Source organism: Scyliorhinus canicula, chromosome 12, assembly GCF_902713615.1.
Source record: "Scyliorhinus canicula chromosome 12, sScyCan1.1, whole genome shotgun sequence".
Taxonomy (NCBI): Eukaryota; Metazoa; Chordata; class Chondrichthyes; order Carcharhiniformes; family Scyliorhinidae; genus Scyliorhinus; species Scyliorhinus canicula.
In genome coordinates this window covers 15,136,351-15,424,708 of record NC_052157.1, presented here as the reverse complement: position 1 = coordinate 15,424,708, position 288,358 = coordinate 15,136,351, and the positions used below count along the sequence as shown (strand labels likewise).

General features: G+C 49.1%; 1 protein-coding gene across 1 annotated transcript; it reads right to left on the bottom strand.

Moving 5' to 3' along the window:
• Nucleotides 1-136,788: 136,788 nt before the first annotated feature.
• On the bottom strand, nucleotides 136,789-139,217 carry LOC119974556 (mesogenin-1-like). The gene is made up of 2 exons (XM_038813546.1): nucleotides 137,684-139,217; nucleotides 136,789-137,013 (listed from the first exon to the last, which is right to left on the bottom strand). Exons 1-2 carry the CDS (start codon nucleotides 138,389-138,391, stop codon nucleotides 136,954-136,956), a joined length of 768 nt encoding a protein of 255 aa, XP_038669474.1. The 5' UTR covers nucleotides 138,392-139,217; the 3' UTR covers nucleotides 136,789-136,953.
• Nucleotides 139,218-288,358: the final 149,141 nt, after the last annotated feature.

Sequence of the window (288,358 nt, the reverse complement as noted above, 5' to 3'; positions counted from 1 at the left end):
CAAGACGGCTAACTCACCTTTGACCCATCCGGCCAATCCTGTTGACTTGCAATGCTTCTCTGTATGCCATCGTGGCTATGCTGGCTAGTCCATGAACTGGGCAACAGATCTGAACATCCCATTGCCGGGGAGAAGCGGTATTGCCAGTTCGAGAAGAAGGAGGTCTGGCTGTGGTATTCAGGGTCAAGAAATTCCATCAATATGGCCACAAGCATCGTTTTATCATTCTCACGGACCGCAAGCCCCTCTTCGAGCTCTTCAAGGAGGATCGGACGATTTCCCTCCCCATGCCGCCTGCAAACAGCAATGGGCATTGCTGCTCGCAGCGTAAGACTATGTGTTGAAGCACCGTTCTGTGATCAAGATTCCCCATACTGACACATTAAGCCGATTACTCCTGCTGAACAGGTCACTTACACCAGCGACAGCCGGTGAGGTCATTGCCACCCTCCATTTTATTGCGAAGTCACGGTATCTCGCATCCGCGGGTGGACCCAGATTGACCCGCAGCTATCTCGCGCCCGTCACATGGAGCAGTATGGGGTTCAGCATGGGGCTGTACCAGGGGACCTAAAGGACCCTACGCCATAAAGAGGCAGGAGCTTAGCGTAGAGGATGGCATGCTCCTTTGGAGGGCTCATGTGGTGGTCCCCGAATGTGGACGCAGCCGCTCCTGGGGGACCTTCACAATGGTCACCCTGGTGAGTCCAAGATGAAAATGTTAGCTCGAAGCTACATTTGGTGGCCCAGTATCGATGGGGACATAGAGCGGGTGGCCCAGTGCTGTGCCCAGTGTCAGGCACACCAGAAGCTGCCTCCTGCAGCCCTGCTCCACCTGTGGGAATGGCCAGGTCACCCATGGTCTCACGTCCATATAGACTTTGCGGGCCCCTTTCAAGGGACAATGTTCGTTGTCTCCATCGATCCTCACTCCAGGTGGATGGAGGTCCTCAAGGTGCAGGTAACGACGGCCTGGACCACCATAGAGAAACTCTGGTACATTTTCATTTTTAAAAAATTTTGAAAACAAACAATTTTATTGAGGTATTTTAGGCATATAGAAAAAGTCGAGACACAAATTAAACATAGTGCAAAACACGGCTCTGTTCACGCATGGACCTACCTCAATATTCCTCTACTCTACTCGAGCCCCCCCCCCCCCCCCCGCTGACATTTACTCTTCTGCGAAGAAGTCAATAAATGGCTGCCACCTTCGGGCGAACCCTAATAGCGAACCTCTTCGAACTTGACTTTCTCCAGGCCAAGAAAGCTCGCCATGTCCGCTCGCCATGTCCGATAGCCATACTTCAACCCTCGGGGGGCTTTGAGTTCCTCCATGTTAACGGTATTCGTCGCCGGGTTACCAGGGAAGCAAAGGCCAGAACGTCGGCCTCTCTCTCTTCCTGGACTCCCGGGTCCTCCGAAACCCCAAAGATTGCCACCTCAGGGCGCATTATTACCACCCCAGTTTTCACCACTCGGGACATGACATCTGCGAATCCCTGCCAATACCCCGAGTTTAGGCCACGACCAGAACGTGTATACATGGTCAGCACGCACGGCATACCCGAGGTGCTGGTATCAGACAATGGTACAGCGTTTGATGAGGAATTTGCACAATTCATGCCTGTCAATGGGATCCGTCACGTGAGGACTGCCCCATACCATCCCACTTTGAGTGGGTTGGTAGAGCTGGAAGGGCAAACTTTGAACTCGGCATGAAGAAACAAAACATCGGGATTCTGGGAGACCCGCTCAGCATGGTTCTTATTCTGCTACCAGACAACCCCACATGATGCAAAAGCATCACGCCAGCCACGATGTTGATGGGTCACCGCCTCCGCACGCGTTCGAGTCTCACCCTTCCACATATTGGCTGAAAAGGTCCATTGCACTCAGGACCGAACCAAGGCAGGCACAAGTCTGCGCGCGCACACCCGCACCGGGAGCAGTACACATCCGAAACCTCAAGAGGAGGAACCGCTTAGATCCCAGGCGTCATGTTGGTGAAAACAGGTCCGGATTCATCCCCAATACGGGCACAGGGCCGCGGGTTTAAACGGCAGGTGGACCATCTCCGAAGACACGTGCCGGATACTCCATCGGTACCGGCGATTGATTCAGGCATCTCATCTTCACTGCTGCCCCAGCCACCCCTGGTAGCACCAACGACCCCGGCGCTGCCGGTTGCCGAGGATTCAGTGGTAATTTCTGAGGAAGAGACGCCGGATGAAGAACCGCCTAGCTCTGACTCGGAAACCGAGATGGACATTCTGCCACCACTGGAGGTGCCCGTGCCGGCTCTCATGGCCACACAGGCATTTCCGCCACTGCCCAGATGCTCGTCATGTAAACCCCACTCCCTGGTCTGATATACGGCACCCGACGCTGCGACGGCAGTACCTGCACGCCAGCCACAGGCAAAATGGTCGAAAAGTCCAGCGTACCTGCCCATGGATGTGGGCATCGCTCCGGACCTTGTGAGGGGGGTGTGTGTGAAGAGGACTGTTATATCCCCAATGGAGGTCCAGGGATCAGGACTATACGATTTCCCATGACCTCGCCGGAATATGAACTTCCCCTTTAAGGCAGGCAGGCCTTTCCCTTTAAGGTGGGGTTTCACCTTTACAAGGCGAGCCCCAGTTGTATAAAAACCTGGGCCTAGCTGCAGGTCGGAGGAATATTGTAATTGTATCGCAATAAACCTTTTTCAGTAATTTCTCCTTTGTTTATGCGGTCTGCCTACCGCGGATTCGACATGCCTGGATATCTCCTGTTGCATTAGGTTCCTGCTTCCTCTGGAGTACTTTCTGCAAGATACATCTCCTCCCCACTTTGTCCAAGCTGGGAAGGAGCAGATCGGATCATAAAGCTGCTCACTTGCCTTGAGAAAGTCAGCGCAGAATCCGCATTGTTCCACAGCTCAGGCAGACTTGACAAAAAGAAAATACAAGTTAGTTCTTAAGGTCATCCAGCTCACTATTGAAATAGATCATTTTCAATTTGAATGCAAGGCAAGGAGGCTCCGTTTGTTTGAGCACTGTCAGAACTGATAAGGTGGAAGTACTGGAAGATGAGTAATAGGGAGCGTTACGGGTTAAATTGACCGCACTTTCGAAGAACCGACACAGACGCGACAGTCCTAATGGCCACCTTTTGAGATTTTATGATTCTGCTAGTTGCAGGATGCTGTTCTTGAAAAACATTAGAAGAAATGGCTCAAGATCAACGAATAATAACGAAGACTGAGTTGACGGCAATCCTTTTTAAAAAGGAATTTTCCAATTAAGGGACAATTTAGCATGGCCAATCTGAAAACGGCACTCCGTGCTGCTCTCTCTCGCTTTTTCCAGTGCTGATTGCTGCTGAGCTGCCTGGGAGGAGGGAGAGAAGGAGGGAGAGAAGGAGGGAGAGAAGGAGGGAGAGAAGGAGGGAGAGAAGGAGGGAGAGAAGGAGGGAGAGAAGGAGGGAGAGAAGGAGGGAGAGAAGGAGGGAAGGAGAGAGGAGAGAAGGAAAATAACAACAAGGCGGCGGCTGCAATATCAAGGTGGAAGTAAAGCCCTTTGGACTGCTTGTTTGCTGGGCCCCTCTCTGGGCTGAGTCCCGGCCCTGCCCAGTTCTCCCAACTATCAAGCCTTTCTCAGTCTATCTGGTGTGCTTGTTCTGGGACAGGCAGACCGAGTAGTTCCTGAGCCCCTCCCAGGCTGAAGAGCCCATACACCAGCGACTTCTTTCTGCAGGGGGAGGTCAGCCCAGGGTGGGAGTACGGATGTGTTTTTGCTGAGTCTGGTGGTATGATTAGCATAGCTGCCTGCCATTGGTGCAGAACACCGGCTTACCATTGGCCCTGGTCGGTCATGTGCCTCTCGACCGGTTGGTTGAGACCAGTCATGTGACGGCTCCTCGATTGGTCGAGGGGCTGAGTTAACCCTGCCTCCAGGGCGGGGTATAAATACCCAGTACTCCCGACGGTCGTCCTTCTACTGTAATCGACCGCAGGGCTTAACATCTAGTATATTAAAGCCATACTTTTGTTCAGCAACTCGTCTCGCGTTCAATTGATGGTACATCACTGAGCCCTACTTGGACTAAAGACGTTGCAAATCAGCGGCACTTATCCCAGTGTGGTCGACCGAGGGTGGGAGCACGGACTGTGTTTTTGGCTGGGCCCCCTCCCGGGCTGAAGATAGAACATAGAACATAGAACAGTACAGCACAGAACAGGCCCTTCGGCCCTCAATGTTGCGCCGAGCCATGATCACCCTACTCAAACCCACGTATCCACCCTATACCCGTAACCCAACAACACCCCCTTAACCTTACTTTTTGTAGGACACTACGGGCATTTTAGCATGGCCAATCCACCTAACCCGCACATCTTTGGACTGTGGGAGGAAACCGGAGCACCCGGAGGAAACCCACGCACACAGGGGGAGGATGTGCAGACTCCACACAGACAGTGACCCAGCCGGGAATCGAACCTGGGACCCTGGGGCTGTGAAGCATTTATGCTAACCACCATGCTACCCTGCTGCCCCAGAAGGAGGCCATTCAGCCAACCCACTTAAGCCCTCACTTCCACCCTATCCCCCTAACCCCAATAACTCCTTCTAACCTTTTTGAACACCAAGGGTAATTTATCATGGCTAATCCATCTAACCTGCACGCCTTTAGAAACCCACACAGCCACGGGGAGAACGAACAGACTCCGCACAGACAGTGACCCAGTGGGGAATCGAACCTGGGACCCTGGCGCTGTGAAACCACAGTGCTAACCACTATGCTACTGGGCCTATCTACCTATACTCCCCAATCCTCCCACCCTCCAGCTTCACCGGTGCCTCAGGAGTCTCCTACCTCAGGCGTCTGACAATCTACGGTGCCCCACCCTCTTGTCTTGCGAACCGCCTCCCACTGTGCCCCTTCCCTGCTCTCTCTTCCCTGTAACACCCCCTTCCCCACTGTCTATTCTCCTTTCATTACAACATGACAAAGCCCACATTGGGGTGGGTGTGGCACTTGCCCCGATGACCACTCCACCTACGCTGGCGGCAGGGCAGTCCAGAGCCACCTATTGGGGGTGGGGGGGGGGGGGTGGTAGCCTCTTCCACCTCCACTACACCCGCAGCCCCGCCACCTTTCCAGTTGCTGACCCAAAGGCTGGGCGTAAAGTGCTACGCTCATGCCACCATCACCATAGAGGCGTGCAATGGCCAGGGTCGTTAACCGCTCGACAATTGTGGCCGCCTCTCGTATGTATGGGAAAACAATTCTTCCTGAGGGCCAAGAGGGCAGTTCACCTCGCGCTTGAAAAAGGTGCTTGCGTTGTCAGGACCTACGTGGCAGTGGACCCTTGAGGCCACCGTCGAGAAGGTCAGATTGTCCAATGCCCCACCCTACCTCCCTCCGGAGCTCCTCCTCCACCTCCAACTACTGGGGCAGATTCTTTCGGAGGTAGCGCCGCTCCCTATCGGCCTGAAGGAAGCCCTCCCCCTCAGGCACATCTACTCCATCCGGCGCCAGGCCCGGGAGGATGTATTAGAAGGGGGGGGGGGGATTCGAGCTCTCCCATCTAGGAGAAACCTTGTGCACTTTTTCGTCTGCGGATGGCATGAGGTGCCACGCCTGCAAGAAGGTGGGTCATGGAAGGACGAACGAGCCCGCTTCCAAGTCCACCACAGACACTAAGGCGAGTGGCACCGGCGCCCCCTCTCCCTCCATTGGCATTACTACCCCCACCTTACAGGGGACACCATGCCGGCGCCTACTGGCCAATCAGCTGCCAGCATGGAGGAGGGAGGGCATCCACCAGACTGCAGGGCCTGAAAGGAGGCAAGGCATGGATCGGCTCCATATACCCCTGACCCCATCAGCCTAGGGACCCCTGCACCCTGGAACTCCGGCCTGTGGGGCCACTGATACACCTGGCACGACGACTACTGCGTCTCAGCCCGGGCTCATTGACACCTCAGCATCGGGTACTGGGCTTGGCTTCAACAAGGGGGGGGGGTCGCGGGAGGCGGTGATACACACGACCCTAGGCTGATGCAGAAGCCACCTAATCTCAAACCCGGGGGCAGAATGTTGAAGGAATCGGGGTGCAAGGCGAGGATGGAGGTTTCTTTGGGGCACAGCCCCCCCGCCGCCAAGTGGCACCACTTCTTGGAGGCTGGGTGGGGGATGGGCAAAGAGAGGGTGGCACTCCGACCCGTCCCTCAACATTACATTGCAGCCCCGGAAGAAATCAGAGAAAGGTCATCACCTTTCAACACCTGAGCTGCCGCAGCCCAAACCCCCACCCCCTACGCAGGATGCCTCAGGGCCGGGTGAAAGCAAGACTCCCCGAGGGCTCGTTCGCACCCCAGCGGGGTTCGCTTTTACAACACCTCAGGGTCAGGTGGCAAGCACGGCCCCACCCTCTCTGCCCTAGCCTCCGATGCTGGGCATCTCCACCTCCATCCCAGAATAGTTCCCGGGTCTATCCAGTGGCCCGGCATCGCAAGGGGTGGGGGGGGGGGGGGGGGGGGGGGGGGGGGGGTCAGAGCTGCCACCTCCCTCACCTCCCTCTGGCCTGATACAAGAGACTGCGAGGAACCCGTCTGTCGCCGATCCGGGGGGTGGGGGGGAATTGAGGCAGACCCAGGGTTGGCTGGTGTGACTGTGCCGTCCACCACACTCAATATGGCGGAGGACTCGGTCCCAGATAGCGACTGCCCGGAGGAGGATGGCTGCTCTGTGGGGGACATGAGGGATGATTTGGAGTCCATCTGCAGCAAGGGGGCTGGACTCCCTGATCCCGAGTCGCCCCTCATCCCCCGAACTCTGAAATTCTCTGCGCGCAAACCGCAGTCGCCGAAACAGAGTGCAGCGAGATCTCGACCGCATGCAGGGCACATGCGGGTCTACATGTGTCACCTAACCTTGCGTTTAGGCGGGGTGGCTATCTTGTTGGCTCCACATTTTCGGCCGGAGATCTTGGGGGTCAAGGAGCCAGTGCCAGGCTGGTTGCTGCACCTGACGGTCTGCGACGAGGACATGGTGCTTGACCTTGTCAATGTCTACGCTCCACAGGCTGGCCAGCAGCTACGGCTTTCTTCAAACACGTGTCCACTCATCTTGACACCATAAATTCTGCCTTGATGTCAAGGGCGGTCACTCTCACTTTACCTCTGGCATTCAGCTCTTTTGTCCATATTTGAATCAAGCCTATAATCAGGTCAGGACCTGAGTGACCCTGGAAGAACCCAAACTGAGCATCCATGAGCTGAGTGACCCTGAAAGAACCCAAACTGAGCATCCATGAGCAAGGTATTGCTAAGTGTCACTTGATAGCACTGTTGATGACCTCTTCCATCACTTTGCTGATGATCGAGAGTGGACCGATAGGGCAGTAATTAATTGGATTGTATTTGTCCTACTTGTGTACAGGCCATACCTGGCGAGTGCATCGTCCTGGAGGGTTTTTAATTGCACCCTCAGGACAAAGTATTGTCTCGGTACCCAGTACAGCATTTGTGTGATGGTGAGGTTAAGTTCTCGGTCCAGTTCTTAGATTTGGTGGACGGCTGGCGGACTTCATCTTGAATCCAGCATCTTCACTTTGGTGAGGCATGGGGTCAGAGCGTCCAGAATGGACTGCTTCTACATTTCAAGGGCGTACCTGCCCAGTGTCCCGACGGCCTCTGTGCAGCAGGTGCCGCGCTCAGACCGTCTGGGTGGGCGGGGCTTGCCCTGTCTCGCGCTCAGTCGCGGTCCGCTTACTGGCATTTTAACAACCTGCTGCTGGAGGACGAGCGGTTCCTGGGCTCGTTTTGTCACTTCTGGACACCAGCTGGAGAAGGAGGTGGGGAGGCTTCCCCTCCTTGAGGCTATGGTGGGACATGGGCAAGACTCACGTGAGGGGGTCGACAAGGAGGTGGAAACCCAGGGTTCAGGAGTTGGGGAAGGAGATGCTCGACTTGGAGTCATGTCTCAGTCAGCCCGAAGAGGACCCGGCCCTGCGGCTGGTGTACAGAGAGAAGGCCATGCTGCAAGATCTGCAACTTGTCGGATCCCACGGCGCGTATGCGAGATCGCGGATCCAGATCCTTACTGATAGTGTGATGATCGGAATACCTTGCCCCGTTAAGAGGCTTGGAACCCTGGGGGACTCCGCCTCTGGCTACACCCCCTGGGAAACAGTATTTAAGATGAGACTCCATTTTGCGAGCACACTTCTCTTGGATGCTGCCATTGTTCACTGCTTATTAAAGCCTTTGATTACGGACCTAACTTTCGTGTCGTAATTGAGGGTGCCTCAATTTAATAAGCAGTGCACATCAAGATGGACAGCGGTCTGAAACCAGAGGAACTCAACCTGGACGGCAGGACGCCTGAAGCCTCGGAAATTTTTAAACATTGGCTCCGGTGTTTTGAGGACTATCTGGACTCCTCACCGACTGATGTCGACAGCACTCGCAAGCTGCGCTTCCTACATGGCCGGGTGAGCCACCGAATCTCCGCCATGATCGAAACCGCTACGACCTATGAGGCGACGATCAAAATATTGAAGAAACGCTTCATAAAGACTACCAATGAGGTACATGCCAGGCATTTGCTCTCGACCTGCAGCCAGCATTCCAGGGAAACGCTGGACGAGTTCGTGGAAAGACTCACCGCGCTCGCGAGGAACTGCGACCACAAAGCAGTGACGGCTGAAGAACACAGGGACTTACACATCCGCGACGCCCGTGTGTCTGGCATCAGGTCATCGTACATCCGGCAGCGGCTCCTAGAAGACGGGGTGAAGGATCTCCAAGGCACGGTAACGCTCGCCTCTTCTCTCGAAACGGCCCACCGTAACCTCCGTACGTACTCCGCGGATCTTGCGAACCCCTCTCGATCCCCTCCAGACTCGGCCACGCTACAGGCCTGTGCCACGCGTCGATCCACTCACTCTGGGGGCTCCCCATGCTATTTCTGTGGGCAAGGCCAGCGTTGTCCGGCCCGATCCGCGACCTGCAACGACTGCGGGAAGAAAGCTGGGCCCAAAGGCCACAAACAAACGTCTCACCGGGCCCAGAAATCAAGCTCCCGGCCTCACAGACCCCGCAACGCAGCTGCGCTGCGGCCAGACACGCCCACTTCTGACGCGTCATCGACCTCGTGAGAGTCATGGGATGTAATCGCTCGAGAGGTGGGATAGAGGAGGCTTATGAAAGTGTTGCCAAGACTGCAAAATTGTGGTTCTGGCGACAGATTGGAGAGGCTGGGGTTGTTCACCTGGAATAGTGGAGGCCGAGGGGAGATTTGAGAGGTGTGCTGTTATAACCTGATCGGAGGCAACCTCAGAGCTCCTGAGGCCTCACCCAGAGTACAATCACCCCAGATGAGGAGGGCGGAGCCACCACCTTTGAGGAGGCAGCCGTGGAATCTGCTGGAGGGAACTGGGACCAAACAGGCACTGATGAAGACACCAAAGTTTCTGTGATGATGCCTCCAGTCTGGTGTAGATAAATGGACAGACAGGACTAATGCCTGCAGTATTGTTCAAGAAAAACGATTGTGCACAACCATCTGGCTTTCAGGTCCTTGCAGAAAGCACCTTCTCAGAGATGATGACTCAAGTTCACAGAGAAAGCACTGTCATAGTCTCCACCAGAGCAGACACCTGCACTTCATTCTAGATTCAGTTGGGGGGGGGGGGGGGTTTCAGTCTGGTGAGCACACACTAGACACTTACAGTTGAGAGTGAGAGCTGATGTCTCTGACACGGAGGTGACTGCTGGAGAGCAGATCCAGGCTGTGGCCTGTGCAGGTGACAAGCCTCTGGATCCAGCCACAAGAGGCCTAATGGAGAAGCAGAGACAGGCAGGGGAACACCTTGTAGAGTTACCTGTGGCCATGCGCAGATAATAATGAGTGCAGATAATAATGAGTGAAAAGTGGAAGAGTCCGTCCAAGATCCAGCCACAAGAGGCCTAATGGAGAAGCAGAGACAGGCAGGGGAACACCTTGTAGAGTTACCTGTGGCCATGCGCAGATAATAATGAGTGCAGATAATAATGAGTGAAAAGTGGAAGAGTCCGTCCAAGTTCGGTCTTCTCCGGTGGCCTTGGCATGTGAATGTTTGGCTGCCTCCATTGGAAAAGGGTGACAACAGCCTTGGAGACACAAGTTCAGCAGAATGTGCAGTGGCTGCTGGATATGGTGACTGTCTGTGTGGAGTTTGCACTCCCAGGTGCCATGGATGGGATATAGGGAGCGCACAGAGGGAGTGTGAGCCGCGAGGGCTGGAATGCTGTTTTTTGGTTTTTATTAAAATTGGTGGATCTCTTAAACAGCCCGCCCATGCCACCTAGCAGCCATTGTGGCCGCCTCCGAGCTCCTTCTGGGGTTAAAGGTCCAGATTCCTCAAAGCACCAACAGCGAATGAAAATCCAAAGATTCGGAGTACTTTCTCCCGGAGTCGGGTTTGCAGAGTTGGGAATTTTCTTGCATGATTCAAACACAGGTGCCGGGTCAGCCACCGGTGATCCCCCTGCTTTTCCTGCAATTCAGTTGCAGAACCCGTAAAGCCAATGAAAGGGCTTGTTAAGATTCATGTTGAGCTATTTCTTTAGAGAGCACTTTTTCGAATAAGCGCACAGTCACTTTGCTTCCTCCATGAACACCACTGTCACCAAACAGCAAGGGTTTGAATTACTGTTCTGCTGGGTTAGTAGCTGAATGGAATCCATTCATACGTCCGAGTCCTACGCCTTCCTGAACTTGCTCATCACAGATGTGCTGTGGCTGCAGCGTCCCGCCTGAGAGAAGTCATTTGTTAAACTTCGTCTCTCATCCTCCATCCATTGACCTTTCAACTCATCAATGCTTGTTCAGTCGGTTATGAGCTCAGCGTCTAGTATTCCAATGTAATGGTCATCGGGCTAATCCAAAAGACCCAGTGTTCCTTCATAGCCTCTCTGATATTGATGGGAAAGATTTAGCAGTTTTCCTTGGCTTCAGACATTACTGCCAGCGGGGAAGTTCGATGAACGTTCACCAGAATTGCTCCCAGGATGGCTGGACCATCGAGGGTCCATATTCTGTAGAGTTTCGAAGAACGAGCGGTGACCTACAAAATACTTAAAAGGAATAGACAGGGTAGATGCAGGCAAGATGTTACTCCTGGCTGGGGAATCTAGAAACAGCAGGTTGTGGATCTTTGGAATTATCGACCCAGAGAGCTTTGGAAGCTCAGTCAATGGGTGGAATCTTACCATATTCGGCCTCTTCAACAAATTGCCCCCCTTCCAAGGTGATTCAACCATGCTCATGGAGGCTTGCCTCTGATATCCCCGCCCTGGAAAAACTTAATTCTTTAATCAGTAGGGCACTCCTTTTAAATGCCTCCCCAACAGTTGCTCCCAAGTCCAGTCGTTGGGGTTGGCTGCCAGGTTCCCATCACCATGATTAATGAAGGGAGCCCTCAACAAACTCAAGGATGGTGTGGAACAGAGGCGAGGCATCCTCTACCCTCGATCGCCCAGACGTCCAGCAAGCAAGGTCACCACCACCGCCTGTGAGGCTTTGGCCGTGATAATGAGTGCCAGCTCACTCCATAAAAGGGGTGAGGCAACAATGCTAGATGATAAATGGCCTTCTTTGTCCAGCCAGGGTAAATCTACCTTCTGAGGTGTCTCACTGCACCCCTTCACAAACTCATCACACCTCTATGGTGATCTTTTAGCCACATCACCTCTATGGTGATCTTTTAGCCACATCTCCAAGTCCTAATACGGCTGAGGATGAGAGGAGCATTGCTCTTTCCTCACTTCAAGTCATCATTATCCTGCAACATCTGGGCAATTGCTTCAATGTCCTGCCCATGAATGTAGCCACCATCACAATGACCTCCCGCAGACACCTCTGGATGTCAGACCCAGTGGTGGGAAGAGGTCCTCACAGCCTGGTCTTGGATGTCACCAAAACCAAGAGTCAGTGAGGGCATCCTTAGCCCCGTGCCGACCCTGGCCATCGCCCGAGATCCCTCCTCCCCTGCCGGTTGCCCCTCACGGCCCTCCTCGACATCCTCCTCATCTGAGGGGTTGTGGTGCTCCTCTTCGTCTTCCTCACCCAGGTGCTCACCCCCACTGCAGTGCCCAGGTTGTGCAGAGAGCAGCAGACCACAAATAATACAGGACACTCTCTGGGGGCTGTATTGGAGGGCTCCCCCCAACCTATCCAGGCACCGGAGCTACATCTTGAGCAGTCCAATCACCTGCTTGACGAGTGCACAAGTTAACACATGATCCTTGTTATAGCAAATCTCAGTGGGTGTTTGTGGCCTCCACACTGGTGTCATCAGCCACCCCCTGAGTGAGTACCTTTTGTCCCCAAGCAGCCATCCCTCCAGCTGCTGCTCTCTCTCCCAAAAATGGCTGTGATCTACGATGCGCAATGTGTGGTCATAGATGATTCAGACATTGAGGGAGTGGAATTTCCCATGATGCCACGGGAGCATAGAGCCATGAGGGTGCAGTCGATGACCCCCTGCACTTGGGGTATGCCTACTATGCAGGCAAAGCTAATGGGGTTGCTTGGTCCTGGTCCAAGCTAATGAAATGTGGGTCCTTACAAACAGTGCATCTGTGACCTCCCTTATGCACGTCTGACTGAGGAACGCCATACAGCTCACCCCAAGCCCTGAAATGAGCCACTGGCATATCAGGGTTACAGGTGACAGGTCACCTCCCTGTCCATGTGGTACCACCTCTTGTATCATTTGGCACAGGTGGTTCACCATCCCCTGGGACAGAATAGTTTTCTTCGACACTGGAGCTCTGATATCTGGAGGCAGAAAGTCCTACGCCAGAAAACTCATGGCCGGTAGTGTCAATTCCGAGGTTCTGCCACCTGTGGCCCTTCTCCTGGAAGGGGAATGCCCTGCTTCCCCTTCCTCTGCAGGGCGCTGTTCCTGGTCCCATGCAGTAGTCCCGCCAACCCCCCCCCCCCTCCCCAAAGGGCGAGTGAAGGCAGTTGAGTGCATTCAATGGCTCGCAGGGGAACAAGATGCTTGCCCCCCCTCCGACATCCTTTGACTGGGGTGATTGATGAATGACTTCACTCTGACGCCTCACATTGGGGGGGGCCACATCCGTGTTAACTTTATGTGCCGACCTGAGCATGAGCCTTGGAGTTCAATGCTTGAGGTGGCAGGCGGGCAGGGGGCTGGGCTTCCTAGTGTTAAAAATTGGGTGCCAACCAGTGATACACATGCATTGCAGTGCTGACTAAATTGGCACAATTGACTTGGAAGGATCAGGGAGCTGATTAGGCAGCTGCCTACCCCTTGTGGCAGACAAAGCACACCTGATATATGTGAAGACTGCAATTAGCATGTCAAATTGACCCTTCCAGGGCACCCCCATTCGCCCAACTCTCATGGGTTGTGGGGCTCAATTCCATTGCTGAGAGACTGTTACAGCCATTTGCGAGAGAGAGCCATTTGCAAGAGAGAGAGAGAGAGAGAGAGAGAGAGAGAGGCATGACATTCTGCTGATGGACTGCTGCTGCTGCCGCCATTCGGAGGAAGGAGGAGAGAAGGGAGGTGGGTGGTTCACCCGAATGCCTTGTTGCAGGAGAGGGAGGAAGTCAGGTGCCCTGCTGCCCTGTGTTGCTGGTGTTGCCTGTGAGGAAAGGTTCTGGTCTGAATCAAATGCAACATGCTGGAGGTTTAGAGGGGCAGCACGGTAGTATTGTGGATAGCACAAATGCTTCACAGCTCCAGGGTCCCAGGTTCGATTCCGGCTTGGGTCACTGTCTGTGCGGAGTCTGCACATCCTCCCTGTGTGCGCGTGGGTTTCCTCTGGGTGCTCCGGTTTCCTCCCACATTCCAAAGATGTGCAGGTTAGGTGGATTGGCCATGATAAATTGCCCTTAGTGTCCAAAATTGCCCTTAGTGTTGGGTGGGGTTACTGGGTTGTGGGAATGGGGTGGAGGTGTTGACCTTGGGTAGGGTGCTCTTTCCAAGAGCCGGTGCAGACTCGATGGGCCGAATGGCCTCCTTCTGCACTGTAAATTCTATGAAAACTATGACTGATTTACCCTCTGATGCTGCTTTTGTTTGGGCTGCTGACTGTTTACTATGTTTGGAAGCCATGTGTTGTTCCTGCTTCAGTGACCTGGACCAGGGGCTGGCTGGTGCAGGTGACCGGATGTTGCGTCTACAGGAGGAAGACTGAGGTGGCTCACCTCAACTGGATACCTTGGGGCCGTAATGACACATCCTTGATAGCTGTGGGCCACTTCCGTGTAATAATGACTGTTTCTAGTTCAAGTTTGGAGGCAATGTTAATGACAAGTGTCTTTGAACTGTTGCATATTGTTGTTAAATGTTTGGAACTCGTATGCTTGTTATTGTATTGCTACTATTTATTGTTTAATATCTGAGGCATGTCAGGTGGGGTCCCTCTCCGCTTCCTGCTTTTACCCCCACCCCCCCCCCCCCCGCATCGGCGTGGTCTTTTCCGGTGGTATTTGCTCTGCACTTGGTTTGGTTTATACCGTGCTGGGGTTTTTCCCGGGGTGAACTATGTCCCTCTTGGGAGGGGGTGGACCGTTCTTTCTCTCTCTCTCCTCCGCCATGCTCTGTGTTGGATAGGCCTATTCCAATGGGTTGGGCTGGTGTCCTTGTTGTACTATTTTCTGTATTTTGATATGTTTATAAACAAAAATACACTCATTCGCTTCCAACTTGAACAGCCAGCCACCCAGACACTAATCCCCTGACAGATTGGTTTCCATTCCCAGTAACTTCCATCATACAGGCCTTGCCCCCTGGTCTCCATTCCCAGTAATTTCCTTACAGGCCTTGCCCCCTGGTCTCCATTCCCAGTAACTTCATACAGGCCTTGCCTTCTGGCTTTATCTTGCTGTCTGAATGTGAGGTTTATTCTCACTACAGTCGTCCTCCCCACCGTGAGAAGGTCTTCAGCCCTCATATGGCTGGAAAATACCCCGCGTCAGAGACCCCCATTCAGCCTGGCCTCTCATGGAGCCTCACCCCAAAAAAAAAACTCACAAATCGACCCCCCCGTGCTGCCCCCTGTGGATTCACCTGCTCCCACCCACTTCCCAGCTGCCAATCTGGAAGGGCAGTTCCTCAGCAGTAATATCTCAACAAGCCCACCGAGGACATTGGAAGCACTGGCTGCAAAGCAGCCACCAGACCCCTTTAAATCGAGAGCTGCTCAGGACTGTGAAAGACCCCCCCCCCCCCCCCCCCCCCCCCCCCACGCTAACTTATGGCCCCACGTTTAACGGATCTCGGTCCCCCATGTCCTTTCCGGGCCTGACACCCTGAATGGTGATGGGAGACCCGAGCATTACTATTCGGTGAGCATGCAGGGAAAGGAATCAAATAGGCATGTGGACCACCTCCACAGCTGTGCCCTAGGAGGTCCGAACCGAAGCTGCCACGTCCAGTGGTGACTCTTCCTCCAGTGCAGCCACTGTTGACACTCGATGAGGCGGACGATCCCCTCGATCTCGAGATACCGCAGAATCGGACATGGATACCTTACCAACGGCACTTGACTTCAAAATGCCACTCCCCAGTTCGCTCCACCCCATTAAGCCCAGCACAGTGGAGGCTTGAAAAACACCCCCGAGCAAAGAGGCAATGGGTTTTTCCTTCCTGCTGTTGTCTTGGATTTTGGGGGCAGGTGGGGGGCATTATAACCCGATGGGAGGCCACGGGGTCTGCGACATCAGAGACCCCCTGGCCTTACCGGAATTTGATCTCCCCAGATGATAGGGAGGAGCTACACCGTAAGCAAGGGTTCAAGGGTTCCATGGGATGTAAATATTCCGGCCCAAGTGTGGCCGGGCGCGGGAGATCTTTCGGGGAACAAGAGTTGTATAGAGTAGGTTAAATAAATATTGAGTTTTTCTGACAGTCATCGCATCCATGTAGTCGCTTCCACGGGCACACTTGAAGATTTCCGTGCTCTGTGGGCACTGCAGGGGTTGGACTGCCTTATCGACCCCGATTTTCACACTCTAATTTGATGGGTTTTAGATAAGTTTCTGTTCCCTTTCTTGTTCCTTTTGGGCTGTGCTCCACTCGTCGTTTTAAGAGCACTCCCTTCTTTTGTTTTATCCATTATTTACTTTATGTTCGTTTGCTTGGTTCTTTTCACATCCAGCAACATGCTAAGGCAGATGCTGGCTTAACCCTGCACGTGAATAAAAATGTGCAGGCCTCAGAAACTCACAAAATAATAATTTTAAAAAACAACAAAGAAACAAAGGAACAGCACACATGAACTAAAGTAGTGAGGCTCCAAAAGAGCTCCATGTGGTCGCTCGCTTGGATCCCTTCAGCAGGAAAATGGATCTCCACCAACTTCCTACCATTATGGCTGGCAGCCTTTGCCAAGTTTGGAACCTGGTGGATTAGCACAGCTGGCACAGGATGATCTAAGGTTGAAATTCAGCGCTGATAATTACGACGAGGGGTCTTCCAATCATCTGCGGTAACTTCAACAGGAATCCGGGTTTTCCATTAATTATGCCAGGTGACTGGGAAATTCCAGTGAATGTCAAATTCCCGAAGAGTTCACATTGATTATCAGGATATCTTGACAGCAGTATTTCTGGGTCATAGCTAATAATTAGGAATAATTAATTCTGGTTTCCAAACCAAGTGAGGAATAATTTGCTCGCGGAGCCCAATTATAGCTACTCAGATTTATGTCAATTTCCCAGGGCAGGTAATGTTACGAAGGTCACAGCCCAGAGTGTTTGTTCTTCACTGATAATCGCTAAGAGCAATAGAGCTCAAGTTCATTTCTAACTCAAGGAATCCAGTTTGCACTCCAATGGAATCAGAATTTTAAATGTGTTGGAATCAAGATTCATTTTATACACGAGGAGATTGTGGGCAGGACCTTCCTTCCGGGTTTCCGATATCCAGCCTCGGGCTCAAACAGGGACTGGAAGTCAATCGCTCAACATTTCTCTGCCTGCCCAATGAATGGTCATCTAACTATCTCACTAAAGAATGGCAGGCAGGCAAATCAACTCGAACATAAAAGCAGGGAGCATAGAAGGTGAAATGCTTAAAAGTGGATGAAGCCCCTCTCTCACACAAATGGCTTTTGCAACTAGACCACCACTGCATGGGTGGCGAGAGGGATCCCTTCTGTCAAACAACTTGGGGCTGCTACCATGTCCAGGAAGGTAGAGGGGCAGGGGGGGGGGGGGGGGGGGGGGGGGGGGGGGGGAGATCTTAGGGCCCAGGGGGAGTTTGGTGCTACCACATGGAACCTTGGGAGGGAGGTCAATTGGAAAAAATCCCAGTCGACTTCCTTTAATTGGCCTCAACTGGCCGTTAATGACTCAGATTTCCTACCCCCCCCCCCCAACTAAAATGTTTCAGGTGGGATGGAATCGGGAAACCACCAAACTGGCACTAGTTTTTCTGCCGTCGGCCTCCAGTCTGGGCCCAGGTAGAGGCCAACAAAAACATCAAGCCCTATAAATTTGTCCCTCCAGTTTATTTAAGCTTTCCTTCCATGGACTTGGATTGTTGGAATTTTGATAGACCAATCAGGATTCATTATACCATCTCGAGCTGGTTCACCATTATTCACTCTGATTTCAAAACCAAAATATTGCACATTTCCCCCCTTCAATCTGAAATGTTCAGATGAAAGGCTGCTGCCAGTTCTTGAATTACATCACCTTCCCTCCTTTTCTGTCACCTTCCTGGTGATCCTACATTGTGGAGATTGCTCCTTCACCTCAGGTTTGTCATTAACAAGAATGAGGCAGGAAGAAGGACTTGCGCGTATGTAACAGCAAGCAAAAAGGTAACAAAGGAAACAGGGCAAATTAAAGCCAAACAGAATATAGATAGAAGAGAAAGAGTAAAGAGAGAAAAGAAAAGTGTTAAGAACAAGCAGTAAAGGGAAATATTGTAACCAAGTTCTAAGTGGAAATTGCTGCCATGGCCCTTGCAAAGTTAATCAATGAATGGCAGGGCAAGGTGCAAAAACGTTCAAACATTCTTCACCCCTGAAGTATAGAAGCTGCGGAACCATCTCTTGTGACCAGCCAGAATGGAATGCCCTGTGGGTACACTATTGCATCATTCTAATTGCGTTGCTTCCCAGCAATTTCTGGCCCATGGACTCTGGTTTCAAAAGTATAATAAACATCTCAAAACACATACTAGTGTCTTTCAAGCGAGGATGGGCAGGCAGTCACACACCCAAGGATTCCAGTTTCAAGGGATCGGCCATTACATTGTGGTGTGCAACTGCAGCTAAAAGGTGACTGGCTTCCTCCTTGGGGAAATTGCTTTGCTTCCAGAGACATTTGCTGAGACAGGGAACGTACTGATCAGAACTCGTACTTTTTAAATATCCATTCATGAGATGTGGACGTTAACAGTTCTGGGAATGGTCCTCGAAAACATTTTCCTGAAACTGCAGAACTGGATTATGCATCGTGGGATAACAGCATTGCACTTGGGCAGGATAAACTCGCTCTGTCACCAGTCCACAATATCCACAAAAGTGCATCCCTGATAGAGAAAAAAACCTTGTGGCTCACTTTGATATCTCAAGTTTCAAAAGTGAGTGTTACCTCAGGCAATGGAAACTAAGTCTATCCCTGTTTTCAACCAATGCTCATACATGTATAATCCAGAGAGAGCATTTGGAATTCTTCCACCTTTTCTGGAGCAGTTGCTAAATCTCCAGGATTTCTTTTTAAAATTCATTCATGGGGGATGTGGGTGTCGTCAGCAAGGCCAGCATTTTTTGCCCATCCCCAATTGCCCTCGAAGGTGGTGGTGAGCTGCCATCTTGAACCGCTGCAGTCCATGTGGTGTAGGCAAAAGCCACAGTGCTGTTAGGGAGGGAGTTCCCGGATTTTGACCTTGTGACAGTCAAGGAATGGCAATAGCTTTCCAAGTCAGGATGTGTGGCTTGGAGGGGATTCTCCAGACGGTGGTGTTCCCATGTATCAGCTGTTTGGCCTTCTAGATGGTAGTGGTCATGTGTTTGGAAGGTGCTGCCTAAGGACCCTTGGCGAGTTCCTGCGGTACATACGACTGCCACTGTGTGCCGATGGTGGAGGGAATGAATGTTTGTTGTCACGACCGGTTCCCAGGTGAGATTCCCCAAATTTGATAACCTGGACAAGAGCCCTCAATTTGTTACACTTCATCCCCTCTGTGGGAACTATCTTGGAACAATCCCACAACTATCCCACAATTACTAAAACCCCGCACAAGTGCCCCAATTTGTTACCATCCAGCTGCGATACGCCCAAATTATTATGCTCTGGGTGAGGAGATAAACTGGCTCCCTTTCTTTATTCAACCTTTTCTACTGATTGCAACAAGATTAATTCCTTCCTTTGTGGATCCCTTTTTCGAAGACAATTTAACCAGGCTTTCTGGAGTTAAATTAACATTGAGTTTTTGAAAGAAATGATAAAACACATGCATATATTGTGTAACATCAGTTGTTGAAAAATTGTTAAGACAAAGTGCTATCCATCAGAGTCAGCATGGTTTTAATGAAGGGCAAATCATGTTTGACTAATTTACTTGAGTTCTTCGAAGATGTAATAAGCAATGTGGATAATGGGGATCCTGTAGATGTAGTATATCTGGACTACTAACCAGAAGGCATTTGAAAGGTGCTGCACAGAAGATTAATTCACAAGGTAAAATCAGATGGGATGAGGGGTAACTTATTCACTTGAATAGGAGACTGGCTGATGGACAGGAGACATGGAGAATTTGGATAAATGGGTCTTTTTCAGGTTGGCAAGATGTAACTAATGGGGTGCCACAGGGTTCGATCCTTCGGTGCCAGCTATTTACAATCTATATTAACAACTTGGATACAGGGATAAAAAGGTTCTATAGCCAAATTCGCAAATGACACAAAAATAGGCGGGTGAGGAAATAATAATCTTACAAATGGATGCAGATGGTTAGGAGAGTGGGCCAAAATGTGGCAGATGGAATTTAACGTGGCTAAGTGTGAAGTCATGCATTTTGGTTGAAAAAAATGCGAAGGCAACTTCATGGGGAAGAGGCTTTGGGGTGCTCCGATGTAGAGGGATTTAGGTGTCCTCGTGCACGAGTCACAGAAAACGAGCATGCAGGTGCAGCACGTAATAAGGAAAGCAAAATGGAATGTTGGCATTTATAGCAAAAGGAATCGAGTATAAAGGCGAGGAAGTCTTGTTGCAACTCTACAAAGTATTGGTGAGATTGCACTTGGAGTATTGTGCACAGTTTTGGTTCCCTTATTTGAGGAAAGATGCAGTGGCGTTGGAGGCAGTCCAGAGGAGTTTCACTAGGTTGATTCCAGAGAGGAGGGATTTGTCATATATATGAGGAGAGATTGAACAGTTTAGGCCCATACTCTCTAGAGTTTAGAAGAATGAGGGGAGATCAAATTGAGATGTACAAGATGCTAAAAGGCGTCGATTAAGTAGACGTGGAGCAGATGCTTCCTCTTGTGGGCATTCTAAAACGAGAATGCCCGACTACAGGAAATTCCATCCAGAGATCACCGGACCTTTACGTGGTCCCTGTCCCATCTGTGATGACCTTGCGGCGGGCGGACAAAGAACCCAGCCTTCTGTTTTTCTCTCTCTACAGATGCTGCCAGACCTGCTGAGTTTTTACAAAGTTTTAAGTTACTATTTCAATTTTAACCCTTGCCAAGCGAAAACTAGATGGGCACGCAGTCAATATCGCTCACCAACACCGGTCCCACCGTTTGCAATCTTAAAGCTACACTTTTAACAAGGCTAGAGGACCACTCACAGGATAAAGGGGCTTTTCTTCAGATATGCGGATGATGTATGCAGATGATGTCATCGGGGCTCGTCTGCTATTTGAACTCAAAGCCTGCTGTTAATGCTTCCCAACGGCTGGAATCTTCCATCATAATCCTGCAGCTACTGCTAGCCAGCTTCCCATCAGATTCAGGCAACAGGCTGTCGGAGATGGAAGTGCACAAGATTAAACTGGGAAGAGCTGAATGGTTTCCCAATTGGCAACGCCCCTTCACCCACTCCCCATTTAACTCCGGTTAGAAATTTTGGAGCAGCCTTTTAGTGGGCAGCACAGTGGTTAGCACTAGTGATACACAGCGCCAGGGTCCCAGGTTCAATTCCGGCTTGGGTCACTTGTCTGTGCAGAGTCTGCACGTTCTCTCTGCATCGGAGTGGGTTTCCTCCGGTGCTCCGGTTTCCTCCCACAAGTCCCGAACGACGTGCTGTTAGGTAATTTGGACATTCTGAATTCTCTGTGTACCCAATCAGGCGCCGGAATATGGCAACTTGGGGCTTTTCACAGTAACTTCATTGCAATGTTAATACAATGTGACAATAAAGATTATTATTATTATTATTATTAAGTGAGAAAAACTAAAATAGAGTTAAGGTTAAGGGGTGACCTGGTTTGTTGTATGAAGTTCATTCATTGACTGTTGACGTCGTTAAGGTTTTGTTCAGTAGGTCTCAGGGAGATTCAGAGGCTTGAAAGGTTGAAGAGTAGGATTTATTGGCAACACAGTGGCATAATGTACAAAAAATAGCTCAACTTAGGAGTTAACTTCACATTGACCTCCCTCTGGCTCCACGCACAGTCGACCATCATCATGTGTCTCTCTCCATCAAGGTGGGTGGTACACTACTCCAACCCCACGTTAACCCTTGCTATGCCAAACACCCTTATGCTACTGTTGGTGGGGTGTTGGGGGTGATAATGGGGGGGGGAAAAATGTCAAACAATTACAAAAATATTCTGGGAGTTCCAAGAATGTGACCATCTCTACCACAACTGTTGATTTTAATAGATTTCAAATAGCTACTTGAAAAGGAGGAATATTAAAGTATGCAGAGGCAAATCGAGAGTGAAAGAAGAGAGAGTTGGATTAAACCCGTCAACTCAGATGGAAGAAAATGGCAGTGTCATTTGGATGAGCCAGATGGTTCATTTGTACGGAGGTGGAGCGTCCTTTGAATTAGCACAAAGAGGAATTTGGTATGAATGTGTTGAGTGCTTGAGTACATCATAGGATGGTAATTTTCACAAACGCATTTACGATGTCCCTACACTTAATAGCCAAAGGATTTTTTAAACTGTTGCACATTCAGGGTGAAATTGAATAGCATTGAACTCTGCCCTTCTGGTTTACTGGGTCAACTAAACCGCCGTCTCCCCCCCCCCCCCCCTCACCCGCAACCCCCAAGAAGCTGTGTTATTGCTTTTTCATTCTCTTCCTGGGACATCTGCTGTACCACGTTGCTTCAATTAGGAACTGCAGATTTTAGACAATCAGCAGGATTTTAATCTGAGGTTTTTTTGCGGACTGAGGTTTTTTGCCTTGAACATATGGCATCAGATATCAAACCCCCAGCAAGGCAGCGCTACGCCTGGTTTCAGTGTGTGCCCAGCGGCAGATTAGAGACAATGCTCTGTTCTGTGCAAATCCCGGAGCAGGAAGATCTGGCCCCTGCAATCTGGCTGTACAGGCACCAGGAAGCTGCAGCGTGTGCTTGTGCGAATAACTGCAGGACCCAGTTCAGAGGAGCAGTGAATGAATCTCACCCGTCCTGCAGACGTTACATAATCAGGGGGCTGTGGTATCGTTGGCCGGGGCTGCTGATGTTTGCAACAGTGACTCCTTATGTGCCGCACAGCACTGCCATTCTTTTAAGACGTTCTCTGACAAATTTGGGAAATTAGATTTTTTGGAACGGGCGATCTCTTTACCATTTCAAGCCAATATAAGAAACCGATTCAGCCAATATCAGCGTCATCCCAGCCATTATTCTCAAGAGGGTGCATCTTCATCACACTCCATCCAAGTTTTAATTAGGAAGATAAGTTTTCTATATCAAAACAATAATAAGCAAAGGATCAATGCCCCTTCTGCTGAGGGTGAAAGAGTCGGAGACAATAAAAAAGGTTTAAGGTCAGTTGGTAAGAAGTCTGGAGTTAGAGAAAAGGCAGACTTGGCAGGGTGGGCGAGTTTCAGAGAGCTTACATCCAACCTCATTATCTGGTGAAAGCGTTCATTCGTCACGAGAAAGCATATTATATGAATGCAGATATTAATCACAGCTAAATTATGCCTGGACCGAATCTCGTTGGGTGGAATGTGAACCCAGCTTTCAATGCAGAGCAAACAAAAGGGATGAATGGGGTGGATACCTGGTGCTGTCCGCTACAATGGATTTGTTAAGATTAGATAACACATGGGGCGCAGGTGAAGGTGTGCAGCCCACTCACCACAGCCTGTACAGGCCCGAGGTACCAGAAATAAAAGGTCCAGCTCAGAGGAGTTCTCCAAACATTTCACTGTTTAATATTTGGAGTAAATATCAAGGCCAAAGGCCTCAAATGTCAATACACTCAACGGGACGTTGTTGGAGTCTTTGCATTGTGAACCTGAAGGGAAACTGGTTTTAATGCAGAGTTGGTCGAGTTGAAGGGATCCTTTCAGAAGATCTCTTCCTACGAATTCCTATGATTTAGGAATGCCTGTTTTTTGAATGCCTGCATGGTTTTATTTATCTATGATTAGCTGCCCGTGGGGCAGCAAGGTAGCATAGTGGTGAGCACAGTTGCTTCACAGCTCCAGGGTCCCAGGTTCGATTCCCGGCTGGGTCACTGTCTGTGCGGAGTCTGCACATTCTCCCCGTGTCTGCGTGGGTTTCCTCTGGGTGCTCCGGTTTCCTCCCACAGTCCAAAGATGTGCAGGTTAGGTAGATTGGCCATGCCAAATTGCCCAAGTGTCCAAAAAGGTTAAGTGCGGGTTACGGTGATAGAATAGATGCTGGGGCTTGAGTAGGGTGCTCTTTGTAAAGGCTGGTGTAGAATCGATGGGCCGAATGGCCTCCTTCTGCACTGTAAATTCTATGAAATATTCTATGAAATTTCCATTGAACTCACTGATTCTGCACCAATTCTGCACCATTTAAAAAAAAACTTGCCCTTAACCTTCTTACTGACCTTACCTCCTTACTGTGAGTGATACCATAAACAGAGGTACTGCTCCATGAATTGAAGTACTTCACCATTGGAACATGCTTCACATTCAAGCCTGAACACTGAATGTTGGTATGACCAGTGAATCATATGAAGAGCATGTCACCGAACCATCCATTCCTGTCCAGCAGAGGCCACTGGAAAGAGCGTTGGAAAGCCCTGGTGTACCATTGTCTTGGCTTCTAATTCCCATTGCTCGGTAGAGGTCAGCTAATTCCATTGGGATTGAGGAAGTAACCCTGTTATCAGTGACTCAGTACCACATTGCTCTGGGCCACAGCTGGTGCCGTCTTCTCTCGCAAGACCCCGGCATCTCTTTCATGTGGAGCTGGAGAGAAGGTTTAGGTCTGAATGAACATGTGTTTCATTTAATTGTACGTGGGATGTGGAAGGATGTGTATGGGAAATAGAAGATTGCTTCTAAACCTGAATTAAAGGCTTGGATTAATCAGTGGTCACTGCAGCACAAAGACAATCTGAACCCCATGAGGAGGTCTCGTCACTTCAAAAAGGTACAATTTCATTTAGCATCACAGAAGCTACTTATGCAAATTTTCAAACCAGGGCCTATAGATCTGAGTAGGAAGCGTGGCCCACGTAGACATTTGCTTCACACAGCAAGTCACCATTCTTTATCCACTATGAACTGGACCTATTTAGGAACAAGAGCCCAGTGTGTAGATAAATAAAACAATGCAAGCATTCAAAAAAATACTTTAAAAAAAAGTAGTGAAAAAAGAGAAACATTGATGAGAATCAAGTCCACTGTAGAATTATGGCACCAAGTAAATGGAAGACAAACTAAATATCAAGCGTCACCAAATTTTGTTTTTAAAATGTCAAGAGATATAAAGGAGTGAAAGTTGGAGCAGGAGGTAATGTAATGAACACGGGGGGTATATGTTATGACCCCCCTTGGGGGCCAAGGACTGTGCTGTGTAATAATAATTGCTATTAGTGTCACAAATAGGCTTACATTAACACTGCAATGAAGTTACTGTGAAAAGCCCCTAGTCGTCACATTCCAGCACCTGTTCAGGTACACCGAGGGAGAATTCAGGATGTCCAATTCGCCCTCCAAGAACGTCTTTCGCGACTTGCGGGAGGAAACCGGGGCACCCGGAGAAAACCAACACAGACATGGAGAGAACCTGCAGACTCCGCACAATAGTGACCCAAGTGGGAATCGAACCTGGGGCCCTGGCGCTTGTGAAGCATCAGTGCTAACCATTGTGCTACCGTGTCACCCATGTACGATTTCCCCCTTTCACCTCAAAGAGAATGAACTCTCCCGGTAATTGGGGGCGGGGTTTCCCCTTAACAAGGGGAACCACTCAGTATAAAAACTCTAACCTGGTTGTAGGTTAGGTAGGGTGGTTAATCGGGGAAAGGAGTTGTAGCTTTGTGTATACCATAATAAACCGTTGTTTATTCCTATCTTACCCTGCGTTTCTGCCTCTCGCGTTGAATTCTACACTGTACAAGGGGATTATGGTGGCAGTTTGGTTTCACATTACTTGTAAGGCAAACCAATGACACTCTTATTTACCATTTGCTTGATGCTGAAGGACATTGGAATGTTCCAAGATTTTTAAATATTTATTTTCATTGGAACCAGTTGCTCTCTGATACCTCGCACAAACAGCCATCGTCTGGGTTCAATCCAAAACAGTGACCGCTTGCACGTTACTCAAAATCAGCTGGAGGATGATCTCGTCTACACACGGACATCAGACCCTTCTAACAGGGATTGCAAGAGCCAAAATCAGGATTAATCCTGTTGATGTTGTTCTATCCACCGTCTGCCCTCATCCAGGGTAGTGATATCCTCACTTCCACTGTCACATCCCATTAGCTAACCCAGTCCTCACCTCCAAGGTCACATCCCATTAGCTAACCCAGCCCAAGCAAGAGATTGCATGTGAAACCCACTCAGTGCCAAAGTGGGCAGTCAATAAACAAAGAAAATGGGTAAGTCTTGCATTTATGTAGCGTTTTTCGTTACTATGCGACATCAAAGTCACTATTGTAATGAAGCAGCTACAGGGCAGTCTGTGCTCACGTGCAGCAAGATCTGGACAATATTCAGGATTAGGCTGACAGGTGGCAAGTAACATTTGCGCCACATTAGTGCCAGGCAATTACCATCTCTAACAAGAGAGAATGCATTCATCACCCCAAGACGTTTCAATGGCATTTTAATTGCTGAATCCCTCCTCCATCACCATGGCAGTGCCATGGGACCACAGGGACTGCACTGGTTCCAGGCGATAGCTCACCATCACCTTCAAGAGCAATTAGAGGCGGTGCCCACATCCCGTAAATAAATATTAACAAAACGCTATGTTGTGTAAAGCAAGCATCCAGAAACAGCAATCTGTTTTGTGATGTTGATTGAGGAATAAATATCGACAAGGACACGGGGTTAACTTGCCTGCTTTTCTTTAAAATAGCACCTTAGGTTTAATTATGCAAGGTATTATTGAGGAGGCTTCTTGTATAAGAGAGGTTTATTGGCAACAACAATGAGGTTTACCAATATACAGACAGAGAGGCATGTCGTACAGGTCTTTACTCCTGGGTCCATACTGCCCGGTTCCCTGCTCCCAGTGTGATGGTCTTTGCTTTCTGGATGAGGATGGCTTCAAAGTGTAGTGTCTCACAAAGAACATCAAGCTATGTTTTGAACAAAGCAGATGTATTAACACTACAACTAAAGCGATTTGAATTGCTTACTAAGATATCAATACGCCATCCAAATAAACCAAGACTATAATTCTATCTACAGAGCTTCTGAAAACACGACTACTCTCTATCCCGCCTAATCACCTTCTCCCTGAATCACGGGAATCACGTGATCCACGTGTATGCTCTCGATCACAATCTAGTGGTTGGAAGTAGTTACATTACAATATACATGGTCACACCCAGTGCTTTTTCCCTATTGGTCAGGGTCTGCATACTCCAGCATGAGGCACCCGAGTGGGTCACATGGCCTGGGAAAGATTGTCCCTTAAAAAGAGCCCACCCTACACCCTACGACAATAGATCTTTTATATCCACCCGAGGTGGCAGTCAGGGCTGCGATGTAGGAATGGTCAGCGCAGTAGTAACGAGGTCAGCAGAATAAACCATCAGTACAGCTTTTAAAATCTTTCTTCAAAACTCACCAGTAACTCAATATTGCTTATAAGTGGCGACTAATTCCGGGGTGGAATAAATTGGATATTTAATTTCACTTAATGCATTGTACAGAAAAAGTTACAAAATAAACATTGGGGTCTGGAAAATCCATTGCATAATACTAATTTGAGAATTTATTCAGTTTCCAATGTTCCAGTGGAATATTTAAACATTCAACACTTTTATTTTGAAAAAAATATAATGTTCCCATGCCTCAAATCCACCCCCATTTTCCTGTATGCCTGGTGATTTAAAATCTGTGGAGCACTTTATTGGGTAACTATTTTTTATGTCTCTGACTTGACGCCACTTTACCCGTGAGTCAGCTTTAGTCTGTCACTCGAGAGTGAAAGCTATTGTGGTCAATATAAAGATGCTTTCTTCACTCTCCAGCCTTCAGCTACTACCTTGGGCATTGAGTTCCTGTAAGTGAGACAAGGTAAAGCAACAAAGGGCACAATATGCTCTGGTGAGCTTTCTGAGGGAACATTGATGCATTACAGAAAGTAGCACGATGCTTCCAACAGCCTGGTGGGTGAAATCAATACAGTGGTAAAATGTTGGAGAATGCAAGGTCGAAGCTAGCTGATCCCTGTGGAGGTGACAACGGAGAATGCTGCAATTGTCCTCCGCATAGGATTATGGGAGGGAGAAGTCGAAGAAATATATGTATTTGCAATAGAGGCAGTCGAGTGAAGGTTCACTAGGTTGATCCCGAGCATGGGGGGACTTTCTTATGAGGAGAGGTTGGACTGTACTCATTGGAATTTAGAAGAATGCGAGGCAACCTTATTGAGACAGATAGGATTCTCAGAGGCTTGACAGGGTAGATGCTGAGAGGATGTTTCCGCATGTGGGAGGTTTCAGGACCAGAGGGCGTAATCTCAGAGTAAAGAGTCTCCCATTTAAGACAGGGATGAGAAGGAATTTCTTCTGGAGGGTAGTGAATCTGTGCAATTCTTTACCGCAGAGAGCTGTAAAGGCAGGGTCGTTCGATGTTCAAGGCTGAGTCAGACAGATTTTTAATCAGTCAAGGAATCGCGAGTTGTGCGGATAAGGTGGGAAAGTAGGTTGAGGATTATCATATCAGATCAGTCATGATCTCATTGAATGGAGTAGCAGAATTCAATGGGCTGAATGGCCTACTTCGGCTCCTATGTCTAATGGTTGCATGGAGATCAGCCACAGCTTTTAATCCTTTTGTGGCTTTTCCTGAATACTGGTCTGCCAAAGACAGTCTGTGACACCTCCAAAATCAAACCACCCAGTTGCAGGGAGGATGAATGGATTATTGGATGTGGCATCAGAGGGTGCTGGAGTCAGGAGAACTGAAAGAGACGAAAGAGTGGCGATAAAAAAAGGTCATAAGCGACATTGATGTACCTCGTAATATAACAACATCAGGAGTAAAAAAAGCTCACCTCCAAATATCCTTGAAGCAGCTGTTCAAACGGGAATGAGGCCTAGTTAAGAATGATCTCCTTTTCCTGACTGTATAACCTGTTCCACAACCGTTCTCGCATGGTATGTTATTACACTAAATATCAGATTACACAGACCAGGGGCAGGATTCTCCGACCCCCCCCGCCGGGTCGGAGAGTCGCCGGGGGCCGGTGTTAATCCCGCCCCCGCCGTGCCCGAATTCTCTAACCGGCAAAGTGTCGGCGAAGCATCAATCCCACCGCCAGCCTTGGAGAATGGCGGGGGCTGGCGGGAGGCTATGGGTCCCGGTGCTGCCCGTATTCTCCCGGCCGGATGGGCCGATGTCCCTCTCCCCGTGTCCGTCAAGGTTCCTGTGGCCCAGAACTTTTATGCAACGGGTTCATTCCAGGCACCGAGTAAATTACAACACCTATTTAACGGCGTCAACCAGTGCTGATGGTTGACGCCGTTCAGCGCGGAGGTAGGTCACCGGCGTGGGGGGTGGCCGCAGGAGAACAGACGGCGCGGCAGCAGTCTGTGGGTGTGGGGGAGAGGGGGGTGAGAGTGAGAGCGAGTGCCGGGGGTGGGGGGGGTGAGGTTGGCGAGAGCAAGCGCCGGGGGGTTGGGGGGAGGGTGGCGAGAGCGAGTGCCGGGGGGGTTGGGGGGGGGGGGGGGGGGGGGGGGGGAGGGTGGCGAGAGCGAGTGCCGGGGGGGGGGGGGGTTGGGGGGGAGGGTGGCGAGAGCGAGTGCTGGGGGGGGCGCGAGAGCCGGTGCTGGGGCGCGAGAGCGGGTGCTGGGGGGGGGGGGGGGGGGAAGAAGAAGAAAGAGTGCGAGTGCCGGGGAGGGGGAGGAGTGCAGGGAGAGAAACGGAGTGCCGGAGGGGGGAGAAAAAGAGTGCCAGAAAAGGGCAGGGGGGGATATAAGGGAGGTCGTCCACCTGGCCAGGTGCCATCCTTCCACAGTCGCGCCCATGCAGCCCATGGCACCTGGCTGCCCGGGGGGTGGGGGCCCAATGATGACATGTTGTCATTCTCTCTTTTCCCACCCCCCCCCCCCCCCCCCCGTCATGTTTTCTGATCAGCCAGCGATGTTGGCCTCCGTGGCGGCAGCCGCTATTCTACATGTTGAGGACGAGAATGAGGACAGAGAGGCGGCACAGGCTGCTGCAGAGGGGCAGGCCGCAGAGGGGCAGGCCGCAGGCACCCAGGCTGGAGGGCCACCCGACAGGACGAGGAGGAGGGGGAAGCATAAAGAGGAGGAGCACGGGGAGAGGGTGGAGGACGTCGTGGCACCACAGCGACTGAGACGCCCAAGGAGGCCCCGTGTGTACCGGCCCTGTTCGTCGTACCAGGAATGCAGGAGAAGACTCCGGATGAGCCGTGAAACCGTGCCACCTGCCACCTGCTGGCACTCCTGGCACTGGGGGAGGACAGGAGGATACCCTCTCCCAGTGTTCGTCAAGGTTCCTGTGAACCATAACATTTATGCCACGGGGTAATTCCAGGTGCCGAGTGGGGACCTGTCCGGCATCTCGCAGACATTGGTGCACCGGTGCATCCGGGCAGTGACAGACACCCTTTATGCAATTGCGGACCACTACATCCAGTTCCCTGTGGACCGGGCAAGCCAGGATGCCCGGGCCGTGGGCTTCTCTGCCGTGGGCGGTTTACCCATGGGATGCACGTCACCGTGCGGCCACCTGCAGATAACAGGGCTATGTTCACCAATGGGAAGGGCATGTATTCCATGAACATACAGGTGGTCTGCGACCACCGCACGATGATCCTGCACGTCTGCACCTGGTACCCGGGCAGTGTTCATGACTCATACGTGTTGTCGTGTTTACATCCCTGGCATGTTTGAGGGACGCCGCCCCTAGCTGAGCGGCTGGTTGCTGGGCGACAGGGGTTACCTGTTGCGGTCGTGGCTGATGATGCCAATACAGAGGCCACAGAGTGATGCGGAGAATCGCTACAACGATGCCCATGCAGCGACCAGGGGTGTGATCGAGAGGTGCTTTGGGCTGAAGATGCGTTTCAGGTGCCTGGACATTTCTGGGGGGGGGGGGGGGGCCTCCAGTACCCGCCAGATAGGATCGGACACATGATTGTGGTGTGCTGTGTCCTGCACATCGCCCAGCAGAGGGGCGATGTGCCGCAGGCAGAGGAGGGGGGGAGTGGAGGAGCAGGAGGAAGAGGCGCAGACCTCCCCAGATGAGGGAGATGGGGGCAACGGTCAGGTCAGACAGGCTGGACATGGGTGGGTGGCTGCCCACCGTTACCGTCTGGGCCAGCGAGCACTGGACAGGCTGATAGCCGCCCGGCTCACTGACTAGGGTGCATACAAATCGGTGAGTATGGCCACATACCGCACACCATGGCAACATCCGACCATCCAGCACCAACACCCTCCTCAACCACCCCCACCCCACCCGCATGCACAACACCCCTCCATTGCACATCCGCCTGCGGCACGATGGTCCGGGCTCCCACGGTTGCCGGTGGAAGCGTGTCTATTGCAGGCCATGGAGGATGACGACGACCCGCTCTGCGATGAGCTCCTGGCTCCACATCGTTGGACAATGTCTGACCCATGGCCACAGTACCACCATCCACCCCGACCATCCCTGCATGCGGCCATGACACTGCAGCGCATGGTCCCGCCATCTGCCCAGGGGGATAGAGAGGGCAGCCCAGGTGGAGGGGGGGCACACTCACCTGGGGCCGACGTCAGATCCCCCCTCACACACACACTGGCGCTCAACGTATACCCTGCACGCTTCGGACAGAACACAAAGGCAGCTTCTGTAGGTGTGAAAGTGATTTTAATTACAAACTGTCCATACACGTGCCCCAGCCCCTAAAACCCATCTTTGCCCTTCACCCGTGCCAACTTAATCAGTGCCCAATTGTTTGGCCTTACGGGCCCTTTGACTACGCCTAGGTGGTTCCCCAAACAGTACAGCAGGACTGAAGGTGGACTCCTGTGATTCATGCCCTGTGACTCGGGATCCCTTTGGCGGCCGTTTCCTGGGGCGGCCTGGCCTAAATGGACCAGGCTGCGGCTCGGGCGACTGAGATGGCGAGCTGCCAGCCTGTCCTGCCCGCTGCCCACCAGATGTAACTGGGACGGAAGGGGGGAGTCCGAGGTGCTGTGGTGTTCCGGGACCTCCCCTACAGGGGGACCTGGGACGGGCCCCAGCACCTCCTCCTCCCTCGGGGTGCCCGATGGCCCCCGGGCCTCTACATGGGTCAGGGGTGTGAACGGACCGGCCATCCGATGTCCCCCCAACACCTGCCGCTGCCAGTCCTGGAGGCCCATGCTGGTATCGACAAGGGTCTGCAGGTTTGCAGCTATGGAGCTCAGTGATTTGGCCATCCCCGTCTGTGTTTGGGCGACGCCAGCCAGCACCTGGGCCATGGCACCGATGCCCTCAGCCACAGCCTGCTGGGACTGGGCCACGGCCTGCTGGGACTGGGCCACGGCCTGCTGGGACTGGGCCACGGCCTGCTGGGACTGGGCCACGGCGTTGAGCACTTCTGCCATGGCTCTGGCTCATGGCTTCCTGTGAGAGGGAAGCCAAGTCCTGGGCCACGGACACAGCCATGGACATTGCCGCCGCGCTCCGGCCCAGTCTGAGCAGGCCATCGCTGAGAGCATCAGCGGCCTTGTCCATGTGATGGCCAGCTTCGCCCAAACTCAGCGGGAGGTAGCGATGTCCCTGACAGGGATTTCGCACTCCCTCAGCTCCATCACCGGTAATGTTCGGACCCTGGTCGATTCCGAAGCGGGCCTCAAGGTCTGGCAGCGCCAAGTGTCGGTGGTGCAATGGGGCTTGCCTCCGCACGCACCACCGTCTCACATGACTGCTCGTACTAACATGCAATGTCTCTCCATGTGGGATTGGGAGGGGCAGTCCTCTCCCATCGATAGGGCAATGGCACCGAGTGACCGATTATATATGGATCACGAACCCTGGCAAATGCAGAGTGATGCTGTGAAGAAATTGATAGAGGGGGCCTGGCCATGATATTCGGAGTGTAGAAATTCCATCTGTACGTTTACGGCTGACACTTTACAATAACGGACCTTTTTAAGGAGGACAAGGTGATTCCTCCTAGTTCAAATCCAACGCTGGGCACTGTTGTTGGCGGCTTTTGAGTACTTCGAGCATCAGCCAGGCAGTGACGATGCCCCGAGTGGCCTACGCTGCCCACCAGTAATGGACAAAGTAATCATGACTTCCTACTTTATGGATACACTACCTGTATCTTATGGACCGATGGACTTATGGACTGATCTGATCTCTTCACGCATCTTCTCTACTGAATAGTACTACAGTCCTGTATGCTTCACCTGATGCCTGGGTCTATGTATTTACATTAATGTTTTCCTTATTATATATTTTATTCTCCTGTACACAATCTGTCTGGAATGTAAGCAGAACAATATTTTTCACTGTACCTCGGTATACGTAACAATAAACAAATCCAATCTAATCTGCCAGAAAAATCCAGGCATGGGCCCAAAACAGCACCATGCTGGCAAAACTGCCCCACCTGATATCCTTGGAGATGGAATTCAAGGACATCCTGCAGAGGACCTAAAGGCCTTCCTATCTAAATGCCTAGAATTCAGCGTGAAAGACAGCATCAACCTATGGGGAGCCAGAATGGTCACCCCTCGCCTAGGCCAGCGCTCAATCTTGAAGTAGCTACACAGTAGTCAAAGATACTCACAAGAAGCTACGTCTGGTGGCTTGGACTGGACTCACTCAATGTTTTTCATCTTGATCAATGGTCATAAATCGGATGTCCCCCATGACTTCCAGCGCCACCATAGAGAAACTCCGGCAGACATTTTGTACCCATAGGATACCCGAGGTCCTTGTGTCCAACAGAGGATTCCAGGTATTCATGTAGTCCAACGGGATGAAACATATCAGAATACCACCCATCTTCTTTCTAATGGCCCGGCCGAGTGGGCACTCTAAACGTTTAAAAATAGCATTAAGAAACAGACCGCCAGTCACCAAATTGGCTCAGTTCCTCTTCAATTCCAGTACCATGCCACATACTAGGATGAGGGTTGGCTCATGCCTTTTGCCTTCCAGTTGGTCAATCTTTTGCGCACCTCAAGATTGCTTTCTTTGCATGTGACATCCCTACTTTTGACTGACATTGCGTAACTCATAAAAAAGGTGTATTGCACCTGAACAAGTTGAAATCAGTGCATTCAAAGGGAAGCCAGAGCGAGCAGGAATACAAGATATGTTGAGAGAGGAGGCTCATGTGGATCTTTAGACACCAGCATAGACCCGTTGGGTTAAATGTCCTATTTCAATTCTGTACAGACACTGAACCTGGAACCTTGGCCGAGTCTGCACACAAGGCAAATATACCAACTGAACCGCCAGATAAAAACACCTCTCCATTTCACATGTTCAATTTGGTAATGGAAATATATAGAACTACAGAATGCTTTGTAAAATTATGATTTAAGCGCCACCTCGAAAATGGAACTGGAAAGGTGCTGTGTAGAATAGGTGACCCATCTCGTACCATCCATTTTACCCCAGCACCCAAGTCCAACACCTATTGGTCTTAATAACAAGGTCAATCGGAGACAATACGGGGAAGTAACACAGTCTCTGGTTCCGAGTTTCTGATGATAACATTCAGAGAGAACAGTTTTGAAAAATTGGTGTTTAATTTTCAAATCAACACATTGCAACACGGGGATGAATAGTGTCTTTGTGAAATCCCCACTATGTGGCCATTCATAGCAACATAGTCATTACAGGTAAAGCAGCAATCTGGAACCCTGGCTACCAACAGAAATCGATGAAAAGGGCTTTGCAGTTCACATGTAAAAAAGATTTCCTTCAGATACACTGGCCTGACTTCTTGGCATTCAGCATTCTGTTTGAGTAAGCCCTTTATTTAAAGAGAGGGGAGAGGACTCAAAACTTGGAACATCTGGTAGCACCACAGGGAGCACTGTTATAAACCGAAGTGACTGCCTGTTCTGTTTCAGAAATCAACCCCTCGACTGATTAGGCTACAAGGAGCAAGACTGATTTGTGCAGTGTTGCCAAAGGAGGCTTCTCAGAAATACATGTCCCTGTTTGTTCAGTGTATTCAGACACTCCTCCACCCAGCATGCACTTCATAACCAACTAAATTGCTCATTTCAGGACGTCTTTTATATCATCAAGTTTGTGCTGCAAGACATAATTTAATGCAGAGATAGATTATCTATCACAAATGTTACTGGATTGGTGAAGAGTTCAAAGTCCCAGAGGTGTAAAAAAAATAATAAAGCATATTGGAAATGAGAAGAAATGAGACGAGAATTCAGTGTTTGCTTCTCACTCTTTATAGAATTTGAGATGAGGAACAAGGAGAACATTAAAGCAGTCAGAAAGCAAACGTTTCTAGCAGGGAAGTGATTGAGACATAGAAGAAGAAGAGAGGTTGATCCTATTAAAAAGGGACAAATTTATTCCGCCTAGTGGCCTTGTCCAGGTTTCAACTTATCACTGTCAGTTTCTTGAAACAATGTCAGTCTTGGCTTTAGAAGCCTTTTCTTTTGGAAAAGACCTTTGTCCAATCAAGAAACTGAACTCAGCTAAGTGAAATCGGTATTAACGTCTAATTTAGCAATGGTCTCCATTCAAAGTTCTGCCCAAGGGCTCACCGTTTGTTATGGCCACAACCCACTTTTGAGAGTTACATACTGGCGCACATCCTGTGCTCTATCTACTTCTCCTTCAGCCACATGCAGCCTATGATCTACCACATTCCCTTCACCAACTCCTCACTCTCCCTCCCCAGTCCCCGCCATGTCATTGTTCATCTTCAAAACCTACCTCCCTGACTGTGCATCCTGATCCTGATCCTCCCCAAGACGTCCCTCCACTGCTCGACATCCATTTTAACATTCTGTGATGTGTCTGAGGGGGCTTACAATGAACCTTTGGAATACCTGGATCTCACCCCGCTGAATTCACTCCAGGAGAACTCTGGGAGCTCAAAAGCTGCAAATTTCAGATGAGGTAATTGGACCCAGCACCAGGAAGAACAGACATTGGTTTGATGACAATTACAAGGAAATCAGATATCTGCTAGCAATGTTCATCAGGCTCAGCCGGCCAATCAAGGGATAAAGACAGTTGATGGTCAAACGTGGAGCACTCATCACATAAACGGAGGAACATCCAAAATGGCTGGTGGGAAAAAAAACAACTGCACGCTGATACTGGCGACATAAGCAGCTTCTATGAAGCACTAAAATCTGTCTATTGGACCCAGTACATAAAACCAAAACCCTTAGGCATGCCGACGTCAAGACACCCCGCACCGACAAGGCAGTGTCCTGGAATGCTCTCCAGCACCAAATGCACAGTGCCTGATACATCCATCAAAAGGAGGACTGGATGGGAGTCCAACTCTGGGGGAAACAGTGACCGTCATGATTCAGACAAAGAGCAAAGCGGCCCCTGGAGTCAGTAGAATTCCACCCGAGGCTTTTAAACATGGCCGAAATACCAAACTCCATGGTTTTTTTTCATGACCTTGGGAACAATGAGCAATTCCACAGGACCTTTGTGATGTCATCATCACAGTGTACAAAAGCAAAGTCAGACTACTCCAGTTACCAGGGGGATCACCTTCCTTTCTGCTGCAGGGAACATCCTGGTTAGAATACTTGTGCCCAAAGAATAGCCAACGTGGTTTTGTTATGGGCCAGGGTTTAAGAGAACCCCAAAGTGTATGACGGAGTTCACCTGACCCACAACTTTCAATAGATTGTGGTATGGGGAGCACACGGCCCACTCTACAGGTGTGGTACAGCAGAAATGGAAAAGTATTTTTTAAAGCCAAACAATGTTTATACTATGAAATCAAGTTAACCTTTTCAAAACAGTGAACATCTTAGCAACCATCAATTCAAACACAACCCCCAAAGACTACAACACTAAGTAAACCTTTACGCTTTCCTTTTTAACATCCGTAAGACTTGAAAACAAAATCCTTATCAGAAGCACATCAGGTTAAAGTCACGACTGAAAACATTTGTAATAATTTGGAATTCACCAAATGAGATTGATGGCAGAGAGAACAGCAGTACATCTGCTTGGTCTGGCTTCAGCTCCAACACTGAAAACAAAACTAAAACACACCCTGCAGCCTGCGCAAAAACAAAAGTAAAAAGGTGACAGACAGCCCAGCTCCACCCACTCTGACATCACTGCAGTACACCCATTTCTTAAAGGTACTCTCACGACAGGTATTTATTTACACACCCATTTATAAACACCCATTTCTTAAAGGTACTCTCACGACAGGTATTTATTTACACACCCATTTATAAACACCCATTTCTTAAAGGTACTCTCACATGACAGTTTACAGAGCAAACAGGAGCACTAAGAAATGGTATTTGTGCTTGGCCAAATACACGTGTTGTGAGCAAAGTACAACACTTTTGTGGATCTCAGCAAGGCATTCGACACATTGAACAGAGATGGGCTTTGGAAAATCCTTGAAAAATTTGGATACCCACCTACATTCCCAAAAATCAGTACAGATAACCAGGTAAAGCACAACAGCGACCTCTCGCGTCCTTTCCAGTTCTCCAGTGGCGAGAAGCAGGGATGTGTGCTTGTTCACCATCATCTTCAGAATGATATAGCAGCAGGCAAGGCAACGGAAGGTCTTGAGGAGGGAGTTTATCCAAGTTTCCAGACTGATGAGAGGGCTTTTCAACTTCACGGTCATACAAAAAAGCACAACAGCGACCTCTTGCGTCCTTTCCAGTTCTCCAATGGCGAGAAGCAGGGATGTGTGCTTGTTCACCATCATCTTCAGAATGATATAGCAGCAGGCAAGGCAACGGAAGGTCTTGAGGAGGGAGTTTATCCAAGTTTCCAGACTGATGAGAGGACTTTTCAACTTCACGGTCATACAAAATATACAAGAAAAACTCATCCATCATTCATCTTTTTGCTGATGACTACGCTCTGTTGGTCCAGTCATTCGGTCAGGTCGGCAACAGGCAACTACATGTTTTTCCAAGGCAGCACGAGTCTTTTGTCTCAGGCCCGGATTTTCTGCGCCCCCCCCCCCCCCCCCCCCCACCACCACAGTGGGTTGTCCGGCGGCCGAGGGAGGTCACCAGTGGCCAACAGGCTCCCATAAAGCACCGCTGGCAAGCAACTGAAGTGGCCATTGGCTTCGGCAGGACCCGATAATCTCGTAGCCGGCCAATAGCGACCATGCCAAAGTATTGATCCAGCATAGGGCAGCGGAGCGGAGCCACTGATTGGCTGTTGCGGGGAAAATGTGCATCAGTGCATTGCGGTCACTGTATCCAGAAGGTGTACCTGAGTAAGGCACCCTCCGTGTTCAAGTGAAGGAAAGCATCCAGCAGAGCTGAGCCGTTGATTGGCTGTTGTGGGGAAAATTTGCATCAGTGCATTGCGGTCACTGTATCCAGAAGGTGGTTTGTGGAAGAGCTCGTCAAGCGACAGTTAAACCCCAAACACTTCCCTCCCTACCTCCTCCTCTAACCAAAAAAAAACCAAACAATCACTGTAAGGATCCCAGCCGAGTAAAGATCAACAGGGAGACGAGGGCAGGTAGAAGTAGAAAGAAGTTGAACTGTGATGTCTCAGCCAGCAGGTAAGTAATTGGCTGGTGACTGGCAAGTAGTTTTTCTCTTCCCTGAGGTGTGTTGATAAGGGAAGGCTTTTCTATTTCTATTTTTTTTTTTAAATCGTGTGATTGGTAACAATGTTTCCTTTCCCCCCCCCTTTTTCATTTATCTATTATTTGATATTATAGTTGGACTAAGTTAAAATTCAGATTTAAAATGGCAGGAGATCTCAGATCCATGTTATGCTCCTCTTGCTGAATGTGGGAGCTCAGGGCCGTGGCTGATGTCCCTGGCTCCTTCACGTGCAGCTGCAGCTTGTTAGACCGCATGACTGGCTCTGGAGCTGCGGATGGACTCACTTTGGAACATCCGCAATGCTGAGGAGGTCGTGGATAGCACGTTTAGCAAATTGGTCACACCACAGATTAGGATTGGTCTGGGAGACAGGGAATGGGTGACCAAAAGGCAGAAAATGAGCAGGAAGGCAGTGCAGGTGTCCCCTGCGGTCATCTCCCTCCAAAACAGGTATACCGTTTTGGATACTGTTGAGGGAGATGGCTCACCAGGGGAAAGCAGCAGTAGCCAGGTTCATGGCACAGTAGCTGGCTCTGCTGTACAGAAGGGCAGGAAAGAGAGTGGAAGGGCTATAGTCATAGAGGATTCAATTGTAAGGAGAGTAGACAGGAGTTTCTGTGCTCAAAAATGAGACTCCTGAATGGAATGTTGCCTCCCAGGTGCACGGGTCAGGGATGTCTCAGATCGGCTGCAGAACATTCTGAAGGGTTGTCATGGTGCATATAGGCACCAACGATATCGGTAAAAAAACGGGATGAGGTCCTACAAGCAGAATTTAGGAGCCAAGTTAAAAAGTTGGACCTCAGATGTAGTAATCTCAGGATTGCTACCAGTGCCACGTGGTAGTCAGAGTAGAAATGAAAGAATAGGCAGGATGAATGCGTGGCTTCAGAGATGGTGCAGGAGGGAGGGGTTCAGATTTTTGGGACATTGGGACCAGTTGTGGTGGAGGTGGGACTACTACAAATTGGACGGTCTACACCTGGGCCGGACTGGAACCAATGTCCTTGGGGTGCTATTGCTAACGCTGTTGGAGAGGGTTTAAACTAATGTGTCAGGGGGATGGGAACCAAATGAGGAGGTTAGTGGACAGTAAGGAGGTAGTAACTAAAGCCTGTAAGAAACTAGATCATGAAGTCAGCGTGACTAAGGGGAAGAGTAGGCAGCGAGCAGATGATAACACAAAGGGACTGGTGGTCGGAGGTGCATTTGTTTTAATGCAAGAAGTGTAGTAGGTAAGGCAGATAAACTTAGGGCTTGGATTAGTACCTGGGAGTATGATGTTATTGGTATTACTGAGACTTGGTCGAGGGAAGGGCATGACTGGCAACTAAATATCCCAGGGTATAGATGCATCTTTGGACCCACGGCGAGACATCACTGAAACGACTACACGATGACATCAATAAGTTCCATCCCACCATCAAACTCACCATGGACTATTCTCCAAATTCAGTTCCATTCTTGGACACACTCGTCTCCATCAAGGACGGTCACCTCAGCACCTCGCTTTACCGCAAGCCCACAGATAATCTCACGATGCTCCACTTCTCCAGCTTTCACCCGAAACACATTAAAGAAGCCATCCCCTATGGACAAGCCCTCCGTATACACAGGATCTGCTCAGACAAGGAGGAGCGCAACAGACACCTACAGATGCTGAAAGATGCCCTCGTACGAACGGGATATGGCGCTCGACTCATTGATCGACAGTTCCACCGCGCCACAGCAAAAAACCGCACCGACCTCCTCAGAAGACAAACACGGGACACCACTGACAGAGTACCCTTCGTCGTCCAGTACTTTCCTGGGGCGGAGAAACTACGACATCTTCTTCGCAGCCTCCAACACATCATCAGCGAGGATGGACATCTTGCCAAGGTCATCCCCACACCCCCACTACTGGCCTTCAAACAACCGCGCAACCTCAAACAAACCATTGTTTGCAGCAAATTACCCAGCCTTCAGAACAGCAACCACAACACCACAAAACCCTGCCAGGGTAATCTCTGCAAGACATGCCAGATCATCGACATGGACACCACCATTACACGTGGAAACACCACCCACCAGGTACGCGGCGCATACTCGTGCGACTCGACCAATGTAGTCTACCTCATACGCTGCAGGAAAGGATGTCCCGAAGCGTGGTACATTGGCGAGACCATGCAGACACTGCGACAACGAATAAACGGGCATCGTGCGACTATCAACAGGCAGGACTGTTCCCTTCCAGTTGGGGAACACTTCAGCAGTCAAGGACATTCAGCCTCTGATCTCCGGGTCAGCATTCTACAAGGAGGCCTTCAGGAGACGCGACAACGCAAAATTGCTGAGCAAAAACTTATAGCTAAGTTCCGCACGCATGAATGCGGACTCAACCGGGATCTGGGATTCATGTCGCATTACATTCGGCCCCCACCAACAAGCCTGGACTTGCAGAGGCCTACCGACTGAACTGGCTTGGGACAATTCACACCTCTTTAACCTGGAGTTACCTCTCTCTCTGCATCTTTGATGATTTGATTGCCTGCAGGTGCTCGCATTCCGGGGCATCTCTGACTGTGTCTATATAAACATTTCTGGAACAAGCCTTTCCATTCACCTGAAGAAGGAGCCGTGCTCCGAAAGCTCGTGTTTGAAACAAACCTGTTGGACTTTAACCTGGTGTTGTAAGACTTCTTACTCAGGCAGGATAGAGAGGGAGGTAAAAGGGGTGGAGGAGTTGAATTACCAGTCAGAGAGGATATCACAGCTGTGCTGAAGGAGGGCACTATGGAGGACTCGAGCAGTGAGGCGATATGGGCTAGCTCAGAAATAGGAAGGGTGCGGTAACAATGTTGGGGCTGTACTACAGACCTCCCAACAGCGAGCGTGAGATAGAGGTACAAATATGTAAACAGATTATGGAAAGATGTAGGAGCAAAAGCATGGTGGTGATAGGAGATTCTAATTTTCCCAACATTGACTGGGATACACTTAGTGTCAGAGGTCTAGATGGAGCAGAATTTGTAAGGAGCATCCAGGAGGGTTTTCTAGAGCAGTATGTCAATAGTCCAACTGGGGAAGGGGCCATACCGGACCTGGTGTTGGGGAATGAGCCCGGCCAGGTGGTTGAAGTTTGCCGGGGATGACTTTGGGAAGAGTGATCACAATTCCGTAAGTTTTAGAATACTCATGGACAAAGACGAGAGTGGTCCGAAAGGATGAGTGCTAAATTGGGAGAAGGCCAACTATACCAAAATTCGGCAGGAGCTGGGGAATGTGGATTGGGAGCAGCTGTTTAAGGGTAAATCCACATTTGATTTGTGGGAGGCTTTTAAAAAGAGAGGTTGATTAGAGTGCAGGACAGACATGTCCCTGTGAAAATGAGGGATAGAAATGGCAAGATTAGGGAACCATGGATGACGGGTGGAATTATGAGACTAGCCAAGAGGAAAAAGGAAGCATACACAAGGTCTAGGCGACTGAAGACAGAAGAAGCTTTGGAAGAATATCGGGAATATCAGGACCAATCTGAAATGAGGAATCAAGAGGGCTAAAAGGGGTCATGAAATATCTTTAGGAAACAGGGTTAAGGAAAATCCCAAAGCCTTTTATTCATATATAAGGAGCAAGATGGTAACTAGAGAAAGGGTTGGCCCACTCATGGACAAAGGAGTCAAATAAATTGGGTGAGAATCTTAACCAGTACTTTGCATCGGTATTCACCGAGGAGAGGGACATGACGGATGTTGAGGTTAGGGATAGATGTTTGATTACACTAGGTCAAGTCAGCATAAGGAGGGAGGATGTGTTGGGTATTCTAAAAGGCATTAAGGTAGACAAGTCCCCAGGTCCGGATGGGATCTATCCCAGGTTATGGAGAGAGGAAATAGCTGGGGCCTTGACAGATATCTTTGCAGCATCCTTGAACATGGGTGGGGTACTGGAGGACTGGAGAATTGCTAATGTTGTCCCCTTGTTTAAGAAGGGTAGCAGGGGTAATCCAGGTAATTATAGACTGGCGAGCCGGACATCAGTGGTACAGAAGCTGCTGGAGAAGATACTGAGGGACAGGATCTATTCCCATTTGGAAGAAAATGGGCTATCAGTGATAGGCAGCATGGTTTTGTGCAGGGAAGATCATGTCTTACCAACTTAATAGAATTCTTTGAGGAAATGACAAAGTTAATTGATGAGGGAAGGGCTATACGGTAAATGAAAAAGCCCTGTGGAAAATTGATGTACAGAGAGATCTGGGTGTTGAGGTCCATTGTACCCTGAAGGTGCAGGTTGATAGAGTGGTCAAGAAGGCATACGGCATGCTTTCCTTCATGGGAAGGGGTATTGAGTACAAGAGTTGGCAGGTCATGTTACAGTTGTATAAGACTTTGGTTCGGCCACATTTGGAATACTGCGTGCAGTTCTGGTCGCCACATTACCAAAAGGATGTGGATGCTTTGGAGAAGGTGCAGAGGAGGTTCACCAGATGTTGCCTGGTATGGAGGGCGCTAGCTATGAAGAGAGATTGAGTAGAATATAGAGAAATACAGCACAGAACAGGCCCTTTGGCCCACGATGTTGTGCCGAACTTTTGTCCTAGGTTAATCATAGAATTTTGGACAACAAGATTAGGATTATTTTCATTAGAAAGACGGAGATTGAGGGGGGACCTCATTGAGGTCTACAAAATCATGAGGTATAGACAGGGTGGATAGCAAGAAGCTTTTTCCCCCCCAGAGTGGGAGTGGGGCACTCAATTACTAGGAGTCACGAGTTCCAAGGTGAGGGGGGAAACGTTTAAGGGAGATATGTGTAGAAAGTTCTTTTACGCAGAGGGTGGTGGGTGCCTGGAACGCATTGCTGGCGGAAGTGGTAGAGGCGGGCACGATAGCGTCATTTAAGATGTATCTAGACAGATGCATGAATGGGCAGGGAATAGAGGGATACAGATCCTTAGAAAATCGGCGGCAGTTTTAGATAGAGGATCTGGATCAGCCCAGGCTTGGAGGGCCAAAGGGCCTGTTCCTGTGCTGTAATTTTTCTTTGTATCAGCAAGTGCATGCTTTGGCAAGTACATGACCTGATTAAAGATAGCTTCTTCCCCACAGCTACTAGACTCCTCAACGATTCTCCCTCAGACTGATCTGTTCCCTGTAAGAACAATATTCACGATGTCCTATGCTGTTCTTGTTCATGTATCTGCTTTGTTTGGCCCCTTGTTCCACACTGTAACCAATCAGTGTTTGTCGATGTACCACTTGTCAATGTACTCTGTCGATTATACTTTTTTTGTCTACTATGTACGCACTGTGTACGTTCTCTTGGCTGCAGAAAAACACTTTTCACTGTACTTAGGTACATGTGACAATAAATCTAATCAAATGGTTATTGACTTAACTTCCAAAAGGGTATAAATTGACACAGCTAGAACAGTTGCTGTCAGGAAAGTCCTGGCTTAAAAAAACAGTTTAAAGAAACTGAAGTCTGCATCAGCTTTCACCCCAAGACAAATATAAATCATCGAGGGAACTGAGCTGAAATGCAATCAAACAATTTACCCATTTGGGAGCGTCACCTCGCTAGACAAGGAAGTGGACGATGGACTTTCAAAAGCAAACAGCACATTTGGCAGACAAAATTCAAAATGTGCAAAGCCATAGTTTTCGCCACTCCTCTGTATCCCGCCGAGTCTGGGCTCTGTATCGCCGTCATGTATGCCTTCTAGCGCATGTCCATCAAAACTGTCTCCACATCATCCTCACGACCCCCCGTCAAGACTGCATCACAAACATTGAAGTTTTGGAAACAGGCAGCATCACCAGCATCGAGGCCATCCTCCTCAAAGCTAATTGCATTGAGCAGATCACATTGCCTAGGCAAGATGGACAACAGTCGCCTGCCCAACATGGTGTTGTATCAACAGCTGACCACTAGTGAACAGAACAGAGGGGTCCCACTGAAGCTTTTCAAGGACTGCCTGAAGTAGTCACTCTGTCTGCAACATTGATCCCCACCAGTGAGAAACATAGGCCACAGACTCCAACCCGTTGATTACAGCTTCGCCTTCAACACCATAATCCCAGCCAAGGTCAATTCCAAACTCCAAAACAGAGGACTTGGCTCCTCTGTCTGCAACTGGATTCTCGACTTCCTGACTCACAGACCACAATCAGTAAGGATAAACAATAACACCTCCTCCACATAGTCCTCAATACTGGGGCCCCGCAAAGCTGTGTACTTAGCCCTCTCTATGCCCCTTATACACACACATTACTGTGTGGCAAAACTGGGCTCCCAACTCCATCTACAAGGTTTGCTGATAATACAACGGATCTCAAAGAAGAATGAGTCAAGAGTATTGCAGGGAGATAGCGAACCTAGTGGCATAAGACATAAAAGCAGAAGCAGAATTAGGTCACTAGGCCCAGCGAGTCTGCTCCACCATCCCCATTCTTCTGCCTTCTCCTCAAAACCCCTGATCCCCTTATTAATCAAGAACCTATCGGTCTTAAAGACACTCAGTAATTTGGCCTCCACAGCCTTCTGCAGCAAAGAGTTCCACAGATTCACCACCCTCTGGCTAAAGAAATTCCTCATCTGTTTTGAAGGGTTGTCCCTTTAGTCGGAGATGGTGTCCTCTGGGTCTACAAGTGGAAACATCCTCTCCACGTTCACTTTATCCAGGCCTCGCAATATCCTCTAAAGTTTCAATAAGATTCTCCCTCATTCTTCTGAACTCCAATGAGTACAGACCCAGAGTCCTCAACCATTTCTCATACAACAAGCTGTTCATTCTGGATATCATTCTTGTGAATCTCCTCTGGATCCTTTCCAAGGCCAGCACATCCTTCCTCAGATACAGGGCCCAAAACTGCTCACAATACTCCAAGAGGGGTCTGACCAGAGCCTTTTACAGCCTCAGAAGTACCTCTCTGGCATTGTATTCTAGCCCTCTTGACATGAATGCAAACATTTCATTTGCCATCCTAACTGCCGACTGAACCTGCACATTAACCTTAAGAGAATTGTGAACAAGGACTCCCAAGTCCCTTTGTGCTTCTGATTTCCTAAGCATTCCCCCATTTAGAAAGTAGTCCTTATTCCTCCTTCCAAAGTACATAACCTCACACTTGTCCACATTGTATTTCATTTGCCACTTCATTGCCCATTTTCCTAGCTTGTCCAAATCCTTCTGCAGCCCCCTTGCTTCCTCAATACTACCCGTCCCTCTACAGATCTGTGTATCATCTGCAAACTTAGCAACAGTGCCTTCAGTTCCTTCTTCCAGATCATTAAATGTATATTGTGAAAAGTTTGTGGGTCCCAGCACAGACCCCTGAGGCACACCACTAGTCACCGGCTGCCACCCTGAAAAAGGCCCCTTTATCCCCACTCACTGCCTTCTTCCAGTCAGCCAATCTCTCTATCCATGCCAGGATCTTACCCTTAACACCATGGGCTCTTTTAACACCATGGGCTCTTACTTATTTAACTATCTCCTATGCACAACCTTGTCAAAGGCCTTCTGGAAATCTGGTTCTTCCTTCCTTGTGACCTCCTCAAAGAACTCCAACAGATTTGTCAGACATGACCTTCTTTTGACAAAGCCGTGCTGACTACTTCCAAGTACTCCACAATCCCATCTTTAATAACGGATGCCAAAATCTTACCATTGACTGAAGTCAGGCTAACCGGCCTATAATTTCCCATCTTCTGCCTCCCTCCCTTCTGAAACAGTGGTGTTACATTAGCCACTTTCCAGTCCTCTGGGACCCTTCCTGCCTCCAGTGATTCCTGAAAGTTCACCACCAATGCCTCCACAATCTCCTCAGCTATCTCTTTTAGAACCCTGGGTGTAGTCCATCCGGTCCAGGTAACCTATCCACCTTCAGATATCGAACATAGAAAAATACAGCGCAGAACAGACCCTTCGATCCACAATGTTGTGCCGAACTTTTGTCCACGATTAAGACCAAATTAATCTACATCCCATCATTCTACCCTAATCCATGCTCCTATCCAATCGCCGCTTGAAGGTCCCTAATGTTTCCGACTCAACTACTTCCACAGGCAGTGCATACCATGCCCCCATTACTCTCTGGGTAAAGAAACTTTACATCCCCCTCTGATCTTCCACCATCCACCTTAAATTTATGGCCCCTTGTAATGGTTTGTTCCACCCGGAGAAAAAGTCTGACTGTCTACTCTATCTATTCCCCTGATCATCTTATAAACCATCAAGTCGCCCCTCATCCTTCTCCGTTCTAATGAGAAAAAGCCTAGCACCCTCAACCTTTCCTCATAAGACCTATTCTCCATTCCAGGCAACATCCTGGTAAATCTCCTTTGCATCTTTCCCAAAGCTTCCACATCCTTCCTAAAATGAGGCGACCAGAACTGCACACAGTACTCCAAATGTGGCCTGACCAAGGTTTTGTACAGCTGCATCATCCCCTCACGGCTCTAAAATCCAATCCCTCTGATAATGAAGGCTAGCACACCATAGGCCTTCTTCACAGCTCTATCCACTTGAGTGGCAACTTTCAAAGATCTATGAACATAGACCCCTAGATCTCTCTGCTCCTCCACATTGCCAAGAACCCTACCGTTAACCCTGTATTCCACATTCATATTTGTCCTTCCAAAATGGACAACCTCACACTTTTCAGGGTTAAACTCCATCTGCCACTTCTCAGCCCAGCTCTGCATCCTATCTATGTCTCTTTGCAGCTGACAACAGCCCTCCTCACTATCCACAACTCCACCAATCTTCATAGCATCTGCAAATTTACTGACCCACCCCTTCAATTCCCTCACCAAGTCATTAATGAAAATCACAAACAGCAGAGGACCCAGAACTGATCCCTGTGATACACCACTGGTAACTGGGCTCCAGGCTGAATATTTGCCATCCACCACCACACTGACTTCTATCGGTTAGCCAGTTCATTATCCAACTGGCCAAATTTCCCACTATCCCATGCTTCCTTACTTTCTGCACAAGCCTACCATGGGGAACCTTATCAAATGCCTTACTAAAATCCATGTACACTACATCCACTGCTTTACCTTCATCCACGAGCTTGGTCACCTGCTCAAAGATTTCAATAAGACTTGGAGCAAGACCTACCCCTCACAAATCCGTGCTGACTATTCCTAATCAAGCAGTGTCTTTCCAGATGCTCAGAAATCCTATTCCTCAGTACCCTTTCTATTACTTTGCCTACCACCGAAGAAAGACGAACTGGCCTGTAATTCCCAGGGTTATCCCTATTTCTTTTTTGAACAGGGGGACGACATTCGCCACTCTCCAATCCCCTGGTACCATCCCTGTTGACAGTGAGGATGAAGTGATCATTGCCAACCGCTCTGCAATTTCATCTCTTGCTTCCCATGGAATCCTTGATATATCCCGTCAGGCCCGGAAGACTTGTCTATCCTCAAGTTTTTCAAAATGCCCAACACATCTTCCTTCCTAACAAGTATCTCCTCGATCTTACCAGTCTGTTTCACACTGTCCTCTCCAATAATACGGCCACACTCATTCATAAATACTGAAGAAAAGTACTCGTTCAAGACCTCTCCTATCTCTTCGGACTTGGTACACAATCTCCCGCTACTGTCCTTGATCGGACCTACCTTCGCTCTAGTCATTCTCATATTTCTCACATGTGTAAAAGGCCTTGGGGTTTTCCTTGATCCTACCCGCCAAAGATTTTTCATGCCCTCTTCTTAGCTCTCCTAATCCCTTTGCTCAGTTCCCTCCTGGCTATCTTGTATCCCTCCAGCACCCTGTCTGAACCTTGTTTCCTCAGCCTTACATAAGTATCCTTCTTCCTCTTTAACAAGACATTCAACCTCTCGTCAACCATGGTTCCCTCACTCGACCATCTCTTCCCTGCCTGACAGGGACATACATATCAAGGACACGTAGTATCTGTTCCTTGAACAAGTTTCACATTTCAATTGTTTCCTTCCCTGACAGCCTATGTTCCCAACTTATGCACGGTGGCGCACACACACATGGTGGTGGACCCACTGGAGGCCACTGCTGAGCATGTCGTCCTTTCTAATGTCCTGCCCTACCTCCCCACCGAGCTCCTCCTCTGCCCATCTCAACCTGCTGGGAGAGGTCAGGTCTGGGGTGGCGCCGCTGATGCTATGCCTTCGGGACCCCTCCCTTCGCCATGTATACTCCTTCCGCCGTCAGGTCAGGACCCGGGAGGAGGTCACCGAGGGCGGTTTCGGGTCTCCACCAAGGGGAGGACCAGAGTGTTCTGGTCGGCGGATGGCATGAGGTGCCATGCCTGCAGAGGGCAGGGGCACCTCCGCCGCAACTGCCTCTCGCTGACAGCCACCAAAACCACCTCCACGGCGGCACTGGCCCCCTCTCCTCTTCTACCCAGCAGCCGGCCCCCGATAACACCACGGCTGCTGGTTGGGGTGGGGTGAAAAATTGCTTTCCGCTGCTCCAGCGGAGGCTCCAACAGGAAGGCAAGGTGCGCGGCGGAACGGCAGTTAGACCGGGCCATCCAAGATCTAGGCCCGGTTCAGGCCGCTGTCACCACGCCTGTCCAGACCAACTCAGTCTCAGGACGCCGCCTCCCTGGGACAACCCGAAGGGCTCGAGGAGACCACCAACCGGGCTCCAGAGGGAGGCGGGGATCCTGCGCCTGCCCGGCCCCGAGCTGGTCGGCACTTTATTGTCACCTCCAGTCTCCGCTGCCCCGTGCGGTAGTATGACTAGGATGATTACGGTACCTTAGAACCAAGCTGCCATTGGTGCAGAAGACGCGCTGTCCATTGGCCCAGGCAAGGCATGTGCCTCTCTGCCAATTGGCTGAGGCTAGTCATGTGACTCCCCGCCGATTGGCTGAGGTAGGTAGCTCAGCTTACAAGGCGGGGTATAAGAACCCGTACCGGCTGGCAGTCGGCCTTTCTCTGTACGTCTACTGCCGGGCACACATCTAGTGTATTAAAGCCTGTCGTTTGGAACTACCTCTCGCCGCGTGTCCGATTGATGGTGCATCACCCCACAACAAACTGAGGGGCCCGGAGAGACCACGAACTGGGCTCCAGGAGGCGGCGGTGACATTATGTATGGTCCCGAGGCGGAGGAGGATTCGACCTCCTCGCAATTCCAGGGGCCAGGCGATGTGGGGAAGGGAGACACATTGCCGAGAGCTCTCCAGAAATGGAGAGCATGAGGCAGGGCGATCCCGAGCCACCCCCTCGCCACATGCACCGTCTGTCCGGGCAGTAGAGGGGGGCATGGATCTTGCTGCCCCCTCCCTGGGTGAGGGTGTCTCCAGCGTTCATCCCCATCCCCCGAACACCCATGAAGCGAACTAAGAAAAGCAAGGCCAGGGAGGCCTTAAAGGCCCCCGAACCATTTGAGCTGTCGTTCCCCGAGCAGGGATGCCTGGGGTCGGGCGGAGACATGACCCCCGAGGGCTCATTCCGCCCGGTGGAGTTTTACTCCCCGGTCGCCTGTTCGTCGCTGGGAGCCGGCGGCAGCCACCAGAGCCCGTATATATTCGGGTCGTAGGCAGGCGATAGCGTGGAAGGCTCCCCGCTCACCACAACCGTGCAGACGATGCCAGGGGTCCCAGATTCCATCCCGGAGCTTTTCCCGGGTCTCCGAGGGCCCAGCATCGACGGCGGGGTCGGGGCCTCCGCCGCCCATGGATCCTGAATATCAGTGGGGGGGGGGGGGGGGGGGGGGGGGGGGGGGGGAAGGGAAGCCTGCGAAGGACCCACTCCTGGGGTGGGATCGACTCGGGCCTAGGGATAACCGGTGAGCCAGTGTTGCCCGCCACATTCCATGTGGCGGGGGACTCTGGCTCGGAGGAGGAAGGCTGCTCGGTGACAGGTGAGGAGGAGGATTTAGATGCTCTCTGCAGCGAGGCAGAGGGTGCCCTCACACCCGGCAACGAGTCTCCCCTCATCTCCTCAGGAGAACTCAGCATTTTTGAATAAACATCGCAGTCACCAGGACTGTGTGCGGCTGGCCCTGGACAGCTGGGGAAATCTGGGGCTGCTCCTAGAGTCCGCCCGTATCTATGCCAGAGAGGTGCGGGATTGATCAGGACCAGGGGGAGGGGGAGCAGCACTGAGCTGTTCTGTTCCTTGCGGGACTCCTGAGGGAGTGGAGGGGGCGTTGAACCTCCACTCCCTTGGAGCACTGAGGCGATTGGTGATGGATAAACACTACTACTGACATGGAGGTAACCATAGCCAGCCTCAACATAAATGGCAGCAAGAACGCGCACCGTCGTTTCCAGTGCTTCTCTATCCTTCGGGACGGAAAGTACAGGGTGTGCTTCCTGAAGGAAACCCATGCCATTCCAGGTGACGAAGCTCAGTGGACCCTGGAGTGGCAAGGAGGAGTCTTCATGAATCACTTGGCCCCACGTTTGGGCAGAGTGGCTTTGTTGGCTCCACATTTTCAGCCGGAGATCTTGGGTATCAAGGAGACAGTGCAGGCTGTCTGTTGCACTTAGCAGTTCGCGACGGGGATGCGGTGCTTCACTTTGGTCGGGCCGCAGCAGGCGACTTTCTATGAAAAAGTGTCCACTCTTCTAGACACCATCCTGGTGGGCGAGTGCATCGTCCTGGGCGGGGATTTTACTTGCACCCTCTAGGACAAGGACCGTCGTGCAGTTCAGCGCAGCTCGGTGGCGGTGGCGAAGTTGAGGGACCTGGTTAGGTCCTTCGACTTGGTGGATGTTTGGCGGACTCTCCATCCTGAATCGCGGGTGTACACCTTTGTGCGCCCTCTGTTCAGAGCGTCCTGAATCGACCGTCTTTATATTTCCAAGATGCACTTGCCCAGCGTTCCGGCGGCCTTTGTGGAGCAGGTGCCGTGCTCGGATCACCACCTGGTGTGGGTGGGGCTCACCCCGACCCGCACTCGGACACGGTCCACGTACTGGCACTTTAACAACCTGCTGGAGGACAAGCGGTTCCTGGATTTGTTTCGCCGTTTATGGGCCGACTGGAGAAGGAAGCAGGGTGGCTTCCCCTCCTTGAGGCTATGGGCAAGACTCACGTCCGCACCTTCTGTCAGGGTACACGAAGGGGGTCTATGGCGGGGCGGAACTCCACGATCGCCAAATTGGCTGAGGAACTCCTCGATCTGGAGTCACGTCTTGCTCAGCCCGATGAGGACCTGGCTCTGCGGCGGGTGTACAGAGAGAAGGGCGTGCTGCGGGACCTGGGTTCCACGGCGTGTACGTGTGGTTGCGGATCCATCCTGACGGACATGGACCATGGCTCCCCCTTCTACTCGCTAGAAAGAGGACGCGGGGCCCGTCGCCAGATCTCTACACTGCTGGCCGACACCGGGTCCCTTGTCTTGGATCCGGAGGGGGTCAGGACCCTGATTAGGATTTTTATTCCGACCTCTTCTCTCCGATCCATCCAGCGAGGATGCTTGCAGAGTTCTGTGGGAGGACCTGCCGCAGGTCGGCCCGGAGGGTACCGGGAAGCTCGATCAAATCATCAACCTCCAAGAGCTGACCAGCGCCCTGGACAGCTCGTCACGAGGCAAAACCCCAGGGCTGGACGGGGTGACCGTGGAGTTCTTCAGGGCGTTCTGGGACGTCCTGGGGAGCGACTATGCGGGAGTTCTGGGAGAATGTATCGCGACCGGGGAGATGCCCCTTTCGTGGCACAGGGCCGTCATTGCCCTGCTGCCCAAAAAGGGGGATCTCCGCCTGCTTAAAAACTGGCGCCCGGTCTCCCTCAGCACAGACTACAAAATCTTTGCCAAGGCGATGTCTTTATGCCTTGCCCCGTGCTGGACCACATGATTCACCCTCACCAGTCCTACACAGTCCCGGACTGAACCATTTATGATAACATCCATTTGGTCCGGGATGTTATTCATTTTACCCAGAGGACTGGTATGTCGAGCACCTTCCTGACACTTGACCAGGAGAAGGCGTTCGACAGGGTGGGGTACGAGTATTTACTCTGGACTCAGAGCTTTCGAGTTCGGGACGTACTTCGTTGCCCGGATCCGATTGTTGTACGCTGCCTCAGAGTGTCTGATTAAGGTTAACAGGTCCCTGACGGCACCCCTTCGCTTTGGGAGAGGGGTGCATCAAGGCTGCCCCTTGTCCGACCAACTTTATTCTGTGTGAGTGGAGCCTTTCCTGTGCCTCCTGCAGAGGAGGCTGTCGGGGCTGGTTCTGCACGGTGGTCCTCTCGGCTTACGCTGATGACGTGCTCCTCATGTTCACTGACCCCGGTGACCTGTGTAGGATGCGAGTGTGCCAGGCTGTGTACTCCGCCGCGTCCTCCGCTAGGCTAAATGTTCAGGATTCCTGCTCGGTCTGTGGCCGATGGACCCCATCCCAGAGGAGTTAAGGTCCTTTAGCTGGAGTCGGACCAACATCCTCTACTTGGGGAGTCCAGCTTTGCCCGGCTGAGGAATCCTGGCCGGCTAACTGGCAGGAGCTGGAGACCAAGGTCACCACACGCCTGGGACGCTGGACAGGACTGCTCCAAGAGCTGTCCCACAGGGGTCGAGTTCTCGTCATAAACCAGCTGATCGCCTCTATGTTGTGGTATCGGATGGTTACTTTGACCCCTCCCCCTGACGTAGTCACACGCATCCAGAGAACCCTGCTTCGGTTCTTCTGGGGCAAAGGATTGCACTGGGTCGCTGCGGAGATCTAGTCTCCCAATTGCGGAGGGCGGTCAGGCGCTGGTGTGCCTTCACACCCAGAATGCAACTTTCTGCCTTCAGACTCTGCAGCGATACCTGTACGTTGAGCCTCCCCCACGATGGTGTGCCCTGGCGACGTATTTCTTCTGCCAGGTTCACGGCCTGAACTACGACGTGCAGCTCCTGCTTGTTGACCAGAATGATCTTCGGAACTCTTTGTTGGCGCTGCCCATCTTGTACCAGGAGCTTCTCAAAGCCGGGAACACTGTCGGCACGCGCCGCAGCTCTCCCCCATCAGGAGTACTGGCCCTCGCGAGGGAGCCGCTGCTCAGGAATCCGCACCTACGCCAATATCCATTCTGGTAGCTGGCGGAGCGGAGGACTGTGGATGCCGGGGTGACCAGAATCAAGGATGTGCTGGGTGGAGGAGGGGCAGGCTGGCTGACACCCCACGAGCTCGCTGAACCCGGGGTCTGTCCGGTGCGCGGCCAATGCCTCAAAAACGGCTGTGCTCGGCCCCGCGGGCACATTGGAGCTAGAGATGGCGTGGTTGTGCGGTGGCATCCCATCTGAGAGAACCCCTGCTCGACAGGCGCCGGCACTCCACAGCCCCAGCCGCCTCATGGAAATACCTTCCGTGCCTTTTCACACTGCGCGGAGGGGTTTCCTGTACGGCCTGCTGTTGCACATCTTCCACCTCCTTTCCCTCACCCACTATCCAGACACGCCTTGACACTTGACGGGCCTTGTTGCTGTCCGGCAGCGGGGGTCCCCACTGGAGGTCCCTCCACTGAGGAGTCCTCCCCATAAAACTAGGGGACCTACGGTGGAGGGTGCTGCGCATGGCAGTGCCGTCCAACTATCTTTTGAATCACTTCACGGCTCTGCCAGAGGCCTGGTGGCGACCGTGGCGCACGTTTATGTTGTCTGTCCCAGACTGCAGTCCCTTGTGGTGATTGTATATCAGTGTAGATGCAATACAACTGAGCAAGCACTAGAGGGAGCACAGGAGCACTATAAATACAGAGGAAGAGGAAGTGAGGACACACTTCACAGAAGGGGGAATTGGTAGCAGGACATAGGCAAGCAGCATCAAGGTAACTGAAAGTTAAGCACTGAAGACAGAACGAACTCACAATAAAGCACAGAACGAACTCACAATAAAGCATCTACTTCAACTTTGAGAATATGAGCTTTATTAAGACACAAGGATCAACACATGGTACCAGCAGTGGCTCAGACGCTTACTACAAGATTACGCGAGCAAAAGCTGCAGACACAAAGACCAAAATGGCAAGGAAAACTCCTACTGGACATTCGACTTGGGAAGACCTCGCTTATTCGATGAGGTGGGTTGGAACCCCACCTCAGCTGAACATAACCGGTAATGTAAGTAATGTCTGGAAAAGGTTTAAACAAGTGTTTGATATATATCATAGCTAATGATTTAGCAGCAGCCTCAGACAAAATGAAAATAAGTACTGCTCATCGCAGTATATGAAGCTAGAGAAGTATATAATGGCTTTAAATACTCGAAAGATGAAGACAGCAACAACTTAGAAATAATACAAAAAAAATTGAAGAGTACTGTATGGAATTTGAACAGCACTGTATGCTCAGAGGCCAAACTGCACAGGGACTGAGTGATGCAAAACTCAAATAATCACTATCAGAACAGAAAGGGTTCAATCTAGAAATTGCGAGTGAAAAGTCCAGATCGAAATGAAAAAGTAACTTGAACTTTTCACAAAGTCAAAACGCTGAAATCCGCTGTAAAATGGCGTCGGAGCACATGTCACAGTCTCTGGGGAACAAAGAATGAAAATTTGCGTCTGCGCATGCGCGGCTTCTGTTCCCTGCGCATGCGCAGACGCAAATTTTCAATACCACGTCAATACAAATAGTGAAGATTTTGACTCCAGAAGAGGAACACCAAGAGTCCAGAGAGACCACGTCAATAGAAATAGTGAAGATTTTGACTCCAGAAGAGGAGCACCAAGGCCAAAAAGAAAATGAAATAGTTAAGAATTTGACTCCACAAGAGGAGCACCAAGGAAGCAAAGAAGAGGAATCAAATTCACCACAAATGACTGATGTCACCAGCATCAATGCAACATCAGATCATTCTCTAGACAAAACGTTCAATGTAACAGATACCACAAAGGACACTCGCACCAATAACTGTGACAATGACTCAAATTATCCACACGGGACACTCATTGAGCACAACAAGAAAAACAAAAATCGCAAGAAGCACTGCAGAAACAAGAACAACAGCAACAATAAAAACTACAAGCACAACAACGAAAACTACAAGAAGAACAAAGACAATAAGAAGCATAACAAAGACAACAACAAGCATGACAAGAACCAAGACAGAAACGACAAAAACAGCAACAAGAACAACGACGAAAACAACAAAGACAGAAACAACAAAGACAAACAACAACAATGAAACTACGACTTGTACAAAATGGTACAACTCTGCACATGAAGGATAATGCCACAGCACACTGCAAAACAATGACAAGACTACAAACATGCCATGGGATGACAATGAATCTCTCAAACTCACATCTGCTCCAGAACAAGCAAGCACACCAGCTTTCAAGGCAGATGACACTAAATCGATACCACAAGCACAGAAAAAAGTCCATGTCAGTCAACATCAGTGGTTCGACCATTCAAACACCTCGGGATGACGTATTGGTTACTTAAAATAACAATAACACCGACAACATTCACAATGGAGTTGCAATAGCAATATCACCACGTCAACAAATCAATCAAGTTTGGACTCAAATGTTTTTTTGAAGATTGGACTCAAATATAAATTGGCTTTGTAAAATATGCAATAGCACCATCACTTGTATAGATACACATCGTAAGTAATCTAACTGTTTTGTACAATTTTTTTTAATAATGTACAGAAAATATGTAAAGAAAAAAGGGGGATGTGGTGATTGCATATCAGTGTAGATGCAATACAACTGAGCAAGCACTAGAGGGAGCACGGGAGAGCTATAAATACAGAGGAGCAGGAAGTGAGGACACACTTCACAGAAGAAGGAATTGGTAGCAGGGCACTGAAGACAGAACAAACTCACAATAAAGCATCTACTTCAACTTTGAGACTACAAGCTTTATTAAGACACAAGGATCAACACTTCTGTCCCAAGCTGCACTACCTCTTTGATTTCTTAACGACATTGTTGTTGAGGTTTTGTTTGCACTTCAGCCCCACGCTCCTGTGTTCTTGAAAATACAGAAAAATGTGTCATTTGAAACATGGAAGTCTGGCAATATCTGGTTTGAGAGGATACAGGGAAAGATCCCACAAAAGTTTCATAGCAGCTTCAAAGAGCAGGGTTGTAAAATGCAGATTCTTGCTCACAAGCAGGTTTAGCAAACACACAGGTTTCATGTGGTAAGCTAAAACAATGGCTCACACCTTCATGGAATGTAACTATCTCAGGAAGCATCTGAAAAAGCATGGATGAGAGTTTCAATTGCATTAAGTGACGAATGTTTAAAACAGGCAAGTCTTTCAAGTCATAACCAAGTTAAATTTTAGCATACAGCTAAAAGCAAAGTTTCACACCTTAATTGAAATAAACTCTCTTAGTAAACAGCTGGAAAGGATGGAAGATGCTCAGTCGAATTTGGTGTCAATTCTAAAGTGTAAAATTCTATGAACATCAAGTCAATTAAAAGAAAATTGGAGACGACCTGTCTACGAGAAACATCATTTAAGTCAAAATCAAAGGCAAAGTTATGAGCTGGGGACAATTGGAAAATTAAACGATTCGAAATCACAGAAATAAAAGTTAACTATTGAAACCAAAGCATTGTTTAATCAGATCTGAGAGGAGACGATATGCCCAAAATGAATAATTAGTTGTAGTAAAATGTTTACATCAAAGATACTTTTAAACTATCAAAAAGTGAAACAAGCCCATTTACAATAAAGTCATTAAAACTTAATAACTCTTCCAAAGAGAATATAAACCACCGGAAGAAAGGGTAGAGCAGAGCCAGAGCCAGCTCTCACAGCTCGGTGCATGGGAAGGACAGGACACAGCAACCGAGTTCACCAGCGAATACAACTCAAGAAGACCAGATTTTAAGAAGATCGATTGTCAAGGTGGGCCTGAAGGTCTGTACAACCAACCAGCAGCAGCCAGAAGCAAGATCTTTTTTCCTTTCTGTAAAGAAAAAGTGTTTGCAGCTTTTAAAAGAACAAATATAATAATAAAAATAACTTAACCTGAAAAAGTGGTTATTAGCTTACTTCACTTCCTTAATAACGCAGGACCCAGGACATCGATGCTATTAAGGGGTAAGTAGGTAAAATTCTTCGGTGAAGGTATGGGTTATACCGGGGGATAACTTGAAAAGATAGTTTGACCTGAATAGCACCCACAGAAGCCTGCATCGGAGTCAGGGAGTGAGAATCCCTGTTCACCATTTAGAATATTTACTTTTTTTTTGGTATAGGGGGAATTCTAAGAATAGTGGTGAGTTTTAACTTCACCTGATCTACGGACATCCGGTGCGGAGGGGGGGGGGGGGGAGAGAAGGTGGAGGACCTCCTCGTGAACCTGCTCCTGGCCAAACTTTTATTATTTAAAAAATTTTTTTTTTTATAAATTTAGATTACCCAATTATTTTTTCCAATTAAGGGGCAATTTAGCGTGGCCAATCCACCTACTCTGCATATTTTTGGGTTGTGGGGGCGAAACCCACGTAGACACGGGGAGAATGTGCAAACTCCACACGGACAGTGACCCAGAGCCGGGATCGAACCTGGGACCTCAGCGCCGTGAGGCGGTTGTGCTAACCACTAGGCCACCGTGCTGCCCTAGGGCCTGGCCAAACTTGCCGTTTATCGGTCCAAGCAGCGGGCGACCGAGGGGGTCGTCCGGCCCGATGGTCTGCCCCGCGGCCGGCTGTCCCTGAAGAGGGAGCATGCGGTGTCCACGGGCACACAAAGCTTTCCGCAGGGGTTGGATTGCCTTATCGACCCAGTTTCTCAAACTTTAATTTGACGTGTTTTAGATAAGTTTCTGTTCCCTTTTGTTCTTTTTGGGCTGTGCTCCACTCGTTGTTTTAGGAGAACTCCTTGGTCTGTGGTGGATGGACCCCCTCCCGGAGGAGCTCAGGCCCTTTAGCTGGAGTCGGACCAACATCCTCTACTTGGGAGTCCATCTTTGCCTGGCCGAGGAAGCCTGGCTGGTGAACTGGCAGGAGCTGGAGACCAAGGTCACCACTCGCCTGGGACGCTGGACAGGACTGCTCCGAGTGCTGTCCCACAGGGGTCGAGTTCTCGTCATAAACCAGCTGATCGCCTCTATGCTGTGGTATCGGATGGTTACTTTGACCCCTCCCCCTGACGTAGTCACACGCATCCAGGGAACCCTGCTTCGGTTCTTCTGGGACAAAGGATTGCACTGGGTCGCTGCGGAGGTCGAGTCTCTCGATTGCGGAGGGAGGTCAGGCGCTGGTGTGCCTTCACACCCAGAATGCAACTTTCCGCCTTCAGACTCTGCAGCGATACCTGTATGTCAAGCCTCCTCCATGATGGTGTGACCTGGCAATGTATTTCTTCCGCCAGGTGCACGGCCTGACGACGTGCAGTTCCTGTTCGTTGACCAGAATGGTCTTCGGAACTCTGTTGGCGCTGCCTGTCTTGTCGTAGGACCTTCTCAAAGTATGGTACACGGTCGCCACGCGCCGCAGCCCTCCCCCGTCAGGAGTGGTGGCTGTCGGAAGGGAGCCGCTGCTCAGGAATCCGCACCTCCACCAATATCCATTCCAGTGGCTGGCGGAGCGGAGGGCTATGGATGCCGGGGTGACCAGGATTGGGGATATGCTGGGTGGCGGAGTGGCGGGCTGGATGACACCCTACAAGCTAGCCAGACGCGGAGCGGTGTCTGTCCGAGGCTATCCAAGGCCTGAAAATGGTCATGCTCCCCCCATGGGCACACTTGGACTTGAGACGGCGCGGTTGTGCAGTGGTGTGGTGATCTCTACCACTGTATATACGTGTGCGCTTGCATTAGAGGATGTACGACAGTACCTGTATTACAGGTTTGCTGGAAAGCACCTGCCGGCTAGCTCCGCCCCCAGGGAGCAGTATAAATATTCATAAGTTTCCCTGAGATGCCATTCTACAGCTGCAGCCGGAGGAATAGCATCTCACTGTAATAAAGCCTCTCTTGTACCTCATTGAGTCTTGTGTGAAATTGTTAGCGCCACAGGTGGCATCCCGTCTGAGCGGACCCCAGCTCGGACAGAATTCCACATTTGTCCCAAACCCCGGAACCATCCGTTGGGCGCTGGTACCCCACAGCCCCAGCTGCCTCGCGGTAATACACTTTTGTGCCCTTTTGGACTGCACGGATGAGTTTCCTCTACTGCCTGCTGTTGCACACTTTCCACCTCCTTGCCCTCGCCCGCTGCCCGGACACGCCTTGGTGTGCCTAGTTGCCATCCAGCGGCGGAGGTCTCCACTGGAGATCCCTCTACGGAAGAGTCCTCCCCATAAAACTAGGGGACCTTGGGTGGAGGGCGCTGCGCATGGCAGTGCCTTCCAACTATCGTTTGAATCACTTCACAGCTCTGCCAGAGACCTGCCACTTTTGCGGTCTGGTGGAGACCGTGGAGCATGTTTATGTTGTCTCTGTCCTAGGCTGCACCCCCTTTTTGATTTCTTGACAATGTTGGTGTTGAGGTTGAGGTTGAGGTTTTCTTTGCACTTCAGCCCCACGCTCCTGATTTATGGACATCCAGTGCGGCGGGGGGGGGGGGAAAAGAGAGCGGAGGACCTCCTCGTGAACCTGCTCCTGGGCCTGGCCAAACTTGCCATTTATAGGTCCAGGCAGCGGGCGACCGAGGGGGTCGTCCGGCCTGACTGTCTGCCCATCTTCCACGACCTTGTTCACGGCTGGGTGTTCCCTGGGAGAGGGAGCATGCGGTGTCCAAGGGCACACTCGAGGCCTTCCGTGCTCGGTGACTGCCTTATCAACCCCGATTTTCACATTTTAATTTGACGGGTTTGTGATAAGTTTTTGTTTCCTTTCTCGTTCCTTTTGGGCTGTGCTTCACTCGTTGTTTTGGGGCACTCCCCTCTTTGGTTTTATCCATCAGTTCCTTTATGTTCTTTTGCTTGGTTTCCACGTGTCAGTGGCGGATGCTGGCCTAATCCTGCACGTGTAGATAAACGTACAGGTCATAACATCACAAAAAACGCAGAAAAACCAAAAATCTATTCAAAAAAGAAAACCAAAACACACAAAAATTAGAGTAGTGAGACCATATAAAAAGGTCTCAACCAAACAGCAACTTTTAGCTTGGACCCAAGATCTCAAAGCTGCTCTGCTTCTTGTGGGTTCTGCCCCCTCCCCAATCCCCAACCCTTATCTGCCCCACCTTCTGTCCTCCCAGCCCTGTGTCTGTGGTGGGAGTGGGACTACCCGAGGCCTGGTGCTGGAGGCCCCCTCCTGGGGTAAAGGCCCTGCTGCCTGCCGCTGTCCTTCCACCCCTCTGCCCGAGGTGAGACTAGGACCATCCAGGGGCCTTTTGCTGCTGGCCCCCTCCCGCGGTAAAGGCCCTACTGCCTGCCTCTGTCCTCCCGCCCCTCTGCTTGAGGTGGGAGTGGGACCACCTAGGGCCTATTGCCTTGCCCCTCCCAGGGCAAAAACCCTGCTGCCTGCCTCTGTCCTCCTCCCACCCCTCTGCCTGGAGGTGGGGGTGGGATCATCTGGGGCTGAGGCGAAGGCAAAGGACTTTGTTTCGCGCCCCTGCAGAGCGTCGTCCGCCCACTTTTTTACCACCTGTGGCGGTGTGGGGCAGCTTGAGACATTACTTTAGGCCCCTCCAGGGCTGAAGAACGCTGCCCCGCTCTGCCGTTGCCCTGCAGCACCTTCTCTTGTGGCATCTGTATTTAAGATGCCACATCCCCTCCTCCCCTATCCTTTCATCTTTTTACATGGCTGGGTTGTACCACGGGTGGGCATGGCCAGCACCTCGGGGGGCATCCTCCACTCTGCCGGGGCAAGGGTGGTGTCCCTTGCCCCGGCAAGCTGTCCCCCCGCCCATCTCAACCAGCTCGGAGGCCGCAGCCTCATCTCGGGAAGCCGCCTCCCTGGAACAACCCGAGGGGCCCGGAGGGCAGCGGTGACACAACTTATGGTCCCGAGGTGGCTGAGGGTCAGCCCTCCTCAACATCCCAGGGGCCAGGGGACTTGGAGGAGGGGGATGCTGCCCATGGCACCCCTTCCCGCAAGCACCGTCTGTCCGGGCAGGGGGGGTAGATCTTGCTGCCCCCTCCCCGGGTGAGGGTCTCCAGTGCTGGTTCCCATCCCCCTAACACCCAGTCCCATGCAAATGAAAAAGAAAAGCAAGGCCAGGGAGGCCTGAGAGGTCCTCAAGCTGCTGTCGACCCCCCCCCCCCCCCCCCCCCCCCCGGAGCAGGGAGACCCAGGTTCGAGCGGAGACAAAGTCCCTGGGGGCCTGTCTCACCCCGTGCAGGTTTACTCCCCGGACCTCTGCATTATCACCGGGGTCCTGCAGCAGGCACTGCTCTTCGTACTTCTTTGGGTCATGGACAGGGGAGGGCGGGGAAGGCTCCCCACTCTCTATGCCCGGGCATCACCAGGGAGCCCAGTTTTCATCTCGGAGATGTTTCCGGGGGGGGGCTTCCCGGACCTCAGGAGGTCCCAGCGTCACCAGTGAGTGCGGGGCCGCTGCAAGGCCCAGAATCACGGGGGGGGGGGGGGGGGGGGGGGGGGGGGAGCCTGCGAGGGACCCGCCTAAGGACGACCCTGGGGTTGGGGTCGATTCAGGAGTAGGGTTAGCCGCTGGGCTCGTTTTGCCCACCACACTCCATGTGGCGGGGGACTCTGGCTCAGGTGGTGACCGTTCGGAGGAGGAAGGCTGCTCGGTGGCCAGTGAGGAGGAGGATTTAGACACACACTGCACTGAGGCAGAGGATGCTCTCACACCCGGCATAGAGAGTCTCCTCTCATCCCCTCAGGGAACTCCAAACATTTTTGGGCAAACATCATGGACACCAGGACTGCGTGCGGCTGGCCCTGGACAGCTGGGGCTGCTCCTCGAGTCCGCCCACGCCTATGCCATCGAGGCGAGGGAGTTCGATCAAGACCAGGAGGAGCAGCGCCAAGCTGTTCGCAGGACTCTTGAGGGAGTGGAGGGGTCGTTGAACCTCCACTCCCTCTGAGCACTGAATGAAAAACGTTATTGGTGACAGATAAACACTACTACTGACATGGAGGTAACCATAGCCAGCCTCAACATCAACGGCAGCAAGAACGCGCATCGCCGTTTCCACTTCTCTATTCTCCAGGACGAAAAGTACAGGGTGTGCTTCCTGCAGGAAACCCACGCCATTCCGGGGGACGAAGCTCAGTGAACCCTGGAGTGGCAAGGAGGAGTCTTAATGAGTCACTTGGCCCCACGTTCGGGTGGGGTGACTATCTTGTTGGCTCCACATTTTCAGCCGGAAATCTTGGGGGTCAAGTAGCCAGTGTTAGGCTGTCTGTTGCACTTAAACAGTCCGCGACGGGGATGCGGTGCTTCACTTTGTGAAGGTCTATGCTCTCCTGGTCGGGCTGCAGCAGGCGACTTTGAAGAAAGTGTCCACTCCTCTAGGACCATCCTGGTGGGTGAGTGCATCGTCCTTGGAGGGGATTTTACTTGCACCCTCCAGGACTATGACCGTCAAGGAGTCAAGCGCAGCTCGCCGGCGGCGAAGTTGAGGGACCTGGTTAGGTCCTTCTGAGGAAATGAACAAATGAATGTGATAAAAAATAGGATTATTAATTAAAATAGTATAGATAATAGGGCCGGTCCGATGGTAGTGAGCTCACAGACAAAGGACAAAGGAATTTAGCAAAGCCTGGCTAGAGACCCTTGGGGGAGGGTAGCCTCATGGTGAGAATGGTGAAAAGGATGCTGGGTAACAATGCAAAATGACCAATTAGGATATAGGGCCAGGTCAGGAGGTGTACAGAATGACCAATGGGAAGCTTATATGTGAATCTTACTGTGATTTTGAATATATCTGTAGAGACCCTTTGTCCTCGTTCTCTCTTGCTCTGGGCTCCCAGAAGACGGCTGTGTGTGTGTTCTGAGGTCCTACGAGTAAGCCAGCCTTGCAAGTTGCTTATTATGAAATGATCCTATACCTACAAATCCATCTCATTTTATTGAGCCAGACTACTGGGTGAAGAATTTAACTATTAACACTTCGACTTGGTGGATGTTTGGCGGACTCTCCATCCTGAATCACGGGTGTACACCTTTGTGCGCCCTCTGTTCAGAGCGTCCAGAATCGACCGTCTTTACATTTCCAAGGCGTACTTGTCCAGCGTTCCAGCGGCCTGTGGAGCAGGTGCTGTGCTCTGATCACAACTTGGTGTGGGCGGGGCTTGCCCAGTCCCACACTCAGACACGGTCCACGTACTGGCACTTTAACAAACTGCTAGAGGACGAGCAGTTCCTGGATTCGTTTCGCCGTTTCTGGGCCGTCTGGAGAAGGAAGCAGGGTGGCTTCCCCTCCTTCAGGCTATGGTGGGATGTGGGTCACATTCGTGCCTTCTGTCAGGGGCACACAAAGGGGTCTACGGCAGGGCGGAACTCCACGATCACCAAATTGGCTGAGGAACTCCTCGATCTGGAGTCACGTCTTGCTCAGCCTGATGAGGACCCGGCTCTGGGGTGGGTGTACAGAGAGAAGGGCGCGCTGCGGGAGCTGCAACTTGCCAGGTCCCATGGCGCGTACCTGCGTCACCTGACAGAGATGGACCACGGCTCTCCCTTCTTCTACCACCTCGCTGGAAAGAGGATGCGGGGCCCGTCGGCAGATTTCTACGCTGCTGGCCAACGACTGGTCCCTTGTCTCAGATCTGGAGGGGGTCAGGACTCTGATCAGGGACTTTTGCGCCAATCTCTTCTCTCCAGATCCGTCCAGCGAGGATGCTTGCATAGTTCTGTGGGAGGACCTGCAGCAGGTCAGCCGGAAGCTCGATAATACCGTCAACCTCCAAGAGCTGACCACTGCCCTGGACGTGTCTAGTGAATTGATGGTCTCATCAATTTAATCTACTTAAGAAACAGTCAGGATCAATCATGGAATCAGCCCTCAAGCCTGAGCGACTGGAACTTGACCCACAGGATGCAGAGGCAAAAGAATTTTTTTCTCATTGGCTCCGGTGTTTAAAAGCCTACCTGGCAGATGCAAGCACAGCCAAAACAACGGAGAAGCAGAAACTGAGCCTACTCCACGCGATGGTGAGCCACAGAATCTCTGCTCAACTAAACTGTGCCGGTTCATATACTGAAGCCCTAGCACTACTCGACAAAATGTATGTGAGGCCTGTTAATTAAGTCTATGCACGACACGTGTTCACTACTCGCCGCCAGCGGCCTACGGAAATCACTCGCAGAATTCCTGAGAGCTTAAAACTTTATCTAGTGACTGTAATTACCAGGCAGTTACCGCGGCAGAACATAGAGATCTTGCTGTACACAATGCCTTTGTTGTGGGCCTTAGGTCAAATTACGTGCGCCAGCAACAGCTGGAAAAGGGGGCCCTAAATCTTGAAGCGACTGTTGAACTTGCTACCACTATGGAGGTCTCCTTCCGCAGCCTCACCTCGTTCCCCGCGGACCCCGTCATGGGCCCCCGACCAGCGACTCCCCCAGGCCTGCGTCACACGGCCGCCCAGCCACAATGCTGCCCCAGCCTGCCACTTTTGCGGCCAGAATCAGCACTTTTGCGGCCAGAATACACCGCAATCATTATCTCCAACCACACCCCACATTATATGGACATGAGGTTGGAGATAGGCCGTGCCCAGCACCCCATGTGGAGGCTGGACATGGGCCTCCTGGCCGACAAGGCCCTCTGCCAAAAAACACCGCGAGCTATAGGCAACTACGTTAGTACAGTAACAACCAATATGGGGAAGTCTCACCCTCCACATTCTGGGAGGCACTCAAGGCCATGATTAGAGATCGTAGCCGACAAGTAAAGCAGAGATAGGGAGGAGAGGGTGGCCACGCAACTGGTGAACTCCATTCTGGAAGTTGACAGAAAACACTCCCAAGGCCCCGACCGTACAGCTGCTGGCGGAGGGGGAAAAGCTGCAAATGGGCTTTAACCTGCTATCCACTAGGAAAGCAGTGTACCAACTCCGCCAGACACAGGGGACTTTCGACGAATACGGAGACAAGGCTGGCCACCTATTGGCTCACCAGCTGAGAAAGCAGGCAAAGATACAAGCATCTGAGAACACGCACAATAGATTCAAAAACAGCTTCTTCCCTGCTGTTACCAGACATTGGCCATCTTATAAACTGATCTGATCACTCTACACATCTTCTCTATAATTGTAGCACTACACTCCGTACACTACACCCAATGTCTGTTTACTGTGCATTTATCACATCTCCTATGTTTTTCATGTATGGGCTGATCTGCTTGGACTGCAGGCAAAACAATATTTTTCAGTGTACCTCTGTACACGTGACAATAAATCTAAATCTAAAGATGGCGATGCTAGGTTTGGATTACCGTGGACACATTTGAGAATGAGCAAAAAAACCAACATGAAAGCAAAAGGGAAAAAGATTACTTCAAATCACACCTTGCAATGATGACACCTTTGCCTGCCCCCGCTGTGGGAGAATCTGCACGTTATAGATAGGAGTACAACATTCCTAAAAAACATTTCCGCAATAGAAGATGATGTTCTGGGATGAAAATATACTTCAATAAAGGACGACAAAGAGCTTCATTTCATTTACAATTAGATCATTCACATTTGACAAGATTTCCCTCTTCTTCATGCCACCCATTCAGTTCCTTTCTCTTCTCCCCCAAGATGCTTTCAGCAGAACCTATTCCACAACCAGCTGCTTTGGCATCTCACCTCACCTCATGTTGGACCTTGCTAGCGAGTTCAGGATTTTTAGTTTCAAACTGTCTGATAATGCTCCTGTGAAATGCCTTGGGATATTTTGCTACATGAGAAAGTGCTACATAAAATGTTTCTTAACTACCTGGTTGAGGAATAGCAGTGCTGCAGAGCCTGCCGATTTCTGGATGCAGTCACACAGACAACACGCAGCGCAACTATTTTCACGGATAAAAGCTACACAAGGATTACCTGGTGTAGTTTTTGTTTCTCACTTTTTAAAATTAAGCACACATTCTATAAAAATACTTCACCCATTGAGCACTCCACTGGCACATTTTACAATAGGAAGACATTCAAGCAGCACGAGGGGGAGCAGGAAACTCACCAAGGCTCCTTCCACAGCACCTTCAACCTCTACCACCTAGGACAAGTGGAGCAGATACTGGGAACGTCACCAACCGCAAGTTCCATTCCAAGCCACACAGCAAACAGACTTGCACTAATCACAGTTCCTATACTGCTGCTGGGTCCAAATCTTAGAAATCCCTCACCAGCCCTGTCATCACATGGTAGTTCAGGGGTACAAGGTGGTCACCTTCACAAGGGCAATTAGGGATAGACAACGAATGTGGGACCTTGCTAGCGGTGCTCACATCTCAGTCAATTGCCTCATTAGCGTGCATTTATTTGTTTTAGCATGCATTCATTTGTTTATCATATCTATCAATGTTTGGCATCTTTGCTCCCCTACAGGAAACACTTGGGACATTTGACTAATGTTGCAAGTGGTTTGAAAATGCAACAACAAAACAAATTGAGGGGAGATGACATGATTTCTCATGGCCTATGACCATCCATTCACCAATTAGTCTCCTTTGCCATTGGCTGACATCTTAAAATTAGTGCTGGGACTGAATTGGTGGTGGGCAGGTGCACAAATGTCTACTGGGTCTTCATGGTGGTCCATCACCTCCAGGCCAATGTGGTGGGCTCGGGGCAGGAAAAGTTTGCCGGGCGGGGTGGGGAATGGAGTGTGACGGACCTCGTGAGGTGCCTCCACCTCTACCCATAAAAGGTTGCCAGGCCCCATTGGCTGTGCCATGGAAGGATTGTCTTGTACAATCCTGGTCAAAAAGCTGTGACCAAAGTTGATCTCTTCAGGGGCACTTTTGAAGTAGTCTCTCTCTCTTCCCTCCTCCTCTCTCCCCCCCACCCCCCAAATTAGGAATTGGCTACTCACACACCCTATTTAGTGGGGTTGTCAAGATAGGCGTGCTGGAGGGCCAGCCGTCTTACTCCAGCCTCAGGAGTCAGTTTGCCATGGTTAAATGCTTCCTGCCATTAATTGGCGTAGCTCTTTAAAACTTCCCGGTTGGACGGGTCTGGAACACTCCTTGCCCTCGGCCCGGAACGGAACCAATGGCTGAGTTCCCAAACTAGGTGTCATTGTGACCTGTTCAGGGCAAGATGTTTGACTGTCTGTTGTATATTTTAAAATCACAGATTGTGAGCAGTGACAAGTTTATCTAAGTGTATAATAGCTTTTATTTACAATGTTTTAAACATCTAAGCCATTCTTCAGCTCTGGCTTCCCGTGCTCTCTTCAGCTTTGTTTAAACCTTTTTCTGATTCCACGCTCAGACTTGTAATTGAACATGGAGCAATTGAACGCTCCAGTGTCAACCTCACTTTTTCCATCACTGTTCATATATGCAAGTCTCTCTGGGTTGCTAGGATGGCTTCATAATATTTAAGTGAACAGTTCATGCAGCCAGACTCCGTTCCCCAACAGGAGATTGCCTGGCTCGTACCTTGTGCGTCAACAGGGGTTACACTCATGCCAGCGTAGCGCTAAGTTGATAGGTGCACACAAGTCTCCCATGTAGAAGGGCCATCTCCGTTACCTGGCAAGATCAGATTAATTTAATATGCATTCCAAATTTCTTCAATGTACAAAAAGGAAACGTTGTAACCTAAATATGGATATGGAATAAAAAGAGAAATGGGAATAATTCACTGTGAAGTTTTTGGAGAAAAGCAGGCAAAAATGACAGGGGGGGGGGAGAAAAAGTGACAGAACAGGGAGATGTATAAAATCCAGTTTTAGTGTCAATTAAACTTTTATTACCAGTTTTATGATGATATTACTATCTAATTGATGATATTGGCTCAAGCACCGTCTAGTGTCAGCTGAGATAAAGCCGAGACACCAACTAATTGCCACTGTTAGACCCTTGAGAGTGTGTACGAGAGTTGCAAAGTATTCGCTGAAGTCAGTTACATGGGTCCAGTTACAGTTCTTGACAATTAAATAACAGTTTGCTGAACCTCTTTATAAATTCTCGACTGCTCCATGGAGACAGGAAAAATAAATTGTTTAATGATGTTGGAGGGAAGTAAAGTTCAGAGTTTGTTCTCGACCGCGTGGAGTTGTAAAAGTTGTGTGTATTTCAGAATTGCTGTGTGCACACAGGAGAGGCAAGTTCTGCTGCTAGCTTTAGCTTACAAAAGCCAGCTCTGAACATAGTCAGAATTGCATAAAGTTCTTTCAGATTTAAAATTAGGCATTTGACGTCATCATCAATTCGGTCGGAACAATACAAGGTGGTCAGTATGCATATTTCTTGGTTTATTTAATGGGAAAATGATCAGCCAACACAATGCTTCTTTACAATCTCTTGGATTCTGTTCAACATATTTAACTTCTGTATGGGGCGAGAATGGTGATATCATCCCCTGCACTGGGCCGGACAATGAATCCCTTACAGACAGGCTGGAGCCATGACATGGTTCCCCTTTCATATACTAATGCCCTGCGAGAGGATTGAATTGTCTCAGTGCAGGTGACTTCTTGACCTGTTACAATACTAGAGACCTCGTTATTATTACTTATACCAATTCTGACACACAGCAGTTTCTTTGCCCGGCAGAGGTAGACTGGCTGGCGAACTGGCGACTAAGGTCGCCGCCACTCGCCTGGGACCTTGGACAGGACTGCTCAGAGTGCTGTCCTACAGGGGTTGAGTTCTCGTCATAAACCAACTGTTCACCTCCATGCTGTGGTACCGGATGGTCACTTTGACCCCTGCCCCTGACTTTGTCAAACGCATCCAGAGAACCCTGCTTTGGTTCTTCTGGGACAAACGATTGCACTGGGTCGCTGCGGAGGCCTCGTGTCTCCCGATTGCAGAGGGTGGTCTGCCTTTGCACCCAGGTCGCGACTTTCTGCCTTCAGATTCTGCAGCGATACCTGTATGTTGAACCTCCTCAACGATGGTGTGCCCTGGTGACGTATTTCTTCCGCCAGGTGCATGGCCTGAACTATGACATGCAGCTCCTATTCGTTGACCAGCAAGGTCTTCAGACTTCTTTGTGGGCGCTGCCTGTCTTGTACCAGGACCACCTCAGGACCTCCTCAAAATTTAGCACATGGTCGCCACGCGCCACAGCTCTCCCCCATCAGGGGTAGTGGCTATCGTAAGGGAACCGCTGCTCAGGAATCCGCACTTCCGCCAATATCCATTCCAGTGACTGGTGGAGCGGAGAGCTGTGGATGAGGGCTGACCAGGGGACGTGCTGGAGTGGCGGAGGAGCAGGCTGGGTGGCACCCCATGAGCTCACTGAGCGCGGGGTGGTGTCTGTCCAGCATGCGGCCAATGCCATTGAAGGCTTCAGAATGGCCACAATCTTGTTCGGCCCCGCGGCACACTTCAACTTGAGACGGCGTGGTTGTGTAGTGGCATCCCATCTGAGCAGACCCCTGCTCAGACGGAACTAGGCCGCGGAACACCCCCTGGAAGCCAGCACCCCTCAACGACTGCTGCCTCGTGGAAATACCCTCCGTGCCTTTCTTCGCACCGCACAGAGGAGTTTCCCGTATGGCCTGCTATTGCACACCTTCCACCTCTTTGTCCTCGCCCACCGCCTGGATATGCCTTGGCGTGCCTCGTTGCCATCCAACAGCAGAGGACCCCACTGGGAGGTCCCCCTACAGAGATGTCCTCCCTGTAAAATTTGGGGACCTGGGGTGGAGGGTGTTGCACATGGCAGTGCCAGCCAACCGTAGATTAAGTCACTTCACGGCCTTGCCAGAGACCTGCCACTTTTGTGGCCTGGTGGAGGCCGTATATTGTGTCTGTCCTCGGCTACACTCCCTTTTTGGTTTCTTGACAACGTTACTGTTGAGGTTTTCGTTGCACTTCAGCCCCATGCTCCTGATCTACGGGCATCCAGTGCGGGGAAGGCGGAGGACCTCCTCGTGAACCTGCTCCTGGCCAAACTTGCCATTTATCGGTCCAGGCAGCAGGCGACCGAGGGGGTCATCCGACCTGACTGTCTGCCCATCTTCCGCGGCCGGGTGTCCCTGGAGCGGGAACATGCGGTGTCCACAGGCACACTCAAGGCCTTCTGTGCTCGGTGGGCACCGCAGGGGTTGGATGGCCTTCTGGACCCCGATTCTCGCACTTTGATTTGACGGGTAGGTTTCAGTTTCCCTTCTCGTTCTTTTTGGGCTGTGCTCCGCTCGTCGTTTTGGAGCACCTCCCTTTTTGTTTTATCCATTAGTTACTTTGTGTTCTTTTGCTTAGTTGACACACCGAGTATCACGCCAGTATATATGTGGTGGATGCTGGATAAACTCGTGCTACATGTAGATAAACGTATCAGGGTCGTAATTTCACCAAAAAAATGAAACAACAAAAACAAAATACCCAACAATTTCTTTTTGCCTTTCTGGCAGGTTAGACGTTATAAAAACCTACAGCAATTTCTTCCGCTAACACTTCCCCCTGATGGCTCTTGGTAATACACATACCCAAGAAAGCCACAGGAACTCTCCTTTCTGTGGGTGCTTCGTTTGGTAGCTATCTTGTGGATTATCATGCCTGCTCCCCATGGGCAAATTCCTACCGTTTTACTTATTTGTTGAAGACACCGACCGTACCTGATCCCACCGGGTAGGCAGCCCTCCGGTTCCACGGAGCGTGTTCCAAACAACTGTAAATTCCAGCCACTCCTTTCTCCTCCCCATCTCGGACGAATGCCATCGGGATGTACTGAGAGGCAATTGGCTTCCCCCCCGCCTTTCTTTGCTTACAGCATATAACTGTTGCCCGTATCAGTACAGCACATGTCCCCAGGGTTATCCCTGTCCTCACTATCCCCCATGTGCCTGCTCACCAACCCCCTTTGAATATGCCCCACCAATGGTGTGCCCCTGAGTGTCCTATCTTGGTGGCAGTCTGGAGCGCTAAAGGTCACCTGAATTCTCCCCTGCTAGTTTGTTCTGCAGACTGCCTGGTATAATCCTGGGTTAATTCTGTGGCTTACTTCCTTGCCTCATGAATTATACTGCTCGGTGTCTTGTCAATGTACAGGGAATCGTCTCACCAGGCTCCAAATAGATACCCTGATGTACTCCCTGGTAGGTGAAATTCCCCCACTGTCAATGAGTCTGTGACTTGAAAATAGAAGCTATGGCTGCTACCACAAGTAACCGCACCCCTTCCTCATCCCTCCCTCAATTGGTTCGTTGCCTGGCCTGAGCACAAGTTCATGCCTGTCCCTATGTAAATTTAAGAGATTTAGTCTGTGTAGGGAGGCGAACAGATGCTGTGGATGGTTCCAAATCGCAAGTCTGTGATGTCAGCCTTGGTGCTTCATCAATTGAATCCCTTGCCAATGTATTGCAAGCCCTGCCTCTCGCTTGCGCTTCTGTGGTGTCAATTATTCCTGCTGATAGCATACCTACGGCTCGCACTGGCCCTTCTTGTCGGTTTAGAGCAGTCAAGTGCATATTCAACCCCATAAGCCCCGTACTGCAGCCCCTTTCCTACTTCGGCTGCTACCCAGGAGGCATTAACTGTTGGCCTCCGCTAACTGTGCCGAATTCATGACAGAATTTGCGCTGCCAAACAACCCGCCAACATCCCCTAGGATACTGCGTTTTCTCAGTCTGTATAACTTTGATTCTGGGGCTATCCGTCATCTATGGCTTCCTGCAATCTGGTCTCTGCCCAAATTAAAGCACTGGAGTGATCATAGCATCTGGAGTGTAAAACGTCCAATAACCTTGTAAGCGATTTCTAGCGACACTATGGTGACATCAGGTAGTGGTATTTTTGGCTGCCCAATCCTAACTAACCTATCCGGGGGATGTTCAACCATAAGGAGCCATTTTGTGGGCTTTTGATATCCACAGGTGCTGAGATTGTAGCATCTTACATCTTTATATCTAAATCGATCTATCATGTGTGCGATACTCCTGATAGTACAACCCTCCAAAGCCAGGCTCCCACACGAAGAGGAGCAGACTGGCCCATCCGGCTGTTATATTCAAATACGGACCAACTACCCAAAGCTCCCCTTGTGGTCTGGTCACATTACATGTATATCCCCACATTCCCAAACCTGTGTACATCATAGATGGCAACAGTCCAAGCAAAGTCCCGAATCTGAGAAGGTGGCGAAACGGCATCCATCGCGTGGTTCCTGCAGAAATTGTTCTTCTCTTTGTTACTTTCCAATGTGTGATCACCAGTGGGAACTCCCCGATTCAAAGTCCTTGTGGTCTTCCTGTCCCCACTTGTGGGTGGGGGCTGGGCACCTTGTCTCAGGCAGCGGCTGACATCCTCCTTCCCGTCTAGAATCTAGGAAGATGGTGATATTAACCCCACCAGTCAGGGGGCAAGTTAGATCTCCTAAAAAAATTTTTTAAAACACATATAGCAATTTCTTCCGCTAACAAATGGGAACAATCGCACTATTCATTCATACCCCAGGCTTCCATTTTCTTTGCCTCTGAAATAGAAATAAGTTAAAAGGGCATCTTCTCTGCAAGCTCCCTGATGGCCTAGTGGAATGATGCACTGTTGTGAGTGATGCAACATCCCTGCGGGCTCTGGGTTATGCTCGGGTGCATTTACACGAGTGACAGAACCAATGTTGCACCTCTGCAAGTGGCTGTTTTGTACAAACCCGGGAAGTCACGCCGATTGCCCAATCTTAATCCTCTGCTCCTATTATTCACACGTGTGCTTTCCAGTAGGAATTTGGAGCACAGCGCCAGGCTGACTCCTCCAATTCATTTAACTCAGCACCTGAAGCCAATAGAACCATCCCAAACCCAATGTTTGAAATCAGCTTACTCCAGCAACTGCAATCACCCTGGCATGTCAGGAGCATTTCCATCCCTTCCCAACCATTATTCATACTTCTGCAGTTTGTGGAGAGATAGAACAAATAAGCAATGGCTGAGGGTCAGTTCAAAAATTCTTGCTCCATCTCAACATATTTTGGGTACAGTGCCCAGTCAGACCCTCCTTCCCTGCATAACATTTGGCTTTCATAGAATTCACAGTAGAGTGCAGAAGGAGGCCATTCGGCCCAGGTCCGAGTCTGCTCGGGTTCATGCCCTCACCTCCATCCCAGTAACCCAGCAACCCGATCCAACCTTTTCTTTGGACACGAAGGGCAATTTGGGATGGCCAGTCCACCTAACTTGCACATCTTTGGAATGTGGGAGGAAACTGGGGCACCCAGAGGAAACCCACGCAGATAAAAGGAGAACGTGCAGACTCCACACAGACAGTTGGCACAGTAAGACGTCTCACAACACCACGTTAAGTCCAACAGGTTTATTTGAAATCACAAGCTATTAGAGTGCTGCTCCTTAGTCAGGTGAAGTGGAGGCAGGTTCACAAATAGCATATCTAGGAGACAGACACAATTGCATGAGAATTACAGATTGGAATATGAAGAATGGTTGGAGTGTGAGTCTTTACAGGTACAAACAGAGAGAGTGGAGTGAGGGATAAGCACACGTAATCGAGGTGTCAATTGTGTCATGCCAGGACAGTTTAGTTCCACGTAACCCCCACCATACTGCCTAGGTTCGCAGAATCCTACTAACTGCCCTCTGGCTTGCATCAATTCGCACCTCGATTTGAATGTTCAAGATCGCCAACATAGTGCTACTAAAAAGAAACCCATAAACCCACAAGCTTGGCACAGGACACGGACATGTGATTAGCAGACCCCCCCCCCCCCCCCCCATACAGCACTCACACCCATCAACCCCTGCAAAGAAATGACTCATTCTAGCAAGATGTACCCCAAACACAATGTTGTGCTGGGTAAGGCTCAGCCTGGTGAATGAGGCCATAGCATTCACCCCATGAAGGGCCTCAGACTACAGCTCTAATACTGTACACATATGGGGCTGTTCAGCACACTGGGCGCTCATTCCGGCCGTACGCGCCTGCAGCCTGTGCGGCTGCGATGGGGCCCTCTGTGGCCACCCACTCAGCCGTCTCAGTCTACGCTGCCGGATGGCCATCTGCAGTGCAGCGGTTCCAACCACTGCGGTGAACATCGCAGTCTGGTTAGCATACATGGTAATTTGCAAGAGGGAACGGGGGAAGAAAGAGAAACTACATGTTAACACAGGAGGTGCTTGGATACCTCGACAGCCAGGTGGCATGGGATATTGGGTGCCCGGTGGCCTGGTCTGGCTGCAGACACGCAGTCAGCCTAACCCCTGGCCACTGTCTCCTTGCACCGGCCAGTTCACACCGTTTTTTTGCACTTGAGTGCTGAGCTTGTGGCATTTGAGTGCTACAGTGAGAGTTTGGTGACTGAGGGAGTATAAGGATTCATTTTTATTTAAAGTCTAGTATTCCTTTTATTTAGTTAATTAACTTAAAAGTTGCTGTTTGGTCTATAAGAAGGTGAATTTTGAATCAGCTTTAAACAAGGTTCTACTTGGACTTACTTGCAGCTGGAGCTTGTTAATTAGTTAATTGGATTAGGCCAGTTTTCAGAAGCTAGAGTCACAGCATAAATAGGAGCTAGTTACAGTGCAGACTTTGTTTGCACTGGAGTGCTGAGCTTGTGGCATTTGAGTGCTACAGTGAGAGTTTGGTGACTGAGGGAATGCTGAGCTTGTGGCATTTGAGTGCTACAGTGAGAGTTTGGTGACTGAGGGAGTTAGGTGAGGAGGGAGTAAGGTGCTCCTTAGGTGAGGAGGGAGTAAGGTGCTCCTTACATTTCATTTCCTATATTTATCAAAGAGCGTGAAGGGAGCCAGGAGTTTAGAGTACAGCTGACTGGAAGCAGAGTCGGAGGGCGGAGGTCCAGTTGGTCCACGGGGCAGCTAATTCTGTAAAGTAAGAGGGGATGGAGGCTAGGGCAGTTGCATGCTCCTCCTGTAGGATGTGGGCGGTGAGGGATACCACTGGTGTCCCCGCTGACTATACCTGCGGGAAGTGCACCCAACTCCAGCTCCTCAGAGACCGTGTTAAGGTATTGGAGCTGGAGCAACTTCGGATCATCCGGGAGGCAGAGGGGGTCATAGAGAAGAGTTACAGGGAGGTAGCCACACCAAAAGGTACTGGACAAGAGTAGCTGGGTTACAGTCAGGGGAAAGAAAACTAACAGGCAGACAGTGCAGGGATCACTCGTGGCCGTTCCCCTTCAAAACAAGTATACCGTTTTGGATGCTGTTGGGGGGGGGGGGATGACCTACCGGGGGAAGGCCCTAGCGGCCAGGTCTCTGGCACTGAGTCTGGCTCTGAGGCTCAGAAGGGAAGGGGTATGGGAACCGGATCTGTAGTCCAGCAACTAAGGTAGACGATAGTCAGGACGCCAAAGCACGTAGTTATGCAGTGGGGAAGGTAACAATGACAAAGGAGAGTACTTGCAGGCAAGGAGATGGGTTGAAGTGTGTATACTTTAATGCAAGAAGCATCAGGAATAAGGTGGGTGAACTTAAGGCATGGATCTGTACTTGGGACTACGATGTGGTGGCCATCACGGAAACTTGGATAGAAGAGGGGCAGAAATGGTTGTTGGAGGTCCCTGGTTATAGATGTTTCAACAAGATTAGGGAGGATGGTAAAAGAGGTGGGGGGGGGGGGGTGGCATTGTTAATTAGAGATAGTATAACAGCTGCAGAAAGGCAGTTCGAGGGGGATTTGCCTACTGAGGTAATATGGGTTGAAGTCAGAAATAGGAAAGGAGCAGTCACATTGTTGGGAGTTTTCTATAGGCCCCCCAATAGCAGCAGAGATGTGGAGGAACAGATTGGGAAACAGATTTTGGAAAGGTGCAGAAGTCACAGGGTAGTAGTCATGGGCAACTTCAACTTCCCAAACATTGAGTGGAAACTCTTTAGATCAAATAGTTTGGATGGGGTAGTGTTTGTGCAGTGTGTCCAGGAAGCTTTTCTAACACAGTATGTAGATTGTCCGACCAGAGGGGAGGCCATATTGGATTTAGTACTTGGTAATGAACCAGGGCAGGTGATAGATTTGTTAGTGGGGGAGCATTTTGGAGGTAGTGACCACAATTCTGTGACTTTCACTTTAGTAATAGAGAGGGATAGGTGCATGCAACAGGGCAAGGTTTATAATTGGGGGAAGGGTAAATACAATGCTGTCAGACAAGAATTGAAGTGCAGAAGTTAGGAACATAGGCTGTCAGGGAAGGACACAAGTGAAATGTGGAACTTGTTCAAGGAACAGGTACTGCGTGTCTTTGATATGTATGTCCCTGTCAGGCAGGGAAGTGATGGTCGAGTGAGGGAACCATGGTTGACAAGAGAGGTTGAATGTCTTGTTAAGAGGAAGAAGGAGACTTATGTAAGGCTGAAGAAACAAGGTTCAGACAGGGCGCTGGAGGGATACAAGATAGCCAGGAGGGAACTGAAGAAAGGGATTAGGAGAGCTAAGAGAGGGCATGAAAAATCTTTGGCGGGTAGGATCAAGGAAAACCCCAAGGCCTTTTACACATATGTGAGAAATAGGAGAATGACTAGAGCGAGGGTAGGTCCGATTAAGGACAGTAGCGGGAGATTGTGTATTGAGTCTGAAGAGATAGGAGAGGTCTTGAACAAGTATTTTTCTTCAGTATTTACAAACGAGAGGGGCCATATTGTTTGAGAGGACAGCGTGAAGCAGACTGATAAGCTTGAGGAGATACTTGTCAGGAAGGAAGATGTGTTGCGCGTTTTGAAAAACTTGAGGATAGACAAGTCCCCCGGGCCTGACGGGATATATCCAAGGATTCTATGAAATTGCAGAGCCGTTGGCAATGATCTTTTCGTCCTCGCTGTCAACAGAGGTGGTACCAGAGGATTGGAGAGTGGCGAATGTCGTGCCCCTGTTCAAAAAAGGGAATAGGGATAACCCTGGGAATTACAGACCAGTTAGTCTTACTTCGGTGGTAGGCAAAGTAATGGAAAGGGTACTGAGGGATAGGATTTCTGAGCATCTGGAAAGGCATTGCTTGATTAGGGATAGTCAGCACGGATTTGTGAGGGGTAGGTCTTGCCTTACAAGTCTTATTGAATTCTTTGAGGAGGTGACCAAGCATGTGGATGAAGGTAAAGCAGTGGATGTAGTGTACATGGATTTTAGTAAGGCATTTGATAAGATTCCCCATGGTAGGCTTATGCAGAAAGTAAGGAGGCATGGGATAGTGGGAAATTTGGCCAGTTGGATAACAAACTGGCTAACCGATAGAAGACAGAGAGTGGTGATGGATGGCAAATATTCAGCCTGGAGCCCAGTTATCAGTGGAGTACCGCAGGGATCAGTTCTGGGTCCTCTGCTGTTTGTGATTTTCATTAACGACTTGGATGAGGGAGTTGAAGGGTGGGTCAGTAAATTTGCAGATGATACGAAGATTGGTGGAGTTGTGGATAGTGAGGAGGGCTGTTGTCGGCTTCAAAGAGACATAGATAGAATGCAGAGCTGGGCTGAGAAGTGGCAGATGGAGTTTAACCCTGACAAGTGTGAGGTTGTCCATTTTGGAAGGACAAATCTGAATGCGGAATACAGGGTTAATGGTAGGGTTCTTTGCAATGTGGTGGAGCAGAGAGATCTTGGGGTCTATGTTCATAATTCTTTGAAAGTTGCCACTCAAGTGGATAGAGCTGTGAAGAAGGCCTATGGTGTGCTAGCGTTCATTAGCAGAGGGATTGAATTTAAGAGCCGTGAGGTGATGATGCAGCTGTACAAAACCTTGGTCAGGCCACATTTGGAGTACTGTGTGCAGTTCTGGTCACCTCATTTTAGGAAGGATGTGGAAGCTTTGGAAAAGGTGCAAAGGAGATTTACCAGGATGTTGCCTGGAATGGAGAGTAGGTCATACGAGGAAAGGTTGAGGGTGCTAGCCCTTTTCTCATTAGAACGGAGAAGGATGAGGGGTGACTTGATAGAGGTTTATATGATGATCAGGGGAATAGATAGAGTAGACAGTCAGAGACTTTTTCCCCGGGTGGAACACACCATTACAAGGGGACATAAATTTAAGATAAATAGTGGACGATAGAGGGGATGTCAGAGGTAGGTTCTTTACCCAGAGAGTAGTGGGGGCATGGAATGCACTGCCTGTGGTAGTAGTTGAGTCGGAAAAGTTAGGGACCTTCAAGCGGCTATTGGATCGGTACTTGGATTAGGGTAGAATAATGGAGTGTAGGTTAACTTCTTAAGGGCAGCACGTTAGCATTGTGGATAGCACAATTGCTTCACAGCTCCAGGGTCCCAAGTTCGATTTCGACTTGGGTCACTGTCTGTGTGGAGTCTGCACATCCTCCCCGTGACTGCGTGGGTTTCCTCCGGGTACTCCGGTTTCCTCCCACAGTCCAAAGATGTGCAGGTTGGGTGGATTGGCCATGAAAAATTGTCCAAAATTCTATGATTAACCTAGGAAAAAAGTTCGGCGCAACATCGTGGGCCGAAGGGCCTGTTCTGTGCTGTATTTCTCTATAAAACACCGTCCCTCACTGGTGTGCCAGTGGCCTCTGTCCATCAGCGAGACTTCAACTTGCAAGTGTGTCCTCGTCACGGCAGGACGGCTGACATGTGGCCCCTGCGGATAGGCCACCTCCTCCTCATCCAACCCCCCCCCCCCCCCCCCATCCCTCAGGCATGTCAGCGGCCTTCAACGCAGACAACCCCCCCCCCCCCCCCCCCCCCCCCCCCGGCGAGTGGCAGCAGTGTTCTCGGAGAAGCCTTTCCCGCCCCACCCGTGTCTGCAAGAACTCCGGGACAAGCGCCGCTCACCTCCTTGCTCCTCATCGTCAGGCAGCATGACTGGCTGACAAATTTATTTACCAGGTGTGAATGGCGACGGCATGACCTGGGCAGGGCAACGGCATGACCTGGGCAGGACGTTGGCACTCGCACTCTGTGCTTTCTCTCTCCCCCACGAGCCTGTCACCCACCTCCACGATGAACGGCGTCAACCATCAGCACTGGTTGACGCCGTTGAATACCTGTTCTGATTAATGCCGTGACCCATGGCCACGTCGGCGGGACTTCGGCCCATCCAGGCCAGAGAATAACGGCAGCACAGAAACCCATAGCCTCCCGCCGGCCCCCACCATTCTCTGAGGCGGGATCCAGACTTTTTGCGAGTGGGAGAATTCTGGACATGGCGGGGGCGGGATCGATGCCGGCCCCTGGTGATTCTCCGACCCAGCCGGGGGAGGGGGTCGGAGAATCCCGCCCATGGTGTTGGGTAAATTGATGGCATTGAAGGTCCATATTCTCCAGAACCTGGTAATCTACATCCCAGAGTACTTAAGTGGCTCTAGAAATAGTGGATGCATTGGTGGTCATCCTCTAGGATTCTACAGGCCCTGGAACAGTTCCTGCAGATTGAAGGGTCGCTAATGTTACTCTGTTATTTAAAAAAGGGAGGGAAAGAGAAAACTGGGAATTGTAGAAATATATTTGCGGATGACGACATGACTGTGGTGGGTTGTATCTCAACCAACGACGAGTCAGACTACAGAAGGAAGATCGATCACTTGGTTGCATGGCATACTGAAAACAACCTCTCCTGCCAGCAAAACCAAGGAGTTTGCACTTTCTCCCCATGTCTGCATGGGTTGCCTCTGGGTGCTCCGGTTTCCTCGCACATTCCAAAGATGTGTAGATTAGGTGGATTGGCCATGCTAAATTGCCCTTAGTGTCCAAAAGGTTAGGTGGGGTTACAGGGATATGGTGGATGCTTGTGCTGGTGCAGATCCGATGGGCCAAATGGCCTCCTTCTGTACTGTAAATTCAATGAATCTATTGGAGGTGGATAGAAAACTGGTTGGCAGGCAGGAAAGAGTAGGAATTAATGGGTCTTTTCAAATAGGCAGTGCCCCCAGCTAGTCACAATATATATTAAATGATTTAAATGAGGGAACAAAATGTAATGTCTCCAAATTTGCAGACAAGATCAAGTGGGCGGGAGGGTGAACTGTGAGGAGGATGCAGAGATCCTTCAGTGCGATTTGAACAATTTGAGCGAGTGGGCAAATGAAGTATAATTTGGATAAATGTCAGGTAACAAAAGCAAGAAGGCAGTCTATTATCTAAATGGCCATAAATTAGGAGAGGGGAACGTGCAACAAGACCTGGGTGTCCTCATACACCAGGTAGGCATTCAGGTACAGCAGGTGTCAAAGAAGGCAAATGGTATGCTGGCCTTCATTGCGAGAGGATTAGAGTACAGGAGCAGGGATATCTTTCTGCAATTATACAGGGCCTTTGTGAGGCCACACCTGGAATATTGTGTGTAGTTTTGCTCTCTCATCTGAGAAGGATGTTCTTGCTATAGAGGGAGTGCAGCGAAGGTTTACCAGAGTGATGCCTGGGATTGCAGGACTGATGTATGAAGAGAGAGCAAGTGTGTTTGGATTGTATTCGCTAGAGTTCAGAAGAATGACTGGGGGGGGGGGGAGAATCTCAGAAACCTTTAAACTAACAGGACTAGACAGGGCAGATGCAAGGATGTTCCCAATTGGGTGGTGGGGGGAGAAAGTGGCATTAGGCTATGGAGTTGGATAATCATCCATGATCATAACGAGAAGTCTCACAACACCAGATGATTAAAGTCCAACAGGTTTATTTACAGGTAAACAAGTCTTTATAGGTATAAACAGCGTGGATGGAGTGTGGGATAATCACAGGTAATAGAGGTGTGAATTGTTTCAAGCCAGGACAGTTAATAGGATTCTGCAAACCCCTCTGATAAAAACAAATTACTGTGGATGCTCTGAAACAAAAAAAAGAGAAAATGCTGGAAAATCTCAGCAGGTCTGGCAGCATCTGTAGGGAGAGAAAAGAGCGAATGTTTAGAGTCCAGATGACCCTTTGTCAAAGCTGCAAATCCCTCACTCCACTCACTTTGTACCTGTAAAGACTTGCATTCTAACCATTTTTCACATTCCACCTGTAAATTATCTTGCAATTATGTCTCTGCCTTTATATGCGGTGTTTGTGAACCTGTCACTTCACCTGAAGGAGCAATGCTCTGAAAGCATGTGATTTCAAACACTGTTGGACTTTAACCTGGTGTCTACCCCAGTCAGTGCTGGCATCTCCACATCATGGATCATAATGAGTGGTGGAGCAGGCTCGAAGGGCCTCCTCCTGCTCTAATTTTCTATGTATCTGTGACCTAGATTTCCACCAAATTCCAAGTGATTATATATCCCTTTAAAGCACCATTAAATCCAATAATCTGAGGAATTACTCCCCTCCTAATAGTCTAGACTGGATATAAAAGGAATCTAAAAAGGTGAAAGGCTATTGTTAAAGAGCCTGCCCCACACATTACTTAGCCCTACATTCTCAACACCTCCCAGAGATCTTCAGAAACAATAATGTGTAGACTAATGTGGCAGGGATTTTGGACAAATCCTCAGCAACACCCTGAAGGCAGTGCTAATGGGATGGGAAAATGTAGGAGATCGTCTAACACTGCCAGAAATGTATTGGGATCTTCCAAGCCTCCAGATGGATGTTGGTTAACATCTCAAAAAGGACACCATTTTCAAAGCTTTGACAAAGAATGTCATCGGACTCTAAATGTTAGCTCTTTTCTCTCCCTACAGATTCTGCCAGACCTGTGGAGATTTTCCAACATTTTCTCTTTCGTTTCAGATTCCAGCATCCACAGTAATTTGCTTTTAACAAATATTTAAAGCTTTGCTGCTAGTTTCCTGGTCTGGGTAAAAAGGTGGTCTCTTTACACACTGCCATATCTCTCCTCTTGTGGCTTTATATTCCAGGCTTATTAATTGAATTTAAATTCCACCAGCTACCCTCGAGTCCCCAGAACATTAGCCTAGATCTCAGATTATTAGTCCAGTGACTTTACCATTGTGCCCCATACCATAGATCCCCAAGACAAGAGGAAAGAATGGGAGGGAAGCCAGGCCGTTTAGCTGATCGGGAGGAAAACTATTTATTCCGTCCTAATATCATGCAGTATTTTGAATGTGTAAAGGTCAGTGTTTGTGTGGGCAAAATATGCTGGGCATAATCAAGAGCCCTCCTTAAGGACACCACACCATTATATTTTGCAGATGTTTGGTGCACCCAGCTCATTTTCCGATTAGTCAGGAAGAAAGTGAATTTAATATGGAAAGGATGGGCCATGGAAAATAACTTGGTGACATCACGTCCAGACTCATTGGAACAAGGCAAAAAGCAATGACTTTAAACATGACCAGCTGTCAGTAAACCAATCTTTCATATCAGGGCCTGGAGAGGTTAGACTTAGATTAGTGGATCCACCAATATGTCCTTAGACACTCGAGTAGTCTGCGTGCAAATGCAACTAGATCTGGACAATTCCCAGACTTGGGCTGACAAGTGGCAAGTAACATTCACGCCACACAAGTGCCAGGCAATGATCCATCTCCAATGCAAGAATCAAACCATAATCCCCTTGACATAAAGTAGTATTACCAGCACAGAATCCCCACTATCAACACCCTGGGGGTTACCATTGACTAGACACTGAACTGGACTAGTTGTGTAAACACTGTGGCTACCAGGGCAGGTCAAGAGGCTAGAAATCCTACAGTGAGTAACTCACCTTCTGGCTTCCCAAAGTCTGTCCACCATCTACAAGGCACAAGTCAAGAGTGTGATGGAATACTCTCCACTTGCCTGGATGAATGCCGCTTCAACAACAAGAAACTAGACATTATCCAGGACAAAACACTCCGCTTGATTGGCACCTCATTTACAAACATTTACTCCCTCAAGCACCAACACAGTTGCAGCAGTGCATACCATCTATGAGATGCATTGCAGGAGCTCACCAAGGCTCCTTAGGCAGCACCTTCCAAACCAATGACCACCACCCATCTACAACGATAAGGCCAGCAGATATTTGGGAACATCATCACCAAGAGGTTCCCATCCAAGTCACTCACCACCCTGACTCGGAAATATATTCTGTTCCTTCACTGTCGCTGGATCAAAATCCTGGAACTTCCTCCCTAACAGCACTGTGGGCATACCTACACCTCAGATACTGTGGCGGATCAAGGCAGCTCACCACCACCTTCTCAAAAGGCAATTTGGGATGGGCAATAAATGCTGGCCTAGCCAGAGACGTACACATCCAATTAACCAAATTAATTAAACAAATCTAACCTGCAAGGATACAAATGACCAGAAACATTGGGTGGAATTTTACTGCCTCTCCCACCGGTGAGGTTTCCCTCCCCCCCCCTTGTTTTAGCACCTTTAACCCAGCCCAGGTGATTCCATCTTCATACCAAAGTCAGAGTCTTTGAAACCACATCTATTAATAAAAGGATGCTCAAAGGAACAATCATTGAGTAGATGCCCTTTTCTATAAAGGGTGCTCAAAGGAACAGTCAGTGAGTAGATGCCATTTTCTGCTTACTTGTGGTTTCATTCACACCACCATATTTTAAGATTTCCTCTTTTCTTTTTTGCTGATCTTTAAATAAGTTTACTTTTACCACACCCCACCACAAAATCCTTTGTCCCTCATTTTATCCCAAGAGTGACCCCTTGGCTTACTGCCTGCAGACTGTGTAGTTCTTGGTTCCTAATCACCCTCAGGGTCGTTGTATTTGGGCCTATCCTCACGAACCTTGCATATGCCTTTATCCTGCTGTCCCCTCAGTATGCCTTTGAAAATCTTTCGTGAGGTATTGAAATGTTTTCCCTCAAGTCAACCAGGTTTAACTTTCCTCTCAAGCTGTTGACATTTTAAAATAGGAGCACCTAGGCGCTGGAACTCAAACCGTATCCACACGTCAAATCATAGCCTGACGTTTACTGGATGTAAACAACACACATTTAGTTCCCAACCCCAAATTGCTGACTCGGCATCAGAATCAACCACAGTGCAACAGTCGAGGCTCATGGGGGTCAGAATAGCCCAGCTAAGAGCACCACAATTCCTTCTTTGAAGGATATTAATGAACCAGTTAGTTTTTTAAAAAAAAGTAATCTGGCAGCTTTCCTGTTGCTAAGACACAAATATCTCAAGCCTTTGGGTGACTCTGGCTTTTCAATAAAACTGCTCAGGTGAGCCTTAAGCCTTGCTGCACCAGCGAGCTACTCTTGAAGACTGAGCTATACCTCCAGTCTTGAGTAAGGGACTGAGGTGTGCAACCATATATGCTGACAGGCATGATTCCTTAACAAGTTTTCTTAATTATCTCGCCTTTCATAGGCTGGTCACTAACAAATTCATGCAATCAATTTTCATCAAGAAAGGGGCAAGGTCAGATCAGTTTTGGTTAATTGGTTGGGGGGGGGGGGGGGAAAGAGGAGCTTGACAACACTGCCTCCCTCAATAAAATTGCCAAAGGTCCCAAGAACAAATGTGAAAGATTTAAATGAGCCAATTACAAGCCTCTCTCAATTTCACACAAGTACCATCAATTGAGGTTGCAGGAATACATGTCCTTCCTCTCCTCCCATTCTCACCTCCCCATTTTAATCCCTTTATCCCTCGCCTCCCCCACTCCCACCTCTGCTGACATCTCAATCCTCCTTGAAGAAGTCGATGAATGGCTTTCACCTCCAATTAAACCCATTGACCGACCCTCTGAAGACAAACTTGATTTTATTCCAACCTCAGGAGCTCCGCCAGGTTGCTCACACACCCTCCGATTTTAGTGGCTCTGGGTCCCTCCACCCAAGCAAAATCCATCTTGAGTTATTAGGGAGGCAAAGGCCAGGATATCAGCGCCTCATCCCCTGGACTCCAAATATCAATTATGGCAAAGGCTCACAACTGGAAATTCAGCTCGGATGAAGGGGTATTCTGTGATAGAGATACCCTGTGCTGCTGGAGCTGCCTTATCAAAATATCCATGCCATCAGAAAGTCTTATTGTTCTTTGTATTTTGGATGGGGCCTTAATTTGTTTTTCTTGAATGGGATGTGAGCATGTATTGTCCATCCCCAATTGTCTTTGAATGCAGTGGCTTGCCCCAACATTTAAGAGGGCATTACGAGTCAGCCACATTGTTGTGGATCTGGAGTCACATGTAGGTCAGACCAAGTAAGGATGACAGACGAACATTTAGTGAATGAGATGTATTTTTATGGCAATTGATAATGGTTTCATGGTCACCATTACCGAGAATAGCTTTCAATTACAGATTATTTCAGTTACCGTGGTGGAATTTGAACCATTTTTCCCCAGAATATTAGCTGGGTTATTACCAATAACCAACATACCACCATCTGCCTCCCATTATGGTGCAGTGTGTAGAGCCCTCATCTCTGGATCTGAAGCTCCATGCTCGAGTCCCACTTCAGGACTTGACCATGGAAGGTGAATTCATAACTTGTTGATTATCAGCCTGTAAATCCTTCCAATGCTCCTAATGGCAGGCGGTAAATAGCAGCAGAGTTTCCTGGTCTCTGCAGCGGGGAACGGCAAACCACTGCAGTACTTTACCAAACAAAATCATGGGCCAATCCAGTGGCAGTTGTAGCCACCTAGGGTGGCCATGTCCCGACTACAAAATGGACACTTGCAGAGAATGAAGGGAAAAATGGACAATGCTGAGAAAGCAAGCAGTGCAAGGTTTGTCTGTGGATTGGAGTTTGCAGCTCCCAGACAAGACCGATACTGCAAAACCATTAGCATACTAATGAGCCATCTCCGGGGACAAAAGAGAAATGTTTAAGCAAACGATACCAAACCAGACACCCCGGCGCCAGAGGAGACTAAAACAAAGCAGGCCAACGGCCAACTGGGGTCTGCCCAGCAATCTGGGCAGCCACCCCTTTATTGGAGGAAATCGATACCAATGATCAGGATACGGTCCAATTAATTGGGACCAAATTCAAGGGCCGCCCAAAAGCACGTGAAGACCCCTTTGATTACAAGAGGAAGCCCCCAAGAGAGAATCGTTCTTCTTGGCCGTGGTTCTCAGGGACGAGAGGCCTGCCTAGCAGCTGCACCAGACAAGCAAGTCCAAAGTCAATGCACGCTACGAGATAGACGCTCCTAGCTACTATTCCATACATGTGCGATCCAAAAGCCTCAGAACCGGACAACAGCCATTGTTTCTCTGACTGAGTGGGCATCCGAAGCCAAGTATAGGCTTTTAGTAGTAGTGATAGTTTAGTTGGTAGAGTTTGTGCACGAGTATAATTGACTGTGTGTAAATAAATGAGTATTGATTTTGAACTTACTAACTGGAGTATCGAGTCATTGATCAGTATTCGGTTTTGAACCTTGTGGCAGTATTAAAAAGATACCTGCCGACTCTTGAGTAAGCATAATTAGAATTATGGATGGCGACCATATTAACCGCCATAAACAGAGCCAATTAAGGAGAGAGCATAACGAGCAACACAGTCCATGGATACCAAAATCCTTTTTGGGGCCAGGTAACTGAAGGCAGAATTAGAAGATTCTAATTATGTAAGCGCGAGTGCGATTCAACCAGAAGAAAACAGTCTGGTTGAGGGCGTGGAGTGGGGTGACGATGCTATTTAATGGCACTTTGCTGTGTTCTTTTTGGCCTATGTGAGGAATACCCCATCGAGGCTACACTTCATCATTTCCTGTACTAACACCACACTGATTGGGGCGCCATTTCTAAAGGCGGCCCTAATGTTGCGAACCCCCTCCTCTTCAGCAACCCCACCATGGCATCAGAACCCCCCACTGCACCCCATGCATCTCAGCAGGGGTCCACAAGTCCCACCTCTAATGGGCAATGCACTGTGGACCTGACCCCTAGCATGGGGAACCCAGCACCTTGGCACTGCTCACAGGGTGCCCAGGTTTGTGCCAGGCTAGCAGTGCCAAGGTGTCCAGGTGCCAGTAGGAGTGTCAGGTGCCACCCTGCCCAATGCCTGACCACTCCAGTCTTTAAGGGCCTGGGAACCCCCTTCCCAGGTGCCATTACAGCTGGTCCACATGTGGAAACTGGTACTGAATGGCATCTTGGCAGTGTCCCAGAAGCATGAACATTAGGTCCCAGACCCAGAAAAATCAGGTACAAAATAAGCCTAATGGCTCATCAAGGTTTGGTTGAATCTTGCGAGGCGCCTCAGCATCGCGAACCTCGCGAGAGTCAACTTGACAAGAATCAATGGCCTCTTTGCATCACCAAGCCAGGCTCAACGAGGCCAGTAAATCAAACCCCTGATTAATTTATATAGTTATTTGATTTATGAGGAGAATTTTTGAATCACAGAGGCTTAACAATTTTCAGGTCTCCAGCACATCCATGGTTTCTTAGGAGTATCAGTAACAGTTATTTAACACTACCCACCTCTGACCCAGTAACATCCTTGGCGATTAGAGCACAATCGTCAGCCATATTTTGACATTGTCTATCCTATGGGCCAGCAACAAAGTAAATAAACTTCCTTAAGATAACTTCACTCACCAGGAGAGCTTTCACAAGTTAGGGCTGTTCTTGTTAGAACAGAGGAGATTAAGGGGTGACCAAATAGGCCTTTTCAAGGTGACAAGGCTCTTTGACAGAGGAAGAAAGGTTGATATGGAGGAAGGTTGTTCCTTTTGGCAAGTGGTCATTGACAAAAGCTCTCGAGGGGAGGTGAGCAGAATTATTTCACAGAGCTGTCAGGATCTGGAATGCTCTCAGCTGTAAAGATGGTTCCATAAATAATTTCAAAAAGAATTTGGACAGATGCTTCAGCGTGATGGATCACAAGTGGGGGGTGCGGGAATAAACATGACAGCTATTTTAAAGATGGGCAATGGGCTGACCATAAATATGATTCTATAAATGCAAGAGCAATTTGGGATGGGCAACAAATACTAGCCTAGCCAGAGAAGCCCATCTCCAGTTTAAAAAATGAATTAAGAAAACAATCTAATCTGCAAGGACACAAAATGACCAAAAACATTGGGTGGAATTTTAATGCCTTGGCCACTGATTGTCCTCACCCACTGAGGTCGATGGACTTTTGAAAAACTCATTTTCCAGGCCTGCCCCCACCATGACAGGACTGTAAAATTCCACCATTTTTACAAATGATTTAAAAAGCAATTCTCTCGATTCTTAAGACTGAAGATTCGGTGTCTGACAAAATTAGATTCAGCCTCAAGAGAGGAACAAGCTATTTTGTTTCAATTGAGTGGCACTTCCCCTACAGCTCCTTCATGGGACGATTTTCAGGACTTCACCTCTAGATTCTTAGTGCTGTGGGACAGGTGCTATCCATTTCACAAGAACTTGTTTTTGCACCTTTAACCCAACCCAGTGATTCCATCCCATTCATAATAAAGTCAGTCTTTGAAACCTCATCTATTAATAAAGGGTGCGCAAAGCAACAATCAGGAGTAGATGCCATGTTCCATAAAGGGTGCTCAAAGCAACAATCACGAGTAGATGTCATTTTCCCCTCAAGTCATTGACTTTTTGAAATAGGGAGCACCTGGATGTACAGGATGTGAACAACACACATTTAGTTCCCAACCCCAAGTTGCTGACTCGGCATCAGAATCAACCACACAGTGCAACAGTCAAGGCTCATGGGGGTCAGAATAGCCCAGCTAAGAGCACCACAATTCCTTCTTTGAAGGATATCAATGAAGCAGTAATTTAAAAAAAAATTTATCTGGCAGCTTTCATGTCACTATTTTGCTGCCAAGACACAAATAACCTGATTTATCAGATTCAATCTCAAGCCTTTGGGTGATTCACTGGCTTTTCAATAAAACTGCTCAGTGAGTCTTCAGCTTTGCTGCACCAGCGAGCTACTCTTGAAGACTGAGTTTTACCTCCAGTCTTGAGTAAAGGACTGAGGTGTGCAACCATATATGCTGACAGGCATGATTCCTTAACAAGTTTTCTTAATTATCTGGCCTTTCATAGGCTGGTCACTTTAATATAAATTCATGCAATCAATTTTGATTAGCAAGGGGCAAGGTCAGATCAGTTTTGGTTAATTGGTAGGGGAAGGGGAAAAAGGGAGAGGAGCTTGACAACACTGCAACACTGCCTCCCTCAATAAAGTGGCCAAAGGTCCCACAAACAAATGTGAAAGATTTAAGGCTCTGAGCCAATCATTGCAAGCCTCTCTCAATTTCACACAAGTACCATCAATTGAGGTGCAGGGGCACATGGCAAATGTTAGAATTCTCTCATTATATTGCTGAAAGCTTTCTAGTGTTTGGCTGCATTTTGTGGTGTTTTTTTGGAAGGATAAATTTTACAAAATTCTTCAGAGTATTTAAAGTTCTTGAGCCATTCAAAGGTTCTGGCCTACTTTCTCCACGGCCTGTCCCTTGTAATCTCCACCCTCATTCTGGTTGGAGAATTTTACCTTTATTATGGCAAAGGCTGGAAATTCAGCCACGTTCATGGGGTGTTCTGTGATAGAGATACCCTGTCCTGTTCTGTGATAGAGATACCCTGTCCTGTTCTGTGATAGAGATACCCTGTCCTGTTCTGTGATAGAGATACCCTGTCCTGTTCTGTGATAGAGATACCCTGTCCTGTTCTGTGATAGAGATACCCTGTCCTGTTCTGTGATAGAGATACCCTGTCCTGTTCTGTGATAGAGATACCCTGTCCTGTTTGGAGGTGCTTGGCTAACACATCCATCAGGTAGCACAGGGGGTAGCACTCTTGCTTCACAAGGATGGCAGATTTCCTTCCCTAAAGGACATGAGTGAATGAGATGGGCTTTTACGACAATTGATAATGGTTGCATGGTGACCATTACTGAGAATAGCCTTCAATTACAGGTTATTTCAGTTGCCGAGGTGGAATTTGAACCCTTTTTCCTGGAACATTAGCCTGGGTGTCTGGATTGACAGTCTGAAGAGGTTACCACAATGCCACCGTCTCCCCCCCGCCCCACCATGGTGTAGTGGGTCGAGCTCTTATCACTGGACCAGGTTTGAATCCCTCTCCAAGACTTGATGACCATGGAAGATGAATTCATAACTTGGCCAAACAGTTTGATTATCAACCTGTGAATCCTTCCAATACTCCTAATGACAGGCGGTAAATAGCAGGAGAGTTTCCTGGTCCCTACAGCGGGGAACGGCAAACCACTGCAGTTACTTTACCAAACATAATCATGGGCCAATCCAGTGGCAGTTCATGGTCACCAAAATCCTTTGATGGCCAGGTAACTGAAGGAGGCATTAGAAGATTTTAATTATGTAAGCTTGGGCGCGATTCAAATGGAAGAAAGTGGAGTCTGGTTTTGGGCGCGTTGAGTGGGGTGTTTCACGGCCCCTGCAGCGCCGGGAAAGACCACACTGTTTAATGGCACTTGGCCTCGGCGAAGAATGGCCCTTCGAGGCCATGCTTTCATTATTTCCTGCACTAATGACTCGCGGATTGGGGTGCCATTTCTAAAGGCAGCCCCAATCTTTTGACCCCGCCTCAGCCACCTTACCAATGCCTCAGGACCCCCCCCCCCCCCCACTGCACCCAATGTACCTCTGCTGGGTCCTCAAGCACCCCCTCTCCTCATCTCACCTCTTATGGGCAAGGCACTGTGGGCCTGACCCCTGGCATGGGGAACCTAACACCTGGACACCTTAGCACTGGCACCCTGGCAGTGCCTTTGACAGCCTGGCAATGCAAGGGTGGCACTGATGGTGCAAGGTTTCAGTGCCATGGTGCCAGGCTGGCAGTGCCGAGTTGCTCAGGTGCCAGCAGGGGTGTCAATTGCCACCCTCCCCAATGCCTGACCACCCAGGGGGTCTCTAAGAGCCTGGGAAACCCCCCTCCCCAGGTGCTGTTACACCTGGCCCAGAATAATCTGGTGCAAACATATTTAGATGAGCCTATTGGATCGTTTAAATGTGCATATCTGGATCTCGCCCAACAATGGTGAGATCCAGATCGCGAAGTCTCGCAAGGTTCAGTTGAATCTCAGGAAACGCCTCTAGCATTCAACGTCCTCTTCATTGACCAAGTTGGGCACAAGGAGGACAGTAAATCACGCGAAAGTCGTCTTGACGAGATTCAACGGCCTCTTTGCATCACCAAGGCCAACGAGGCCAGTACATCGCGCCCCTGATTAATTTATATAGTTATTTGATTATGAGAAGAATTGTTGAATCACAGAGGGTTTTAACAATTTTAGGGACTCAAGCACACCCATGGTTTCTTAGGAGTATCAGTGACAGTTATTTAACATTACTCACCTCTGACCCAGTAACATCCTGGCGATTTGAGCATAATCGTCAACCATGTTTTGACATTGTTCTATCCTATGGGCCTGCAACAATGTTCTGTCCTATGGGCCAGCAACAAAGTAAATAAACTTCCTTAATCAGATAACTTCACTCACAAGGTGAGCTTTCAAAAGTTAGGACAGTTCTCCTTAGAACAGAGGCGATTAAGAGGTGACCTAATAGGCCTTTTGAAGACGACAAGGCTCTTTGGTAGAGGAAGAAAGGTTGATATGGAGGAAAGTTGTTCCCTTTGGCAAGTGGTCATTGACAAATGATCTAGAGGGGAGAACATAGAACATACAGTGCCGAGGGAGGCCAATCGGCCCATCGAGTCTGCACCGACCCACTTAAACCGTCACTTCCACCCTATCCCTGTAACCCAATAACCCCTCTTAACTGTTTTGGACATGAAGGGCAATTTAGCATGGCCAATCCACCTAACCTGCACGTCTTTGGACTGCAGGAGGAAACCGGAGCACCCGGAGGAAACCAATGCAGCCACAGGGAGAACGTGCAGACTCGTCACAGATAGTGACCCAGGGGGGGAATCGAACCTGGGACCCTGGTGCTGTGAAGCCACAGTGCTAGCCTCTTGTGCTACCGTGCTGCTCGAGGTGAGAACTATTTCACTGAGAGTTGTCAGGATCTGGAATGTTCTCTTGGCTGAAAAGATGGTGAAGGTTGGTTCCATAAATAATTTCAAAAATAATTTGGACAGATGCTTCAGCTTTGCGGACCATAAAATCGGGATGGGGGAATAAACACTACTGCTATTTTAAAGACTGGCAATGGGCTGACTACAAATTACTATGATTCTATAAAGACCTTGCTGCCCAGGATCATTGCTCTATCCTGATCCTTTCCAAGGGTAGAAAACACCTTCCCATGTTGAAGTAGCTCAGGACTTCACACAATGCTGCCGATGCAGATCTGCTCAACACCTCACACAACTAGAAACCTCTTCACATTTCTTGAGAATATGAAACTTGTTTTTTTTAAATTTAAAAGCCTGCATTCAAGGGCCATAGAGGAGGACACGATGATTTTAAGGAATAGGAGGCACTATGTTTGGATTTTAAAACCTTGAAGAATGTTAGAGGATAGTGAAGAATGTGGCCGCATGGAGTATTGTGTAAATGATGGTTCTAGTTTGGAGACATGATTCTCAATAACACAATAGGGAGGAACAAACCTTTGAAATGCAGGCAGTAACTCATTTTTCTCATTTGTTGATTGTTACGATCGCAGGGTATTGATATAGATGTGTACATTTCGTGTTACCAGCTTGAAACTAATGGTAAGCGCTCTGTCATCTTCAGTTGAGTTAAATGGCGGCACGGTAGCACGGTGGTTAGCACTGTTGCTTCACATCGTCAGGGTCCCAGGTTCGATTCCCGGCTCTGGGTCACAGTCTGTACGGAATCTGCATGTTCTTCCTATATCTGCGTGGGTTTCCTCCGGGAGCTCCGGTTTCCTCACATAAGTCCCGAAAGATGTGCTATTAAGTAATTTGGACATTCTGAATTCTCCCTCTGCGTACCCAAACAGGCGCCGGAATGTGGGGACTAGGGGCTTTTCACAGCAACTTCATTGCAGTGTTAATGTAAGCCTACTTGTGACACTAAAGATTATTATTTTAAAAAACCATTTCCTTCACAAAATTCTTTTATGGAAGAAAATCTGCCATCCTTACCTGGTCTCGCCTCCCTGTAACACTGGATCCACAGCAATGTGGTTGACTCTTAAATGCCCTCTGAAATGACATAGTAAGCCACTCAGTTCAGGATGGGCAATAAATTCTGGCCCAGCCAGTAATGCCCACATGAATGAAATTTTTTAAATCTCTCCAGGTAGCATTCTCGATCATTTTAAGGGACATGACGGAAGGGGTCATCGACAGTGCTATCAAGTGGCATTTAGTGAGCAACAGCCTGTTCACTGATGTTCAGTTTGGATCCTGCCAGTACCATTCAACGCCTGGCCTCATTACCGCCTTGGTCCAAACGTGGACAAAAGAGTTGAATTCAAAGTCCAATGAGAGTGACTGCCCTTGACCTCATCATTTGACTGAGTGTCCCAGCAAAACGGAGGTCGATGGAAATCAGGGAGAAAGCTCTCCATTGATTGGAGTTATACCAACAGAAAGGGAGATGGTTATGGTTGTTGGAGATCATCTCAGTCCAAAGACACTACTGCAGGAGTTCACTGGGTAGAGTCCTAGGCCGAGCTATCTTCAGCTGCTTCATCAATTACTTGACCTGCATCATAAGGGCAGAAGTGGGGATGTCCGTGAATGATTGGATGACATTTAGCACCATTCACAATGGAAACAGTCTGTCCATGTGTAACCCCACTCTGTTGATGCTATTCTGGGCCATGTGCTAGTCGTCTGACCAATGAGCTCTCTGACCCTTCTTTACACCATGTCATATCTTACAATTAATTAGAGTGCGCCACCACTTGATTGACACCCAATCCACCACTTTAGACATTCACTCCCCCAAGCACTGTTGTGACTGTGATCAGCGCCATCTACAAGATGCACTGCAGCAAACCGCTAAGGTTTCTTCGAACACAGTTCTCAAATCTCTCCCAAGTTACATTCCATCTTAACATGGAAGTGTATTGGCCATTACCCCATCCAGATGCAAATTCTGAAACTGATGATTAGACAGCACGAAGGGAACACTTTTAACGCATGGAGCAGCTCTCCATAAGGGTCAATTAGACATGGGCAATGCTGGACTGTTCACTGACCACCCATGAACGAATAAAACAATTTAATTTCAAGAAAGTATTTTTTTTTTTAGAAATGTGACTGCACTCGCAATTCCAAAATGTTTCACTCAATTGCCAAAAACATAAAACAAATTCTGTAACCATCCTTTTTGGGAACCAATTGCTGCCAGCTCTCCCCAGGGAGAAGAAGAGAGCTAGAGTTAAGATCGAAAGCGCCTCTTCAATTCTCCAACTCATTTCCATTCTGACCACATCCTCTTTGATCATGCAGACTATTGCAATGAACTGCAATGCACGTTGAAGGATAATGGGTCATCTTTCAGAAAGGTACCAGGCAGCTTGTGAGCTGTAATTTGTCTTTAGCCATTGTGGACCTAATTTTTTTCTGTGGAAGTTGGTGTTGACAATGTAGAAAGTGTCATGTTCTGGTGCTTGACTGGTAGGAATGATGCACAATAGAACATCTAGTTCTTGACAAGTTAAAATCATTTATTATAAAATAAATGCGTGGTAAAGATAACTAGAAGAAATATATTACAAACTACTGACACAAACAAATTGAATGGCACGTGGCACAGTGGTTAGCGCTGGGACTACGGCGTTGAGGACCCGGGTTTGAATCCCGACCCTGGGTCACTGTCTGTGTGGAGTTTGCACATTCTCCCCGTGTCTGCGTGGGTTTCACCCCCAAAACCCAATGAAATAAAAATCGCTTATTGTCACGAATAGGCTTCAGTGAAGTTACTGTGAAAAGCCCCTAGTCGCCACATTCCGTCGCCTGTTCGGGGAGGCTGGTACAGGAATTGAACCGTGCTGCTGGCCTGCTTTGTCTACTTTAAAAGCCAGCAATTTATCCCAGTGGGATGTGCAGGTTAGGTGGATTGGCCATGCTAAATTGCCCCTTCATTGGAATAAAAATAATTGGGTACTCAAGAAAAAAGAATAAACAAATTATCCCAGAGCTACTGCAAGTATGGCTATCCACCAACACAACTAACTCCCAACTCCTTGAGGTACAGAGTCACATGGTAGATTTACACTGCCAGCTGCTGGTCGGACATCATAGAACATAGAACAGTACAGCACAGAACAGGCCCTTCGGCCCTCGATGTTGTGCCGAGCCATGATCACCCTACTCAAACCCACGTATCCACCCTACACCCGTAACCCAACAACCCCCCCCCCCCCCCCCCCCCCCTTAACCTTACTTTTTAGGACACTACGGGCAATTTAGCATGGCCAATCCACCTAACCACATCATGTACATCATTATATATATATAATTGTGTATGCATATCATCACAGAAAGGAGCATCAGTGTATCTGGGGAGGTGGATGGCATCTGTTTGGTGCTTGGAGTAAGGATCTCCCAGCTTTTGGGATGATCTGTCCCATTGGTGTAAACCTGCTTTGCTTTGCCATCCTTCCTCTTCTACCTTTATGCCTCCTTTTCTAATGTCTCACATTCCCTATGTCTTAGTGAAATGTCTTGTATTCCTCTCGTTATTGCTTCACTTGTGCCTGCCACTTCTGCCATTTAACAGTCTCCTGTTTTTTTCACCTTACAGATCACTCATCTTTTTTCCCAAAGTGTGTATTTGACTGCATTTTTGTTTCTTCTCTGCCAGTTCCTCCCCCTTCCCCTTTTCCATAGCTATGATCTTGACATTCCTCTGTAATGTTTTCGGCTATGAGAGGAAGGGTTCAACAGTCAAACCTATTTGACTGCCCCGTGCATTTTGAGGACAGGTTGCATAAACCTGATTGATATCCCTTGGAGTACAGGAGATTAATAATAATCTTTAATAGTGTCACAAGTAGGCTTACATTAACACTGTAATGAAGTTACTGTGCAAATCCCCGAAGGCGGATTGAGGGCGGTGATCTGAGGGCGACCCATCTCGTCGGCACCGACCCTGCAAAAGAGCACCCCCACCTGGCCCAAGACCCCATCCTATCCCCCTTACCCCATAACCACAACTAACCTTTTGGATACTCGGGGGGCGGCGTGGTAGCACAGTGGTTAGCACTGTTGCTTCAGAGCAGAGGGTCCCAGGCTCGATACCCAGCTTGGGTCACTGTCTGTGCGGAGTCTGCACATTCTCCCCGTGTCTGTGTGGGTTTCCTCCGCGTGCTCCGGTTTCCTCCCACAAATCCCGAGAGACGTGCTGTTAGGTGAATTGGACATTCTGAATTCTCCCTCCGTGTACCCGAACAGGCACCGGGGTATGGCGACTAGGGGCTTTTCACAATAACGTCATTACAGTGTTAATGTAAGCCTACTTGTGACAATAAAGATTATTATTATTACAATTTAGCATGGCCAATCCACCTAACCTGCACATCTTTGGACTCTGGTAGGAAACCGGAGCACCCGGAGAAAACCCACAGGGACATGGGGAGAATGTGCAAACTCCGCACAGACACTCGCACGCGGTTGGAATCGAACCCAGGTCCCTGGCGCCGTGAAGCAGCAGTGCTAACCACTGCCACCGTGCTGCCCCTTATTTGATGTGGGAGATGTCAAGAGCAAGGGGAACAAGATCTTAAGATTAGTACTTGATGAAACGGGAGAGAATTCGGTGAAGTGGTTTTTTGTTTTGACACAAAAGATGGCAGAAATCTGCGATTCCCTTCCGCTCTCCCCACCCCCAGCAAAAGTAAGTGATAACTGCAGGCGTTTGGAGGATCTTAGGCACACTTCTGTTAGGTATGGGGAAAGAAGGACATGACGTTGAGCTGGGTAAGCACAGTTGAGGTGCAGATAAGGCAGGAATAGAAGGGCAGGCTCAGGGGGCTGAAGGGCCTGGGACAGATGTGTCTTGGTATGCTGAGCAGATCCAGCTCTTCGTGCTTCAGTCCCAAAGCTCATTATATTTTGCCCATCACTCCCACCTAGTGGCAACATGTGCAAATGCACACTTGCATCCAGCCTGTATCGATTTACAGTGGATTCTAATTCATGTAATCTGGAAGCAGTTAAGGCTGCTTGATAATGAATTGATCAGTATCGACAGACTAAGGCAACAATGTTCAAAAACGAATGAGGTGCATTTGAAGGATGTCTTTTCTTGCTGTAGTTAAACTGGGAAAATAGTTAAAATGGATCGCGACGCTATGCCCTTCAACCTAATTCAACAGAGATCCAAAAGTGATGACGTTTCTTGGGTTATTGTGGTAATTTGGAGTCCCCACTTTCCACATGGCAGTGAAGCTAAAGTCTGATTTTATCATTAGGCTGGGACAGGTCTGTTGACTGAATCCAATATAAACGCAAATTGGATTTGGTTCCATCAAAGTCTAAAAGGAAAGAGGTAGCAGCATGCAAGTATCCAGCTCAGATTTGAATTTGGACTGGTCAGGAATCGGTCAAGATAAACCTCATATCCAAATAAAACAAGAGCACTTTACTACCTTTCCTTTCACGAAGCCCAGATAAAATGCCGTGTGGAAGATTTTCTTTTTATTTGTTCCTTGGGATGTGGGCTTCGTTGGGCTGGGCCGGGCCAGCATTTGTTGCCCATCCCTAATTGCTCTTGAACTGAGTGACTTGCTGGACCATTTCAGTGAGGGGGCAGTTCAGAGTCAACCACATGGCTGTGTGTGTCTAGTGTCACAGGTAGGCCAGACCCGGTAAGGATGACAGATTTCCTTTTCAGAAGGACATTAGTGAACCAAATGGGTTGTTACGACAATTCTTTTTATTGAATTCAAATTTCACCATCTGCCATGGCGGGATTTGAACCTCGGACTCAAGAGCATTACTCTGGGTCTCTGGATTGCTAGTCCAGTGATAGTACCACTACGCCACCGCCTCCCCACGGTATTATAGCTCGGGCTTTTTCCCAAAATTTGGCGGCATCAAAGACTCACTCCCAGTCCTGTTTGCTCCTGTGCCATTGCACAGAGTCGGGAGAATTCACTGGAGGGAACACCCCTGCCCGTCTTCACAATGGTACCAAGGGAACTTCTACTTCTGCCTATGAGGGCAGATGCCTCCCAGGTTTAATGTGTCATCTGAAAACTATCAGATTTGTTTACAGGATAATCGATACATAGAAGCAAGATTTAAAACAGTAGCACAATATTTTAAAACAATCACATTAGAATTGATCTGCATGGGGTTAAATTGAGACAATTTGATCTCCAAGTGCACCTCCCTGATGTAATATCCTTGATGGATGAGGAAAGTCTCAAGCCATCTGTGGAGTTCACATCTCCTGCTAGAACAAAAAGTGGCCAAGAGAATCACTAAGACTCCAATTCAAATTCTTCTGCAATCAGTACGATAAATCATCCATGTTTGGGGATAATGTATAGTAGTGTTCTTCAAACTTTTTTTCCGGGGACCCATTTTTACCAACCGGCCAACCTTCGGGACCCAATCCGGCTGACCTTCGCGACCCACGCCGGCCAACCTGCGCGACCCACCATTTTCTCTTACCTTGTTTGCTGCTGCCAAAAACGGAGGAAATGGTTTTGTGTCCCTTTGGCCCTCGTACACGCCCCTCCAATGGAACCTGTTGGATGAAGGTGAAGCCTTCCGGTGTCGGAAAGTATGGAGTCGCCATCTGCCAAAGTTCTGAACTTTTTTCCTGTAAAATGTTATCAAAAACCCCCACTCCCCTGTAAAAAAAATAAAAAAATTAAAATGAGTAAAATAAATGGAAAAAATGAATAAAACCCCCCTCCGAACTTATAAAAAAAAAATGAAAAAAATAAAAATTAAATGACTAAAATAAATGAAAAAATGAATAAAAACCACTACAGAACTTGTAAAACAAAAAGCTGCAACTGTTTAAAAAAAATAGCGGCCGCATTGTGCATGCACGCCGCTAATCGGGCACGCATGCGCAATGCAGCCAATTTTTTTTTTAACATGTTCGCGGAATGGTCATGCACGTCGATCATCGTGCGCGCATAGGCAATGGAGCCGAATTTTCTTTTTTACATGTTCGCGGCCGCTTGCAGCCGGTGTTATGAAAAGCTGGCTGCTGCGCTGGGATTTTCGCGATCGGGTGCGCTGCGGACAACAGCTCCGCGACCCACCCACGGGCCACGCCTCCGACTTTGAAGAACACTGATCTATAGAAAATGAGAGAGAAGGTATTTTCATACCTGTCGAAGAAATTATAAGTCAGCACTTCGAGTTTGCGCAAAAGGTCCTTTAATTAAACACTAAGTTCGTGGGGGGGGTTGGAGAGACCACAGTCACTCCAAATGTCCCCACTTTACAGAGGTAAAGGCAGGCAATTTATAATCATGCAGTAAGCAATATCAAGGACAGAAAGCATTCTTTAGATTAGCAAGAGACCGAAAACCGAGTAGGCCAGAGTTAGATTTTAATAACAGGCCTTGGGTTCCTTGCCTAAGAAAAATAATAATTGTCTGCTGTCAGCAAAACAATGTGCAGCTGTATGCTTGTTTACATTGTATGGCCTTCTGACTATGTCATATAGTACGTCTTGACTGAAATAAGGCTAAATATCCATCATGCTTTGCCAAGTGCCTATTTCCATGAAATATAGTCAAGCAGCTGGTTAAAATGAATACAGTGTATTAAGGCAACTAATCCGCCAACTAAAGTCCCTTCTACAATTCCCTCCTTGTTGACCTTATGATCAACATATTGTTGGTATGTTACAGTGTCCTCAGCAGCAAAGGGTGGGCTATAATGTAAGGGGAATGGGTGTATGACAGGCACCTGATTGTTAAGTGGCTGGGACCACGGAGGCAATGCTGACATACTCACCCCCATGCCCTGACAACATCTCAAGCAACAGTTAAACAGTAACCATACAACAATCAGGATTACAGCGATAATTATAATCCAAATCACAATCCACTGTACTAATGTTTCTGTCATAATATCAACTCATGTATATAATGAGATGCAGACAGGCAGTGATTGACATATAGGATGACCAATGAACACACTACACAGAACAACCAATCTCCAGACAAGACAACACCACTATAAAGCCCACAGGGCATTAAGACTCCCGCTCTTTTTGGAACCCAGACACTGAGACAGTCAGAGTGCACAAGTCAGTGGACATTTTTGCCATGTGGTAGCTAGTAGGTCTGGTTGAGCCAGTAAGAGGTCGTCAGTAGGATTAGTAGAGTGTCAACCCACAGCTGAACATGTACAGCAGTTCATAGTTTAAATAAAACAGTGTTGGATCATCTCCGGCGTTAGACGTTTGTTTCTAGCTTCCCTGCATCCAGCTGCAGTCAACGTCAAACCAACCCGCCTAACACATCAGTTCCCAACCACCCAAAGGCAAAGTCCCATCCCCCATCCGCATGCAATCCTGCTACCTCTCTATGAATGTGATCCACCAGGTTATCGATTTTCTCTGAGTTATCAGGGATGTTTGTACAGCAGTCACTGCCAATCAGGGCACAAGTACCTCCCTTTTCAGCGAACAAGAAATCAAGGGCCATCCTATTCTGCAGGGCAACCACTCTGATAGCAACTCTCTCAGTTTCTATCTGGTTAACAGCTTCCACAGTGCCATTCTGATGCACCTGCTCAAGGATGTCTCGTAGTTTGTGTATTCCTAATGGCATCATGATTCCCAGCATTTGTGCCCATGTCATAACACTTCGTATCATCCTGTGATGGGGATGGTCCTGCAGTTGCTGGACGTGATGTACATAAGGGACTACATATCCCAAATAGCAGGAGCCTTCCCAATTTTTTGGCAACCACAGGTATGCCTTACATCCACAGATAGAATATGTGCCGTTATATGCAGTCATGTTTCCTTTACTATCAGTCATCATTAGTCTAATCGGATCCCCTCCCCAGCAGCCTCCACTAGTTTGATTTTCAACTGCTGACCAGTCAAAGATGAATAGTCCTTTAACTGCAAGGCGGAGCATAGGGGGTTGCCAATTCAAGGTCTGGTCGCACTGACTCGAGCCTATGGGTAGGTCCCATATGTTTTATGATTCTTTAAGCATATACTTCCTTTTGGGACTCCAGTATAATTGGTCTGTTGACGTGTTACATTAAACCTAGGCCCCCACCATTCCTCAAACTTATTCATATCGTATCCAGCTAATCTCCAATCTAATATATTCTGTGTATCTTCAACATGCCCTGTACTATTTCGTCTGAGAGCCCATTCTGCTATCTCTTTATTGGGAATGGTGAATGGGATAGGTCGCACAAGGAAGCCCTCCCTGAGCATCTGGGAATTTGTGTACAAACCCAACAATTGCATTTATTTACCCTCTCTGCGTATGAGTGAGACATGTATATCAAGGTGTTCAGTTTACCCTCTACATGATTTTGGATTAATGTGATAATATATAAAAACATCAATGCCGTCATTCTCTTCAGGTCAGCGTTTTGCTAGTACTCTCAGAGTTCCTTATGATGTAGTTTACACCGAGTTGCGTGGATCCGATCTGGCTTTTCTTTTACTTTAACGGCTGTTCGGGTTGTTAGTAGCACTTGGTAGGGTCATAGAACATAGAACATAGAACAGTACAGCACAGAACAGGCCCTTCGGCCCTCGATGTTGTGCCGAGCCATGATCACCCTACTCAAACCCACGTATCCACCCTAGACCCGTAACCCAACAACCCCCCATTAACCTTACTTTTTAGGACACTACGGGCAATTTATCATGGCCAATCCACCTAACCTGCACATCTTTGGACTGTGGGAGGAAACCGGAGCACCCGGAGTAAACCCACACACACACGGGGAGGACGTGCAGACTCCGCACAGACAGTGACCCAGCCGGGAATCGAACCTGGGACCCTGGAGCTGTGAAGCATTTATGCTAACCACCATGCTACCGTGCTGCCCTTTCCACCTAGGAGAAAAATAATCTTTGTTTCGTGCTTTCACATATACTTGATCTCCAGGTTTAAAGGGGTGTGTATTTCCCTCTTTTGGATGCATCTGAGCATGTCGCACCTTTTCAGTGGTTTCACACATGGCCTGGGCACGTTTTAGTGATGCCTCATTCGCCCATATTGAGGCTACTGCCGCTGGAGTCATTGGGGGTTTAGTTCCAGTTGCCATGGGACGTTCCATTAATATCTCATACGGGGTTAAGCCTGTATTGCGATTTTTCTAATTTCTCAGGGCATACATATGGGTATGGCATCTGGCCATAGCAGCCCATTTAGTAACTGCAGTTTTAATTATTCCATCCGCCCTTTCCACCATTCCCGAGGATTGTGGCTGATATGGTATATGCAATTTCCAATCAAATCCCATGGCTTCTGTTGGGGCTTTGGTCAATTTGCTAGTGAAATGAGTTCCCTGTCACTGTTACTACCCATTGGTAATCCCAAACCTAGGTATTATTTCCTTCAATAGAATATTTACCACTGTTCTAGCATCATCTCTTTTGGTTGGAAAAGCCTCTACCCACCGGCAAAACCTGTCCACGATGACCAGGATGTATTTGAATCCCTTAGCCATTGGCATGTGTACAAAATCTATCTGAAATTTTCAAAAGGCATTTTGGGCTGTGTGGGAGATGATCAAAGACAGCGGGTGTTTTGCCCCGATTATTCCTCTGACAAATCATGTATGCGCAGGCTACTTTTTCAATTGTTACCGTAATACCTGGAGCATACTATTGTTGACATGCGGCATGTGTGATGCTCCTGTGGGGAGGCTTGCTCCTGTGCCTGTTTTAACTTTGGTTCTGTTATGGTGGGCGGAGGTTCTACCACAGCAGCTTACAGTTGTGGCTGCTGTTTGAGAGCCACTTCTTTTGCTGTTTTATCCGCAAATCTATTACCATTGGAGACTTCACCGTCTGCAGCAGTATACGCTTCACACATTAAATCGGCTCTCTTGCTGGGCAGCTGAACAGCATCTAGTAAATTTAAAACCAATTTAGCATGTTTAATAGCTTGGCCGGAGAAAGTTATGAATCCCCTGTTTTGTCCACAATTGGCCAAAATCATGTACTGACCCAAAGTGGATCGGAAATCAGTATAAATAATAACTGTTTTATTTTTAGCTAGAATACATGCTTTAGTAAGGGCAAACTATTCGGCCACTTGAGCAGACGTTCCCGAAGGCAGAGCAAAAGCTTCTACTACCTTGAATGGAGTTACTATTGCATAGCCAGCCAGGAGGGTCATATCATTTGGTCGGTTTGCTGACCCATCGGTGAAAAAGATGATGTCTGGATTTTCTAGTGGGTGACTCAATAAATCAGGTCGAGGGGTTGTGGTGGCTTCAATCAATTGTAAACAGTCATGATCATACATATGTTCTGCTTCCGATGGCGCGAGCAAGAGTGTAGCAGGATTGACAGCTGGGCTCGCTTGTAGGTAAAGTTGGTTTTAGAGAGGATTACTTCGTACCCACTGCTTCGAACCGCAGTAAAATGCTGCGTTGTGGATGAATTAAGCAGCAGCAAAGCAGAGTGAGGAACCAATACTGTACACGGGAGGTCGAGTACAAGGGGTACTGATTTTTCTACTATGGCCGCTGTGGCTGCTACTGCTCTTAAGCAACTTGGCATACCCTTTACCACAGCACATCGGGCCACCGAGTATTAGGCAAGGGGTCTTTTCCCTCCTCAATGCTCTTGCACCAGGACCCCTGTTGCAAATCCCCCTGCTTTATTCACATAAAGAGTAAAGGGCTTGCTGAAATTAGGAAGTCCCAAGGCAGGGGCGCTAATCACGACTTGTTTCAAGTTATGAAATGCTTGCTCCCTCTCTGGGATCCAGGTAGCAACTGAAGGGGCATCCTGTAGGGTAGCCTTGCGCAGTACTGCATCCATCTCTCTATAGTCCGGTATCCACTGCCTGCAATAGCCCACCATGCCGAGGAAGGTAAGGGTTTCCTTTATGGTACGCGGAGTTGGAACCCTTGCTGCAGCCTGTATCATTTCAGACCCAAGCCTCCACTGTCCTTGCTGCAGCTGAAATCCCAAATACTGAACAGTCTCCTGACAGAATTGCAGTTTGTCCATTGAGACCCTATGCCCTCTTTCTGCCAGATGTGATAATAACAAAAGGGTATTCTGTTGACAAACTATCCCTCCCTCTGAGGCTAACAATAAATCGTCATCATATTGCGGGAATGTTGAGCATGCAGACAACTGGCATTCATCCAAGTCTCTTTTAATACTGTTAATTCCGATATGTGAAGGCAAATAGATATTGACTTTCCGGGTGCAATGGTATGGAGAAAAAGGCTGAGAAAGTATCCGTTGTTGGTGGTATAGAAGACAAAATGACATTTTTGTCCGACACCAATGGAGCATTAGTGATAACAGTTTTATTGATGGCTCTGAGATCTTGTCCAAACCACCTCTCGTTGGGGCTTCCTACCTTTGGAATGGGGAGTATAGGGGTGTTACAGGGGCTTTGTGTTCCCTTCAGCACCCCTTGCTGTAATAGTGCATTGATCACTCCCTCTATCCCCTTTTCTGCTTCCGGTGCCAACCAGTATAGTTTTAAGCAGGGCAGGGCAACGTTCTTCTGTAACTGCACCCTATGCGCTGGGGCAGAATGTACTTTTCCAACATGATTTTTATGTTGGGCCCATAGATGTGCCAGTACCTGGGCCAGGACTGAAGGGAGTAAATGATGGCTCTCTCGGGGAGGTTGTTGTCTTTCAAATGTAGCGGGCCCTTGCTCCTCTTTCCAGGTCACTTTGTCCTCCTGTTTGTCATAAAATTCTATCAGGCAATTTGTCCGTCCATTTCAATATAAATCCCATGTATTACTTTTTTCCTTTGGCCTCTTTGATCACTTCTCCTATTTGCTTTGCCTTAGCGGGATGTCTTACGGCCAATTTTAAATGCGGTTCTGAAGTTAAACCCATCCTAAAAAGATCTCTCTGACTATGGGTCAACTGTACTAACATTCCTAATCCCACAACACCGAAAAATAAAAAGGAGTGACATGCAATGTCTGCTTTCCTAAGTAACTTTGCGTTTGTAAATTGTATGCCTGCTCATCCTCACGAGCATACCAAGCCGTGCAATGGGTCACTATATTGTCTGGACTCTATCAGATGTTTTAATAGTTGTGCCCTAGGGTCATTGACCTTTTGTAAGACTTTCTGCAGTTTAAAATTATTATTTTTTTTAAACAGTTGTACTGTAAGGGTTAATGTTCAGCTGCCAGCAAACAACACAGACACAGAGTGATCGGGCACAAGCTCAGAAGCTATTACATTTTGCAGCTGGTGAGCTCGTATTTGAGAGAGTTCGATAAACATTCCATTATCAATGCAATGGATTACCGCTCCTAATTTGCAGAGTGTCAGTCTGCCTAATAGGGGAAGGTGTCGCTTGGTGGGGTACATCCTTCCTGGGGGTTAAATGCTTGTTGGCCCCTTGCATGATAACCTCTTTCCCTGTATTTGCTGACCAGTGTTCAAATGATTATCATTATTGGGAACCCAGCACCCATTTATGCCGGGTGGGACTGCAATCCCATCCTTTAAAGCTGGCCAAGATGCACCATAAGAGTATTTTAGAAGCAGCAAAACATTCCCTGGGAGGGGGCTATAATAACCACACATTTAAGTCAATTTCCAATGATTGATTTTATAGGCATTCGCTATTCTTAGAGACGTATATTTTTCTTTGTCAATTCAGAAAAGGTCAACAGTCTGCTGAAATGGTTGCTGTTTCCTGCAGAACCTAAGTGGGCAGAGAACTTGGAATGATGTCATTTACGTCTTTTCACGTAATCTAAAAACTTATTCATATTCAATTGCTTTTATTCGTAAAGGCACTTTCTTTCTTTTAAACTGATTTTGATTTCCAATGTTTCAGTGCATTAGAGAAACCTCAACACAAATCACTTAAGTTATAATCTTGGACTCACAATGACAGACGATAAAAAATACAACCCACTTAGCACTTCATGCTTTGACTAAAATTAATTGGTTAACCAAAACACACAGATTCTTACAGCTCACAAATATCACAGTTAACCATTAGCCTTATCTCACGGCTACAGAAAATCTGAATTCCCTTTTTGACAGGAACCCATTTGTTACGCTTTTACCTTAATCTTCTATTTACTTTTACTCCCCTGTTTTTTTTCCAAGAGTGGGTCAGCTTCATTAGATTCCTATGCGGGACATATTGGTTTTCCTACCTCATTCCGTTGCTTAACGATTGTTTCTTTTCATTTTCTTACTCACTTTGACTCTCTTATCTGTCTTCTTTAAGGAATTCACTTCCTCACTCCGATGTCTTTACCGGGGCTTCAGGATGACCTGCGAGGGGGGCGTTGAGTATATTGCTCATCGTTCCATCTGCAAAATACTTTAGAACATCTATATAACAATAACAACAACCGTGAAAATCATTTACAAATACTACAGGGAGCACACACTGGTGTTTGTCCTTTTGCGAATCTCAAAGCCTTTTGATTGTTCAGTTTTGTTTTTGGTCTCTAAGGCACCTTTGTTCTTCTCATGCAGCTATCATTAATTTATTGATTAAGATAACACTCAAAGCATAAGTCACTGGCCAGTAATTAAGGCTGCCGAGTGGCAGACCCCCCCCCCCCCCTTTCAGCTGGGTTCGCTCTATGGCTCTCTCCCTTTCAGCTGAGAGAGTCCTGTTTAGAGATTTGTTTCGGGGTTCACTTCCTGTTAAATTAGGGAAACTGAGGGCAGCACAGTGGCCTAGTGGTTAGCACAACCGCCTCACGGCGCTGAGGACCCAGGTTCGATCCCGGCTCTGGGTCACTGTCCGTGTGGAGTTTGCACGTTCTCCCCGTGTCTGCGTGGGTTTCGCCCCCACAACCCAAAAATGTGCAGAGTAGGTGGATTGGCCAGGCTAAATTGCCCTTAAAAAAAAAAAAAAAAAATTAGGGAAACTGCACGACTACACCAATTTGTCGAAGAAATTATAAGTCAGCACTTCGAGTTTTTGCCAAAGGTCCTTTAAATTAAACACGAAGTTCGTGGGGACATTTGGAGTGACTGTCGTCTCTCCAACCCCCCCCCGCGCCATGAACTTCGTGTTTAATTAAAGGACCTTTGGCAAAAACCCGAAATGCTGACTTATAATTTCTTCGACAATACCTGAGTCAGCTTTAAACCTTGGTATTAAATCCCATGTATCCAAACCAGTCTATCTCACCTCGGCCATGAACAACTCGCCTCATTTTGGAAAGGAAACGCAGCCATTTCGACAGCCTTTCATCAATACTGAGATCTCCCAATTCGCGGCAATACTGAAGACAGTGGGAGACAATGTGACAGGCAAAGAAGGTGGGTGGCGTAGAGCTTGGTTTTGAAAGTTTGAAGACTGTTGAAGGGAGGGAACACCTGATGGAGATGAAGGAATGGAGGTGCTGGGATAGAATGAGGTAGAATATGTGCAATGAATGGTCAGGTATAAAAGGGGGGGGGGAGGAGGATTGTGCAGAATTTTGGGTGAGGCCTTTATTAGGTGTGGATTAATAAGTCAACTTTGGAGCTTATAAACCTCAAATTTACGACAATGAAAATTCTGTTCGATCAAGTAGTTTAATCGTTCTTTAAGTAAAGACATGGACCAGAATTCTCTGGCCATTGGGATTCTCTCTTCCTGCTGGCATCATACACTTGCCCGCGAGTTTCCTGGTGTTGTGGGGAGGCTTCGATGGGAAATCCCATTGACAAGCGTTGTGAGTTTCGAATCCCGCCGCCAAGAAGCACACGGCTGGGGAACTGGGGAATCCTACCCATGTTATTTCAGTCCTTTTTATTAATTTTTTAAATATATAAATTTAAAGTACCCAATTCATTTTTATTCCAATTAATGGGCAATTTAGCGTGGCCTATCCACCTACCCTGCACATCTTTGAACTGTGGGGGTGAGACCCAAACAGACACAGGGAAAATGTGCAAATTCTATATCGGCAGTGACCCAGGGCCGGGAATCGAACCCGGGTCCTCGGCGCCGTGAGGCAGCAGTGCTAACCACTGCACCACCGTGCCGCCCTTGTTATTTCAATCCTACATCCTAGCTTGGAACTTTACCTCTCCCAGCCCTGGTTTACTGAGCCCTTCCTCCTCTGTTGTTCCCACCATCTCCTTTCTGTCGACCGTCAGTGACACAGCTTTCAGCTGTCGCATCCCTCCCGGCCTGGAATTCACTCCCTGAACTCCTTTCCCACTTGCTGTCTCACTTCTCAAACTTCAAAAACCTCCTTAAATCTCTTTGACATTTGTCCATGGCCACCTTCCTAATTATGTCCCACTCTTGCACAATGGTGTCCTTCTGTGTTGTAGCCATTCCAGGCTTCTATTAGTTCAGGTGTCTTACTACTTCAGTCACAGAACCACCACGCTTCATCCAGCGAAGATTGCCAGCTGTTACTTAACTCGTTCAATATGGAAATATTCCCAATATTTGTCGGAGATGAACTGAATATTCTGGGTTTAAGCATGCACCTTAGTCTTTCCAGTTTAACTCAGCCTTTGAGACAACAGTGCGATTGTAAATGAAACAAACTCTCACAAATCTGTCTGAACTTTGACCACTGGAGCCATGAATGGCATCTGTGATGCTGCACAAGACTGCTTCTTTTGTGGATGTAACGACGGACTAATCTAAGCCAGCACTGTTTCAGAAGGCTAAAGAGTGAGACCTGTTGAAAGGCGAAATAGCAGGGTACACGTCTTGCTGCACGGTCCCAAAATACATGCGATCGGGCACGTTCAATGCTGCAATTAAGCAGTGCCTGCTAGCAAACAGCTTGCATCACAGGCCTTGCATTCACTATAGATGACTTCTAAGAGAACCAAAAGTATCGCAAAAAGGAGACTACTGGAGACAGGACATTGGAAACAGACTCAAAGCTATATCCTTCCACAGAAATGAGGGGACCGATTGAAAACTAGGAACAGCGCATGGCACCGTCTCATTTGAAGAGACATGTTTTGCGGAGTGACAATCAGGCATTGTGACAATAAAGATTATTATTATTATTATTCTAATCAGATCCAACTGGTGCGAGCCTCTTTATGACTTGCTGGTTGTTTTAAGTTGATTCTGTATGTGTCGTGAAGGAGAGAATTCAAGATTTCCACTATCCTTTGAGTGGACAATGTGTGTCCTTAGTTCACTCATTGTTCTGGACTCCCCACTGGTATCTAATCCATCAAATACCTTTATCATTGAAACATCGCAATTCGATCACTCTTCAACCTTCAAAATTCAAAGGAAAAAGGTAATTTTATTCAACCTGTACTCTGAATCCACATTTTTAATCCATGATCTAATTCCAGTGAATCAGTATAACCACACTCCGCATCCCCACTGCACCCATGCTCTGCCAAAGACCAATAAAGATCAGCCATGATCTCATTGAATGGCGGAGCAGGCTCGAGGGGCCAGATGGCCTACTCCTGCTCCAAGTTCTTATATATCTTTCCTGAGGCGTAGCAATTAGTTCAGGTAAACTGGAGTTTGATGGGAAACAACCATGTTTCCCAACTCAACTCTACTCTTCCCGTGACCTGCATTATGAGGAAATGATTAGGACTTGCAGAGACGTTGATGATGTGACAAGGTTTAACTCCTTGTGCTACCTTTATCCTTTATAATCTTTGTACTCTTTCTTACTGTCACAAGTAGGCTTACATTAACACTGCAATGAAGTTACTGTGAAAAGCCCCTAGTCGCCACACTCCTGTTCGGGTGCACAGAGGAGGAATTCTGAATGGCCAATTCACCTAACAAGCATGTCTTTTGGGACTTGTGGGAGGAAACCGGAGCACCCGGAGGAAACCCACGCAGACACAGGGAGAACGTGCAGACTCCGCACAGACAGTGACCCAAGCTGGAATCGAAACTACGACCCTGGTGCTGTGAAGCGACAGTGCGAACCACTGTGCTACCGTGCCACCCACATTCAAGGGCTGTGAACATCGCTGGCAAGACCAGCATGTATTGCCCATTCCTAATTACCCTGAAGGAGGTGGTGATGCGTAGCCTTCTTTAACCGCTGCTAGTGAGGGAGTTCTAGAACTCTTTCCCAGCAATGATGAAGGAATTGGCTATAAATTTCCAAATCAGAAGGGTGTGTGATTTGAAGGGAAAAGCGTAGGAGTAGCAGCTGCTCGAATTGCCCAAGGTGGGAGAGGTAACAGTTTTGGAAGGTGCCATCGAAGGATACTTGCAGTGCATTTTGTACATGGTACGTACTGCAGCCATGGTGTGCTGGTGCTGCAGGAAGTGAATGTTTAGCATAGTGAGTGGGGGATGATCTGCTTTGTTACATTGCTGAGCCCCTTGAGTTTTGATGGAGTTGCACTGGGAAGGTGGTGCCAGAGTGGTCACTGGTATAGGAATCCAGGGTAATGCTCAGGGGATCCAATTCAAACCCCATCACGGCAGATGGTGGAAATTGAATTTAATAAAAATGTGGAATTAAAAGTACAATGCTGACCACAAACTATTGTCGTAAAGAAAAAAATCCATCTGGTTCACTAATGTCCTGTCAGGAAAGAAATCTGCTGCCCTCACTGTGATGTGCTTTTCAGCTGGCCTGACTTATTACAAGAACACTTGTAGCTAAAGCTATAAATGATTTATTAACATTAACTGTGGGTCAGCTATATACAAAACAACAGATGAATAACAGTATGATCATGCACAAGCAACCTCTCTCTTTCCTGCTCTCCAGTCAGTCTGAAATCACTTGATTCTAATATTCACTTATATACTAATGGGACTCCTAGTGGCCAGTCGGTGAATTACAACACAAACATGATACAGGATCACCACACTCACCTGGTCCGGCCTGCATGTGGGGTGTGATTCCCCCAGCCCTGGGCCGGGCCGAAGAAACCCCGTGACCGGGCCACGCCGCCCTGACACCGGCACACGGTTCTCTGGCCCGGATGGGCCGAGCGGCCGTGAAAAAAAAAATGAGTCCCGCTGGCACCATTCTAACCTCTCAGCCGGCGGGAACTCGGCATGGAAGAGTATTGTTCGACCCGGATAATACCGCCCACAATAGACTCTTTTTTTTTGTGTGATATTGCGCCCTTCATTAGTGAGCAGCAAGCGGTTTATTTACAAGGATCTACAAGAGCAGCAGTATAGCTGCAGCTAGTTCTAAAATGTCCCTTCCAATGAGAACTCCTCCCCCTGAGCTGATTCCCTTTCTGATTGGTCACAGGCGGCCCTTACACTGCTGTGTTGCCCTTAAAGGGACAATTATCACAGAAACAGCAAGTAATTTAGTGGGCAGGAGGAGGGTAGAAACGGAGGTATGGTGCAAAAGAAAAGCTTCTCGGAGGCATTCAAAAGCAAGAAAGAGCGGACATGTTTAAAAGATTTAGGGAGGAAACTCGTAGGGTAGAGACGTGTTGCCTGAAAGAATAGCCATAGTATGCTGAAGGGGCAAGATAGGAGCTAATTATAGAGGAGCTGAAGCTATATGTGGACATACGGCCTGAAGGAGATGACAAAGTCATGAGGGTGAGGCCATGGAGAATTTGAAAGCGAGGGTGAGATATTACGCTCCATGCACTGGGGCAATGGGGGTCAGTGAAGTTTGGCTAGTGCAGAGGATCATGGGACATTATTTTGGGGTCATTCTATGCTTTTTTTTTCAATAATATCTGAAATTTACAATCAACTTTTGAATATGTTATAAAATGTTCATCCTGTGAAATGCACTATTGAAGTTTTAGACAGATATTAAATTTATTGAAAATCAAGTTGATGAAGTTTGAATTCAATTACCTTTTTGGTCCACAACAGTACAGTCCTGCACTAAAGAGATCCGACGCATTCCCCCCTTCAAATCGGGGCACCATTTATAAATGGAGCCCCTATCTCGCAGCTCCCACCCTGGACCTGGGACTCTCCAATGCCCCAACTCACGTGCTGGGTCATCAATCACCCCAGCCCCTCCGCTGCACCCCACTACACACCGACAAGCACCCCCAGGCCTGATCCCTGGCAAAATGGCAGCTTAGTGTCACGATATGCAAACATGCAACCAATGAACACTCAGAATAGGACACAACAAATGGGCAGTCAGGACACTCAGAGGTGGCATCACCACAAGGTTGCATGACATAAACACTATAAAAGGGATGAGGCACTCGCACCCTTCCACTTTCCACAGACAGACATCTAGAGAGTTAGACAGGGTTGATTAGCAGCATCACACCCCAGCACATGGCTTAGAGCAAGCTGGTACAGTTAGACTGAGTTACCACAGTTAGATTATAAGAGAGTCAAACTCATTTGAGAACTGTGTTAATAGCTCAATAAACACATTGAACGTATTTCAGAGTCTGGAGCATCCTTTAGTTAAGACTGCATCAAGTAGCAGCCTGTGTTATCCGAAGCAGCATAACACAACATGGTACCAGGAGTTACTGTTTAATCTATCTCGTTCAACTCAGCAAGTTCCGTGACAACCAGCTACTGAATACAGGCACAATGGACAAGATTCAGGCTCCTCATCAGCTCAGGATCACCGGCAATCTTAGTGCCAACTGGCGATCATTCAAGCAGAAATTTCAACTATACGTGGAAGCATCCGACCTCAATGGCGTGACCGATGCTCGGAAGATAGCTCTTCTACTCACCACTGCGGGTGACCATGCGATAGAGATCTTCAACTCCTTTCACTTTTCCGAAGGGCAGGACAAAATGAAGTGCCAAACCATCCTGGACAAATTCAATAGCCACTGCGAGGTGGACACGAATGAAATTCTCGAGCGCTACATCTTCAAGCAGAGGATGCAAGGTAAAGACAAATCCTTCACCTCCTATCTAACTAACCTTAGACTGCTAGCGCAATCCTGCAACTTCAGTGATATCACTGACTCCATGATCAGAGACCAAATCGTTTTTGGAGTCCACTCTGATCCTCTGCGAGAGCAATTGTTGAAAATCAAGCACATGACCCTGCCAGCTGCGATTGAAACGTGTACTGTGCGTGAGCACTCTAAAAATCGCTATTCACAATACAAAGCGGCAGAAAGTGAAAAACAAGCCTCCCACGAGGTGGAGAGTGTTCTGGCCATCTCCCGGATGCAGCTTCTCCACATTGACGAAAGAGACCATTTTGCACGCTCTTCCTGGGGCCCGATGCATTCGCAATGCGATCGGGAACACAAAGTGGTCAAAACCTGCACCGAGTATGTGCAACGACGCACTGGGCGTCACGTCATGACGTGTGCGAACTGTGGCACCGCCCATTTTAAAGAAACCTGCCATGCAAGAGGCAAATACTGTGTAAACTGTAGAAAACCAAACCACCATGCAGCATTGTGCAGATCTGCACCACCAGTCAGGAGCCAGCGCTCCCAATTCCGACAGCAGTGCATCAGAAGTGTGCAACACCGAATGCACAACTCTGATCCAGGCAGTGCGATGGATCCAGATGATGAATAATTGGACAACACTTACCGAGTGGGCATTATTACGAAGTGCGAATACGCCACACCGGACACATCGCGAATCCAATCAATCCTGGCCGTGGATTCCAAGGATGATTGGCATGCAGTGATGAAGGTCAACCACTGCCCCATCCAGTTCAAACTGGACACAGGTGCCTCCGCCAACCTGATTTCGCAGGTGGACATCAAGAGAATCAAGAAGCCCCCCACAATCCTTCCTGCTGCCTGCAAACCCCTGCACTACAATGGAAACGCAATCAAGGCACTGGGGACCTGCCATCTGCAGGTGTCCAGCCGACACACAAAAGCAAGCTTACGCTTCGAGATTGTTAAACCCAACAGGGCGTCCCTGCTACGTTCGCACGCCTGCAAGCAACTGAACCTCATCCAAAGGGTCTACACCACAACGCCGTCCCATTCGGATCTTCAGGCCAGCATCGACGACATCCTAACCCAGTACCTAGATGTATTTAGTGGGATGGGCACGCTGCCGTACGAGTACAAGATTCTACTGCAGCCTGATGCCAAGCCAGTGGTCCACGCACCACGACGTGTCCCTGCTCCACTGAGAGAGCGCCTGAACGCAGAGCTCACAAGTCTACAACAAAAAGGCATCATCTCCAAGGTCACTGAACCAACTGACTGGGTCAGCTCGATGGTGTGCGTAAAGAAACCTTCGGGAGAGCTACGCATCTGCATTGATCCCAAGGATATCAACAAAAATATTATGCGGGAACATTACCCCATCCCGAAGAGGGAAGGAATCACGAGTGAAATGGCACTCGTGCGCTTCTTCACAAAATTGGACGCATCCCAAGGATTTTGGCAAATCCAACTTGAAGTATCCAGCAGAAGGCTCTACACCTTCAACATGCCTTTTGGCAGATTCTGCTCCAACCGAATGTCATTTGGCATCATCTCGGCATCAGAGATTTTCCATCGCATCATGGAACAGATGATGGAGGGAATAGAAGGGGTTTGTGTCTACTTTGATGATATAATCTGGTCCACAACTCCAGAGGAACATGTGCCGCGACTCAAGAAAGTATTCTGACGCAGACATGAACATGGCCTCAAGCTAAACAGGTCCAAGTGCTGTTTTGGGACATCCACGCTGAAGTTCCTGGGCGATCAGATTTCACAATACCCGGTGGTGTGCGCCCGGACACAGACAAAATTAAAGCCATCGAGGCAATGAAAGTCGCCAAGGACAAGAAGGCAGTACTGCGCTTCCTGGGAACGGTCAATTTCCTTGGCAAGTTCATCCCGAATTTGGCCACACACACCACGGCCCTACACAACCTGGTGAAAAATCAACTGCCTTTGAGTGGAAGGCGCAACACCGAACAGAGTGGCTGGAGCTGAAAGCCAAGCTCACCACTGCACCCGTCCTTGCATTCTTTGACCCAGACCGAGAGACCAAGATATCCACAGATGTGAGTCAGGATGGCATTGGGGCGGTGTTGCTTCAAAGAAACGACACGTCATCCTGGGTACCAGTAGCATACGTGTCACAGGCAATGACACCCACTGAGACTAGATATGCGCAGATTGAGAAGGAGTGTTTAGGTCTTCTCACCGGCATCCTCAAATTTCATGATTATGTCGATGGCTTGCCAACACTTACTGTTGAGACAGATCATAGGCCTCTGGTCCACATCATCCAAAAGAACCTGAATGACATGATGCCTCGTTTGCAGAGAATTCTGCTCAATCTTCGGAGGTATGATTTCAATTTGGTGTACACACCTGGCAAGGAGCTCATCATCGTCGTGCATTGTCCCGCTCCGTCACCTCACCCAGTGAACCACTGGAGATCATCCAGCACATTGAATTGCAGGTACAACTGTGTGCAAGCACTCTCCCAGCAACAGATGAGAAGATCATTCTCATCCGAGAGGAGATGGCCAAAGACCCCCTGTTGCAGCGAGTCATCCATAACCTCAGCAATGGCTGGCAGAAAGGGCAATACCCTCAATTCTACAATGTCAAGGACGACCTGACGCTGATCAACGGCATCCTGCACAAGCTGGACAGGATAGTCATCCCGCTACGCCTCCAGAGGATGGTGCTGCGGCAGATTCATGAGGGACACCTGGGCGTAGAAAAGTGCAGACACAGGGCCCGGCATCAACCAAGACATCACGGACATGGTCCTGAACTGCGAAACCTGTCAGAGCAAGGAGACGCTCCAACCACATGACCTAGAGACCTCTCTGTGGTCCAAGGTTGGCATTGACCTATTTCACGCAAATGGTCGCGACTATATGTTAATCATCGATTAATTTTCAAACTATCCTGGGGTGCTGAAGCTGCCAGACCTCACCTCACGGACTGTCATCAAAAGCGTGTAAAGAGACATTCTCACGGCATGGCATACCGAACACCGTCATGAGCGACAGTGGCCCGTGCTTCCACAGTTGGTGGAATGGTCCACGTTTGCCAAGAGCTACAATTTCAGGCATGTCACCTCCAGTCCGCACTATCCGCAGTCCAATGGCAAAGTTGAAAAAGGGGTGCACATCGTTAAGCAGCTCATCCGCAAGGCCTCGGACTCCGCTTCCGAAATACACCTTGAACGACCTGCGTACCGGGAACTCCCTTGTCCACTGGCATGTCGCCAGCTCAACCTGCGGACGACCCTTCCAGCCATACACCTGCCCAACCTTGATCACCTCCCGGTGCTGCAGAAGATGCAGCAGCTTCGCGATAGCCAGAAGCAGGGCTATGACGCACATGCCACCGATCTGGACGTGCTATCTCCGGCAGACACGGTCAGGATCAAGATACCGGATGGTGGGTGGTCTGCTCCAGCTGTCGTCGTTCGACAGGCCGCGCCCTGATCCTATGTCATACATATGGCTGATGGCTCCATTGTGCGAAGGAATCGTAGGGCACTGCGAAACGTTGCTTGCCCACAACCACTTTCCCCTCCATTTCCACATGTCGAATTGCCACATCCAGACACCTCGAACCACGAGGCCACCAGTCGTGCCTCCCACTCGCCTGTCAAGACACCGTCATCCCCTCCACCACCTCCCTGGCGGTCGATGAGGATCAGACGCAAGCCTCAGAGACTGGACTTATGAGCATTTGTTTTGTTTGTTCTGTTCTGTATTCCTCAGTAAGTCACATTAGACAGACACATGCAAATGTATATACATCTGAAAAAAACTGATAAAAAAAGGGGGAGATGTCATGATATGCAAACATGCAACTAATGAACACTCAGAATAGGACACAACCAATGGTCAGTCAGGACACTCAAAGGTGGCATCAGCACAAGGGGGCGTGACAGAAACACTATAAAAGGGATGAGGCACTCACACCCTGCCTCTTTCCAAACTCAGACATCTAGAGAGTTAGACAGGGTTGATCAGCAGAATCACACCCCAGCATGTGGCTGAGAGCAAGCTGGTACAGTTAGACTGAGTTACTACAGTTAGATTAGCAGAGAGTCAAACACATTTGAGAACTGTGTTAATAGTTCAATAAACATGTTGAACTCATTTCAGAGTCTGGAGCATCCTTTAGTTATGACTGCATCAAGTAGCAGCCTGTGTTATCTGAAGCAGCATAACACAACACTTAGCACTTTGGTACTGCCAGTTTGGCACCCTGGCAGTGCCCCTTCCTGCCTGGCAGTGATACCTGGACACCGTGGCAGTGCCAAGGTGCCTGGGTGGCACCAGCAGTGCCACAGAGCCAGCCTGGCCAGAGGCGATCACCCAGAGGCCTCCGATCACCTGGGTGACCCTCCAAGTGCTGTTTCGCCTGGTCTTGTTTGTGGAGACCAGCGTGTGGCTGGCACGGCAGCACAGTGGTTAGCACTGTTGCTTCACAGCACCAGGGAACTGGATTCAATTCCCGCTTGGGTCACTGTCTGTGCGGAGTCTGCACGTACTCCCCATGTCTGCGTGGGTTTCCTCCCACAAGCCCTGAAAGACGAGCTTGTTAGGTGAATTGGACATTCTGAATTCTCCCTCTGTGTCCCCGAACAGGTGCCAGAGAGTGGCGACTGGGGACTTTTCACAGTAACTTCATAAGCCTACTTCTGACATTAAAAAAGTTTATTATTTGTTTATTATTACTATTAAATGACCCACCAGATGGGGTCTTCTCGGTGAGGCCGCTAGGCACCGGTTATATCCAGCGGCAGCAAAGCTAAGTGAGCAGTTAGCTCTTTTAACTATGTGAGTCTGAATCCCACCCATTGTGAGATCTCGTTAGATTTCGCAAGGCGTAACAACCGTCCGGAATACCGGCTGCGTCCCATCCTGATTCCGGTGAGACCCGGCTGGTAAATCGCACCTGAAATCTCTGAAAGCGCATCATTACAGTTTCCTCCCTCACCCCGGTAAAATGCTGAGATATGCCTCTTTGTAATGAAGGACTCTCTAGAAGTGCACATTTTTGCTCTTTTCAATTCACTCCTCAAGTGTGGGTCTGGCCCTCAGACTTTCCGCTGCTCCAAAATTGGAATGGTGCCATTTTCCAGCTTTTCCACATTCGAAAAAGCAACAGCTGCCAATGATTTAGATCAGGCACCTTGGCCCAATGATATATTTGGCTCCACTGCTGGGTGAGCACTGATAAGAGCTGATCTATCCACACCGCTTCTTAGATACAAGCTGCTGAATTACCGATGTCAATCCGTTCCTATCTGCTATCATCATCATCAGCAGAGATAAAGAAAGTCAGTGAGTTGCAATGAATTGCTGTGCTGTTGGCCGATCAAGAACTGTAGCCAGCTTATTTTGGCTGAAGATCCTGTTTTGAGTTTGTTTGCTCGCGTTTGTCTCGAGCTCGCCAACTGAATGAGTGATCCAAGTGTTTTGACTGGAAATGAGAAAGTCAGTTTGACTCTTTACCACGTTAAGTGATCGCATTTTTCTCCCATTTGCCCTATCACAGATACAAGCAGCATAGTGAGGCACATGAATAGGGCTGTTTAAACTTGGGTTGGCAGCCAACTGCATCATTCAATAATAAGCCAAGGCAAAAATCAACAGCACAAGACTGCAACATTTTTGCAAGACCCTCTGTAATAATGAGAAGATAAACTACTGGTGCAAAATGACTGTTCTGTATTTGCCTGAGATAGACCATTTTTGTCAATGAACAGTAATAACTTATTTCTCTATCTGTGTTTTTGGCTTGAAACCAATTTGCTTTGAGTAGCTGCCAAAGCAAAAAATGAAATAGTCATTTGGGAAGCGAGGGTGATCATTCAATGCACTTTATTCTTCCTCCTCACGGCCCCTCACAAGGGTACATGCGCAAATGGGTTCATGACTAATTATAATGTATCACATTGATTACAATACAGGTATTCTGTCAGCACGGTGGTGTCTTGTTATGCTCTTGGCGCAGTATAAGCTGCTTCCTTGATGTTCACTCTGACAAAGGAAGGTTCTGACGTGGAGATAACTTCAACACGTTTATTGAACTATTTACAATTCTCTTACTTAGGTTCGCCTCTACTGTTAATTCTTCTATAGCTACTCAGACTGACGAACCAGTCTGCTACAATCCACGTGGTGGGTGTGATGTTGAATCAACCCTGTGTCTCTACACACTGAGTATCTCCACTGGAAAGAGGAAGATCATGTGTGTTTTGTCCTTTATATATGGGTTGGTGTAATGCCCCCCTGTGGTAGTGTCACCTCTGTGTGTATCGTGAATGCTCATTGGTCGTGTCCTATCTTCCTGACTATTGGCTGAATGTCTGTGTGTCATGTCTCTGGTGCTCCCTCTAGTGTCTAGCTAGTCTACGTGTACTTACATTAACCCCTTGTGTATCTACAGTGATGCATATCACCACAGGTGGCGCAGTGGTTAGCTCTGCTCCCTCATTGCGCCGAGGACCCGGGTTCTCCCTGTGTCTGTGTGGGTCTTACCCCCACAATCCAAATAGATGTGCAGGGTAGGTGGATTGGCCACGCTAAATTGGCCCTTAATTGGGAAAAAAAGAATTGGGTATTCTAAACTTATTTTTAAAAAAATACAGGTACTGCAAGTGGGTTAACACAATGATTTTTACCTTTTCCTGTTCAGGTCCTTTGCAGACATGGGTGGCCATCCCTTTGCCCCCATAATGGTCACAGGAATGACTTGACTCCACGCTTCGAGTGCTCCTAATGACCCACTTGCCATCCACCTATCGATTTTTACACATACAATGGCAGACATTTTGAGCACCAATGAAGAAAGTCCCCAGTTAAGATCGGGGAGGCCTGCATTACAAATGGTGCCTCAACTGTGTTGCTGTGCACTATAGGAAATGGGTGATGCTTCGTGATTCTTGGGATGGTGTTGGAACCAACAATTCTACGGACACGTGCTTGTAGGATTAGAATAGCAGTTTTAATATACTTACAACAGAGCCAGCCTGTTAGCCGTTGAACTTTCAGTGAACTGGCCGGCTGACCCTGTGGCACTGATCTTTATGCAGCAGCTCCCGGGGGAGGAATCCTGGGCGGAGCCAAGGGAGAAGCCCAGTACAACTCTCGAGTATTCCCAGAGCTACTCCCCCTGGTGGTCAGGTAGTGCAACTGCACTTACAATATAGACACATATATATACAGATTATAATCCCGTGTGAATCACATTCACCACAGATGGGAATACTGGGATTTCACCATTTCCAACGCTGTGAACTTGTAAACACTATTGCACAGTTCATGAATATATCGTTCAGAAATGCACTCCTTAAAACATTTTCATTTGCGGAGGTCTGCATCATTGACAGGGCCAACACCAATTGTCTATTGTTGTGGTGGCTTAGAACGTGTCATCACTGCATTGCTCTGAAGTAAATCAGATATAAAAAAAACAACAAACTGGCGTGCACGCAACAAAAGTGCCGACGAGGATAGTTGAGGAAAGTTTGCCTCCAACAGCATTTTTCTTATCATTTGAAGTCATGGGATCAATGAGTTCAAGGGTACTTGTGGCAAACTGGTCAATACTCAATGCCCATCCCCAATCGGCACGTGAAGTGGTGCCTTCTTGGACCACTATTGCTCATGTGGTGAATGTGCGCCCACTGTAGTAATAAGGAGGGAGTTTCAAGATTGTGAGAAAGTATTGATGAAGGAACAGTTGATTTATGGTTTCAAGTCAGGCTGCTGTGTGACTTGGAGGGGAACATGGGGATGCCCTGCCTCTCACTGCTGCTCAACTGGTTAACGTTGTGACCAATGTTATGCACGGACCTCTGAGAACACCCTTGTGAACCCGAATTTAAAGTTAGGGATTGTTAGGCTTGGTTGAGGAATTGGGTGAGGTAGATGATGGGGAGGTTCAGGGTGGGGGCAGGTCACACTCCTGAGTTGGGGAGTGCAAAACCTCAACTTCAAGTGGCTATCAATGAACCCTGCCGGGAAATGCACCCGTGTGAATTTTGGACAGGCTTGGACTTTTTTTTTTCTACGCTCACAATTGAAGGATGGCCTCTTGGATTAGGTATAAGTGGGCAACGTGAACTAAACTCCAGCTTGAGTCAATGCTCCCAGGTGATGAAACTTGGGAAAAGGAACATGGTTGTGTCCATTATGCTTGCACGAATTGTTTATCCTATTCTGCTTTGCTGAACTGAATTAGTCTCGGGCCACCATGAATCAGTGCTGATGTTCTTTCCGCAAGCACTGGGACGGATTCGGGAGTAGGAACTTTGGCAGCACCTTAGCTCAGGGAGCACAGAGATGGATTGCAATGACCTCAACAACCGTTCAGTTAACTCGGCACTGTTTAGCTCACTGGGCTAATCGCTGGCTTTGAAGGCAGACCAAGGTAAGCTGGCAGCACGGTTCAATTCCCGTAACAGCCTCCCTGAACAGGCGCCCAAATGTGGCGACTAGGGACTTTTCACAGTAACTTCATTTGAAGCCTACTCGTGACAATAAGCGATTTTCATTTTCATTTCACTGCCCGGAACTAAACCTAGCACCATCCAGACTGTCCTGTCCAGTCGCAGACGACATGGGGCATTTGATCACAGGCCATGCCCTTTCACCAAATCCAGAGTAAACAGGACCCATGTAAAATGTCGATTGCCATCACACACGTCTGTATTAGTAACTTTGTCCTATGTTCCTTAAATAGTGGAAATAAGGTCATTTAATTCTTGATTGTCAGTAGAGGGTGAACTATTCAGTAGGCATCTCCAAGACAGATGGAATCGGAGTTGGGATCCCTGACATTCGTCGGAGCAGAAGATTTTGAGACATATTACACTCTAGGAGGTTTTTGTTTTGTTGCAAAAATATACTTTATTCATAAAATATCTGAAAGATCATTACAAAACATTTCATCACAGGGAGCGTAATAACATTAATATTTCCCACATAGATCATGCTGCATTCTGAGTTGCTTCAACACAATAAAAGGAACATTGCAAACATTTCAAAATGGCTAATACAGAAAGTACAACGTTCTTCAATTTTATCTCCAGAAATCGTGTGCTCTTGAGTTAAGTATGTAACCTAGGCTGAGAGTTCATTGAGTATTGAGATCTTTCTGCTTGCCTGTCGACAGGCCAGAGGGCCCACTCTACCAATCCTGGTAAATTTTGAATATCTCATTTATGGAAGAACAGTGTGTTCGCTATGTGTCCGAGTCATTTTTTTTTCTTCCCTCAGCAGATAACAGATTAAAAAGAAACAAATTAATTGGTCAGTTGTCTCTGGTATCTGTGGCTGGTCAGCCCCAGAATGCCTTCCATGTTTATCTCTGTTTCGACTGTGGCTACATTGAGAACTAATTCATTGTATAATTACTGGCAACCATATCTGAGAGAGTATGATGAGCTGCTACGTAAATGTAGGCGCTGGCGTAGCTGTAATACCACTGGAGTAGCCTAGAGGCCCAGGCTAATGCTCTGGGAATGTGGGTTCAAATCCCACCACGGCAGCCGGTGGAATTTAAATTCAATTAATAAAACCTGGAATTGAGCACTAGCTTTTAGCAATGGTGACCACAAAATTGTTGTGAAAAAACCCATCTGTAGCACTGCTGCCTCACAGCGTCGAGGACCCGGGATCGATCCCAGCCCCGGGTCACTGTCCGTGTGGAGTTTGCACATGCTCCCCGTGTCTAGGTGGGCCTCGCCCCCACAACCCAAAGATGTGCAGGGTGGGTGGATTGGCCACGCTAAATTGTCCCTCAATTGAAGTTTTGGTTTTGAAAACCCATCACTTTAGGGAAGGAAATCTGCCACCTGGTCTGGCCTACATGTAACTCCAAACCCACAACAATGTGGTTGACTTTGAACAGCCCCTCTGAAATGGCCCAGGAAGCCCCTCGCTTCAAGAATGATTGGGGATGGGCAACAGGTGGCCAGTGATGCCTGCATCCCATGAAAGAAAATGTTGTCCAAAAGTCTGCCATAGAACAGAACCGGATCCCCAACAATCAGCAACTTTATCAACTTTAGCTGAAGGAGAACTACACTGTGTGAGGTGAAGTTAGCTGGTGCGTTTAGAGACCGAGAGAGAGAGAGAGAGAGAGAGACGACAACTGGGAACCTAACAGCAAGACACTCATAAAAAGCTTCACTCATATAAGCACAGAGCACGGCTGTGTTCTGGGCTAATTTCCCCTCCTGGGCATCAGCGTGTTTGACGTACACAGAGAGAGGGGCTGTGATAACCAGAACACTCTGCTCTATACTGAGGCTAGGGCATTGCTTTAAAACAAATCATTTCACATGATTATATCTTTCCCCAATGGAACGGTGCTTTCAGACCTATTTGATATGAGGCACTCATAGATGCCAGTAATGTTGGCCCCAGCTGCAGTCCATGCAGAGGACGCACTAAGGCTGCATTATATTCCTCTGTGATATCTACAGTCTAATGAACAAGCCTTCCTATCAACCAGAGGGTTGAAGGTTATGAAATTAGGGGCCAGTACTCCCTCTGGTTATGTCTTGACGCAATTGAGATGAAAAAATACTCCAATGGCTCCAAGAGTGAGGAGAGTTACCTGATTAGAAATTACTTATACAAAGCATAGTCCGAACTTCCAGTGCTGCTCTATGCTGAGTTAACTGATCACAGCCCAAGTGGCAACTGGATTGCTCAGAGAGTAGAAAGATCGGGCAGCACGGTAGCACAGTGGTTAGCACAGTTGCTTCACAGCTCCAGGGTCCCAGGTTCGATTCCCGGCTTGGGTCACTGTGCGGAGTCTGCACGTTCTCCCAGTGTGTGCCTGGGTTTCCTCCGGGTGCTCCGGTTTCCTCCCACAGTCCAAAGATGTGCGGGTTAGGTGGATCGGCTCTGCTAAATTGCCCTTAGCTAAAGTGGGGTTACTGGTTTACGGGGATAGAGTGGGGGTGTGGGCTTAAGTGGGGTGCTCTTTCCGAGAGCCGGTGCAGACTCGATGGGCCGAATGGCCTCTTTCTGCACTGTAAATTCCAAGATTCTATGATATGATCAGTGAAGATTCCCAGCTCCTATTCACTGCCCGATAGGTCCCACTGATGGCAGGTTAGACTGTAGCATCTCCTGAGGTCGAATATCATGTTGGCATTAACAACCTCTTGTTTCATGCGTAAAGTCTGATCACTTGGTTGGATACACGTTCGATGGCATGTCAAGAGCCTGTGAATTTTTAGCCGTAGCACTTTCAAGAGAGGAAGGGTGAAATCTTGCGAGGGATTTTGTTTTAATATTTTGGATTGTATAAAAAGTGGTTGATTTTGACTTTGGCTGATAGTGCGAAACAGGTGAATCAAAAATGAAAATTGGGTGAGATGTAATGGGCCGCCGATCCGACAATGCCTGTTTTACATCCCGACCCAAAGTTAAAATTACTCCGCTGTCAAGCCACTCCTATTTTAAGTGAAGCAGATGAAATCAACACAGAGCACTGGATAAATTATTTGGATGAATATTAGATGAGCACAGTACTTCTTTGAAACCCAAACTTTAATGGACTTTTAGACACCAGGTCGAGTCCTCTGGAGCCAGATCCAGAGAGCAGGGCACCACCAAGGTTGTGAAGAGGAAGAGAGAAAAAGAAACAAATTAGGAATGGGGAGGTGATGCCAAGCTTGAGATTTCAACACCTATGGATAACACTTGTGTCATGATTTAGGCCAGGCCTTTGCGATTGGCCAATTGGAATACGAGTTCCCTGATTAGTGGGCCAATCAGGGGACCTCTTCTTTGTACCTAATGAAGTGTCAGTCCTCTGCACTCCCGGTGTAGACAGCAAGCTTAATGGACATAGTCGTACTGCTGTTGGATTTGTTAATAAAAGGGATTCTGGTGAAGTGACTTCTCCCTCCGCGGACTTATTACAACTTGGAAGGGAAATCCAAGGAAAGTGAGGTGCTCCACAGTTTGGATCTCCCAGGCAAGAATGAGTCGGAGAGTATACAATGACTCTCAATTTCAATGTTGGGAATATGTGGGCAGAGGCTGTAAAATGGGAGGTTTACTGATGCAGAGATACAAGAGAGGAAATTCAAATATGCACAAACCACGGTAGCAAAATATATATTAGAAAGACACGTATATAGATGAATCAGGTGAGTGGGCAACGATCTGGCAAATATGGGCAAATGCGAGGTTGTCCATTTTGACCGGAAGAATAAAAGGGAAGCATCTTGTCCAAATGGTGAGAGATTGCGGAGCTATGCGATGCAGAGGGATCTGGGTGTCCGCAAAAGGTTAGTATGGTGCAGGAAGTAATGAGGAAAGCTCATAAAATGTTATCATTTATTGGAAGGGGAGTTTCTGCTTCATTTATACAGGGCATTGGGTTGACCAAGGGCTGGATTCTCTGCAGCCCCGCACCAGAATCGCGTTTGGCGCGGTGGTGGAGAATCAACTTTCACACCAAAATCGGGCCTGCGCTGATCCGGCGATTCTCCGGGACCCGAAAATCATCGTGTTTGTGGAGTACTCCGAGCGGCTAGGGGGCCATTGCCAGAGGTCCCCCAAGCGATTCTCCGCACCCGGCCGGCCAAGTTCCCGACGGCGTGGTTCTTACCACCTATCGCCGTTCGGGAACCTCGCGTGAGGGCTGCGGACTCAGTCCACGGCTGCCCTGGTGGGGGGGGCGGGGGGATCGGGCGCTGGTGGGGGGGGACCTTATGTGTGGCCGGGGGACAGATCGGGCCGGTTGGATCTTCGGGCGCATGGCCGATCGGGGGGGCCTACACTTTTTCCAGCTGCTACCTTGGTCTGAGTCCGCCATGGCGCTCGGCGCGGGCGTTGGAGGCCGCCGCCGTGCACTTGCGCGGTCTCTAAACCAGAAGTACTGGGACCTGCATCTGCAGCTAAAGCTGCGAGAATCACTCCGGGTCCCTGTTAGCCCCTCCCCCCCCCCCCCCCCCCCCCCCCCCCCCAAGGTGAGTGAATCAGCTTATCTTTTTTTGAGGAAACTCCGGAATGAAACCCCAGCGTTTGTTCGCCGGCGTGGGGACATAGTCCCATTTTGGGAGTATCCAGCCCCACATCTGAAGTATTGTGTTCAGTACTGGTCTCCTTTATTTAAGGAAAGATGTAAATGCATTAGAAACAGTTCAGAGAAGGTTTACTAGATTAATGCCTGGAATGGGCAGGTTGTTTTCTGAAGGAAGGTTAGATTGGCTGGGCTTGTATCTGCTGGAGTTTATTTGGGTAAGAGATGACTTGATTGAAACTTATAAGATCCTGAGGGGTATTGTCAGGGTGGATGTGGAGAGGATGTTTCCTCTTGTTGGAGAATCTAGAACTAGGGGGTCACTGTTTAAAAATAAGGGGTTTAAGACGGTAAGGAGGAAAGTTTTTTTTCTCTGAGGGTCGTGAGACTTTGGAATTCTCTTCCTCAGAAAGTGATACAGGCAGACCTTGAATATCTTTGATATATTCTGGATAAGCAAAGGGGTGAAAGGTTATCAGGGGTAGGTGGATATAATTCAATCAGCCATGATCTTTTTGACTGGTGGATTGAGGACCAAATGGCCCACTCCTGCTCCTAAATCTAATGCTCGGCTTTGTCAACCACCCTTATTCGTAGGATAAATTTAATTTTCTGTTCGCCTCTCTGACCTGGAAACCCGTTCATGCGGAACTGTGTCCATTATACAAACGCAAATTACTGCGGATGTTGAACTCTGAAACAAAACCAGAAAATATTGGACAATCTGGACAACATATAACAGACACAAAAATAGAAAATACTGGACAGTCTCAGCAGGTCTGACAGCATCTGTGGAGAGAGAAGGGAGCTAATGTTTCGAGTCTGGGTCACTCTTTGTCAAAGATCCCTTCTCTCTCTCTCCACAGACGCTATGATGTGGAGATGCCAGCGTTGGACTGGGGTGAGCACAGTAAGAAGTCTGACAACACCAGGTTAAAGTCCAACAGGTTTGTTTCAAACATTAGCTTTCGGAGATCTGCTCCTTCCTCAGGTGAATGAAGAGGTATGTTCCAGAAACATATATAGACAAATTCAAAGATGCCAGACAATGCTTAGAATGCGAGCATTTGCAAGTAATTAAGTCTTTACAGATCCAGAGATAGGGGTAACCCCTATCATGCAAATGCTTGCATTCTAAGCATTGTCTTGGGGGGGGGGGGGGGGGGGTGGAGGGGGCAGGGGGGGCGCCTCTGATGGGGTCTGGCCCGCGATTAGGGCCTACCAATCGGCGGGCCAGCCTCTTTCCCCCCTCCCCTGCCGGGCCTACTTTGTTGCACGGCCGGCCCCTGAACCCCCACGCCATGTGCGCCGGGGCCAGCGCGCTGAAGGAGTCCCCCGTGCATACACGGGTTGGGGCGGTGCCCATTTGGCGCCAGGAAGGGAGGCTGGAGCGGCGTGAACCTCTCCAGTGCCGTGCTGGCCCCCTGTGGGGGACAGAATCAGTTCTCCCCACGGCCGTTTCGCGCCTTCATGAAACGTGACAGCGTTCACGACGGCGCAAACACTTCGTCTCCATTTCGGAGAACCGTGCCCTACGTTTGTGAATGTAAATACTTTCAGGAAAGGAGAGGGGAGAAAGTTGAAGGAGGATTTGGGTGGATAAAGCAAACCTGTGGTAATGGAATTAAAAAGAATTTAATTGAAGTTTGCCAAGCGAGGAAGGGGAATCTGAAACGGGCAAAAAGGAAATGATCTGAGTTGAAAGAGAAATAGTCTGGAAAGTCTAGGGAGTTTAGTGTGTTGTGTTACTTGGGACAGAGCTGGGCAAACGTGTTGAGGGTGAGTGCCAATTTTTAAATTTCATTTGCGGGATCAGGATGTCGTTGGCTAGGTCAGCATTTATTGCTTGGTCCTAATTGCCTTTGAGAAGCTGACGGTGAGCTGCTTTTTTAAAAAACAAATTCCAATTAAGGGGCAATTTAGAGTGGCCAATCCACCTACCCTGCACCTCTTTGGGTTGTGGGGGTGAGACCCACGCAGACACGGAGAGAATGTGCAAACTCCACATGGACAGTGACCCGGAGCTGGGTTGGAACCCACGTCCTTGGTGCCACGAGGCAGCAGTGCTAAGCACTGCACCACCGTGCCACGCCGTGAGCTGCTTTTGAAGCGCTGCAGTCCATGTCGTGTTAGGATCGGAGTTCCAAGATTTTGACCCGGTGACAGTGAAGGAACAGCGATATATTTTCAAGTCAGAATGGTGTGTGACTTGGAGGGGAAATTGCAGGTGGTGATGTTCCCATGTATCTGCTGACCTTGTACTTCTGGATTGTAAAGGTGGCGGGTTTGGAAAGCGTTGTTGAAGGGCACTTGTTGAATTTCTGCAATACACCTGCTAGGTGGTACACACGGCTGCCACTGCATGTGGTGGTGAAGGGAGTGAATATTGAAGGAGTGAATATTGAAGGTGGTGCAGTCAAGTGGGTTGCTTTGTTCTGGATGGTGTTGGGCTGCCTGAGTATTGTTGGAGCTTCACCTAACTGGGCAAGCAGAGAGTATTCCATCACACTCCTGACTTGTGCCTTGTAGTTGATGGACAGACTTTGGGGAGATAGTAAGTGGATTAATCTTTGAAAAATTCCCACCCTCTGATCTGCGCTTGCAGCCTCTATATTTTAATGGTTGATCCTGCTCATTTTCTGGCCAATAGTAACACCATTGATTGTCAAAGGGAGATGATTAGATTCTCTCTTGTTGCAGACGGTCTTTGCCTGGTACTTGTATGGTACAAATGTTGCTTGCCACATTAGCCCAAGCCTGAATTATGGGCAAGTCTTGCTGCATGTGGGCATGGACTGCTTCAGTATCTGAGGTGTCACGAATGGTGCTGAACATTGTGTTATCATCAGAGAACATCTCCACATCTGCCTTCATGATGGAAGGAAGGTAATTGATGAAGCAGCTGACGATGGTTGGGCCCAGGATTCTACCCTGAGGAACACCCGCAGTGATGACCTGGAACTGAAATGATTGAACTCCAACCACCAAAACCACAATCTCCCTACCCAGTGAATGTGGAATCCTGTTTGCATCTCGCCAAGAATCAGTTCTTGTTCTATCAAAAATGGATTTTTGAGGTGATCAGGTGAGCAATGATTTGTCTAACGTTTCTCTGCTTGTGCACAGCCTGTGTATTTACCTTTATTTATGTTGTGTGGTACCTTAAAGGGAACAGCTTGTAAGCAGACAGCAAGGTACTTTCACAATGATTGCGTGGTTTGCCGGTGAGTCCCTTGCTGAGCTTTACGAGTCAGGCGCAGATATATCTCCGTGTTTTACCCCCTTTACAAAACCTTGGAGGGATTTAGCGCGCAACCCGCCGCAAGCTTTGCAGTGGAGGAGACGGCGCGTCAGCGAGATTTTCTCGTCTCGCTGTTGTCGGACAAAGCCTTAAACTATGAGAAGCATGCGAGGATGAGGGCCTCCCTAGTCCTCCGAACATGCTGGACCCTTGCCCCTGCCTGTCCTCCACCCTCCGGTCCTCCTGGGGTTCATCCACCATCCCCTCATGATCCACCTCCTCCTTCTCTGACGAGGCTACATGTCCCTCCTCCTCCGATAAAACCAGAAGACATAGGAGCAGAATTAGGCCATTTGGCCAATCGAGTCTGCTCCGCCATTCAATCATGGCTGATATGTTTGTCATCCCCATTCTCCTGCCTTCTCTCCATAACCCCTGATTCCCTTATTAATCAAGATCTATCTATCTCTGTCTTAAAGACACTCAGTGATTTGGCCTCCACAGCCTTCTGCGGCAAAGAGTTCCACAGATTCACCACCCTCTGGCTGAAGATATTCCTCCTCATCTCAGTTTCCCTTGTCTCTTTTTCTTACATGTCACCCCACTATTGTGCCAGGTTGTGGAGGGCACAGCAGACCACTACAATGTGGGAGACTCCCTCTGGGGGGTGTACTGCAGTGCACCACCAGAATGGTCCAGGCATTGGAACCGCATTGTGAGCAATCTGATACACTGCTCAATAACAACGAGGGTGGCAACATGGGCCTCATTATATAGGGTCTCCGCCTCAGTCCCTGGCCTCCGCACTGATGCCATCAGCCAGGACCTCAGCAGGTACTCCTTATCGCCCAGGAGCCAATCCGTCATCCTGGGGTGGTCCTTGAAGGCAGCGGGGATCTCCGAATGTCCCAGGATGTAGCTGTCATGCACGCTCCCTGGAAGCGTGCACGAACGTGCGTGATCCGGAGGTGGTGGTCGTACACGAGTTGGCCATTCAGGGAGTAGAACTCCTTCCTGTTCATGATGGGCATTCCCTGATGCCCTGTGTGCCAGATGACAAGCATGCAATCTATTACTCCCTGGACCTGGGGAAACTCTGCGACAGCAGAGAATCCTGCTGCCCGGGCATCTTGGTGGGCTTGGTCCAGCTCAAAGTTGTCATAGTCTGCTGCCCGGGCATACGGGGCATCCGTGACCTCATGGATACACTTCTGGACTGTAGCTTGTGAAATGCTGCACAGGTCCCTGCTCGAGCCCTGGAATGACCCGGTTGCATTAAAGGTTCAGGGCTGCAGTGACCTTCACGTCCACCGGGGGCAGGTATCCTCCTCCACAGGGACCCAGGGAACATGGTACAGGTGTTACACTGTCTCTTTGTTGAGATGGAGTCTCCTGCGGCACATGCTGTCTGTCATCTCCGCGAAAGGCCAATGGTGTCTGTACACCGTGGGCCATCACTGGGGTATCCCTCTGGGTTCCCTCTCGGCCCTATAGGTGGCTGGGTCTTCAGGGTGTGTGGCGGCCCCCTGCACTTGGGTCAACACTGCTGCCGCGTTCTCTGCCGTCTGGCTGCCTGGGCTGCCACCAACACCGCCAGGGCATCCTCCGCCGGACCCACACAAGCATCCATTTTGGAATCTGTAAGGAATTGGAGATGGAGATAGGCCGGCAATCTTGATTAATAAGGGGACCAGGGGTTATGGGGAGAAGGCAGGAGAATGGGGATGAGAAAATATCAGCCAAGATTGAATGGCGGAGCAGACTCGATGGGCCGAGTGGCTTAATTCTGCTCCTGTCTTCTGGTCTTAAGGACAATCAGTTTGGGCTTCCACCCTGGGTCTCTCAACGACCCAAGCCTCACACTTCCTTATGTGTCCCGCCTTCTCTGAGACTGCCATCTATTGAGCCAGTTGTGCTGGAGAACTTTGCTCTGCACACTCACTACACACCACAGTAGGTGCCCCGAGACCCCAGAAAGCAAACCTCTGCTCGAAACATCAGGGAGACCCTGCTCAGGTACCCTCTCCTGATCCACACACTCGCCCTTTGGTCCTGAGGATATCCCCAGTGCTGAAGCCCAGCTCCTGAGTGTTTGACAGTTGGCTGCTGCCTCCTATGATGCTGATGCTTCCAGAGGTCAGGCAAACTGTTCAGGCTTCAAAGTCTGATTGAAATGCGATGCAATAATCACCGTCTGATACATAACACGTGTACCCACGAGAAACCACTTGAGAGTTTTGCCACGCTCGCACAACTACCAACGGCAATTACTTATTAGCGATAGCCTTCAGCTGTGAAGCTAGAGGTGCTCACAGTCACAGGGAGTTCAAGTCACCGTCAGCATGTAGCCAAGGGCAGGGCTGTGTCCTGTAAGCGTTTGATAGGACAGACAGGCAGCAGCTGTTGTCGCCCCTGTTATGAGTATCCACAATATAAAAAGCCTCCCCCGCACCAGCCCAGAGGCAGCCCCCCGACCTAGAATGCTTCAGCCCCCTACCAAACCCAACCCTCCTGAAGGGTCCCCCGTACCCCCGAGCAATGGGGCAGCAGCTCCAGTGCCTTTGAGCTGCATGCTGGAAAATGGAAATGGCTACTCACCTCCTCACTTCCCCTCAACCCTCATTGCGCTGGCTTCACATTTTTAAACAGGAGTACTAAACGGCACCCACGTAATTTCTCACTGTGTAGCCGCTTACGTCCCAGGAGGCCGTTACATTCGACTTTAATCTCGCGAGCGAGATGGAAATGAATGCAAATTGGGGTTGATGAGATGCTTGCCATATTCGGGCATGATCCGGAACTCGCCATTGGGAGCGGGCTGGTTAGATAGCAAACTCATTTGCGCCTGGCGCAATGCAGTGGTTAGGTTGTGCCTAATATCTGTGCTGGAGCACCAACTGATCAAGGTTCAATGTTGGTACCCCTGATAGGCATCGTTAGATAATGGGGGGGGGGTGGAAATTGGAAGTGAGAGAGTTTGATTGACACCAGCAGTGGAATTCCCCATCAGCGGGATCATCCGGTTCAGCGGCAGCGCACCCACGCCTGCGGGTTTCCTGACGGTGTGAGGAGGACACAATGGGAAATCCCATTGGCCAGCTGGCGGGAGAATCCCACTGCCGGCGGGAGCGCGTCGCCCCGGGAAACGCGGCTGGCGGGAGCGGAGAATCCCGTCCCAGAACTTTCATTTTGCACGCGTCATAAACAAAGCAATGTCAGGAGGCTTAAATCTTTTGATCAACTGTTTCCTCTCAACGTTGTCATTTGAGGCATTACAGCTGAACACTGCCATCTACTGCTTAGCAAGCACTTCACAAAGCTGCAGCATAAATCCTCGTAAGAGACGCTCACCGAGCAAAATGAAAGCATTATTTTGAAGACAGGCATTGCCCATTTTCTTCACTCTCTGCCAGCTTGTCCCAGGTGCAATTTTGCTTCAACGGTCAAATTTCTCATTCAGCTTAACAGAGTTTCTGAGTTTTAACCAACATTCTGCAAGTTGAGCATTTACCCCAGTCGGCATTACAGGACTTTCAGAAGTGTTTTGAGTTGCCAACTCTAGTTCCTGCCATTAGGCACAGGAGCAGAAATAGGCCATTCAGCCCATTAAGTCTGCTCTGCCATTCTATGAGATCATGACTGATCTGATACGATAATGCTCAACTGCACTAACCTTCCTGGATCCTGTTGGCTGGGAACCTAGAAACATAGAAAATAGAATTTCATAGAATTTACAGTGCAGAAGGAGGCCATTCGGCCCATCGAGTCTGCACAGGCCCTTGGAAAGAGCACCCCACTCAAGCACAGGCCTCCTCCACCCCATCCTCTTTACCCAGTAGCCCCAATTAACCTTTTTGTTTGGACACCAGGGGCAATTTAGCATGGCCAATCCTCCTAACCCGCACATATTTGGACTGTGGGAGAAAACCGGAGCACCCGGAGGAAAACCACGCAGACACGGGGAAAATGTTACCAGCCTGCTCTAAGCCACGTGCTGGGTGTGATGCTGCTGATCAACCCTGATGTACTCTCTAGATGTCTATCTGTGGAAAGAGGCAGAGCATGTGTGCCCTGTCCTTTTATATGGGTTGTGAAGTGCCCTCTTGTGGTTATGCCACCTCTGGGTGTCCTGATTACCCATTGGTTGTGTCCTGTTGTAATGACCCATTGGCTGTATGTCTGCATGTCATGACATCTCTGGTGCTCCCTCTGTGGTTACTTAGTTGTCGTGTATTTACATGAACCTTTATGTATATACAGTGATGCATATCACCACAACCCCAATACTCTCTTTGTGATGAACAATCTGCCTCCATCCATTCCAGCCCCACATTGCCAGCATTGGTCGACTGACATGTCAACCCTTGCTCCACCAATCAAAAGGCCAATAGACTCTTTACTATCCATTAGGCTCATTTTTGGCTTTCCCCCTCTCCCCTCCTCCACTCCCCCATCCACCCACAAGGACAGAGTAGATGGATCACTGGGTCTTCTCATAAGTTTTCATATGTTTGTGGGAGTTCACCAGTGGATGAGGATGGCCCATGCCGTCACTCTGCAACTTAGGGGCAGCACGGTAGCATTGTGGATAGCACAATCGCTTCACAGCTCCAGGGTCCCAGGTTCTATTCCGGCTTGGGTCACTGTCTGTGCGGTGTCTGCACATCCTCCCCGTGTGTGCGTGGGTTTCCTCCGGGTGCTCCGGTTCCCTCCCACAGTCCAAAGATGTGCAGGTTAGGTGGATTGGCCATGATAAATTGCCCTTAGTGTCCAAAATTGCCCTTAGTGTTGGGTGGGGTTACTGGGTTATGGGGATAGGGTGGAGTTGTTGTCCTTGGGTAGGGTGCTCTTTCCAAGAGCCGGTGCAGACTCGATGGGCTGAATGGCCTCCTTCTGCACTGTAAATTCTATGATTCTAATTCTATGATTAACGGAAAAAGAAAACAGCATTGTCACTGTAATGGAGGCAGGACTGTCAACAGGGGAGATTCTGATTAGAATATTCCACCACAACGCAGCAGTGGAGGGAGGCTGGCTGTCGGAACGGTTTGATATTTAGCCGCAAATTTAACTGGGGGGGGGGGTTAATTTTTACCAGAACCTTCTGGCATCAGTCAAACATCACCCACTTGCTTAAAGGGAGGCCCGGGTTTTTAAATGCTTGGGCCTCACTTAATCCACTGTCCACATTCCGCTCCTCCGAGCACGACAAGGAAATGAGGGGATAACATGTAAACTTACCTCTTTGGGCCTCTTTAGGCTTCGGCCCACCCCCTTGTTGAGTCATCCTGGTGAGAATCTTCCTCATAAAACTTACAGTCAGGTCCCGTTGGCACAATGGGCCTGATGTTACGTTAAAAAAAGAAGGCACAGGTATTGGCACACTTGCTGTCTTCACAGTGGCACGAGTTAAAATCACAGCAGATCTGCTCCAGGGCAAGTAAGAGATTTGGTCGATTTTAACTACCAGCCATCTAGTGTCCACAGGTAAGGTTAAAATCGCCCCCAGGTCCACCATTTGTCATGTGACATATGCCAAACTGGATAATGATCCTCATGGGGTTGGGGGGGGGGGGGGGGGGGGGGGGGGGGGGGGGGGGAAGAAGGGTGAGTCCAGAACAAAAAGATAATTATGAATTCGAGCTAAGGGCAGCACGGTGGCACAGTGGTTAGCATTGCTGCCCACGGCGCTGAGGACCCGGGTTCGAATCCCGGCCCTGGGTCATTGTCCGTGTGGAGTTTGCACATTCGCCCCGTGTCTGCGTAGGTTTCACCCCCACAACCCAAAAGATGTGCAGGGTAGGTAGATTGGCCATGCTAAATTGCTCCTTAATTGGAAAAAAATAATTGGGCCCTCTAAATTTATATTTTTAAAAAATGAATTTGAGCTAAACCAAGCACGAGTGACATCAGGGAGTATTTCTTCCGGCACAGTATAGTAGAACTCTGAATATCTTTTCTCTCAATAAGCTGGGGTCAATAGGAAACTTCCAAACTGTGACTGATGGGCTTTTGTTGAGAAAGGATTGCACGAGATTGAGCAAATGAAGTTAAGATACAGATCAACCATGATCCAATTGAATGATGGAACAATTCAAGGGGCTGAATGGTCTCCTCCCGTTCCTTTGTTTCTTATGCCTATTGAATATTGGATGAGCAAGTTGCTGACCTCTGCGTTTGAACCCCCCATGTTGGTGCAATGAAAGGTCAGTGCCTAACCGCTTGCATGGATGAGTACCGAAATACCATCAACCAGGAGGTTGCCACTGACCAGAAAATGACCTGGACCAACTATTTAAAAGCTGTGGCTACAAGAGCAGACCAGAGGGTGGGAATTCTGCAAAGAGTAACTCACCTACTCTCTCCCCAAAGACTGTCCAACATCAACAAGACACAAGTCAGGAATGTGATGGAATACACACCCTTGCCTGGATGAGTGAAGCTCCAACAACACTCCAGAAGCTGGGGCAGCAGGGTAGCGCAGTGGTTCGCATTGCTGCCTCACGTCGCCGAGGTCCCAGGTTCAATCCCGGCTCTGGGTCACTGTCCGTGTGGAGTTTGCACATTCTCCCTGTGTTTGCGTGGGTTTCGCCCCCACAACCCAAAGATAGAGGGCCTCACGGTAGCATGGTGGTTAGCATCAATGCTTCACAGCTCCAGGGTCCCAGGTTCGATTCCCGGCTGGGTCACTGTCTGTGTGGAGTCTGCACGTTCTCCCCGTGTGTGTGTGGGTTTCCTCCAGGTGCTCCGGTTTCCTCCCACAGTCCAAAGATGTGCGGGTTAGGTGGATTGGCCATGCTAAATTGCCCGTAGTGTAAGGTTAATGGGGGGATTGTTGGGTTACGGGTATACGGGTTACGTGGGTTTAAGTAGGGTGATCATTGCTCGGCACAACATCGAGGGCCGAAGGGCCTGTTCTGTGCTGTACTGTTCTATATGCAGGGTAGGTGGATTGACCGTGCTAAGTTGCCCCTTAATTGGAAAAATGAATTGGGTACTCTAAATTTATTTTTAAAAAACACTCAGGAAGGTTGATGCCATCCAGCAAAAAGCAGCCTGTTTGACTGGTACCCATCCACAAACATTCACTCCCTCCACAACTATTAGCAATAGTGTGTACTATATACAAGATGCACTGCAAAAACTCACTCAAGGCAGCACATTCCAAACCCACGATCCTAACCACCTAGAAGGACAAGGGCAGCAGATGCATGTGCACGCCACCACCTGGAGGTTCCCCTCCAAGTCAGTTACCATCCTGACTTGGAAATATATCGCCATTCCTTCACTGTTGCTGGATCCCAATCCTGGAAATTTCTCCCTAACAGCACTGTGGGCGTACCTAGACCTCCGAGACTGCAGCGGTTCAAGGAGGCAATTCAACATCACCTTCTCAAGGGCAAGTCGGGTGGGCAATAAATGCTGGCCCAGCCAGTGACGTCCACATTCCACGGGTGAATCTCTTTTTAAAAAACCTACCTACGCTCCTTCATTTCAAGGGCAGACAAACACCAAAGTTATCAAACGTAAAATGCTTTATTTTCTTCCACGATTCGAATGTACAGACAGTAAAACCAGCATAACAAAAATATATCAAATAATTTTCACAGGTTTAACAAAATAAACATCTACATGAAAAAATACTTAACTTAATATATTTTTCAAATGACTAATTCCTCAGAATATGTCAGGCCCAGAGGGGTCCTAATGTTGCCATGGAAACCAAGGGACCAGCTGCAGATTCCCATTGTTCTCTGCGAAACTCTGTAAAAATGGAGACAGGTTGTTAACTACATTAGACGGTGCGGTACAGATATGATGCAGTAACCCTGATGCACTTTGTGCATTGCATTCCCCCCTCAGCTTGAGGGCAATGATTCTTACCTGCATCCAATTCCATGAATGTAGTTCTCCCCCCCCCCCCCCCCCCCCCCCAGTAATCACCCTGTCCTTATTCTTCGTTTCCCAGCCTGGTGTCAGGGTGTTGAAGCATAACAGAGAAAGCCTCTGCTTTGCTCCAGTCCCTTAATGTTTGTGCACACTCCTCGCAAGAGTCACCGTGCTAGTCAGCAGGAGCTGCATTTAGATTTTCTCTTGGAAACTGAGATGATTACAGCCCCCTTTCCGAACCTCAACACTCCACTAAGATAAGATCAGAGCCTGGGCTGGGAATTCTGAGTGACCAAACTATGCAGTATGGCTACCAGCTGGTGTCACTGTAGGAGGGGTGGAGATCTCTTGTACTTTTTACAATGATGGGTTGCAGATGAAGCTAAGACTCCGTGCAAATTTAATGGGGTTTCCCCTGATTTATTTTCATCCATTACTAATTTTTTTCCACTTGAGGAAAATTTTGGGTATTGCCTTGATAATCACGTGCTGTTAATCAAACAGCCAGACATCTCAAATAATACCGTAAAAATGGCTGACGTACCTGATAGAGTGTTATATCCTGAAACCTTGATGGCATACGGGTCTCGCTGTTCAAAATCAAGTTGTCCGGATGGGTCAGACACTCTGGCGGGGGGCACTGTGACTTGTCCTGACAGCAGCCCAGGTCCTGCGGGCACATCTGGCACCTGCCCTCAGTGTCCCTGCCCTCCGACGGGCCCTCCTCGCTCAATCTCAGCAGCTCAGTCAGGTGCGAGATGTAGCGGATGGTCAGGCGCAGGGTCTCCAGTTTGGTCAGGCTCTGACTCGCCGGCGCCACCGACGGAGGCAGGTACGTCCTCAGGTTGTGCAGGGCCTTGGTCAGGCCCCTCATCCTCAGCTTCTCTCTCTCGCTGGCGCTTTGCCGCTCTCTGCCTGGGTAGCGCAATCGAATCTTCCTCATCTGTTGACCCTCCTCACCTCTGTCCTCTGAGGGCGAAGGAAGGCTGTTAACCTGACACGGGTGGCCACAGGCCCCTTGAGCCGAGGTGCAAGGGAGAGACTGAGGAGAAAATCTGCAAGAGTCAACGGATGAGATTGGCGAGTGGCTATGAGATGTGGAATCAGTGAGGCAGTTGGGCTCCGAGCTGTTGTAGTTGCATTCTGTTGGTTCGTTACTCCCTGAACTGAGAGAATTGCAGTCTCTCAGTGTCCCGTATTCTGAGGATGTTACGTAGTCCTGGTGCAGAAGCTTTGTTGGAGACACATCCATGATATCTAACTGCCCGGTTATTCGTTCTTCTCCCCTCTCCTCAGTTGTGTGACTTTAGTGGTTGTGACAGGGCTGCTCACCGGGGTTGGAGGTGGCAGGGATGATGCTGATGGTTCATGAGCAGCTGTTCCTGATTTCTCTCCCGTTCCAAATTTTTTGTGCCGACACTTTTCCTGGCCTGGCTCGAACGGCACCAACCAAACCGGCACGCGAGCCTCCCACGGAAAGAGAGCCTATTTTGTTATAAATTCCAGACAGGGCGGTGGAACTTTACGATGAAAGGAGATTGTTTTACCTCGATATCCGAGTCCCGCCGTGGATCAGCATTACAGACTGGTTGTTTAATATGCTCTGATGTACTGTGCAGCTCAAATGAAGTGCCATCTGCCACACACGGCAAGTGGGGAAGAGGCAATGCTAGAGAGAGAGAGAGAGAGAGAGAGGGGGGGGGGGGGGGGGAAGAGTGCAGGGAATTTTCTCGGAATCGAGGGATTTGGCTGAGAATGTAGGAATATCATCTTTGACAAGCTGCTGGATGCAGCATGACCTGTGTCAATTCTACACTCTTGATTCTCCTGCTGTATGTATTTGACGAGAGAGGGCGAGTAGCCATTAGGATCTGTGCAGCTTCAGCCAGCATGTGATGATGCAGTTAGTTAGGAGCGGATTCAGTGTGAGTCAGATGATGCACCGTCTGCTGCCACTTGCAACAGCTGCAGGCCTATTTCTCCCTTCCTATTTCTGTACCTGGGCTTTGTTCCTCAGCGAAGAAAGCAACCCAGGGCCTTTGTCACGATATTTAACCATTTCCTGCTCTGCGTGAAAGAAAGTGGTCTTTGTCGAGACGCCTGGCACACTGCGTCACCCCTCCCTCGCCCCCCCCCCCAAATGGCTCATTGTTTAAGTGCACACGTTATAGAGATCCCCGAGTTCAATCGCCCGGTTTACGTTCTGATCTCTGACAGAGTGGCAGTCGGAGTATTTTTTAATCAGGCTTCACTGGCCTCATCTGAAGGAGGGGACACTAACTGATGTGATGATTATCCAGTCACGTGTGTGTGTGTAGATATGTGTGGTGTGTTTATGTCTGTTTTCTGGTTCAGAAGTAATCCTTTCCCAAATATGGTTCAATGGCCACTGTTAAAGGTTTTTTTTTCCTTTTTTTCAAGAGATCTGGGTATTCCGGGCGAGGCCAACGTTTATTGTTCCCATCCTTAATTACCTTTTAGAAAGTGATGGGGAACTGCCTTAGAACATAGAACATAGAACAGTACAGCACAGAACAGGCCCTTCGGCCCTCGATGTTGTGCCGAGCAATGATCACCCTACTTAAACCCACGTAACCCGTATACCCGTAACCCAACAATCCCCCCATTAACCTTACACTACGGGCAATTTAGCATGGCCAATCCACCTAACCCGCACATCTTTGGACTGTGGGAGGAAACCGGAGCACCCGGAGGAAACCCACGCACACACGGGGAGGATGTGCAGACTCCACACAGACAGTGACCCAGCTGGGAATCGAACCTGGGACCCTGGAGCTGTGAAGCATTGATGCTAACCACCATGCTACCGTGAGGCCCCTCTTGCAGACTATGTGGTTTTGGTACATCCCTGGTGCTACTTAGAAGGGGGTTTCAGGCTTCCAGGGTTAAATTCCCTTTGTGAGTTTGGACTTCCCAAGCAGGCACTGGTCCCATAATGTAAAACTAGCAGAATCACAGAGTTACTACAACGCAGAAGGAGGCCACTCGGATCGACACTGACTCTCTCAAAGGGCTTTCTACCTAGCCCCACTCCGCTGCCTTATCCTCATAACCCTGCACATTCTTCATTGTCCGATATCAATGCCATCTCCTTTTGAATACCACGATCGAACCTGCCTCCACCATCCTCTCAGGAAGTTTGTTCCAGACTCCAACCACCCTCTGGGTGGAAACATTTTTCCTCACATCACTTTGACTCCTTTCGCCAATTAGTCCAAATCCGTTCTCTCTGGTTCTTGATGCTCTCTTGAGTGGGAACAGTTACTCACGATTTAGCCTGTTCAGACCCCTCAGGATCTTGAATACCTCTATTAAGTCTCCTCACAGCCTTCCCACCCAGCTTACTCACTCTTCCAGCTTCTCCTTCCATCGGGCAGGAGATACAGAAGTCTGAGAACACACATGAACAGATTCAAAAACAGCTTCTTCCCCGTTGTTTTTTTTTAAAATTTAGATTACCCAATTATTTTTTCCAATTAAGGGGCAATTTAGCGTGGCCAATCCACCTAGCCTGCACATCTTTTTGGGTTGTGGGGGCGAAACCCACACAGACACGGGGAGAGTGTGCAAACTCCTCATGGACAGTGACCCAGGGCCGGGATTCTAACCCGGGTCCTCAGCGCCGTAGGCAACAATGCTAACCACTGTGCACCGTGCTGCCCATTCTTCCCCGTTGTTGCCAGATTCCTAAACGACCTTCTTATGGACTGACCTGATTAATACTTCCTGTATGTTTCACCCGATGCCGGTGTCTATGTATTTACATTATGTACCTTGTGTTGCCCTATAATGTATTTTCTTTCCATTTTATTTTATGTTCATATACTAAATGATCTGTTTGAGCTGCTCGCAGAAAAATACTATTCACTCTACCTCAGTACACGTGACAATAAACAAATCCAATCCAAGGAAAATAGTCTCAACCTCCCAATCTATCCTCAAAGCTCCAGTTCTTTATTCCTGGAATCATTCTTGTGAATCTTCTCTGTACTCTCTCCAATACCTTCACATCCTTCCTTACGTACGGCACCCAGAACTTGATGCTGACCTCCAGATGAGGCCTAACTGGTGTCTTGTCTTATACAAGTTTTAACATGACCTCCTTACTCTTGTACTTAATGCCCCTATTAATAAAGCGTAAGATATTATATGCTTCATTAACTGCTCTTTCAACATACCCTGCCATATTCAATAACTTATGTAGATATACACCAAGTACCTCTGTTCATGCTACTCCATTTAGAGTTTCTCCCTTTATTTTATACCTTCTCCCCATATTCTTCCTGCCAAAATTAATCACCTCACAATTCTCTGCATTGAACTTCATCTATCACTGGTCTTCGCAATCCACCAACCTATGAAGTTCAAGACTATCCCCGTCACAGTTGGCCATGTTTCCAATCTTTGTATCATCTTCAAATTTTGAAATCATGCCCTGAACACCACAATTTAGATAATTAATATATATCAGGAAGAGCAAAGATCCCAACACTGACTCCTGAGGAACTCCACTACAAACCTTCCTCCAATCTGAAAAAGAACCATTATCGCTATACTCTCTGGGCATGATCCAACGGCTATGCTGCGCCGGAAAAGCAGCTCACTGCGGCACAGCGTGGCTGTTGAAAGCCGGAAGGCCCCGCTCCTGGGATCTACCTGGCTCGCCACGACTCGCTAGATCCAATGCGATCTCGCGAGACATTGCGATGTGAATCCCGACCATTCACTTTTTGGCAAACCTGCATGTTAGAGCAAGGAAGTAAACCTAATTCTAATATGCAGATTCCTGAGGTTCCTGAGGCTTTGGAATTCAATCCGTTTGCTCCGAGACCTCGGGCAAGTGCTGTTCAGCACTGGTCCCCACATATGGGGGACCAGACGGAATGGCACTCACTGGGGTCTTGCAGGGAATCGGAGGCCCCCAACTGCATGGCCTTTGAGCAGGATGGTGCCCTGGCACTGCTGGTGCCACCTGGGTACCCTGGAAGTGCCAGCTTGGTACCCAGGTGGCACTGCTAGATGGAATGTGCACAGCCAAAGTGCCATGTTGGCACTGCCAAAGTGCCAAGCTGGCATTTTGTGCACGTGATCGGGCGGGGTTGTCCAGCGTGGGTATTGGGGAGGGGTACGGGGGGAGGGGTGTGGGGGTGGCTGGGTGGGGGCGGCTAGGTGGGGGGGCACGGGGGGGTGGGGGGCTTGGCGGGGGTACAGCTGGGACTCTCCCATATTGTGTTCAGGCTGGGGGGAGGGGGGCGGCGGTGGTGGAGGTTGGGGATTAATTTGGGGGCCTCGGAGATTGAGATGCCATTTAAAAATGGTGTCCCGATCTCTCGCTACAATGGGAGTTCTGACGAGCAGAGCTGCCCACTGTACAAAACAGGGCTATATGCAGCCTCGGCCGCCTGTCCCCCATTCAGATCCCTTAGTCAACGTGAGTTGCATTGAATCGCCATATGCATCTCGGCACTGGGAGCACCGGGAAGCACGTGGCTAAATGTTCCTGTGGTGATCCACTGTGTAATTGTGTGTGTGCCTGTATTAGGGGATGTACAGCAGTACCTGTACTGCAGGTTCGCCGGTAGCCCCTGCCAGCTAGCTCCGCCCACAAGGAGCCATGTAAATATGTGTGAGTTCTCCTGAGCAGCCATTCTACCAGCTGCAGTCGGAGGATAAACATCTAACTGTAATAAAGCCTCTCTTGTACCCCATTCGAGACTTTAGTACAATTGATAGAGCATCAATTTATTACAGTTAGATTTTCCGCATCATGGACATCAGGATCAAGCCAGATCGCTTGCAGCTGGATCCGCAATCACCGAACGCCAGAAAGGACTTTAATCACTGGCTGGCTTGCTTCGAGGCCAAAATCAACTCAGCGACTCCCGAGCCGACGGAAGCTCAGAAAATCCAGGTTCTCTACTCAAGGTTGAGCTCCAGCGTGTTCCCGCTGATACAGGATGCGCCGAATTACACAGGCGCCATGGAACTCCTTAAAGAAAACTACGTCCAGAAGACGAACACTCTATTTGCAAGGCATGTACTCGCCACTTGCGTACAACTACCCGGTGAGTCGATTGCAGACTTCTGGCGGGCCTTTATCCCTCACGTATGGGACTGCGGCTGCCAGGCCGTCACGGCCACGGAACATTCCAATCTCCTCATGCGTGATGCATTCGTGACGGGGATTGAATCGGACCCCATCCGGCAACGACTGCTGGAAGGGGCCGCGCTCAACCTAACGGAGACGAAAGCTTTAGCGCTCTCCATGACGGTCGCTTCCTGTAATGTTCAGTCCTACCCCGCTTGCTGCGCAGTCCACCCATCCTACCCCTTGTGAACCCCGCAACCGATCCCCCCTATTGGGGCCGCTCCTGCACAATATGCCTGCGTTGCCCGCCACACCGTGCCAACAGAAGCACCCCCGCCAGCGCTGCCCAGCCCGTGCCACTACCTGCAAATCCTGCAGCAAGAAGGGCCACTTTGCGGCGGTGTGCCAGGCTCGCGTAGTTGTCGCTGTCACGCCCGATTTCTATCCCTTCCCTCAGCCGATTGCACAATGGGCGCGACCATCCTCTGCTCCCAGGGCCACGTGTGACCAGTGGGCGCCGCCATCTTCTCCCCCCAGGTCCACGTGCGGCCCGTGGGCGCCGCCATCTTGCCCCGCCCCCACAACGTGCGCACCATGGGCGCCGCCATGCTGCCCTGCGCTCGCAACGTGCGCTGCATGGGCGCCGCCATCTTCTCCCCCACAGGTCCTTTGGACGCCGCCATTTTGTCTCCCCCTCGGGACTGGACCGCTGGGTCCGGGTCGCTGCCGCTCCTCATCAGACTCCTCGGACGATCGCCCGCTGCTCGCCTCCATCACGCTGGACCAGTCCCGTCCTCACAACCTGGCTACCGCTTCGACGACGGTGCTAATCAACGGCCACGCGACCTCCTGCCTACTAGACTCCAGGAGCACCGATAGCTTCATCCACCCGGACACGGTAAGGCGCTGCTCCCTCGTGGTCCATCCCACCAACCAGCGGATCTCCCTGGCTTCCGGATCCCACTCTGTCCCGATCCGGGGTTTCTGTCTGGTCAACCTCACCGTGCAAGGCGTTGAATTCAGCCGTTTCCGCCTGTACGTTCTCCCCAATCTCTGTGCTACACTATTACTGGGCCTGGATTAACAATGTAACCTCCAGAGTCTCACCCTCAAATTCGGCGGGCCCCTACCCCCACTCACCGTTTGCGGCCTCACGACCCTCAAGGTTGACCCTCCCTCCCTCTTTGCCAATCTGACTGCAGATTGCAAACCCGTCACCACCAGGTGCAGACGGTACAGCACCCAGGACAAGACCTTCATCAGGTCCGAAGTCCAGCGGCTGCTTCGGGAGGGTATTATCGAGGCCAGCAACAGCCCCTGGAGAGCCCCTGGTGATGGTTAAAACTGGGGAGAAACATAGGGTGGTCGTGGACTACAGCCAGACCATCAATCGGTACACGCAGCTCGACTCGTACCCCCTCCCTCGCATATCTGATATGGTCAATCAGATTGCACAGTACCCGGTCTTCTCGACGATTGACCTTAAATCCGCCTAACACCAGCTCCCCATCCGCAAATCAGACCGTCCATACACTGCCTTCGAGGCGGAGGTCGCCTCTATCAATTTCTTAGGGTTCCCTTCGGCGTCACTAACGGGGTCTCGGTATTCCAAAGAGAAATGGACCGAATGGTTGAACGGTACGGACTGCGGGCCACGTTTCCGTACTTAGATAATGTCATTATCTGCGGCCATGACCAGCAGGACCACGACGCCAACCTTGCCAAATTTCTCCACACCGCATCTCTCCTCAACCTCACTTCCAACAAGGAGAAGTGCATGTTCAGCACTAACCGCTTGGCCATCCTCGGCTACGTAGTCCAAAACGGACTCCTGGGGCCCGATCCCGACCGCATGCGCCCCCTCATGGAGCTCCCCCTTCCCCACTGCCCCAAGGCCCTCAAACGCTGCCTGGGGTTCTTCTCCTACTATGCCCAGTGGGTCCCACAATACGCGGACAAGGCCCGCCCACTGATACAGTCGACTCAATTTCCCCTCACGGCCGAGGCACAACAGGCCTTCGCCCGTATTAGAGCAGACATAGTCAAGGCCGGGATGCACGCAGTAGACGAGACACTGCCCTTTCAAGTAGAGAGCGACGCTTCAGATGTCGCCCTTGCCGCCACTCTAAACCAGGCAGGCAGACCCGTGGCATTCTTTTCACGCACCCTCCATGCCTCCGAAATTCAACATTCGTCCGTTGAAAAGGAGGCCCAGGCGATCGTTGAAGCTGTGCGGCACTGGAGGCATTACCTCGCCGACAGGAGATTTACTCTCCTCACTGACCAGCGGTCGGTAGCCTTTATGTTCAACAACACGCAGCGGGGCAAGATCAAAAATGATAAAATCTTGAGGTGGAGAATCGAGCTCTCCACCTATAATTACGAGATCTTGTATCGCCCTGGCAAGCTCAGCGAGCCCCCAGATGCCCTCTTCCAAGGTACATGTGCCAGCGCACAAGTAGACCAGCTTCGTGCCTGGCACGACAGCCTTTGCCACCCGGGGGTCACTCAGTTGTACCACCATGTCAAGGCCCGCAATCTGCCCTACTCCGTTGAGGAAGTACGGACAGTCACCAGAGACTGCCAGGTCTGTGCGGAGTGCAAGCCGCACTTCTACCGGCCAGACCGCGCGCGCCTGGTGAAAGCGTCCCGCCCCTTTGAACATCTCAGTGTGGATTTCATAGGGCACCTCCCCTCCACCGACCGCAACACATATATCCTTAGTGTGGTCGATGAATTCTCTAGGTTCCCATTCGCCATCCCATGCCCGGATATGACGTCTGCCACCGTCATCAAGGCCCTGGATTCCACATTCGCTCTGTTCGGTTTCCCCGACTATATCCACAGTGACAGGGGATCCTCATTCATGAGCGATGAGCTGCATCAGTTCCTGCTCAGCAGGGGTATCACCTCCAGCAGGACGACTAGCTACAACCCCCAGGGAAACGGGCAGGTAGAAAGGGAGAACGGGACAGTATGGAGGGCCGTCCAGCTGGCCCTACGGTCCAGAAACCTCCCAGCCTCTCGCTGGTAGCAGGTTCCCCCCGGATGCACTCCATCCGGTCTCTGCTGTGCACTGCCACGAATAACACACCCCATGAACGTGTTATTACCTTCTCTAGGAAGTCCACATCCAGGGTGTCGCTCCCGACTTCGCTCGCAGCTCCAGGGCCGGTTCTACTGCGTAGGCATGTCCGACTCAACGAGGCGGACCCCTTGGTGGACAGGGTACGCCTGCTCCACGCCAACCCCCAGTATGCCTACGTGGAGTTCCCCGATGGCCGCCAGGATACGGTCTCGCTCAGGGACCTGGCTCCCACGGGTGCCAATCCCACTCCCACACACCTCCCCACCCACGCGCCACCCGCGCTCCCAACACCAGCCCCACCAGGTCCATCCCTCCTTCCCCTGCCCACGCTAGAGGACGAAAAAGATTTTGGCACGCTCCTGGAGTCATCCAGCTACTGGCCAGCACCAACACCGCCAACACTGACGCTGTCGATGCCGCCACCGCCTGTACAGACATCGCCACCACTGTTACGTTGCTCCCAGCGAACCGTCAGACCACTGGACAGACTTAACCTCTGACGGGCACCGGGTTACAAGATGGACACATAGATTTTTTTCCCTCCCCTCTGTAAATAACTCACAATTTTGTATATAGTTCCACGCAGCCCCCACCGGACTCATTTTTAACAGGGGCTGAATGTGGTGATCCACGGTGTGTGCCTGTATTAGCGGACGTACAGCAGTACCTGTACTACAGGTTCACTGGTAGCCCCTGCGGCTAGCTCCGCCCACAAGGAGATGTATAAATATGTATGAGTTCTCCTGAGCAGCCATTCTACCAGCTGCAGTCGGAGGATAAACATCTAACTGTAATAAAGCCTCTCTTGTACCCTATTTGAGTCTTTAGTACAATTGATAGCGCATCAGTTCCCTTTTGGGAGAATCGCGCCCTCTGTTTCCTGTCACTCTGCCAATTTCTTATCCAAATGCCTCATTTCCCTTTCATTCCGTGAGCTAGAATTTTGCTCATATGTCACTTGTGTGGCACTGTATCTCATACCGTGTCATGGAACTTTGACTTTCAAACCTCTCGCTCCCATTTAATAATGGTCATTTCCACCTGTGCAGTATTGCCTGCTCCCCACTCCTATCTCAGGCCATCAAACACTAACATCTTTAAACTTGTATTGGTGCAAAGTACTAATCGTCCATCCGATCCATACCTGCTGACTTACTCTGACCACCTGTTGCCCCAGTGTGTTCAATCTATAACAGAGTGTGACAGGGAGTCAATTTTTGGAATATGCCCAAGAAATTGCGACATGTATCAAACTGGAACTGAAGACCCCCTGGTGAGAGGGCCGAGTCTCTGAAGCTGGGGGTGATGCAGCTGTGGGTTCCATGACTTCATGGCAGTGTGGGAACTTGGGAAGGCCTGGGTTCTGTTTGACAGGAGGGGGATTTGTGCCAACAGGAACTGCAGGAAATTCACACAGCTCCTGGATTGCAAAGTGTCGCTCTGCAATGGTCTTCACACCCACAGCTCCTGAAAACATGTTTATCTAGGCTGTCAGGAGGTGCTGAGGCGTAAACCTGGGAGTCATTGAATACCGACCTTAGGATCATGTGGAACCTGGGAAGGGTGGGTAGCAATTACATTTCTGTCGCACGACATATGGAAATGTCTCTGAGGTTTCAGGACAGAGGGGATTATCGGCAGTAAATGCCAAGCAGGAGGTAAATATGTAAAGATGTGGAGAGGGACTGCGTCCTGGGCCAAAGCGTCGAGGTTTCGAGTGGGTTCTGAAGGTGGAGGAGGAAGTTGGTGAGATGAAAGGACTGGGGGAAGATCTCCTGCGGAGAGCTGCATTGGGTTAAGCAATAGCTCCTGAGATTGGTGCAAAGAATCAAGGAGTAACCTACTGTCCCGAAATGGAAGGAATGGTGAATAAAGAGGAATCTGGAGTCAGGAGGGAATGGTAGAGGAGTAAATCCAATGTTGGAAGAGAAATAGGAGTAAATGGAACAAAATCGTGAATGCAGTTAGCGAGTGAAATTATAGATAACATGAAGAAAAGTGGGAGAGGATTTTCATGCAGATAGTGAGCGGGAGAAATCTTCACAGCTTTATTTGCAATGATGCTCTGCACGCAGAGTTGAGCAACTTTTTCACAATAACTTCATTGCAGTGTTAATGTAAACCTACTTGTGACACTAATAAAAATTATTATTCTCCATCTTCCCCACACCCCTCAGTAGTTGAATTTGACAAACCTGACCCATGTGAGGCACTGCTGCCTGTCTGGTGGAATGAATTATTCTTGCTGCCTTGTTAAAAGCTGCAGGAGATAATGTCAGCTCCCGTTTTTCCTATCCACGAAGAAGTTTAATTCCCCAGATCGCCGCAATTTTTTCTCAGCCATCACCAAAGGGTACAGGATGATTGAGACCAGAGTTGTGGCACACATAGGTTTTTTAGGAGGGAAAATTTACTACTAGTGGAAACTGGGCAGAGAATATCCTGTAGGGGTGGACGCAGGTGTTACTTAGGGTGAATCTAGGAACAGAAGTTGGCCATTCAGCCCCTCGAGTCAGTTTTGCCATTCATTGAGATCGAGGATGGTCTTAACTCCATTCATCTGTCTTGACTTCATATCCATTTTTACATTTGTCAGCAAAAATCGATTGATCTCAGATTTCACATTATTGATTGAACTGGCATCTACTGGATTTTGTGATAGAAAGTCCCACTTGCTAGGGACCCAGGTTCGATTCCGGCCTTGGGTGACTGTCTTGTGGAGTTTGCACGTTCTCCTTTGTCTGCGTGGGTTTGCTCTGGGGGCCTCTGTCCTCCCATAGTCCTTAGATGTGCAGCTGAGGTGGGATTACAGAGATAGGGTGGGGGGTGGGTCTCGGTAGGGTGCTCTTTCAGATGGTTGGTACAGACTTGATGGGCCGAATGGCCTCTTTCTACACTGCAGGCATTTTGTGGTCTATGAATTGTACCACACTTTGCTTGAAAAAGTGCTTCCTAACTTCTCTTCTGTGTGGCTTGGCTCTGATTCGAAGGTTATGACTTATTGTTCTAATTTCTGTCTATCCCCTCTGATCCCTGTTCAGTGTATAGTCTAATGGGGTCTGAGCAGCTACAATTGCTGTCATAACACTGATACAGAGCTTGCCTCCCATTCCCAGCATCACTAGATACGGAGAGTTGAAGGGCAAGACCTTGAGGACGCACCAAGGATTTGGAGATGCAAATGAGGAAATTTTAATTCCTCCAAAACTCACATTAGTGAACTGTTTACTCCACATTCCCCCCCCCCCCCCCCCCCCCCCCCCACCCTTTGCCCTGGAGTGTGCCTACATCTGTGCCTGATCACTATCTAATGATCCCTTCTAAAAGGTTCATGTGTGGTGTGCATGTCAGTGAGGAGAGAATTGAGACGTCAACTATGATGCCCTCGGTAGCTGAACAGCCCATCTGCATTTTGACTCATCCGGGTGTGTCACCGTAAGGCATCCCCTGCAAAAGTCAGACAGTGCTTTTAGGGCTCCGGATAAAGATGCTACTCTTTAACAGCCCAGGTTCCAGCTGTAGTTCCTGAATAATAAGACTCGATGCTCCTGTGACAGGTTAACCTTTGCATAAAGTAAACAAATAGCCCAGAGTGCAATCTCCTGCTGTTCACCGATTGGAGTGTGCTGCCTTGTGGAGTGTGCCTGGACCAAGTGGCTGATTGAACACAGCAGGAGAAGTACTTTCAGATCAAGCTGTCAGCTGTGCTCCCGGCTGCAGGAGCGACCAGGCGCCTGGGCCCTGGAGTTACATAATAAACACAGCCCACGCTGAGGGATACCCCTCACATTCTCACATCTCCCGTCGAAAATCAACAGATGGACTGAATTTGAATCTAATGAAGTCAAGTCAGTTTCCCAGAGAACCCTGACATTATTGGGACCTGCAAAATGTGACCTAACTCGTTTTTTGGGGTGGGTGGGCGAGACGGTGAGGAGAGGGGGCGAATTAAGGGGCAAAGCACATTTACTGCCCCACCTCCATCCATACCTTGGGCCTCGCTGGGAATTAAAATGCAACACTTAAATGGCTGAACCATGTGTGGATTTCCAGTCTGAGGGCCGGAATCCACCAGTGATTTTAAAAAGGGTGCGTTCCAGATCTTCACCAGATGTTGGACATGGCGACTGAAATAAACTGGCCAATATAACTTGTTACACCGTTATTACTGTATGGGTTTTCTGAAAAGCATTTCCTTTGTGAAGCCTTGCTGTTTTCACATCCAACCCACAGCCTAAGTTCTGTAACCTACTTAGAACATAGAACATAGAACAGTACAGCACAGAACAGGCCCTTCGGCCCTCAATGTTGTGCCGAGCCATGATCACCCTACTCAAACCCACATATCCACCCTATACCCGTAACCCAACAACCCCCCCCCCCCCTTAACCTTACTTTTATTAGGACACTACGGGCAATTTAGCATGGCCAATCCACCTAACCCGCACATCTTTGGACTGTGGGAGGAAACCGGAGCACCCGGAGGAAACCCACGCACACAGGGGGAGGGCGTGCAGACTCCACACAGACAGTGACCCAGCCGGGAATCGAACCTGGGACCCTGGAGCTGTGAAGCATTTATGCTAACCACCATGCTACCCTGCTGCCCCTACTTCCTCACTGATGTAAGTTGTCTGCCCCATCCCACCTCCAAACTCCAGACTACCCATGCCTGTAAAGTTCAAATGACTGAGTCCTCGCTCAGTGCCCATTGAATTCTGTGCATAGAGGACTCTTCCTGAATATTGAAGAGAACTTTGCCCTGTCTCAACTCATGTGCCGCTAATACCCTCACCGATGCCTTTTTTCACCTCTGCACTTGACCTTTCCAATGCTCAGGTTGGCCTGCCACATTGTGACCCTCCGGAAGCTTATAGAGTTTACAGTGCAGAAGGAGGCCATTCGGCTCCTGGAAAGAGCACCCTACTTAAACCCATGCCTCCACCCTACCCCATAATCCAGTAGCCCCACCTAACCTTTTGGACACGAAGGGGCAATTTAGCACGGCCAATTCCCCAAATCCGCACATTTTTGGACTGTGGGAGGAAACCGGAGCACCCGGAGGAAACGCATGCAGACACGGGGAGAACGGACAGTGACGCAAGCCGGGAATCGAACCCGTGTCCCAGGCGCTGTGAAGCCACGGTGCTAACCACTGTGCTACCTTGTACTATAGCAATGCAAGTTGTTGTATAGAGTTATGGCCAGTGTTATAGTTACATAGAATATAAACATACATAGAACATACAGTGCAGAAGGAGGCCATTCGGCCCATCAAGTCTGCACTGACCCACTTTAAGCCCTCACTTCCACCCTATTCCCGTAACCCAATAACCCCTCCTAACCTTTTTGGACATGAAGGGCAATTTGGCATGTCCAATCCACCTAACCTGCACGTCTTTGGACTAAGAGGAAACCAGAGCACCCGGAGGAAACCCACGCAGATGCGGGGAGAACGTGCAGACTCCGCACAGACAGTGACCCAGCGGGGAATGGAACCTGGGACCCTGGCACTGTGAAGCCACAGTGCTAACCACTGTGCTACTGTGCTGCCCATATTATTATCCTTATTTATCTTTCTGGAGATTAAAAACATTATTTCACGGGATATGGGCATCGCTGGCTCAGCCAGCATCTTTTATTACCCTTGAGAAAGCGGGTGTGAGCCATCTTCTTGAAGCATAGATTGAAAATACTGCGCCAGATTGAAACTGTTGATCCAAATCATTCTCTAAAAGGCTAAATATTATTGGGATTAGAAGGGCGTACAAAGGTTTAAGGACAGGCATTCAGCTCAGTTACTAACCTAAACAGCACCTCACCCCTCCCCCAGTCAAAGCTGTCCTGTGACACGTACTAGCTGCCATCCTGTTTGTACAAGTGCCAGTAACACTGTGAAGGTGTTACACTAAAAACTGAAGCACTGATTGAACCCTGACACCTTGAAGCGCTTTGAGCTGTCCGGTGCTCATGGAATGCATTCTATCATCGCAAGTCTTTCTTTAAAAGACTCTTTCTTGAATCCTCTGTTCTGGGTAATGTTTAATGCCTCCTTTATACTTCAGGGATATCTCTGGAGGCGATTAAGTCTTCTGGGTTCTGTAGCGTGGAGGAATCATTGCCTCTGCCAACACAGGCACCAAAAGAAACAGCTGGTGAGAAAGGTTAACAGCTTCATCGCCACGCTTTACTTCAGAGGAAGCGCACATGTGAGAGATTAACAGATTCCCTGTCGCTGAATCTGTCCCACAACACGCAAGAGTTCACTCACGCAGCCTGAAAGAGAAAAATACGTGCTGGATTTCAACTGCCGTCAGCCATGGGAATGGCTGAGTTCTGCAAACCGTGAGCCCGCGGGTGACACTGGAGAACAATCAGCCTCATCTTGGACACTGGATACATGTTTCCATAGTTACAACGGTGACTACCGTTCAATAGTACTTCAACGACTATAAAGTGCTTTGAGAAGCCTGGAGATTGTGAAAGTTGCTATATAAATGCAAGCCTTTATTTTCTTTTTTGTCAAATCATGGGGGGTCAGACCTGTGTCTGCTCGCATTTGCCCATTCCATTTCAATCCTTGCCGAGACAAAATTAACACCAAAACCCCAGTGAAAGTATATGATGCGAACAAGGAGTTTCAATTTTTTTAAATTACAAAAGGTTTTACGTTCAAAGTAAATGGGGCTGTGAAGGAGTTGCAGTCATGTAGCTTACCCAGGTTGCACCTGATCTCTGAACACTGGTGGAACGTTTGATGGGCTTGATTTGATCAGGCAGGGTGAGGAATGAGTACCGATACAGCACACAGTGAGGGTGTGTCCAGGTAGCATTGTGTACCACGTTGGCTGGAGTCCCAGAGAATAGATTAGGGTACACATTTGAAATAAGACTTATGTGCATCAACCATACAAATCCAAATATCGTGGGCTGGATTCTCCGCACCCCGACGCTGAAATTGGGTTCGATGTTGGGGCGGAGAATCCGTTTTCCCGCAAGAAACCGGGACCGGCTCCGGTTCCACTATTCTCCGCCCCCCCGAAAAGCGGCGTACTCGTGGAGTACCCCGCGCCGAATATCCACCAGCTTGAGGCCGTTGCCTGAGGCCCACCCTGCTATTCTCCGTCCCTGATCGGCTGAATTCCCAACAGCCTGGTTCTAATGTGGTCCTGCTGTTCGGAAGCCTCGCCGGGCGGCTGCGGGCTCAGTCTGTGGTCGCCACAGTCGGGGGAAGGCCGATCGAAGGGCAGGGGGGGCCTCATTCGGGACTGGGGCATGTGTGCAGGTGGTCTATGTCGGGCGAGAGGCCGATGTGGGGCACTATTTCGGCGGTCCAGGTTCGCAGGCTGAGTCTGCCATGAAGCACGGCGAGGCCGCTGGAGGCCGCCGCCATGTGCATGCACGGCCTCTGACCCGGAAGTGAGGGGGGCCGTATTGGCAGCTGGAGCTGCGAGCTCCATGACAGCTGCTTGCTAGCCCCCTGCAGAATGGGGAATCTGTGGCCTTTTGATGCCAGTTTTCCTGCATTAAAAAACCAGATTTATCACGACGGCGTGGGGCATAGTCCCAAAAACGGAGAACCCAGCCGCGTTAGTTTCTAATTCCCTTCCCATCTTTGATTGTGGCTGACTGGCTGACTTTACAACAATGCCCCAGCAAAACCTTTACAACAGTGACCAGGAGAAAGCCAAATTAATGATGTGTCTTTCGGAATCAAGACGAGCTGATAATCAAAAGTTTCTTTGTCCATTCTTGAGCTGAGAGCATCATGAGCTGGCAAACACGGGTATTCATTGCCCATCTGTCCTCCCGCTTGCCTGAATATTGCTAACCACTTTGGAGAGCAGCGATACGAGACTGCGGTGCCACATATAGGTCAGACCTACAGCTTCCCTTCATTAAAGGACAGCAGTGACCTGATGGAGAGCATTCGTGATCCAGTGGGGTTTTTAAATGACAATGCAATAGCTTCACTTTTGCCAGTTCTGGGCTTTGACTTGCAGATGTTTGTAAACTGAGTTCAAATTCACAAACTGCCAAGGTGGCATGTCAACTCAAATTCTCTGAATTATCAGCCCGGTAACAGAGGGGATTCCTCGGTCCCCCAGTCGCGGCAGGGTGCTCTGCCAGCGGGAAAAGAGAATCCCGACAGCTGGAGAATTCTGGCCGTAATCACGACACTGTCACACCATCGGTTCTGAGTAAGAGTTGCTGAAATGCCATGGTTCCACCCACATTGTACTCTCGTGTCTATTTTATGCCACACTGTAAAATATGTCATGTTGGCACTGCCTTAAGTGCCCTACCAATAACCCCTGGTAGAAACTGAATATTGAAACTCAATTCAAGCCATAACTAGATGACGAATCAGCGACTGACATCAACACTGCCCGTTCTGGCTCTATCCAGCTGCTCCATAGTGGAGGGATTCTGGATACCGAGTACAAAAGTAAGAATGTTACGCTGAACCTTTGTAAATGACTGTAGACCTTTGTCTACAATTTTGAGCACTTTAGAAAGGATGTTCCTCCTTCTTCTTCGGCAGTACCTCACAATCGAGGATGACTGACCAATTTGATGGGTTCTGAAATGACTGATAGATTCCAGTGCATAGAATCATAGAATCCATAGAGTGCAGAAGGAGGCCATTCAGTCTATCGCATCTACACCGTCCCGCTGAAAGAGCACCCTACCAATGATCCAACTGCACCCGTACCCACTTCCATTTTGACTTGGTTACCATCAAGTTTTGGAAATGCCCAGAAACGTTGTTGAGATGGTTAGCAGCTTCAAATTCCTTGGGGTACACATCACCAAAAATCTGTCCTGGTCCACCCATGTCGACACTACCACCAAGAAAGCACAACAGCACCTATACTTCCTCAAGAAACTTAAGGAAATTTGGCAAGTCCACGTTAACTCTTATCAACTTTTACAGATGTACCATTGAAAGCATCCTATCTGGCTGCACCAGTAAAAGTTCCCAAGTCCAGCATTCCCCTGCTGAGTATGCAATCTGTGTATATCGATGACATGGTTGTACCCTTTCAGCCTTGTTTCTGGCGGTCTCCATCTTGTGGATCTTCACTCCAGCCCCTATCTGTGAAGCCTCTTGTGTTGCTGGCTCCATTGACGTGTAAGCCTCTACAGCAGATTTGAGAGTTAAGTTGCTTACAGTAAGCAGCTTCCTCTGAGTAGCTTCATTGCAGAATCCACATACTCATCCACATGAAAGATGTCATCTAGTGTTGCACCAAGCTCACAGTATTTTGCTAACCTTCTTAAAATTGCTATGAATTGTAAAATGATTTCACCTTCTCCCTACAATTAATAGAGGCCTTGGTGAGAAATCCCCTTCTAAAATCTTCATTAATTCAGAATAGAAACCCAACAGTGACGGGGGCAGTGTTGCCGAACTTGTTGAACTACGACTGGGCAGAGAATATTGCAGTAGTTCGGAAATGGGTGGTGGAGGAGCGGTTGGTTTGGGGGGTGGATGGAAGTGGCCTCTTGTAAGGGGACCAGCCTGAGGGCAGTGGTGTTGACAGCCCTTCTGTTCTCGCCGTTCAGGTACTCCACGAGCCGGGTGGTGGTATCAGTACTGAGTGTTTGGAACCAGCGTCGGCAGCGCTTTGGACTGGAAAGCACGTCTCTGTGGGCGTTGATTTGCGATAATCGTAGTTTTGCCCTGGCAGGGTAGGATGTGTGTGTCTGGGGGGTGGAGGCAGGTGGGGTTAGACTATTTTAGGGAACCGATTGTTCGGGGGAGATTTTCAGGCCCAGGAGGGCTGATGGAGACGTACCAGTTACCAAGGGGTTTAGGTATCTATAGGTTAGGGAATGTGTGAGGAAAGAGCTGTCATCGTTTCTGATGCCGCCGCCGGCATTTCTGGATACCCTTCTGTCCAAGGAAGTGGAGAACAGGGTTTCAGACAGAATGGGCAGTTGATGAGAGAGAGAGAGAGAGAGCGAGAGAGAGAGAGTGCTCCTGTGGAGGAGGTTCAGCGTAAGTGAGAGGAGGCATTAGGTCAGGCGTTGGGGGCTGGCGTGTGGAGGGAAGCTCTGCGGAAGGTGAATACGTAGAATCATAGAATCCCTACAGTGCAGAAGGAGGCCATTCAGCCCATCAAGTCTGCACCAACCCTCTGAAAGTGTACTCCACCCAAGCCCACTTCCCTGCCCTATCCCCGTAACCCCTTAACCTAACCGGCATTTGCCAGGTGTACAGAGTTGCTGCTGTTGAGCTGGTGCACAATACCCTACCAGTTATTCTATTTTATTTTTGTTTTTCTTACTCTGTACTATTTTCTTTTCTTTGGTATGTTCGAGTGTGCCCTTCTCTTCTATAAATGTGTATATGTATATATCTATATATCTTCTCCTGTGTACATAATGGTAAATATACCTTGTTCAAAAACCCAATAAAAAACATTTATAAAGAAAAACCTAACCGGCACGCCCCCGGGCACTCGGGAGCAATTTAATGGCCAATCCGCCTAATCTACGCATCTTTGGACTGTGGGAGGAAAACGGAGCGCCGGAGGAAACCCATGCAGACATGGGGAGAATTTGCAAACTCCACACAGACAGTCACCCAAGACCGGAATTGAACCCAGGGGCCTTAGCCCTGCTGTCCTCATCGTGTGCAAGACTGGGCCTTAACCAACTTAAGATGGTGCACAGGGCCCACATGACAGTGTCCAGGATGAGTAAGTTATTTCCAAGTGCGAACGATATGCAGAGCGGGGTGGGGGGGGGGGGGGGGGGGGGGGTGGGGGGGGGCAGCAAAACATGTGCATATGTTTTGTCTTTGTCCGAGTTGAGGTGGTTTTAGAAAGGGTTCTCGGACATAATGTCAAAGATTTTGGGGGTAGAGGTAACCCCGAGTCCGGGGGTAGCAGTATTAAGTCGGAGTATCCGGGTGGGCAAGTGGGGAAAGAGGACGATGTGTTGGCCTTTGCCCCGCTAATAGCCCAGAAATCGATTCCATTGCGCTTGTGGGACCCAGAGACGTCAAAGGTAGGAGTATGGGTGAGCGATTTGGCAGAGTTCCTGCATTTGGAAAAGATCAAGTTTGCATTTGGGGTGCGGAGGAGGGGTTCACCTCGAGGTGGAAGCTGTTGATCGACTTCTTTAAGGAGTATTGGGTTTCGTTTTATTTTTTGCTTGGGTGAGGGGGGGGTGGAATGAAAAACTGGAAAAAGGGGGTGGGTGCACGGGTGGCAGCAAGGTGTGTGTGGGTGGGGGGAGGTCTGTTTCCTGTTGCCGCGGTTGGCTTTTGTACTTTTTGGTTATGTATATGTTGAAAATACCTTAAATAAAATGTTATTTTTTGAAAGAATCACGACAGTGCAGAAGAAGGCCATTCGGCCCATTGAGTCTACACCGACTCTCTGAAAGAGCACCCTGCCTTGGCCTAGTCCTCCCACCCTATCGCACTAATCCCATCCAACCTGCACATTTTGGACACGAAAGGGATCAGCACGGCCAATCCACCTAATGTGCACATCTTTGGACTGGAGCACCCAGAGGAAACCCACACAGAGACGGGGAAAATGTACAAACTCCACGCAGTTACCCAAGGCTGGAATTGAAACCTGGGTCCCAGGCGCTGTGAGGCAGCAGTGCTAACCGCACTGCCACCCAAATATATAGATATAGGTTCCATCTCCCGACTTTGCTGGACGAACTAATTTATCAAAGGTTTTGCGATCTATCGATCTGAGAAATGATGCAACCTTTAGCTCCTCCAATGTTTGACTCACTATGAGATAAAGTTGCGATCTCTCTTCATGTGAATTCAAGGTTTGACGGTCTTCATCAAATGTATCCAAGATGCCTGCGGTTCCCGCCATTCCGGATACCGGCTCCCAAGGTCGAGACATCAATCAACCTTCCACCCTTCTGTTTCTTTTTGATGTATGAAACAAGAGGCCTCCTTATCAACAATGCAAGCTCAGAATTTTTTATTTCCCTGTGAGTGGTTTGTCTTATCCTCCCCCCCCCCCCCCCCCCCCCCACCGAGTGGTGGCTTGTACAGAATCTGAAAGCTGTTGAATGCCCGCTCCCTTTCACTTTGCCATGTGCGCAGCCCCTGCAGCGTAGAATCTCAGCCACATCCGACGTCAAGCAAGTTTTCGAACTGTCGTTCTGTTTACTCACGGTCGTGCTCCGTTTTTCATTAAAACCTTCAGCGTCGGCGACCTTTGCTTCGCCCGGCGTGTGTCCGGCCCCAAGAATCTTCTCTCTGCTCCCGTCGCCGTCTCCACTCTTCATTTTGACGATTTTTACCTCCGCAGCCTTTTCTTGGCGCAAACCTCGTCGCCAGTTTTCTCCTCTGTTTTGTTCTCGATGTGCCGCAACGAGAAAAGGTGTGGAGGGCCACTCACTCTGGATTTCTTACAAACACCATGGGAGGTTTTATTGGGAGATGTTGCTCATGCAATCCAAGATGGAGAACTGAAGCCCGCGCTAAACACTCGGCAGGCGTCACAACAGATCTCGCGATGTTCCACCAGCCGGGATGTATTCTCTGATACATAACAGACCTCTTCAGGGGTGCGTCAGAAAGGCCTTGGAGAGGGTGCAGAGAAGATTTGCCGGAATACTACCAAATTAAGGGATTTCAGGTACGCAGAGAGCCCAGAGAAGCTAGGATTGTTCTCCTTTGAAGTTGAAAAGCTCCCGGTCACGTTTAATACAAGTGCTCAAAATGATAAAAGATATGGCTAATAATAATAATCTTTATTGTCACAAGCAGGCTTACATTAACACTGCAATGAAGTTACTGTGAAAATCCCCTAGTCGCCACATTCCGGCGCCTGTTCGGGTACACGGAGGAAGAATTCAGAATGTTCAATTCACATAACAGGGCGTCTTTCGGGACTTGTGGGAGGAAACTGGAGCACCCGGCGGAAACCCACGCAGACATGGGGAGAACGTGCAAACTCCGCACAGACAGTGACCCAAGCCAGGAATCAAACCTGGGACCCTGGCGCTGTGAAGTAACAGTGCTAACCACCGTGCTACTGTGCCGCCCAAAGAGCTGATAGGGAGAAATTGCTCCCACTGGCAGGAGGGTTGATAACCAGGGGATACCAAATTCAAAACAACTGGCAAAGAACCAAGGGCAAGGGCAGCACGGTGGCGAAGTGGTTAGCACTGGGACTACGGCGCTGAGTACACTGGTTCGAAACCCCGGCCCTGGGTCACTGTCCGTGTGGAGTTTGCATATTCTCCCCATGTCTGCGTGGGTTTCACCCCCACAACCCAACGATGTGCAGGTTAGGTGGATTGGCCACGCCAAATTGCCCCTTAATAGGAAAAAAAGTAATTGGGTACTCTAAATTTATATTTAAAAAGCCAAGGGGGAAATGTGGTGAATTTTTAAAGATAATTGACTAGTAATGATCTGGAAAGCATTTCCAGAAAGGGTGGAGCAGCTTCATTCTAACTTTCAGAAAGCAATTGGTCTTCTACTTAAAAAGAAAAACATTCGCAGGTTTATGGGGAAAAAGCAGGGGATTGGGGAATCATTGGCTCTTTCAGAGTCAGTACAGATGGGCTGAATGGCCTCCTCCCATGCTGTACCATTCCATGAAATAACAGTGGCTAAAGGAGCTGTCTTTAAGTATCCAAATGGAAGTAAAGCCTACATAAAAACAGCTGGAGACATTTTGAATGTCCAGCAGCTGGGTATATATCAGCCTGCCTTCCCTGAGAATAACATGATCACACTTCCTAGGTGTTGGTTCCTATCATCTGGTGGCTACCAAAGGATTTTGTCACGATACTGTCAATCGAGTTGAAGGTTCTGTGCAATTTTTCAAATATCTAAAATTTACATAATTTTACGCCTTCCATTGCAAGTGGCTTAGAGAATGGAAAAACATGACTTTTTCAGTAATTATGTGCAGGAAGCAATGGCCCTCTTTGTATGTTTCCAAGATGGCGCCAGAGCGAGGTGACTCTCTGCGAGCTCTCCCCAACAGATCCACTTTTTACTTAATTTACTCCCTTTTCTTCCCGTGTACTTAATGATCTGTTGAGCTGCTCGCAGAAAAATACTTTTCACTGTACCTCGGTACACGTGACAATGAACAAATCCAATCCCACATTCTCTGTAGTGTGCAGTGTGGAAGCTCACACACATTGGGCAGGTGTTTGTCGAATGTCGTCTCTGTACCTACAACTTGCCAATAAACTAGCCGGTGTGTGCAAAGTACAGCCTCCAGTTCAGGGTCTTGGAAGATTATCCCCTGCATCTCTCACTGAATATCTTTTGCCCACCTTACATTTCTTCAATTTTGTTTTAAGTGTACACTAATAAAGATTATTATTATTATGGCCTTCCAAGCACCGTGACATACTGTTGCCAACCCACCAGTATTATCCTGCAGTCACAGGAATCAATTGCAGAGATACAAGTACCTCAGTATGCCCATAGGGCAGGAAAGGCACTTAAATAGGCAATTAATGGGGTCCAGAGGGCACCCACTCCACTAAGGCTTCGGCCTTGGATATATGCTATGGTGACAGGAAAATATCCACTTTCCCTCCCAACACCCTACCCCACCATATTGTCGACATTGCCTCCCAGCCGGTCTCCAAAAAGCTGGGAAAACTCTGTTCATTTGTGTGTGATTTTAAAAAAATCTATGTTTGAATCACTTTAGATTGAAAAGGTGTTTGACTGGTCTCGAGCATCATCCAATTGGGTAATTAAGAGACCACCCCCTTTCTGGTTCGCGAGAGAAGGCGGTGCATCATGGGGCTGGGCATGTTGGCGGATCAATGCCAGGCAGTGCTGGGGGAGAGGGTTCGCAGCCAGAGGTCATGTGATGACAGCTCCAGGAACGCAGCCACCAAAGTTGGCAACTCGAACCTTTAGGTATCTCTAACATGGACATTGTATTATTGATGTTTATGAGATTTAAGTTTGAAACCGGACGAGAAAATTCATGCAAGTAGCTTATCTGGCTAGGTTCAGACTCAGTAAGAAAATCATATCCAATTTTGGGCACCGCACTTTAAAGAAGATGAAAAGTTTGCAGAGAAGTTGTACATGGATGGTTCGAGAGATGAGGAATGTCAGTTGGAAGGACAGATTGGGGCAGCGCGGTGGCACAGAGGTTGGCACTGCTGCCTCATCGCGCCAGGGACCCGGGTTCAATTCCGGCCTTGGGTGATTGTGTAGAGTCTGCACGTTCTCCCCGTGTCTAGGTGGGTTTCCTCCGGGTGCTCCGGTTTCCCCCCACAGTCCAAAACTGTCAGGTGGAGATGAGGTGGAGTGGCCACACTAAATTGCTCCATCATGTCCAAGGTTAGGTGAGGTCATGGGGATGGGCCGGGGGAGTGGGCCCAGATAGGGTGCTCTTTCAGTGGGTCGATACAGACCCGATGGGCCAAACGGTCTCCTTCTGCACTGTGGGAATTCTATGATTCTAAGCTGGGGCTGTTCTCCTTGTGAATCGAGACAACAGTGAGCCAAAAGAAGGAAGAAACAGCCAAAGCAAATGTTTTCTTTGCTGTTGGCACATGTATATTACTGAAATGAAACAGAACCGATTATTCTTTTTGAGTACTGTGCATCTTTTGAAATTTGCATGTTCGTTAACTGCTAAAATGGCGTGGTGGTGAGCACTGCTGCCTCACAGCGCCAGGGACCCGGGTTCGATTCCAGCTTGGGTGACTGTCAGTGTGGAGTTTGCAATTTCTCCCCGTGTCTGCGTGGGTTTCCTCCGGGTGCTCCGGTTTCCTCCCAAAGTCCAAAGATGTGCAGGTTAGGTGGATTGACCATGCTAAAATTGGCCCTTAGTTTCCACAGGTGTGCAGGTTAGGTGGGGTTACAGAGATAGAGCGGGGGGAGTGGACCTAGGTGGGGTGCTCTTTCAGGGGGTCGGTGCAGATCTGATGGGCCAAATGGCCTCCTTCTGCACTGTCGCGATTCTATGGATAAAACATGATTGAGAGAAAAGATTGAGGATTTAGAGAAAAGATTGAGGGGACATTTGCTCGAGGTAATCAGAACAACAAGGGGTCTGGACAGCGTGGACAGGGAGAAATTGTTCCCATTGGTGGAAAGTTCAAGAATCAGAAGACACTGAATTAAGGTGACAGGCAAAAGATCAGAGGCCAGATGAGAAAAAAGCTTTTCAGAAAGCAAGTGGTTCAGATCTGGAGGATGGTGAGACTCTGGAACTCTCTTCCTCAGAAGTCTTTGAATATTTTTGCAGCAGAGTTGGATAGATTCTTGATGAACAAGGGGGTGACAGATTATTGGGGGTAGGCAAGAATGTGGTGTTGAGGTTACAAACAGATCAGCCATGATCTTATTGACTGGCAGAGCAGGCTCGAGGGGCCGAGTGGCCTAATCCTACTCCTGATTTGCATGTTTGTATGTATGGAAGGCATTCCTTAAGGATCATGGAGGCAGATTCAACTGTGCCTTTCAAAAGGAATGGATAAGAAACTGAGAGTGAAAATGTGGTCGGGCTATGAGGAAAGAGCGGGGCGGGGGGGGGGGGGTAGTGTTGGGGGGTGACAACACCAGGTAAGCCACTCTTACAGAGAGCTGGCCTCAACACAATGGCCTTTTTCTGTGCTGTAACCATTCTGTCATTCTACACATGTGGCAATGATAATGGCATCATCGCATCGCTCGTCGTTGCAACACTCCCGATGGTCCGAATTCCCGACTGCGTGGAACACGTGTGGTAGTCACCACAGGTTCGGGGGTAGATCCCTGCCTGCTGGCTCCGCCCAGTAGGCGGAGTATAAATATGTGTGCTCCTTGTACAGCTGCCATTTTGTCAGCTGCTGTAGGAGGCCACACATCTCGGTGTAATAAAGCCTCGATTACATTCTACTCTCGTCTTCTCGTAATTGATAGTGCATCGGTCCGATCGGTCGGGAAACCGGTGTGGCGGCTGCGGACTGTGTCCAGCGCCGCCATGCTCGGCCGGGATCCGTGCCGCTGGCCAAGTGGGCTTCCCCGAGGGCTGGGGGTACGGGTGGGGGGTGGCCAGGGGGTGGCCTGTGAGTTGGGTGCGCGCACGGCCGGCACCATGTTGTACGGCGCGATTGCTGTGGGTCGTCGTCATGCGCATGCGCGGCCAGGGACCCGGCCATTCGCCAGCCATTTTCGGCACAGGAGCCGGGGGTTTCACTCGGCGCGGCTGCTAGTCCCTCACTCATTCCCGGAATCGGTGAGGGGTTGGCGCTGATTATTTTCATCGCAAACCTCCCGCAAATTCTCCATTCGAGCAGCTGAAACAGAGAATCCAGCCCAGGATGTTTACTGGCAGGAAGCACCCAGACGGTTTCTCTCCTGTACCCCATTTGCCCAGATCCTTTTAGATTCCTCTTTTTCAAATGTGTATCCTCCGTGTTGTGCGGGAAATGAATGCCCTCCTCAGGGAGACTCCTGGACAATCGGGTAGAGTTGGCAGGGCAAAGTTAGAAAATTGTCCCCTGTGTGCCAAGAGGTTTTCTAATGTATTGGAATTTTATTGCTGCTGTATTTGGTCAGCTTCGGGCCCAGTAATACCAGAAGCCTGAACATATTTAAAGTCAGTCATATTGTACTTTACTTAAAAGCTATTGGTAAAAATTCAAAGAGGAAGCAGCAATACTAAAGTGAGTTGCAATTTGATCTGGACCAAACTTCCTTGTGTAAAAGTTGACACTTTCTCCTCTCCACCTCAGTCCCCGCTCTTTAAGCCGATGGTGTCACAGGCTTGTCTTTGATGTGCAGATAGTGTGTGTAAAAGTGTTACTTTCTGACTCTGGAGGGAGAATAAAAAGGAGCAGAGGCTGCTTGAAGTTGAGAAAAGCTCTTGCATTGCCTGCAGTTCAGTCTCGGTCACACTGAGCAGAAGACTTTCTAAGGAAGAGCTGGAAAATGGAGACTCCTGTGCCGCAGTATCAAAACTATTTCACGTTCGCGAGTGATGTTAACTCAGATGGGCTTTCCGACTGGAGCCCCATCATTTCAGAGCTCGGCTGTGAAGGATTCACATACTGGGACTGTGTCCCTTCAGAATCTGATTGTAATGGGCTATCAGACTGGAAAACTTCCAGTTCAGAGTCGGACAGTTTCACTGACTCCATGTCACACAGCCTCTCTCCAGTATCTTCCATCGACTCGTACAGATTTTCACCTCCGTTTGTACCTTGCACGCCCGGCCAGGAGGCCTACAGCAGCTCCTGTGAGACCGGAAGCCTTCCTTCTCCGTCAGAGGAGCGGCTGGACGCTGGGCAACGGGTGAGGAAGACCAGGTCGCGCTACCCAGGGAGGCAACGGCAAAACGCCAGCGAGAGAGAGAAGCTGAGGATGAGGGGCCTGGCCAAGGCCCTGCACAACCTGAGGACGTACCTGCCTCCGTCGGTGGCACCGGCGAGTCAGAGCCTGACCAAACTGGAGACCCTGCGCCTGACCATCCGCTACATCTCGCACCTGACTGAGCTGCTGAATTTGAGCGAGGAGGGCCCGTCGGAGGGCAGGGACACTGAAAGCAAATGCCAGGTGTGCCCGCGGGGCCTGGGCTGGTGCCAGGACAAGTCAACGAGTGCTGCACCAGGGTGCCTGGCACATCCAGGGGATTTGATTATGAATGGTGACAATCGTGTGCCAGCAGACTTTCAGGATGTATCGCTCTGTCAGGTATGTCAGCCATTTTATTTAATTTGCAATACCTATTCGCAGTTACGAAGCCAAATTAAAACACATTGCCTCTGGAAGAATCGTTAAACAAATAAGAAAATAAATGAAGGAAAATAAGGGGTTTTGGAGCAGTCTGTCGGAGTATCTAGCTGCAAATGCATGATGATTGAGTCATACGAAGCAGGCAGGTTTGATGTTCAATCGCCTGAGTCCATGCTGATTTCAGCCAGGGTGAGAGCGGAGGTAACTTGATTGTCATTAGCACTCAAGGGATGGAGGAATAAAACATCGGCGGGTTGGCAGCTCCCCTCTGTCCACTGACTAGGCTGGGTGCGAGTCAGTGTCGGCCAAGGCCAGGATTGGGCATCGTCATGATGCCTTCCATGCTGCCTCGCTCGTTGGGCTCCCTCAAGAAGAGCTGGCACACGTTCAAGGGAGAGACGGGTTGTTATTAACTGCGGAAGCAGGAAGAGCCAGAGAAGTCAGGAGAGGAGGGGTGGTGAACAACTTGGAATTAATATTGCACCGTATATATATATAAGCTCATGGTCTGTCCTCATTGCTAAATATTTTCTCTTTTTACAGAGTTTCACAGAAAATGCAGAGAATCTGCAGCTGGACTCTTGGTTTCCGTGACAACATTAGGACCTCGCAGCCGTCTCTTGAGAAATAAGTCTTTATTAAAAACTATATTAATTTAAGTATTTTTTTCCCTGTCTGTACATAACTTGAATTCTGAAAATTATTTTGATATTTTATATATTAAATGGTTTTGATTTTGCAAATCTTACTGTGTAAAATTAAATAAATAATATCACTATCACAAACTCATGATTTTTTTCTAATTTATCAGTTCTATCTTAATACACATTTCCACAAAGGTTCCTCTTATTCTTGCTAAACAAGAACTACATATCCTTGTCCCACCCCCCCCCCCCAATCCCCACCGACATCCCAACAGTGCTGAAATCAAGGGATTATTTTTAATTTGCCCCTCCCTACAGCATGGTAAGAACAGAGGAATAGGATTAGGCCTCATGCCTGTACCTCCCTTCATTAAGGCCTGAGCTCTGCTCGAGTGAATGAGTGAACATGGAAATATGATAAGGTGCAATTCGCTGGAGGGCAGTGGCTGGCGAGCCTGAGAGGGGCGGAGTGGGTAACAAGAAAGGAGGGTGTGGCGCAGAGGACCCCAGTTCAATCCCGGCCCTGGATCAATGTCCGTGTGGAGTTTGCAGATCCTCCCCGTGTCTGCGTGGGTCTTAACCGGACAACTCAAAAGATTTGCCAGGTAGGTGGATTGGTCACACTAAATTGCCCCTTAATTGGAAAAGAAAAAGAAAAAAAACGGAAGCTGGAGGAGCAGCCTACAGGCTGTTGCGGGGGTTTCACAGCTACTCGACTATAGTGTTCCTCACTCTCAACTGACCAGATGACATTCAGAATCCCAGTTCAAAATACTGTATTCAAGCTACAGCAGGGGAGTTAAACAACCACCACTTGTCAGCTCCCCGAACAAGGAAAATACAGGGCAATTATCCCTAGCATAACTTCCAGGTAATTAACCAGCCTTGCCGCCCTCTCGTTTGGGAGAATGGGGGCGCGGCAAGGCCGTTAGATGCTGGAAGTTGCCTCATTTGGATCTACCTGGTTCGCCACGCCTCGCGAGATCTAATGTGATCGCGTGAAATGTCGTGATCTGAATCCCAGCCATTGTGGGCAGGATCAATATTTGGCAAATCTGCACATTAGAGTGAGGCAGCTAGTCTCAGTCTAAAATGCAGCTCGCCTGATTTACCGAGGAATGAAATAAAAATGAAATGAAATGAAAATGAAAGGAATTGGGATCTTACCCCTTTGCCTCGGAGACTTTTGGGCAGGCAGCGTTCAGGGCTGGTCCCCACAAACGGGGACCAGACAGGTAGGCACTTGAGAAGGGTCTCCCGGGGTTCGGAGGCCTCTAGGTGGTTGCCCTCCGGTGAGGCCTGGCACGGCCAAGGTGCCCAGGTGGCACTGCCAATCTGGCAGAGGCACTGCCAGGCTGGCATTTTCTCTGCGCTGGGATCGGGCCCAGGGGTCCACCCCCGTCTAGATGAGTTGGGGCTTTGGAGGGTCCAGTGGTCACGTCGGGGTGGGGGTGGGGGGTTCGCGAGATTGGTAAGCTATTTAAAAATGGTCACAAACAGGACGTTAGTCACAGCTAAATGTCTGAAGGCTTCCTGAATCCCTCTTTAGTTTTTAGTGAAGATTCAAAATGTATAAAAATGAGTTTAAAAAGACGTTGAGGCTGCCACCTACGCCCAGCAGAATCGGCTGCTACATGCAGCCTTGGTCGCGATGCTTGGCCTTTCCTTCTGTACTTGTGCCGCTCTGACAGAGGTGTCGTAGAAGACTCCCAAACATCATCATGTCCGACACCTGAGACGTGCAGCAGACAAAGAAAAATTAGGGAAAGTTAGGTGGATAGCAAGCTGAATCGTTTGGTAATGATAATAGGGGGCGGGCGAGGGGCTGACATTTCCACGCCCGCTCGCCCTCTGTAATTTTGAAGACTGGCGTGATGGCATTGTGTTGCTGACCCGATGGCATCGCGCCCCATTTTAATGGTCGGGTGGCAGGGGGGACGGCGGGGGCAGCCTGATTTGTGGCTGTAAAACCCAGCCCTCAGACTTCTCTGCTGTCCCTGGCAGCCGAACAGCTCCCACAATCCCAGAAGCGTTAGGGCACAGGAGAGGGCCATTCGGCCCATCGTGTCTTCACCGGCTCTCCGAATGAACATCTTGACTTAGTGCCATTCTGCTACCCTTCCCCCGTACCCCTGCACGTTGGGCAGGAATTTCCGCGCCCCCTGCGGTGTGTTTCACAGTGGCAGAGGCAGTCCGCCATCGGTCAGTGATGAGATCTTCTGCTTTCGCCACTGTCAACTGAGTTCCCCATTCTCTGCACCCCCAGGAAATGCTCAACAGGGAAAGATGCCGACAGGGAGAATGGTCGGGAAATTGCAGCCATTGTTTCTATTCAAAAATCATCTAATGCCCTCTCAAATGCCTGAATTGAATATGTCTCCACCAAACTTCCAGGCAGTGCATTCCAGACCCCAACCACTAGCTGTGCAATAAAAAATATTTTCACATCACATTTGCTTCTTTTTTTCTAATCTGTGCCCTCTCATTCTGGATCCTTTTATGAGCAGGAACAGTGGGCGGGATCTCCGACCCCCCCCCCACCGGGTTGGAGAATCGCCGGCGGGCGGCGTGAAGCATGGCCCGTCGCGATCGGGGCCCACCGATCTGCGGGCAGGCCTGTGCCGTGGGGGCACTCTTTCCCTCCCCGCTGGCCTCTGTAAGGCTCCGCCATGGCTGGCGCAGAGAATAAACACCCTGCGCATGCGCAGGAAACACGCCGGCGGTTCTCCGCATGCGCCAGAAGACACCGGCCGTCCTGCGCATGTGCCAACTCGCGCCGGCCCGCGCCGGTTCTTCGGGTGCCCGCTGGTTTACATATGGTGCCACCCAGTGGGACCTCTGCATTCTGGCTGCGGGGGCCGTCCTGCTGTGGGGGGAGGGGGGGAGGGGGTGGAATCTGACTCCGGGAGGAACCCCCGCGGTGGCCAGGCCCGTGATCAGAGGATACCGATCAACGGGCACGCTCATTCCGGGGGGGACCTATGTTCCTCTGCGCCGGGCCCCTGTAGGAATCTGCCATGTTGCCCGGGGGCTGGCGCGGAGATGGCAACCACGCGCTTGCGCCGGTGCAAAGCTGGCCGTGGCGCGCATGCGCGGACCCCCACCAGCCATGGCATGCATGCGCCGACCGTGTAGCTCCATGTAGCAGCGCACAGCACTCCGGCGCCATTATAGACCCCGAAGAAGAGGAGAAATGCTGGACCTGAAGGCCCGTTGATGCCGACGTCGCTTGTGTCGGTTTTGACGCCGGCGTCAACACTTGGCTGCGATATCGGTGAATCCCGGCCATATGCTTTAGTACCTGCTCTCTCCACGTGTTATGTCACCTTCAGTGATCTATGCACACATACACCCGGGTCCCTCTGCTCCAGCACCCTCGCTAAGAAATTTACCCCTTATTTTATATTATCTATCCATGTTTTCCCTCCCAAAATGCAGCACTTTATTCTACTTCACATTGAACTTCAGCTGCCAACTGTCTGCCCACTCCACCAACTTGTCCAAGTCCTTTTGAAGCTCAACACAGGTTTTGAGTCATTTGTACCCTGCCAACCAAGAGCTAAATCATTAATAAAGAACAGGAAAAGCAAGGACCGAATACCGACCCCTGTGGAACTCCACAACAAACCTTCCTCTGGTCTGAAAAAAATCCATAAGACCATAAGACATAGGAGCAGAATTAGGTCATTCGGCCCATCGAGTCTGCTCCGCCATTCAAACATGCCTGAAATTCTCCTGCGTTTTCCCCATAACCCCAGATCACCTTCTTAATCAAGAACCTATTTATCGCTGTCTTAAAGACACTCAGTGATTTAGCCTCCACAGCTTTCTGCAGCAAAGAGTTCCACAGATTCACCACCCTCGGGCTGAAGAAATTCCTCCTCATCTCAGTTTTAAAGGATCGTCCCTTCAGTCTGAGGCTGTGCCCTCGGGTTTGCGATTCCCCTACTGCACCCCCAGGAAATGAAGCATCCTCTCCACGTCCACTATATCTGGGCCTCTCAGTATTCTGTAAGTTTCAATGAGATCCCCCCTCATCCTTCCAAACTCCATCGAGTACAGACCCAGAGTCCTCATGTGACAAGTCCATTCTTGTGAACCTCCTCCAAGGCCAGCACATCCTTCCTCAGATACGGGGCCCAAAACTGCTCACAATACTCCAAATGGGGTCTGACCAGAGCCTTATACAGCCTCAGAAGGACATCCCTTCTCTTGGATTCTAGTATTCTTGTATCCACTGTCTGTTACTCTCTGCTCTATTTGAAACATAAAACTGGCATCATCTAATCACTACTTTCTGATCGGATCTGCTTCCCACCTCGATGATACCCTGCATTATTTGGTAAATGTGATGATTTATGTAATCATGCTTTGATTGAGAAATTTTCCACAACAAGAAAGCAGGGTTAAAAAGAGAATGGGTTCCAAAATGTAATAACTGGCATTGTCACTGTGTTGGCTTCTGTCCTCGGTCACCTGACCCCAAATAAATCATTTTAAAAATATTTATATACTTAGTTATTTTTAGAGTTGGTGCCACGAGTATTGGGCCTCAAAGATCACTGACGATGTCACAGCGGAAGAGGAGCCTGACACCACAGTTAAGGAATTCCTATACAAAATGGCGGCTTACTCTAATATTTGTAGTTTAACAGCTTAAATAATGGAATAATGGCTCACTGAGAAGCATAGCTAAGTTTGCTGATTCTCCTTTGGTCGGGTACGCCTCCACTTTAAGAGGTACACTGACAATTGGGGGGGGGGTAATTTTCCAGCTCTTGGTTTTCTGAGCAAAGAACAAAGAACAATACAGCACAGGAACAGGCCCTTCAGCCCTCCAAGCCTGTACCAGTTGTGGTGATCTGCATATGTACAAGGGGTTAATATACAGATGTAACAATCAAGTAATCATAGAGGGCAGCACTAGAGACAAGTATAAATAGACAGACTGAAGCCAGGATCAGTCTCTTCAGAGGAACAGGGTCGAGTGACCACAAGCATACAAGGACAGCTCAGCACAGGTGTAGTTAATCAGAAGTATTTCTTAATCAATCATGTTTATGTAACATCCAGTCCAGGCAACATCCTGGTAAACGTCCGCTGCACCCTCGCCAAAGCCTCCACATCCTTCTGATAGTGTGGCAACCAGAATTGTGCGCAATATTCCAAGTGTGGCCTTATCAAGGTTCATTACAACTGTAGCATGACTTGCCAGTTTTTGTACTTGATGCCCCATCAATGAAGGCAAGCATTCGTATGCTTTCTTGACTACTTGTGTTGCCACCTTCAAAGATCTGTGGACATGCACATCTAGATCTCTCTGACTTTCTATATTCCACATTTTGCCATTTATGGTATATTTCCGTTCTATGTTGGGCCTACCAAAATGTATTACCTTACATTTGTCGGGTTAAACTCTATTTGCCATTTCTCTGCCCAAGTCTCCAAACTATCTATGTCCTGCTGTAGCCTCTGACAATCCTCAACAGTATCTGCCCCTCCACCAACCATGGTGTCATCCGGGGCAATTCTCCGATCGCGGGACTACGTTTCCGTGCCGTCGTGAACGCCGCCGCATTTCACGACGGCACAAAACGGGCGTGGGAACGACCGGTTCTGTCCCCCACAGGGTGCTAGCACGGCACTGGAGTGGTTCACGCCACTCCAGCCTCCCTTCCCAGTGCCAAATGGGCACCACGCCAGTCCGCGCATGCGCAGTTGGGCCGCGCCAACCCGCACATGCGCAGGGGACCTCTTCAGCGTGCTGGCCCCTGCGCAACATGCCGTGGGTTTCGGGGCCGGCCGCGCAACATTGTCAGCCCGGGGGGGGAGAGGTGGGCCCCGATTGTGGGGCAGACCCCATCGGAGGCCCCCTGGTGAAGGAGCGCTTTTCCCCACCCCACAGGCCGCCCCCCCGACGCTTCGCGCAGAGTTCCCGCCGTCAGCGACCAGGGGTGAATGGCGCCAGCTGGACTTTGCTTTTTTCGCGCGGCCGCTGGGCTCATCTGGGCTGGAGAATTGATTCCACGCCGATTCCAGCGGCCCGCGCCGCGTCAAATGAGCCGGCACAAATAGCGCCGATTCTCCGCACCTCGGAGAATCTCGTGCTGGCGTCGAAACATCGTGGCACGGTTGCGGTGATTATCCGACGCGGGGCTCAGAGAATCGCGCCCCTGGTAGGCTATGGATAGGAGACTCTGTTCTCCTGCAATAAGGCAAGGTTCTATCAGACTGGGGACTGCGACCTGCGGGTTGGTCGCGGGTGGGTGTCGAGAGGGACGTGAAGCGATCGGTCATGGCGTTCCTGATCACGGAGAAAGCACCCAACAGCCATGATTGGCTTTTAAGACTGCCAGCTACGGCTTTTAAGTTGAGAATGCGGCAACCAGCCTTTAAATACGAACACTGAAGTCTTCTTGCCAGAAGCAGTGACGGAGAGCAGGTCATGCATCCAGCACGTACACTGATGTCACGTGCCCTGTATGTCCCTTCTTTGGGCACAAAATCACGGAGGAGAGATTCCTCCATTTTGTAGCTGCCAAAACGCAAGCAACAGGATTGTGAAGAGCAGAAGATGGGTCATTTGTAATAACGAAGGGAGAGACAGAGACACAAACAGGCCAGGATCTCACAACTGAATCTGCTGGAGAGAGCTGCACAGGAGAGTCCACAGCAGGACAAAGCAGTGCTGGTGTGAAGTGTATACAGAGCTCCATGGCCACTGTTGAAGGAAATTAGTATTAGTAAAGAAATTATATTAATGGCATTGAAGGCGGGCAAATCACCAGGGCCTGAAAACCCCAGAGCACTTAAGGAAGTGGCCCTAGAAATAATGGGCGGGAATCTCCAATCGCGCGGCAGAGTGTCCCCCGCCGTCGTAAACGGCGTCGTACTTTACGATGGCATGAACACGCCGCTCCCATGACTAATTCTGGCCCCTATAGGGGGCCAGCACGGCGCTGCAACGGTTCGCACCGCTCCAGCTGCAGATCCCGGCGCAAACTGTGTGCCGCGGGATCTGCGCATGCGCAATTGCGCCGGCGCTAACGCGCACATGCGCAGTGGCTTCCTTTAACGCGCCAGCCCCGACGCGACATGGCGCAGGGCTACAGGGGCCAGCGTGTAGGAAAGGAGGCCCCCAGCCACAGAGACCGGCCCGCCGATCGGTGGGCCCACGATTGCGTGCCAGGCCACATCGGAGGCCCCCCCCTGGGGTTGGACCCCCCCCCAAAGGCTGCCACCTGACCCTTACATGCCGAGGTCCCGCCGGCCCGGGTCAGGTTAGAACGGCGCCGGCGGGACTTGGCTCTTTTCTTACGGCTGCTCGGCCCATCTGGGCCAGAAAATCACGGGCGGTCCGCATAGAGGCGGACCGCGACCGACGCTGCGCCAACCACGCTGGTGCCAATTCTCCGCTCTGTGGAGAATCGCATGCCGGTGTCGGGGCGGCGTGGCGCGATTCGCTCGGCCCGATGGCGATTCTCTGACCTGGCGCAGGGTCGGAGAAATCCCACCCAATAGATCCTTAGGTCATCATTTTCCAAAGTTCTTTGGACTCTGGAATGGTTCCTACAGATTACAGGGTAGCGCATGTAACCTCGCTACTCAAAAATGGTGACGGAGAGAAAACAGGGAACTGTAGACCAGTGAGCCTAATGTTGGGTGTAGGGAAATTGCTGGAATCCATTATCAAGGATTTCTTTTTTTTTGAAGTTTTTTATTTAACACAAATTTGTAACAGTTACAGAGAGAAAAATGGCCCTGTGCAAAGAGCCTTAACATAGTGAAAACGAACAGTGGGAAAGAATAAACATGTTAATAAGTGTTGAAACCAAAGATCCTTCCATAAGGCACTTTCCCTGCCAGCTCTGTTTGCCCATGCCACACGTGTTCAACTAAACTAACGTGGCCCTAACCCACTTCCACCTCCCCGCCTCCCTCCGCCTGGTCTCCCCTGCTCCCCAAGGCCTGACCTGCCAGGTCAGCCCTGCGCTTGGCCCTAGCCCGCCCCGCCCCCCCCTCCGATCTCCCTGGTGCCCCCTGACCTACGCTAGCCACACTGACCCCTGCCCTTGGCGCCTACCTGTCTCCCGTCCCAGCGCTCAGGCCCTCCCCCCACACGCCAGGGACCCATTAACCTAATTGTATCCCACCGTGCCCTTTCAAGTCCCGTGACTAGCCCCTAGCCCATCCCCCTATCAGAGGCCCCGATCTCGCACCAAAAGGTACCAAGCACAGGCCACCCCCCCCCCCCATTGCAATCCCCCCAAAAGACCCTAAAACAGTGCGCCCTCCAGCCCCCGCTCTCTGTCCAGGCTGAAAACAATCTTGGATAAAACATTACAGCACAGGATAGTTTAACAAACCGCCGCCACACAAAAGGTCTGAGAGCCCTAAGTCCTTTAGTTCCAGTCCAGCTTCTTTTAGTAAAAGTTCTAATCAGAGCAATTTTGAGTTAACAGGCCGCCGCCACTGTTCAGCACTGAAAGAACTAAGTGCCCATTAGTTCAAGTCCAGCTTCTTGTCTTTAATAAAGGTCCAAACCTGTTCTGGTGTCTCAAAATAGTAATGGAGTTCCTCAAACGTAACCCAAAGCTTTGCAGGATATAGCATTCCAAACCTCACCTCCTTTTTATAGAGGGCTGCCTTTACCTTGATGAATCCTGCACGCCTCTTGGCCAGCTCCGTTCCCAAGTCCTGGTAAATGCGCACCTCGCAGTTCTCCCATCTGCTGCTCCTCTCAGCCTTGGCCCATCGCAGCACACGTTCCCTGTCAGCAAGCCGGTGAAAGCGGACCACCAAGGCCCTCGGTCGGTCGCCCGTCCTGGGCTTCCTTGCGGGGGCTCTATGTGCCCCATCCAACTCCAGGGGTTGAGGGAAGGCCTCCAGTCCCATCAGCGCCTCAAGCATACCCGTCACGTATGCGCCCACATCTGACCCCTCGCAGCCCTCGGAGGCCAACGATTCGTAAATTCGGCCTCCTGGCTCTGTTCCCCAGCTCTTCAAGCTGCTCCTGCATCCTCCTCTGACGGGCGTTCAGCTCCTCCACTTCGTGCTCCAGCTCCGTTACTGTGCCCGCCTGACTGGAGAGCTTCGCCTCGACCTCCCTGAGCGCCTTCCCTTGGGCCGCCTGTGTCTCAACCATTCGGTCCATCACCGCTCTCATCGGGTCCAGCGTGTCCCTCCTCAGCTCGGCGAAGCAGTTCTTGAAGAACTCCATCTGCTCCTCCCTTGGCCAGTGAGCCTCCGCTCCCCGCCGTCCGCCATGCTTGGCCGCCCGGCCTGGGGTCCCCGCTGCTCCCGCTTTGATCCTTGCCGCTCCACTCGACCACTTCTGGTCCAGCTGCCCATACCCCGGAAAGGAAGCCTCTTCCCTATCGTCTCCTCCACCGATTCAGGCTGCCAGGTCCCAAAAAAGTCCGTTAACAAAGGTCCGTTTGCCCATCTCGGGCGGGAGCGATCCGACCTGCGACCTGCCTCCTCGAGGGCGCCACCGGCCTCCATTATCAAGGATTTCATAGCACAGCATTTGGAAAGCAGTGGTGTAATCAGACAAAGTCAGCATGGATTTATGAAGAGGAAATAATGTTTGATAAATCTACTAAAATTCTTAGAAGATCCAGGGTGAACCGATGGATGTTGTTTATTTAGACTTTCAGAAGGCTATCGACAAGGTCTCACATAGCAGATTAATATGTAAAGTTAAAGTGCATGGGATTATGGGTAGTGTCTTGAGATGGATAAAAAGTTAGAATAAATGAGTCTTTTTCTAATTGGCAGGTAATGACTAGTGGGGTACCACAGGGATCTGTACAGGACCCCAACTATTCACATTATATATTAATGATTTGGAAGAGGGAGGGCAGAACGGTAGAGCAGTCGCTAGCAACGCTACCTCACGGCGCTGAGGTCCCAGGTTCAATCCCGGCTCTGGGTCACTGTCCGTGTGGAGTTTGCAAATTCTCCCCGTGCCTGCGTGGGTTTCGCCCCCACACCCCAAAGATGTGCAGGGTAAGTGGATTGACCATGATAAAATTGCCCCTTAATTGGAAAAAATGAATTGGATATGCTAAATTTAGAAAAAAATCAATTAAAATGATTTGGACGAGGGCACTAAATGTATTGGGCGGGACACTCCGGAGAATCGCCGCCAATCGGGCGTGTGCGCTCGATGCAGCGCCAGTGGGGAGCCATTGAAAGAGGCCCCCATGGCAATTCTCCAAGTGCAGCTGGCCGAGTTCCCACCGGTTCTCTCATGGTTCCACCTGGCGGGCAATCGGTGAGGCGGCTGCGGACTCAGTCTGGGGGAGTGGCCTGTCTTCTTGGTGCAAGTCCACGGTGTGGGTCGGCCATGTCTGGCAGGGCGGCCGACACAGGCCACCACCATGCGCAAGTGCGGACCCCCGACCGGATATGCAGGGCCTCGTATCGGCAGCCGGAGCTAGCCCCTTCCAGGTAGGAGAATCACTCTGGACTTTCTCCAGGTAAGTCCAGAGTGATTTGCGTGTGTTTTTTTGCGGGCGTGGGAACATAGACTAAGTGCCGACGCAGGAGTGAAAACCGGAGTGTTTCACTCTGAGGTCAGAGGCCGCTCCTCGCCCCCTATTCACCCACCTCCGGGGGGCTAGGAGCGGCGGCGCGTCATTTACGCATGCTGGGCCTTAGCGGCGTGTAAAAGCGGCACCGTGTAAATTACGTCACCCGCGCATGCGAAGGTTGGCCGGCGCCAACCCACGCATGTGCAGTTGCCGTCCTCACCACGGGCGCCCCGCAAGACATGTCGGAGTGATCTTGCGGGGCAGTGGAGGAAGGGCGTCAATCTCTCAGAGAGGCCAGCCCACCGATCGGTGGGCACCGATCTCAGGCCAGACCACTTTTGAGCGGCCCCCCCGGTGCCCGATCCCCCCCTCCCCCCCACCCACAGGCTGCCCCTGCAGCATTCACGCGCTGTTCACGCCAGCAGCGACCAGGTGTGGTCGGCGCCGGCATGAACACGTCGTATTGGGCACCATCCGGGCCGGAGAATCGCCGCTTGCCCATTACAAACGGTGAGAGGCGATTCTCTAAGCGGCCAGCCATAAATCTCGGCACGCTGGTTTGGGGGGGGGGGGGGGTGGGAGAATCGCGTGCGGGTGCCGTGGCGGCGTGGCGGGACTCGCCCAGCGCCCCCGCGATTCTCCCATCCGGCGTGGGGGGGATTGCGCCCATTGTTCCTGTGTTACATCTCAAAGAGGATAAATGCCAGGTTTTGAATTCTAATTTAGTTCCTGCTGATCTCAGTGGAACAGTTAGGGACTGGGCTCATCGTCATTAAGTTAAGAGGGCAGCACAGTGGTGCAGTGGTTAGCACTGTTGCCTCACGGCACCGAGGACCAGGGTTCGATCCCGGCCCGGGTCACTGTCTGTGTGGAGTTTGCACATTCTTCCCGTGTTTACCTGGGTTTCACCCCCACATTCCAAAGATAATAATAATCTTTATTGTCACAAATAGGCTTACATTAACACTGCCATGAAGTTACTGTGAAAAGTCCCTAGTCGGCGCCTGTTCGGGTACACAGAGGGAAAATTCAGAAAGTCCAAATTACCGATGTGCAGGTTAGGTGGATTGGCCACACGAAATTGCCCCTTAGTTGGAAAAAAATAATTGGGTACTCAAAATTTAATAAAAAGAGGGTGGCACAGTGGTGCAGTAGCACTGTTGCCTCACGGCACTGAGGACCCGGGTTCGATCCCGTGTGGAGTTTGCACATTCTCCCCGTGTCTGCATGGGTTTCATAGAACAGTACAGCACAGAACAGGCCCTTCGGCCCTCAATGTTGTGCCGAGCCATGATCACCCTACTCAACCCATGTATCCACCCTATACCCGTAACCCAACAACCCCCCCCTTAACCTTACTTTTATTAGGACACTACGGGCAATTTAGCATGGCCAATCCACCTAACCCGCACATCTTTGGACTGTGGGAGGAAACCGGAGCACCCGGAGGAAACCCACGCACACAGGGGGAGGACGTGCAGACTCCACACAGACAGTGACCCAGCCGGGAATCGAACCTGGGACCCTGGAGCTGTGAAGCATTTATGCTAACCACCATGCTACCCTGCTGCCCACAACCCAAAGATGTGCAGTGTTAGTGGATTGACTACGCTAATTTTCCCTGAATTGGAAGCAAAAGAATTGGATACTTTAAATTTTAAAGAAAGTTATGGATCAGAGCTATCCTGATTTGGAAATGTTGACGTTACTTCAGTGTCTCAGGGTCAAAATTCGGGACCCTTTTCCCTAATAGCATTGTGGGTGTACCTGGACCACTGCAACGGTTTAAGAAGACAGCTCACCACCGCTTTCTCAAGGGCAATTAATAATGGACAATAAATGCTCATATCCCATGAATGAATACAAAATTATTGAACTGCGATGCTGTTATGAATAGCTGTAGTGAACCCTGCTGGACAATATATTGGTTTCAAGGTTAGTTGAGAGCCAGACTGGGCTCAACTGTGCTGCACTACACTGTCAAATAGCAGACTAATGCTCATAGTTAAGGAGAGGTGCCCAGCAGATAGTCGGAACTGGTGGAACCGTACTCCAGCAATAGTCAACACCTTCAGGAGAGCAGTGGAAAAAATACCAAACACGTTGAGTCGAGGTTAATTAGCTGATTTCCATTTTAAATTCACCTCTCACACCAGCCCGCTTGAAGCAATTCACGGCAAGGTGGTGTTTATTGATGGGGGGCACACAGGGCCTGTTTGATGTGGGAACCCACTTTCAGTACTTGCTGATTTTCTCATTCAGTCAATTAAAGAGTTCCTTGGATATGTAAACGGACCAAAATACTTTCATTAGCATGTTTGTGTGAAGACAATGACCTGTCCGCTGTGTTTATTCTGTCTGATGTTAGGCCAAGATGCGTCACAGTTTGCTGTGCCTCACTCACAGAAAACAGGCTCTTACATTTTCTCAAGTTGAAAACCATGTAAAAGATTTACTCAGCACTATAACGCGTCGATCGCTGTCTACCCCTTGTCGCTAAATAACAACAGGGACGGCACAGTGGCATGGTGTCACTGCTGCCTCACAATGCCAGGGACGACCCGGGTTCAATTCCGGTCTCGGGTGACTGTGTGGAGTCGGCACGTTGTCCCCGTGTCTGCGTGGGTTTCCTCCGGGTGCTCCGGTTTCCTCCCACAATCCAAAGGTCTGCAGGTTAGGTGGATTGGCCATGGCTAAGATTGCCTCTTAGGTTGGGATTGCAGGAATAGGACGGGGGGGGGGGGGGCGGGGGGGGGGGGGGGGGGGGGGAGGGAGGTTGTACTTAGGAGGGTGCTCTCTCAAAGGGTCGGTGTGGGTTTCTTCCGGGTGCTCCGGTTTCCTCCCACAAGTCCCGAAAGACGTGCTGCTAGGTGAATTGGACATTCTGAATTCTCCTTCTGTGTACCCGAACAGGCGCCCAAGTGTGGCGACTAGGGGATTTTCACCATGTCTTCATTGCAGTGATAATGTAAGCGTACTTGTGACACCAATAAAGATTATTATGCGACTCGATGGGCCAAATGGCCTCCTTCTGCAGTGTAGGGATTCTATGATTCTATGATTTCGATGGCACCTTTAATTTAGGATATCCCGATTCATTACTTCACAGACTCATAGTTAGATGAACGTTGGCAGCTAAAGGAGATTTCAGGAAAGCTGAGTAAAGGTTTTATGGAGGACATGTGCGTTCATCTCTTCAACCAAGTTTTTTGGACACTCGCCCTAATGTCTGTTTCTTTGGTTTGATAGCATTTTATAAAAAATGTCTGATCATGTTCCAGTGGAGGGGTTAAAGGTGTCTTTTAAATGCAAGAGGTTGTAGCTCTTGTAAGTGAAGGGAGAGAAGTGGACGAGGAAAGATGATTGTCGGGGCAGGAGGGGATCAGTGGCCAGGCTGTGTCGGTTCTGAGCTTAACACCATGTGGTTGGAGACATCACCACCGATTAAGGAGAGGCGGAAATCAGAAACGCAGCAGGCCAGGATTGAGGCAGCACAAGGAGATCTGAAGGTTATAGCACAGGAGGAGGTTACAGAGATAGAAAGGGGCAAGGGAGTTGAAAACAATTGGAACATTTTCTTGACATTAAGAATGTAATCGTCATTGCCCTTCATCTGATATCAGATCACAAGATCTATGTAAATCTGAGTCTGTGGCTTGTCTTATTATTGGAACACCATGAACTACAGTGGTTAACTCTGTTGCTTCACAGCGCCAAGGTATTGGGTTCGATTCCTGCTTGGGTCACTGTCTGTGTAGAGTCTGCACATTCTCCCCGTGTCTGCGTGGGTTTCCTCCAGATGCGCCGGTTTCCTCCCATAAGTCCTGAAAGACGTGATTGTTAGATGAATTGGACATTCTGAATTGTCTCTTCGTGTACCCGAACAGGCGCCGGAGTGTGGCGACTGGGGGATTTTCACAGTAACTTCATTAATGCAATAATAAAGATTATTATTAAACATTGGAATATGCCTTTGCAAAGAAGATCAGGAGAGAGATGAGGTGTGTTTTGTCGAGATACATTCTGAACAGCTCCGTGACGCAGGACTCTGTGCTCTACGGGCTGTTCTCAGGGACGCTCACCGAGACAACCATCAGCTGTTGCTGGAGGATCATCAACTCGGTGAAAGGCGTTCTTTGGTCCGGCTGAAACTTACTGGCCTTCCAGCACAAAGAGTTGTACTCGACCGAGTGTTGCAGGCTGGCACATTCCAAAGGCCAGGACTACGTGCTGAGGGACGCACTGGGGTGGCCACCACAGAGGCGCAATGGGCAATGACCGTTGTCTAAGACCTTATAGCCATAGTGAGCTGAGGGGAGGGGAATTGTATAATTGTACCCCCTTCGGGCTGTATGACTCACATTGAATATATGCTGTGAAGATTACATGTATCTCAATTGTATTGAAGCACCTCAGGGTGCGACTGATCTATGTAGACAACCTAAACACCATTGCACTATTTGTAATAACCAATTTGAAATGCCTTTAATGTTTTTTTGACTGCATTGTAGCACCTCAGGTGAGCAATATGATCTATGTAGAGAACCTGAATATTATTGCACTTTCTGTGATGGCCATTTTGAAATGTTTGTAATGTTCTTTCAGATAGTTTACGAAGAAAACATATTTTTGCTAAAACAAAAAGCAACATTGCAACCATCATTGAGAATGTTGCTCTACCTGTCCTGGGGGTATTTGGTAGGAGACTGTAGAGGGAGATTTATTTTCAATCTACTCTGTTCAGCTGTTGGCCTGGAAACATTTGATGGAATTGTGCAGATTTACTCCAAATCCTGGGCAAAAAAGGCAATCCAAACCTCTCTCAAACCAACAGTTTGATTTTGATTTGATTTATTATTGTCACATGTATTAATATACAGTGAAAAGTATTGTTTCTTGCATGCTATACAGACAACGCATACCGTACATAGGGGAGGAAGAAGCGACTTCAGAATGTAATGTACAGTCGTAGCTGGGGTGTAGAGAAAAGATCAGCTTAATACGAGGTAGGTCCATTCAAATGTCTGATGGCAGCAGGGAAGAAGCTGTTCTTGCCTAGCATTGAGACACTAATTACTCAAAGGCAGCTCCACTGGGCAGGACATGCTGTCCGTATGCCTAACATCAGACCCCTGAAGCAATTATTCTATTTGAAACTCTGGTGGCGTAAGACAGGGTTCTTCAAACTATTTTTCCGGGGACCCATTTTTACCAACCGGCCAACCTTCAGGACCCAACCCGGCCGACCTTCGGGATCCAACACGGCCGACCTTCCCAACCCATGTCGGCCGACCTGCGCAACCCATGTCGGCCGACCTGCGCAACCCACGCCGGTCGACCTTCACGAACCACGCTGGCCGACCTTCGCAACCCACGCCGGCCGACCTGCGCGACCCACGCCAGCCGACCTGAGCGACCCACCATTTTCTCTTACCTTGTTTGCTGCTGATAAAAATGGAGGAAGTGGTTTTGGGTCCCTTTGGCCCTCGTACACGCTCCTCCAATGGAAACTGTTGGAAGAAGGTGAAGCCTTCCGGTGTCGGAAAGTATGGAGTTTCCATCTGTCCAAAATTCTGCATTTTATTCCTGTAACATTTTATCAAATAAACCCCCCCCCGAACTTGTAAAACAAAATAAAATGAATAAAATAAATGAAAAAAAAATTAAATGAATAAAATAAATGAATAAAACCCCCCCCGAACTTGGAAAACAAAACGCTGCGACAGTTTAAACAAAATAGCGGCAGCACTGCGCATGTGCGCCGATGATCGTGCATGCGCACTCCGGCCGAATTTTATTTACATGTTTGCGGCCATTTTAAAGGCCGCTTGCAGCCGGCGTTATTAAAAGCCAGCTGCTGCGCGGGGATTTGCGCGATCGGGAGCATCACAAAGGACGACTCCGCGCCCCTCACGACACCTGCCCGCAACCCACCCGCGGGTCGCGCCCCCGAGTTTTAAGAGCACTGGTGTAGGAGACTCCCAGCAGGACATCGGAAATGCTTTCGGGATGTCCTCAAAGCATCCCTGAAGATGTCAAACACCCAGGGCTGGATTTTCCGCTGTCAGGATTCTCCATTTCGCCGACAGTCCGGGGATTTCCCGACGGCGTGAGGCTGCCCACAAATGGTAACCCCATTGGCCGGCTGGTGAGACGGAGAATCCTGGGGGTGCACCGCTTGGAGAATCCCGCCCCCAATGTTGATTACACATGAATCCCTGGCTTGTGACTGCCCAAAGGCACTGAACACATGAAGAGAAATATCGGGAAAGTACGGAGGTAAAGGCGAGACATCGGAATGAGGTGTACAAATATCGAAACATCTCATCCACCCGACCCTCCAAACACTACCTGCCCTTTATTTATTTTTTTTTAAATAATTTTTATTGAAATTTTTACAAAATACAAAATATAAACATCTTAACTCTATCAACATACAACCGCGGCAACACCCCACGAACAATACCCCCCCAGCTTCAAGAGCAACTTCAAACAAAAGGAAAGAACAAAAACAAAGAAATAGAATAAAGAAAAAAACAAAAAAGAGAGAGATAGCACCCTCCACAAACCCATGTGCACAGTTCTCCCTCCCCCCAATCCTTACACCCCCCCCCCCCCACCCCCCCGGGTTGCTGCTGCTATCGGCCTATTTCCCTACCTTTCCGCCAGGAAGTCCAGAAAAGGCTGCCACCGCCTGAAAAACCCTTGTACTGATCCTCTCAGGGCAAATTTCACCCTCTCCAATTTAATGAACCCCGCCATATCAGAGATCCAGGCCTCCACGCTTGGGGGTCTCGCATCCTTCCATTGGAGCAAGATCCTCCGCCGGGCTACAAGGGACGCAAAGGCCAGAACACCGGCCTCTATCGCCTCCTGCACTCCCGGCTCCACTGCAACCCCAAAAATTGCGAGTCCCCAGCCTGGCTTGACCCTGGATCCCACCACCCTCGATACCGTCCTTGCTACCTCCTTCCAAAACTCCCCCAACGCTGGGCACGCCCAAAACATATGGGCGTGGTTTGCTGGGCTCCCCGAGCACCTAGGACACCTGTCCTCTCCCCCGAAAAACCTGCTCATCCTCGACCTAGTTATGTGGGCCCTGTGCAGCACCTTGAACTGTATGAGGCTAAGCCTCGCACAGGAAGAGGAGGAATTCACTCTCTCCAGGGCATCCGCCCACGTCCCCTCCTCAATCTCCTCACCCAGCTCCTCTTCCCATTTACCCTTCAGTTCCTCCACCGAGGCCTCGTCTACCTCCTGCATTACCCGGTATATGTCCGTAATCCTCCCTCCTCCGACCCACACCCCCGAGAGCACCCTGTCCCGTACCCCACGTGGGGGCAACAAGGGGAACCCCTCCATCTGCCGCCTGGCAAACGCACTAACCTGCATGTACCGAAACATGTTCCCCGGGGGGGGAGCCCAAACTTCCCCTCTAACTCCCCCAAGCTCGCGAACCTCCCCTCCACAAACCGGTCTCTCAACCTCCTAACCCCTGCCCTGTGCCAGCCCAGAAATCCACCATCAATGCTCCCTGGGACGAACCGATGGTTCCCCCGTATCGGGGCCTCCATCGAGCCTCCCATTTCTCCTCTGTGCCATCTCCATTGCCCCCAAATTTTGAGGGTAGCCGCCACCACCAGGCTCGTGGTATACCTCATTTGGAGGGAGCGGCAACGGTGCCGTTACCAGCGCCTCCAGGCTCGTGCCCACACAAGACACCGCCTCCATCCTATGGCAGAGTCAGCAGATCAAGCATCTATCAGCCATCTCGGAACTCATCGAACCGGGACGGAAGCAATCTACCCTTGATGCCTCGTGTATGAGCTGAGGGTGGCTGCGGGGATTGTGGAAAGGGAGGGTAAACGTCAACTTTGACAAATCGTCTCAACTGTGCTTTCGGCTGAAGCCTGTTACTCGAAAGCCGTGCGTCAATAGCTGGATAGGCCTTTCTACAATAGGAAGTCAGCTTAGCTCTGCATTGAGCCGGTGCTGTTACTGAATGTAACCGGGTGGCTGAAACAGAAATTCTAATCCTCAGGGCAAACAACCCTCTGAGCACCGAAGCCACAAAGAAAAAGTGAAATAAAATCAGTGAGTGAAAGGAAAATCACTTGTCGACACAGAAAAAGAAATAAATATTAGAGACAGCCTGTGTGGATCGCAACTCTTTAGTTCCCAAGCTTACACCCTCTCGAGTATGTGTCATTCCAGTCACTTGTTCAAACAGGATTTCAGTGGTTTCTGAATGTGTCAAATGGTCACAAGTACTTGGTGTGAACTCATTACCAGCGAAGTGTGAAGTGACGCAGATCCCTGTCTTATTCTGTTTTTAAAGGATATTTTAGGTTATTTTTGCACTGCCATCATACAGTTCGGACTCCAGAAGATTGGTATCTGTGGCTTGGTCCTGTCATTTATACTTTCAAATCTGATTGCTGCACCTAAACGTCGCAATAAAAGATTGAATGGTTTGTGCATCTGTTTTTAAGGCCCTTTTTGTATTAGTCTCGGAGGTCAGACTTTGGGACCAGGATCTGTGAGTGAGTTTCCAGTGTTTATGCCATTAAATTTGGTAGACTCGTACACTTTTCCAGAGTGCTACTGTGTAAGGAATAGATTTGACCACATAAATGTAATGAAGATGTTTTCACTTGGAGACAAGCCCATAACTGGGCTGAATGGTAGTACAGTAGTTAGCATTGTCGCTTCACAGCGCCAAGGTCCCAAGTTCGATTCCCGGCTTGGGTCACTGTCTGTGCGGAGTCTGCACGTTCTCCCCGTGTCTGTGTGGGTTTCCTCCGGGTGCTCCGGTTTCCTCCCACAAGCTCTGAAAGACGTGCTGTTAGGTGAATTGGACATTCTGAATTCTCCCTCCGTGTACCCGGACAGGAGCCGGAGTGTGGCGACTTGGGGATTTTCACAGTAACTTCATTGCAGTGTTAATGTAAGCCTACTTGTGACACTAAAGATTATTATTATTGTTATAACTAGGAGCCATAAAAATATAAAATTAATTAATATATCCAAAATGAATAACTAGATAGATTCTTGATCAACAAGGGGGTGAAAGGATATCAGGGGTAGGCAGGAGTGCGTGTTTGAAGCTACAATCAGATCAGCAACAATGTTATTTAATGGTACAGCAGGGCCAGGGGGCCGAAGAGCCTCCTCTTGCTGCTAATTCGTACGTTCAAAAAAAAATCAGGAAATAAACTACCGCACCCAGAGAGTGTTGAGAATTTACTTTCTGAATGGTGAAAAGATAGAAACTGTCACGATCCAATGGGCAACATGGTAGCACAAATGGATAGCACTGTGGCTTCACAGTGCCAGGGTCCCAGGTTTGATTCCCTCTGGGTCACTGTCTGTGCGGAGCCTGCACGTTTTCCCCGTGTCTGCGTGGGTTTCCTCCGGGTGCTCCGGTTTCCTCCCACAGTCCAAAGACGTGCAGGTTAGGCGGATTGGCCATGATAAATTGCCCTTAGTGACCAAAAAGATTAGGAGGGGTTATTGGGTTACGGGGATAGGGTGGAAGTGAGGGCTTAAGTAGGTCGGTGCAGACTCGATGGGCCGAATGGCCTCCTTCTGCACTGTATGTTCTATGATCCAAAGAGTCCAGGTACGTAGATAATTAAAATGTCAGGAACAGCAAGAATATAATTGAAAAGGCCAATGGAATACCGACCTGTCCACGCAGGGGGCAAGAATACAAGGGACTACAGATCATGCTTCAAACAAAGCCATGGATAGATCACACCTGAAGAACTGCGAAGAGTTAACATGTTACCCAGAGACTTTGTTACCCTGCACACTTTGGGAAGAATATATCGCTCTTGGAGAGAATGCAGCATAGTATTACCAGAAGTATACTGGAGCCCAAGCGTTAAATTGCCAAGAGTAATTTAAAAACCAGCGTGGCATTCTCCTACAATTCAGAAGGTTAAGGGGTGATTTGATAAGTTTTCAAGGTATTAAGGGAAATAGGTAGAGATAAACTGTTTCCTTTGGTTGGGGAGTCTAGGGTTAGGGGGCGCAGACTAAAAATTAGAGTGGACATTTTAGGAATGAAATGAAGTAGTGGAGGGACAGTGACGTAGTGGTATTGTCACTGGACTAGTAATCAATAGAACCCAGGACGAGACATGGGGGCCCGGGTTTGAATCCCATCACGGCAGATGGTAAAATATGAATTCAATTATAAAAATCTGGAATTAAAAGTCTAAAGATGACCAATAAACCATTGTCGATTGTTGTAAAAATCCATTTGGTTCACTAATGTCCTTTAGGGAAAGAAATCTGCTGTCCTCACCTGTGACTCCAGATCCACAGCAATGTGGTTGACCCTCAAATGCCCTCCGAGATGGAGGGCAGTTAGGAATGGGCAATGAATGCTGGCCCAGCCAGCAATACCCACATGCCCAGAGTGAAAAAACTGAGGAAACACTTATCCATGCAAGTGGTGGTAGACATTTGAAACTGTATTCCGTGAACAGCAACAATCAGACCAATTGTTAATTTTAAAACAGAGATTGATAGAATTTTGTGAACTTAAAGTGGAGGCCGGATGGTCATGTGCCTGCTCGGTGACATGGGAACAAAAGGGGCCATGTGTCGGGAACGTCGGATTTCTTCCCGAAGGGTAGGGAGACACTCAGCATGTAAGAGCTGCGCTCAGTGTTATCAATAAACCTGTGTTGCTGTTTGTCCCTGGTCACCAGTAATTGCAACCCAATACTTTTACATGGTGTCAGGAGTTGGCAGAATGGCACAGGGACTTTGCTGCATCGACCCGCTTGTGTCTGATGCAAACATTGCAGATAACTGGACACAATTCGAAAAAGAGTGACACATCGATACCGAAGGCTCGGGACATTTGAGTCTTATGCCTTTCAAACGGAGGAAGAGCAGGAGGACCCCAATATATCGGGTTTAAAAAAACGCTCGAGCACATATATGCATGCCAGTGCAGAACATCATAAGCCAGCCCAAGGAACACTTCACCACACGTGGCATCCCTCAAAGGGCGATTACAGACAATGCTGACCAGTTTGTCTCCTGGGAGTTCAGGGACTTTGCATACACATGGGACTTGGAGCACATTATGAGCAGCCCTCTATACCAACAGTCCAATGGCCTGGCAGAATGGGCGATACACTCAACCAAGCACCAATGTGCCCGAGACCACACAGATTTCTATGCTGCAATCCTCAGCCTGCGAAATGTGCCAAATGCCAAATGAGTCTGCCCTCAACAGCACGGACGCGCCAGGGCTATAACCACTGTTGCCAAGGCCCTCTTGCAACCGAATGTTGAAATTAACATGACTGGCGCCCTCAGCAAGCAGTGATGTAAGGGAAAGGTATCACTATCAAAATGCTCACTCACTCTGCCCGTTAGAGTTTAGTCAAACTGTCAGGATCCAGTCCACAAGGATAATCCAGGGAACTACAGGCCGGTGAGCCTTATGTCAGTGGTATGGAAATTACTGGAGAGAATCCTTCGAGACAGGATCTACTCCCATTTGGAAACAAGGAGTGGTAGTAGTAGCGATAGGCAGCACGGTTTTGTGAAGGGGAGGTTGTGTCTCACTAACTTGATAGTTTTTCGAGGAGGTCACAAAGATGATTGATGCAGGTAGGGAAGTAGATGTTGTCTATATGGACTTCAGTAAGGCCTTTGACAAGGTCCCTCATGGCAGGCTGGTACAAAAGGTGAAGTCACACGGGATCAGAGGGTAGCTGGCAAGATGGATACAGAACTGGCTAGGTCATAGAAGGCAGAGTGTAGCAATGGAAGGGTGCTTTTCTGATTTGAGGGCTGTGACTAGTGATGTTCCGCAGGGATCAGTGCTGGGACCGTTGCTGTTTGTAGTATATATAAATGATTTGGAGGAAAACGTAACTAGTCTGATTAGTAAGTTAGTGGACGAAACAAAGGTTGGTGGAATTGCGGATAGCGATGAGGACTATCAGAGGATACAGCAGGATTTAGATCGTTTGGAGACTTGGGCGGCGAGATGGCAGATGGAGTTTAATTCGGACAAATGTGAGGTGATAAATTTTGGAAGGTCTAATGCGGGTAGGGAATATACAGTGAATGGTAGAACCCTCAAGAGTATTGACAGTCAGAGAGATATTGGTGTACAGGTCCACAGGTCACTGAAAGGGGCAACACAGGTGGAGTAGGTAGTCAAGAAGGCATACATGCCTTCATTGGCTGGGGCATTGAGTATAAAAATTGGCCAGTCATGTTGCAGCTGTATAGATCCTTAGTTAGGCCACACTTGGAGTATAGTGTTCAATTCTGGTCGCCACACTACCAGAAGGATGTGGAGGCTTTAGAGAGGGTGCAGACGAGATTTACCAGGATGGTGCCTGGTATGGAAGGCATTAGCTATGAGGAGAGGTTGAATCAACTTGGTTTGTTCTCACTGGAACGAAGAAGGTTGAGGGGCGACCTGATAGAGGTCTACAAATTTATGAGGGGCACAGACAGAGTGGATAGTCAGAGGCTTTTCCCCAGGGTAGAGGGGTCAATTACTAGGAGACATAGGTTTAAGGTGCGAGGGGCAAGGTTTAGAGGAGATGTACGAGGCAAGTTTCTTACACAGAGGTTAGTGGATGCCTGGAACTCGCTGCCGGAGGAGGTGGTGGAAGCAGGGACGATAGTGACGTTTAAGGGGCATCTTGACAAATACATGAATAGGATGGGAATAGAGGGATACGGACCCCGGAAGTGTAGAAGCTTTTAGTTTCGATGGGCAGCATATTCGGCACAAGCTTGAAGGGCCGAAGGGCCTGTTCCTGTGCTGTACTTTTCTTTGTTCTTTGTTCACACGCTGCCACAACAAATTGGTGGTGGTACACAGCCATGCCCCACAGCCAAACAGCTATGTGGTTGCCTCGGATGGTGTTCAATTCATGAAATACCTTCTGAACTAGCAACATCAACCACCGCAGTTCCCCAAGCATCCAGCGTGCAATCTAGGATCACTACACCATTGGAAATGGATCTTCCTCCAGAGGCCAGCACAGCAAGTCCTCCAGCCGCTGGGTACACCGCAGGGTCCCTGATGCCACTCACACTGAACGCACCAAGCTGAGCGCATCTCAGGCACAGCCAACTGGCACAATCACAAATTCAGGGTGCCTCAGTGAACCAAATGCAAGGTTCAAGGACTATGTGATGAACTGGTCTACAAATGGACTTTGTTTTTAAAAGGGGAGAATCAGGAGCCCAATCCATGTTTCATCCAATGTAAATAGTTTTGCGTTGTGAGACCTGTTCAACTTTGTATGTTATGAATAGTTTCCACATTATGACTGTCCTTTTACACTGTTACACCTCAGTACTACCTGTTGCCCCGACAACTTTTTTTTAATATAAATTTAGATTACCCAATTATTTTTTCCAATTAAGGGGCAATTTAGCATGGCCAATCCACCTACTCTGCACATCTTTGGGTTGTGGGGGCGAAACCCACGCAGACACGGGGAGAATATGCAAACTCCACACGGACAGTGACCCAGAGCCGGGATCGAACCTGGGACCTCAGCGCCGTGAGGCGGTTGTGCTAACCACTAGGCCACCGTGCTGCCCTTTGCCCCGACAACTTAAACGGGGAAGATGTATCACGGGTGGTCATGTGAACACAAGGATGATGCTGGTACAAAAGTGGTCACGTGCCGGGTACGGGCAAACACACAGCATGTATGAGCTGCTCAGTGTTACCAATTGTTGTTAGTTTCCAGTGACCAGTTAGTGGGACCCAATACTTCAACATAAGGGATATGGGGGAAAGGTGGGTATATGGAGTTAGGTCACAGAGAAGGCATGAGCTGGCTGAAAGAAGCTTGAGGGGCTAAATGGCTACTCCTCTTCCAGTGTCCTATAACTGTTCAAAATTAGGATAACTCTGGGTAACACAGTGACGCAATCTCGGAGTAATAGGGTGACACAGCCTCTGAGTAACGTGTTAACTCCACCACTTCAAGGCAGAATTGAGCATTCCCCAGTGTAACACTGGGTCTGATTCAACCACATCAACCCGGGTGGTGCTTGTTTCCCTTCACCACATATGTGCACTATTGTACAGTAAGTCACGCTGACCAATGTTTCTGCTCCAGAGTCCAGCTCACAAAGACAGCGGGGCACCCGTGCCTCCTCCCCTCTAAAAAACCGACCAGAGGGTAAAGGTACAGGGCGATTCGTTTTGTGCCCCTGTCAAATTTTGATTCCTTTCCCCAGCAACAGACTACAGATTGCCTGCTCACAGGATGCAATGCTGTCGGGGTCATGGGAGCAAGACACTACTGCACTGAAACAAGCCAGGCTGAAGGATAAGGCAGTAAATTAAGAGAGTTAGAAATAAATGGGTCTCTGCTGCCGAGGGGCAGGAAAATGTTTGTGCTTCAATGCTGTTGCCTGTGAAAGTTTAATAAATCAGAAGTCGATAGTGCAGCAATGTAACAGACCTCCCGATCCACTTTATAATGTAACATTAAATAAATGACAGATGTGTCTCTTTGTGGTCACCTTTAGTCTCCACTACTCCCCAACCCCATTAGGCACAATTTTCCTGTCAGCCTCTTCAATGTTCACGTCACAAGTGTCAGTTTGATCTTCTGAGGCTGAATTCCCTGCTGTTATTTTAACTGGCCCACCCCTAGCTCGACACACTGCAGTAGGCACACTCCGAATGCTAATGCCCAGCAGGGGGTGCCTCCCCGCCTGTGTGTTTACTATCTGCAAATAAATTGACCTGCCAAGTGCCTCGGGCTCGTGGGAGTTTGACTGGACACCTTCTCTGTTGATCTCAGGAAAGAGTTGGTGTCCCAAGTCACATTTTCCCAACAACACCACCAATGCAAACTTGTCCGAATCACGAAAAGAAAAATACTTTGTCCCAGAATCCATGGTTAAATAACCCTCCAAAAGATTGCCTCCAGAGTTTCCTGGGATTTGAAGATTAATGTCTTGGACACTGCTGCACACAAAACTGCAGAAGAATACATAGAATTTACAGTGCAAAAGGAGGCCATTCGGCCCATCGAGTCTGCGCCGGCCCTTGGAAAGAGCACCCCACCCAAGCCCCACACCTCCACCCTATCCTCGCAACCCAGTAACCCCACCCAAACCTTTTGAACACTAAAGGCAATTTAGCACGGCCAATCCACCTAACCTGCACATCCTTGGACTGTGGAAGGAAACCGGAGCCCCCGAAGGAAACCTACGCAGACACGGGGAGAACGTGCAGACTCCGCGCACACAGTGACCCAAGCCGGGAATCGAACTTTGGAGCTGTGAAGCAACCGTGCTAACCACTGTGCTACCGTGCTTCCCTATACAACAGGAACATTAATTCAAATTGCATTTTCCTTCAGTATCACAGCTACTTCTCTTCCGTGAATGCCCATGCTGAAGACGTCCTCGTCTTTCTGTCAGGATTTCTCTCGATCGCTTTTACCTTTTGTTATATCTCTTAAATTTTACTCTTCTGATGACCGTTCATTTGTTCTTCATTTTGCACGTACGCTGCCCAACCTGCTGACTATTGCTCGCATTTTCTGTTCTCTTCTGATGTATTGTAAGTAAAATCAAATCAAATCAAACTGCACATTTTCCCCCGCATTTTCTTTGAACACTTCTGATTTTTAACAATAAAACTGTTGGAGATGGGAAGTAGGCTGTTTCACCAACATTCACACCCGTCTGGTTGAGTAATGAAGACCGCCCCTTCATACCGTTGAGGGGAGTGCGAGTTGATAGGTGGGGATGCTGTAAAATTGTGTGCCATGGCAGTGGCACTGTGCCCAGTACCCACATGCTCCTGCTGCGATCTTTCCAGCGGCACTAGGGGTATTCGGCAATGGCCACTTGAGACCCTCAAACTTATTGGCCCTCCTACCAGCACTGCTAGGATTTTACCTGCGGCAGGGAAGGCCAGGGCCATTTGTCCAGTCCACCAGGTGAAAGATGGCAGACTGCCAGCCAGGTGAAGGTGGGGTGCCTCCATTTTTGACTCCCTGTTGCCACCGAAGGCCTCCCAGCCTTTTGCCCCGGCCTAACACTCTAGCCCTGCTGAGACCCCAGCCTCACTTTTCTTCCCGGCTCCATTGCTGAATGCCTTCATTGGGGTTCGTTGCCACCCCAGCACATCTGATGATCATTAAATCATTGTGAGCAAGCCAGTCAAGCAAAGGCATGGCGGGGTGGAGGAGGCGGGGGGGCGGTATGGAGGGGCCTATCCCCAGCTGAGGATTCAGCCCAGAGACTCTTTGCTTTCCGATTGATGAGAGGAGATAGTGTGCCGTGACCAATGACGAGAGAGTGGAGATGGTGCCTTTGGAGGTGGGAGGTCATGTAATTAATGTCTCCGGCGATATACCCCACCAATGTTAATTTGCAACCCTGGTGGAGACAACTTGAGCCAATCTGCTATTGCTGGCACTGTTGTCGGTTGTGCAAAACCTTCACTTCAGCGGCAACCAATAGATGTTCCTTTGAGGACATCTTCTGAGGGATTTAAAATGGGGGAGATGTTCTTATAAAACACTGGGTCCGTGATTCACCCCATCCTCCTGTATATGACCCAGTGCTTCGGGAACCGATAGCAGCAATTCCAGCAATGGGCTAAAGCTCTGAGACCCTACTAAACAAAACCAGGGTCTGGCCCTGTAATATCCTGACTCGCCCTGTTAGACAATGGTGGCAAGTACAGAGACTATCTCCTGACTGCACGGTTAAAAGTGGGAAGAGCAATGCAGGCTCCCCAGGCTGCACCTCAATATTTAACTGTGAAGGCAAAAGCCACTTTTGTAGTGGAAATTCATCTTGCGCCTCTCCACCCCACATTGTGCAGCTTCCCACTCCAGCTATCACCCCCGATCTGGTCAATGACCAGGCCCCTCGCTCCCAAAGCTACCTCGCCTCCACACCTATATCCTACCACCCCCTACAGCCTTCCTCGCTGACCTGACTTTCAACCTAATTCATTATCTGTTGAATGCTCTCCGATTACAATGGAAATAACTCCGAGGCTCAGTATGGAGGGTGTCTCAGGCTACCCCATTGAGACACAATTGCTAACCTGTAACCTACTAAAACACGAGAACCATGCCCCAAAAAAGGACAAACCTGAATTTTCTAGGCCACTGGCCTTTTCAGAGCCGTTGACATTAGGGTTGCCAACCGTGATTAAATGTATTCCTAGAGGTTTCATCGCATGACCTGCCGTCACCCTCCAGCAGCTAGTCGGCCAACACATCCGTCCTTGTGAAACACTGCCTTCCTACGTCAATTAGAAAGCAAAAAGGCTCATCACCTGATTGGATGATGGTTGACTGTCAGCCAAACAGCCTCTTTTCCATTTTCAATATTTTTAGATCTGGTCAAGAGAAACGTTCAAAGAAAATGACAAAGGAAACTCATTTTTTTGATCCCCCAATGATTCTTCTCCAGGGTTGCACACAACAGTGTCCTGGAGATTGATCTTCAATTCCTGGAGAGCCCAGGCTAATCCTGGAGGGTTGGCATAGACTAGATGACATAATGTAACACAGTGGTTGGGTTGTGTTGGTTTATTATGGGGGTGGATCTGGCACAGTTGGCAGCACTTTTACCTCATGCTCAAAAGGTTGTGGGTTCCTGAGTACAATAGTCAAGGCTGACACTTCAGTGCAGTATTGTCATTGTCCGAGTTTTAGAGTACCCAATCATTTTATTTCCAATTAAGGGGCAATTTAGCGTGGCTATTCCACATACCCTGCACATCTTTGGGTTGTGGGGGTGAGGCCCACGCAGACACGGGGAGAATGTGCAAACTCCCCACAGAAAGTGACCCAGGGTCGGGTCGAACCCGGGTCCTCGGCGCTGTGAGGCAGCAGTGCTAACCACTGCGCCACCGTGCTCCCCTTCTCACCTCCATTTCTGCCTCAGCGGAGCTGGGTGCCTCTGCCAGTGCTTAAAGGACCTCACAGAGCCCAGGTCCAGTTCTTCAGCTGGGTGTCCAAGAGGATGAACGCTGCCTCACTGGCAACCAGGATTGGACATAATTGTGGACAGGGCGGTGGCACAGTGGTTAGCACTGCTGCCTCACAGCGCCAGGGACCCGGGATCAATTCTGACATGGGGTGATTGTCTGTGCGGAGTCTACATGTTCTCCCCGTGTCTGCGAGGGTTTCCTCCGGGTGCTCCGGTTTCCTCCCACAGTCCAAAGACGTGCTTTTAGGTAATTTGGATATTCTGAATTCTCCCTCTGTGTACCCGAACAGGCGTCAGAGTGTGGCGACTAGGGGCATTTCATGGTAACTTTATTGCGGTGTTAATGTAAACCTACTTGTAACACTAATGAAGATTATTATTATTATTAGATTAGGTGGGATTATGGGGTTACAGGGATAGGGTAAGGTAGTGGGCCAAGGTGGGCTGCTCTTTCAGAGGGCTGGTGCAGACTTCATGCTCCGAATGGCCTGCTTCCGCTCTGTAGGAATTCTGTTCAATTCCCTAATGTTGTGATACCGGGGAAATGAGTGAACATGGGAAAACCCTGGCCTCTAACTTTGCTGTTCCCAAGTTTACACTCTAAACACTCAGGGAACATCTCACACTTGTATAAACATGACTGGAGATGGTGTGAAGTTAGTATGTTGACAAGGATGGGTGGTGCTGGTGGGTGTGTTCAGCAAGGGGAGGGGGGTGAGTATGTAGAGTGACCTTTCTAAACAGGTGAGGTGTGAAATCACTGTGGGTTTTTTAAATGCTTTCCTGGTTGTCAATCAACAACAAATGTCATTGCTTTTTCTGAATGATGTACCAAACATTTCATTATTAAAAATCAGATTCGTATCCGCATCATGATCTACCCATGTGTGTGTTGCTGCTTTGGTTACCGTGCATTATAGTTCTGGAAATTATTGGTAACCTGGTATTATCACCCACAGGGTAGATCCTGGGCAGGATTCTCTATTTGGGAAACTAAGGGCGAAATTCTCCGACCCCCACGACGGGTCGGAGAATAGCGGGAGGGCCTTCCCGACATTTTTCCCGCCCTCCCGCTATTCTCCCCCACCCCCCGCCCAACTCCCGACCCGAATCGCTGCCGCCGTTTTTTTTACGGCCGGCAGCGATTCACAGCTGTTCGATGGGCCGAAGTCCCAGCCCTTTACGCTGTTTTTACGAACGGCAAACACACCTGGTCTGGCCGTTCGTAAAAATGGCGGGAACAACTCGCTTTTTATAACCATGGCACCGATTGGCACGGCAGTACCACGGCCGTGCCAAGGGTGCCATGGGCCCGCGATCGGTGGGCACTCTTTCTCCTTCCGCCGCCCCGCAGTATCCATTCGTGGGGCGGCTGAGGGGCAACCCGGCCCGCGCATGCGCGGGTTTCGCGCAAATACGCGATGACGTCATCCGCGCATGCGCGGGTTGGAGTCTTCCAATCCGCGCATGTGCGGCTGACGTCATATGACGCGTCAACCGGCGCTAACTCCGGCAAGCGGGCTTAACGATATTCGTTAAGCCCGTCATGCCGGAGCCTACGGCGTCGGGCTGCTAGCCCCGACCGGGGACCAGAATCGGTTCCCGGTCGGGAAGGGGCGCGCTGGCGTCAAACCTGCCCGGGTTTGACGCCAGCTTTACGATTTCTCCCGTTTTGGGAGAATCGCGCCCTAAGTCCCACGCCGGCGTGAAAACAGTGGTGTTTTACACCAGGAAAACTGGCACAAAGCAACGACCGATTCCCTGCCTCCGGAGGGGGCTAGCAGCCAGGCAGCGTAGACCTCCCAGCTCCAGCTGTTGATACAGCCCGGAGCATCGCCAGGTCCGTGGCCGTGCATGCGCATGGCGGCAGCCTGCATGCTTCATAGAGGATGCAGCCCGTGGACCCGGACCGTAAAAATAGTACCCCCCTTCGGCCGCTCACGCACCTCGGACCGTCCCCCCCCTCAGTGCCCCCAGCCCCAAATAAAGCCGCCCTCCCCGCGGATCAGCCCTCCCCCGACAGGACTGAGCAGCCATCACGCTGAGTTCCCGATCGGTGAGACCACACGTTTCCCACGCCGTCGGGAACTCGGCCGGTCAGGAACGGAGCATCGCGGGGCGGGCTTTAGACAATGGACTGAGGCCGTGGATGTGGTGTGCGGGGTGCTTTTCAGGGGCCGGAACATCGCGACAGCGACGCCGCCCCCCATTCTGTCACCATCGGGGATTCTCCGCCTCATCGCCGAACGTGATTCCGGCGCTAGGGATCAGAGAATCCAGCCCCCGTCTTTGTGCGGCAGTGTTAGACGGGAGACAGGAGTTGACAGCCTCTTTTATATCACTCCATGTGACTTTAATGGAAATAAAAATCAGGAGAGAATTCAAAACGTGCTGTCACCTCACTATCACTGACAGGAAACCAAGATCATTCCCACAGTGTGTCTTCATTAATCTCTCTAAAGATGTATTCGGGGAAATATTGATTCTGCTGACGGAGTTTCCTTGATGATGGAGAGACCTCTACAGGCAACAGTGACCAAACATCCCACAACTTGAGTCCATCCACCCCCAGGAAACAGTTACAACGGGTCTTTAGACGAAGAATGAGACGACAACATGAGCTGTTTATCCAGACCTTATATTATTACTGCATCAAATGAAGAAGAAAGGAAGAACACTGATTTAACCAACATCTTTCACAGCTGAGGGATCTCCAAATGCTCACGTTCTTCCATTAAATAAAAGCTCTGGTTATTTGGAGTGGGAATGACACTAGCCATCTAACACTTTCTCGTGTTAATACCATACCATGGCATATGTTACTCCCAAGAACAAGAGCCATTCTAAAAACAACCATGACTCTTGACAGCATCTATCTTTGCTGGCAGCCTGAGCTATAGTCCTGAGACTGTAACAGTCGTGCCATACAAGGATAGCCAATGGCCAACTCCAACTCTAACCATCGCCTCTTGACATTCACTGGCATTACCATTGCTGATCCCCCCCACTATCTACATCCTGGGGGTTAACATTGAGCCCAAACTGTTTGGAACGGCCGAATAAATACATGAGTCGGTCGGGGTAGATAATTCTGCAGGGAGTCACAGATCTCCTGACTCTCCAAAGACTGTCCATATTTCATAAGGCACAAATTAGGATTGTGATGGAATATTCCCCCCTCACCTGGATGACTGAAGCACCAACAACATTTAAGTGTGGCATGGTGGCACAGTGGTTAGCACTGCTGCCTCACGACACAAGGGGCCCGGGATTGATTCTGGCCTCGTGTGACTGTGTGGAGTTTGCACTTTCTCCCCGTGTCTGCGTGGGTTTCCTTCCACATGTGCAGGTTAGCTGCAGGTCACCAGCAGCCCTGACCCTGGCCCCAGCAGCCCTGACCCTCGCTACAGCAGCCCTGACCTTGGCTCCAGCAGCCCTGACCCTGGCTCCAGCAGCTCTGACTCCAGCAGCTCTGACAGTGACTCCAGCAGCCCTGACCCTGAATCCAGCAGCTCTGACCCTGGCCTCAGCAGCCCTGACCCTGGCTCCAGCAGCCCTGACCTTGGCTCCAGCAACTCTGATACTGACTCCAGCAGCCCTGACTCCAGCAGCCCTGACCCTGACTCCAGCGGCCCTGACCCTGACTCCAGCAGCTTTGACAGTGACTCCAGCAGCCCTGACCCTGACTCCAGCAGCCCTGACCCTGGCTCCAGCAGCTCTGACACTGACTCCAGCAGCCCTGACCTTGGCTCCAGCAGCTCTGACACTGACTCCAGCAGCTCTGACAGTGACCCCAGCAGCCCTGACCCTGGCTCCAGCAGCTCTGACACTGACTCCAGCAGCTCTGACAGTGACCCCAGCAGCCCTGACCCTGACTCCAGCAGCCCTGACCCTGACTTCAGCAGCCCTAACCCTGGCTCCAGCAGCTCTGACACTGACTCCAGCAGCCCTGACCTTGGTTCCAGCAGTCCTGACCCTGACTCCAGCAGCCCTGACACCAGCAGCCCTGACCCTGACTACAGCAGCCCTGACCCTGACTACAGCAGCCCTTGCCCCAGCAGCCCTGATCCTGACTCCAGCAGCCCTGACCCTAGCCCCAGCAGCCCTGATCCTGACTTCAGCAGCCCTGACCCTGGCCCCAGCAGCCCTGACCCTCGCTACAGCAGCCCTGATCTTGGCTCCAGCAGCCCTGACCCTGGCTCCAGCAGCTCTGACTCCAGCAGCTCTGACAGTGACTCCAGCAGCCCTGACCCTGACTCCAGCAGCTCTGACCCTGGCCTCAGCAGCCCTGACCCTGGCTCCAGCAGCCCTGACCTTGGCTCCAGCAACTCTGATACTGACTCCAGCAGCCCTGACTCCAGCAGCCCTGACCCTGACTCCAGCGGCCCTGACCCTGACTCCAGCGGCCCTGACCCTGACTCCAGCAGCCCTGACCCTGACTCCAGCAGCCCTGACACTGGCTCCAGCAGCTCTGACCTTGGTTCCAGCAGTCCTGACCCTGACTCCAGCAGCCCTGACACCAGCAGCCCTGACTCTGACTACAGCAGCCCTGACCCTGACTACAGCAGCCCTTGCCCCAGAAGCCCTGATCCTGACTCCAGCAGCCCTGACCCTGGCCCCAGCAGCCCTGATCCTGACTTCAGCAGCCCTGACCCTGGCCCCAGCAGCCCTGACCCTCGCTACAGCAGCCCTGACCTTGGCTCCAGCAGCCCTGACCCTGGCTCCAGCAGCTCTGACTCCAGCAGCTCTGACAGTGACTCCAGCAGCCCTGACCCTGACTCCAGCAGCTCTGACCCTGGCCTCAGCAGCCCTGACCCTGGCTCCAGCAGCCCTGACCCTGGCTCCAGCAGCCCTGACCTTGGCTCCAGCAACTTTGATACTGACTCCAGCAGCCCTGACTCCAGCAGCCCTGACCCGGACTCCAGCGGCCCTGACCCTGACTCCAGCAGCCCTGACCCTGACTCCAGCAGCTTTGACAGTGACTCCAGCAGAACTGACCCTGACTCCAGCAGCCCTGACACCAGCAGCCCTTACCCTGACTCCAGCAGCCCTGACCCTGACTCCAGCAGCTCTGACAGTGACTCCAGTAGCTTTGACAGTGACTCCAGCAGAACTGACCCTGAATTCAACAGCCCTGACCCTGGCTCCAGCTGCCCTGACCCTGGCCCCAGTAGCCCTGACCCTGACTCCAGCAGCCCTGACCCTGGCTCCAGCAGCACTGACCCTGGCCCCAGCAGCCCTGACCCTGGCCCCAGTAGCCCTGACCCTGACTCCAGCAGCCCTGACCCTGGCTCCAGCAGCACTGACCCTGGCCCCAGCAGCCCTGACCCTGGCTCCAGCAGCACATACCCTGGCCCCAGCAGCACTGACACGGACTCCAGCAGCCCTGACCCCGGCCTCTGCAGCCCTGACTCTGGCCTCAGCAGCACTGACCCTGACTCCAGCAGCACTGACTCTGGCTCCAGCAGCCCAGACTCTGGCCCCAGCAGCACTGACCCTGGCTCCAGCAGCCCTGACCCTGACTCCAGCAGCACTGACACTGACTCCAGCAGCACTGACACTGACTCCAGCAGCCCTGACCCTGACTCCAGCAGCACTGACACTGACTCCAGCAGACCTGACCCTGACTCCAGCAGCCCTGACTCTGGCTCCAGCAGCCCAGACTCTGGCCCCAGCAGCACTGACCCTGGCTCCAGCAGCCCTGACCCTGACTCCAGCAGCACTGACACTGACTCCAGCAGTCCTGACCCTGACTCCAGCAGCACTGACACTGACTCCAGCAGACCAGACTCTAGCCCCAGCAGCACTGACCCTGACTCCAGCAGCACTGACCCTGGCCCCAGCAGCACTGACCCTGACTCCAGCAGCACTGACACTGACTCCAGCAGCCCTGACCCTGGCCTCTGCAGCCCTGACTCTGGCCCCAGCAGCACTGACCCTGACCCCAGCAGCACTGACACTGACTCCAGCAGCCCTGACCCTGGCCTCTGCAGCCCTGACTCTGGCCCCAGCAGCCGTGACTCTGGCCCCAGCAGCACTGACCCTGACTCCAGCAGCACTGACACTGACTCCAGCAGCCCTGACCCTGACTCCAGCAACCCTGACCCTGGCCTCTGCAGCCCTGACTCTGGCCCCAGCAGCACTGACTCTGGCCCCAGCAGCACTGACTCTGGCTCCAGCAGCACTGACACTGACTCCAGCAGCCCTGACCCTGGCTCCAGCAGCCCTGACTCTGGCCCCAGCCGCACTGACACTGACTCCAGCAGCCCTGACTCTGACTCCAGCAGCACTGACACTGACTCCAGCAGCCCTGACTATGGCTCCAGCAGCCCTTACCCTGACTCCAGCAGCCCTGACCCTGGCTCCAGCAGCACTGACACTGACTCCAGCAGATGTTTTTTACAAGAATCCTTGTTTCTCAGCTATATATACAATGAATGTTCTGTAAACAATTACAGAGTAATATCTGTGAACATATGGAGATACGAGTGTGAATTTACCACCGGGATAAATGGAGCTTATGGTGTTTATCGGAAGCATTTTCTTCCTTATTCTTTCATGCAAGGCCAGGCCAGGTTAAGGCCCTTGAACTGAACAGCTTGCTTATAAAGTTCAGAGGGCAGTCAAGAGTTAACTACATTGCTGTGGATTTAGCACCTTCAGGTAAGGATGGCAGATTTTTTTCCCTAAAGGACATTAGTGAATCAAATGGGTTTTTACAACAATCGATTATAGTTTCACAGTCACTATTTACGAGGCTAGTTTTCAATTCCAGATTTATGAATTGCATTTAAATAGCGCCAGCTGCCATGGTGGGATTTGAACCTATGGCCCCCAGAGCCTTAAATTAGTCCAGTGACATTACCACAACGCCACCGTCTTCCATCAATGTACAACATCCTTTGCTCTCTCTACTCTCTCAACTGGCTGCTTCTGTTATTTGAAGTGTTTTGCATAAAGGTCAAGTGGGGAATGGGGCGCCACATAGAGATGATCAGATACACCAGGTGATAAGATGGCGTTACTGCTCAATCTCGGTCACCTGAATTAACAGGTATGTGAAAATCTCCCTGCAAAAGTCACGAGATAATGGCCAGGAGTAGGCAACAATGACTGACTTCACCAGTTTTTGTGTATGAGTCCTATTGTGGGCGCTCTTCCTTCTCCCCCTCAGGCCCACCCTCTGCCCCACTCCACCCCATCCCGTTCCCCAGAACCTGGGCTAAGACCTGGAGACTTTGTATTCGTTTTGGCTGAATATCTCCTCACTGGGTAGCGTAATCAGGCAACACATCCATTGAGCGAGAGTGCATATGGATGTGGCTCTATTGGACGAGGCCTCCAGTAGACAGGGCATCCATTGGCTGAGGCCCAAATAATTATAAAGGTTGTTTACTGTCTCCTGGAGAGGTCTGGAGGCCAGGATGCTGATTGGTAACCCATAACTATGTATCAATCCAAGGTACTGCCATGTTTGGGTGCTCTCTCTATGCCTGTTTCTTCCAGACTCTACTTCGCAGACAGTCTACTATCATGTGATTTTCCACATCATACTGTGGGTAGTATTATTCTCCAATCCCACCTTAACCCTCTCCCTTCCGAGCATTCTTATTCGATACCAACGGATGGTTTTCCAAGTGGGCAGGACTCCCAGTTGGAAGGCTCCCAGTGGGCATGGTATCAGGTTCCTTGTACATGGGGAATTGGGTGATTGGGCCTCTCCGTAGTTGGAGTTCCTGGTGGGCAAGCATCCCAGATGCTGAGGCTCCATGTCTGGGGCAGTCTTGTAAATTATTCCTCTCGACCATGGCTCAGTTGGTTGAACTCTGGCCTCTGAGCCAGAACGTTGTCAATTCAAGTCCCTTTTCAGGACTTCAGCACAAAACCCTAAGCTGACACACCGAGTGCAGCACTGAGAGAATGCTACATTGTCAGAGCAACTTCCTTACAGATGAGATATTAAAGTGAGGCCCATCTTCCCTCTCAAGTGGACATAAAAGATCCCATGGAACTCTAGGGACAGGGGCGTTCATAGAATCTCCACAGTGCTGAATGAGGCCATTCGGCCCATTGAGTCTTCACCCACCCTCTGAAAGAGCACCTTATCTACCCACCCCCCCCCCCCTCCCAGCCCCTGTCCTATCCCTGAAACCCCGCCCAACCTTTGTACACCGAGGGGCAATTCAGTATGGCCAATCCATCTAACCTGCACAACTATAGAGCAAGGCAAGAAACCCACGCAGACACGGGGAGAACGTGTAAACTCCACACAGTCACCCAAGGCTGGAATTGAATCTGGGTCCCTGGCGCGATGAGGCAGCCGTGCCAATCACTGTGCCACTGATCTGACCCAATGCCATGGCCAAATTTGTCCCTCAGTCAATATCACAATAACACAATTAACATATTGCTGTTGACTAGCTTCGGGGTGGGAAAGGTGAAGAGAGGCCGGACAGCAGCCAGCCTCTATCCCTTCTGGAGCAAGGAGTCAGCAAAGATCACCTCCTTAAGGAGTGGAGGAGTTTAGGGGAAGAAACCGGCCCAGCTGAAGGAACTAAAAGAAAGCCGATTCCACTATCAACAAATCGAGGTGCAGCTGTTTTACCCAGTGTTTACAGAATGGACAGGCTGATGCGGCATTCTCCATATTTAGATTGCTAAAACTCTACACCCTGGAGTCTGGGAATGAAATCCCATTACCCTACGTGCTAAATTCCCATCCTTAAAGTGTCGCTTCACACCTCGAACGCCAGGATAAAAGCTACCAAATGCTGAACTCACTCCAGCATTTCCAGCCACACAGGGGCACACTCCCTCCTCGCTCAGTGTTGCTCTGTCACACTGCGTGTTGCGCTGTGACCCAGGCTGCTGACTGTTGAAGAGAGATGGACATCACTGTTTCCCAGTTCCAGGACTGCCTGATGTCCTGCGAGTATAACAGACTGTCAGAGCTGAACTACGTGAGCTCAGAGTCGGACTGTGCATGGGATCCCGACAGCTCCTTTTCAGAGTGTAACACACCATTGAAGCCAAACTGGGTGATTCCAGACTTTGACCATTTTTTGCTGTCCGACCCACACCGCATCCCCTCGGAATCTGACTGCCACACTGACTCCACATCACACAGCCTCTCTCCCATCTCTTCAATTGACTCTTTCAGGTTCTCACCTCCGTGTATGGCCACAGTATCTCCTCAAGAGGCCTGTGAGACCGGAAGCCTCCCTTCTCCGTCAGAGGAGCGGCTGGGTTCAGGACAATGGATGAGGAAGACCAGGTCACGCTACCCAGGAAGGCAACGGGAAAACGCCAGCGAGAGAGAGAAGCTGAGGATGAGGGGCCTGGCCAAGGCCCTGCACAACCTGAGGACGTACCTGCCTCCGTCGGTGGCACCGGCGAGTCAGAGCCTGACCAAACTGGAGACCCTGCGCCTGACCATCCGCTACATCTCGCACCTGACTGAGCTGCTGAATTTGAGCGAGGAAGGCCCGTCGGAGGGCAGGGACACTGAGGGCAGATTACATCTGTGTCAGCAGGATCTGGGCTGCTGTCAACCTTGGATCCATCACCCTGCGCACTTGCCTCCTTTCCCATCCCTGGCCCTGCCTTACTCTCACCTGACAGAACCGCTAGCCATGACCAACACAGATCATCTCTCGGCCTTGCAGGGAATGTGTTCCTTTACAAAGGTAAGCCCTTTTAATGTGTCACAGATTTATGTCCTGTAGATTTGGGCTTGAGGTACATGCCAATCCTTGATTTTTAAAAAGGATCTGTTTTCTGACTCCAGGGATCAATTATTTAAGGATACACTGATTATATTTAGGATTGTCTGAGGAAGGTGGGGGTGTGGGGGGGGGGGGGGGGGGGGGGGGGGGGGGAGAGTGGTCTCGTGTAGTTTGGCCAGGGGAAGGGGGCGGGGGCAAAGGCGAGTTTGGATGGGACAACACTGCAGAACTGTTGCGCTGAAATGTGCGAAGAGGTCTGCTGCTGGATCTTCGCCCCCTGAGATCAGGCCTGATTATTGAATGAAAGATGCTCCTGTGTCTACGTCAAAATTCAATAGATCAATTGGGCCGAGCCAGTATTGGAGAACTGGGCAGGCTGGAGCGAAGAAAGCCTTTCCATTTTCCTGCTATTTAAATGAATGCAAGATAATCAAGCAGATTCCTTCGCAGGTTTGTGCTCTGACGCAGTGCGCACAGAACCCTATCCCACAAACCAGCTGAATCTCCTCTAGTTCGGGACGGCTTGGTGGAACAGTGGTTAGCAGTACTGCTTGACAGCACCGGGGCTGGTTCAATTTCGACCTCAGGTGACTGTCTGTGCAGAGTCTGCACGTTCTCCCCGTGTGTGCGTGGGTTTCCTCTGGGTGCTCCGGTTTCCTCCCACAGTCCAAAGGTGTGCAGGTTAGGTGGATTGACCATGCTAAATTGCCCCTTAGTGTCTAAAGGTTTGGTGTGTTACGGGGATAGGGCAGGGAATTAGGCCTAGGTAGGGAGCTCTTTCGGAGGGTCGATGCAGACCCGATGGGTTGAATGGCCTCTCTCTGCAATGTACGGATTCTATGATTCTTGTTACTTGACTTTCCTCTGGGGAATCCAGAACAATCATAGATTATCATAGAATTTACAGAATTTACAGAGAAGGAGGCCATTCGGCCCATTGAGTCTGCACCGGCTCCAAGGTCAACACCTCCACACTATCCCCATAGCCCAGTAACCCCACCCAACACTAAGGGCAATTTTGGACACTAAGGGCAATTTATCATGGCCAATCCACCTAACCTGCACATCTTTGGACTAAGGGAGGAAACCGGAGCACCCGGAGGAAACCCACGCAGACACAGGGAGAACGTGCAGACTCCGCACAGACAGTGACCCAAGCCGGGAATCGAACCTGGGACCCTGGAGCTGTGAAGCAATTGTGCTAACCACCATGCTACCGTGCTGCCCAGGGAGCATAATGCTAAAATAACAGCTAGACCATTCAGGGGCGAGGACAGAAAGCACTTCCACAGATGAGGAGAGGTGGAAACCTTAACTCTCTGCCTCAAAAAGCTGTCAATTGAAATTTGAGAAGGGTAAACCCCCCTCCCCCCACCCCCCACTGCTTTAGCCCCCTTCAGGCGATGAAGGAGCTGTGCTCTGAAAGCTAGTGATTCAAAACAAACCTGTTGGACTTTAACCTGGTGTTGTGAGACTTCTTACCGTGCCCACCCGAGTCCAACGCCGGAATCTCCACATCATGGTGGTTTCATGAAGGCAGAATTTTATTCCACATTTTATTAATCAATTTCATTCAAATCCCTCTAGTTGCTGTCGTGGGATTTGAATTCATGTCTCCCGAGCATCTGGATTACACATCCAGCAACATTGACACTGTGCTTGTGATACCGGCTTTGCCCATGCCACGTTCTGAGCAGTTTACCCTGGGTACTGTCATGTTGAAAAGACATCATGGTGGTCTGGAGATTCTAGCTGTATAAAAGGGACTGCCAGCCAGACACCTTGGCACTGCCGACCAGGCACCTTGTCGGTGGTTGTTCTCCGCACTGCAGGCGCCGAGATTCTGCTATACCAGTCCAAAACGGACTCTGTTTTTTCCATGTTAAATCGTACCCAAAGCCTCCTTGTTAAACTGCAACAGGAATGAAAGAACCTTTTGCAGTTTTAGCTTCATCGCCAACCCATTCACGGTGACAAAACGAGATAATGGAGAGCCCCAAATGGTAGGCCCTCTGTGGGACAAGAGCCACCAGTTTCTCATTAATTAGATCCATCGAGACATGAGTGACTGACGGCAGGATAGACATGGAGCGAGATTCACCGATCTCGGATGTGGCGGGACCCGTTGCGCGGGAATGGACATTTTGGCGTACCAGCCAAGGCACCATTCATTTTCCGTGTTACCGGAAAATCCCAGCCACGAGTGAGGATGGACGATTTTAGCCACTGTCTCATTGATAAGCTTAGTTACTCAATAACGTGTTTTGTTTTTATTGATACAGGATTTTAACTGTGAAACGGAATCTGCACAAACACACCAGCTGCCTCAGAGCTACATCCCTGGATTGTGAGTCAAAGAGAAGCCCCTTCTGCATTCAGCTGGATTGTATCAGATACATGGCACAGAAACAGACCATTCGGCCCAACTAGCCCATACATGTATTCATAGTCCACCCGAACCTCCTCCTATCCTTTCTCATCTAAATCAATCATTGTTACCATTTATCCCCGTTCTCCTATTTTGAAGAAATAAAATAACCAATTGAATGTAATTGAATAAACTGAGGGACAAATTAAAGGGGCAGCCCCTTAAAGGGATACTGCCTGAAACAGAACACAGATCACAAAACTTAAAACATTGAACCAGAACATGATTAAGTGGGTCGATAAGGCATCCCAGTCATCCACGGTGCCCACTGGGCTCAGAAGGCCTCAACACTGCCGGTAGACACCCCATACTCCTTCTCGCAGGACTCTGGCCACGAATGTAGCCGTGGCTGAGGGGCAGAGACTTGGGTTGGATAACTTCCTCAGTCGCCCGCTGTCCAGACCTGTTTATGGCGAGTCTTCCAGGCCCGGGAGTTGACCCCTGAGCTGTCCTCCTCCTTCCCCATCCCTCTCCGCACCCTTAGGTCAGGAGCTTGGGACTGAAGAGCAAATAAAACTGTAAGGAAAGGCTTTTTTTTGGAGATGGAAATGGAAGTGTCGTCTACGACAACCAATAAAAGTATGGTCAATGCACTCCACAGGGCCGCAAAAGGGGCAGGCTCCTTTGGAGTCCGTCAACTGATGCTACCTGCGGTTGTATGGGACTGCTGCGTTCTATTCCCCCTTTTTGCCTCAAATACTCATCTAGAGATGAAATGTATTAATGCTACTCTCTTCAACCACTCTCCATTGGAGCGAGTTCCACATTCTCACCATTCTCTGGGTAAAGAGGTTTCTCCTGAAGTCCCAAGTGGCTTTCTCAGTGACTATCTCTCGCTGAAGGTCCCTTGATTTGCTCTTCCCCTCAAGAGGAAACATCCTCTCCGAGTCCACTCTATCCAAAACTTTCAGACTTTGAAGATCTCTGCATTTCCCTCAGCCTCCTCTTTCAAAAGAGAACGTGGTCCCTTTTTGGATTGATTGTAAATATCTGCAATTTTATTTTTCTAATTTATTCAATATTTTGTTCGAGTTATTTGGTCGTTTTTCTACTGATATTTATGTCTCAAAATTTCTTCCTCTTAAACTTATTTTTTTGTATAATCCTGTACAGTTGGAAATTGTGTGATTCTCACATTTAATTTAATGAACGCGTTTGGTTTAAACTCAATAAAGTATTCCTCGTGAGGAACTTGAGAAATCGACTTTGTTTTTCCTCATGATTTCATCCTCTTGTCCGATGAAGGGCTTGAAGGGTCTGAGATACTGTTCCATAGACACTGAATAGTAACCAGTCTCCTACCCAAGTGGCCATTCCTCCTGTGTGAGCCGAAGGGACGATTTTTCCTGAAGCCAGGAATAATGGGGTGCAGGGGCCGGAGAAAGTGACGAATCCCCCTGTTATCTGTCCTTCCCTAACAGCATCCTCGAGAGATAGAACCCTGGGCCCTAACCTGGTTCAAAACAGCCAGGATGTCATCACCATCAAATTCGTGACATGGAACGTCAGGTCATCGTCAGATAGCCATGGAAACGGTTCTTGGCAAGGTGGATTTGGGTGGTGTGGGCACAATCCGTGATGAGGTGAAAGCTGAACCCATGAGCAGGGGACACCCAAGTTTCCTCATCGGGGCAGTACGAGCCCATCCTAGCCCACATAAACGGTTACATTTATTGTTTATAGTAGGCCTTATCTGCTGCTACCAATGTTTGCTGGTGGACTTTAGTTTGCCCAGTGGTTAGAATGGCACTTTTGCTATCAAGGTTAGGCCCCCACCTAACTAGGATGGATGTCTTTAATGAGCCTGATGATGGGGGTGGGGGGTGAATGTGGCATTAATCCCAATTCCCAGCAGGGGTTCAAATCAGCCCTTGTGTTTTGGATGGCTATTTAAATAAGGGGATACGACTTCTGCCCATACTCTGCCACTTGCTTTGAGTCCCACCTCCCTATAAACCATGCCTTGTTGATTGCCACAGGCCCATGCCCTTCTCTATCTTTGTCCCTCCCTGACATTACCCCACTTTCCCGTTGCAACTTCTTCCAACTCTTCTTCCTTGCTTGGTCAAGCATTCCTAAATACTTACTGCCTCCATCCTCCCACCACCCACCGCCCCCCCCCCCCCACCCCCAAATCATCCACCACTCAATCCATTCCTCCATCTCTATCCATCTCCAATATCTGCAGTTCTGTCTCTCTCACCTTCTCTCTTTCTCTCTAACCTGGAGCATATTGTACATAAAGATGTTGTTGAGATGAGATTTTAAACTGAGTACCCATCTGGGGCTGAATTCTCCGACCCCCCGAAGGGTTGGAGAATCGCCCGGGGCCAGCGTAAATCCCGCCCCCGCCGTGGCCGGAATTCTCCGACACCCGGGAATCGGCGGGGGCGGGAATCGCGCCGCGCCGGTTGGTGGTCCCCCCGTGGCGATTCTCCGGCCCGCGATGGGCCGAAGTCCCGCCGCTGTCAGGCCTCTCCCACCAGCGTGGTTTAAACCACCTCTGCTGCCGGTGGGAGAAAGCGGCGCGAGCGGGCCCCGGGGTCCTGGGGTGGGGGGCGCGGGGCGATCTGACCCTGGGGGGTTCCCCCACAGTGACCTAGCCCGCGATCGGGGCCCATCGATCTGCGGGCGGGCCTGTGCCGAGGGGGCACTTAATTTCTTCCGCCACCGCCACGGCCACCACCATGGCGGAGGCAGAAGTGACCCCATCCACCGCGCATGCGCCGGGTTGACGTCAGCGGCCGCTGATGCTCCGGCGCATGTGCAGACTCACGCCGACTGGCGAAGGCCTTTCAGCCAGCCGTGAAGCCGGTCGGCGGGGCGCCAAAGGCTGTTGGCGCCGGTCAGCGGAGCGGGAGCCACTCTGGCGCGGGCCTAGCCCCTAAAGGTGCGGAGAATTCCGCACATTTGGAGAGGCCCGACGCCGGAGTGGTTCTCGCCACTCCGGTACGCCGGGACCCCCTGCCCCGCCAGTAGGGGAGAATCCCGGCCCTGGTCTCTTAAATGGGTGTAAATGATCCCACGACATTATTTTGAAGAAGAGTAGAGGAGCAATCCCTTGTGACCTGGCCAATATCTGTCACATCCAAAAAACCCAAAAATCTGGTCATGATCACCCTACCGTTTAGTGGGAGCTTGCTGTACACAAACTGGCGACAAAACATCCGACATTACAAGGGTGACTACTCTTCAAAAAGTGTTCCATTGGCTGCAAAGAGCTTTGGGTCATCCTGAAGTCATGAAAGGCACTACAAAAATGCATATCTTTCTCTTACCTTTGTAAAAGGAAAGTTATGGCATGGCAGCACAGAACTTGAGAACTTGGAAAAAGAGAGATGCGCTGTCAAAGATTTCATTCGGACAAAATGGCAAGAATACCAAATCTTTTTTGGTTAAAGAAACCGAATCTGATCCGATGGGTGTGAGATGAAAAGCTTTGGCTATTTCTGAGGGGAGATGATGGCGTAGTGGTATTATCACTGGACCAGGGATCCAACATAATGCTCTGGGGACCTGGGTTCAAATCCAACCGCAGCTGATGGTGACATTTGAAGTCAATACAAAATGTTGAATTAAAAATCTAATGATGATCAAGAAACTATTGCTGATAGTTGTAAGAACCCATCTGGTTCACTAATGTCCTTTAAGGAAGGAAATCTGCCACTCTTTCCTGGTCTGACCTACTGGCGACATGTTCCTCCAGATCTACAGCAATGTGGTTGACTCTTACAATGACTCTGAAATGCCGAGCCAGCCACTCAGTTCAAGGGAAATTAGGGATGGGCAATAAGTGCTGGTCCAGCCAGTGACATCCACACCCGCTGAATGAATAAACAAAAAAAGTTATTAAAATAAAGTGAAATATGGCAGGTGCTGGAAAACTGTGATCAAACAGTCAGGGAAAATCTGCGAAGTTAACTGACAGGATTCCCCCTCCCCAGCCAACCTTGCCCGATGTTACGTGGCGGTGGAAGTGGCCCATCATTGTCTGGCGGCCTCCAGCAATGTACTTGGGCAGCATGGGGTGGAATCAATGGGAAATCCCATTGATGGCGGTGGGACCAGACAATCCCGTCACCGGCCACCGGGGGGCCACCTCCTACTGCCGGGAAACAAGCTGTGGAGAATCCCAGCCGATGTTTCAGGTTGTTCTGACGAAAGGCTGCCCGGCAAGCTCAGTGCTTTCTCCAGCATTCTTTGTTTCCATTTGTTTATCTCATAGTGTTCCTGTTCAGGAGAGGAGGGAGCACGAGAAAAGAAATCCAGGAATAAAAATGATGCAATCCCCATTGAATAAAGGTCAACGCTGACCTTCCTTATTGCTGAGAAACTATGATATGCAATTTCTTTTGTCACTGTGCTGAAGGGTGATTATGAGCGACAGTATGGGATTCTCCTGATAAGCAGCAGAGGGCAGCGTAGTGCAGGAAAAATGGAGCACTCGAGGGCCAGACTCCCTCAGTGTCTTATATATATATAAAGAAAACAGAAAAAGGTGAAATTATTCGTTCCCTTAGGAACTTTTGTTAAGGTTTGCTAAAAGTTGATCGGGAAAAGCTTCAGGGCTTTGAGATTACATTTGGCAAAAAGAACGCCAACTTGCTCTTATGTGGCACCTTTAACACAGCAAGGAGTGCCACAAGAGGGTTAACAAGCACCAAGCCAAGGGAGCCACTGCCGCCTCACGGCGCTGAGGACCCGGGTTCGATCCCAGCTCCGGGTCACTGTCCGTGTGGAGTTCACACATTCTCCCCCGTGTCTGAGTGGGTCTCACCCCCGCGACCCAAAGATGTGCGGAGTAGGTGGATTGCCCACGCTACATTGCCCCTGAATTGGAAAAGAAAGAATTGGGTACTCGAAGCCACTTAAACGGGCATTGGAACAGGTGCCAAAAGATCAAAGAGATGGGTTTTAAGAAGTGTGTTAGAGGAGGTGATCGACAGAAAGGTGCAAAGTGTTTGGGAGGGGATTCCCGAGCTTATAATAAAAAGTATCAGGGAGTTAAAATAGTGATGGCCGTCGTTGTTCATTAATTTGTACTCAGTCTCAATAGATCTGCACTGGGGGGGGGGGGGGGGGGGGGGCGCAGAGGGAGAGTGAAAATTGCCTTCAGAATTCGACTTTTTTTTTAGAACAGTACAGCACAGAACAGGCCCTTCGGCCCTCGATGTTGTGCTGAGCAATGATCACCCTACTTAAACCCACGTAACCCGTATACCCGTAACCCAACAATCCCCCCATTAACCTTACACTACGGGCAATTTAGCATGGCCAATCTTTTGATCCATCAAAATGTGGGTAAACTTTGCATTGACAACCACTTCTCCGGGGTATTTAGACATGTGAGTTTATAACCATTAGCAGCTTTTTGCCAACGTTTCATGAACCACGCAATGTTTCTTTTATTTATTCTTTCATGGGATTGCGGCAAGACTGACAAGGCCATCCCTAATTTGTCCTCGAACTGAGTGGCAGTTAAGAGCAACCACGTTGCTTTCAGCTTTAGGTCTGGAGTCACGTGGAGCACGGCAGTGAATATCAACAAAGGACAAAGAAAATTACAGCACGGGAACAGGCCCTTCGGCCCTCCCAGCCTGCGCTGATCCTTTATCTAAACCTGTTGCCTATTTTCCAAGGTCTACTTCTCTCTGTTCCCCACCCGTTCATATATCTGTCCAGATGCATCTTAAATGATGCTATCAGACCTGCCTCTACCACCTCCGCTGGCAAAGTGTTCCAGGCACCCACCACCCTCTGAGTAAAAAACTTTCCACGCACATCCCCGTTAAACTTTTCCCCTAAGACGGTAAACAATTGACCAGCTTGCATTGAACTAATCCAGACAGCCAACAGAATCTCCCGCACCTGTAACAAGAGGAAGAGTCAGTCAACACAGCTCTAGACCCAGCATCATAGCCCTGCCCTGTAGAAGCGGCTTTAATCAGGATCACAGGAAGCCACGGCCAATTCAGGGCACGGCGATGGAACAGCAGCAGAGCCCAAGCATCGAGCTCCGTGCATTAAGTGACATCAGCACTCGGAAGTATCCCCTGAACAAGTAGGATTCAGAGTAACACCCTGATTAATGGCTACACCCTGTGTAACAATTCAAATGGACACAACTGGGCTAGCATTTGCACGTGCTTACTAGATACCGGCCCCAGGAGTATTTGCTGCAACAGTGGCCAGCTACACCCCTCCGCACCCCCCACACAATACTCCAGCACTTCCCGGTTGAACAACAATTGATGATGGTTTCATGGTCGTCAATTCCAGTTTTTGTTAATTGAATTTAAATTCAACCAGCTGCTGTGGCGGGGATTTGAACTCATGCCGCTCAGAGCATTAGCTACTACGCCACCGCAGCTCGCCTCAAGGTGCACTGCAATTTAAAAGCTCATTCTGGTTTCCTTGGGGAGGGAAGAAAATACTTGCATTTATCTAGTGCTTGTGGTATTATCAGAAATGTAAGAACTGCAAGGGTTCATGAAATGTCTACAAAGCCACTAGAGGGAGCTACATTTACAAGTATATAAGGCATTGATGTTAAGCATTGGGGGAGAGAGTAGTGCAGAAGTTAGCTGGAGACAGACAGAAGTAAAGATAGTGTGAGTAAGAGCAGATCATAGTGTATAACAATATAGAGATTAGCTGTAGATGAGTGTAGTTTATGTGCTGATAATCAACTGTGTATTATTTAGGAGTATGTGTCGAATCCAAATGAGTCGTGTTAATAAATTTATAGCGTTGTTCACGTGCAAGCTATTTTCTGGTCTTTGTGAACACTACGCCAACCATCCTGAAGTTAGCAACACAAAGATCACCACAGTGCTAAATCAGTATTCAATTATATGTCAAAGACGTGCGCACAAATTGAACAAATTAATTTGCAGTGCTGGCAAGAGCAGCAACAAACGTAATTTGAATAAAGTCCCATTGACAACAATGGGATCAATGAGCAGTTTTCCTGTTTTGGTTGAGGGAGGAATGTTGGCCAGGGAAATCTCAACAGCTACCTAAACGGGTAATTGGCTTTGCGGCTGTGCGGGGTTGGTGGTAGGGGCTTGGGATGAGGGGGTGGGGTTGCCGAAGGATCCTCAGTTTTCTTTAAATCCGTTCACTGGATGTGGCCAGCATTTGTTGCCCGTCCCTAACTGCCCTTCAGAAGAGGGCAGTGAACTGCCTTGAATGCAGCTGTGTCACTTGTTCGGCTTGGAGTCGCATATCGGCCAAACCAGATGAGGAGAAATTTGTTTACACTGCGAGTTGTTGTCATCTAGAATGCTCTGTCGGAAAGGATGGTGGAAACAGGTCCCAATGTAATTTTTGAAAGGGCGTTCAATGTAAAGGAAATATTTTCCGTGACATTTGGGACAGTGCAGAAGTGTTGGAGCAATTGGAAAGGCTTTTCAAAGAATTAGCACAGATAAAATGGGCCGAACGGCCTTCTTCTGCCTTGTATGATTATATGATTTACAATTTCACACCCTAGACTCCGCAAATCAACAGTTATGTACCCCTGTCTTAAAGTGAGGCCTAAAATCATCAGGCAGCATCCTCCCATCCCACCCAAGGCAGCCCCCCCCCCCCCCCCCCCAACTTGGGTTCCCTGGTGGGAGGGCAGGTGAGACATACAAACCACCGTGACTTTGACGCGACCAGAAGATCCCGCCAGCAGCCAATGGTGACTGACCTCTGCCGATGGAAAACACGGTGCAGGGGGTGGGGGTGAGGGAGGTGTGGCTGGAAAATCCTGGCCGTAATTGAATTTAGAATCAAGAATGCTATCATCTGAACCAAGTCAACATCAAGGAATGTATCGGTGAACCCACTGCACGAACACATATGGTAAAGTTTATTGCTGAGATTCAGAGATCAATCATGCATTGATTGAAGCAAATGAGCTGAACTTTAGAAACAGCTCATGGTCATTGATGGCATCAAACACGTTCGAGATGGGGCTGTCCCTTTGAAGTGTGAGCAAATTTACACCAATTAATTCTTTTAATTGAAATCAATTTCTTGGGCTGCGCACGACAGTGAGTCAAAACCAGAAGAGCTCAGAAGAATGCTCTTCTATACTTTTTTCAATTTAGTTTTCAACATGACTTGAGGGAGGGTCTGTGGTAGTCACCACTGTTGTATTGTGTATACTGCATAGGAGGGTATTATGGTAAGGCCCCTGTCGACAGGTGCGGAGGTAGATCCCTGCCTGCTGGCTCCGCCCAGTAGGCGGAGTATAAATGTCTGTGCTCACCGAGCTGCAGCCATTTCGGCAGCAGCTGCGGGAGGCACCACATCTCTGCGTAATAAAGCCTCAATTACTCTCTACACTCGTCTCGTCGTAACTGATAGTGCATCAATTTATTACACAGAGATTTTAAAACGATGAATCTCCGCATCAAGCCTGATCGCCTGCAGCTGCACCTTCAAGCAGACAACGGCAAGTCAACCTTCACACATTGGCTAGCTTGCTTCGAGGCATACATCGGATCTGCGACAGAACCACCCATAGAGGCACAGAAACTCCAGATCTTTTACACACGGCTGAGCTCGAACATCTTTCCTCTTATCTGGGACGCACCAACCTACGCTGAGGCCTACTGAAGGAGAACTACACTCAGCAGACCAACAAAATCTACGCCAGGCACCTCCTCTCCACGTGGCATCAACTCCCCGGTGAGTCTGTGGAAGAGTTCTGGCGTGCCCTGCAACTCCTACTGAGAGACTGCGATTGCCAGGCCTGTTTCAGCCGCTGAACATTCGGACTTGCTACTTAGAGACGCCTTTGTTACAGGCATAGGGTCGGCCTACATCTGCCAGCGACTCTGAGAAGGGGCTACCCTTGACCTCGTGGCGACCAAGAAACTAGCGCTCTCTCTCACAGTCGCCTCACGCAATATACAGGCGTATGCCCCCGACCGCACGGTCCACCCCTCCTGGGCATCATGGACCGTGCCAGCGAACACCCCACCGTGCACCCCAGCAGCGACCTCCCCCAGCCAACCCCAGGCCTGCGCCGCGCGGCAGCCAAACAACCCCGGGGGACCCAAGTGCTACTTCTGTGGACAGTCAAAACACCCCCGACGCGCTGCCCAGCACGGAGCGCACTCTGCAAGGCCTGCGGTAAGAAAGGACATTTTGCTGCTGTGTGCCAGGCCCGCTCGGTCGCCGCTATTGCCCAGGCACCCCCTATGTGCGACCCGCGGGCGCCACCATCTTCCTCACCTCAGACCACGTGCGGCCCGTGGGCGCCGCCATCTTGCTCGCCTCAGACCTTGTGCGGCCTGTGCGTGCCACCATCTTCCTCACCTCAGGACACGTGCGGCCTGTGGGCGGCGCCATCTTCCCCGCCTCAGGACCCCTGCTCATTGGGCACCTCATCGGGCCGCTCATCGCCTGCAACCGGCGCCGACCAGCCACGCCTGGCCTCCATCACGATCGACCAGTCCCAACTGCACAACCTCGCGACCTTGTTGACGACAGTGAAGGTCGACGGGCACAAGATATCCTACCTTCTGGACTCCGGGAGCACTGAGAGCTTCATCCACCCTGATATGATAAGGCGCTGCTCCCTCACGGTACACCTCAACAACCAGAAAATCTCCCTGGCCTCCGGATCCCACTCTGTGGAGATCCCGGGGTACTGCACCGCCACCTTCACCATCCAGGGTGTAGAGTTCAGCGGCTTCCGGCTCTACATCCTCCCCAACCTCTGCGCTGCCTTGCTACTCGGCCTGGACTTCCAGTGCATCCTCCAGAGCCTAACCCTGAAATTTGGCGGGCCCCTAACACCCCTTACTGTATGCGGCCTCACGACCCTTAAGGTCGACCCGCCTTCTCTGTTTGCAAACCTAACCCCGGATTTCTAACCCAACGCCACCAGGAGCAGACGGTACAGTGCCCAGGACAGGACCTTCATCAGGTCTGAGGTCCAGCGGCTATCGAGGCCAGCAACAGCCCCTGGAGAGCCCAAGTGGTAGTGGTGAAAACTGGGGAGAAAAACAGGATGGTCATTGACTACAGTCAGACCATCAATCGGTACACGCAGCTCGATACGCATATCTGATATGGTCAATCAGATTGCACAGTACCGGGTCTTCTCGACAGTGGACCTGAAATCTGCCTACCACCAGCTCCCCATTCACCAGTATACCACGTTTGAGGCGGACGGCAGCCTTTACCATTTCCTTAGAGTTCCCTTCGGTGTCACTAACGGGGTCTCGGTCTTCCAACGGGAGATGGACCGAATGGTTGACCGGTACAGACTGCGGGCCACTTTCCCGTACCTGGATAACGTCACCATCTGCTGCCATGACCAGCAGGACCACGATGTTAACCTTTCCAAATTCCTCCACGCCGCCAAACTCCTCAACCTAACCTACAACAAGAAGTGCGAGTTCAGCACGGACCGATTAGCCATCCTCGGCTATGTGGTTCAGAATGGAGTCCTCGGGCCCGACCCCAATCGCATGAGCCCCCTCATGGTACTCCCCCTCCCGCATTGCCCCAAGGTCCTCAAACGATGCCTGGGGTTCTTCTCTTACTACGCCCAGTGGTTCCCTAACTATGCAGACAAGGCCCCGCCCACTCATTCACTCCACCGTTTTCCCACTAACGGCCGAGGCTCACTAGGCCTTCAACCGTATCAAGGCCAACGTCGCCAAGGCGGCGATGCAAGTGGTCGACGAGACGCTACCCTTCCAAGTCGAGAGCGATGCATCAGATGTCGCTCTGGCCACCACCCTCAACCAGGCAGGCAGACCCGTGGCATTCTTTTCCCGCACCCTCCATGCCTCCGAAATTCGGCACTCCTCTGTTGAGAAGGAGGCCCAAGCTATCGTTGAAGCTGTGCGACATTGGAGGCATAACCTGGCCGGCAGGAGATTCACCCCCCTCAGTGACCAACGGTCAGTTGCTTTCATGTTTAACAACACACAGCGGGGCAAGATCAAAAATGATAAAATCTTGAGGTGGAGGATGGAGCTCTCCACCTACAATTACGAGATTTTTCATTGCCCCGGTAAGTTGACTCCAGACCCACAGCAATGTGGTTGACTCCTGACTGCCCGCTGACTGCCCAGTAATTGTCATGTTATTGCATCAAAGCAGTGCCAAAAACGTTGCAATTTGAGAAGGGAGTCCATCCCCAGCATCTCAAGGGCAAAAAATGCTGACCCTGCCAGCAAATCCCATATCTCATGAAGGCATTTTAAAACAAATACCATGAGTCAATGTAGGTATTAGGGAATTTAGAACTGTTTTCAAGTTATTGTTGTACCTATCTCTGGAGTCTCTCGCCCCATTCCCAATGACATCCTTATTAAAAGCATATTTAAATGCTGAACATAAGACATATATGAGTAATTGTCACAACATTCAATTACCCACAAGCGCCAAATCCCAATGCACAAAATGGTTATTACTGACACACGCGCGCACGCACACACAATTTACAGTGCAGAAGGAGGCCATTCGGCCCATCGAGTCTGCACCGGCTCTTGGAAAGAGCACCCTACCCAAGGTCAACACCTCCACCCTATCCCCATAACCCAACCCCACCCAACACCAAGGGCAATTTTGGACACTAAGGGCAATTTATCATGGCCAATCCACCTAACCTGCACATCTTTGGACTGTGGGAGGAAGCCGGAGCAGCCGGAGGAAACCCACACACGGGGAGGATGTACAGACTCCGCACAGACAGTGACCCAAGCCGGAATCGAACTTGGGACCCTGGAGCTGTGAAGCATTTGTGCTATCCACAATGCTACCGTGCTGCCCTTTTGACACCAGTGAAGAATGGGGATGAGGAAATCCCCCCACAATAGGAACAGAATAGCAATGTTCAGAAAATGAGGCGAGATGGTGAACTAGTCATTCAGAGGCCCAGAGGACATGCCTTCAAATCCCACCACACTGCACTGGTGGAAATCTGCCGTCCTTACCCGGCCTGGCCTACATGTGGCTGCAGACCCACAGCAATGTGGTCGACTCTTAACCTCCCCTCTGAAATGGCCTGGCAACCCCTCAGTTCAAGGGCGATTAGGATTGGGCTCCAAATGCTGGCCTTGCCAGTGACGCTCACATCCCGGGGAAGAATAAGGGGGATAAAAAATGGGGAGGGCCTGATTCTGCCATGAGATTAACGGAGTGTGTTTCTTAAATCAGCCTTCCAGCCTGAGGTAAGCGGGGGAGGGGGAGATTGATTGTTATGAGGGGATCGCAGCAGTTGACGGGGCCGGGCAGCCGGTGAATCCTGTCACAGAGTCAGTCCACTCTCTGCCCTCAACCGTCGGTGCAGCGTTGGACCAGGATAATCACGGTTGTGGCACAGAGAAAGGATGAATAAAACTGCTTGGATGAAGCAGATCTCCCTGAGGAACACTCTATTCTTTTGCCATGAGAATCTGCCCTCTATTAGAGGTACGCCTTTTGACTGGCATGCTGTCCAATCTGTCCGTCACTCAGATTGTTCCTTCTCCGACGTGAACTCCACATCAGATTTTCTTTCACTTGGCACTGGGCCTTCTTTCCCTTGACAATCCCGTTTATCCTCCCCCCCCGCTCCAGGAATAACAGACAGCTAATAAGCTCATCCAACTGCCAGCGGATAAATGGTCGCTACAGGTGCACTCGTTATTCTTTGAGTATTTTTTAATTATAAAAACATCTTCAGTGACAAGACTACAAGATAATTACCCATGAGGAAGATGGTGGTCCCACAAGATCCCATGTGCCCGAAACGGTAGTTTCTGATTATTTGTCAAATGGCCCATGTTTTCTGTCTTCTCTGCTCTCTCTGGAAAACTATTCCACAGCCTTCTCACTCAATGGACCTTTAACTTACATCTTCAAGCCAAAAACGTCTGGGAACAAATCAGCTGTCTCTTTTACGCCACATCCAAATGGCCTTTTCCATTGACTATGTAAAGAAGTTTCCGGAATCAGTCCTGAAGTCATCTCCTACTGAACCTGTTTACCACCCCCCCCCCCCCCACCCCCCGCCCCCCCACCCTGTTTAACTAGCATAATTCTACGTAAAGTCACACTTGCCCCCTGAGCATTAAACAATCCTATACATTTCCAGCTGAAAGAGTAAAGAAAGATTTGCGTTTGTATAGCACCTTTCACAACCTCAGAATGTCTCTAAGTATTTGCAGGCAGCGATGGACATCACTGCTGGGAAACTTCAGGGCAGTGTCTAAGGACCATCTTGTAGTTTAAAGGGTTAATGTTAAGTATGTAAGATCACATGAGAATGGAGCTTGGAGAAATATAGTTCTGTGTAGAATATCGTGCTAAGCCTGCATTGTACACAGTTTGTATAATGTTCAATAAATGGTTGAGTTTCCCAACAGCCTTGCCTCCAGCATTACCTGTAAGTCCATATCATGAACATCCCCCTCTGAGACCCACAGTGATGGCAACAGGTGAAAGAAGCAACAAATTAAGAGTCCAGTGACAGGAAGAAGCAGAAAGTATAACGAGACTGCAGAACTAGGGCAGTGCAAGAAAGTCTACAATGGAACTCCAAAAAAATGTTGAGAGGAAGCCAGGGAGAAATTCCTACCTTCGTCAGTGTACTTTGACCTTGTGAAGGGCCATGATCAAGCTGAGAAGTGGCACAAACAGGCGTCACTAGTTTACCAGGGACAGACAGCATCAGGACTAGCAGAGAAAGCCAGCAAGGAAAATGGTCAATACCTCACTCTATGCCATTGGCAGTAGTGCAGATGATGCCAGGCAGGGCATAAATGAAGAGATTGCAACATAAGTACACGTTGTCAAAGCTTTTGATACTTACTTTAGAATTTGGAGGAAAACCCAAACATAGAAACAAAGAAAATAGATGCAGGGGAAGGCCATTCAGCCCTTCGCTCCTACACCACCATTCAATAGGATCATAGCTGATCATGCAAATTCAGTGTCCTACTTTCTCTCCACACCTCTTTATCCCTTTAGCTGCAAAGGCCATGTCCAGCTCCCTCTTGAATATATCCACCGAACTGGCCCCAACAGCTTTCTGCGGTAGAGAATTCCACAAGTTCACAACTCTCTGCAAGACGTTCTTCCTCATCTTAGTCCTGAATGGATTACCCTTATTCTTAGGCTGTGTCCCCTAGTTCTGGTCTTAGGCTGTGTCCCCTAGTTCTGGTCTTAGGCTGCGTCCCCTAGTTCTAGACATCCCTAACATCAGGAACATTCTTCCCACATCTAGCCTGTCCAGTCCTATCAGGATTTTATGTTTCTACGAGATCCTCTCTCATTCTTCTAAACTCCAGCGAGTACAAACTCGTTGATCCAGTCTTTCTTCATATGTCAGTCCTGCCATCCCGGGAATTAGTCTGGTGAACCTTCGCCGGACACCCTCAATAGCAAGAATGCCCTTCCTCAAACTAGGAGACCAAAACTGTACACAATACTCAAGATGTGGCCTCACCAAGGCCCTGTATAACTGCAGCAAGACATCGCTTCTCCTATAGTTGGATACTTACTTACTTACTTACCATGGCCAATCCACCTAACCTGCACATCTTTGGACTGTGGGAGGAAACCGGAGCACCCGGAGGAAACCCACGCAGACACGGGGAGAACGTGCAGACTCTGCACAGACAGTGGCCCAAGCCAGCAATTGAACCTGGGACCCTGGAGCTGTGAAGCCATAGTGCTAACCACTATGCTACCGTGCTGCCCCAAGTTATCTTTCAGAGGACAATGTGTTTTCATAATAAGGCCGAGACCAAAATATTAAGCAGTATTTCGTTTGTTACCTGGCCTACTTATTTTCGTTCAAAAGCAGTGTTGAACTATAGTCAAGCATTTCCCAGATGCTTTTAGGTTGGCAACTCATTAATTTCCCTTCCACAATAAGGATCTCTCTGCAAACTAAAGACTGTCTTCAGATCATTTGGGTGATTTCAAAGTGATAACTGCTCTCAGTAGAGAATTTAAATCTGATCTCTGTGTTGAAGCGGGTTTTTTGTCTTATGGATGTTGCAAGGAAAGATTAAGGGTTACTTCAAGAATATTGCATCTGTGGGAATGTTTGGTGTTGATAGTTGTTAACTTGTTTACTGTGGGTTTATAAAGTGTTAACTGGTTTCATAAATAAACATTGTTTTAATTTAAGAGTACTTTAACACTCTGTTGCTCCACACCTCTAAAGTAGGCCCGTGTGCTCCCCATAACCGCAATCTATTAAAAGTTGTGGGTCAGGCGAACTCCATGATACACTTTGGGGTTCTCTAAACCCTGGCCCATAACAATATATCGTTACTCTTTGCTTTGTAATCTGGAATGGTCTAATGGTGTGATTATAAAGAAACCACCAATCTCTAACTTAAAGCAAACTGATTTATTGAATAACGATTGATTAGTATTACGTTTCCACACTCCACAGAACTATAACTATTAATAAAATAATCCATATTTAAATAATAACTATCTAAACTACAAGTGCTGCTTCTATCTATTCTTAACAATGCTGTGATCTATCTCTCTCTCTGCTCACACTCAACTGACTGAGTACCCAAGATTCCCTGAGTTATTCTATTTATACTGGGAACTAGTGGTGCCCTCTAGTGGTTGTGTTACACTGAGATGTAATAATTAACCCTTAACTTGTCTACATATATACATATAATTACATTACCCACATTAGCATTTGCCAAGTATTTGCCCACACAGCCAGCCTGTCCAAGTCACCCTGCAGCCTCTTTGCATCCTCCTCACAGCACACACTGCCACCCAGCTAAGTGTTGTCTGCAAATTTGGAATTTTTGGATGCAATTCCTTCGTCCAAGTCATTAATGTGTATTGTGAACAGCTTGTGGTATTCTTTGTGTTGTTTATTTCAGGATGGTTGCTGTCGTGTTCACCAAGACCACAAAATAGCTGTAATTTAAACAAAGCTATGATTTTATTTACACTACTAAACGGGATTCGACACTTAGTCCTTAATACACAATTGATCAGTAACATCCAACTGTACTCATCTACTGCTAATCTCAGTACTGGTATAAACTATCATCTAACTTTATGCACACTGTCTGCTCTTATGACCTTCACTAGCTATCTCCTGCATCTACTCCTCCCCTAAGGTCTCGGATCACTGCCTTATACAGTTGTATCTGTAGCTCCCTCTCGTGGCTATTCTCAACATTACACTAACCCTTGCAATGCTGCTCGTTATGATAATACCACACAGCGGGGGTTGTTGAGGGATTGTGAAAGACAAGTCCTTAATTCATTGCAACAATTTATTTGTCACACATGACATTCCAGATCGCGTTATTTCAGTCACTGGCACACAGTTTGAGAATGATTGGTTCAAGATGTTAACAGAAAGCTGTGGACTTGTCTACGCAACTAATTTACCCAGGTATCCACACGCAAATGGAGGGGCCAAAACAGAGGTAGGAATGGTAAAGGTTTTGTTAAAAAAGAATGATGGTATCAACTTGTCACGGCACTTTGAGCTGTCACTCCACATCACATCAGAAATTCAGATGGGAAGAAACCCACAGACTCACTTCTTATTTTTCTACATACGCTCACACCATGTCTAAAAGCAATTGATATAGAGGGAGTTAGGGCGAAGGAGGATGTGCATCATAGAAAGCAAACCAGATACTCTAATCAACGCCATAGAGTGCCTGATGTATCTGAACTCCAACCAGGTGAATCAGTCTGGATTAGAGATGGGGGGGTGCAATTCCCTTTGATCAGTGCAGGTTGGCATTGCCAAGGTGTCAGGAGCCAGTGCCAAGGGGCGATGCCAAGGGCTGAGGGCTGAAGGGGCCAAGATCTGAAGGGTTGGGGCTAAAGTGGCAAGGCATGAGGGACGCGGCATGCAGGGTCAGGACATTTGGCGACCCCATGGAAGGGGGGGATGGCGCAGGTACCAGTGATTGGGGTGAGGGTGACTGATACCTGCGACTGGGGGGGGGAGGGGGGGGGGGGTGCTGATGCTGGTGCGAAGTGGGGTTTAGTCACGTTATTTTAAGAGGGTTGCCCAGATCTCTGAGGAACTAGGCCTGATGTTGTGCTTGGGCCTTGTCCTCTCAATGTCAATGCAAATAATGCCACCCTCCAAAAAAAGGACAAAGTGTGGGAGGATTGTACAGAACAACTTCGGGTGGATTCTCTGCTGTCCGACACCAGTAACACGATTCGCAGTCGGGTGGAGAATCGAGCATCAGGCTAGAAACGGGATCGGAATGCTCCAGTCACCCGCTGGTGGTGGCAGAGAGGTCCAAGCTCCAGAATTTGCATGGATTTAAATGCGATTAACAGGCTGGAAACCCAATTCTCCACCCCTCCCGTGATTCTCTAGCTCTCTCAGGAGGGAGTCACATGAGTGTGAATTGGTGCAAGTATTTATGTGTGGGGCACAGGCGCCATGGCCGTTGATGGGGATCAAGAAGATCCGAAAACTTTTCCAAACTTTTCTAGCTTGCTAGGGAGTGTATGTCTGGACCTCTGGGAGTAACGGGGAATGACTTGCTGGCACGTGCGGGGACTCGGGATGTCCCCCTCAGGATCGGGATGCCTTGGCTGTGACCCCAGTTGCTGAGTTAATTCATTTAACCCACCCCCTAGCTGAAACTTACAGGCTCCTGACTGTTGAGACTGCTGGCTGCTCACAGTATCCTGTATGTGCTCTGAGGACTTCAGGTCACGTGGTTACCCACCCAACTCACCCCTCTGAAAACCTCCCCAGCAGTATCATCAAGGCGATGGGTGTGGCCATGCTCAATCGCTGGCCCACCTGGACTCCTCAGAAGTGCAGCCCCACTGCAGAGGAAGCAGGGGAATAGCAGAGCTCACCCCAAACAAAGGACACATGCACCGTGACTACTGGAACCCTCCCTGCCACACAGCCCCGGTGACACAATCAACTAGCCCACCGCTGAGGAGCACAGGCTGGTCTCCAAGCTCTACCTGTCCACCGCGCCCCTGATCCCATCCACCCCGTCCCCAGCAAGGAAATCTGACCAGCTCCTGCGTGTTAAACCCATGCTCCACATCACAACGCAGCTAAGGTCCCAACAAACGCACACATTCGTCGCTCATCCGCACCTGTCGGACATGCCTGCACACCAGGCTCTTATCATGGAAATGACTGGCTCCGCAGTATGAACGTCTCCACCACACAACCAGTTGCCACCCTGCTGCTGGGATGGCACAAGACCCGCCCAGCGAGGACATCCACTGTAGACCACCCTGCGGGGAACAGCACAGGAGCCGCGGGAGCCCATCGCTGACACCAGTTGCAGCAGCCACGGGTACCCCTGTTAGCAGGGTCAGGTGGTGAGGATAGAAGCTACACACATCCCTGGCCATGTGCCAGTTACTGATGGGGAGAGACCAGGGGAATGATGACGCGGGGGGGGGGGGGGGGCACGTTGAGGGTAGCGCCTCAGTGCAACTCAGGGTCAACACGTAATCTGGTAGCATTGGATGGTCAAGGGAATCCTCATTTTACTGACATGGGCTGTCACTCCTCCCCCTCCCCACACAGAGAAATGGATTTCAGACTTCAGCCAGCGATACTCGCTATCTACATGGCTGCTGCTGTCGTTGCGGATGAATGGCGGCGAGAGCGCCAGGGTCAGTCCAGGGAGGAACCTGCATAAGAGGAGTCTGCCTCAGAAGAGCAGAGGCCAGCTGGTGAGGTTCACGTGCCAACCGTCCAACAGGCCGTGGAGGAGGTGTAAGGAGGCGCCACATCAGGCCACATGTATATCGTTGCCGCCTGTCCTTCGAGAAACTGCCGAACGCGTGTGCTGCCGTTCACTCTAGCTCACCAGTGAGACCTTGTGCCACCTTTGCCAGATGGTGGTGCCCCTTGTCGTGTTATTCACCCTGGGGTAATACAGACTGCAACTGGATGCAGTTGTACTTAAAAGTAGACTCCAAACTGTGATGTTGGTTCAATACACTTTATTGAACTTGTTAAGCAGTGCACACAGTTCGCTGTGGGTTTGACACTCGACTAATCTAAGCATGCTTGTTGTAACTAACTAGACCAGACTAGCTCTGAGCCACATGTAGAAGGTGCAAACTGATATCTACACCCTGACTGTCCCTACAGTTGTCACCAGTGGAAAGAGGCAGAGTGCTGATGCCTCGTGTGTGTTATAGTGGGAGACCACCCTCTAGTGTTCTGCCTGGTGATTGGTTGTGTTGTCATGTGTGTTGATTGTCTGTACTGGGTGTCTGTCACTACCTGTCTGTATCCCATTATGTGCATGAGTGCATATCATGACATGCCTGACACCGCGGGTCTATGGAGGAGGACTGCCATTCCCGGTGGCCGTCAAAGTGACCGGCGCCCTGGCAGCACGGTGGCACAGTGGGTTAGCCCTGCAGCATCACAGCGCCAAGGTCCCAGTTTCGATCCCGGCTCTGGGTCACTGTCTGTGCGGATTTTACACATTCTCCCTGTGTTTGTGTGGGCTTCACTCCCACAACTCAAAGATGTGCAGGGTAGGTGGATTGGCCACACTAAATTGCCCCTTAATTGGAAGAAATTAATTGGGTATACTAAATTTATTTTTTAAAAGTGACAGTCGCCCTGAATTTTTATGTCTCTGGCCCATTCCGCTGCTCGGGCGGAGCCCTGTGTGGGATTTTGCAGTCGCCTGCACAGGTGCATCTGTGCTGTTACAGATCCAGTCAGTGCTGGGGAATCGGACTACATTATATTCAATCTGAAACAGGTCCAACAAGATGTCCAGTCAGCAGAATTTGTGGCAATCACTGGCATGCGCCAGGTCCAGGAGGTGATTGATGGCACACATGGCCCCCTATGATAAACGGCTCATCATGGGGTGCCCTTCATCAATCGGAAGAGCTTCCACTCCATGAATATGCAGTTGGTGTGTGACCACCAGCTGCACATCATGCATGTCTGCCCCTGATCTCCGGGCAGCATGCATGAAGCATACATCCTGGCGCGCTCTGAGCTTCCTGGCACCTTCGAGGTGCTCTCTCGGTTGAGGGGTTGGCTAGTGGGTGACGAGGCTTACCCATTGGTAAGGGGTGATAAGGTGACAAGGGGCTGGTTTAACTCACAAGGCTAAATCGCTGGCTTTTAAAGCAGACCAAGCAGGCCAGCAGCACGGTTCGATTCCCGTTCCTGCCTCCCCGGACAGGCGCCGGAATGTGGCGACTAGGGGCTTTTCATAGTAACTTCATTGAAGCCTACTCGTGACAATAAGGGATTTTCATTTCATTTTCATTTTCATTTCATTTTCATTGAAGTCATGGCAATGATGCCTGTTCGAAGGCCCCAGACCGCGCAGAGAACAGTTCTAATGATGCTCACTCAGCAACCAGGAGCATCATTGAGCAGGGCATCGGTATTCTCAAGATGCACTTCCGATGCCTGGGCTGCTCTGGTGTGGCGCTCCAATATAGCCCCAGGAGGGTCTCGAGCATTGTGATGGCCTGATGCATCCTTCAGAACATCAGACAGCAGCAGGGGCAACATGCTGAGGAAGAACAGCAAGCCTCATCTAACGAGGAAGACGAGGATGGTTTCCAGGAGGATCAAGGCATGGAACCTGGGCTGGTCGCTGATGGTGTGATCCAGGGCTGCCACACTCGGGACAACCGCATCTCCTCCCGATTTTCCAACTAAGAGGCCAGGCCACCGGCAGCTCCACTGCCCTGTCCCACCCCTTCCATTGCCCACCCATTCCCCCTCCCCCAGTGCTTACTTCAACCCCCTCCCCCCCCCACCATACAACACAGAATCCATCTTCCCCTAAACCTCTCACCTCTACCCTCTGTCTCAGTCCTTCCACTCTTTTCCTCTCCCTCAGTCCATTCACCCTTTCCCTCTCCCCCAGGCCTTCATTCCACCTTCTCCCTCGCCTTCCTCTCTTTCTCACTGCCACAGGTTCCCCTGCCCCCTCCAGTATTACCACAGGGTATTGGCCCTGGGTTGGCAGTATCAGTGGGCCTTGTCCAAGGGACGGAGGAGGATGATGACGACTCAATCTCTCCTCACTGTGAGATAAGCTCGAACAAAGTCTGAACCTTGCCTTTAAGATAACAAACCACTGTCTCCCCGGATGATCCCTGCATGAGTGCTGGTGATTCCTTCTCACGGGCCCAAATATGTTGGGGGAGGGAATTACGGGAGATAGTGAGCGATTAGAGCTCACTCACTGGGGCTGCTTTTAACACATGGCGGGCTCACACTGCTGTCACTTCTCGGTGAAGGTGTAACCATGTGGGATGTTCATGCGCCATGGGCACATTTACTCCCTCCAGTGGCAGCAGTGTGCACCATTCACAAGATACACTGCAGAAACTCGCCAAGGCTCCTGCGACAACATCTTCCAAACTTGTGACCACCGTCACTGCGAAGGACAAGGCCCGGGGAACATCACCACCTGCAAGCTCAAGATAGAACAATAATTCTATATACCAGCCTTCAGCTTTGCAACACATGGAAGAAGCTCTGAAGGAAAAAGCAGTGAGATTTTATTGTGAAATTTGACTCGAGCAAAGAGCTCTCACTGGGGCATCCTCAATTACAGTTCCAGCCTTTCCAAAAATCTACCACAACTAACACCTGAGTATCAACAGTAGATAAAACACAAAACAATTTCAATGCAAAGGGTGAAGAAGCTTTCAATGTGCTGTGTAGATGTTGTTAGAGACAGATGTTGCTGGGTTCAATTCCCGTACCAGCCTCCCCGAACAGGCGCCGGAATGTGGCGACTAGGGGCTTTTCACAGTAACTTCATTGAAGCCTACTTGTGGGCAGGTTGTTTCCACTGGCGGGTGAAAGCAGAACTAGGGGGCATAGCCTCAAAATAAGGGGAAGTAGATTTAGGACTGAGTTTAGGAGGAACTTCGTCACCCAAAGGGTTGTGAACCTATGGAATTCCTTGCCCAGTGAAGCAGTTGAGGCTCCTTCATTAAATGTTTTTAAGGTAAAGATAGATAGTTTTTTGAAGGACTAAGGGTTTTGGTGTTCGGGCCGGAAAGTGGAGCTGAGTCCACAAAAGATCAGCCATGATCTGATTGAATGGCGGAGCAGGCTCGAGGGGCCAGATGGCCTACTCCTGCTCCTAGTTCTTATGTTCTTATGATTTACAATTCGTAAATCACTTTTTAGCGTCACAGGACATTGGCCTGAGGAGCCTGTCAGATGTTGAAATGGTTTCTGATGACGCTACATATCTATGGGCTTAACTCTTTAATCAATATAAGCTCTTGGGCTCTTTCATAACTGTGGTAGATAATGCTAGCAGTCACGGAGATTTGGTTTGACAACTGAGAATGTATAATAAGGATCATCAGTTTAATATAATGCAATGGAAAATCGAACAAGCCCAGGAGTATTTTAGCTTGGCAAAAACCCATTTTGAGTCCAGTAAGAACAGGTGTTGATCAGGGAATGAAAATCAGGCATTTTTGCCCTTTGACCCCAACACCTCTAATTCCATTGTGCAGGGTTGTGGGGATAGGGCCCAGCTAGAGTGCTCATTCGGAGGGTCAGTGCAGACTGGATGGGCCAAACGGCCTCCTTCTGCTCGGCAGTGATTCTGTGGATTCTATGAGGTGCGGCAGATGATAAAGAAGGCAAATAGTATGTTTACCTTCATTGCGGGAGGATTCAGGTACAGGAGCGGCGGTGTCATGCTGCAATTATACAGGGCCTTGATGAGCATTTCTGGTCTCCTTATCAGTCAACTGAGCTAACCCACCACACCGTTAAAATTAATACAAACATCTCAAAGGACAGTGTTGATCGTTCTGTGTGAGTGTGCTTAACACTCAATTTGGCTCTGTTTCATTCGTTAGCTTATCGTTAAGATACCGCCACAAGTTTCAAGGTCAAGTTCAAAGCAATAAATCCATACACCAATTAGTAAATTCAAACAAGACACGTTTATTATATTACAGTAATCTACTAATCATGCATATAAAACAATAAGACTAGGCTAATCCTACCGCTAATAGGCCAAATACTTATCTGGATAAGGGGACTGCCGGATCAGGGAACAGCGGCTTCTAGCTTTGTCCTGGGTCCGCAGGCTTCCAGTAGTTATGGACTACAGGGGGTCAGGAGTGTCTACTCTCGTAGCGTGCGTTGTGACTTACTTGTTGGCGGCTGCTGTCCAGACCTCTCCTCCTCAAGGTTCTTCTGCTGCAACGGTGTTCTGCTGGGAGGGCTGGCTGATCAAGGAGAGGCTGGCAGAGAGAGAGAGCTGGGGTCGCGGTCTCTGTCTTATACTCCTCTCAGGGTCTTGCGCCCACCTGGGCGGACCCTCTATACTCTCGCAATCGATTGGGTCTCTTCCCAATCGATTGATTTGAATCCCCCAATAACGGGGAAGTACCTCGATCACTGGGGCGGTTCTTGGGACTTATTGTTTTGGACTTCTTTGGCACCGAAAAGTCTGGCCTTCCGTTCAATGTATCGATTTGTGTTTAACTTGTTTCCATTGTACCTGGGGATCGCCCGGTATCGCCTCATTAGTATGCTAACTGTTTTCTTTTCATAGTGCTGTCTGGTTTCTGCAGCAGTCAGAACTGGTTTCTGTAGTAGTCTGAATATACAAGCGCTTTGCAAGCTGCTTGCTTTTACAACATGTCCAACTTCCCTGCATTCCTTGCAATCTTCCATTTTGTGTTGGGCAGTGGTCACCCCAGGTGGCTACACTAGGTTAAATTAACTAGCAATATATGTATGAACAGAACAATTCATGGTCAGGACCATGAGTGGCAACCTACTGTCATAGTACTATGTAAAGTCATGTGATGCACCCCTAAACTCACCCAATCGCACAACAGGATAAAGTCTGGCCAATTATATTTGCTTTACAATATTGTGGACTCTTGCTGTCGTGAGGTAATAAACAAATGGAATGTTCTTAATGCCATAAAGGAGAGTGAGTTTTAGCTGAAACACTATAATGTTAATCAGAATAATGTTTGTCAAAAACAGCTAGCAAAAAGGCATGTTTAGAATATATTAACACAATTACATTTACATATCTGAGTCAATACAATTATCAAAAGACAGAAATATAGCATGGTCTTTAATTTTTCTTTAAACCCATCATCTAAACATGGGCAAGGATTGGCACTGCAATAATACATGGGGAATGTACCCGAACAGGCACCGGAATATGGTGACTAGGGGCTTTTCACAGTAACTTCATTGCAGTATTAATGTAAGCCTACTTGTGACAATAAAAATTATTAATTAAAAATTAGGTCTCTCTGATATAATATATAGTTTGCATATATGTATATATATGTAATGTATGTGTATACAAAGAAACAATGATGTGAAAAGAATAATCAAATGTGTTTATCTTTTTAAATATAAATTTAGAGTATGCAATCATTTTGTTTTCCAATTGAGGGGCAATTTAGCATGGCCGATCCACCTAACCTGCACATCTTTTGGGTTGTGGGGGTGAAAACCACACAGACACGGGGAGAATGTGCAAACTCCACACGGACAGTGACCCAAGGCTGGGATTCGAACCTGGGTCTTCAGCGCCGTAGTCCCAGTGCTAACCACTGCGCTGCATGCCACCCACCAAATGTGTTTATTGATACGGAGGTGTTTCTCGGTGGCCAGTAGAGTTTATCATGCAATTTTGCAGTGATGCACTGTAGAATCTGACTGTACATGGGGAACAAGGAAACTATGAAATGGTGTAACATCAATCAAACGGAACTACCAGCACGCAGCCCTTCAAAAAAGCCAAAATGAACACATCTACCCCTATAACAATCTTCAAGAGGGCGTACTCAGTGATACTGAATAAGAATTGTCAGTGTGGCCTTTTATTGTGCTAATGACAATTTGGTACAGAATTGACGCACTGCAGATTGCTATGTGATTTCACTTTTTAATACAAATTTGCTAGCCAATTAACAAACTATTTTGCCCACTGCCTGCACAAGGTGGACAAGGTCTAAACAGGCACAACTGTAAATGTCCAGATAGCCCAGGTGAAAATTCACCAACACCTTACAGGCTGCTTTTGACTACAAGTGCAACGCCAGGACATTTTTTGCAGAGTAACCAACATGGTGTTACAGCCATCAGTGAAAGTGAATCGGTATTTGGCAGGTAATTTCACTACTGAATCAAAAAGTGAAGGACTGCCACCATTTAAATTTTAACTGCACAATATTGGGTTTTGAATGTGATTTCAATATTAGATTTCCATCACCGTCGTGGAAACTCCACAGTCAGCATGATTGAGCTGCAAACATGGCATTGCCGTAACTACGTCTACGTAAAGCTAGACAAGCAGACGACATATAATCATACATTGCACATGTTGCTCTCGCGTTGCTGAATCCAATCCAGAATATAAACAGGGTAATTTGAGCACCAAAGGAAATGGGTCATATTAAGGCACGGAAGCACCTCCAGCTTTATGACAATGTTTGCTAATTACAACATCAATTCCTATCTCACTTTGATAGATTACATTACTCACTGTAATTAATCTAGTCCCACCTCAAAGTGAATCAAGTAATCCACGCATCACACCCATGATGCAGAAGCGGATTTAGCATCAGCCAAATTCTGCAACTCTAGGGGATTACGACATCATACAAATTAACCGGTTCCTCATTAAATAAACTTTAGCCAAACTCTCCCATGCAGCAAGACGGCAGGATGGCAAAGAACTCAAAATACTAAACCAGCAATTCACAAATGCTGCTGCAGGACATGATATTTATCCTCCGAACAGAAAGAAGCTTTGTCAAAATGTTTTCTATAAAAGCTTAATGCATATTATCAGCAATAAAGAAAAAAAACGGAATGTGTTCCCCAATAAATGGATCTACTCAGCCAACAAGGCAGCAGTTCATTTTGCATACTATTCATTCACATCTTTGTCTTTCACCATTTTATTGATTATATTTACCATTCCTTAACTAAGAACCAGCTTCTTGGCCTCACCTAAAACCAGTCTACAATTGCAACCTACGTCAAAATCCATCAGTCACATGGATGGGTCAAAGCTTTCCTTTACTTAGTGCCTCCTCACCAACCTAGCAAAATTTGGAACTTTCATGAAACGAAAAAAAAATGTTCAAAGCACTAATAAAGTTTACAACAAAAAAACATTACTTTAATGCACAAAAACCCAATAAGAATTCCAACCATGGCTAACAAAAGAATTCAAAGAATTTATTAGATCAAAAGAAGAGGGGTATAAAGTTACGCAGAAAATGGTAAACTTGAGGATTGGGAGCATTTTGGAATTCTGCAAAGGAGGAGCAAGGAAATTATTAAGATAGGGAAAATAGAACGGGGGAGCAAACGAGTGAGAAACATAAAAAAGACTGGAAAACCTTCTATAGTTTGTAAAAAGAAACCAGGGAATGGTTTAGCACAGTGGGCTAAACAGCTGGCTTGTAATGCAGAACAAGGCCAGCAGCACGGGTTCAATTCCCGTACCGGCCTCCCCGAACAGGCGCCGGAATGTGGCGACTAGGGGCTTTTCACAGTAACTTAATTGAAGCCTACTTGTGACAATAAGCGATGATGATTATTATTATTGAATGGTGGAGCAGGCTCAAAGGGCCGAATGGCCCCCTCCTGCTCCTATTTTCTATGTTTCTATGTTTCCGTATCTTTATCCTAGAAAAGCGCCTAGTGCACAAAGGGAAGCCAGAAACCCAGCTCGGACTGCCAGCAAAGTGCCTGATAATGTGGCTCAGGCTCTCCCCAAAGCATCATATGACGCACCCAAAACGCAGTTATAATGGTCAAGGTGATAGGACAGTCCACTGGTGCGCCTGTAGGTGTTTTGTGTGCTCTTTTGTGTGTCACCTTCCATGATTTTCTTGACTATTTTTCCACATAAAGGATTTGGGAAACAGGTTCTGTTTAATTGTGGTGCTTTTTAACAACAAAAATAATGTGTATTTACATAGCGCCTTTAATTTAAGAAAATATCCCAAGCACTTCACAGAGGCACGATAAAATAAAGTGTGTCACTGAGTCATGGACTAAGATTTTAAGGCAGATGACGAAAAGTTTGGTCAAGGTGGTAGATTTGAGAGAGAGTCGGGAGCAAGGTGGAAAAGCAGAGAGATTTAGGGAAGGAATTCCAGAGCTTAGGGCCAAGGCAGCTGAAGGTAAGGCCATCAAAGGCCAAGCAATTAAAATCGGTGAAGCTCGAGAGATTTGGAGGAGGGCAGATATCTTGGAGGGCTGCGAGGCTAGAAGAGGTCAGAGCAATAAGGTGGGATCTGACCACAAAGGATTTGGAAATAAGTTTGAGAATTTTTAAATCGAGGCATTGCTTAACCAGCACTTGTCTGATGCGTGAAAGGCAATTGAAATTCGCGCAGGTTTAAAAATGAGCAGAAAAAAGAGTTGGGCCGAGATTCTCCGGTTTCCGGCGGGGCGGGCTGTACCGGCTCCAAGGAGTGACGTGAACCACTTCGGCGTCGGGCCGCCCGGAAGGTGCAGAATCCGCCATACCTTCGGGGGTTAGGCCAGCGCTAGAATGTTTGGCGCCACGCCAACCAGTCCCAAAGGGCCTCTGCCGGCCGGCCCGAGTTGGCGCATGCGCAGGGGGATTTCTTCACCACGCCGGCCATGGCGGAGCTTTACACAGGCCGGCGCAGAGGGAAAGAGCATGGCACAGGCCCGCCCATGGATCAGTGAGCCCTGATCGTGGGCCAGGCCACCCCAGGGCTGGATCCCCCCGCGCCACCCCGAAGACTCCACAAGCTGCCCTCAGAGCCAGAGCCCGCCGGTACGGACCTGGCCTAATCTATGCCAGTAGGAAAGTAGACAAAAACAGGCGGCCGCTTGGCCCATCGGGGAGCGGAGAATCACCGGGGTGGGTGGGGCGCTGCCAACAGCCCCCGACCGGCGTGGCGCGATCCCCACGGTCGCCAAAAAAACGGCGCCGGAGAATTCGGCAGCCGGCGTCGGGCCGGTGGGGCAGGATTCATGGCGCCCCCACCTCCGGCCATTCGCGATCCGGCTGGGGGTCGGAGAATCCCGCCCAAGATTAAAATGGAAACAAGCTTGGCAATGAAGTTGTTTTCTAAGGACTGCAAGACAAGTCAGTCAATTGTTTTGCCTCAGAAGGGGAGCAATTTTCTCACTTTTCTGAGGAGTGGGGCAGCGGGTGGGAATAATGGGGTGTCAGCCATCAGCCCCAAAGACGGTTTTCTTCGCCATGTTGTTAACCACTTAGGGTAAAAAAAAGTTAAGGGCGGATCTCAAAACATCACGCTGGCAGGACCCTCCCCACGGAAGCACCACCACTACAGAGCTCCCCCCCCCTCCCCCAAACCGAGGAGAACATCCCTCCATGGAACACCGCTCCCTACCCCTGGAAATCCTTGCTGGCACTAGCCTGGCAAAGCCCCCCTGGAGCTGCCCCCTGTTACTGATCCCTGGAACTGCCCACTACCACAGTGCCAGGTACTGCCCGTGCATGTCTCTCTACCACCTGGCAGCTGTTCTCAACTGTCCCCCTCCAGCAGGCCCTGCTCACCAGGTGTACGTCATGGGGGACCTGTCGTGATTCACGTCAGGGTGAATGGACAATCCAATGCGGGGAGGAACTATCAGGCATAAAGGCTTCGGGATTTCCGTTATGTCATTGGCGCAAGGCCGGGATAATCGATCGAGGAAATACCCGCTGACGTAAAAGCCTTTTTGGGGCTCCCTTGGGATATTCCTCCCCCCATACATAGAAGTGAGGTTCACCAAAAGTTCTTCCAGGTGAGACTCCTCGATTTGTCACCATCCTTTCTATTGATTCTATTTAAGGGAATAATGTAGAGGGACTTTAGAGGGGTTTCACAGGACGGCGCAACATCGTGGGCCGAAAGGCCTGTACTGCGCTGTAATGTTCTATTGATTCTATTGATCCGGCTGGGATATTCCCAGATTGTTACAAACCCGGTTGAGGAGGGATGAACTGGCTCGGTTTTTTCATTCAACACATCCTCTGCTGGTAACAGCAAAGGGGTTAATCTAACAAGGCTCCCTTTCGACTTGGATAGCTTTGCCAGACCCAATATTTGTGCTTAATATGGAGACAATTCAACCAGAATTTCTTAAGTAAAGATAGAGCAAAATATAAAGAGAAATAGTAAAACACGTGCATCTACATTCATACAGATTAGATGTAAGAATTGGGCCCAATAGTTAAGTAAATATAAATAAATAGTATGGAGCAGTTCTTGGGGTAAATTCTCTTCCTCCCCAGCTGAGTATACTGGGCGTTTCACCATCGCTGGCAGCGGGATTCTCTTTTCCTGCCGCCAGACAATGGGATTTCCCATCGTGACCACTCCACGCTGCCAGGAAACCCGTGGACAGAGGTGTACTACCAACAGAACGGAGAATCCCGATGGCGGAGAATTTGCCCCCTTTCATTGCAAGGAGTAGACGATGAAGTGTTGTGCTCATTGCAAATTGTTTCCAGCATAGTTGACCTCTGTCGGCGAATAGTTGATTCTTCGATTCAGGTGTTCCGTGGTTTGGTAGAGAGATTTCAGTTCTTTTCTCAGCTGCCATCCTTTTGCTGTCTGATTGGCATCCACGGTCAGAGAGAGCTTTTCGGTATTCCTGCAAAAGATGGCTATTTTTGCCGGGTGATGTGACCATCAATTCACGAGACACATGCTTTAGGATGTGAACAGTGGTTTTAATCAACTTACAACAGAGCCAGCCTGTAACACGATGAACTCCAGATGAACTGGTGGCTGGCTCTTCGGCATCATTCTTTATACGTCAGTCTAGGGGGAGGAGCCAAGGGTGGAGCCCAGGTACAAACTCCTGTACATTCCCAGTGTAACTCCCCCTAGTGGTAGGGCAACGCAACTGCTCGTATGTCGAGCTTACAGTGACATGGTATAATATATATTACAGTGTGAATTACATTCACCACACAGGGGTACTGCTTTGGTTACTGTATCACACACTTTCAGTGTGGAAAACTTCCAGATGCCTTTGCTCACAGCGCCCACACACAAACAGATCAACAGATGAGCACTGGGCTGGCACTCTCAAGTAGCTGTTAAACCCCCTTCTTTGTATATTCCAAAGAGGCAACCCGAATACACTAGTCCGCCTCGATAATTACACCAGGATCTTTGAGATGAGATAATGGTTATGCCCCTTTATCTTTACCGGAGACGGTAATCAGCCTTGGGATATTTTTAGAAGTATCAGGAAAACATAGGGAGGGGTTCCATCGCCTCTTTGAGAAACACCCTGAGCCATTCCTGTCAGAGTCGAACTTTACATTCTCAGCCATCTTCAGGGCTTGTGCCCATTTTCAAATATAAACCTCAGCTCTTTTTAAAGTCCAATATATCTGTTTATAATTGCATGGAGTTTTTTCTCCATCATCATGACAATGCTTGGGTCTGCTTATGGGAATAAGTAGCACCATTGTAGTCGGGGCAAGACCAAAATTTAACAGTACAGTTGTATTTATTCCTGAGGTATAAGGGTATGACACATGTAGGATTAATGTGGGGCTGAGTACTGTCCTGCCCTCACAGAATGTAAGCGATAACATGACCTGCACCTGGGAAGTCAATCTAACATTGGACAGAGACCTATGCACAAGCAAGCATGGAGTTAGCTCTTCGTTCGTATACCATCACACGAACCTGCCTCCCATCCATTGACTCCATCTACACCTCCCGCTGCCTGGGGAAAGCGGGCAGCATAATCAAAGACCCCTCCCACCCAGCTTACTCACTCTTCCAATTTCTTCCATCGGGCAGGAGATACAGAAGTCTGAGAACACGCACGAACAGACTCAAAAACGACTTCTTCCCCACTGTCACCAGACTCCTAAATGACCCTCTTATGGACTGATCTCATTAACACTACACCGTATGCTTCATCCGATGCCAATGCTTATGTAGTTACATTGTATATCTTGTGTTGCCCTATTGTATATTTTCTTTTTTCCCTTTTCTTCCCATGTACTTAATGATCTGTTGAGCTGCTCGCAGAAAAATACTTTGGTACATGTGACAATAAACAAACCCAATCCACTCCTTTGCAAATTATTGTTCTCTAGTTTGTGTGTTCTAAGTCAACTGATTCCCACAGATTGGTGGGGATATTGCCTTTATTTAGGGAGGCTTTCAGATTTTCCTTGGCGCATTCCCTCTGCCCTCCGAGTGATCGCTTGCCATTGCCGAGCTCGAAGTGGAGCACTTGTTTTGGGAGTCTTGTGTCGGGCATGCGGGCAATATGGCCCGCCCATCTCAGCTGGTCGAGCGTGACCAGTGCCTCGATACTGGGGATATTGGCCTGGGAGAGGATTCTCACGGTGGTACGCCTATCCTGCCATTGGTTTTGTACCTGGGTAAGAACACAAAAAAGATCATCGCCCTGAAGCTGGATAGTTCCTCATCAGGCCACATCTTCAAAACTGTGTTCAGTGCTGATCAGTGAAGCGAAAGGAAATATCGAGAGCACAAACAGCATGGAAAAAGTTTTCTGGGCCAGACCCGGAGTTCCAGAAGTCTGGGTTATATTCGATTCTATGCCTCCAGAAATGAATTAACCTTTATTACTTTGTGAATCTGCAGTCCATGACCTCTTTCCTCCCCTCCTCCATTTAGTCTATTTTTCAAAAAAGGTGACGTGCCGATACTTTCAGCTCACACTTGTCTATATTGACATTTATTTGTCTATTCCGCACCTTTAATAAGCTGTCCGTGTTATTTGTCATGATCTTCTTCAATATTAACCCCCCCCCATTTTGGTGTCATCTGCAAATTTTGAAGTTGTCCTTTGGCAATGGTCATGATCGAATGACGAACTATGCTACTGTACCCTGCAGGACACCACTTCCTACCTGTCCACCAATTTGAGTAAGTATCGTTAACCCTTACTCTCTGTCTCCTGTTTTGCAGCCAGTTTGTGATTCCTTCTGCTTCTTGTTCCCTGACTCCACCTGTTCTACCCTTAGTTTTGAGCCTTTTTAAAATCTATGTATATTACACCAACTTTGCCACCCTTATCTTCTCTTCCTGTTATTTCTTTAAATAATGCATATGGTTTGCCTAGCCTTTTGGAATCCATGCTGACTATTCGTCATTGTATTTTTGGTTTCTAAATGTTTTTCTCTTTCATTCTTAATAAAAGATTCCATTATCTTTCGTAAAGCTAATTGGTGTACAATTCCCTTGGCTTGCTCTATTTTTTTTAAAAAAGTATGAATAACATTAGCAGTCTGCCAGCACTCTGGCACAATTTCCTTTTCTAATGAACTTTTATAAATATATAATAACACCTCCAATATCTCTTCCCTAGCCTCTTGCAGTATGCATGTATGCAATCCACCAAATAACATTTTAATAAATCCTTCGCTCTCTTCTAATATCGCATCTACCCGTTTAGTCTCTCCGGTTAATACTAAGGCAGGATTTCTGACATTATTGTTGTCATTCATGTTTTCCATCCTGTCCTGGCCCTCTCCCTATCCTAATTTTCTTTCTGTCATATCTGTGGAGCTCTTGACTATCTTGTTTTATATTCCTTGATCATTTAATTTTCTATTTCTGCTTTGCATTGCTAATAATGTTTTGACTTCCTTCCTAACCAGATTGTATTCCCTTTTGCCATGCTCTCCTTCATTGCCTCTGTGCTTAGTGTATGCCTTTATCATTCATTTAAATGTTTCCCTTCCATCTTTATTCATCTAGTGTTGCATTATTATGATGGAGAGAGATTCAAAGGTATCTATTATGAATCTCCAGATGCACATGCACAAACGTAATAAAGAGTTCAAATATTGTCACATGTGTGGGAGGCTATACAATGAATCCCAACTTCAAACAGATCTGGGTAGATCTCTTGAGACGTACTGGCTGCCAGGAAGCCTGCGGGAGGCTTAACCCCAGCATCTACCAGCCATGCCGTGGTCCTGTTTGAACGTGCGCGACCAACAGATCGTGCCCAATATTTTTTGTCTCTATTTACTGTTGTCAGCCAGCCAGATTGAAAGGCTAGTTCGTTGTGAGTTGTGTAGGCATTTAGCACCAGGCTATTAGCCTTCGCTCGGGGTACTCTCGTTTCCAAATCATAAGCTTCTAGGTTCAAGTTCCACTCTAAGACTCCAGTGCCAGAAATCAAAGCTGAAAACCAGGTGCGGTACTGAAAGAGTGCTGCACAGTTGGCGGTGTCTGTTGTGTTCGGTTGCTTCCTTGACCATGAAGGTACATGCAGAACACGGTAGATATGATTGCTACAGGTATTTATTCTTGATGGTAACCATGCATTTCTATGTACAAACGATTCCATCTCAGTTACTGTAAAACCATGGAGGGAGATGCCTGCCCTCTTGTCCATACTACTGCCAAGTGAACGCCTCCCGCCCATTCCCCGATATATATATGTCGGTGTCTGGTTCCACCTGCTGGTGGGAGGTCAGAACTGCCCCTCATGTATTGGTCAGTGGCCATGTACAGTGGTGCTATTATATACAATATATACATTAGTACAACTTATATGCCTATACGAATATTACCACAGTGTTGTCTTTGAATGAGACATTGAACTGAGGACACGTTTGCCTTTTCTGGGAATGCGAAAAAACCCACGGCACTATTTTGAAGAACAAAAGGGGATCTAGCCATTGGCCAATATTTATCTCCCAATTAACATCAGAAAACAAATTATTTGGTCGCTATCATATTGCTACATGTGGGAGTTGCTCTGCACATATTGGAAAGCTAATTACCTTCCAAATTCAGCAATCCTCATCTCCCTTTAGCTGCTGTGTTCTGGAGGCCTGGGTTGTCCATCTGTCCAGGGTTTAATTTAACATTATGGGTAATTTGCAACATGGGCTGAAAAGTCTGAAATGACAATGTAACTGATTACTTTCCAGCTGCTTCTTATAACTATAGCTGTGCTGTGAGAATGTACAGAAAGCAGAATGGGATTGAGTCAATGTTATAACCCTCATGAGATTTACGGGGTTGGAGGAATCAGTCTCCCCGTGAGTCTTGCCACATATGAGCTCCCCTGCTAAGAGGACGGGGAGCCCGAGATCATTCCTGGTTAAGATCTGTATAAACTCAGCCATGTATAAAACCGACAGAGCAGACCCAGCTGATGTATATTGTAAATATAATTGCTTTACACAGTGGTGGGGCGGCATGGTGGCACAGCGGTTAGCACTGCTGCCTCACAGTTCCAGGGTCCCAAGTTCAATTCTGGCCTTGAGTGACTGTCTGTGTGAAGTTTGAACTTTCTCCCTGTATCTGAATGGGTTTCCTCCGGGTGTTCCGGTTTCCTCCCACAGTCCAAAGATGTGCAGGTTAGGGGGATTAGCTATGCTAAATTGCCCTTTAGTGTCCAAAAGGGGAGGTGGGGTTACTGGGATAGGGTGGAAGCTAAGTAGGGTGCTCTTTCCAAGGGCAGGTGCAGACTCGATGGGCCGAGTAGCCTCCTTCTGCATTGTAAATCCTATGACCTATGATAATAAACCATGTTTTCTTTTCACTAACTCGGTTTGGACTTATTTGTGGCCTAGCTTGACCTTTATGGGAACACAGGGGTTAAGGGAGTGTTGAGAAAATAGTAAAGGTCTATTCACCTGTGTAAGGAAACACTTAACAAGGAATCAGTATAAACGGTTTTGCGTGCTGCATTCCTACAGGCTGGATACATGAAAGGAAGTTACCAAGAAGTCTATTAGCATGAAAGGTTAGCTTGCTCGTAAGTGATACCAAACTCTAAGATCATCAAGATACTGTTTGAAAGAATCTCATTAAGGAATCTTGAAACTTCTGATTTCATGGGGCGCCATCAATGTGATCAGCAGAGTGAAGTTTTCCTCCAAATCATTTATATATGTATATTACAAACAGCAAAGGTCCCAGAACTGATCCTTGAGGAACGCCACTAGTCACAGCCCTCCATTCAGAAACCCACCCTTCCACTGCCACCCTCTGTCTTCTATGACCGAGCCAGTTCTGTATAGATCTTGCCAGCTCACCTCTGATCCTGTGCGTCTGTACAAGTCTGCCATGGGGGACTGTGTCAAAGGCCTTACTGAAGTCCATGTAGACAACATCCACTACCCTACCCTCATCAATCATCTTTGTCACTTCCTCGGTATTGTGAGTTGCGTTCAGAGAATGTCTAATCTTTCTCGATTCCTGGTAGAGTTAAAGGCAGAAGCCCACGGTGGAAGAGGGCAGTGTTTATTTGAGTTAAAGAGAGGGGAAAGATTGGAGGCGGTGTGGAAGATTTAGCTTTGTGGATATCATCCAGATAAAGCTCCAATCTTGGGTTTTAAAGTCAAACAATGAGCGAGATAAAAGAGGCCAGTGGTCCTGTGGAGTGAAACACAAACTGGATTGGGAGGATTCAGGGGTATTTCTAAAAGGAGGACACAACTGAATTGAAAGAAATGAGTTTGTAAGTTTTGTTTTTCATTGATGGTCCTGCACGATGATATTCACCTATTCGTCAGCATGCTATTCATAGCCCTATAATTTTGAAACGTAGTTCTATAAAATTAGTTTTAGAATTTTAGATCCCTATAACTTTGCCAGTGTCATTTATTCTATTCAAGTCTGAACCATTGCAACAGTTCCATCTCTGAAGCATACAACCTCATTGTAATATTTAGATGGCCAACACACATGCTCTGAGCAGACTGGTTGTCTGCCCTCTGTCACGTCCTGTTAAAACCAGAAGTGGAGGTTTACTATAGACCCGGGAGTCTTTGCCGGGTAAAGTAAGAACAAAGATTCATTTGCACAAACGATATATACACAAGCGGTAGATCCCTATTGAGCTACTATTCTGGTCGGTGCCTTACTGGCCGACCTTATATACTGTGGCTCATTGTGATACCCCGCTCCTAGCGGGGAAGATCGTACTCCACATGGATCATGGTAAAGACGAGCATTCCCATCCTGTGTGGGATATTACATTCCTCTCCCCTCCAAAGTCCGAAGCCCCCCTCGACAAGCAATGAGGTGGAGATGGAGGAGCAGACGGAGGTTGTCGGAGTCTCTTCAGCTCTGGTATGTCTTTGTGGAGCTGATGCGTTGGATCAGTCGGTGTATAGCTCGCTGGTGAATGGCGTCTGCGGCAGAAGCATCATGGCGGATGATCGTCAGGAGGCAATTGAACTACAGAGTCGGCGTCTGAGACCTCTGAGTTTGGCGTCTCTGTTTCGGAGTCAGAAGACACCACGTCAGACATATTGGTGTCGACGAGACTGGAGGACTCACAGCAGGCTGGTTCAGCACTGGACCAGGTGGATCCAGGACAGGCTTTTTTCAAGGCACTGCACTAGAGAGCAGCCTCCATGAGCGAATGTGATCCAGGTGCCGTTTCATTAGTTGCCCCCGGACCCAAATTTGGTAAGACAACAATCCCAGAGAGCTGGCGGGCACCATCGCTGAAGTTACGAACAAACACCCCAACATCAGGTGCGAAGTGTTGAAGAGATCGCCGTTGAACTGGGCAACATCATTGCAAAGCTTGGTTACAGCACACCTTCGCACCGATATTTTGCAGAATCAAACTCAGTCGTGTATGAAGCCTACAACCCATTAACATCTCAACAGGGTCTAGCCCAGTTACTGTGTGCAATGTGGCCCCGTATGAGAATAAGAACCTTGCCAGGCTTGTGTCCATCGAGCCAGACATCTGGGGCGGGATTCTCCAATAATGGGGCCATGTCCCCACGCCAGCGTCAAAACGCTGGTGAATCACACTAGACTTTCCTGAAGAAAGTCCAGAGTGATTCTTCGACCTGAAGGGGGCTAACAGGGCACCGGAGTAGTTCTGTCAGCTCCGGCTGCCGATACGGGGCCCTGCACATCCGCTCGGGGGTCCACGTATGTGCATGGCGGCGGCCTCCATCAGCCGTCCCGCGTGACATCGTGGATCCACACCGCGGACCAGCACCAAAAACATAGCCCCCCCCTGAGATCGCGTACGCCCGCAGATTGGTGGCCCCCGATCAATAGCCTGGTCATCTAAGGCTTCCCCCCCCCCCCCGGGTGAAGGATCCCCCCAGCCCCACCCAGGGCAGCCGCGGACTGACTCTGCAGCTGCCACTGGTTGTTCCCGAATGAGTTCATTCGTTGCCAAACATGGTTAGAACCACACTGTCGGGAACCCGGCCAGTTTACGTCGGAGAATCACTGTGGGGGGGCCTCTGTCAATTGCCCCCGGCCCGCGCCGTGTAGTCCGCGTGCGAATTGCGGCAATTCTCCTGGGACTGGAGAATCGTGGGAGCGGCGCCCATCTGGATTTCAGATTTGACGTCCATTCTCCGTCCCTGCGCCGATCGCGATTTCGGTGCGGAGGCTCAGAGAATCCCGTCCCTGTTTTTTCGGTCCCTGATTAATCATTTGCATGTCCCTCTTTGCCAAACCATTTAATGCCGGATGGTACAGGGCGGTGCAGACATGGCCAATCCCATTGCTCTTCACAAAAGCGGCAAACTCTTTGCTTGTGAAAGATGCCCTGTTGTCGATCACAAGTTCCCCAGCGAGTCAGTGGGTGGAAAACGAAATGCGCAATTGCTCGATGGGAAGTGATCGAAGCATCTTGTGGAGTTCCAGCTACTTTGAGTGGGTGTCCGCCAGGACATGAAACACTGAATTCAAGAAGGGTCGGTGAAATCGGCATGTGCGCGAGCATAAGGGTGCCCCGGCCACACCCAAGGGTGTAGGGGTGCCACCATGGGGTGCTTCTGGTGCTCCTGGCGGATGCAGCTCTGCTGTGCCAATGTCTCGATATCGGTGAACAAACCCGGCCACCAGATGTAGCTTCTCCTCAGCATCTCCATTCTGGACACTCTGGGATGTCCGTTGTGAAGGTCCATTGTTGCTCGTTTTACTGGAGTGTATTAACACGCCTCCGTTTAAAGGCCGTGTGCTTAACACTACTATGGCTCTGTGTATGTAATTATGCTCAGGAGTCGCCTGGTGCCGTATTTAGACACCTCACAAGTATATCAAGGTCAGGTTCAAAGTAATAAATCTGTACACCGATTAGTAAGTCCAAACGATTGATATTTATTATGACAAATATAATAAATACACATGCATACGCTAAAGAGACTAACTTACTTCTAATACTAAACAACTAAAATACTTATCTAGACAGGAACAGGCAAGGTCAGGGAGCAAGGCCTTTGTCCCGTTCTTGGTCTGCAACTCTCAGGTACTTAAAGTTGTCAGGATCTAGCAAGGTCTGGATCACGTAGCGATCGTTGTATTGGCACTTACAGTTCGATGGCTGATGGCTGATGGCTCAACGGCTGGTGATCGAACTGGAGTCAGGATGCGATGTAGCAGCAAAGCGGAGCCGGAGCAAAAGTAGCAGTCAGAGCCGGAGCCAAAGCAGACCGAACCATGTGCTACTACGTTTATAGTTCCTAGAAGTCCGTGCCCCTTCGGGGCGGGCCTTTTACCTGCCATGTATCGATTGGGCCTTTCCCAATCGATATCTTCTAAACCCCCCCAATCTGAGGGTCGTCCCTCGATGGGTGGGCTGTCCCTATGGTTCTTTGTGTTGGATACAGTGGTGCCGTTCTGTCTGGGCGTCTACTCGAAAGTATCCATTCATACTTAAATGTTTCTATTGTGCGGGGTCTGGATCTGGATCACCTCATTACTATGTAGATCTTGTTGTCATTTACACCTTTGGCTGAAACTCTGCACCTGGCCACAAACTGGTTTCTGTACGTGCAGAATGCAAATTAGTCTTCTGCAAACTGCTTGTCCTTGCTAAGACTGTTTTTCCCTGCAGCCTTAGCAGTTCTCCATTTTGTAGCCCAGTGTACATCTTAGGTGGCTACACCATCAACGCGACAGCCTGTCCCTTCGCCAGGACAACAACGCTGGTGCGCCACAGCAGGATACCGTCCTCCACGGTCAGCTCCAACAATCTGGAGGAGAAAGCCTTCAACTCCCCGGTAGCAGTCGATGCTGCCCACCATAGAGCACCAGATGTCGCACCTTGGTAAATACAGGGTCAGTTTGTGACCAGTCCCGACCACCCGAGGCAGTGACGGCCAAGGAGTCCATGAAATTCAGGACAGCAATCAGTTTGTCTGCCATAGGAGGGGTCGCAGATTCGGTCTGTAGGAGAAGATGGCTCAGCACATCAGCATACGCAATCTGGGTCCCTGGGTGATGCTCGAAAGAGTATTCGTAAGTAGCCAATAACGGAGCTCAGTGCAGACGCTATTAGCGGAACCGCCTTGTCTTCATGGAAGAGGCCTAGCAATGACTAATGATCGGTGACGATAAATAAATGGTGGCCATAGATTAAATCCCTTGGCACTGAATATGACCACCAGACCTTCTTTTTCGATTCGGGGATATCTTCTTTCGGCCACGTCCGGGAGGTAAAGTAATCGGACGGCCATGGCTGTCGCCCATCCCATGGGACAGAACTGCCCCAATGTCATACGGTGAAGCATCACGTCAAGTACAAAGTACAATGGTTTTGAAGAGTTGAAATGCGTTTACACCCCAAAGGAAGACAACTGCCACTCCATCTTTTTAAACACCGCATCCTGCGCTTCTCCAGGGTGGCACTTCTTCAAGATCAAGTGGAGGGATGCTAGAACGGTAGCCAAATTCAGAATAAATTTCCCGTAGTATTTTACTATGGCATCTTGTGGAACAGGGGCCATTTTGATTGACCGGACCTGCTGTGCAACCAGTGTAGGCCGTCTTGGTCGACCTGATACCCCAAGTAAACCACTTCTTTTGCGTGAAGCACACAGTTGCATCAGCACAGACAGACCCCATCTTCGGAAAACAGCTTCAACACCGCCTTGAGGTTTCGCAAGTGTTCTTGTTCCATGGCCCCTGTGATTCACACATCGTCTAAATAAACTGCAATGCACGGCAAACCATACAGGATGTTCTTCGTGATGCGCTGGAATATTGCGCGTGCCAAGGGTACTCCGAACAGAACCCTTGTGCTTAGTAATCGTGACTTATGTCCGGGAGGATTTAATAAGAATCATAATAATCTTTATTGTCACAAGTAGGCTTACATTGCAATGAAGTTATTGTGAAAAGCCCCTGGTCGCCAAATTCTGGCGCCTGTTCGGGTATATTGAGGGAGAATTCAGAATGTCCAAATTACCTAACAGAATGCCTTTCGGGACTTGCAGGAGGAAACTGGAGCACCCGGAGGAAACCCACGCAGACATGGGGAGAACGTGCAGACTCCACACAGACAGTGATCCAAGCCGGGAATTGAACCTAGGACCCTGGCGCTGTGGGTCAACAGTGCTAACTACTGCGCTACCATGCCACCAGTCGAGCTTTATCAAACTCCAGCTGGAGATGAGCATTCCTCATAATAATAATCACATTGTCACAAGTAGGCTTCAATGAAGTTACTGTGAAAAGCCCCTCGTCGCCACATTCCAGCGCCTGTTCGGGGAGGCAAGCCACTAACGTGTATGCTGAGTTCAGAGAAAGAGAAAAAGGTGCGAACTCTGGCAACGTGGTCGGAGCCATTGAATCTGTGGCGCAGCTGGGAAAACATTGCGCTGCAGAAGGCAGCCGTTTTCGTGTTTGTGAAGACAATGCGATTCGGATGTTGAACTGGTCCTGCACATGTGCATTTTGAAAAATGTGCAAACTGGAAGTCGACCGATTTGCGCATGCGCATGTGAGGTTTGCGCATGGCGTCACAAGCGTGATGATGTGGCAATGCCGTGGCCACGCCCACTTAAAGCAACAATGCCCAGAATTTGGAAAAAGATGTTTAAAATGTAACAAACTTAATCATTTTGCTGCACAATGTTGATTTAACACAGCGATACAGCAGAACAACTTTAAAAGGGCATTTCAGACAAATAATAGGGTTAATAGTGTACAAAAGAAGGCGGATGAAGAAACAATTTTAAATTCAGCAATTGATTCCGCTACGCTTCCTGCAAAGGACACATTTATAATTGAAGCAATAACAAAATTTAATGCTAAGATAAACAAATTATGCAACTCTCAGATTTGGATAAGGATTGGACTGAAACATTAAATGTCAATGGTTTAGATGTGCAGTTTAAATTGGACACAGGTGCACATGCTAATCTGATAAAGGGAACAGATTTTTAAAAGATAGACAGCCTTCCAGAACTTAAAAAAAACAGCTTGTAAATTAACTGATTACAATGGTGTTGCAATAACTACTAAAGGATCATGCTGCCTAATGGTGAAACACTCTGACATTAGGGTTCCACTTGACTTTGAGATTGTGGATGTCACAAAATCATCGTTCATAGGGGCAGAGGCATGCCTTAAATTAAATCTGGTGAATCTCCCGAAGCATCTCAGCATGAAGATGCAGGCAAAGAGGCCTTGCAGATGCACTATCCAGAGCCACAGTATACACTGATGAAACAGCAGTTGCTGTTGTGCTTAGTGCTGAAGCACAAGCAAACTTTATTGCTGATATGCTACCAGATTCCGAATTACAGGTGATCAAGGAAGAAACCAACAAAGATGGTACACTTCAGCAAGTGATTCAGTACCTATGTGACGGATGGCCTGAAGGCAAATGTACCAGCTATCACAACGTAAAGGACAACCTGAAAAATCTGGAAAGATTCGCAAGCATTATTGAAGGTTAAACAGTCATCAACAGATTTCCGCTGAAAGGGGATCGAATCGTAATTCCTTCCTGCCTCGGACAGAACATATTAGACCAAATACGTGAAGGACATCAGGGAATCGAGAAGTGTAGACTCAGAGCAAGACAGTCGGTATACTGACTGGGGATAAATACAGATGTGGACACTTACATTCAGAAATGCTGTGTATGTCAAATGCATCAACCGGCACAATGTAAACAAACCTTGGTGGAAAGCAAACTTATCACGCAACCATGGGCAAAAGTCGCCATGGATTTATTTTACTTCAGAGGACATGATTACTTAATCATCATAGACTATTATTCCAATTTTCCAGAGGTCATTACGCTACCCAACTCGACTGCTCACTCAGTCGCGAGAGCAACTAAATCAGTGGTTGCTAGACATGGCATAACTGTTGTCATGGATAATGGACCATGCTTTAGTAGTGTGGAATGGTTACAATTTGCAGGTGCACACAACTTTATACGTGTAACTTCCAGTCCACTGTAACCACAAGCAAATGGTAAAGCTGAAAAAGGGGTTGGAATTGTGACGCAGTTATTTAAGAAAGCATTGGATGATAAGAAGGACTATGCACTAGCACTGTTGACTTACAGGGCCACACCTCTATCATCAGGCTTCTCTCCAGCACAATTGGCAATGTGAAGAAAACTATGTACAACATTACCAGCATTAATAGTCCCGATTGTAGATGACCATGACGTGCATTCAAAAATGCCACAACTAAAGAACAACCAAAAGAAATATTGCAACGAGAACTCGAAACCACTATCACCACTCAGTAAAGGTGATTATGTAAGAACTCGCAATCCTGATGATGGATGGACATTGCTAAAGTACTGGATGAAGTAGCACCCAGATCATACATGGTCAGACCAGAATCTGGAAAGATTTTTCGCAAGAATAGAATAGCATTATTGAAGGTTAAACAACCTGTACAGTTTACAGAATCTGCTAAGACGAGTCAAGAACTCATATTTCCCACCATTGACTTTCCAAAACCTTTGTTGTCAAATGTAACAGACAATTCAAATGACAATGTTATGCCATTCAGAAGGTCTCGAAGGCATAGGAGACCTCTGAATAGTTTGAATTTGTAAATATGTCAAATCCAGAACTAACTTTGTAATTGTTGGCATGTTGGGTGATAACTTGCATAAGAAATGTAGACATTCAATCTTGTATGTAACAGAATGGAACACTTTGATTTCCAAAAAAAGGGGGATGTGACATTAAACAAATTCCAGACCCTTCCATCAGGCAGAAGGTACAGAAGTCTGAGGACCCACATATCCAGACATAGGAACAGCTTCTTCCCCACAGTTACTAGACTCCTCAATGACTCCCCCTCGGACTGATCTGTTCCCTGTAAGAACACTATTCACGATGCCCTATGCTGCTTTACTCATGTATTTGCTTTGTTTGGCCCCTTGTTCCACACTGTAACCAATCACTGTTTGTCAATGTACCATTTGTCAATGTTCTCTGTTGATTATTCTCTTTATCTACTATGTACGTACTGTGTACGTTCCCTCGGCCGCAGAAAAATACTTTTCACTGTACTTCGGTACATGTGACATAAATCAAATCAAAATCAAATGCACAGCATGTGAAAAGTTGATGTTTCATTAAAACTAGCCACTAGATGGAGCTATGTATAGACAGTACTATAAAAGGCACTGACTCTTCGGCTTCTGAGAGAGAGTGGAGTAGAGGTAGAGAAGATAGAATATAGTTCATGAAAAGAGCTTCAAGTGTCTTTGTGGACACTACGTTTTCCATCCTGAAGTCAACCTCACAAAGCTCACCACAGGGTTCATCTGTATTTTGATCACAGCCCTTTAGTAGTACCCAAACCAGGCTGGAAAACTTCTGGGAATTTGCAAAGTACCGTACACAGATCGCGAGAGCCCACTTGGAAGATATGCTGCCAATCCAACTGCAGCTGGTGTAGCCAATCATGGCCCAACAGTGAGGGGAAGATGCCCTGACTGGTATCCATAAACCACTGGATTGAAGGTGGACCTCATGATATTCAGTCGTTTCCCTGTATACGTTCACAAACCAGCCACCATGTCAGCCAAAGGCAGAGTATGCACTCCTCTTTTGATTGAAAGATTGAAAGTGCTTTGCGCCACCACAGAACCGGCTGCTCCCATATCCAGCTGCATTTGGACCATGTAACCGTTCACTTGTATCAGAACACGAATAAGGGCCACACTGGGCGCTGCCAAACAGTTCAGCTGCATCTCAGATTCATCTTCTCTTTTGGGTCATCCGGTGGACATGTCAAACCGATATCTTTGAACGAATGGTAACGTGATTGGGTTAAAGTGTTGATCCGCAAGTGTCACAAACTGGTCAAATGTTTGCACATTCGGTGTCATTGGGTAAGTGAGACTCCGGATCACCCCGAATATATGCAGTTCATGGGCCGTCAACAGCATGACCGTCTGACGCTCATCCTCCGTGATATTGTTAGCTTGGAAGAAATAACGCATTCGTTCAGCACATTCAGCGTCAAATTTATCTAACAGCCCAAACGGCAAATCAAACAAATCCAAACCTGAGTCCAGGAATTTGGGGAGGTGACTCAGCTGAGTAGGTCGCAGTGTCAACAGCAAACCAGTTTACTCCTCGTCGCCAGTTTAGTAAGAAATCGGGGAGTCTACACCGAGTAAAGTAAGAACAAAGTTTTATTTCCACAAACGATATGTACACTGCCCGCAAATCCCTACCAGGCTCCTCTCTGGTCGGTGCCTTACTGACTGACCTCAAATACAGTGGCTAATTGAAATACTCCGGCCCTGAAGTGTTGGCTAGTGTAGGCTTGAGAGATGAACAGACACTTCCAACACTGGTGAAGGTTCAACTCAATTTTATTAACTAACTTCTAACTAACTAACACACGATGACTGTGGGTCTAAATTATGATAACTTAAACTAGAGACCTAAGCCTCGTCTGAACCAGTTGTTTCTCTCAGCACGTGTTGTGAGTCTGTGCTGGGCTGGATGAGTTCTTGTTACACTGAGAGGCAGCACCCAGAATGAGCGGGAACCGTGGTGCCCTCTGCCTTTATAGTGTGTGTATTCTAACTGGTGATTGGCTGCGGTGTTTGTACATGTTGATTGGTCCCTGTGTGTGTGTCAATCAGTGTGTGTCTGCACCATGATATACTGGTGTATATTATGACAGGCCCCAGCAGAGGAACACACACTCCACAAGGAGAATGGGGAAGACAAGCATTTCCACCCCCTAGGTCACGTGCCGGATATTATTGGCGGCTTGGGGTCAGCCGTCAGATTTTGAACATTTTTACATTTCGCCTGTCCAAATCCACCCATTTTGTGGGGTTTAAAATTTTCAACCATTCCCCCCCCCCCCCCCCCCCCCCACTTCTTGTCCTGAAGTACTGTTATGCCTTTAAATAACACTATTGGCTGGCACAAATGTCACATAATATGCAGTCATGATGTGGAGATGCCGGCGTTGGACTGGGGTGAGCACAGTAAGAAGTCTTACAACACCAGGTTAAAGTCCAACAGGTTTGTTTCAAACACGAGCTTTCGGAGCACGGCTCCTTCACCTGAAGAAGGAGCCGTGCTCCGAAAGCTCGTGTTTGAAACAAACCTGTTGGACTTTAACCTGGTGTTGTAAGACTTCTTACATAATATGCAGTGACATCAGTGGAGTGTTTCACAAGCTTTTGGAGGAGTTCACCACTTACCCCGCAGAAGCAACATCTCTTAAGAAACCCTGCACTGTGTTTTTTATGACTCCTACAGATCCCGCACAAAAGAGACCCCTGTATGGAAGCTAAAGAGCAGTCCAGGGCAGTGAAAAAAATTACAGCTGTAACACTCACCTGTTTATGATATTTGTACAGTAAGAAGTCTTACAACACCAGGTTAAAGTCCAACAGGTTTGTTTCAAACACGAGCTTTCGGAGCACGGCTCCTTCTTCAGGTGAATGGAAAGGCTTGTTCCAGAAATGTTTATATAGACACAATGTGGCGATGCCGGCGTTGGACTGGGGTGAGCACAGTAAGAAGTCTTACAACACCAGGTTAAAGTCCAACAGGTTTGTTTCAAACACGAGCTTTCGGAGCACGTGAAGAAGGAGCCGTGCTCCGAAAGCTCGTGTTTGAAACAAACCTGTTGGACTTTAACCTGGTGTTGTAAGACTTCTTACTATATAGACACAGTCAGAGATGCCCCGGAATGCGAGCACCTGCAGGCAATCAAATCATCAAAGATGCAGAGAGAGAGGTAACTCCAGGTTAAAGAGGTGTGAATTGTCCCAAGCCAGTTCAGTTGGTAGGCCTCTGCAAGTCCAGGCTTGTTGGTGGGGGCCGAATGTAATGCGACATGAATCCCAGATCCCGGTTGAGTCCGCATTCATGCGTGCGGAACTTAGCTATAAGTTTTTGCTCAGCAATTTTGCGTTGTCGCGTCTCCTGAAGGCCTCCTTGTAGAATGCTGACCCGGAGATCAGAGGCTGAATGTCCTTGACTGCTGAAGTGTTCCCCAACTGGAAGGGAACAGTCCTGCCTGTTGATAGTCGCACGATGCCCGTTTATTCGTTGTCGCAGTGTCTGCATGGTCTCGCCAATGTACCACGCTTCGGGACATCCTTTCCTGCAGCGTATGAGGTAGACTACATTGGTCGAGTCGCACGAGTATGCGCCGCGTACCTGGTGGGTGGTGTTTCCACGTGTAATGGTGGTGTCTTCACACCTCTTTAACCTGGAGTTACCTCTCTCTCTGCATCTTTGATGATTTGATTGCCTGCAGGTGCTCGCATTCCGGGGCATCTCTGACTGTGTCTATATAAACATTTCTGGAACAAGCCTTTCCATTCACCTGAAGAAGGAGCCGTGCTCCGAAAGCTCGTGTTTGAAACAAACCTGTTGGACTTTAACCTGGTGTTGTAAGACTTCTTACTGTGCTCACCCCAGTCCAACGCCGGCATCTCCACATCATGATATTTGTAAACATTGTGGTTACAGCACTTAGACTTACTCATCCATGAAGAAGAGGGATGAAGCAAGACTAACAGCTGGTTTGTGGAATCTGTCAGGCACAGACCACTGCCAGAAATGAATGAATGAGTTGCAGCTAATGAATCTGAGGGGTTTAAACACAGGTCACTGCTGTTCTCTTTCCAGGAATAGCACGTGCAGCTTCCAGGTGAGTGTTACAGCTGTAATTGTTTTCAGTGCCCTGAACTGCTTCTTTAGCTTCCATATAGGAGTCTCTTTTATGCGGGATCTGTAGGGGGTCCCTTTAGCTAAGGGGATCTCTGTGGTGGGTTCCTTTAGTTAGGGGGTCCCATGGGTGGGTTTCCATTGTTGGGGGTCCCTGGGGGGGGTCTCCCACTTTAGGAGGTCTCAGGTGGGGGTACAGTTGTGGAGGGGTGGTGGTCTGGTAGTGGAGGTGACCAGGGAGTGCGTTGTGGGGGGGGGGGGGGGGGAGGTTGGGCCGAGGATTGCCTTTGGCAAAACTCCCTTAAGGAGTTACCCTCTTGGGCCACTGTGAGGACCACCGAGTCAGGTTCACGTTTGGCCATACCTGTTGTGATCCATGCCCATGTGATTCCCGGCCCAGACGATTAGAGAATTGCCAGAGCTCGGGAAATCTCTTGCCGGGCCCTCCACGTGGATATGAATGGGTCAGTGGGATCCATTGCATCCATTTACATTCCCTCGCTGACCCATAAACCCCGATCCCGCTGCCAGCGGGGGGGGGGGGGGGGGGGGGGCAGCATCGCGGTCGGATCAGCATCCAGCATTCATCCTGTTATGTCCCGAACACCGGATTCTCCACTGCATCGGAGACTCCACTACCTGCGGAGAGCGGCGGAGAATATAGTCCATTAGACTGGATAGCCAAAGGCTTAGTCAAATTTTTAACGAGTGTTTTAAAGGAGGAAAGATGGGTAGAGAGGCAGGGAGGTTTCGGAGGGTGTTCCAGAGGTTAGGGACCTCAGCAAACGAAGACACAGCCACCAATGGTGGAGCAATTAAAATTGGGGATGCTGACTGGTCAAGAAGCAACAAATCAAGAACAGTAACCTCTGTGTTTTACCTGCATGCACAAGATTGCACCAATTTAAATTTCACTTACATTTACATATATTTCCATATTTAAGATCGGCCATAGACACGTCTGGCTGAATGGTCTCCTTCTGTGCTACCACCATTCTATGATTAGGTACTGTTATTATCCACAAGGGTGGTTTTCCCAGTAAAGCACTGAAGGTAAAACCCAAACTGTGGCACAGAAAAATCGACAATGTAGTTGGCTCTCCAAAATAACGCTCGGATTTCTCTTTCTTGGCATTTAAACGTTGCTATGCAAACCTCCCCTCTCACTTGCCACCCTTGCAGTTCCATTCTTTGCAACTTTCCTGACCGAGGAGCTCGATTGGTGAGTCAGTGCTTTATGCCCTTCTAAGGTGCCCCGCTTGGCAGGTTGTTAACCTGTCAGTCACTTCTAACAATTCCATCAAGTACCCCTGCTAGAGTTTGGCACTCTCTTGTTGGGGCTGTTTGGAGTGGAGCACAATCTCCACGCTCCTGACTTTGGTGGTGGGGGGTTGGGGGTAGGGGGGAATATCACAATTAAACCAAAGACTCGCTCATATGAGAGGTTCATAAAGCTATGATGCAGCGAGAGAGAGGTGGGTGGTAGGAAATGGATCGCCCAATTAGGTTTCTACCCAGGAATTTGAGAAAGACATTAAGAAGGAGTTCTCGTCTATGCTGCGAATGAACTTCCGAGCAATCTCCCCACTGGAGTGTCAACATCTGTGAGGAAAACTAGATTTGGCTGTAATGCTCTCAGAGTCGAATAGCTGCCAAAACTCACATGGAGAATAAGTAGCGGGAAGTGTAGCTGAGAGATCCCACCACCTATCGAATACCAGGGTCGGGTGGAGGTGTGGGGTTAAGTAGGGTGTCCTTTCCCAAGGCGGGTGCAGACTCGATGGGCTGAATGGCCTCCTTCTTCACTGTGAATTCTATGATTCCATGTAATTACCCTCAAGACGAAGTGGAAGAAGGCAATTGAAGGGTCGTGAGCCGCCCATGCTGAACATTCTGGCATTCATTTGCGTCAAATGCTAAATTGACATCTATTTTGCAACTTTTATTCAAGTGGTTACAGCCTTTCTGGTAGACACTTCAGTAGTCCAATTTTCAATAAAAATCACATATTCATACGATGCACCATGCCCTGCTGACTCCAGCATAGTGGGAGAATTTGATCTATAGCTAATTAAAATTCCAGTGAGCTACAAAACACAGCGATGATTAACCTTAGACTGGCAGAAGTAATATGATAAAATTAAAATATTTCCAATCAACACCTATTTGTTGTTTGTGGCTGGTAATTATTAGTGTGTGAAACAACTGAATTGAGAAACATGTCATCTCAGGATTTATGACTGTTACAACCGTTATTCTCTCAATAATACGCCCATGAGGAATCCAGTCCTTACCTCGTGGGTTGTGATCTGTTGGGTGAGGACCACAAACTATTGATGCATAATCCAGGTTGATCTATTTATCTAATACTTAGATTTTTCACACTTTATGCAGCAAATTAAACTGATTCATGTCCTTCTGTTGGTAACCTGGCTTCTGCCCGTGTGCAGGAACAAGCAGTTTTCCAGTCTCGCAACTGCCAACCCTCCCAAACTAGTCATAGGATCACAGAATCCCTACATTGGCAGAAGGAGGCCTTTCAGCCCATCAGGTCTGCACCAACCCTCTGAAAGAGCAACCTACGGAGGGTCAGGCTCCCGCCCTTTCCCTGTAACCCTGTAACCACACCTAATCCTTTGGACACTTGAGGCGCAGTTTAACCCCTTCAATGACCAATCCACCTAACCTGCACAGCTTTGGACTGTGGGAGGAAACCGGAGCACCCGGAGGAATCCCACGCAGGCACGGGGAGAATGTGTAAACCCCACACAGAGAATGACCAGAGGCTGGAATTGAACCCGGGTCCTGGCGCTGTGAGGCAGCAGTGCTAACCACTGTGCCACCGTGCCTCCCTAGACTCAGGAATAACTTCAGCGGGTAACTATTTCCCTACAGGTAGTACAGGAGGGGGTGGCAGGTCAGGTTGAATGCACTCCATTTGGGCAGCTAAAAATCAGCCCCAGACACTGGACCTCGACCTACATGTAAGCAACGGGAAGGGGACACCAGAAAATATTGGGTTTAAAAAAACGTTGCTGGAGGTAATGGGCAGGATCTTCAGGTCGGCCTCCTGTGGCGGGTTCCCCGGAGGCGGGATGGGTGAGCCGTGCAAAATGCCGCTGAAATCGGCGAGACCAGAAGACGCCGCCAGCAGCCAATGGTGAGCCGCCTCTGCTGTCGGCAAACATCCCACAAAAACTCTGCCCAATAAAAGCAGCTGTTTCTGAACAACAACAAACCGCATCAGCAACAATTCGCTTGCCACATCAGAAACTTGGTTTGAGTAGGAGTGGGGACAGAGATCTTGGAATGAGGGATGGGCTCTTGACTTTGCAAGTGGTTCAATTTTCAATTTCTCCAAGGTAGAGATAAGGTGGGTTTATCCAAACTGGACAATCAGTACAATTGGAGCTTGGTGTTGAAAACGACACCAAAGGCCCAGGGAAGACAATCCAATTTGAGGTAAGATTTCCCATTCACTTGTTTGATGTTTTGGGACCTGGTGAATTTGGAGAGGGCTCTTCCTTCTTCTGTTTCACTGAGAATCACAGAATCACAGTATAATACAGTACAGCAGAGACCCTTCGGCTCATCGAGTCTGCGCTGACGCATGAAAAACACCATTGTCATGTGAAAGTACCTTTAAGAAATGGGTGTTTATAAATGGGTGTGTATATAAGTATCTGTAGTGAGAGTACCTTTAAGAAATGGGTGTTTAATGGTTGGTGGACAAGTGTGCTAGATGTGGGGGAGGACCAGCGAACCATGTCCACATGTTCTGGGTGTGTCCAAACCTCAGGGGATACTGGGAGGGATTTGGGGACATCATATCCCAGGTACTGAAAACAAGGGTGGCGATGAGTCCAGAGGTGGCGATTTTTGGGTGTCGGAAGACCCTGGAGTACAGGAGGGGATAGAGGCCGACGTTGTGGTCTTTGCTTCCCTGATAGCCCGGTGACGAATACTGTTGGCCTGGAGGGACTCAAAGCCCCCAAGGACCGAAGTATGGCTGTCGGACATGGCAAGCTTTCTCGGCTTGGAAAAAATCAAGTTCGCCTTATGAGGATCACTACCGGGGTTCGCTCGGAGGTGGCAACCGTTCATCGACTTTTTCGCGGGGAACTGATCATCAGCGGGGGTGAGAGAATAGTGTGGAGTAGGGGGGAAGAATAGGTGGGTCCATCTGTGAGACTGGTACTGTTATTTGCACTATGTTTTTTGGAATTGGTATCTGCACACTAATGCATATTGTTACTGTTTACAATGCCAAATATACCTCAATAAAATTGTCAGTTTTTTAAAAAGATATGGGAGTTTATTACTGCAGTGATGACAGAGAGTGGGTGGAGCTGGGCTGTCTGTCAGCGTTTTACTTTCGTTTTAGGCTGTTTGCTGCAGGGTGTGTTTTAGTTTCGTTTTCAGAGCTGGACAGCTGCAGTCACTGCCAGAAGGTGTATGAATCTCTCTCTGTAATCTAAAGACTGTAAATCGATCCTGGTGATTTAAAACTAATAACAGTAATGACTTTAACCTGACGTACTTCAGGGAAAAGGTGTTTTAAGTCTTATGGATGTTAAAAGGAAAGCTTAAAGGATTACTGAGTGTTGTATTCTTTGGGGGTTGTATTTGAATTAATGGTTGCTAAGATGTTCACTGTATGTTTTAAAAAGGTTAACTTGAGTTCATAGAATAAACATTGTTTTGCTTTAAAAAATACTTTCCCATTTTTGTTGTACCACACCTGTAGAGCGGGCCGTGTACTCCCCATACCACAATCTATTAAACGTTGTGGGTCAGGTGAGCTCCATGATACACTTTGGGGTTCTCTAATCCCTGGTCCATAACACAGTGAATAAATCCTAAAGCAGAACCATGGTATGTCGGGATCAGCAGCTTCAAGTAGCTACAAACAAACAGGCACATGGATTTAAGCTTTTAATGTTTTGTTTCATTAAGTCATGGGATGTGAGCGTCACTGGCATGGCCAGAATTTATTACCCATCCTTAATTGTCCTTGAGGAGGTGGTAGGAGGCTCCTAAAGGTACATAGTGCAGACCTATGACTCACAAAACCAAAAGCTTCGGTCATCTGGATTAGAATTCACATGCAACATTTGAAAGCCAAGGGCGAAATCAGAGGGTGTGGTGAATGTACATTGCATAATTCACACTGTATAGTATTGTGTCCTTGTGGGCCCTGTCTGTGAGCCTTTGCACGGTTCTGCCCACAGGGGGAGATGAGGAGCTTGTACAGGGCTCCACCCTTGGCTCCGCCCATGGCTCCGCCCATGGTCCCTCCCACTACCGGAAGTATAAAGTGCTGCAGCCTTGTGAGTCTGCCCTCAGTTCTTCTGGTCGCAGGCAGGCTCAGTTGTAAGTCTATTAAAGCCACAGTTTACTTTCTATCGTGTCTCGAGTGAATTGATGGTCACATCAGAGGGGTTTAGAAAATACTATTTTATCTTTTAGAATGGGGGCTATGGATCAGATTGACAGAGGTGGGAGCTGGTTCAGGCTTGATTAGTGCCTTTTAAAAAGAATAGATCGGTATTAGTTGAGAAAGAAGATTGAGCTTTTGATAAATACGAATGGCATGGACATTTTTTTCAATGGGAGCTAGGAATATGTTTTTAGTATTGACTAGGTACCTAGATCAGTGGGTAGTGCAGGAGGATGTCCATAATAGAACAATCAGGAGCGAATTCTGGATGCAACAGTTCAAAGTGGCAAAAGACCTTTCTTGCTCTGCATTTTCTAATTTATTTCAACAGGGTTCTGATTCTTGGATTTGTCACCCTCTCTTGAACCTCTGCTTCCTGTCCATGTTATGTGCAGTTTAGACTGCAGTTATACTTTAGGACAATCTTACTGTGATTCCACACAATGTTTTAGATTGGTGAACAATCATTCAAATCATTTTCCTGGACCTCTGTGGTTTAACAAGTTTTGAAACAAAGAGTTTCAAAGTGATGGTGCAAATACTCGAGCGGTAAATGTCAGGAACGAATGTGCCGAATCCAGCGTTCATCATATTAGTTAATTAATTTGGATAAGTCGGTGTTTAAATGTCGATTATCACTCGCAAGGGTGATTTTCGACAAGGTTTCCAACTTCACTGAAAAGTTCAACAAAGGAAATCGACCTAAGCTGGAAAAACCTGTGGAATGGATGAAGAAGCAGGTGTGTGAGCGGAAAGGCAGACAAAGCTTTTGGAATAAAAACAGAAGGTGCTGGAAAATCTCAACGTGTCTGGCAGAGGGAAAAAGAGATTCAGGGCGGGGTTCTCCGTCCAGCGATGACGGAATCGGGAAAGGCAAACAGGCCGAGATTCACTCGTCAGCTGGGCACCTGACGGAATGCCATGCTTTGGTGCCTCAACAGCGGCATGAATGCGTTCCACTCTGGCGTGAACGTGCAAATTGTACAGTATACGCCTTTGGAGTGTCATTAACGGGCCCGACCTGGCAATTTCCGGACCCCCATAATGCTTCGCCTCCACCAGGGGGAATTACCGACGGCGAGGTTCACTTGTGGTATTAAAGATCGGGAATCAGGCGTCGGGAGAGAGAGGGGGTACGAAAAGTGTCCAACACCGCAATAGTGTGCTGGGAGTTGTGCCGCTGGCCAGGGGAATCTGGGGGGGGGGGGGGGGGGGGGGGGGTGCATGGACCACCATTTCTGCAGCTGAACACGCCGCCAACTACCCACTGTGAACTTAGCACCACGGGTCGTATGGGTGCCTCCCCAGCCCACCTCCCCAGGTACCCTCTGGCCCCATCAATGTGATGGGCATGCTCCAGCACAACCAGTACCATCTTCTTGGCTGGGATAAGGGAGTGTGGGGGGGTGGAGTGCCTATATGCAGCTTCTGCTTGTCAGGCTCTCCAATGCTAGCCCATTAGGGTGCCCTGAATTTCTCAGGGACCAGCTCCACTTTGGGGCTGTAGAGCTCACGCAATTCAGTGTCAGTGTAGGCATTTAGGGCGCGATTCTCTGGAAGTTCATTTGCGGCGGGTTTTCCAGAGGGTTTCCCGACGGCTCTGCCGGAGAGTTCCCCACCGCTATTCAATGACATTTAACCATTTTTTGGGGCCCTGGGGAGTTTCTCACCAGTTTAGCCCACACTGAGGATTCGATCCTCTGGCCATAGTGCGCCGGAAAAGCTGCTCGATGAGGCGCAGTGTGGCCGTGGAAAGCTGGGAGACCCCGCTCTCGGAGTCTACCAGGCTCGCAACATCTCACGATAATCAACGCAATCTCGCAAGACATTGCAAGGTAAATCCTGCTCGCAATGGGCGGGGTCGCTATTTAGCAAATCTACATGTTCGAGCGAGGCAGTAATCCTCACAGTAATGTGCAGATCCCAAGGTACCTGAGGCTTTGGGGTTCACTAGAGGCCATGCTATCAGCTGGCAAGGACCTAACTCTGGACTTTCCTCCGTAAACCTCTCTGCCCCTCTTTCTCTCTTTCTTCCTTCAAAAATACTTTATTGACCACGTTTGTGGATATCAACAATCGCGCGGGATTCTCCGGCCGCACCCGCCCGGCGAATGGAAGTTCCTGTCCGATGTCAGTGGACCTATACATGGTCCGTGTCCTGCCCACGGCGATCTTGCAGCAGGCGGGGCGGAAGAATCCAGCCCATAATATTTCTTTTCTGTTAAAGCAGGAATGACTGAATGAATGCTGTGGAGATTGGCCTCTTTTGGTTTAGTTGTCACAGGACACATGTGCTTGTGGATTCCTTGGACAAGTATTATTTCATTGCAATGGTTCATTTGATGGCTGCCTTGACCTAGCTAAACCACTGAAGATTATCCTTAAAGTGAAAGGACAGAGCTACGATCGATGTTTAATTGAAAGACAGCAATGTGACCATGAGCAATCAGACGATTTAAGTGGTATTACAGGTTTGATGTAATTAGATAGATGCAGCGAAGCGACTTGAAAGGTGAAGAATCTGATAATCAAGATTAGAAATCTTATCATCACCCATGGCAAGCAGCTTGACAGCAAATCTGATAATCAATCAATTAGAAAGCGAGGGCGAAATGGGGTTGATCTTTCTCAGACACGGAAATTGTAAAAGGCTTCTCGATTATCTGAATAACAATAATTTGTATTCATATATAGTACCTTTAATCCAGAAAAAATCCATGTCATTCTTTAACATTGCAGAAGGGCAAATATAGAAAGAAACTACAAACTCTGAAAATCAGAAACATTGGGCGCGATTCTCCGCACTCACGACGGGGCGGAGAATAGCGGGCGGCGCAAATTTTTATGGCGACGCTGGTCCGACGCCCTCCCGCTATTCTCCCCCCCCCACCCCACGCCCGCCCCACGACACGAATCACTGCTCGCCGTTTTTTTACGGCGAGCAGCGATTCTCCCCTGGCCGATGGGCCGATTTCCAAGGCCTTTACGGCCGTTTTCACGAATTTGAATACACCTGCTATACAAATTCGTGACAACGGCGCCAATGTGCCGTTCTGCACAACCATGCCACCGATTGGCACGGCCGCACCACGGCCGTGCCAAGGGTGGCATGGGCCTGCGATCGGTGGGCACCGATCGCGGGCAGCGGGTACTTACCCCGCGCACTCTTTCTCCCTCCGTCGCCCCGCAGGATCAGTCCGCGGGGGCTGAGGGGCATGACGGACCGCGCATGCGCGGGTCTGACGCAAATGCGCGATGACGTCATCCGCGCATGCGCGGGTTGGAGCCGTCCAACCCGCGCATGTGCGGCTGACGTCATCATGCGCGTTAGCCGCTGTGAGTCTTGGCGGCCGGGTTTAGTGAACGTTCGCTAAGCCCGCGCTGCCGTTTTTCCCGGGGCTACGATGCTAGCCCTGACCGGGGGGGTGAATCGGTCCCGGGAACGGGCGTTAAGGCTGCCATGAAACACGGCCGGTTTCACGGCAGTCTTTACGACTCTCCGCATTTGCGGAGAATCGCGCCCATTACATTGCACTGACAGAATTCACCAATTCATCTTCAACCCCAATGTCTGAGCTCCCTTGTCCTGATAATCACCGTATTCCTTTACTAGTGGGCTCTGGCCTCAATAATTGGGTGAAAACAAGTGGTCAGCTTTGGACACTTGTGTGCTTCCTCTCCAGGGACATGGGGGTGCAAAGATGAGAAAGGCTTTGCAGGGGATGTCCGGTGACATCATTTAAGAGCAAGACACACAAAAGGTGGATCCCGACAGGGTCTTTATTTTTGATCCCTTTTCCCTGTTTTTTGGGGAGATTTTGGCATCCAAACCCAGTTAGTTGAGTTGGAGAACTTTCAACCGATGGAGACATGTCTGTGGTGAGATGCATCACTGTAATACACAAGGGGTTAATGTAAATACACTACAACTAAGTAAACACTAGAGGGAGCACCAGAGATGTCATGACACACAGACATATAGCCAATGAGTCATTAGAACAGGACACAACCAATGGGTAATCAGGACACCCAGAGGTGGCATAACCACAAGGGGCACTTCACAACCCATATAAAAGGACGGGGCACACATGCTCTTTCTCTTTCCACAGGCGACACTTAGAGAGTAGGACAGGGGCAGATCAGAAGCATCACACCCACCACGTGGCTTAGAGCAGACTGGTTAGTTAGACTGAGTTACTATAGCAAGATTAGCAGGAGAGTCGAACTCAGAGAACTGTGCTAATGGTTCAATAAATCACATTGAACTTACTTCAAAGTCTGGAGTATCTTTTGGTCAAAGCTGCATTGAGTTGCAGCCTGTGTTATCCCAGAGTACATAACACAACAATGTTGAAAACATTGATGAAGAAGCCCAATGCGAGAAGGCCCAGGACGGTAGCCCATCGAAAGAACCTGAAGGAGGGAAGATGGCTTCCGTGCCCATTACATTAGAGTCACTGGCTGGGGTGATGGCACAGGAGCTGAAAAAATTTGGCAAGCAGACGGAAAGGCAGTCCGAGTGTCAAGGCGAGGAGATAAAGGAATCATTTACACCAATTGTTGAGAATGCTCTGGGCCCGAATCGCGAACAGTTTGTAAAGGCCTTGAATATGGTGAAAGCGCAAGGTGAGACATTGAAGGGTGTGGAGAAAGCCTTGTCACACCATGAGGGCCAGTTTGCCTCATTGGAAGCGGATTTGGTGCTCGTGGCAGAGAGCAACAAAGGTCTGAGGTGAAAATTGGAAGATGTTGAGAACAGATCGAGGCAGCTGAAACAGAGATGGTGGGGCTATTGGAGGGAATGGAGGGCTCGAAGCCAACTGAGTATTTCTCGGAGATGTTCTCTCTCTGGGAGGGGATGAGGCGTTCGCCCCTCCGGAGTTTGCTGGAGCTAATTGGGCGCTCCGACAGAAGCCACTGTCGAATGAGTCACAGCGAGTGGTGATTATCCACTTTCAAAGCTACCAAAGAAAGGAGAGGGTCTTGGAGAGTCAGAAAATTGACTGGAATGGACCCATTGTGAAGATATATCAAAAAGTTCAATAAAAATATTTTTTTAAAAGAACGGCGTTGAAATTTGACAGAACTTTCATTTTACCTGTCTCCCTGATGTGCTCTGATCTGCTGAGGGGTGGCATCAACGTGGATTGTGTGGTCTGAACTCAATCTGCGATCTTGTGACTCAGAGGCAGGATTAATACCAACTGAGCCACAGATGGCGGACCTGGGGGTATATAAATGCACAAATCGCTGAAGGTGGCAGGGCAGATAGAGAAAGCCATTAATAAAGCAAAAAGGATCCTGGGCTTTCTAAATCGAGTATTGAGCACAAAAATGAGGATGTTACGGTCAATACTTAATATTTAAATATTTAAAATATTTTCAAAAAAACCCTAATTTAGATGTACAGATTAGATCTGGTGCCGGCGATGTGCTGAGCAGTCGCACGATAGGTGGCTCTCACTTGGGACCCTCAATTTAGGCTCTTTTAACTTGAAAATTGTTACAAAGTAACAGAACCCCCCCCCCCCCCACCCCGGTCTATAAAATAATTTTTATTAAGATTTTCACAAAATTTAAACAACAAAACAATATTAACAAAACAACCATGGTAAAAACCCAAGAACAACAACCACCCAACTACAAAAGCAACTACAAAAACCAAAGAAAAAGCAAACAACAAAAAGGAAAGAGATGACACCCGCCACATCCAACAAACCCCTGTACACAATTCTCCCTCCCACCGAACCAAATCCCCCCCCCCCCCCGGGTTGCTGCTGCTGCCGGCCTATTTCCCTACCGTTCCGCCAGGAAGTCCAGGAAAGGCTGCCACCGCCTAAAGAACCCTTGTACTGAACCCCTCAGGGCAAATTTCACCTTCTCCAATTTGATGAACCCCGCCATATCATTAATCCAGGCCTCCACGCTTCGCCCCCGAAAAATCTACTCATCCTCGTCCCAGTCATGTGGGCCCTGTGCAGCACCTTGAACTGTATGAGGCTAAGCCTCGCACAGGAAGAGGAGGAATTCACCCTTTCCAGGGCATCCGCCCACGTTCCCTCCTCAATCTCCTCACCCAGCTCCTCTTCCCATTTACCCTTCAGTTCCTCCACCGAGGCCTCGTCTACCTCCTGCATTACGCGGTATACGTCCAAAATCCTCCCTCATACAACCCACACCCCCGAGAGCACCCTGTCTCGTACCCCACGTGGGGGCAACAGAGGGAAACCCTCCACCTGCCACCTGGCAAATGCCCTAACCTGCATGTACCTAAACATGTTCCCCGGGGGGAGCCCAAACTTCCCCTCTAACTCACCCAGGCTCGCAAACCTCCCATCCACAAACAGGTTCCTCAACCTCCTAATACCTACCCTGTGCCAGCCCAGAAATCTGCCATCGATGCTCCCTGGAACAAACCGGTGGTTCCCCCGTATTGGGGACTCCATAGAGCCCCCCACCTCCCCACATGCCATCATTGCCCCCTAATTTTGAGGGTAGCCGCCACCACCGGGCTCGTGGTATACCTCGTTGGAGGGAGCAGCAACGGCGCCGTTACCAGCGCCTCCAGGCTCGTGTCCACACAGGATGCCATCCCCATCCTCTTCCATGCTGCCCCTTCCCCGTCTATTACCCACTTACGCACCATCGCTGCGTTGGCAGCCCAATAGTACCCACAGAGGTTGGGCAGCGCCAGCCCCCCCATCCCTGCCCCGCTCCAAAAACACCCTTCTCACCCTCGGAGTCACATGCGTCCATACAAATCCCGTAATACTCCTGTTAACTCTCCTGAAAAAGGCCTTCGGGATAAGGATGGGAAGGCACTGGAACAGGAACAAAAACCTCGGGAGCACCATCATCTTGACGGACTGCACCCTACCCGCCAGCAACAGTGGTAACATATCCCACCTTTTGAACTCCTCCTCCATTTGCTCCACCAACCTCGTGAGGTTAAGCTTATGCAGGTCCCCCCCAGCTCCTAGCCACCTGGACTCCCATGTACCTAAAGCTCCTTCCTGCCTGCTTCAGTGGGAGCCTACCAATCCCCTCCTCCTGATCCCCCTGGTGCACCACAAACAGATCACTCTTACCCAGGTTGAGCTTATACCCAGAAAAGCCCCCAAATTCGCTGAGAATCCTCATCACCTCCGGCATTCCCCCCACCAGGTCCGCCACATGCAGCAACAGGTCGTCCGCATAAAGCGACACTCGATGCTCCTCCCCACCCCGCACCAGGCCCCTCCAGTTCCCCGACTCCTTCAGCGCCATGGCCAGGGGCTCAATTGCCAATGCAAAGAGCAAGGGGGACAGGGGACACCCCTGTCTCGTCCCCCGGTGCAGCCGAAAGTACTCCGACCTCCTCCTATTCATGGCTACACTCGCCATCGGGGCCTCATAAAGCAGCCTCACCCAACGCTGTTCTCTTTTATAACCGCAGTGTGAGTTTTAACCCATATGGTGGACAGAAAAGTCACACAAGTATTTTAGTTCAATCACAGTTTATTTATTAGACACTAAGTTATTTACTTAAGTAATCACGCTTTCATGCACACTAAGACTATAACTATCACACTTAAACGACCTTAACTTAACTTCCAGATGACCGGCAGGTATAGGGTTGATATGGCCTTATCTGTTTCCTCATTTCTGGTGGCTGGAACTCGGGTAGGTTGTCTGTGCTTGATTTTCGCCCTTCGGTAAATGTCGCAGGCCCTTAAACTTGGCCGATGTCGGTAGCTGTGCTGCAGTCGGATGTCAGGCGCAAGGTCCGGTCCAAAAGAGAGCAAATGCTGGCTACGCAGCTCTTCTTATCCTCTGATCCTTTGCGCCCTTTTGAGTGGTCCTAGATGAGGATCCAATGGATCGATAAGGTCTTGATCACCCTAATCAATCTTGGCCAATTAGTGGCGGGCACCTTGATGGCTGGGCGAGTCCAGGTTGACCATGGTCGTTAGCGTTCAGAGCACGTAGGCCTTCCCAAATAAGGCAAGCAGGTGCTGCCGAGTCTGCCACTTATTGTTAGTTTCTGTCTGAAGCCCATTGTCCTGGGAAGACCTTTGAGTGGCCTTCAGCAGGTGTGAGTTCCTGCATTAAGTCTGGGCTGCAGTTTGCAAATATACAAACTGCAGCTTGTCGGTGTCCCAAGCTTGACAACATTTCCCATCACTCTTTGTGGGAGGCCATTTGGAATGGCCACAAGGCCCCTCAATTAGGTCACTCCCTAGCCTCCTCTGTTATAAGGAAAACAATCCTGGCTTATCCATTCTTTCCTCATAACTGCAATTTCCCAGCCTTGGCAACACTCTTGTAACTCTCCTCTGCACTCTCTCCAGAGCATTTCTGTCCTTCCTGTCATGTGGTGACCAGACCTGTACACAGAACTCCAGTTGCAGACTAACCAGCAATTTATATGGTTCCACCCTGACATCCCTGCTTTTATATTCCATACCTCACCAACAAAGGAGAGCATTCTATATGCTTTCTTGTCCACCTGTCTTGTCACCCTCAAGGACATGTGGGCATGCACTCCAAGGTCTCTCACTTCCTCAACTCCTCGCAATGTCTTCGCATTTATTGAGTACTCCCTTGCTTGATTTGCGCTCTCCAAATGAGTTACCTCACATTTTCCCAGACTGAATTCCATTTGCCACTTGTCTGCCCACTCAACCAAACCATTCAAATCATTCTGGAGTCAACAGCTGTCCTCTTCACTATCTCCATTCTTCTTCTGACGTTAGAATGAAGATCTCATCAGAATAAACTGCTGTTGAAAAGTTGAATACTCTCTCGGCATTTGAGAAATGAAAATCGCTTATTGTCACAAGTAGGCTTCAAATGAAGTTACTGTGAAAAAAACCCTAGTCGCCACATTCCGGCGCCTGTTAGGGGAGGCTGGTACGGGAAATGAACTGTGCTGCTGGTCTGCCTTGGTCTGCTTTAAAAGTCAGCTCTTTAGCCCTGTGCTAAACCAGCCCAGTGTTTCTATCCCCAACAATGATTCCATTTGAGATCCACTCCATTACTGCTGAGCTGCTATGTGGAATGAGTGTTGCGTTTCTGTACTTTGTGCAGACTCCAACCTGTCCCTTCTTGAGTGTTATTTCTCCATGTATTTCATGATGTTGAAGTTAAATACACTGCCTTTATTACTGCTTTGAATTTGATAACCAAACACAACTTTAGACCATAGCGGCAGGAAATGGTTACAGCAGAGAAGGAGGCCACTTGACTCGTCGAGTCTGTACCAGCTGCCTGCATGAGTAAATCAGCTAGTCCCACTCCCCTATCCTTTCCCCGTAACCCTCCATTTTTTAAAATCTTCAGCCATTTCCCCAGTTTCCACAACTGAATCTTCTTTGGCCACCCTCTCGGGCAGTGATTTCTAGCTGCAAAAAAAATGTTTTCCTCATGTGACCTTCTGTTCTTTCGCCAACCATCTTAATCGGTGTCCTCCAGATTTGAACGTCCTGCCAAAGGGAATAATTTCTCTCCATCAGCTCTCTCTGGACCCCTAGAATACCTGTATTAACTCTCATCTCAAACTTCTCTTCTTTGAGAACAAGCTGGCTTCTCTAATTTGCCCTCATCCCTTGATTCATTATAGTAAATTATAAAGGGTCATTTATGTCCACTTGAACCGAATGGTATCTCAGATTAGTAATTTAGCTGAAAGATCCGTGTTCTAACAAAGCAGTACCCCTTCATTAAAACACTCTGTTAGCCTTGTAATGCAATTGGCACCTGAGTGGGACTTGAATCATAAAGGGCTTCTGGCAGAGAAAGACAATAGAGTAATCACAAGTAGACACTCTATAACTCCATTATGGGTTAGCCTGTAGCGTTAAAATAATGCTGACTGCAATATCTCGCTCTCTCAGCTCACCCACCGAAAATGGCTATTTAAGCAATGTACCAGATTTTAGCCCTGGGTCCGTCCCTCAGTGCCATCCACAGCATTTTAAAAAGGTGCAGAAAATATCAGCCGCTCGATTACAATCTCATTACTTTCCTAGAACAAAATGCGGGGGCACTGACTTTGAGAAAATAGCTAGTGACCCTTCAGGTTGTGGAGTGAATAGTTATCGTTGCAATAAGTGATTGAAATAATTTTTCGGCGCACTGCATCACTCTCCATTTCATTCCTGCAATCACATTCAGCATTGTTTCCATGCTGCTTCAAAGAATCGAAGGGAGCTTGAGAATAATGTAGCACGCTTCAGAATGTAAATGTTCACCTTGAGGAGAGACCAGGCTTTGGAGAAAGAGCTGGGGAGCAGAACTAAATGGATATCTCTTCAAAGAGCTGGCACAAGCTCGATGGGCCGAACAATTTTCTAAAGATATTTCTCTTCAATCTCCTTCTCACTAATAGTAAAAACCATCAGTTCTTTAAGTTCCTCTTCATAACTCCTTTGCTGTCTCTCTCTCCAATCCATTGTTACGACCGAGATGGGAGGACTGCACAATTTCTCCAGCCCCATTGCTCCCACAGGTTACGCTGTAAATGTAAGTGTTTGATTTGCTCACCAAAATGGCCAATTGTGTACCTTTGCAACTGTTAGACCCAGAATCAAAGAGTCTTTAACCAGGCTTATTTCAATAAACTCAGATTTACTATGAAATGAAACTTCTTTTGTTAGCAAGTTGCAAGAACACGCCAATGCAAGCGCTCACACAAAAACAAAGTACCAAACAAATTGGGGGCTGCATTCTCCGCTTCCCGCCACCATCAGCAAGAAATACGCTCGGGCGGAGAATAGCGCACAATGAAAAAATCGCGATTTACACCCAGCCGATTCTGTCACCGAACTCTGATCTCCCGCTGGCAATGTTAGTGAAGTTTGGCCCCCCTGCCGATTAGCCCCTGCATCTGCATGGATGTAAATCTCATTAGTGGCTACTACAATCCCAGACCAGACCGCAACGGTTGCTAGAAACTGGACAGAAAGCCCAATATTTAATTTAATTTGTAAGACTGTGAGGTAACGATACCTTGCTCCAAGAGTGATTTCAGCCACAAATTGGGTTATGTTATATTAAAACACAGTAACTTTATCACTACAAACACAAATAGCTTTCAATTACCCTCACGGTAAGGGGCCTCACGGTAAGGGGCCTCACGGTAGCATGGTGGTTAGCATCAATGCTTCACAGCTCCAGGGTCCCAGGTTCGATTCCCGGCTGGGTCACTGTCTGTGTGGAGTCTGCACGTCCTCCCTGTGTGTGTGTGGGTTTCCTCCGGGTGCTCCGGTTTCCTCCCACAGTCCAAAGATGTGCGTGTTAGGTGGATTGGCCATGCTAAATTGCCTGTAGTGTAAGGTTAATGGGGGGATTGTTGGGATACGGGTTACGTGGGTTTAAGTGGGGTGATCATTGCTCGGCACAACATCGAGGGCCGAAGGGCCTGTTCTGTGCTGTACTGTTCTATGTACCAGTTAAACAGTACCTGACAATACAATCAGTCAATCCTTTTTTTTTTAATAAATGTTTTTTATTCAGTTTTCATGTTTTATATTGAACAAATTACAAATTGTTAGAGAGAGAGAGAAAAAAAAGAACACGCAAAAATTAACATGTATATTTACAGGTAAGCATCTTCGTAATAATAACTGTGGCCGCCCCCCTTTAGCCGGCATATATATTTTACATTCCCCAATATGGCCGAGGCACATGTTTATTGGCATTTATTTACAGTTTGGTTTTGGGCCTTAGCTAGCCATCAAACCCCCATAACGAACCCGGAGGCCCCCCCCCCCCGGCAACCTTCCCCCGATTCCCATCCATTTTTCCCTGATTCTTGGCCACCCGACTATTCTTCCTCTTGTTCGTTGGCCACAAACAGGTCCCGGAACAATTGCATGAATGGCTCCCATGTTCTGTGGAAGCCGTCGTCCGACCCTCGGATGGCGAATTTGATTTTCTCCATTTGGAGAGATTCCGAGAGGTCGGCCAGCCAGTCTGTAGCTCTGGGCGGTGCTGCTGACCGCCAGCCAAACAGGATTCTAAGGCGGGCGATCAGGGAGGCAAAGGCAAGGGCATCCGCCCTCCTCCCCAGGAATAGATCTGGCTGGTCTGAAACCCCGAAGACCGCCACTATCGGGCATGGCTCCACCCTCACCCCCACCACTTTGGACATAGCCTCGAAAAAGGCTGTCCAGTACTCCACAAGTCTGGGGCAAGACCAGAACATGTGGGCGTGGTTGGCCGGGCCTCTTTGGCACCGTTCGCATCTGTCCTCCACATCCGGGAAGAACCTGCTCATACGGTTTCTTGTTAAGTGGGCTCTATGTACCACTTTTAGTTGCGTCAGGCTGAGCCTTGCGCACATGGAGGTGGAGTTGACCCTATGTAGTGCTTCGCTCCAGAGTCCCCACCCTATCTCCATCCCCAGGTCGTCCTCCCATTTCCTTCTTGTTGCGTCCAGTACGGTGTCGTCCCTTTCTACCAGTCGGTCATACAAGTCGCTACAGTTCCCTTTCTCTAGGAAACTTGCGTCCAGTAGGTCTTCCAGTAGTGTCTGTCGTGGCGGTTGTGGGTACGTCCTTGTCTCCTTTCGTAGGAAGGTTTTGAGCTGGAGGTACCGCAGCTCGTTCCCCCCCAGCTAGCCAAAATTTCTCTGTCAGTTCGTCCAGTGTTGCGATCCTGTCGTCCGTGTATAGGTCCCTGACTGTTAGTGTCCCCCCGTCCTGCCTCCACCTTTTGAAGGTGGCGTCAGTCAGTGCTGGTGTGAACCTATGGTTGTTGCAGATGGGAGCCTTGTCCGACATTTTGGTCAGGCCAAATTACTGCCGCAGTTGGTTCCAGGATTGGAGGGTGGCTGTCACCACTGGGCTGCTGGATTGTTTTTTGGGTGGGGATGGGAGTGCTGCCGTGGCGAGGGCCCGGAGGGAGGTTCCCATGCAGGAGGCCTCCTCCGCACGCACCCACTCGGCTTCTGGCTCCTGGATCCATCCCCTTACTCGCTCAGCTGTTGCCGCCCAGTGGTAGAATTGTAGATTCGGGAGAGCTAGCCCCCCCTGGATTTTGTTTACAATCAGCCAATCCTAACTGCTATCTTTATCTCCCCTCTAACAGCATCCATCTCAGGTCACAATCAACCTTTAAATACAGTTAGCAGATGCAGGAATACTTGCTGTAAAGAGATGCCTTGGATAAACCACTGTGAGAAAGAGATCCTCCAGGAAACAGCTTGCAGAGTCTTGCCTTTGCAGAAACTTCTGTTCTGTTCACAGGAAAAAATCTTTTTTAACTAAACTGCTGGGAGAGAAGAAGCTCGTCTGTTCACGGACAGATCCAGAACTGAACTGAACCTCCCGAACCTGCTTCCGCCTCTGGCTCCTCCTATTAACTACCTGGGACGGGATTGACCGGCTGTTCACGGCGAAAGGAAATTCCAGTCCCACGCCGGCGCACGGGTTTCCTGGTGTCAAGGGGCGCTGTCAATGGGAAATTGACAACTGGCTGGTTTGGACATTCTGACATGTCCCATCGTGTGGTATTATCATGGCCTCAAACTCGACAGCCTGAACATAATGAGATACAGTGGGGAAGGGCAGCTTGTGAAGAAGAAAAAATATAAAAATGGGAAGAAAGAGGTACATCCAAAACAACACAAATCCAGTTATTGTTGAATGTCTCTTACATTTATCACTGTGTGAATAATCAAACATCATTTGTATCTTTGTTGCAATGAATCACAGCCTTTATTCTCAATCAGCCATGATCGATATTAACTTAGTGCGGGGGGGGGGGGGGGGGGGGGGGGCATGGTGTGAGACTTATGAACATGATCAATGAGACATGAAAACACCTGCTATGCTTTCAAATTTGTTTTCAAATTAAAGTGTGTCCACTTGAGTCTAATTGGTGTTAGTTATTGATTTACACAACCCATTTCTCTTCATGAAACGTGTTAAAAGGATGCTGCCCGCATGAAAATAGCTTGCTAATTTTGAAAAATCTGGAGGGGGAGCAATTTTCCAGCTGTGTTGTGCCCCGTGCACATCCCGCTATTCCCGGATAATAGCAGGACAACCCCTAAATGGGGTTCGCGCTGGCCGCCGAATGGAGCATGATGTTCCCGGCCCACTTTAAACTCATTCAAATATGCCCAGATCATTCAATGCCAGAGTTTCCCCGCTCCCGGGATTATCCCCCCCCCCCCCCCCCCCCCCCTCCCTCTCTCCACCTCCCCATCGGCACAACCTGAGGCTGGCGGGAATCACTTGATGTCTCCATGAACGTAATAACCACAACTGGGGTCTCGTAGGCCATTGGAGCACCTGGGTAGTCAGTGACTGGGGCATGCCCTGGAAGTACCAGGGATTGACATTCTCTAAGAAGAAAGAATCTAACCATTTCCCCTTGACATTCAATGGCATTAGTATCACGGAGTCCCCCACTCTCAACATTCTGGAGGCTTACCATTGACTAGAAACTGAACCGAACAGCCATATAAATACAGTGGCTACAAGATCAAAATGGGGCTGGTTTAGCTCAGGGCTAAATCGCTGGCTTTGAAAGCAGACCAAGGCAGGCCAGCAGCACGGTTCAATTCCCATACCAGCCTCCCCGAACAGGCGCCGGAATGTGGCAACTAGGGGTTTTTCACAGTAACTTCATTTGAAGCCTACTTGTGACAATAAGCGATTTTCATTTCATTTCAAATCAGAGGGTGCAAATTCTGCAAAGAATTCCTGACTCCCCAAAGGCTGTCCACCATTAACATGACACAAATCAGGAGTGTGATGGAATATGCCCCACTTGCCTGTATGAGTGCAGCTCCAACAACACTCAACAAGATTGACACCATCCAGGACAAAGCAGTCTACTTCCATAAATATTCACTCCCTCCACCACCAGCCCACAGTGGCAGCCATGTGTACCATCTACAATAGAATCATAGAATTTACAGTGCAGAAGGAGGCCAGTTGGCCCATCAAGTCTGCACCGGCCCTCGGAAAGAGCACTCTGCTTAAGGCCACGTCTCCACCCTATCCCCGTAACCCAGTAACCCCACCAACCTTTTGGACACGAAGGGGCAATTTAGCATGGCCAATCCACCTAACCTGCACATTTTTGGCTTGTGGGAGGAAAGCGGAGCACCTGGAGGAAACTCACACAGACATGGGGAGAACGTGCAGACTCCGCACAGACAGTCAGCCGAGGCTAGAATTGAACCTGTGACCCTGGAGCCTGTGAGGCAGAAGTGCTAACCACTGTGCCACCTTGCCGCCCAGTAGACATTCTGCTCTGTGAAATAATTAAAAAATCACAACTATTAAGAAATAATCTGAAATAAGTCTGTGGATGTCACTAAATCAGGCCTCATGATGAAGAAACTAAAATTCAGCTGTGACCTGTAAGGTGGGAAAAAAATACTTATTGTAAGCGTCTTTTTAAAAAAAAAATTTAGAGTACCCAATTCTTTTTTTCCAATTATGGGGCAATTTAGCATAGCCAATCCACGTTCCCTGCACATTTTTGGGTTGTGGGGGCGAAGCACACGCAAACCCGGGGAGAATGTGCAATCTCCACACGGTCTGTGACCCAGAGCCGGGATCGAACCTGTGACCTCGGCACCGTACTAACCACTGCACCACCGTGCTGCTCTGTGAGCCTCTTTTTAAGCAGTGCACTTCAGCAACTCGTCAAGTTTCCATCAGCAGTATCTTCCAAACCCACAATCTCTACCATCTAGAAGGACAAGGGCAGCAGATACATGGGAACATGACCACCTACAAGTTCCCTGCCAAGTCACTCACCACCCTGACTTGGAAATATATTACCATTCCTTTTCGGAAGAACAGGCATGAAATGAAATTAAATAAAAATAGCTTATTGTCACAAGTAGGCTGCAAATGAAGTTACTGTGAAAAACCCCTAGTCGCCACATTCCGGCACCTGTTCGGGGAGGCTGATATGGGAATTGAACCCACGCTGCTGGCCTGCCTTGGTGTGCTTTAAAAGCCAGCTATTTAACCCAGTGTGCTAAACCAGCCCCATGGAGCCCGCCTGGCGAATATATTTAACCCAAAATCAAAAATACCAAAATAGATTATGCGGTCATCATCGCATTGCAGTTTGTGAAAGTTTACCTTGTGCAAAATGGTTGCTGTGCTTCCTGTGGTACATAAGTGACTGCACCTCAAGAGTTTATTTCATTAACTGTATAATGCTTTTGAACATTCTAATGTTGCGAGACATGCTACGTAACTACACATCTTTCTTTCATGTCCACTCTGAGCAAGAAATAAACAATTGGAACTGGAAATTGAGGATTGCAAAGGCACAAAAGGTGACTGGACTTTATCAGATAAAACATTGAAGATGACAAAAGATTTTTTAAAAATCAATTGCAACAGCAACATAATAGATAGGCCAGTGAGGAATCACAACACATCGCTTTTAAAGGTTATTTTAATTTTATACTGGAGAAAAGAAGTGATATTACCAAAGTGTGACAAAGGAATTCTGTTGACATGTACATTGGGACTAAAAAAACAACCCACACAACAGTCGTCATGAGGTGAACAAGAAGTCCATTGAGTGCATTCAAAGAAGCATCTTCACTGTCTGTCTGGATGTTCTGGTACCAAAGGTGTCAGATGAACTCTAAATGAGTCAGATATGGGGTCCGGTTTAGCTGAGTTGGATGGTTTGTTATGTAGAACAAGGCCATTCGTAAGGGTTCCTGTACCAGCCGAGGTTATTCATGAAGGCCCCACCTTCTCAACGTTGCCCCTCGCCTGAGATGTGGTGCTTTTCGGGTTAAATCACCACCAGTCAGCTCTCTCCCTCAAGGGGGAAAGCTGCCTGTGGTCATCTGGGAATACGGCGACTTCACTTTATTGGAGTCAAGTAATGGCACGGAGATTTGTACGCTTTTGTAAACCGGGGAAGAAAAGAAGTCTGAACACTAACTAACTGATCGGGGGGAATCTCTAAGGGAGGTCAGAGTGAATATAGCGGCTGCAACATTGAACTGATAAGTCAAACATGACTCCATGAAGGATAAGGGGTGGTGAAGTGGGCACTTTGATCGGTGGATTCACACTTATAATAATCTTTTTTATTGTCACAAGTAGGCTTACATTAACACTGCAATGAAGTTACTGTGAAGAGCCCCTCGTCGCCACATTCCGGCGCCTGTTCGGGTACACAGAGGGAGAATTCAGAATGTCCAAATTACCTAACAGCACGTCTTTCGGGACTTGTGGGAGGAAACAGGAGTGCCCGGAGGAAACCCACGCACACACGGGGAGAACATGCAGACTCCGCACAGGCAGTGACCTAAGCCGGGAATTGAACCTGAGACCCTGGCGCTGTGAAGCCATAGTGCTAACCACTGTGCTACCGTGCTGCCCTCCACACTCCACACATAGGTGTGGAGCTGGATTTTTACTGAGATGGGATGACTTGAGAGGACTTTATAAATGGCGGCCAGGATCTGATTCCTCACCCCATTCCCAGAATTTCCCATTTTCAGGTATGCGGGCTGGTGTGGCCAACAGCCTGCATTTGGAGCTAGATGGCTCCAATGCAGAGAAAGGCATTTCCTGGTTGTTACGGATCAGAGAATACATCGCTGCTGGTGTAACGTCGCATGATCCATTGTCAGCAGAGTGTGTTTGCACGGGCTTCAGTTCACCATCTTTGACTGCATGAGCAACTTCTCCGAATAAAACCTCCAACGTGTTTGCAAGAATCCAGAGTGTGGACGCCTCCATATCTTTTCTCTTTGCTGCAAACGCAGAGATAAAGGGAAAGAGGAAACTGGCGACGAGGATCAAGCCAAGAAAACAAAATTGCTGGAAAAAAAATTATTGACTAAATCGGTGGAGACAGCGCCGAGGGTGGAGAGAGATTCTTGGAACCAGACTATTGCAGGCATGTCAAGCGAAGCAGGCCACCGATGCTGATGGTTCAAAAAAAGTAAAAAAGAACGACTGTTTGAAAACTTGCTTTCCATTGAAGTGGGTAGAACCCTGAATTCCTACAGTGCAGTTGGAAGCCATTTGGACCATCGAGTCAACGCCAACCCTCTGAAAGAGCATCCTGTCTGGGCCCGGTCCCTCGCCCCATCCCTATAACCCCACCTAACCTCTCACCTTTGAGCACAAAGGAGAAATTTAGCATGGCCAATCCACCTAATCTGCACATCTTTGGACTGTGGGAGGAAACTGGAGGAAAGCCACGTAGACAAGAGGAGAACGTGCAAACTCCAGACAGCCTGAGCTGCAGAGTGCGTGAACGTGTCTAAGTTGAGTGGGCTGCTGGAACGGAGATTCAGAAGTCTTCTGCCTCTGTACAGGCCATTACTTGAGCAAAACTTCAAACCACAGTCAGGCAAAAAGAGAATTTCTAAGTTTCAGTCTGGATAATGGGATCACTTGTTGCATATATCCAAGAGAATTGGAAGGGAGGACGTTGGTTGAAGCACTGACCCTCGGGGTCAATATCTGGAAAGTGGGGAAAATAACAGGTTCCACGAATGCATTTGATGAAGACTGTGAGATTTGGGACTCAAATGAGGAGAGATTCCAATTGCATCTCATAGCAAATCAGACACCAGAGGACCTAAAGGTCACAGCATTTCTCAGTTCAGTATAACGTAAAACATTTAAGCTGCTACAAAACCCAGTGGGGACTCCATAGTTAGAGGAACAGACAGGAGGTTCTGTGGGAACGAAAGAGACTCACGGTTGGTGTGTTGCCTCCCAGGTGCCAGGGTTCGTGATGTATCTGATCGTGTTTTTGGGATCCTTAAGAGGGAGGGGGAGCAGCCCCAAGTCGTGGTCCACATAGGTACCAACGACATAGGTAGGAAGAGAGATGGGGGTTTGAGACAGAAATTCAGGGAGCTAGGGTGGAAGCTGAGAGCTAGAACAAACAGAGTTGTTATCTCTGGGTTGTTACCCGTGCCACGTGCTAGCGAAGTGAGAAATAAGGAGAGAGAGGAGTTGAACACGTGGCTACAGGGATGGTGCAGGAGGGAGGGTTTTGGTTTCCTGGATAATTGGGGCTCATTCTGGGGTAGGTGGGACCTCTACAAACAGGATGTCTTCACCTGAACCAGAGGGGTACCAATATCCTGGGGGGGAGATTTGTTAGTGCTCTTCGGGGGGGTTTAAACTAATTCAGCAGGAGGATGGGAACCTAAATTGTACAGGATGTTGAGAGTAGTGAGGTCAGGGATAGGGTTAAAAGTTTGAAAGAGGGCACCGGCAAGCAAGACGCTGGTTTGAAGTGTGTCTACTTCAACGCCAGGAGCATCCGGAATAAGGTGGGTGAGCTTGCAGCATGTGTTGGTACCTGGGATCTCGATGTTGTGGCGATTTCGGAGACATGGGTAGAGCAGGGACAGGAATGGTTGTTGCAGGGTCCAGGATTTAGATGTTTCTGTAAGAACAGAGAAGATGGTAAAAGAGGGGGGGGGTGTGGCATTGTTAATCAAGGAAAGTATTGCGGCGGTAGAAAGGACGTTTGAGGACTCGTCTACTGAGGTAGTATGGGCCAAGGTTAGGAACAGGGGAGGAGAGGTCACCCTGTTGGGAGTTGTCTATAGACCTCCGAATAGTTCCAGAGATGTAGAGGAAAGGATTGCAAGGATGATTCTCGACAGGAGCGAGAGTAACAGGGTAGTTGTTATGGGGGACTTTAACTTTCCAAATATTGACTGGAAATATTATAGTTCGAGTACTATAGATGGGTCAGTTTTTGTGCAGTGTGTGCAGGAGGGTTTTCTGACACAGTATGTAGACAGGCCAACAAGGGGCGATGCCACATTGGATTTGGTACTGGGTAATGAACCCGGCCAGGTGTTAGATTTAGATGTAGGTGAGCACTTTGGTGATAATGTTCACAATTCGGTTATTTTTACTTTAGCAATGGGCAGGGATAGGTATATACCGCAAGGCAAGAATTATAGCTGGGGGAAAGGCAATTATGATGCTATTCGGCAAGATTTAGGATGGATAGGATGGGGAAGGAAACTGCAGGGGATGGGTACAATCGAAATGTGGAGCTTTTTCAAGGAACAGCTACTGCGAGTCCTTGACAAGTATGTACCTGTCAGGCAGGGAGGAAGTTGTCGAGTAAGGGAACCGTGGTTTACTAAGGAAGTTGAAGCACTTGTCAAGAGGAAGAAAAAGGCTTATGTTAGGATGAGACATGAAGGCTCAGTTAGGGCACTTGAGAGTTACAAGTTAACCAGGAAGGACCGAAAGAGAGAGTTAAGAAGAGCGAGGAGAGGACACGAAAAGACGTTGGCGGATAGGATCAAGGAAAACCCTAAGGCTTTCTATAGGTATATAAGGAACAAAAGAATAACTAGAGTAAGATTAGGGCCAATCAAGGATAGTAGTGGAAAGTTGTGTGTGGAATCAGAGGAGATAGGGAAGCGTTAAATGGATATTTTTCGTCAGTGTTTACACTGGAGAAAGACAATGTTGTCGAGGAGAATACTCGGGTTCAGTCGACCAGGCTAGATGGAATTGAGGTTCACAAGGAGGAGGTGTTAGCAATTTTGGAAAATGTAAAAATAGATAAGTCCCCTGGGCCAGATGGGATTTATCCTAGGATTCTCTGGGAAGCCAGGGAGGAGATTGAAGAGCCTTTGTCCTTGATCTTTATGTCGTCTTTGTCGACAGGAATAGTGCCGGAAGACTGGAGGATAGCAAATGTTGTCCCCTTGTTCAAGAAGGGGAGTAGAGACAATTCTGGTAATTATAGACCTGTGAGCCTTACTTCGGTTGTGGGTAAAATGTTGGAAAAGGTTATAAGAGATAGGGTTTATAATCATCTTGAAAAGAACAAGTTGATTAGCGATAGTCAACACGGTTTTGTGAAGGGTAGGTCATGCCTCACAAACCTTATTGAGTTTTTTGAGAAGGTGACCAAACAGGTGGATGAGGGTAAAGCGGTTGATGTGGTGTATATGGATTTCAGTAAGGCGTTTGATAAGGTTCCCCACGGTAGGCTATTGCAGAAAATAAGGAAGTATGGGATTGAAGGTGATTTAGCGGTTTGGATCAGTAATTGGCTAGCTGAAAGAAGACAGAGGGTGGTGGTTGATGGCAAATGTTCATCCTGGAGTTCAGTTACTAGTGGTGTACCGCAAGGATCTGTTTTGGGGCCACTGCTGTTTGTCATTTTTATAAATGACCTGGAAGAGGGTGTAGAAGGATAGGTTAGTAAATTTGGAGATGACACAAAGGTCGGTGGAGTTGTGGATAGTGCTGAAGGATGTTATAGGATACAGAGGGACATAGATAAGCTGCAGAGCTGGGCTGAGAGGTGGCAGGTGGAGTTTAATGTGGAAAAGTGTGAGGTGGTTCACTTTGGAAGGAGTAACAGGAATGCAGAGTACTGGGCTAATGGCAAGATTCTTGGTAGTGTAGATGAACAGAGAGATCTCGGCATCCAGGAACATAAATTCCTGAAAGTTGCCACCCAGGTTAATAGGGCTGTTGAGAAGGCATATGGTGTGCTAGCCTTTATCAGTAGGGGGATTGAGTTTCGGAGCCACAAGGTCATGCTGCAGCTGTACAAAACTCTGGTGCGGCCGCACCTGGAGTACTGTGTGCAGTTCTGGTCACCACATTATAGGAAGGATGTGGAAGCTTTGGAAAGGGTTCAGAGGAGATTTACTAGGATGATGCCTGGTATGGAGGGAAGGTCTTACGAGGAAAGGTTCAGTGACTTGAGGTTGTTTTCGTTAGAGAGAAGAAGGCTGAGAGGTGACTTAATAGAGACATATAAGATAGTCAGAGGGTTAGATAGGGTGGACAGTGAGAGTCTCTTTCCTCGGATGGTGATGACCAACACGAGGGGACATAGCTTTAAATTGAGGGGTGGTAGATATAGGACAGATGTCAGAGGCAGTTTCTTTACTCAGAGAGTAGTAGGGGTGTGGAACGCCCTGCCTGCAACAGTAGTAGACTCGCCAACTTTAAGGGCATTTAAGTGGTTACTGGATAGACATATGGATGAAAATGGAATAGTGTAGGTCAGATAGGCTTCAGATGGTTTCACAGGTTGGCGTAACATCGAGGGCCTAAGGGCCCGTACTGCGCTGTAATATTCCATGTTCTATGTTCTATCCAGCAAAACCGGGAGATAAGCCCGGTATCAAATTAAGGAAGATTTCCTTCTCCAAACCGTTGTTAATTGCAGAAAGGTGTCGGTTCCAGCACTGCAATCATAAAGGTGAAAGCATTTTGCAATTCGCAGCAACTTTAAAAGGGTTAGCAAAATAGTCCGAGTTTCATGCAACACTAGATGACACTCTTTATGACAGACTGGTATGTGGACTCTGAAGTGAAGCTGTTCAGAGGAAGCTGTTTACATAGAACATAGAAAATACAGCACAGAACAGGCCCTTCAGCCCACGATGTTGTGCCGAACTTTTGTCCGAGATTAAGAACAAATTAATCTACACAAATTAATCATTCTACCGTAATCCATGTACCTATTCAATAGCCGCTTGAAGGTCCCTAATGTTTCCGATTCAACTACTTCCACAAGCAGTGCATTCCATGCCCCCACTACTCTCTGGGTAAAGAACCTACCTCTGATATCCCCCTATATCTTCCACCATTCACCTTAAATTTATGTCCCCTTGTAATGGTTTGTTCTACCCGGGGAAAATTGAAAGTTATTTAACTCTCAAAGCTGCTGTGGAAGTTGCCATGTCTATGCAGCGAGAAACAAAAGAATGTTCACAGATAGGAGCTGGAACAAAGATCCACAAAATGTAGACCACCAGAAACTAGGCTGCAAGGGAACAGCCATGTCATCGATGGACACAGATTGGACACTCAGCAGAGGAATGTCGGAGTAGAAAAATAAGTGAAAAAATTGTGGTAGGAAGGGCCATGTTGGGCTCAGAAAACATTTCCTACAGCAAGGGTGTGCAAGAAAATAATCTTTATTGTCACAAGTAGGCTTACATTAACACTGCAATGCGTTACTGTGAAAATCCCCTAGTCGCCACACTCCAGCTCCTGTTCGGGTACACAAAGGGAGAATTCAAAATGTCCAATTCATCTACAAAGCACGTCTTGTAGGAGGAAACCGGAGCACCCGGAGGAAACCCACGCCGACACGAGGAGAACCTGCAGACTCTGCACAGGCAGCGACCCAAGCCGGGAATTGAACCTGGTTCTTTGGCGTTGTGAGACAGCAGTGCTAACTACTGATTGGGCAAAATCAATAGTCCTCCAGTGAAACACAATGGCTCAGTGAGAATATGTGGATATTTTAAAACAACTATTAATCTGGTATTGTGCGCCGATCACTATTCATTGCCTTTGACTGTAGATTTGTTTGCTGGACTTTCTGCAGGGCAGAAATTCAGTAAAATTGAACTCGCACAGATGTATTTACAAATCAATATGGCTGCAAAATCACAGTTACGTTACAGGGGACTTCCATTTGGAACCATAATCATCTTTATTAGAATCACAAGTAGGATTACATTAACAGTGCAATGAAGAAGGCAGCATGGTGGCCTAGTGGTTAGCACTGCAGCCTCACGGTGCCAAGGTCCCAGGTTTGATCCCAGCTCTGGGTCATTGTCCGTGTGGAGTTTGCACATTCTCACCGTGTCTGAGTGGGTTTCGTCCCCACAACCCAAAGATGTGCAGGGTAGGTGGATTGGCCACACTAAAATTACCATTTAATTGTAAAAAAAAATTAATTGGGTATTCTAAATAAAAAATTTTTTTAAAAAACTAGCGCAATGAAGTTACTGTGAAAATCCCCGAGTCGCCACATTCCGGCGCCTGGTCAGGTACACGGAGGAGAATTCAGAATGTCCAATTCACCTAACAGCACGTCTTTCAGAACCTGTGGGTGGAAACCGGAGCACCCGGAAGAAACCCACGCACATACTGGGAGAACATGCAGACTCCACACAGACAGTGACCCAAGCTGAGACCCTGACACTGTGAAGGAACAGTGCCACCCACTGTGCCAGCGTGCTGCCACAACATTAGCAGAGAGTGTTTGTGTGGGCTTCAGTTCTCCATCTTGGTTTATATGAACAGCGTCTCCGAAGAAAACCTCTCAATGTGTTCATAAGAAGCCAAAGCGTGGACACCTCCATACCTTTTTCTGTTTGCGGGAAACTAGAGATGTAACAATGGCCCGCTGGCATTTTCATGGAAGTGGGCAAATTTTTCAAGGAGCCTTAATTCATGGCACCTCAGAGGGCCCGTGCACAATGGACTCCATGAGGGGATCTTTAGGAAGGTGAGTTAAAAGTATCCTCCTCATGCCTCCATTGATAACTTTTATTTTCTTAAAGAAAGCTAATTTTTACTACAGCTCAATGGAAGTTTCAATCATCCAGACCCATTAAAATATCAATAGCTGAAATTACAAGCACACGGATCCTCTTTGTTTGGGTAGATAAAGATTGTAAAATTGACAGAAGAGATCAGAGAGCCAGAATTGTCAATTTGGGAAGCCTAGATATTGGCATGGGGGCATGAGGGGCCATAGGGGTTGGATTAGCAGGAGTGTGGGGGGTGCGGCGAGAGTGTGCGCACAAGGTGGCATGGGTAGGGTATGAGGAGTGTGTGGGGGCGTGGGCTGGAGAGCCTTTCCATTTTTATTTTAACTGGGGAAAAGCCCCACAGCACTGAGGCGGGTCTTTAAAACAGCTGGTCCCCACACCCAGCAGCCCCTGTAGCTGACTCCAAATATTTTTCCCAGGTCGGCTGGCTGGATTGCAGGCTGCATCTGCACCCCCACAGTGAAAATAGGGGTGCGATTCTCCGCTCCCGCGTAGAATCGCGAAAGCCGTCGTGAAAGGGGCCATCTTTCACGACGGCCTCGGAGCCCGCTCCCGGCACCCGATTCACCCCCACCGGTGGGGCTAGGAGCGGGGCTCCTGAGTTCTCGGCTGCGCGGCCTTGACGCTGGCGTCAAGCGGCGCGCCAAGAATGACGCGTGGCCGGCGTCTATATGAGGTCAGCCGCGCATGCGCAGGTTGGCTGGCTCCAACCCGCACATGCGTGGATGACATCATCGCGCAGACGGCACGTATCCGTGCAGGCGCGGTGCGGTCTTTCCCCTCAGCTGCCCCGCAAGACGTGGCGGCTTGATCTTGCGGGCCGGCGGAGGGGAAATAGTGCGTCCGATTTGGACGTTGGCCCGACGATCGGTGGGCCCCTATCGCAGGCTTGTCCCCTCCCGAGCACAGTCGTGGTGCTCTTGCCCCAATCGGACGCCTAGAAGCCCCAAACGGTGTGGTTGCCACCATCGTGTAACGGTTGTGAACGGCCGGTCGCTCGACCCATCGGGCTCGGAGAATCGCCGTTCGCCGTGAAAAACGGCGAGCGGCAATTCGGTGAGGGGGAGGGGAGAATCGCGGGGGGCGCCAGGGGGGCGTAAAAAATGTCGGGGGGCCCTCCCGCGATTCTCCCAGGCCGCGTGGGGAGCGGAGAATTCCGCCCCCTATCTTTGCGGGAAGCTTCTCCAGAGGCGACCAGGAAATTCCCCAACTCGCTACCTGCCTCAGGGATGAAAGATCAGCCTGCTGTAATTGAGCCACCGCTCATTTTATTAGGTTTAGCTCAGTAGGCTAGACAGCTGGTTTGTGATGCAGAACAAGCCCAGCAACGCAGGTTCAATTCCCGTACCAGTTGAGAATTCTGAATTCTCCCTCCGTGTACCTGAACAGGCGCCAGAATGTGGCGACTAGGGGCTTTTAACAGTAACTTCACTCAGTGTTAATGTAAACCTACTTGTGACAATAAAGATTATTTATTTATTTTTATTAATAACGAACTACTTTTTAATTTTCAGAATTCTCATCAAAATATTGTAAAGTAACAAAATGGAGGACGTGGAGTATAATTGCTACAAAATGCTTATTCAATAGGCTATCTGATGTTCACGTCACACAATACAAGTGCCTCATATATCATTACACTTTCCTGAAGTTTGCAAAAACACCCAGTTTCCTTTCCAGCTGTTGACAGATCTTTTAATTTAATGTGCTATGTTGATAACTTGATCTGATCTGACATTTGTCCCAATTTGTTCGATAAGAACCTTGTTGTTGAATCCCATTTCCGCAATGTTTTATTTTTCTTTGAAGTAAAGCTTTTGCGCTGCCTGGTAGATGGATTGCAATTCAATTAATTCGGCTGCCAATATCAATTGGAGTCTGCTCGGGGAGAGCGTGGAATTTAATGCTCATCAAATGTTTCTTCTTGTTCTGCTGGGTATTAACACTTGGAAGAATCTATCTGTATGCTTCGGGATCCTTCAAGTAAAGTTGCCAAGAAATGCATGCAAGAGGAGTATCTGTTTGTCTGCTGCACAGTGCACATTTTGGGTGGAAATTTAAACTGCTCCAGCAGGCACAGTAGGCACGTGCGATCATGCAGAGAGGGAAGCCTTTCGATGGTGAAACTCTCCATCAGCTGACAATGCAGCAGGTTCTGAAAGAAGAGTCACCTGCCCACACAGGTTCTACACCAAGGCCATAACATTCCTGCCCAACTCCATTACCATTAACATCAAGCTTGCTGAGAACACAAAGGCACGAAAAACTCCACAAGTAAATAGTTCACCTTAAATTGGGTTTACTTCATTCACGTGTGAACATCCGTGATTTGTGGAGACTGCTTAGCCAGTGAATCAACGCACAGGCACGCTTCGGTGTTAATAGGCTTTCATGGTCGCTGGGGCGTTTTCTTTCTTGTGGAAGAAAAAATGCTTGTGTTTCTGCATTCACTCTTTATTGAATGTTCATGCCAATATTCACTGCTTTACCCGCCACTCTGTGGGACCTGGCTGAAGTGGCTGGCCCTCCCTTCCATGCATTGTCGTATTTTCTGTCCTCGGGGAGGAGTTTCTCCCCATTGAGGCCACACGTAGGGAGATTTGATCTTGCCAGCAGGAATGACTGTTCGCAGACTGGGGCACCATTTTCACCCGCAGCCCTGATTGCGCCCCCCCCCCCCCCCCCCTCCCAGGACACCCCCCACTTTATCAAACTCCCCATCACCTCTCAACCTCATAGAGGACCCTGGGATCCTCCCTCCTTCACCCCTCTAATTGGTAAGCCCCCTCCCGGGTCCAACCCCTGGCACTATCGTCCTGGCACCGCCATGCTGGCACCCTGGCAATGGCACGCAGGCACCCTGTCAGTTTCAAGGTGGCACTGCCACGGTGCTTGAGTGGCAGGGTGCAATGCCTCGTGCCAAGATGCCCAGGTGCCGGGGTGTTCCAGGGTATCAACCTGGCCTGTCCCTGAGCACCCGGGGGTCTCGCATGCTGTGCAAGATCCCCGAGGTGCTGTTACACCTGGCCCATGTTTGTGTGGAACAGCATGAAACGGCGCCCTGGCGAGGTCTTGCAGGCATGGCCATTGAGTCCCGGGCGCCAAGCGAATCCAGGGGCTGTGGATTTAAATAATAATAATCGCTGATTGTCACAAGTAGGCTCCAATGAAGTTTCTCCCTGTCGCAAATCAGGTTATGGACCCTCTTGCGAGGTTCCCCAGCTGTGAACTGATTAGTGCAGGGCCGGAGAATCACCCTCCTGATCTCAGGCACAACTGCACCAAGTCGACTGTTCTACCCTACCTGTCAGTGAGGGTGACCCAGGCGCCACACCATTCCTGGGCGCCACTGACTTTATCTTGACGGTCGGACATGATCACAAAATGTTTTAATGTAATGAGTGTCATGGTCTGCAAATGTATTACAATCAGAAACCGCCAGAGGAGGGTCAGAGATTTGAGCTGCCACGGCCGACTACTGAGTTAATCTCTCATTTTGAACCCACCTTTGGGAAAGTCAAATTTCAGTTCTCGCCTAATTAAGTCATCCCACCTGCCACATTTCCTGCTCTTGCAGAACCCATAAACCCTCCTCTCCCACCAAGGATCAGAAACGTTTCTAAAATTGAAAGGGTTTAACTTTGTAAGATTCTCAGTAAGAATCAAGAGTTATGGGGATAAATTGGGAAAGTGGATTGAGGATTGTCACCTCTGACAAGGCAAGATCACATTGAATGGTGCAGCAGACTCCATGGGCTGAGTGGTCTACTTCTGCTCCGATGACTTAAGGTCATAAATGATGTGTTATCTGTGTTGGTCTGACATTGACTGCAACTGGATGCAGTGAAACTAGAGACAGGCTTCCGACACAGGAGATGGTCCAACACTGTTTCATTGAACCTGTTGATTGCTGTACATAATCTGCTGTGGGTTGACACTCTATTAACCTAACTGATAACCTCCGACTGGCTTGACCAGACTAGCTCTCTATCACATGGTGATGATGTTCATTGGCCTGTGCACTGTGACTATCTCCGTAGCCGTGTCCTGTGAGAGAGGGAGAGTCTTAATGCCCTGTGGGCTTTATAGTGGTGGTGTCCTGTCTGGTGATTGGTTGTTCTGTGTCGTGTGTGTTCATTGGTTATCCTGTGTGTCAATCACTGCCTGTCTGCATCTCATGATATACATGAGTGGATATTATGACAATAAAGATTCTCCCCTACTCGGTGGGGCAGGGGGTTCCGGCGCGCAAGGGGTGGTGTAAACCACTCCGGCGTCGGGCCGCCCCAAAGGTGCGGAGGATGGGCCCGGAGTGGTTTGTGCCACGACGGCCGGCGGTGAAGGGGCTTGGCGCCATGGAACCGGCGGCGAAGGGCCTCCACCTGCCAGTGTGAGTTGCCGCATGCGCAGGAGGGCCAGCGTGTGCTGGCGTCATCCCAGCGCATGCCCAGGGGGGATAATCTCCGCGTCGGCCATCGCGGAGGACCACAGCGGCCGACGCGGAACAATAGAGTGCTCCCATAGCACAAGCCCGTTCGTGGATCGGTGGGCCCCGATCGCGTGCCAGGACACCGTGGGGGCATCCACCGGGGCCAGATCCCCCCCCCCCCCCGCGCTCCCACCAAGGACCCAGGAGGCCGCTTGCACAGCCAGATCCCACCGGCAAATACCTGGTGTAACATACGCCAGCGGGACTGGCCAAAAACAGGCGGCCACTCGGCCTATTGCGGGCCGGTGAATCGCCGGGGGGGGCGCCTCCGCCAAATCCCTGGCGCCGGAGAATTCGGCAGCCGGTGGGGGCGGGATTTACGGCGGGGGGTCGGAGAATCCCGGCCATGCTTTCAGGCCTATGCAGGGCTAAGCCTAGAATTTGACACGGTAAAGAGGGGCAATTACGCAGTGATATAGTCACTGGACTAGTACAGAGACCCAGGGCAAGATCTAGGGATCTGGGTTGAAACCTCACGATGATAGATGGTGAAATTTGAACTTAATAAGAATCTGGAATTAAAAAGTCTAATGACCACAAAACTTTTGTTGATTGTTGTAAAAACCCACCTGGTTCACAAATGGAAGGAACCCACCTACACATGACCCAGGATCTCAAATGCCCTTTGAAATGGAGGACAATTATCGATGGGCAATAAATGGCCAAGCCAGCAATGCCCATATCCCGTGAATTCATAGAAAAATCAGTTCAATTTTCCCATATATTGCACTGGTTAGCTTCCCAATGTTATTCCAGATAGCACCATCCTAACACATTCGAAAAGTAATGCGGAATTAATGAGGGATGGGTTCCAGTGTCCAGTGCCGACCCCTCCAAGTTCCACCAATAAATCAGGCTAATTGATCAATCATCAAAGATAGGC

Bases quoted from the DNA above. Each gene is read 5' to 3' on its own strand.
- LOC119974556 (XM_038813546.1), bottom strand. From the start codon at position 138,391: ATGGATGTGTCTCCAACAAAGCTTCTGCACCAGGACTACGTAACATCC. The intron at 137,014-137,683 runs GTACGTCAGCCA...CCATTTTTACAG, and splicing joins AGGATATAACACTCTATCAG to AGTTTCGCAGAGAACAATGG.